At 49.9% G+C, this 264470-nt stretch overlaps 6 protein-coding genes and 1 long non-coding RNA gene across 11 annotated transcripts; 4 read left to right on the top strand and 3 right to left on the bottom strand.

The window, feature by feature from the left end:
• Positions 1-21158: 21158 nt before the first annotated feature.
• EDEM2 (ER degradation enhancing alpha-mannosidase like protein 2) lies at positions 21159-33842 on the top strand. The gene is made up of 11 exons (XM_087750289.1): positions 21159-21286; positions 21364-21474; positions 21597-21636; positions 22023-22128; positions 23171-23296; positions 24021-24232; positions 25397-25538; positions 25835-25959; positions 26679-26823; positions 28594-28715; positions 29565-33842. Exons 1-11 carry the CDS (start codon positions 21174-21176, stop codon positions 30054-30056), a joined length of 1734 nt encoding a protein of 577 aa, XP_087606415.1. The 5' UTR covers positions 21159-21173; the 3' UTR covers positions 30057-33842.
• Positions 33843-34501: 659 nt separating this feature from the next.
• Positions 34502-73633, top strand: TRPC4AP (transient receptor potential cation channel subfamily C member 4 associated protein). Of its 2 annotated transcripts, XM_087749488.1 has the most exons (19): positions 34502-34699; positions 44507-44635; positions 44889-45005; positions 47990-48047; positions 49173-49228; positions 50829-50957; positions 52127-52328; positions 54390-54578; positions 56805-56947; positions 61259-61390; positions 62069-62127; positions 64569-64670; positions 66491-66574; positions 66905-66995; positions 67353-67493; positions 68900-69008; positions 69221-69333; positions 69589-69795; positions 71548-73633. In XM_087749488.1, exons 1-19 carry the CDS (start codon positions 34565-34567, stop codon positions 71683-71685), a joined length of 2334 nt encoding a protein of 777 aa, XP_087605614.1. In that variant the 5' UTR covers positions 34502-34564; the 3' UTR covers positions 71686-73633. The 2 variants fall into 2 exon arrangements, with proteins under 2 accessions (XP_087605614.1, XP_087605615.1); XM_087749489.1 differs by lacking the exons at positions 34502-34699; positions 44507-44635; positions 44889-45005 and adding an exon at positions 45041-46698.
• A 1164-nt stretch (positions 73634-74797) lies between these two features.
• MYH7B (myosin heavy chain 7B) lies at positions 74798-104615 on the bottom strand. The gene is made up of 43 exons (XM_009473274.2): positions 104595-104615; positions 103654-103809; positions 102620-102723; positions 100715-100858; positions 100454-100610; positions 100324-100351; positions 99090-99186; positions 98211-98234; positions 96180-96272; positions 95329-95392; positions 95109-95207; positions 93945-94048; positions 93275-93413; positions 91867-91985; positions 90897-91046; positions 90387-90557; positions 89510-89689; positions 89290-89422; positions 88707-88783; positions 87105-87192; positions 86526-86643; positions 85780-85903; positions 85129-85265; positions 84436-84691; positions 83613-83855; positions 83037-83213; positions 82517-82662; positions 81826-81916; positions 80815-81204; positions 80250-80376; positions 79643-79761; positions 79215-79411; positions 78664-79013; positions 77986-78110; positions 77558-77673; positions 77238-77430; positions 76942-77145; positions 76700-76825; positions 76370-76540; positions 75945-76049; positions 75438-75533; positions 75128-75265; positions 74798-74918 (listed from the first exon to the last, which is right to left on the bottom strand). Exons 2-43 carry the CDS (start codon positions 103748-103750, stop codon positions 74910-74912), a joined length of 5826 nt encoding a protein of 1941 aa, XP_009471549.1. The 5' UTR covers positions 103751-103809; positions 104595-104615; the 3' UTR covers positions 74798-74909.
• On the top strand, positions 92012-98204 carry LOC148056505 (uncharacterized). The gene is made up of 3 exons (XR_015702879.1): positions 92012-92335; positions 95347-95412; positions 96668-98204. It is a non-coding gene; the product is annotated as an uncharacterized LOC148056505 (long non-coding RNA).
• A 10867-nt stretch (positions 104616-115482) lies between the features above and the next one.
• On the top strand, positions 115483-128006 carry GSS (glutathione synthetase). 2 transcript variants are annotated; one of them, XR_015702880.1, is made up of 14 exons: positions 115483-115632; positions 116082-116215; positions 118011-118156; positions 119637-119712; positions 120235-120374; positions 120529-120645; positions 121106-121186; positions 122405-122482; positions 123825-123891; positions 124536-124730; positions 124920-125001; positions 125336-125525; positions 126280-126480; positions 127672-128006. XR_015702880.1 is itself a non-coding variant. In XM_087749493.1 (13 exons), the coding sequence occupies exons 2-13, from the start codon at positions 116087-116089 to the stop codon at positions 126401-126403; spliced, it is 1425 nt and encodes a 474-aa protein (XP_087605619.1). In that variant the 5' UTR covers positions 115483-115632; positions 116082-116086; the 3' UTR covers positions 126404-128006. The 2 variants fall into 2 exon arrangements, 1 of the variants encoding a protein (XP_087605619.1); XM_087749493.1 differs by having other exon boundaries at positions 126280-128006.
• Positions 128007-128151: 145 nt separating this feature from the next.
• ACSS2 (acyl-CoA synthetase short chain family member 2) lies at positions 128152-162610 on the bottom strand. Of its 2 annotated transcripts, XM_087749490.1 has the most exons (19): positions 162380-162610; positions 161907-162102; positions 144370-144461; positions 143737-143840; positions 143132-143204; positions 142246-142321; positions 140697-140811; positions 139057-139095; positions 137030-137167; positions 136605-136775; positions 135591-135724; positions 134910-135042; positions 134389-134445; positions 133989-134069; positions 133426-133534; positions 133214-133282; positions 131761-131937; positions 130896-130970; positions 128152-130687 (listed from the first exon to the last, which is right to left on the bottom strand). In XM_087749490.1, exons 1-19 carry the CDS (start codon positions 162501-162503, stop codon positions 130560-130562), a joined length of 2091 nt encoding a protein of 696 aa, XP_087605616.1. In that variant the 5' UTR covers positions 162504-162610; the 3' UTR covers positions 128152-130559. The 2 variants fall into 2 exon arrangements, with proteins under 2 accessions (XP_087605616.1, XP_087605617.1); XM_087749491.1 differs by lacking the exon at positions 139057-139095.
• A 12070-nt stretch (positions 162611-174680) lies between these two features.
• MTCL2 (microtubule crosslinking factor 2) lies at positions 174681-202029 on the bottom strand. 2 transcript variants are annotated; one of them, XM_087749580.1, is made up of 16 exons: positions 201266-202029; positions 192643-192867; positions 190866-191024; positions 188084-188146; positions 183949-185181; positions 182824-182943; positions 182514-182639; positions 181912-182142; positions 181637-181744; positions 181174-181341; positions 179845-180096; positions 179614-179685; positions 179157-179227; positions 177456-178905; positions 177219-177360; positions 174681-176189 (listed from the first exon to the last, which is right to left on the bottom strand). In XM_087749580.1, the coding sequence occupies exons 1-16, from the start codon at positions 201995-201997 to the stop codon at positions 176161-176163; spliced, it is 5181 nt and encodes a 1726-aa protein (XP_087605706.1). In that variant the 5' UTR covers positions 201998-202029; the 3' UTR covers positions 174681-176160. The 2 variants fall into 2 exon arrangements, with proteins under 2 accessions (XP_087605706.1, XP_087605707.1); XM_087749581.1 differs by having other exon boundaries at positions 182824-182940.
• Positions 202030-264470: the final 62441 nt, after the last annotated feature.

The raw sequence follows: 264470 nt of genomic DNA, 5'->3' as shown, positions 1-264470 counted from the left end.
GCCCTCTCGGTTATTTGTTAGGCTGTTCTCACATGGGAAAACCCACCTGAAGCTCAACATCAGCTTGCAGCATGGGACATTACAACAAAGATGGAGGCTTTGGGCACAACCACTTATTTCCTGCAACCATGGACTATGCAACCTGAAGCATAAATTGAAGACAACATCTCTGGGCCAAATTTCCTCTGTACATTTTCTCCCTTTACTTTCGGCGTGAAGACAGCAGCGCTCCTCAGGCAACTTCAAAACCGAGAGAGGCTCTACTCTCATCGCCGTATCCGGTCCTCCACCCCGGTGCAAGGGCTGTGTTTGCACTTTTCTTCCTGTTATTGTGCACACACCAAAAAGTGTCCTGGCCACCTCCTCCTCCTCCTCGCGCTGAGATGGTGTTTTCTGAGCGCTCTGCCCTGTCCTCTGCTTTGGCCCAATGTGAAAAGTGGCAAAGAATGAAAAATCCCCAAATCCCAGCACTCTGCAGGTGCAGGGTTAAGGGTGTGAATGAGCTTCTTGGGGATGATGGGGCTAACGTTGGGGCTGAGCTTGAAGAGTTGGCCCCTTGAAGCTCCTCTTGAGGGAAGCTCATCAGGGTTGGGACCAGATTGCAGGGAGGGTTCGAGGTGCTGGACATGACCAGCAGGAATAAATGTGGTTGATGTTGAGCAGGCAGACAGCCCTGGCCCTGGCCCAGTGAGCCACTCTCTTGAAGACATCATTCCCTCACTTCAAAAGCTTCCCCTATGACAGGGAAGATCTTGGTGTCATTCAGCTCATCACTGGTGTCCCTCCAAACCCTTCAAACTAAGGACGAGGTGATATACATCAGAACTAAGAAATTAAAAGATTTCTCTCAAACCACAGCACATCAGTCTGTTTGAATATCATTGTGCCAATTAATTATCCCTATTAATCAAAGATGATGGCAAACTTTGTATGGTCTACCTCTGATTGCTGCTTAGAGGTATACACATTAACATTTCTCACACTTATGGATCCTTTGGGTTTCCTCTGGTTGTCTTCTGGTTTCCAAGCCTTTAAACTACATCCACATCACTCAGCGCTTTTCTCTGCAAACACCAGGATACAAAGGTGATGCAGAATAAAAATTGAATCTTTGTGGTGCACGTCAGCTCCAACGCTTTAGCAAACCATTCTGGTTCACAAAACAGCTGCACTTCTGGTGAACTGAAAATTTCACCACCTTAAAGTTTTGTGCAAAAACATTCACCAAGCTCTACTGAAATTTTTTTTTCCAACTGTACATGAATTTTTGGTACAAGTGCAGCTTCAGGAGCTGCAGCTATAAGAAAAACACTGGATATTATGAAGACTTGCTGGACAATCCTGACAATTCAAGAATTCAAAGGGCCAAGCATATAGACAGATAAGAAAGATGGGGCTGTATGCCTAGGAGTTCACACTCAAAATTACAGTCATGTCACTGTGGTCCAAGGGCAAGCTGTAGTACATCAGATGGTGATCTGCAAAACTGCTGCAAAACCCCTAGGCACCACAAGAGACAGCATATAAAAATCTGTGAATCTCTATAATCTAGTGAGTATTAAATGTTGATCAAAACGTTTGTAGTTCTAACAGCAAAAATATGTCCTGGCAAAACTCAGACGTTGCTCACCTCAACACAAAGGACTCTCTCCAACCACCCCGCAAGGGTGCTGTGCAAGGAGGGCTGTGGGTTTTTCTCAAAGGGTTGGGTTGTCACTTCAAAAGGAAGCTGAGCCACTGCAGCCATGCACCCACCCAGCTCCAGGGCTGGGGGGTTTGGCCAGGGGACACCCTGTGGCTGGCTGATTTCCACCCTTCCACCGTGTGGTGAATTAGGAAAACATTATGGACAGAAACACAGCCCTGACTCTCCCGGTGTGAAGACAGCACAAACCCACCAGCATGGCTTACTTCCCTAGGGCTCTTCTCTGCAGTTTCTTTGGACTGAACCTAGACAGTTTGTTTAACCAAAAATGCTTGTCTTTGAAAAGTTTTGTTTCACCTGTACATTTCACCTGACAGCTCAGAGTAAGCAGGACCAGAAGAGTCACCCAAGCCTTGGAGGTGCCACCAGGCAGCAAAACGCCATGGGATGGCTCGTTCCCATTTGGTCCCCCCAGCTCCGCTCCCAGTTGTCACTGTGCTCGTAGGAACTTCCCACCTCTGAGTCTTTAGGCAAGTTTGCTTGAAATTAATCTTTGGCTCTAAAAGCTCTGTGGGGGACTGACAGACAGATGGCAGAAAGACAAATAGGCAGCTGGCACGACTGCAGCACATCGTTGCCTTAGAAAACCAGGCAAAGGATGTCTGTCATCTGAAGGCTTTTCAGAAGGGGTTCTATGTAGCCAGTGCTGGGCAGGGGAAGACAGACCATGGCCCCGGGCTCCTCTCCCACTGGTGGTGTTCGAGGAGAGCTGGTGGAGGTGAGAGGACAGGAAGACAAGGGCCAAATAGCCAGACACACTAGGAAATAAGGAAGGCTCTGCAAAACACAAAGAAATTGCAGCCTCACTTGAGAAAAATCTACAGGATCTCCAGGGCAGAGCACAGGCTGGAGCAAACTTAGACATGGAAAAAAGAGATTTTTCTTTGGCCCCTTCGTCCTATGGGCTAAGAAGCCAAAGTAGAGTAGCAGAGAGAGAAAGGGTCACCGTGGAGGACCTGACCCCAGCATTAATTCCCTCTCTAACGCGAGAAGTAGATTTGAGCTCCCTAGCAAGCCACATGTGTTGTCATAAATATTTCTACTTAGCAGCCAACATAAAAACGAACAGGAGTCCTTGATCCAGGCCCAGCAAGGACAGATTTTCCACCGCCCCACAAGTGAAACAAGGCAAAAAATAAAATCAGAAAATGTTTTGACTCCCTTTGAAACATTTTCATTTCCACTGAAGAAACTCCCATGGGTGCCTGGACATTATTTACTACTGAAAACGGCTTTTGTGCCTTTGTAGTCTGAATTCTTACATGCAGGTGCCGTCTCAAAACAAAAGTGGGAAGGTTTTGCTTTGAGATTTTGAACCAATTTTTTTCTTTTTTCTTTTTTTTTTTGTCAACTACCAAGTGAAACATTTTGTTTAAAAAATGCCTAAACAAAATATTTTGACATTTTCAAAATGTTCTCCTGTTCCCTTTAGCCAAAACACGTTGCTATATTCAAAGCAAATTCACAGATCCCTTCAGCCCTTCCAAAACACCCTGGGTTTGATGAATTTCATGCTAACAGAGAGATGCTCGTGTAGCCAGGCAGGTTGAGAGAGGAGCAGGGAGGATGGGGGGAATCAAGACGGGGTTTGAGGAGTTGGAGAGGGAAAATTGAGGGGGACAGTGGCTTATGGGGTGCCAGAAGAACAGTGAGGAGGAGGTGGGGAGAAGCTGGGAGAGGGGAAGGGGCTCCCAGCAGTGATGGAGAGGAGAAGGGGAGCCAAGCAGTTTCACGGGTGCGGGCGGTAGGGCTCACAAGGTAGCACAGAGCACATCCCATCATGGATGCTGATGGGCAAGGACCCTGCCTGAAACAGGGCCAGACACAGCCGTTGTGCCCATCACCTGCGGGACAGATGCGGGGTGGAAGAGGAAGACCCATCCCTGCTGCCAGCCGTGCCATGCAAACACCCTGATGTGTGCCCCGGGCTGCGAGCCCCCTTCTCCTGATGCATCAAAACTACCAGCAGTGAGCTCTGCTCGCAGCTTTCCCCTGTGGAGAAGATGGGAGAAAAACAAAATAACCACATCTGAGAGGCTCTAGTTACGCTGCTTACCGGCAGCCGTGCCCTGCTGCCGCGTGCTACGCCAGCACAGAAACTGTGTCAGCAGCAGCGAGCCACGCTGGGAAGGGGACCTGGCTGCCAGCACTGCAGGAAGCTGCTCCCCACCCCTCCATCCCAGAGCTTGTCCAGGGTGGATGGGTCCCTGCCCAACCCGCATGGCAAGCCAGAGGGATGGGGCTCCGTGCATTCACCAGGACACAGAGCCCGGCTGCATGCCTCCACCTCTCCAGGCTGGCCGTGACTATGGGGGTATAATTGGGGCTGGGTGGAAGTTTTCTGCAGATGTCCCCTCTGCTGCTCAGGGTAGCGGAGGTCCAGCAGACTGTGAGCTGTGGGGCTGCTGGTGTGGGGCTCTGGCTAACCCTTCAAGCCAGGTGAGGAGGAAAACCTGCAGCCTGAATTCAAGAGAGAGGTAGCTGCAGAGCATTTACCCTTTTGGGTCCCATCCAAACCTGTTTCCATGGCAAAGGAACCAGCACGGTACATACTATCAGCATAATCAGTGATGGGGTGTTGTCTCATTATGCCTATATTTCCTGTTATCTTACCGGAGTTACATGTGGATTCATAGGTGGTTCATGGCATTCATGACCTTCTCAGATACTACATTATTGGGGACACTGTGGGCGGCTGCTATAATTAGTCACTACTTTCTTGAATTCGGTAGCACAAGCATCACGTCACCCTGCCAAGCCAGGTCCCAGCTGGCCGTGCACAGACCACAGTGGCAGGTTGGCCGGAGGAAATGCTGCATCTTTAACATCCCCCTGTGAGTGTCTCTGGTTTGCAGCATGGCTGTAAAGACACATGATGGGAGGGTGCTATGGGGCTGTAGGACCCCCAAAAGGCTCATGTCCAAACTCATGACAGTCTTTCCAAGCTCTACTCCCATCATAGCTGGAGCTGTCCTGCCCCAAAACACAGCACACAATAATGATGACCTACACATGGCCAGCATACCCCACAAAAAAACAGTCCCTGGAGTCCCATGACAGAGAAACCCCTGTGTCTGCAACAGCAGAAAAATGAGGATGCTGAGAAGAAGGCAGAAAAAGGAGTTTGGGAGAGACTACTGGGAGCTGGGGTTTGTTTGATGTTTTCAACATCACCAGTGGAAGATGATTTGGAAGCCCAGAATTTGGGCCTGACCTCATCCCAGGATGGCTAATGAAGATGACCCAGCCTGACAGTGGCAAAGAAAAGATTTGGAGAAATCTTGTGAAATGTCTCAGGATGAAGACAATTACTATCTCTCGAAGAGTGGGGAAAACTCCCTGTTGGCCAAGCTAGATGAAGGCTCTGCAGAAAGCTCTTAGCCTTCCTCTGGTACTGGTCATGAGCCAAGAGACAACCAGGTAGGTCATCCCCAGAAGCTTTAAAGGGACCCAGATTTCCAAAAAATGCAGAGTAGGCCTCCTCCCCTACCCTCCACCACCTCTCTGGGGCTATCTGGCACCATTGGTGCCTTCCACGTAACCTAACTTGGTGTGGGGTCTTCTGGGGAGGACTCAGCAGCTCTCCATCTTGACCGTGCTGTTACAAGACCAGTTTTGCCAGCAGAAGTTCTGGCCCAACTGTTTATCAACAGCATGAAGCTGCACAGATGGAGGATTTCAAGGGGAAATTATTTAGATAAGAGATTATCAGGTATACTTCGATGTCAGCTGAGCTTATGGGCTTAATGCAGAATGATGAATCACCCATCCAAATACATATTATTTTCCCTGGAGGCACTGTCCTGCAAAATTTATTTCCCTCTGAAGGGCCTTGTAAATCATTTGTAACAAATAATCCATGGTATTGCCAATGTCACACGTTCTAAAATCCGGAGTCATGTGTTAGGAGATTGGCCTAAAAGTCATGAGATATTTCCTTTCTAGCAGTTTTAGGTGGTGGACCTTTCTCTGCTTTCTGACCCTTTCTTGTTCACTCGCCCATTTTTCAAGCTTTCCTCTCCACTCCCTACTCCTGGCTGTGTGTTATATACATATTTTAAAAGGAAGCTGGTGTTCCTCTGACATCTTTTTACTCCCATACCTGGACCTTTCAAACATGAGCAGCACGCTTCTTATTCGCTTCTCCTGTTCTCACGGTGCTGGAGAACATGGTTTGCCCAAAAGCATTTACCATCCAAACCCAGGCATCAAATCATCCCCACCACCAGTGCCCAGCATGGAGCTGTTTGTTGGATTTGATATCGCCCTTCCCTGATGAGGAACTGAGCACGGATGCCCATGCTCTCTGGCATCTCTCTGTTGCTGGCTTTTTCCAATCAGCGGTGGATTTGTTGGGGTTTATCCAGGACAGCCTGTGTTGCCTCTTTGGCTTATGTCATCTTTTGAGGCTCTGTGGGGTGATTTTGGCAATGATTCCCATTCTCCACACCAGGGAACAGATGCAGAGAGACTCACATCCCAAGTGTGGCTGAAGCCAGGACAGCAGTTTCCTTGCTGGGGGTCGTGTATATCCCCTACCTGCGGACAGTCCTGACTCACTGTTTCTCTCCCACCCTCTGCACTGCTCGCTTTCACCCCAAGCTTGGTGGTCCCCTCCTTTCTGCCTCCCCCAGCTTCATTTCTGGGCAACCCTTCTTGGTGCCCTTTACAGCCCTCCTTTGCAGCAGAGGCATCTTCACTCCCACCTTGGAGACAACCACGAACAAAGCCTGATGGCCAGAAGATTAGAGACTGGACTGACAGCTGCCACAAGTGCCTTCCAGTGCAGCAGATCCATTGGCCACCTCCATGGCCAGCCCATGCTTTTGGGGCAGCAACACCCATCTCTCCTTGAAACGAGGCTGGCGGAGGAGACCCTCGTCAGCAGCTCTCTCTGGAGCAAGACGAGCTGAAGCGATGGTTGTGACAGGAGGTGTTGTAGGGAGTGGCTCACAGGAGGACCAGGGCTCCTCGCAACCAGCCTCGGGGCCTGAGGGCTCAGGAGCTTTCTGAAATACAAATACCAGACATCACAGGTGCTGCGACGGCAAATTTTCACCCTTTCAGTGGACGTTACTGGGGAATAATTTGTGCCGAGCAAAGGCTGCAGCAGTTTTCTGCCCCTATCTGATCATCTCCCACGATAGGTGCTCAGCCCTATCTGATCCAGCAGTTATTGAAAACTCAGCTGAGTATGACTGGGATCATTTTTCAGGGTTTTCATGTTGCTCTTTAACCACGGTGAAAATTAAAGAGCCAACTGTGGAACAGGAGAAAGCTCTGTACTTTCACTATGACACTTTCTGGTAATGAGATATTTATTAATGTTCATTTCTTCTTAAAGGAAACAAACCAAACCCAATCCCTTATCTCTCTCTCGGTGTTTAAGTTATGAGTAACACAGGAAGCTATTAGGCCATGAGACAGCAAATACACCCTGCTCAGGAGCCTGTGGGTGTAGAAGATACAGTGATAAAACCAAGATAGATCAAATCACTCCCATTTACCTAGAGCTTTCTGCAACTCTTCAAATTATGTCGGGATCTAAAGATGCTTTGTCTTTTTTATGAGAAAAGCAGCTGTGATTTAGCAGTTTAATCACTTTTGTCACAAAGAAATGCAAAACAAAGCCCATCACCAGGATATATTTTTTTCAAAGACGTGTTTTGTTTCCCATCACTAAGGAATGATTTCAACTTCTAACGGCACGCTGAGATAGACACGTACTAAATAAAGCCATTGCTTATACTGTGGCCAGGCTTAGATCAGCTCTCTGAAACTGCTGTCCCACTAAGGGCTTAGTAATAGTGTTCATGACCAAAACCTGCTGACTTTGGGTGCTCAGCAGGTCTTCATAGGCATCTGGCTGACTTGAGGGTGATTTGGGATTAGTCACATAACGAAGAGCTGCCTTAGCACCAGGCAGGATTTGGCTCATAGGTTTTTGCCCTACGGTGACTTCTGAATGACCTTGTTCAACCTGCAGGACTCGAGCCCTGGCTGCTGTAGCTCTCTTGCACTCGCACCCGGCGCAGACGACCTGTGCTCTGGCACTCTGAATTCACTCCCACGCTCTGGACTTGCAAACTCCTCACTGCTCTGCTCACAGGCACTGGGGCGCGATGAGATGAGTTTCTTAAGAAGAAAATGCAATGAAGTAATTATTTCCTTTGTCATTATAATCATGCCCATGTGATTTATTAGCAGGGCTGGGAACTTCACAGACCTCTGCCAAGGAAGCTGTGGGTCTCACCAAACCATGCCGGCACTCCTCCCAGCCACAGCTCCCTTAGCCAAGCAATTTCGCAGCTGCCCAGCTCCAGCCGCAGCTCCTCACAAGCTTTGGGATCTTTGTCATAGACCCCTTCCCATGCCCTCCTCCCTGCTGCAGCCCAGCTTTCCTGCTCAGTCCTTAGGAAAGGGCCACGGAGCACCCAGGGGAACCAACCTCCCAGCCTTGGCCAGTGTAGACGGGAGGTGCAAAACTATTACTGACCCCGCTACTCAGTGTATGCTAAATGAGATTTTTCCGAAGGTTTGTGATACAGACAAATTGGGGCACATGTGCATAGGAAAAGCAAAACACCCCCACAGCAAAATGGCCATCCCTTCCCAGGCTCCAAAGCCTTGCTAAGCCTTCCCAAAGAAAGGGCCACTAGTTCATTATGATTTTGTAATGCATTATTTTCTTCTATGCCTTAAAAATGGTGGTCAAAGGATCCAAAGCTCACTTGCTGCTGCCAGCCCAGACAGGAGGGGTTATACAAGATCTGGAAGCTTTGTTTCCTCGGTAGCTTTTTTAAAATCCCATTTTTTATTTCATATTTTCTGGCTTTGATGTATGACTCCATTTCCCAGTGTCAGGCCGTGGCAGTGCAGTAAAAGGTCTTGCTGTGCTGGTTGCTGGACACATGTCCAGCAAGACTCAAGACAAAGACTGGAAGGGGAAAAGTCTTCCCAGGGCTTTTGAGAAAAAGTCACCCTCTGCCACTTCTCCTTGGTAAGCAATGAAGGTTTCCCACCTGGGCACTGGCCGGGTTGGACAGTGGTCCCCAAATCACATAGGCAAAGGCACGGTATGGTGCTTCTTATGGAGAAAGGCGCTTCCCACAGGGTCTGCACCAGCATCCCAGCCAGCCTTGGCCAGGAGACATGCAGGTACAGTGTCCCCGTGTCCTACACTGGCTGTGCACCTCTCTTTGTCCCTGAGGTGGGGAAGGGGAGGCTGCTAAAAAACACAGGCAGGTGCCAGGGATCTCTCCCTGGCATCACAAGGCAGAGGAAAGTGCTCCAAAACCTTTCTTCTACCTATCCAGCACCTCTCTCAATGACAGCAGAGCGACCTCCTTGTGGTTACCAGTAGAAACCACAGAAACCCAAGGGAAATCCCACCCTTTGGTACCAACGTGGCAGAATAAACATCTCTGCCCCTTGGCAGCCATCCCATCACACCCTGTGGCTACTGAGGGGCACAGTGAAAGCATAAGGCTTGTTCATGGGCTAGCAGTGTCCATGGCCAAGGGAATCCTTGCCCTGCCCTCTGCCTACCACAGCTCTCAGAGCCTCCAGCCACAGCCCCCATGTCTGCACAGGAGCAGAGCAGGGCAGATGCTCAGGCATACCCAACCAACCCAACTCGCCCTTTGCTCATGAAAACAGTGAGGGGCTTCTGCTGGCCCTTCCAGGTCTGCCTCTAGGTGTTACAGGGGTCAATGGTCCCAAAACACCTCTGTCCTCACAGGAGCAGAGCTCTCACAGGCCATAGCAAGGCTTGGAAATGGGCACCAGGGGCAGGTCTCTGCAGCCATGAAGAGCTCATGGACTCGTTTCAGCTCAAGTCCATATGAACGAACAGGTTCACAAAAGATCTCTTTCTTCTTCCCTCACTCCTTCTCCTTCAGCGGTAATGTTTTGCAGCATCTCCACCAATGGGATGTACCTCACTAGCTAATTCTACCTGTTCATAAGTCCTGTTTAGGCAGGAAAACAAGTGTGGTTGATTGTGTAGTTAAAAACGAAGCTCAGCTCTGAGCAGCAGGTCATGGCATCAGTCCCTGCAATTCCATCATCCAGAGACGGTTGGTGGCACAGCCAGCCACAGCAGCAAACTGAGGCTGGAGGAGCCTGACAGCAGCCATGCTCTTAATGGGGGAAACATGCAAAATTAGGACCTTCTATTTTAGTAAGACCAGGCCAGGTGGAGCCAAATGAGAATTTCCTAATTATTTTGGAGTATTTGGCAACGTTACTCTACTTTGGAAAGTGTGGATTTGTCAAAACTGGATTTTTTCCTTGCAATGTGCTAGGTTTTCTGAAATTTGGGTTGAAAAAGGTTTCTCTGGTGTGAGAAGAACAGCTGGCTGAAATCAGAGATGAAACAAAATCACCAGTGCTTAAGGGCTCTCAGTAAGGAGGGTGATGACCAAGTTTGAGCTGGCTGCTCCAGTAAATGAGCATTCACCCCTTCTAGTTATTCAAATGGAGAGTGGAGAGTGGAGAGACAGGGAGACCCTCACTGCAGCATGGGCTGGACAGGAGCGAGCCTCCCAAGGGATGTGGGGAAGGACCACGCCAGGACCATCTGCTCCCAGGTGGGTCTGGAAGGAGGCAGGAGACAGCACAGGTGCAAAGGGGAGAGCCGTAGCCGTAGCCCCGGTGCTGTCCTGGCCTGGCTACTGGCCACGCTGAGGGCTGGAAGGGGCGTCTCACTTCTCATGAGAAATGTCAGAAAGCCACGTTTCCACCGCAGCCCATAGCAGGAACGTGTTTGTAATCGCAACCAGTTCTGCGGAGTGGAGTAACCGCTCCTCACCTACCTCTCACGGTGCGCAGCATGGAGCACAAGCACGTCTGATCTCTATCACTGTGCCGCTTCATTTCCCAACGCCACACCGCGATGACAGTAGTTATGAGATGAGCTGGCCGGTTCACCTCCACAGCACCTGCGGCAGCTCTGTCAGCACCACGGCTAGAGAGCCACAGGGTGCTCCTGGGGCAAGCTGGGTGGTTCAGGTGACACCAGCAGCCCCCCAAAAGGTCACGACTCCAGCCCCTGTGGGGTGGCCAGCCCCATGGACGCGGTGGGACCCAAGGCTGGGCTGCTGCACTGCTCAGCTGGTGCTCCCTGCCTGCAATGCTGCTCCACATCTGCCCCAGCGAGCCCCAACTGGCATGCAGGCAGTGCAGGCAGTGCAGGCAGCACAGGCACTCATGCCACGATGCTCGGGCGTCAGCCCAACCATGACCAAACTTATCCAAAATTTCAAGAAGAGCCAAGCGCCGCACATGGCAGTGCCTGGAGAAGGATCAGGTTCCGGGGGCGTGATGTACCCTGAATTTCCACTGCTTTGGCCAAGCATCAGCGGCTCCCAAGAGATTTGCTTTGTTTCCTAAAAACTCAGCCTGAAGCCATGTGGTTCAGTTAAAAATTTCAGCCTGAAGCTATGCAGTTCAGGTAAAAATCTCAGCTGTCAGTAAGAAAAATGTTATGTTTCTAACACTGAAGGTAGCAAGAGAAAGTTTGAAAAGGTCTTCGACCCTTTAAGACTCTGAAACAAGGAGGCAAACAGGAGGAGCTGAAAAGTTTTAAAACCTCATAATTTTGCAGCCCATCTCCTGATTGCAGAGTCCTGCTGAGTCCTCAAACCTAATACAAGGATCATTTATCATCTGCCGTATGGACTACCGAGGCCCCTTGCAGAACACAGTTTGAGCTTCCCTTGGCTGTAGGTTAAAAGATCCCTCCCTAATCTGCAAAAGAAATCTCTCAGAGTGTTTTTCATTGGATTTTTTTCTATTTTCAGAGAGCAGGTGGAAGTTTCAGAATTTCAGAAAGGTCATATTTTCCCCTTCCAGCTATGAAAACAGCTCTTTCACCTGTATACATGTATACAAATTCAGAAAGTATGTGTTGGTATAAGGTATTACCCACAAAGACTTGTTAGATTAAAATCTAGATAAGCTTAGTCATCTGAATTTTAACTACATTTTACTCGGTTCCTTACATTTTTTGAGCGAATGAAGAAGATGTTCTCCAAAATGCCCTTAAAACATCCATGCACGGTTCAGTAAAGTCCTAACCCATTTCTAATGATAAACTTCACCGACTTTTGTTACACCACAAAAAAACAAGAAAGGGGAAAAGACAGGAAACGAGCCCCAACAACTAGGTCTCACAATGAGCAAAATTCAACTCAGACCCGTTGGCAGAATCCTATCAAACCTGGTCCCAAAATTGCAGTTTGTTTTTGTGGTAGGGTGGTAACTTGTTGTCGTTATTTGCTTGTTGGTACTCATCCAATTTTTGAGAAATCACAACTGAAAACTTGAGTTGCACAAGCCACAGCACTAATATGTTTGACACGGGAAAGTGGATGCAACACAGGCTGAAATGAGGACTCATGAAGGCAACGACTGATCAGTTATAAATGCACTGCACCCTCAAAACACCGTGGGAAGGGTCCAAGGAAAGGTCCTGTGCACTGACTGACCATGGTGTCCTCTGTCCACTCTGAGCTGCAGATAACCAATGCCATGACAGACGAGCAGCTGGGGTGTCCCTTTGCACCACTGCTGGTTTCTTCTTCAAACACCAGTAAACAAAACGATTGGGTTCACCAAGGATTAGAAGGTCAGAGGCAGGTGGTGGTTTTGTCCTCTTCTCAATCACTCTCTGAAGACAACCACCTCTGGACCTCAGGAGATCTCCTGCCACACTGATGTCTTCTGGGAGCCTGCTTCTGTTTTGGTGGAGCTGGAAGGTCATCGCAGGGAGTTTTGCACTGCCAGCCTTTCATCTTCCCATCTGGAAACCTGTCCTTTCAAAGTCCATTGCCACCGTGTCACCTCACAGCTGGAGCAGTGAAGAATGACTCAACATGCATTTTGTCTGATGTGAAAGCAGAGCCAGCACTTGTCCTCAAGGCTCTCTAGCAGGCTCTAAAAAACATTAACAGAGGAGAAATAAATATCATTTTCAAATAAGAGAGGAAAGATCCCTCCAGCCCACTGACATTTGAGGACTCAGACAGGAGCAGCAGAACTGCCATGCAAACAGTCCTCTCGTGACACAGACTCTATTTGACCACTCATATAATTGTTAACAAAAAAGGCACGCAGGCTCCTTTAAAAATAATTTCCATGTTGGCAGCTTTGTCAGCTGCCTGACTTCTCTGCAGCACTGTGGTCATTCATCTGCCTACAGCCAGCGGCAGAACAGGCTTCTCCCTGAGAGAAGAGGAGACCAGAGCATCACAAGGGCCCAGCAAAAGCAGTAGCCCCTGACAGGGGCTCCCATGGTTCCAGGAGCCACCTTGGGGGGCTGACAGCAGAGGGACACAAGGAGCAATGGGGCAGTTGTCGAAGCCCAGTTTGGACAGCAAGGTGTTTTCCCGAGTGCTGCTATAGGGACTCCAGGGAGAAGCTCCATGCCCTTTCTTGACAGAAAGGAGCAGCAGAACAGAGGAGAAGCTGAGGAATGAAAGAAGATGTGAAGCTTTGGGAACCCGGAGGAGTGGGTTACTGGGGACCCATCTGGACAGCCCCATCACTGAAGAGGTCCAGAGCAGCAGCAGACAGAAAGGCATGGCATCCCTTCCTGTGCCAGACACAGATGAACGTCTGTGGTGCTGTCATGGTGGCAGGGCTGTGTCTCACAGCACTGTCCACAGGGGCGGGAGCTCTCTGGGGACACAGACCAGGGACTCAGGCATGCAAAACTGCCTTCGAAACAGTTCTGGTTGCCCACGGAGGGAGCAGGTGGTTAGCCGCCAAACCCTGCTCTGAAAAGTCACTGCCAGTGAAAACATGATTGATTTTTATCAATAATCCCAAACTAAAAACTGAAAACTGAAAGTTTAGTTTTTAAAGCAAAGTTTTCATTCTTTCATTCAGTTCTCTACAAACCACCAAATGTTTGCCAGAGAGGTTTCAACACAAATATCTTCACCAGCATCTCGCTTTCTGGCTGCATCTCTGTCCGGGCTGCCACAGAAGTGTCCGGTTCTGGGCTGGTTCTCCCCCTTGAAAGCTGTCCTTGTCCACAGCTTTGCCAGGCAGCAAAAGGGGATGTCAAAATGTCCCTACAGTCCTGCTGGGAGCTGCATAGCCGAGGCCTTGCGGGAGTGCTTCAGGCCACAGCCCGTGGATGTGGAACCAGCACCCGGATGCCGCAGGGTGCTGGGATGGGGGATGCCACCCCCTGCCAGCTCACTCCCACCCACGGTTCACCACCACCCCCCTGGGGCTCTCCTTTAGTCACTGGAGATGTATGGAAGTACCCTCCAGCTGGCACAGCACAGCGCTGCCCCACACCAAGCCTGGGAAAGCAGGCAGCCGCAGCAGCCCTCCCTTACTGGAGACCTTCGAGCAAGTTTTGGGCACTGGGTTTCTTTCCTCCTTAAAGACCCATTCCTTCAATCTGTGGGTCTCCAAGAATCTCAACTTGCTTATAAACACATTGCAATTCCTGAGCCTTCGGGGTTGCACAGAAAAGCCAAGAGATGCAATATGAGCAGGACCAGCAGCACTAAGGAAACCCACCCTGTATGTGTCCCTCTCCCTTTCCTGTCTGGGGCAGGAGCAATGGAGCGGGCATGGCTTGATCGGTGAATCCATGGATGGAAGATGGAGGTTGAAGCTTGGCAGGAAGCTGATCTGCTGCCACAATGTCCTGCTGCAGCCATGAGTGCACCAAGGGAGACCCCAGTCTGCTGCATCCAGCAGCTGAGAGTCAAGGTGGGTGTCCCACTGCAAGGCCCATAACATCTGGCCATCATAGTCACAGTGGGAGCCCACATAGTGAGTGGGATGTGGAGAGGAGAGGAAGGAGGTCCCCTCCATCTCCTTCCACACTGCAGGAGGGGAAAATGGCTCTGTGGGAACAAGCGTCAGGAAGGACGGGGTCAGGAGCCCACATCTCCTCATACGCAGAGTGGGGCCGCAGTGTGGTGGCGAGACCACCAGATCAGCCTACAAAAGATCAGGCCAAACCCCTCCATACATGACAGCTATATATGCACACAGATGACAGCCCCCGTCAAGAGCAGTTTTCCATACCATGGCCAGCAAACCCTCTGCATCTCCTACAGACTGCCACTGGAATAACGAAGCTGAGATTAATTCAGGGACCGTTGTGTTACGTCTTCACATCCCATGTGTTCAGCTTCCAAGGCATGGGCCAGCTCAGCAAAGAGGCCAATGTGTTGATGGCTATGGTCCTCATGCCTCACTGCTTTGCAGGCTCTGCTCTGACCCCCAGCCATGCTAGCGGGGGTTCCTGCAATGCACATCTCACCCCCTCTCCAGGAGGGTCCAGTCCAGCCTGTCAGCATGCAAAGATTTTCTTCCAGCTTTGCTAATGAACTCACCTCTTCTTCAGAGGCCCAGGAAGGAAAGAGCTTTTAACAAAATCAGCTTGCTGCTTGAATTCTTCTCATCAAACATGGATGAGACACTGAAAATGCCATTAGGGTAGATCCCCAGGAAAGGAGGCCAGGACCTCACAAGGAGGAGGTTACTCTAGTCAGTGTGTGAGTGCAGAAAGGGGGATGTAAGTTTTGAAGGCACTGAGTGCAAACAGCATGGACAAAAAAAAGCAGGTATTTATTCCAGAAAACCCAGCTGGGATTTCTCTCCCAGCCACCGGATGGGATCCCTGAAAGACAAAGAGATAACAGAGCCTGAGCTGCTTCTGGGCTGTATTTAGTTGCCCAGATCATCACTCCTCTTGCAGGCAGGAGCAAGGTGTGACTGGCACATGGGTCGCATGCAAATCCTGCCAGGACCGGTCACCCGTGCTCTTCAGGTGGCTCTGGCTCCGGCTCCTGTGCAGAGCTCCTGTGAGCCAGCCCTGCTGAGCAGGCATCCTCACGGGAGTTGTCACCGAGACCAGTGACCAAGCCCTACAGATCCCAGCAGGGACAGGGCTTCCCTCTGCTCTGGCTTCCCACTGCAAACCATCCCCATCCCAAACTTCTGTTGATGACCATTTATGGAGACTGATTATGCTGTTTTCATGGTAATTTCTGCATCACAAAATTGGTAATTATCAAAGATCAAAGTAATTTTCACAGAGAACAATGTCTTCCAGGGTTTGCCAGACTATTACCCCAAGCAGACTGAAACAACACTACCAGGGAGGAGCTCACTATTTACCTCTGTCAAACAACAAGTCTAGGGATGGAAAATAGCCATCAGGGTTGTCACCTGACTGCCTTAATATATGTCATATATATGACACACTTTGTGTAGCAGCAATAAAGTAGTTTTAGGTTGAAAGCAAAAATAAAAAGGCAAAAAGGAGATGAATGCTGGAGAGAAGTGACTCCTCCAGATCTGTTCTGGTGCCATGCAGTACATGCCGCACTGCAGAAAGGCGTCAGCCGGGAGCAGGCTGCATTCTCTGCCACCCGGGCTCCTGTGCAAGCCCCAGCCCGAGCCCAGACCGTCCCAGCATGGCTGCTGGTGGTGGCCCCCTTCCTCCCCTGTCCCCCACAAAATCTCCGGGCAAAATTCCCTTTTTCCCAATCCAAGGGAAATCCCCACAGCAGCTCCAAACCCACCTCCCTCTGGTCCCGCACCCCCTTTGGCAGTGGTTACCAGTGCAGTTACATGCTCCTGCACACAGTCCTTGTCTCCTGCTCTGAGAAACAAACTCACCTCTGTTCTGACCTTTAGCTAACAGCAGGAGATCCTTCTTCAGTGACAAGTTTCAGTGAATTTGTTTTACATGGTCATAAACTAGGGAATAAAATGTCTCTGCCATCTCTCTGTGTTTGCAGAGAGCCACGAGAGGGTTTTCTCATTGCTTCTCTCCAGCTGTAAACTCAGCCCTTCTTACCACGTTCGCCATGCGAATGTCAAAGGTGGGGGATTCTCCCAGACCTACAAGTTTTTTGAACTTCAAGGTCAAAATTCTGGCTGTGCTGGAGCTGATAACCAAACTTTCCACCGCTCTCCCACCATGCATAAGGCTGAATAACCCTTCTTGTCCCATTTTTTTTTCTGTCTTTGCAAGCCCACCAAGAAAAGTAAAAGATGCAGAAAGCAGTCCCTCTGCAGACATCCCTGACACTCGTGGCGTAAGGGGCTGACCGCAGACGGACCCACACCTCTCCCCTGCCCGCACCCAAAGGCTGCGTACCTGCTCCTTGGCTGTTGGGGACATGACAAATTAATGTAAAAGGGAAATGCTGCCTTGTCCCCTGTTCGCCTATCCGTACTCTACGGACACCAATCATCTGAACACCTCTAAATCTTCCTGGTAAAAAAATATGAAAGCCACAATTCCTATGGGAAAATCCCAGCTTGGATAAAGAAAATGAAACCTCCTTCACACAAGTGTGGCAGCTTTGGACTTTATTGATATCATGTAACGTGGATGCCCTAAGTCCCCATACTTAAAACCAAGACACACTGATGCTAACTTGGTTTTATTTTTGCTTTCTCACTTGTCAAAATCCCAACAGCAAGACAGACTTGCATAAAATATTCAAACTCTATACAGAGCCACAATTCTTTGTGAACACAGTGCAAACAGCTTCTGCATGACCCTGTTTGGAAGAGAACTGTTTGGAACAGGAGCCCTTGCTGCATTAATTCTCTGGTTGCTGCCTACCTACAGTTTCTGCAACTACATTAGTTAAGTTAGTGAAAGAAAAATCAAGAAGAGGTTCAAAGAGAACCAGTTGAAGCCGGGGAAGCTGCGCGGTGGAGTGATGCCACATCAGTTCTCCCTTTCTCATCTTCTGCTGTCGTTTCTGCTCGCTGAGTGCCATCTTGGTGGGACGTATCTGTTCGTACTCCCTGCCTGGAGAGCAGGGCTGCGCAGCACTGGGACACCTCGCCAGTCGCAGCTAGGCAGCTGGGAGTCCAGCTCTTTCTGTTTTAAATTGCAGCGTGGCTTAATATCATAGCACCAAAAGGAAGACCAGAAACCAGGTAGCCCGTGAGTTTTGTGTGTCTTGTATTTGGCTGTATTTCTTTTCTCTTTTATTATGTTAGTCAGGTGCTAAACAAATAAAATCAATTCTGAACTTATAAAAAGCAATTGGAAATGTCTAGTCTTTTATAGTGAAATCTCGACTGCGGCAGCCCACAGCACTTGGAGAAAAATCAATCATCGTTTCCATCCTGCTATGCGTGCTACTAAAATTAAGAATTGATGTTCGGCTGCAAAGGAAAATTATTTCAAGAGAACCACCTTAGCAACAGTTTTCAGTGTTCATAAAACTCCTGTTTACGATTCTTCTCATACCAGACAAACTCCTACATTCCACCATGAATTATAAATATTAATGGGCGATCCTGATTTACATACAGTTTCCATCTTAATGGGCATCAAAATTGCAAGCAGGGCAACAGCACCACTTATCGTAATAGCGAGTAGTAAACAAGTCCTCAGCCTAAAGACGTCATAAACCAAAGTGTTAAATGCCCCTATAATTACAGCCTCCCCCACATCGAAATGAAACTTCATATTATTTTGCCAGTGGCCTTTTCATAAAGACAGAAAGCCTGACGAGCCGGAGTGAGGCATCTGAAGAAGCACTTAACTCTGATGTGGCCTAAATATTTTAGTAACATGCTCTGTCCATTTGAAAGCACCACACTCAGCATCTTCTTTGATTTATTGCATCAAAGCCCATGTAACCTATATGATACTATGTCCACACCACATTAATATTCCTCTAGTGTATGCCACAGCCAAACTGAAAACCACCCTTTCCCTCAATAATTTCCATCCCACCAGCTGTATTTGTGGTTATTAACAGACATGCAGGCAATTGCCACACCACCGCCTAGAAGTTGCTGTTTATCCTACGCACAGGGGCCGAGCAGCAGCAGCAGCCCGGGCTGTCTGACACCCTGGGCCGCGTCACAGCACGCTCCCCTCGGGCAGCGGGAGCTGCTCCGACCCAGCTCTCGACAGCCAGTTTTCTCAGCCCCTCTGTGGTGGGGCTTGTGGTGGCAACAACAAAGTCACTTTGTTTCAGTGGGGCTTGCAATGAACCCGCGGCTATGTCAGGAGGCAGAGCAGCAAATGCTTGAGAGGAGACAGCCCCATCTGCCTCCCAAATCTGCCCCAGGGTGCTCAGCTGCCTGAAGTGCTCTCAGAAACAGTAAGGAGGGTGACGACCACTGCACCAAAAGCAGGTTTTTCACAACCAGCTCTGTTTTGCTCCAGCTGGCTCTCCCAGCCGCTGTTCCCTTGCCTGTCAGTCCTTGGAGCAGCGATTCAGGCCCATCTACACCCTCCTCCTCTGCTCATGCCGTGTTTTGGTCTTTGCTAGTCACAGCCCTCACAGGTCGAGAGACAGAAAGCTCTTTTGAGATGGACAGCTCAACTCTGTTATAGTTAGGTACATTTTTTTGCATGAAAATATTTTACAAATTCTTAGTGGGGTGCAGCAACTGATTACCACACTTTAATTAGTGCCATTACTGCCAGTGATGTTGCCTCCCCAGAGTCTGTCTCCTCCATGGCCACGGTGGCAGTGTGCTCCCACCTTCCCGGTTCTCCCTCTGAAGCCGGTGGAGAGACGCTGTATGGCTCTGCCTCTGTCTTGTCCTGTTTTTCTTTCAACTCACATACTCTTATCTGTTTCAAAAATATTTCAGTCAATTTTTAGAATTCAATAACTGACTTTGATCGAGAAATTACTGTTTCAGTATATGGTAAATGACAGTAGTCTAGAACACTGTTAAATTTAAGTCTGGAAAATGAACTTTAATAAAATGCGCTCCAGTAATGTACTGTGACAGCTTTTAGTGAAATCAGCTCCAACAGTTTGATTCTCCCAGAAATGCAGCGAGATATACTCCAGCAGCCTTGAGCCATGGAATAAGAAAGCAGACAGCTTTATGATAAATGGCCCCAGAAACCTAAATTACAGCTGCAGCAAATGAACAATACGTCGAAATTACTTGGTGGCTTTTTGTTGCCGCCGCGGAGCAGAGTCGTGGGCAGCCGCGCCGGTACCCGAGTGTGCACTGACACCTAGTGGGACAGCCCCGGGCCAGGGGCCTCGGGGTAAAGTGGGTTTATTTTATTAAAGACCAACAACAACAGCCAGCCCCCTCTGATGCTAAACACCAGCATGAGATGACAAAGTGTTGGGTTATTTGTGCTCCTTCCTCTCCTGCCAGCAAGCTGCTTTAGTTTTGATTTCTATGCGCTGCACCTTTGCCAGGCAAAGGACTGGCTTATCACTGCTCTTCTTGTTTCTCCTCTCCCCACCAGGGTCCCACCTCACTCCTCCTCACCCACAGGCATGAGCTGGGGAGAAAGGGAAGGATTTACTGTGGATCAATCAAAGTCTAACGATGCTGGTGTAGAGAGATCGCTGCCAATCGCTCTGTTCTCTGCCCATGGCAGGGGGTTGGAACTAGATTATCTTCAAGGTCCCTTCCAACCCAAACCATTGTATGATTCTATGTTAAAATGTAACCTGGTTAAACAGCAGGGTGGTAAAATTAGCGTAACCACACTGGGAGTACGGGCTGGGAAAGCTTCCCTGGTGCGAGCCACAGCACCGACACCCCCAGGGGACTCATTCCTCTTGCGGGGGACGCGGCTGCTGCGATCCAGTGCTGCCTCGGCGCTGGTTCTGCCCTGAGGCGAGGGTGCACGCCAGCGCCCGAAGCCCTCCGCCAGCGCCGGAGGGTGACACCAGCACGCGGCTCCGCGTGCAGGCCTGGGCGCTGGCTTCGCTGAGGCAGGTCCTGAGGCACCATGCAAACCTCAGGGAGAACTGGGTTTGAAGTTAGAGGGAGAAAGAGCGTGAGGATGATTCCCAGGAGGGAGGTTTACAGGCCGGGGAACTCTCAATCACTTCGGAAACATCTTGGGCCATTTCCAGGCAGGAGCTGTGCAGCGGCAGTACCAGAACCATCTCCTCCTCCCACACGGGACAGGCGCCTTCCCAGGCAGCTGTGCCATCGCCGGTAACGCATCATTACTATAAAGACGTCGCAGTGTTCGTTACATTTATTTTCAGGTCTCAGAGCTACACCTCCGGTACCGCCAGCTCCCCCCGTGCCTTGCAAGCGACCCAGCAGGCTCATTTCTGCCCCTGCGCGTCGTCCCCCCGCCCCGTCCTTGCGACGGGGAGTTACGGCCTCCGGTGAAGTAACGCGGGAACCCCCGCTTCCGTACGGGGATACCCGGCGATAATCACCGCAGTACGAGCCCCACGGCCGGGCCGGGCCGGGCCGGGCCGGGCCGGGCCGGGCCGGGCCAGGCCGACCGAGCCCTGCCCCTGCCCCTGCCCCTGCCCCTGCCCCTGCCCCTGCCCCTGCCCCTGCCCCTGCCCCTGCCGCCGCCGCCACCTCCCCTCAGCCCCGGCAGCGGGCGGTCCGCGCTCAGCTCCTCCGGCGCCCTGCGCATGCGCCGCCCCTGCCGCTCTCCATTGGCTGGCGGCCGGGGGCGGTGCGCGTGGCGCTGAGGCGGGGCGGGGCGGGCGCGGCCATGGCCGCGCTGCGCTCGCTGGGCTGCTTGCTGTGCCTCTGGGCGCTGCGGCTCCCGGCGCCGCCGGCGGGCACCGGCGCGGCCGCCCCGGGGCTGGACGTCGCTTCCTACCGGTGAGTGCGGGGCTGGGCGGTGGGGCCGGGCTGGACCGGGCTGGACCGGGGCTGACCGGGCTGCGCTTGTGCCGCAGGGAGCGGGTGCGCGCCATGTTCTACCACGCCTACGAGCACTACCTGGAGAGCGCCTTCCCCTACGACGAGCTGCGGCCGCTGACGTGCGACGGGCAGGACACCTGGGGCAGGTAGGGGCATCGCCCCTGGGACGGGGCATCGTCCCCGCCCGCCGCGGGGCCGGGCCCGGGGCGCCCCGCCGCTGGGCCCCGCCCCCCCCGCCGGGCCTGACCGCGCTTCTCTCCTCGCACAGCTTCTCGCTCACGCTGATCGACGCCCTGGACACCCTGCTGGTGAGTACGAGCTGCCCCCCGGCCCCGCCGCTGCAGCCCGGCCTTCAGCCCGCTCAAGGCCGCGGTCGGCCTCCTCCACACCCGGTGTTTACGCGGTAGCGCCGGAGAGTCAGGTATTAACTGGCCCTGGAGGTTTCGGTCCGGCCCTGGGAGGCAGGTGGCCAGAGCTCCCTGACCCCTTCTGACTCAGGAATAAAGACCTCAGGTGTGCAAAGAAAATGTTTTGAAATGAGATTAAACGGTCAGTTGCTTTTTTAGTGCTATTTGCAATTAACGATTTCGCAAAATAGTAAAACAAAACTAGAATTAGCCCCTAACATTGAATTGCGCCTCTGTTTCCCCATGAACTCTGAGCCTTGTTCTCTGTTGTCCCGCTCCCCCTGCAGATCTTGGGAAATGTTTCCGAGTTCCAGCGAGTTGTCAATGTACTGCAGGAAGGGGTGGATTTTGATATTGATGTCAATGCATCTGTCTTCGAAACTAACATTCGAGGTGAGGTGGGTTTTTCCGTGGTGCTTATGCTGGATTACCTTCCTGTACGAGTCTCTGAACTGTGCCCAGGGGTAACGCGAAGTAGCGGCTAGCGTGAATTTGTAATGCAGCGCAACAGGACACGTAAACACACAGAAGAGTCCCCAACAAATGTCACTTCCATTTTGCCGTTGCACATCACCTTTCTGCTTCCTGCCTCAACAAAAACAGAAGTAGACGTGGCAGTTTCAATATTCTGGTGCCAGGTTTTAAGCTTTTGAATAAACATCTTTTCCACTGAAACGGTACAAATTGTGTACTATTTTCTTACATACTCTTTTGGAATACAGCTGATTAATTTCTTGCTTTAGTGTCGTAAAGTGAAACTTGTCTTTTTTCTTGAAAATCACAGAGGCCTTTGGCGTCTTGTACCCAGTTGAACACCTAACTGCTCCAGTACTGTCCAACTAAAAGACACTGGCAGGGAACAAAACTGTTAGTTATGCTTTTTTTGTTTCTTCTGTCAAATATTGCCGAGCCAGTTTTTGCAGCACTGTCATTTCTCTGTGTTTGTGCTTGTTATGTGACAGTAGACAAGCCTGTGAAAAGGGCTAAAGCCTCTGTCAGTCACACTGAAATTCTTGACACGGGCCTAGACATTTTTCTGCAAGGAATTTAAGAAGGTGCGCTGTATTACTTTATACAAACATAGCATTAAGCTCTCTGGAAGAAATGAAACAATTCCTCTCATAGAGCTTTGTGTTCATTATACTGTTAGCTTTTTGATTGTCTCCAGGGCAGTGCAGGTATAGTAGGCAAGTAGGATCTGATGCTTCTAAAATAAACAAAGATATATATCTGCTACCTGTTGCAAACAGGCAAGAAGAAACAAACAGACCACTCTTCTATTGTGGCACACTGAAGTAAGCTGTTAAAGATGAGCCATCTAACTTTCCTTCTCCAGAAACACTGACATCATGATAAATACAAATAAATAGAACTGGTTTCAGATTTCATTCCTCCCCCACATTCTTTAATGGGATTCTTACTGTGCACCTTCCAGTGGTGGGTGGTCTCCTCTCCGCTCACTTGCTGTCAAAGAAGGCTGGCGTTGAAGTAGAAGTGGGCTGGCCGTGCTCTGGACCTCTCCTCAGGATGGCGGAGGAAGCAGCTCGCAAGCTCCTGCCGGGTGAGAACTTGTCTGGTTTGTGTTGCTGTGCTGTAGTTCATGAGGTGACTGGTGTGTTTGATGAAGATGGCACTGCTTGATGTGTAAACTCATAAAACAGTCCTGCGTCCCCTGAGCTCAAGGCAAGATTAGCTTGCGGGGAAAACATTGTGAAGTGCATGATACCAGTTGTATATATGCATGCCAAGTGTTGTATGCGCTTAACACATCAGTTTGGTTTTGCCTGTTGAGGGGAAATATATTTAATATAAATAATAAATAAAGGCTGTGAAACAGCACCTTGTAAAGACAAGAAGGTGCAGCCTTATCTGCCCCTTTTTGGGCTGCTGCTGGGATGTGTGCCCTGACAGCATGGCACTGTTTCCTTGTGGTGTGTGCACCCTGGGCTACCACTGAGGAATCACAAGCTCAGTGTTTGCACTTTCCTGTCCAGTGTGTTTAGTTCTATTTTGACTACCTGCTTGTGCTGCGAAAAATGTAGAGATGCAGTCCGCTGCTCTGGGCAAGGTGGAAGAGATCTGCAGTACCTTCCCAGGACTGTGTGTAGCTTGGGGTACCCTCTCTGCCCCTCCCAGGATCACACTCTACTTCTCATTTCATTCTTTGCAGTTACTGCAGTCCCACTTCTTGCCTGTGTGCAGTGGAATGTGAGGCACGTGTTTGCTTGACAGTCTGTCAAACATAACACTGAACACTTGTGTGAACCAAAAATATTATGTTTCAGCTTTTCAGACCCCAACTGGGATGCCATATGGAACGGTGAACTTGCTGCACGGAGTAAATCCTGGGGAAACCCCAGTTACCTGTACTGCTGGAATTGGTACATTTATAGTGGAATTTGCCACTTTAAGTCACCTTACTGGTGACCCAGTGTTCGAGGATGTTGCCAGGAAGGCTTTGAAGGCACTGTGGAAAAATCGCTCGGATATTGGGCTGGTGAGTGAGGAATGGACTTCGAATTTTCTGGCCTGCTTTTTGTATGGTTTTGTGGATGCAATTCTAAGCGTAAAAAAGCATAAACAGAGAGGAGATAGAACTGGATAAATAACTGCCGTGCTAATAACTGGGCTGAAGTCTCGTGTTTGACATTATTCCTGAACACCTGCAGCATCTGCATCTCTGCTTTAATGGTGCAACCCAACATTGTGCCATTGTTCTGTTCCATAACAGATGTGGTTGGGAGACAAATACCTTCTACTGGGTATTGCAGTTTTTGTAACAGCAGCTGTAACAGATTAAATAAAAGGTCTGTCTAATGCCTGGCGGGACAATGGCCTACGGAAGAGAATAAGAGCATGGCAAGTGCACCAAGATATTACCAGCCTCTACAGCTTTGGTGTTTTAGGAATATCCAGCACTAGAAGTGTTATCTCTGCGTTCACTATCTCCTGGTCAGTCCTTCTTTCATCAATTTCTATAGCTGCTTTTTGAACCTATGTGAACTCCTAGTGTGGCATATGTGAAGTGGAACAGATTTATTCCTATGCTGTATGAAGAAGTGTTTCGTTTTGTTTGCTTTGGGATCTGTTTATTTTTGGTTTATACCTTGTTCAAGAAAGAGTCTGAATAGCTGGGTTTTTTTCATCTTTGCTACACAAGTCATGACTGCGTACTTTATTCTCAATCAGCTGGATCTGTTCCTAGGCTGAGTCGTCCCAGGTTTGAAGGATATATTTAAATATTAGCGTGGCAGCTCTCATGCCTTTGACATTTTTGGCCTCTCTCTCTGTATCTGTACCTCTTCATCCTTTTCTGCTCTTTTGTAAGATCAAAATTAGGACCAGATACATCATGTTGAAATTGTGCGTTTTTACAGTAGCATAATGGTGTTTTATTTTGGCCAGTGCAGCGTTTATATTGGAAGCATAAAATTCCAAAGTTGTATTTTCTACAGTTTGTAGTTCTCTGATACTGATAAATGTTGTAATGGAGAAAAGACTAGTTGGAACAGACATTGTGAATCTGTGAAATGGACGGTCTGAAAAGAAGGTCAAAGGTTTCTTGTGTTGTGGTGTTGTGATGATTCTTTTAGTTATTGTTTAGTAGATAAGCTTTATTTCCACTTGAACTCCCTCTTTTCTCCTCCCTCACTTCTTCCAGGTTGGTAACCACATTGATGTGCTAACTGCCAAGTGGGTGGCCCAAGATGCTGGCATTGGGGCTGGAGTGGACTCCTACTTCGAATACCTTGTTAAAGGAGCCATTCTCCTGCAGGACAAGGAGCTGATGTCTATGTTTCTAGGTGAGCAGTTTGTTTTCTGTGTGAAGGGTCCAGGAATGCCTCCTTGACTGCACCTGTAAAAACTTTGCATGTGGGACTGTGGAAGAAGAAGTTGAAGAATCTAATAGGGTACATTCGGAACTGGTCCTGAAGCCTTTGTTGTAATACTTTTGAACAGTCTGTGATAACATGGTTACCGAAGTGAGCATCCTGAGAAGTCATTCATTTGACATGGCTCAAGTGAAAGAGGGGCTTCTCTCATTCTTAAAAAATATTTTTTTTTGTTGGATTACCTACCCATCTATGTTTCTTTATAGAATATAACAAAGCTATCAAAAATTACACAAAGTTTGATGACTGGTACCTCTGGGTTCAGATGTACAAAGGAACAGTGTCCATGCCTGTTTTTCAGTCCCTGGAGGCCTACTGGCCAGGCCTACAGGTAAGAGCTGTCACGCCAGTATCATATGGTGATTTTGTTCATCTGTCTTGGGTCGGTCTTTAATGTAAAAGTTACAAATATAACCCTCATCTGTGCTGGTTTAAAAGTTTGGTTTGATCTTTGGTGAAATCTACAGTAGTCTGAGCCTGTAGAAAAGCAGATGTCGACTTTATCCGTGGTCTATAAAAAAGGTCTCCCATTAAGCATGATGGGAGGGCAGTTTTATTGTAGCAAACTCCACTGACTGGTCTCATAATCCAGATGGGAATGTAAGGCAAAAGAAGATCACACCTCTTTTTCCACCATGTTATAAATGCTTTATTTGTGTGAATACTTTCCCATTGAGAGGTTTGCTTTCTCATCAGTACTTACGTTTGGTCTGGGACTTTATCATCCCCACTGAAATAGACTGGATGCTGTGATTGACTAAAAGAAATCGTGACTGAAGAAACCCAGCCTTCCATTAACTAAAAATCAAAGCAACTTCATATTATTTAGGTGTGTGGAATGTGATCCAACAGAAAAGCAGCACCTATCTCCTTAGTCCCGCCTATTCTTAAGGCATCGTGCCTAAATATTACTTACACCATTCAGACCTGTCGAACAACCCATTTCTGTCACCATCTCTTGCTTTGACTATAGGAGTGTTATTGCGTCAGTTCCTGTGGTGTTTCTTCTTCACCCAGATGTTGCTCTGCTATTTGTTTCCTCTCGCTCAGAGCCTAATTGGGGATGTAGATAATGCCATGCGAACCTTCCTCAACTATTACACTGTCTGGAAGCAGTTTGGTGGGCTGCCCGAGTTCTACAACATTCCCCAGGGCTATACGGTGGACAAGAGAGAAGGATATCCCCTCAGGCCTGGTAAGCAGAAATGAAATAAAAAGGAACATGGACTCTTGCTTTTGCTCTGGTGGTAAGATTAAATGTTAGCAACACCTGCCATCCAAAAGTTCCTCCCCAGTTTTGCTTTGACTTAGTTCCTGCATGCATTTTACCAGTGATTTCCATAGTTAAAGCTACGCATTTTGCTTTCTGCCATTCACAAAGGCAGGGCTACCTTTTAAAGGAAGGAAACCATAGTGCTACTACATGAAGCGGGCCTGTTAATGAATTGGGTTCACAATGTAGGATTTTACATGTTAGACTGTCTGACATGGGATGTTTTAAAGTGATGCGAAATGTTAATGTGACTGCCTGTGTCCTTTAAGTTTAGGAAGTGAAAGCGATATGAATAGACCCCTCTAGTTCTGTTGAGTTCCTGAAGTAAACTAATTCTAGTTGCACTAGTAAAGCTCAACATGTAAGAGAGATTGTAAACGTATAATCTGTCAGTGATACTGCAATGAAATCATCTGGGTTTTTTTCTGGTTTGTTGTTTGTTTTTTTTTTTTTACAACTCTGACTGGAAAAAAAAAACACACCTAATTATTAGCTCAGTGTCCTGGTTTCAGCTGGGACAGAGTTAATTTTCTTCCTAGTAGCTGGTATAGTGCTGTGTTTTGCATTTAGTATGAGAGTAATGTTGATAACACACTGATGTTTTAGTTGTTGCTAAGTAGTGCTTACACTGGTCAAGGACTTTTCAGCTTCTCATGCCCTGCCAGCGAGAAGCTGGGGGGGGGGCACAGCCAGGAGAGCTGACCCAGCCTAGCCAAAGGGCTATTCCATACCATGTGACGTCATGCCCAGTATATAAACTGGGGGAAAGCTGGCTGGGGAGGCTGCTGCTCAGGGACAGGCTGGGCATCGGTCAATTGGTGGTGAGCAATTGTTTTTCATTTGCATCACTTGTCTGTCTTGGGTTTTATTTCTCTCTGGATTTGTTATTTTCCTTTTCATTACATTTATTATTATTATTATATTTCTATTATTAAACTGTTATTATCTCAACCCATAAGCGTTCTCACTTTTGCCCTTCTGATTCTCTCCCCCATCCCACTGGGGGCTGGGGAGTGAGCGAGCGGCTGTGCGGTGCTCAGTTGCCGGCTGGGGTTAAACCACGATAGTCAGTAAAACTTTGCAAATGAGACTAATTTAATTTCCTTCTGGTCTGAGTATTCAGGTGACATCCACATTGGACACTTCTACCAAAAATACTCATCAGCATTAACTTTCAAATGTATTATAGCATCCAAAAAGACCTGTTTCTTTAGTAAGTAAACACAGCACAGTGCATGTGTTGTCTATGTAGAGTATTTCCATAGTGCCTGTTTTCGTGGTATTGTAGATACCCCTGTTTCAGAAGCTTATGGTATTGTTTAAAAACTGTATTTTGGGGGTTGAATTTCTTGTTTGTAATCCTTTCTAGAAGCATCGTTCTTTTCTTCCTTTGACAACTGAGTTTTAATCCTTTTCTCTCTTGCTCCCCTCCCATTCTCTGGATGTGGGAGGGGAGCATCATTCACTCTTACCTGAGCTGATGCAATCTGGTTAGAGTGGATTTCTTTGTAGCACATCCTTAGTAAAAGCAAGTATCTGTGCTTTGAGCCAGAGGAAATACAAGGCAAGCTAGGCTGTTTACCTGATCATCTTAAAGTAGTATTGTTACATTAGTTCAAGGAATATCTCGTCTTCCCTGTGTACGTGGTTTGGTAATCTTTATGCTTGCAAATGTTTGGGGTATTTTTGCAGAGCTGATTGAGAGTGCAATGTACCTGTACCGTGCTACAAGAGATCCCATGCTCTTAGAACTGGGAAGAGATGCGGTGGAGTCAATAGAGAAAATCAGCAAGGTGGACTGTGGATTTGCAACTGTAAGTGCTAAATCAACTGCGAAGTCGGCTAAATGGCTGCTAAAAATCAGCTTTTAGAATGTATTCTCATGAATGATGTTTTGTCATTGAGCCAAGCGATCACTTTGGTTGAACCATGACTTCTTTTTCAAATAAGCCCTTGGTGTTTCTCTGTGAAGCTGATCTTGTAACCCCTGGTCATGTTTCTGGTAGTGACTTCCCTCACAGCCTGGGTGGTGGGCCAAATTCTGTCTTTGACTGTTGCACCAGAGCCCAAAACATGGGAAAGGATCAGAAGCTGCTTCTGCCTCCTGTATTTTGGTAGCTACTAGGTGTTCCAGCTCAGCAGGAAGGCTCACATGCAGGCTCTCTGCCTGCCAGTTGTGTGATTCTGCTTTTCCACTATGCCTTGAAAATCTGATCAAACACAAGAGAACTGCAGTGAGTGATTTCTCTAAAATCATTTAATAGAAGATTTCAAACATACTTTCAAGCTCTGTTTTACAAAAAAGACCTTATAAATTTTGGGAATTAGGCCTTGTGATTTGGGAAGTAGGCAAAAGCCTTAGGATTTTTTTTTTTTTAGTGGGGGAAATGATGGGAAGCTTACTGTTCTCCTCCTTAACCAGGTAGGAGGTGCATTTCTCCTGATGGTTAGTTTCCTGTTGCTTGTCACTAGGCTATGTTTATTCAAAACATCTGAAACCTTGTTGATGTATTTGCATACAACTGTTTGAAATACAGGGTGAATTGCTGCCAGACTGTGCTGTTTAACTGAAATGAATTGCAAGCTGCTTTTACTTTTCCCCTTAAGTTCATAACTTACTTAATTCCATATAACTGTAACCCACTTTGTTTCGTCTCTTGTAGATCAAAGACTTGAGAGATCACAGACTGGATAATCGCATGGAATCCTTCTTTTTGGCTGAAACAGTAAAATACTTGTACCTGCTGTTTGACCCAGACAACTTCATTCACAACGATGGATCAGTCTTTGATGTGGTGATTACACCATACGGGGAATGCGTCTTGAATGCTGGAGGATACATCTTCAATACTGAAGCTCATCCTATAGACCCTGCTGCACTGCACTGCTGTAGGAAACGGAAGGAAGAGCAGTGGGAGGTAGAAGACTTGATGCGGGAATTTTACTCACTGAAGAAAAACAAGAAATTCACTTTAAAAAGAGCTTCCGACCACGGTGAAGGGGAAAGTGCAAAAGACCCTAAAGATGCCTCTTCAGAGAAAGGTGGAGAGAAGAGAAACTCTAGGAAGAGCTCACACTCCCTCCTGAGTTGCCCCAGTCAATCCTTTAACTCTAAACTTGCAGTACTGGGACAGGTCTTCCTGGATAACACATGATTCTATTTTCATTATCAGTTTAAATTATTGATTCAGACTCTGGGAATATATTTTTATAGATTCATAATGGAAAAAGTCATACCTCACAATGTGAATTCTATTATGAAGTGAAACAGCTTCCCATTAAATTCTGCTGCTGCTGGTTCATAAAATGGGATTCAGGTATCAGCTGTTAATGCTGTAGAGTTGCTTCTCTAAAACCAGTTGGTTGCTTGAATAGCAAACAGGTGTTCAGAAAGAGAAAGAAAAGTCTACAGGTTAGAGGTACCGTGTTTATTTCATTGTGACTTTGTTTTCAAGTTTTACAGGTTTATGCAGAATCCACAGCTTACTTTACTCTATAAAAATGAGCCTGGGCAGTTCCCTGTCATAAGGGGAAGAGCACAGATCACTGACTGTGGCTTCACTTCTGAGGCTACAGGTCTCCTCTGCGATGTGCTCCACCTTTTATCTTGGCCTCTCTATCAGTATGCGGTTAGGCTGAGAGATTGATGACCAGCTGAGAAAACCTTTTGATTTTGAGGTGGAGGCTCAGATTTGTAGATCTAGCACGTCTGTCAAGCATGAAGGATGGCATGGCGGGAGGAGAGCAGTTGTGACGTAGAAAATTGCTCAGTTCCTCTGGGTGTAGAGTCAGCGTGGGTCAGGACCGAAACCGGTTTAGTAAGCGTCCAGGTAATGTCATCTGCAAACTGAGGTGGAGCATGGACTAGCAAAGGTTTGATTTATCCTGCAGTGGAGCTTGCTTACTTCTTACAGAATCTAACATGCTTTTCCTATGAAATTTCCCCATTTCCTTCCTCTTTTAAACTTCCCTTTGGGGCTTCACTTGCAGAACTCGGCAACAGCCACCTCAGTCAGTGAAGCTGGCCTCGGGGTGGGCCAGCTGAGCTCTGTGTGTAGCGTGCATCAGGGTGGGACGGGAGGGGACTTGCTTCAGACTGAAATGCAGCTCTCCCTTGGTGCAGGTGAGGGCTGAACAGATGTTCATAAGCTGCTCCCTGCAGCAGGCAGCCATAGAGCTCCTTGTGACCCCTCCTCTAATGGAAACCAGGCTGCATTTCTGTCTGGAGGTGAAAGGCATGAAACCTCTTGGTGTTCAGCTGACTTGACAAATCCAAACCTCTAAATGTGTTATTAGTGTCTTTTTGACAGGTGTATGCAATGATCAGAAAGAGAGAAATCAGTAGTGTTACAAAGTTGTTCTTTTTAAAGAAAAAGCGGGGGGGGGGGGTGCAGAAAAATTGAGCTTTCTTCAAGCCTGCTGAAAGTTGAGTCTGGAGCAAGCACAAACAAGCTACAGTCATTTGAGTGGGTTAGAGATACAGGATAAATAAATCCATGTGGCCAGTGAAATACTTAAATACAACTGGGTCAATGCCCAGTCTTTGCTGAGGTGGGGTTGCTTTGAGAAACTATTGGTTTTGTCTCGATCTGTACTAGTGCTGTAAGGTTGCATGAAATCTACACTCCTGCCCTTCAGGATGGAAATCCTGATGCAGTTGTGAGTAAACTACAGTGAGAGACACTTGCAACTTTGGACAGACAGACATACGGGAACTGGTACGGGTCCTTCTGGTTCTGTACTTCTTCTAGCAGGTGGGACAGCCGCTGTTCTGGAAATACTGTGTGGATGCAGCTGTTGCAGGGGAGGTGCTGAGAGAGGAGCACCCTAAAACTGAGGCATTGGTAGACAAAGATGGAGCTCTTGTTAGTGGCTCCTTGTTGTAACCATAAGGTTATTGGGTTTGTTTCCAGCAGTTCATATCTCACACGCTATTCATTGTCTAATCTGTAGAATAACAAAATGCAGGCCTTCTCCAATGGCTTCACTCGCTGCTCGGTCCTGATTCTCTCTCAGCATTGCCCCACCCATGAAGTAGAGGAAAAGGAAAGGCTCGTGGGACAGGCTGCAGGTGACCAACACTGTAGATCTCTGCTAACCATGGCATTTTGTTGCCCTCACCTAAGAGGCTCCAGTAGCAGAACCAAGGGGGAGTAGCCTTAGGAGGTAAGATCTTTCCTCAGCACAGTTGCAGCTGAAAGAACTCATCTGTCCGCAGCTACTGTTCTACTGTGAGTAATTAGATGGATCTTGATTAGTGCTACGAGTCAGAATAACACAAGACAGCCTTCATTTTGGTTTGTTCCAGTAATTTGAGAGCGACTACCATCTTACTAATACTTTCTTTTAACAAAAAGAACTATGATATGATTTCTTAGGATCCGTAGTAAGCCTTTTCTTTAAAACGAAAACTGTATGACTTGGCCTAGCTGCTGGAGGGCAGAGAGCATGCTTGAGCCTTAGTGACACGTGTACACGTTCTGCTATTTCACAGGCAACGTGATGAAGGACAGATGTTTGGGAATCTGTCTCTAAGGGATGGCGGGATGAAATTGTTGGTGGCTGGCCGTCCCACTACAGATCAGATTCCATTCCCTGTATGTACAACGTCAGAGGCTCTGCTGTTAGTGAGAACTTGATAGATTCAAAATTACTATCACAAGTCAGCTGGGAAAAAAAAGTAAAGCTAAAACGTGTGGTCCCCTGCTGCCTCTTCTCCCAGGGGCCTCACAATGAAGGACATCTGTGGGAAGAGATGGCAGGTCTATTTTGGCATATTCCAGCTGGAGGGAGAGCTCCAATCAAGCAATATGGTGAGCGCTTGGTCACGTTAACAGAATGTAGAGGAGTTTTGTCAGGAATCCAAAATGAGATGTGTGTGAAACACAGATGGTTAGAGGCAATTTTGGATGGCTTCCAAACGAGGTAGGTCAGTGCTCAAAAGGTCCCACCTACAGTGCAGACTCCTGCCATCTGTCAAAGGCTGGAAGGAAACCGTGCATTTTGGTCGAGTTGTGAAAGATAGCATAGAAACCAAATTTAGCATTTGCTTTGATGCCGTCCTTGTAATTGTTTTTGAGTTTTTTTTCTCCACTCTAAGCAGCCAGCAAAGTCCAAAACTTATGGCCAGATTGTCTGAGGTATTTCAGAATTGTTTGGATTGGAGAGGCTGTGGATTGATGAAAGGTCAGACAAACATCTTGTGAAAGACTTTTAATGGAGCTAACAAAGGAGAAGACAGAGGAAAAAGAGTCAGACCTTTGCATGAATTGCTGGCAAATGGCAAAAAAACCATACCAAAAAGCAAGGGTGGGGCGGCAGGGGAAGCACTAGGAAAGGGGACTGAGCAGCCTTTTGTATCTGAGGCAGTGTGAGTGTGCAAGTGAAAAGATGGCCGTGTTTGCATTTCTTCAAATGCAGTGCTCAGTGGCTTTCCGTGAACAGCAATTTATCTAAACAGCAAGTCATCCATTAGCAGATCTTGCTTTTTACAAATAAAACTGCCATCATCATCAGGCCCGCGCATTATTCATGGTGGTGTTAAGTGATGTAAGATGTGATGCTGGAAAACTTCATGTGGATGCCATCATGGCACTGGTTAGGCAGTGCTGTTAAGCATCATGTTGATCCCTAGTGTCTTTATTGCTTTCTATTGTTCCTTGTACAACAAAGGGAAGTTAAGATGGAATATAAACTAAGGTCTGCGTTTAAAGTGGTCATACCCATATTGGATGCTGCGTTCCTTGCCGTCTTGCCAAGAACCAGAGCGGGGCCGCTGCCCAGGCAGGGGACAGCAGCTCTAAGCCCCTGGAGAGGCAGCAGCAAGTGAGGGAGGAGGGCGGCCGCCGGTGGGAGTTGTGTCTGCGGGACCATCGTCACCTCGGCTCCCTTGGAGCTGCTGCCCGTACCTTGGTCAAGAACTGGCTCCCAAGCGTCTGTCTTCCCAACGTGCTGTGTCTCCTTTGACTTTTTTTTTTTTTTTTTTAACCCTTGGAGCCATTTGCGCTGTTTCGCAGTGGTGCGGAGGACAGCACCCGGCTGGGCAGCCTGCCTGGGGTCCAGCTTTCCCCCGTCTCCCGGGGCAGAGCCGCTCTGGCGTCGAGGGCCGTCGCCTGCCGGGGCGCTCCCTGCGGGTGCGAGGCCCTGTGTTGCGGTTTCTTTCATTGGATTCGAACCGCTCCTTGGGCGCAGAGCTGTGGATTTTAGTTCTGCCTGCGTCTCTGAATTGCTCACCTCAGCTGGTAACGGTAAAAGTAAAAAAGTAATAGTAAGGCACGTGCGGGTATTTTAATGGAAATACACTTCGGCGTGGAGGTGAGGCAGCTCCTGTCAGGGCCCTGCCGTCTCAGCAGCCCCCAGGAGAGGAGGCCCGGGGCGGGGCGAGGCGTTCAGCCCTCCCGCCCCGCAGCCACCGCCGGTGCCCGCCTGGGGATGGCGGGTGCCCTCCTCCTTCCCGGCATGCCGCGCGCGCAGCGGCGCCTCCGCGCATGCGCCCCTCCCCTCGCCGGACTACATTTCCCAGCGGCCCCTGCAGGCCGGCGGCGGCGCAGTGCGCGCGGGGCCCGGGCGGGGGCGCTGCGGAGCGTCCCTCGCGCCGCTCCGTACAAAGCGGCGGGGGGAGGGGGCGCTTCCTGTTTGTCTCCGTCCGAGCGGAGGAGCGGCCATGGCGGCGGCGGCGGCGGGGGGCCCCGGGCCCGGCGGGGGAGGCCGGCGCGGAGCCCGGGCGGCGGCCACCAACATCCTGGCGCAGCTCCGGCACGGGCAGCTCAGCGGCTGCGGCCTGACGCGGGGGGCGCAGGTACGGGGCGGGGGGCGGCACCTGAGGCGGGGGGAGCTGGGGCCCGACGGGGGCTCGGCTGGGCCCGGGCGTCGGGGGGAGCTGGGGCCCGACGGGGGCTCGGCTGGGCCCGGGCGTCGGGGCGGCTGGGGGCTCCCGCGGGGACGGGCAGAGCTCTGAGCTGGGGCACCGGGGCGGGCTGGCGGAGGTCTGCCGCGCCTCCTGCCCCGAGCCCACCCCCCCGCCCGCCGCCGGCCTCGGGCTGGGCCTGCAAATCCGCCTCGGAGCCCGCCCCGCACGGCCCCGCTCCGTCGAGGGTTGGGAGCGGGTCGTTGCCGGCCTTGGCGGCCCCTCGGCGGGGCTGAGCACCAGCTCGGGGCTGTCAGGCCGCTCCTGGAACGCCGAGGCCGGGCAGAGCCCGGCCGGCCTAGCGGGGCCTGCCGCCAGGTCTGCTGGGAGGCAGCGTCTGGCACAGTGGCCGCTCTCCGTCCGGACTGGAGCGCTCTCGGGGGCTCCCCGTCCTCCTCTGCCAGCTCGGGTTTGGTCCTGGTGCTGGAGGGATGGCCCTGCAGCCCCATGCGGTGCGGAGGAAGGATGCCTCTGTGCTTTCGTGCTGCCTTTCCCTCCTTCCCATCCTCGGTCTGCCTGTAGGAAGACTGTGGAGCAGGACAAGCATGTGCCATGCTGTAGAAGCTGTCCTTCTCTGTCGCTTTGGTTGGTGACAGAGGTTCTTGCTTTCTCCTGCGAAGAAAGGAAGCTCTGCTTGGAACCATAACAATGCAGCGTTAAAATTTAAGCATATTTGATGGACAAAGGCAACCTCATGGTATTAGGGCTGGGGAGACCTTTTAGCTCTGAAATGGGATAGGCTTTATGCTGGTGGTTTTCCATGAAACTATTCCAGGTCTATTTCAAATTTGTCATCTTTCCCAGCTGATGATGCTGGGAAATACCGAGAAATGAAACCAGCTCGTTAACCTAGGCTTGTGCCTATTGTGTGCTTATGCTGGCTTTTTTAAGAAGCTGCTCACAGATAATGGACTATTAATTTTTCTTTATGCAGAATAACTGGCGTTTCTTTTACAGATTAAATGCGAAATAGTGCAAAGACTTGAAAGCTGAAGCGTGGGATAAAGAATTTACATTCGGGTGCTGATTTATTGAGCTAAAGTACCTTTAAAGAGTTGAATTGGAATAAAAAAATGGGATTTCTCCAAGTGGTTTTCACTAGTGCAGACAGCAGTATTTTCCTTGATTAGCAAGGATTCTGAGCAATTGCTAAGGGAAGACTTGTTCATCATAAATGTCCATGCCTCATTCTGTAGCTGAGGTAGGTAATAGAGCAGGAGGTGATTTTTAACAGCTCTTTTGTCCTTATTGTACTTCTTGCTCAGACAGTAGTTTGGTTAATACTTAAGAAAAAGCAAATCGTGGGCATGAATTTAAACCCAATGTTGTCTCTTTTGAAGGAATTTATTTCTGTGGGATTGTTTTAGGAGTGTATTTCATATGGCGTGTAGACAAAGCGGCACATTGTCTCGCTAACTTGCCTGTCCACCTCTGCGCTCTTGCTTGTTCGCTCCCCCACAACCATAGCAATTTAAGTCAGATAAACCTGTAACAACGTTGTGCACCAGTGTACCTCCACTCTGGGCTTTGGTTTGCTTGAGAAATGCAGTGGCTTTTATGAATTGTTGGAAATAACTGCCGAAGCAAATGACCAGGCTTTTACAGTAATCGAGGAAACTTCTGCTAGTTATATCCTCCTTCTCATAATGCCCAAGTTTGAGGGTTTTTTTTGTTGCTGGGGTTTTGTTTGTTTGTTTTATTTTACTTTATAAATTTCACTATCGCTGTGTTGCCCTGAAAGACTTAAAAGCTTGGATGCCTAGGGCTCCCAGTGCTTCATAAATGCTGTAGGAATACATTTTTAAATCACTTAGACTAAGGGGGGAAAGAAACAACTCCCTGAATGATTTTGAACTTTGTAAATTACGTGTCTCTGTACTTTTACCTTCAAGCAGTTTTTTGTTTGTAGATGATCTAAATATAAAACACTTTGATGTAACTTTTAAAGAAATACGAGGCAGGTTTGGGTGCTTTTCTTTTTTAAGTTCTATTTTTTATCAAAATGTTTGCAGTTTTTCTGCAGTTGACTCCTCAGTGACAGTGTGGTAGCCCTTGCTTAAGTTTCTCAACTCATTTGCTCCTGAAAAGCCTGAGAGCAGATCAAGTTTCCAAGCTGCTGTGTTGGGGCCTAGAAGAACAAGTCAGGAGTGTCCTTCGAGCTCTTTCTTCCCATTCTTTGCAAGGAAGTTTTGGGTCATATGCTGCCTGGACTGCACCACTGGTATGCCGTGAGGAAGAGAAACCCTTTTGAAGATCTTAATTCAGAGAGATTGGGAAACACTATTCCTTGCAGTGGTGTCTGCCATCCGAGTAGTGTTCTCTCACAATGTTGTTCACTGTATTTTAGCATCTGATCTCTGGGAGACAATTAGTACCCTTCTGTGGGCAGCAGTGGCATTTATTCTTAAACAAAGCTTTGTGCACTATTTTTAGGTGATCTCAAGATCCATTTTTGTATGAGAAAAGCAGGGGCCTGCCTTTGAATTGGTAAGGATAATTGTTGACAGGCCTACATCTGAAAGTACATTGGTCTGATCTTACAGGGACATAAAAATATTTTTAACAGCAGCAGCCTCCTGAATATCTGGCAGTTTTGAGGCCAGCTAAGTCTCTGAAATCTGGATCCTTGTGTGTTCTTGCTGTCCTCGCCTACCAGGAGCCATAGCTTTCTTGCCGGTTGGTCTCTTTCCTTTATTACTAATAATAAGAAGGTTGATGGATAATGCAGATTTCAGTAGATATTGCCATTATGTGTTCATATATCCATTTTAGCCATATTGCTAGCATCAGCTGCTGCCCTTGATGCAAGCCTCAATCATTGGTATCACATTGCATAACCGTGCATCGGGGTTTGCCTTAGCACTGAGTACAGAGCAGGTGAAAGGGGCTTTTCGCATATTGGTAAACTAGAGCAACTTCCCAGAAGTGACACGCATTTTCTAAAAAGGAAAAATATTGCTTGTGAACTGGCTGGTCTGTACTGTGTGCACACAGGCACTGTAAATAAGACCTGACGGGGTTTACGCTGCGGTTCCTTGAAGGCAAAGGAACATTTTGGCTCAGCTGATCAAGCTCAAATCCCCTTAGCAAGAAGGGCACACTCTTCATCTGCTGCAAGCCATCTGTGAAAAGCATGTATGACGAAACATGAAACCAGAAGATACTTAGGTGCAGCTACGTGAACCCCTGTAGACAGGGCAGTATAATAACAAACTAACCAGCGATTTGTTGGCGAACTACCGTGCTTCTGGTGCAGTCCCAAGAGCAGATCGTCAGCACTGGTCTCACTCTCACAGGATTGCCAAGGCTTAGCTGAAACAATCAGAATGGAAAAAGAGAGTCCATTTTTCCAGCTGTATTTCATGATCTGCTATTCCTAGGAGTAGATGCTTTCCTTAGCAGTATAGTCCCTATCCACTCTGAAAAAAACCTCTCTGTGGAAGGAAAACATTTTCTGCCTCAGATATCCAGATTTCCAGCTCCTGCCATTACAGATTATCAGTAGTCTGTAGTAGTTTCCTAACTCTGAGAAAATATTTTGTTTTCTAATCAGTTTTGTTTCCTCCTTAGACCACCACCAACAAAAAAACATTTGTGCGGATATAATCCACTTTAGCAGCTCTAATTGTATGGGTCTTAGCAGGCCTCTTCAGTAGAGGACAGCTAGCGAGTACTGGAAAGCCTGGACATGCTTTTTATATGACAGGGACCAGAGCTCTGTTGTACACTAGAAATGCTCAAAAGTGGTAGCATTGGACTCCAGTAGTCTTATTTTGTGTGACTAAAGATGAGTGGGAAGAAAACTGTTGTAGATGTGATATTCCTTGCCGCTCTGCTTTTTCCTAGATATCCCTATAGATTTTGCTTTCTTACAAAATGAATTAAAGAAGAAACTTAGGCAGTTCCAAGGAAAAAGTAATCACTGAGAGGTTAATAAAATTTTACATATTAGTTGATTTTTTTTTCTCCAAGATCATCAAAACCAACATTAGTAGCTATTATTACTATCTGGTAGATTCTGTAGGGGTTTGGAAGAGCTGCTGGTGTTAAAGATCTGTGTTGGAGTTGTTCTGCTCTCGGAAACGCTGTGGGGTTTTGAGATTCACGAGACTTGTTATTTGTCTTGGTAGACTAGCTCTTCCTCCAGTGACAGTGAGCAGAGCAGTAGTTTGGGAGTCGCGGGGATGGTTAGACCTGGCTAGAAGCTATGGCAGGTTTTATCCTAGGACACCCTGTCCCTGGGTTCGTGCCAGCTTTTGGGTCAGCAGGAGAAGGATGGCGGGCTCTATCCAGGGTTGTGGGATGGAGAAACAGTAGTTATGGGAAACTTGATCCACACTTTGAAGAATCTACGAGCTGGAGAGAGGCTGGAAATAGGTGTTTTACCTGGCCTTCCCCCAGCTTAATATCACCAACGGAGTTTCTTTTTATGAATAAAATCTTGGGGGCTCTGACATGTTCTTGATCAGAGCTATGTGCAAAAGGCCCAGCTGGTGACTGGCCGCGGTGCTTACTGCCCTGCAGCTGCCGGGGGGCCGCTCACGGCTTCTCCCCGGAACGCTTTCCAGAATCACTCTGTAGGCCAGAAGTTGTGTTTCTGTAGTACACCGTTGTGTTAAAATGCAAAACCTGGAGGGGGTCATTTACCTTGGTTTTAGGCTTTTTTGTGAAAAGTTGTGTGAGGAAAGAGACAACTTAGCTGACTGATGCATGTTTGTTAGCGACTGAAAATATAATAAAGAGCTGGGATGACGAGGCACTCCCCAAAATACTGAATAATCGTTCTGGCAGTCTGTCAGAGATGACTTCCTAAGTTATTACTGTTCAGAGGAAAATCAAATATTTAATTGCACAAATATTAGTTTCCTGTTTTTTAAAGGTACAGCCTAAAAGGTTTGAAGGAAAGGATATGGAAAGGCTTCAATTTTATTAAAAATATGTATAGACCATGTGCTTGCATCTTTTTCTTGAGAGCCATAATCTTGTGCCTGTTTTTCCTTTCAAACTTTCAGAACATTTGCATATATACTTCAGCAGTGGTCATGGAAAATACTGAGAATGGAAATTCTGCTTCTCTAAAGCACCTCCAGTCTTACCTTAATGCATGATTGCAACAGAAAATGGAATTAAGAAAAATTACAACTGATGTGTCATAGCTGTAAAGTCTATCACAGCATGAATTCTTTAGTGCTGTAAAGGATGCTTGGCCACATGAGTCACTATTTTTTGCTTTTTGAAAGATCACAGAAAACACCCTCCTGTAGCGAGTGTTGAGCAAGACAGTGAAATGTTTGAAGGGTACAATGTGAAATAGAGACACAATTTTGTTAGAAAACTGTTAGCCCTGCTCTGGAGAGCAAAGGGGAGGGTTAGCTCATGGTATTTCTGCTTCTGTCATGTGCTCATGGGCCTTCAGTTCGTCAGCAACTATGGCAAGACATGGAGATGTGTCACTGACCACAGCTTAGAAAAGTGGTAGAGACAAGGTTAGGAAAATAAGAGGTTTACTTTGTAGGGCAATGAAAATTGTCACAATGCAGGAACACAAATGGAAAGGAAAATCCTCACTGGAAGGGGAAGGGATTTTGAAGCAATCATGACTACAAGAGATCTCAGGCCAGTAACAAATGTTTTGGCGAGGCTCGTAACACAGTTCTGACCATGTGCAGGGGCGCGGGCCCAAAGCGGCGGGGAGAATAAGCTGCTTCTGTTGGAGAGGCTGTGCCTGGAGGATAGCAGTCATGGGTAGGAACATCAATAGCAAATAACATAGCAAAGTGCAGAGGGAGAAAGGAAAGGGGAACTGAACTGATCAAGTGATGGATTTAGGTAGATAATAACATATAACTTAATGAAGATTTAGGTAGTATTCAAAATTATTTATTGACCATTATGCTAATGGATGCTGGGGTGTTTTAAAAGGATTTATAGCACAGGAGGAGTAGAAAAAAATTTAAAAATAAAATACTCAGATTTGTGTGTAGTGTCTTTGTTTCAGCCCTTTGTATACTTCCAGGAAAAATTATGCACAAAAGTTATTTAAACTCTGTAGTAGGGAAGTTTTCCTATGGTACTTACCAGTCTTTGGAGTAATCTCCCAGGAAATCCTGTGCTCCAGTCCTTTGGGAGACTTTAAAGAGAAAACCACTCAGTCTGCTCTGCCTTGCAGTGATGGATAGGCTTGATGACACATTTTTAACTCTGTACTTAAATCCCCTTGGAAGTCTGTGATTGCCCTTCCAGCAAAACCACGCTGCCGTGGCTTCAACAGCACCACTGGAGGAGGGGGAGATGCCTGGTACTGGTGAGGTGTCTGCTCACCTGGCTGGAAACTGCCAGTGTAATGTAAAACCGGCAGCGTACGCGTACGGACAGCCTTGGACTATGGCACGCTTTAGGAGCTCTGGGCCTGAGCTAGTGCGTGCCGCTGTGTCTGAGGCCTGCCTGGACCGTAACCGCTTCTGGAGAGCCACAGCGTGCCATCCCCTGGGTTTTGCGGTTTGTGATTCAAAACTTGGATGCGTTATGGCAAACTTCTGAGAAGTGACTGTGTGGTGTCTTGGTGTTTGTACCAGTTTGGTTTACTGTACCTGGGTGGTAGGGAAGTTTTGACGCTGGTTCTTCTGTTTTCCCAGTAATTGGTACTTACTCTGTCTTCTTCTCATGCCAGTAAGGCGTGGCGGTTCATAACCCCTGCAACCATCAGTTAGGTAGGCACTTTCTTTTAATTTATGCCATATCCAGCTGGGCTTCTGCAACCTCCCCTTCTTGCTAGATAGTATCTAACTTCACAAGCTTTGTATGCAAGATTTCAGAGATTTTATCCAGAGCTATTCAGTGAATGAAGAAAATTTCTGAGGAATCAGTGTTGGATTGGGCTTATCCTGCTTGGATGAGACGAAAAAAATGCTGGAAAGGGAAACAGGCCCCAAAAGACCCAGTGCTAATTTTGATGACTATTCAATAATGTCTGCCCAAAAAGAGCAAGAAGGAAATTGTCTTTGCTTATAAATGAAAACCGTTGACTAGCTGCTATTACAGAAATCCTGAAATGCAGTTTTTAACCAAAATGGTTGTAAAGAAAGACAGCTCCATACAATCTAATTGAATTTTAATCCCTCCACAGAATCCAAAGTCTTTGCGTTGGCAAATACCGCCCTGCCACAATGGAAATACTCAGAGCCAGGGTAGCCTCATAAATACAGAACAGCGACCACAAGCTAGAGCTTGCAATGAAACCAAAGACATGCATTAAATCAAGAGAAAGAACCCCCTTTTTTTTTGAAAGCAGTTAAAAGAAGATGAGAGCAAGGAAACATTTGCTTCATTCTTTCAGAATTTCAGTTCTGAAAGTTTTCTGCAGATCAGCACAAGTGACTGCCTCTCAGAGTCCAGGACAGGGAGAGGAGGACCTACTAGTACAGAGCTGAGAATGGAGGTGGATCCTTCCCCAAACCAAGAAGCGTACATGCGGTTAACAAATGTGGTATTAAGCCCAGGACAAGGTTATAACATCGATTAAGGGCGTTTGGCCTTTTCTGAGAGCACTTGGATGCTGAATTCTGTGCTGTGCTAGTGGAACCTGAGACTGCAGCCCATGCACGTCATCGTTGCTTGTGGTATCTTCCACATCAGCTGGAGCCGGAGAGTTGGATTCTTTCCCTGGCGTTTTGCTGAGCGTTCTTTGCACTTTTACTTGCACTGCTCGTGGGGCTGTGTGCTCCTCCCACACCCGAGGTGGGGTAGTGGTAGAGCTCATCTTGCTCTCTCTCTCTGCTGGGTATTACAAGGAGAAATGGAAGTTTGTGACTTCAAAGGAGCTGACCCATTACTCACAGTCCAGCCATTTTGACTTGGTAGTTTTGTCCTGCCGTTTGTTGTGCGAATGGCCTTCACAGGAGGAACTCTGTCATTCTCCAGCAGCGCTGGTTGATTGCTCTTACTCAGAAGTCAGAAAGCAGAGAAAAGTTAAAAATTGGAGAGAGTTTTACGTCCCAGGTTTGCTCATGCTGCTTCAATCACCCCTTGTGGCAAGAAAACCTGATACTTCGAGAGCCTTGAAATTCTTAGTTATGTACAAATTTGGGTATTGTATCAGGAAAAGAACCCTAACTATCTGGGAAGCGCATAAGAAGGGTGAGGACCCATAGCAGCTAGTGTTGCCAGGCTGAGTTTTCATGTGCTTGTATCAGTTTTTTGGTCTTCCTGTACACTGTCAGAGAAGTGTACAGGAACAAGCAGAGAAAAGGGTTAAATTCTTAGTCAGTAATTGGGGTATATTTGCATATAATTGTCTAATCAGGAATTGAATGGCCCTTTGGAATTGTCCACTGAGGTATATCTGAGAAGGATGTCTTGGCTGAAACAATAAGAAGCAAGATTTCCTGGCTGTTAACTATTAACAACGAGCACTTAAGCAGGCCGGAGGGAAACAATGCAAGTTAGCCACAGAAAGGTTCGAGGAGTGACTTACGCAGAATGAGAACAGCTTAGAGGTTTAGGTCTAGGAGTAAGAGAAAATACACAAATGTTGCATTGAGATGCAGTCTTGCTGGCCTGAGGACTGGGGTTTTTTTTCCTTATTTTGTTTTTTATTTGGAAGACATATAAAAATTTTGTAAAACCAGCCAGAAATCCTGCTGGCTATAATTATTGTTGTCTGCCTTACCTTTCTGTACAAGGATAAGTCCCTATTTCGGGGTTGGTCTAGGTACCTCTGAAGTATCGTTAAGGAAGGGGGTTAAATTTTGGTCAGCATTCACTAGATGGTGAACTTTATTAAAGAGCTCCTCCTTTTACAGCATCTACTGGCAGTAACCTGGAGGCGTTCAGGCTTCAAAACATCTTTTGTGGATTCTAAGCAGAATATTTATTAGAATAAATATTAGCCTTGTGCTACTACTTCATTTTTTTTTCAGGTGTAAAATACAGTGGTGAATATTGTGAATTTTTTTTTATATTTTGGGGAGAATGAGGAAGAATGGAGAAAGTTTGCACAAATATGGTAGCAAATGCTAAGGTGTTCTTTTTTATGGTTGCAGCCTTCTTCCCGGAGGATAATGCCAGTGTTGTTCTGCTACTGATTTAGTTGTTGGTCTCCATTTATAACCAGACCAAGACTACAGAGGAAATTTTCACTGTATCTTTGATACGTTCTTTTGGAGTCTGCTTGTAAATCTTAGTGGTCTGGGTCATTGCTATGACCGATAATGGCTTCAGGGACTTGGCTGAGGAAATACTCATTACTAGCTGTGACGAGTAATGAAGCCTTTCCATCTTCAGTGTCCGATCTACCTTAGACTAGTGTAGTTTTTGATAGTGTCAAGGGCACCCATTTCCTCCTTCGGTGACCTGTCAATTGGAGTTCTACTAATGGAATTATTTAGAGACTAATGTGTTCCCATTTAAAAATATTTGATCAATATAAAAATATGGAATGAGATTAAGTACTCTAAATGATAACATCTGCTTTAAGCCCTGTCCTGCTTAAGATACTTTGACCATCTGTAAAATTCTGCAGCTACCAGTCCTGGATAAATTGCTGCATGGAAAGAGGTACCTGGATTTTGTAATGGTACTCTCTACAATAAACTGTTTTCCTGTGATATTCTGATATTGATATTTTGGGGAGGTGATAAGGCTGTTTTCCTGCTTGTGAAGCACTGGACACATGGGAATTATATTCTTCTGTTCTTGCAGATCACAGAGGCCTTGTTAAAGGAAAGAGATAAACAAGCAAAATGGAATGGGATTCCCTTACTGTTGCAGAAGCTGTATCAACATAGCCACCCAAACAGTGATTTCTCCCAGTGCCAAAGCATCTTAAAGGTACTGTCTACACTGTTCTTCCTGAAAGCTAGGGGTTATTTTGTTGTTGCTTTCTTTAAAGTCTACTGTGATCATATTCGAACTAATTTTTGAAACTGTTTGCGTGATAGTATCTGAATTGGCTGGTAGATAAGAGCTGGGATTGCAGTAATTGATGAGTCAGTAGATCACACAGTCAGTCAGTTGTGTTTATACTGATAAACAGTTTTGGTTTTGAACCTTTTCTTTTTTTTTTTTTTTTTTTTGCATGCAGGAAATTTCTCCACTTCTTTCAATGGAAGCCATGGCATTTGTTACAGAAGATAGAAAAGCTGCTCAAGAGTCCACTTTTCCAAATACATACACATTTGACTTATTTGGAGGAGTCGATGTAAGTGTGTTTTTTCAACAGTATCAAAAGATTTCTACATGATAGTCATGCCACTGAGAAATCTGTAAGTGAGGTCTTTTCAGACCTTTGAAGCTTCTAAATGCAAGCTACAGAATGACGTTACCAATTTGATGTTAAGCATTACAATTGTGTCTGTTTCTGTTAATCGAAACGTGAAAAGGGTGTATTTTCTGAAGTGAGGTGCTGCTTCTTACGTGGTACAGAAGACCTGGCTGTTTCTTCAGGTAGTCTGTTTTTAACTTAAAAAAGGCGAGACCTCTAGGTTCTCAATGAAAACAGTTGCAAATGATTTCTAGTTGTGAGATTAAGTGCTACAGTTTGTACTAAAGCCCTGAGAATTTCACTTACCGCTGAAGGATATGTAGTGGTTTTTTAAGCACACTAGGGCACTCTTAGCCAGGTTCTCTATGTTTATTGCTGGCATGCAATGCAGACTGCTTCATCTATGGAAAAGTTTTTAAACAGAGCTGCAAGGTTTCTGTAGGCATTCTGGCAATTCATCTTTTGTTTGTTTGTTTTAGTTCTACATTACACAAATACCCAAGTTTGCTCAATTTCATGGTGACAGACTCTGGGGTCTTAACTTTCATTAGAAATGTATGATTTGTATTTTCCAGTGAACTAATTGACACTTTCTTCCTTTGTTCTTTTTTCTGGTCTAACTAAACAGTGTCTTTGCTACTTCTCTCTTGTTACACTTAGCATGCCTTTACTTAAGTAAAACTTGTATTTAGGTTATACTGTTTTACAATTAGCACTCGTTTAGTTGCTGTATCCTGTTAACTGAGGACAAAAGTCTTCAGCTACCCAAGCAATTTAGAACACTGTATGAAAATCTTCTAAATTTCCCTTTTTTTAAAGGGAAATAGTGATACTTCCTGTTGATAGAAGTGCTGTCGACATAAGAATGCACAGAATAAGTGTGTGTGCTGGGTTTGTTTTTTTTTCTGGTTGGTTGGTTTTTGTTGGGTTTGGGTTTTGTTTTTTTTTCCTTGGGCTGGAGATGGTTAATGTCAGATACAGTGTATCTGGTGTGGTACTAGGGTCAGAGCTTTGGCTGATCCAAGTGAGTTTAATCTGGTTAAAGGCAGTGGTAGAAGCCAGCGCTATGTGTTTTGGAAAATCCTACTCTAGGACTTGAAAGGGAAGCGGTCTAATCTGCTGGTTCTGTGTATGCCATGTGCTGATTCTGTGTTGCAGTATTTCGAACTGTGAAGCATGAGTAACTTTGAAGGACGCTAAATTTGCAGTGTACTCTGTATGCCATAATGTGTGATAGTATATTCCTGAAAATATTTTTGGATTCTGACAGCCTTTACATCAAGGAAGAACAAAAGCACATTTGTGTTTCCTCCCTTTATATGAATACATGTAAAATATTACCTGAGAGTACAAACACATGAACTGGTACACGAGTCTCATCGACTTTGGACCTGAATGCAACCCATTCCAAGAGATAAGATCTCATAACTCCCTTTGTGCTCCTTCTGCCTCTGGTGAGGTACCCTCTTACCTATTCTCTTTCTGCCATTGGACTCTTGCGCTTCTTGCTGCATACTGTTGCAGTTTCAGTAGGATGGCTGAAGAAAGCCCTCTCCAAGGAGTGTCTCACACCACTGCAGTCCAGTCCCTGGAGTGTATGTGAGGAGCATACCAGTTCTGCAAGAATAAGGTGATAAATACGTGGTGGGTTATAGTATTGACCAGGAAAAATAAATACTAGCTAAAAAGGTTCACTGTGTGGCAAGGCAGGAGCGATCATGACTGCGGCCACCCTTAAAAGACAGACTTGTTGCAGTAGGTGTTCCTTCCCAGGAGAAGAGCAGTGCATAGGCATAACTTTGGATGCTTATCTTGGGTACCGAGCCTTGAGGTGTGCATTCTCCTAAAACGTAAGCCGTTAATATGAGCGCTACATTACTGCTGCAGTCATTTTTCTCTACCCTACTGATGCTACAGCTACTATTACAAATATTGCTAGAAAATGTATATTCCTCTTTCAAGTTGCCTATTTATTTATTTGTCAGTGTTTAAAATGTGGGCAGTGCTATCAGATGTTTTCCTCTGTGCCTGGGTAGGTAGTTCATTAAAAGAAGGCTAAAGTTAAGTTGGGACAAATAGAGCAAGTTGTAAAATGTAAGTATATTGTCAGTTGGCATGACTTGACTGGGTGATGCCTACATTGCTCTTAACAATTTTAAACTGAATTTTAAAACTACAGGCTTTTTGCAGTACTTCTTGCAGAAGTCATCAATTCCTCCTAGTGGCTAACTCTCATTTTAGAATAAACTGCTATTATTTTAATGTTTTAAAATAAACCAGTGGTATAGGCTAGAACAACTGAAGATCGGTTCTACACCTATCAGAACCATAGTTCTAGTCTTGGAAAGCTGACTGTTACATTCCTTAAATAGAAATGAGACAATACTTCACATTACCTGTAAATGTATATGTATAAGGTGCATGTACACAAGCAGTGGCTTGCTCTTTATTGATGAGATTAAAATCTGGAGCAACTTAAGTTCTGTTATGTCTGGACCTGAAATGTATTTTGAAGCCCAGCAAGATTTAGGGAGAGCCTTTGCAAATGTTGGATCTCTTTGCAGGTTATTGCTGAAGATTCGTTATTTTGGGAGGTGTGTGATAGGCATCCTTGATGTTACCTGGATGCATATGAAATTACATTCTTTGCAGACTCAAATTCTTTAAAACTTTCCAGTGGGAGTTTGTTTTATACAACTGTTATTATTTCTTCAGGGTAAAAACAACTATTTTTTTGTCAATGTAATTTTGACACCTGTGTCAAAGAAAAAAAAAAAGTGGGCTTTTGATGGTAGAGGTTCCGTTATTCACCTCTGTGACTTCAGCAGAGACAGGACTAAGTTTGGATTTGTCACTGATATATTAATTGGCTATTTGTATCCCAATGATTATCCCCTTAATTCTTTATCTTGTTGTTACAGCTTTTAGTAGAAATTCTCATGAGACCAACTCTTATTACACAGAAAAAGAAACAGAAAAGTAAGTGAATAGGCATTTTATCTTTTTTTCATTCTTGCCTTGTGTCCTTGTTCAGACAGAAATTATTCTATTTTTCTGTTGCTCTCTTTCCATACCAGCAATTTCCTGTTCCTAAATGAATCATTGGTTTCTTTGTTCTCTGTAGTACTGATTCACGATGGGATTTAGGATAGTCACCTGTTGTAAAGCACAGCTCGGGAGTATTCATGCACTCAGCATAACATAATTCTCTCAATGCAGTAAATCTGCTATCACTGGAAACTTTTATTGTTACTGTGGCTATAGCTACAGTTAACCGTTATTAATAATAAGCCACAAAACATTGTTTATGTAATAGGAGTTACAGAGATTGAGAGATAATGAAAAGAATGCTGTTTTCCTGACCTCGTCATAGTGACTACTAATTTCCAAGTTGCTAGAAGGACACTTTGCCAATGGGGCACAGTAGCTTCAGTGCAACTTTCCTGCTGGAGCAGCTTTAGTTTAGTGTTTTCATTTCTCCTGTCTGTGATTCTGCTGGTTCCCTGAACCCTTCTGAGGAAAGGAAATGTCATGGGCCCACTCCATGCCCGTCAGCCAGGGAACTTCAAAGGTAAAGTAACTTGAACTTGAGCTAGAGGCAGCTGTTGTATGTTTGTACTGAAAACATATTTTAAATATTAAAATGCTGGAGTAAATCAGATTGAAAGCTTTTCTATGAATTCCTGATGCTGCGTGGAGAAAACTGCATGAGCTGTTCTATTTTTTTTCGCCACGCTTAATAATTGGAACTAATGTGTGTCTCAGCAGTTTCTCATATTGACAAATTTTGAGTTGATCTATGATATTTTTCCTAAAATACTGTTTACACTCTTTCTGTTTTCTTTTGTGTTTGACTAAGAAGTACACCAGACCGCAAGTCCATCTCTGTCTGTGGTCCTAGGCAGTGCTGGTAGTAGTTTTGGAAGAAAGCATGTGAACAGGTCAGGTATAGAGTCTCTATCCTCCAAGGCATTTGCACATATGATCTGAGCTAGCAGTTAGCCTGAAATTCTCACCTGCTTTATAGCTATTCATGTCACTACTGTGGAAGTTAGTGTTCCTTTGCAATGTATAGCTAGTGAATGTCTGTTTTCTCCTTTGCAGTAAGCGATGACCTCATCAAGGACTGTTTAAGCATACTGTACAACACGTGTATATGTGTAAGTACAACTGCTGTGGAAAAGTGTTCTGCTGGTCATTTTACATGTGCCACTTGATAATACAACATACAAACTCTTTTAAGCATAATTTAAACTTACTCTAAAACTTTTCATTATAATGCCTTCAATTAAACATCAGGCCACCCTATATTTTTATGTGTTACTCAAATAATTTCTGTTTTCTTAGCCACATTGTCAAGTTTAAATCCTCTGAGTTGGATCTTTCTGTATCTGTGTTTCCATAGGAAAGCCATGTCAGCCTTTGTTGTATGCAAACTTAAAATTTGAAACTGAAAACAGATGCCTGCTAACTCGAGATATAGCTAGTCTTGTTCAGTAATGGTGCTGACAAAGTGTTTTAAGTTGGATCCTGCAACTCCTTCATGTGCTGAATATTAGTTCAGTTCAGTTGATGGCAGATCAGTGCTAAGATGCTGGGTTGAAGGCCTATTGAAATACCTTGCCGTTAAAATTCTGAAGCTAAAAGCGCATGCCTCAGATTATGCATGCAGGGAGCATCCTCAGGATTGTTTACTTAATCACACATTTTATTATGTCATAACCTAGGGAGCATTGTTTAACAAAGATTTTAAAAAGGCGGTTACTGGCTTGGAGCTCTTCCAAAGACATCAGCCTAATCTCGAGGGTTTGAGTCTTAATAGATCACGTTCTCCCTACTAAGTATTTGTGTACACATGGGAAGGGGAAGAGAGGGAACGCTTTTTTCCTTGTCTTACGTGCCTTTTTTTTTTTTTAACTACAGGTAACGCAAGTTTTGCAAACTGTGAATAGTGTAATATGCTAAGAAACAAGTTTGCCATTTATAGGCTAGCTGCTGTTTTAACTCGCTTCCGTACTACTGCTCTCGAATGAGAAGTGTTCAGGATCACAGAAATGTTGTGTGCAATATTAACTGTTGTTATGCTTATGTGTAAATATTCAGGAAGTATCTGAGCTAGTCTGGTTCTGTGAGCACTGGTAATATCTCAGTCATATATAATAGACAGCTTTGCAAGTGGTAAGGATGCAGTTTGAAGTTATGTTTAATTCCAGAAAAGGCTGGCCGTGCTCTCAGCAGAGATCAGACCATGAAAGCTGGCCTTAATGAACTCGGTGGTGAAGGTGAGTTCGTGCTTTAGCGTGACTTTTGGGTTCATCACTTGAGTTCATCAAGGCCAGTGCTTGATTCTGGTTGCTCAGACGCTGCCCAGCCGAGAGCAACGCTAACAGTTTAGTAGGAATCTGGGGACTACATTTACATACCATAAAATGGAGCTGGTTACAGTTTGTATGGGAAAGCAGTGACAGGCCTCTCTGTATGACCAGGCGTGCAGTGTTTACTTTTGATTCAGGCAAGTAAACAACTGCCTTGAGATGAAGCCTCACATCCTGGAGCCTGCTGTTTTTGCAAGCGTCATGTTAACTTCAAACAAGGACTGGAGCTAGTTTTGGTCACCATAAACACAACGTTTCCTGGTTTCAGGAATAGCTGATTTGATAACATATCACCTGTAAAACTGTCCTGCGTGTGCCTGTAACGTAGGACTTGTCGTGGTGGGTTCTGACTCTGGGTCTGCGTGTGCTTCTTGCTGCTTTCTAGACGGAAGGAGTCACAAGGCGATTGGCAGAAAGAAATGACTTTGTGTTGTTCCTGTTTACACTGATGACAAACAAAAAGACATTCCTACAAACTGCAACGCTCATTGAAGATATCCTGGGAGTTAAAAAGGTTAGTTACTGGTTTTTTAATTTTATTTGTATGGCTTTTCAGGCCAGTAGAGGAAAGACAGCTGTTTCTTTGAAGAGTTGCTGAAGATAATCCTCTAAGCTAGCATTCTCTCTTCTTGTAGCTTATTTGAAACCTGACTGTTTACAGTGATTATTAACTTCAATCACATTTCATACAGAAGCCAAATTACGTATGTGGTATCGTATTTGTAATGCTTTTGCCTAGCTTGCAGAGGATGATGGGGGAGTGAGTGCCTAGCTGTCATTGAAGTACAACCAGTATTTCAAGTAAAGAAAATGAACCTCATATAAGTTCATTTTTCATCATTGCCTTCTGATTACACTTCAAATATTTTAGTAGCCTTCCTGATATCTGGAAGGCTTCCTGTGCTTGTCTGTTACCTTGGAGTTTGTCACCTTTCTGAGAAGTTGTAGGCTGGGGGAACAGGGCACTTAGGTCTTCTGCACAAACTAGGTTTTTGAACTTGCTTGCCAGCATCATTACAGCTTAGTGCCCTGATGTGATGCAAATAAAATATTGGAGGTGTAACCCTGGGAAAACTCTGAATGAAATGTGTCTATATACATTTTGTGGAGAGGGTCAGGATTCTGTAATGTGTTACTGGGCTTTTTTAGAGTAAAGTCGAGGATGATGTACTTCCTGAGATAGGAAGCAAGCTTAGTTTCGCTGAACATAAACGTGTTTTTGCTGAAAACTGTTTTCAACATATTTTTAATGTCTTTTGATGAAAAAGATTGACACCTAGATTTTTTTCCTCAGTTCTCATCTGTGAGCTTCAAAGAGGATACAGTGAGAAGTGGAAAACTGAACTGAAGCTTTATAATACCTAAATGCAATTTGTCTGTTAAATAAGTTTTGGTCTTTTTTTTTTTTTTTAAAAAAAAAAGCCCCCAAAATTGGTCTTAAATATTTAGTCTTTAAAAGATGGGTATCTGTACTTCTGGAGTTGATAAACATAAGTGATACCAGTTGTAAATCACAGTTTTTTCAGGCTCTTCACTTTTTACTGCCCGTTTGCTTCTCTGTTACTAACTTTGAAATAACACACAGATCTCGCCAGGGAAGAGCTGTAGCTGAAGCCGTCTGGCTGTGTCTATGTTCCCTTATTGAATATCACGTGTGACTCACTCTGATGTTGCCTCCTCCAGGAAATGATACAACTGGATGATATTCCCAATCTTGCGAGCCTCGTGTCCAGTTTTGATCAGCAGCAGCTTGCGAACTTCTGCAGGATCCTTGCCGTCACAATTTCTGAACTTGACACAGGAAGTGATGACAAGCACACGCTTCTTGCCAAAAATGCCCAGCAGAAAAAAAACTTGGGTCCTTCTCGAGCTGAAATTAATCAAGGTAATTGTTATGTTGTGAACAAACGCAGCACTGTGTAAGGTTTCCCTCTTCTCAATGTCACATCTATAGCCTATGTATCTAGAAGATATTGTAAGCATTTTGTCTTACAAAGCATTTGTCTTTATTCACTTTCCTCAAGCAGTTTCCTGGAAACAATCTTTTCTGTTAATGAAACTGACTTTGTAGCTTTCAGTTTCATGTGGTGTTGGCAATTTGGTGAGTAAATTTCTGCCATTTCAGCCCTCTCTGATGAACTGAGTGGCTTGAAATAATTGCGTTTGTTTTCTATCTCTCAGCCGCTCCCATGGCCTTCCCTTCAGCAACTCTTCGTAATTCTGTGCCCTTCTTAAAATACGAATTCCTGAACTAAAACTGCATGCAGCATAGTTGCTGTCAGAGCAGTTCCTTCTCTGATTTTATCTGACATTGTCCTGAGCGGAACGTCTTTCTTTTCAACAAGGAAAGCGTGTTTAATATTAATCACATTGCCCACCCTTACCACACCAGCCTTGGAAATCTGTGAGTCTAATATCAACTTTAACATTGGGCACGGTGCAGGTTTCCTTATTTTGCTGAGTACTTCTCAGATGCCGAAGTCTTGCCTAGAAGGATGAGTATGAATTTAAGAGATTTCAAGTGTCCTCAAATGTAGGATCTGCTGTTTTCAAATCTTATTATGCTGAAAAGCTTTTGGGCTTCTGAAGCAGACGTTTGCATAGGCCCATGCCAAACAGTGTTGGGAAGTGCAAAAAGGGGTTTTGGAGCTGGTTCTCCCATCTTCTAGCATTTTAGCCACGAACAGTAAAGCTCCATTTGTAACCACTGCCACCTCTACAGCATCCAGCGAGAGACAGCATAATCCAGCAGGGAAAAACTGCGGAGCTTTAAAGGGGGGTGCACTGTCTTCTGCCCTGTGATTGCCAGAGCTTGCTTGTAAAGAGCAATGGAGAAGTACGTGTAGGTGTGGGTACAAAGTTTAAGTTAAATTAGTTGAACTGAATAAGCCTGGATCCCGCAGAGCTGAACTTAGCCAAGCAAATGTTTAACTAATCATTTTTTGTTTGCACAATTAAAGACTGTATCTAAGACTGTAAAGCATATTCCATTTTAAAAACTTTATCAGTAGCTTATTCTTTCAGAGGTGGTACCAGCAGATTATCAGGGAGCTTACTCTTTCAGAGACTGTACCAGCAGGAAGAATCTTGCAACTCTTTTGCATAGTGTTCATGGCCAGTTTCTTTGTCCTTTCCACTTCATCCACAAGTGTGTAGTGAAGTGAAGATTTAGCCATGTATCTATAATAAACAGGTCCTGTAATTAAGTAATTCTGTGAAACCTTTAGGACACAATGCAGCTCCTAGCACCTCCACAGGCCCCCCAACCGTTTTGCAGGCCAGCGAATTCCATCCTTGAACCGCTATTTCTAAGGGTGCAGTTCCACAGCAATTAAAACCCTCTAACTTGGGGCTGCTGTCGTGTTCCCCATCTGTTTCGCTCCATAATAAACTAATTCAGGAAACTAGTACTTAAAAACTCAACAGCTTTCCACCTAGGTACTGAAGTGAGTTAGTTCAGTTTGTGATGAGGCAAATGGCACAGGAAGTAAAATGAAGGAGGTGGCACTGCACAGGGGAAGGGGGAGGTGGAGCTGCCCCTTCCAAGGGCTGCTGCTTTATTTCTGCCAGCTTAATTTTCAGCCAGATCACTTCCTCGGTACTGACTCACTGTAGACTGGAAAACAGCAGTGCCAGCAAAAGGGAACTGGCCAGAAACAAGCAGTTAGAGTAGGGTAGAACTAATTTTCTTCCAGTCTAAGTCCAACACAAACCAGTTGTAACACTGATTGAATTATGCCTAGGGTGTGTACGCTCTCTTCCAGTCCTTAATAGGAGAGCGCACTGACTTTTTCCATCTTTGGATCTTTTTAACCAGAAAGAATTTGTTTCTGTGTACTCTTCTATATTACTAATGTAGATGTTTTGGTACCTTGTGGGTGTAGAGGATTTGGTGACTGTTGTGTTGGCAATCTTAAATCGTAATAAAATTATTTTTCTTTTTCAGCTACACTTTTGAATATTCCAGGCTTCATTGAGCGATTGTGCAAGCTGGCAACACGGAAGGTGTCTGAAACAACAGGTACTTCCAGCTTCCTTCAGGAGTTGGAAGAATGGTACACCTGGCTGGACAATGCACTAGTACTTGATGCACTGATGAGAGTGGCAAATGAAGAGGCAGAGCAGAGCAGTACAGGTATCTGGCTTGCATTCCTCTAGCCGCCATTAGCTGATGCGTGTTTTACTTTCTCCAGTGTTTGCCATGTGTTGCTTTTCCTTTCAGCTGGTATTGATTCCCCTTTTTTTTGCATGAAAGACTGACATGTCAGCGTTTAGGTCTGGCTCCTGTTTTGTTCTCACGTAGCACTGATTTTTTTTCCAAGAAATGAAGTTAGCAAAAGGAAATGTCCTAAGGCAAACTGTGCCCTTTGCACACCTAGATAACACTGTAATGTGTACATCCTCAGCACTAATATCCCTTGGAGTGACAAAACTACACATATCTGAGGTAAGTGACTTTACCAGCATTTTGCTCCAAAACTTAGGCTGATGGCTTCAGGTCCAAATCCTTCATGCCAAGCAAGCGGTCCCTCCTTTAAAAAGGAAAGGTACTTCCAGCAACATTAAATAAGTTAACTGGAAAAAAATAATTGTTCCAGGTGAGCATATGGAAGTGTCAATACAACCATAGGAAAATGCTTTGAAGCAAGCACCTGGTTTGTTTCTTCACCCTTCAATGTTACAAAAATGCAGTATGTGTCTTGTAGAACTCAAAGTACTCTGTAACAGAATGAGAATTATCCCCAAATTTTGGTATCTAAATCTTTGCTTCTATGCTTCTTTGGAAAATTTTCTTCCTTGTCCAGCTTCATTAGTTTTGTAGCAATTAATTATTAAAACTTCTGAAAATTCACAAAAAATGGAAGTATGTGAGTGCTCCAACAGCATGTCTGGAGAATGCTTGGTATTTTGAAACAGAATTCACAAGGGAATTTTGCCGAGGTGGAACGTGCCCCGTCACAGCTCTTGACCCACATCAGTTAGCAAGCACACCTAGGTGTACTTTCTCAGAATACTGTCTGTCTCCAGTGGTTTGTGGCTTAGGGACTTCTGAGTCAAAGGTGGTGCCTGTGCTTTTTAGCCTTTGATGGTTTCCTTCCTTTGTGTCTTTGCCTAGTTACTGTTTCTTCACATGGGTTCAAAAAGCATTCACGCTATCCTGTGGCAGGGGCAGTTCATCACTTATTTATGTATTGTGTAAAGAGCTAACTCCTTTCTGAACTGCAACCTACAAATTTCACTATGTCCTTATTTACTTTCTCTGCGTCACTCATGATTTCTGTCATGTTTTCCACTTGCATTCATGGCGTGTGTCCTAGTTTCAGCTGGGATGGTGTTAATTTTCTTCCTAGTAGCTGGTATAGTGCTGTGTTTTGCATTTAGTATGAGAATAATGATAACACACTGATGTTTAGTTGTTGCTAAGTAGTACTTACACTAGTCAAGGACTTTTCAGCTTCTTGGGCCCTGCCAGCAAGAAGCTGGGAGGGGGCACAGCCAGGAGAGCTGACCCAGCCTGGCCAAAGGGCTATTCCATACCATATGACATTATGCCCAGTATATAAACTGGAGGAGTTGACCAGGATGGGGGGGACAGCTGCTCGGGGATGGGATGGGCATCAGTCGGCGTGTGGTGAGCAATTGCATTGCGCATCACTTGCTTTGTATATTATTATTACTACTACTACTATTTTACTTTATTTCAATTATTAAACTGTTCTTATCTCAACCCGTGAGTTTTCTCACTTTTACTCTTCCGATTCTCTCCCCCATCCCACTCGGGGCGGGGGAGTGAGCAAGCGGCTGGGTGGTGCTTAGTTGCTGGCTGGGGTTAAACCACGACAGCGTGTTATATCCTATTTCTGCCCTTAGCAGTATAATTCTGGAAAGGGCTACGAAAATTATTTAACAGTGGCCTAAGTATACTGGTACTAAGGTATGAAATAAGAGTAGACTAATAGTACATGTTTCTGATAGTCTCACCCCTACTTCTATTACCTTTTCTGCCATGTCCTTTCTGGTGCAGTAGTCTATTAATTCATATAGGTGATCTTACTTATTTTAGGTAGATGATGCAATTTAGCTTATTATGGAAAAATTAAATAATTAATAATTATAATAATAATTATTAATAATTAAATTTAAAAAATCTAATTTTACCTCCTCTAAAGTTCCAGCTATATTTTTTTCTCTTCTGTAGCATTTAATTTAAATCAGTTATTTGTTGTATGTCACTATTTTTGGTTGAGAAGAAGATTCAAGCTGGTCTTACATCTGCAGTGTTTCAGTGTACAGTAATAACGGTTGCAAATCCTTTCCTGTTGAAGCTGCCTCAGGCTCACATCTTTGCCATCTTGTTCAGAGTCTTCGGATGAAAGTGGATTGGCCAACACCTCAACACGAACACAGCTCCCACAGTCCATGAAGATCATGCACGAAATTATGTATAAACTGGAGGTGTTGTATGTTCTCTGCGTGCTGCTCATGGGGAGACAAAGGAATCAGGTGAGCACTTGTAAATGGTCACGCATGCAGAAGCTGATGTCTCTTTAAACCTAAGTGCTCATTAATTAGGTCATGGACACAGAAACATGAAGGGCAAAGCTCAAGGCATAAAGCTGGGCAAATCCCATCATTGCAGCGACACACAAACAAACAGGCAGTGTTTTGTTGCTGAGAACCAGACTGAGCCATTGGGCAGGGCTTGTCACAAGCTGTGCTGACCAGTATCGGGGTGGTGGTCCGTCTCTGCAGAGCTGCTGCTCTGGTGCAAGATGGATTCAGGAGGATGCCTCCTGGATGAGGCGTCCCGTCTCTGTGTGTGAGGAAGCATTTGGATGTACCTGGATGCTGCAGGAGCTGCAGCCGGGCGTTCTTCCCCCTCCTGGTGCACTGGTGACCCGCTTGGACAGAGCCCCTTCAGGCCTTCCGCTGCTTTGGCTGCTTTCACTTTTGGAAATCCTGTGGGATAAATGGGTGATTTTTGCAGTAGGTTCCCATGTCTTGGCTGAGTGTGTTCTTAAACTCTCAGCTGCAAGGATACACTTCAGTGCTGTCTGCACAAGGTGCTGCCTAGAAATCCCACTCATCTGTTCCTTTTGCATTTCTTGCTTTTGAAATGAAAAATAATTTGTTCCCTGCCTCACATAGGCTTATGGAAAACCAGTCACTGCAGTTTGATTTAAACAGGTCAAAAGCATATTGTGAAGGGGAAAGAAAAGCAATCTGCTGGTACAGTTTTGACAGGTTTCCAACACAGCTCAGCAGAGCAGCTTGGAATAGCAGGGGCATTCGGCTGCCCTAGAGACTGGGAGGATCAAATTGTTTTGAGTTGTTGAAGGGCTGTTGTATTAGGCAAGAGTAGCTGTGTTGGGGGGCTGTTGCTTAAGCACATTTATCTTGAGTATGTTGTTCTTTGCTAGTAACCTCCCACTGTACAGAAGTCACAAATACTCGCCACAGGCAGTCTCTTAAATCTCTTAATCTGAATTTAAAGTAGAAGTGCATTTGTAGTACAGTCCTGAACATAACTAACCTGTTCATTCTGAACCTACAAATGGATAGTCAGCATTAAAAAGAAATATATTCTGTGTAATAGTAACCAGAGGAAACTAGCAATTCTTGCAGAAACCACAATTGCTGCCATAAGAAACTCCTAATCCTGTTGTCATTCCTTTTAGAAGTACTGTTTCTGTTGGGCATAAAATAAAATTTAAAAAAAGCCCAAGACATAACTGGAACTACCAGGACATGGATCTGTTAGGAGGACAGCTTTTTTTTTTTTTTTTTTTTTTTTTTTTACTTCTATTGTATCAAGTCAGATCATTCATTCCTGCCTGATTTCACCACAAGAATGCAGTTTTATAGATACTGCATGAAACAACCTGCAGCTTGCATTCATCCTGCTGCTGCCTGTTCAGAGAGCTGGAGGTGCTGGCTTCCATACCTGCCTCGGTCACTTCTAGTGTGCTACTGTCAAATGTGACAAGGTAGAAAGTATGCTGCTGAAATGGCTAGCTTTGAAGCTGACCTTTTTTTAATTTCCTGGGAGAACAACTCTTTATTCGTCCTCTGCTACTTTTGCCCCCATGCAAACAGGGAAACTGTCGAAGGGTAAAGCTGGCGTGCAGTTCACTTCTTCTCCAGGGCTGATTCAGGACTGCGATTGAATTCTTGAACGATTTAAGTTACTTCATTCCCAAACACTTTTTGTGCACAGCCAGCTCTTTTTGTAAAATCCACTGCCTTTGAAACACGTATATCCTTTATTCCTTTAATCTACGTAAAGTTTTCAAAGACTTGTGTGGCAGATGCGAATCCATTCCCCTTCCTGAGAGGCAGTTTAACAACTAGAGCTGAGCTGTTCTACGTGGGAAAGCTCCAATGAGCAGGGAACGGCAGAGTCTGCAGTAGCACTCTCACTGGCAAGCATTTCAGCTGCTTGATGATATCTCTTTTTTCATGAGGGAATAAAAGCACAGGATCTGTGATACCAGTCTTCCAGTCTGAGCAGCCAAAGGTCTTACTGGTTTTATATTGGAATAATTTTGCATAGAGTTTCTAAAGGGCATCACAAATCTGCTTCAGCCCGCTATGATAATCAACATAATGGTCCGGCATTTGCTTGAAGCATGATGCAGCTTCCTAACAAACTCAACCTGTGGCTGAATGCTTACTCTAAATCCTTGGTTTAAACTTGACTGCTGGCTAACTTGCATGAATTGACAACTGTGCGAGCAGCAGCTTGGCTCCTACCTGCTGCCATGCTGGGGATGATCGCACTGTTGGGATAAGTGGTGTTTCACTGCAGATCTGTGCCTTTGCTTCCTTCTCATTATGGTCACACCCTAAATTACTCTCCTTATATATTTTTTTCTAGGCTGTCTTGCATGTCTGTATTGTGGTGAAAGGCAATCAGCTGATTTCCTTGCTCCTGCTATGGGGAGCCAAACTGCACGCAGCAGAAGTTCATAATAGTTTTAGAAGCGAGAAAGCAATAGAGCAATTCATGCGAAGCTGGACAGCAACAGGAAAAAGTCAAAGGAGTTTGAAGGATGAATATAGAGCAGGGATTGTTTTGCCATCCCCAGGCTGAGTGGTTATAATGAGTTTGGGGTCTGGGAGAGAGCGTGATCCAAAGGTAATGACTGTGAGTCAGGAGCTTTGTTGCGCAGCCGTCTGTCAGGTGAGAACTTAGAGTTAAGCGAACTAAAAGTAAACTGAACGCATTTCAAATTAGGGATGAGTCATTTGGAATAAGCAGATTATGCTCCTAGTGGAAAGGAGCAAATTCACAAGTTAAAACGGGGAGCATGGAGAGCTCCTCCTTTAGTGAGGGGCCGAGGCTCTCGCAGGCGGCTCGCACGCTTGGTTTCATCCTGTTGTGCTTGTGCCATGCTGGCCACTGAGGGACGGGGACTACAGGGAGCGCTTTGTTCGGAGAGATTCCTCGGAGCTGTGTTTGTTGGAGGCTTGTGACTAGACCAGCGTGTCCAAGAGCGTTTTAAAGTAAGGGAGCACGAAGGACTCCAGGCTTCGCAATCTGTCAGGGTAGCATGGGTGAGGTGGGAAGGAGGTGCATGCTTCCTCAGGTGCGATACTTGGAGATGCCCAGCAGTGGGAATGTGATTTCCATATAGATGGGAAAGTTGGTGGCTACAGCCAAGAGGAATGCAAAAGGCCATCAGCTATGCTGTGAACAAGAATAAGAATGAAAACCTGTAAAATAGCATCGGCTTCAAATATTTTTGATTCTTTCAGGTATTTGAGGAAATAGAACAAAATGGAGTGATCTGCTTGAAACACTCCTAGTTACAATTCGTCATCTCAGGGATGACCTAGGTTATTGTTTAACTGACTTGATTTTAAGGAACGTGTCCCTTACTGCTTTGGGCACTTACTTTTTACAGCATGTTGGGCCTTCCCAGTCATGCATGGTTTTCATTTGCACCACTTCTCAAGAGATACTGCTTGTCATAGGCCTACAGCTGATGAGAGTCCCACTGTGTATTTCTCTTATTTATCATCTTCCAAATTGCTTACCTCAAAAGTATCATAGCTTGGACTGAAGGTATTAAACAGCTGTTCACACCAGAATTATTAGTTTTTTTACATGAGTAACTCTCTAGGCTGTTTCAAACATGTCATGATGTACCGTGTCCTAGCTTGGCAGTCACACTGATAAATAAACCTGGGTAATTTTGCATTTTCTTCTCTTCTGAGCGTTCTCTAAAGAAGTTCAACTTCCCCTTAACCTGAAGGAGCAGCGATTGAACTGCAGTGTGCTTGTGTTACTGCTGAACTCTGCTTTGCTCAGAACTCTTGCCTAGGTCACTTGAACAAAAACGATGTTCATAGTTTGTGCTGTCTTCAGAGGACTACCTCAGCTTCAGCTGTGCGCACTAGAAGGGCAAAGGACGACTCAGTGGATGACTGGCAGCAGAATATTCGCAGCTTAGTTTTGTGATGCATAGAAGTTAGGTATAGGTGTGTTTTCAGCGTGCTGTAAGTGATCTCCTGATGTCCCAAGCTGCTTCCGGAGGCACAGTGGTTAATTGAAGCACTGGCTAACAGCTTTCTCCCAAAATGTCTGTTTTCTATCCATGTCCACCAAATGGAAACTATTCCAATGAAGAAACTACTCCAATGAAACACCATGGTTAGTGGGCATGTTAACACAAACACGTGCTGTTTGATAAAATCATTCACTCTTCTGTTGTCAGAGGATGACGTAATTGTGCCCATCTGTTTACCAGACTGTGTTATATCTGTATTTGAGGCTGCAGTAAATGCATATGTACTTCTCTCGTTTTCAAGGTTCATAAAATGATAGCAGAGTTCAAACTGATTCCTGGCCTCAATAACTTGTTTGACAAACTGATCTGGAGAAAGCATTCGGCATCAGCCCTTGTTCTGCATGGACACAATCAAAATTGTGATTGTAGCCCAGTGAGTAACTTTTAAAATTCTGTATTGGATTTTTATCCTATCATATATAATTCTGAGGAGTGGTATTGAGTAATGGGGTGCTTGTATGATAAATGAATTGAGTTGTGGTAGCATTCAGTTTTTTGTGAATTATTGTTTTCACTTAAGTCTCTCTCTTTGGCTCATGCTAGCAATTTAGCAGAGGGCAATTTAGCTTCTCCCCTCTCCCCTACTTTGGGAACTGGGAAAAGGGTAAATTCTGTGGTCCCTGGAGGCCAAAGGTGGAAATAATAGCTAGCGGGTCTAGCAAGGAGAGGCACAGAACACAAAATGGATCACAGTCAGGTTTTCGGGGGGGGGGGGAGGGTTGGGTTTTTGGTTGGTTTCTTTTTCTTTTTTTTCTTTTTCTTCCAAACCTAGATATTCTAAATCGATCAATACAGTGATGAGCTTTTTTGCCTTTGCAGTGAGATGTTATTAACTGTTACATGCATAGGCTTGGAGGCAGTCTCCATTTCTTTCTATTTTGGGAAGCCTGCAGCGTGCAGCCTTCTCCATTTATGCAAGTCACTTGCTCTGCTGTCCAAATGGATTTGATTTGGATAGGTTTTCAATTCAGCTGTTTCATCTCAGCTTGGTAACTAATGATATCCAAAAATACTAAAGCAAAAATTTTTGACCTTTCTTGTCTCTTTTTAGGACATTACTTTAAAGATACAGTTCTTGAGGCTTCTTCAGAGCTTTAGTGATCACCATGAGTGAGTATGAAAAGCTGTGGTAGGTTGTGGCTCGGCGGTATTGTCTGTCTGGTTGCAGTTACAGTGGGCGTCCTAGGCACGGTGCAGGCTCCATGTGAATGGAACATTGTACTGTCCCTAAACTCGATTCAGATGTTCATGTGCCTTTCAGCTCCTGCTATGAAAAGGCTAAGGATATGCTCTCCAGTAGGCATGTCTTAGTATGTCTGTTGATGGTTAAAAATAGCCCATTTTGCTTGTTGAAACAAACTGAAACATTTATGTGATGAGTTAACACTTTCTGGCTGAAGAAATAAGGAGGCAGCTTTCATGATGTTGTTTATCTGTCTTCTCCCTGAGAGTTGGTAGTGAGCCAGTGTGCTCACAAGAGCTCACGTACCCTGTGGGGACACGTTCAGGTTTAACTCGGAGTGGAACAAGCGTGAAACAAAGGCTGTTGGAAGATCAGGGTGAAAGACAGCGTACCTCTGAAGAGGTTAATCAATACTCTTTTGCCTTTGTAAAAAGGCTGGGAAGACGTGATTGCTGTCTAAACGCCAGCAATGGAGAAGACCTGATTAAACTGGATGGGAAAATGTTAGGGGAACAATTATCTATCACCCATTGGGAACCAAGGCTGGAAATAGGAAGAAAGCTTCTGTTTGCCTTCAAAAGGCATACTTATGAAGCTTGAGTCAGCTGGAGTAATTGAGGGGTGATGCAGAGTTTTTATATATTTATTTTTTTAATGCTTTTACTCAAGAAGCACGCCTCCTTTGCTGGTACAGGGGTACTTGTTGCTCTATTCTGACTTGCAGAATCACATCTTGCATTCTGTCAATGTCCTGTTACTCTAATTCAGTCCTGCAAGATGGTTTCCTGTTCTTCACAAACATCTGCATTTGAGGCGTACCGCACTAAATATGTATATGCCTTCACTTCTTGCCTAGCTGGTCTTATCTACAGCTGGGGTAATATTTTTGTGTAGGTTTTATTTACTGTTACGTATGCATATTGAAAGTATCAGCCTTTGCGATTGGGAAGTATTAGCTTTAAGAATGGGGAGCTGCTGGCGGGATTGTAAACATAAGGGAAAACCTTGACCTATCGTAAATCCTCCATGCAAGACATTGCCCAAGAATCACTCCAGGTTTTCCAATAAAATCTCTTTAGATAATATTCCTACTTAAGTGGTTACTATAAAGATCTCGGGCTTCTGTAAGCAGAAAACAACTTTCAGCTGTAGCATTTGAGCAAGCGGAATGTGTGGAATCTGGTTAGGGTTTTTAAACAAATAGTTACATGAACTTTCTATGAAATCACAGATAAGCTGAGTTAGCTGAGGACAGGATGAGAGCAAGTACTTATATATTAATATTAACTTCAGTAAAGTTGTGTATAAACCAAACTTGCAAAACTGTTTATTGCATGGAGAGAGAGGCTGTATTTTCATTGCAGAAACCTGTTGATCCAGATCAAAAGAAGCTTCATGTGACAGCCTCAGTGGGCACTAATCTGGAAGATAGTGTTTGAAGCAAGATGGTATCCCCATCACCTTTCTGGTCTAATAACTTATCCTCTGTGTAGTTGCTATGTTTTGATGAATAGGTTGTCTTTGCACACCCTCACACACACCGCAGCATCCTATGCTCCCTTAGGCTTCCTGTAAATAAATCTTTGCTGTCTGATTCTGAGCATTTTGGAGTAGGAGGGCTCTAAGGGAGCACACTGACATTGGGCAGGGAGGCTGTCCAAGTGAGCCTCTGGACTACATTTCTACTTTCTGCATTTAATTTATTTTACAGATAAATTGGTTTTCATTATGAAAAGTTCAATATTTAAATAAAGCATTTAATGCAAATTCTGTGGGTTTATATCCATTCTTGTTTTGTTTTCTACATTTCATGAGTTTTTAAATATTTCCAGACTAAACAATTTGCTCGCAGTAATAAAATACCAGGATGATTGAGTACGTTTTTGCAGTTTCTGCTTTCTAATTGACGTTTATTACTGATAAGGAGCAGAGTCACTGTAGGGCAGAAAAAGACTGTAGGAAGCTGTGAAAAAGTTTGCTATTTAAGTCTGCTGAAATTCAGCAAACAGTTGCAGAGATTTTCAAAAACGAGTGCCATCTGGAAGCACATATTCACAAAACAAACCATAAGATCCTGAACTGGTCAGCAAAGAACCGGCATCTCGAAGCTGGTCGGTGTTGAAACTTGTATTTGGCAAATTTTGGAGGAGGCTTACGAAACAGCGGCTGGTTGGCCTAGCTGGGGAGTGTGCTGTGGTGGAGGGGAGCGGAGTGTAAATGGCTATGAAGAGCTGGCAAGGTGAAAGCTGATTGCCTAGTCCTGCAGCCTCATAGGCACGTGGCTTTACTCTTCATGGAATTACACGTTTTGCCTGCCTCTTGAATTCATCGTATTTTTCTCCCCTGCTCCCCAACTGTCTTGCTTTAGGAACAAGTATCTCCTTTTAAACAGCCAAGAACTTAATGAGCTGAGTGCAATCTCCCATAAAGCCAACATCCCTGAAGTTGATGCCGTTGTCAACACAGACAGGTGAGTAGGGATAGAGGGTTTAGGTCAGCAGCTTCTGGTGTTTTGCAAGCATTTACACTGGAGGTTTGGTGTCACCTGTTTTGTTTGAGGTCCTTCTGTCCACCTCACTTGCTTTAATTTCAGTGACATCTTTCAGCAGGAAGTGTCTAGGTTTGTATGATGGTCATGGTCATTAGCAAATCCAAAGTGTGCTTGTGCTCAGAGTAAGGCACTTCCAAAAAAAAAAAAAAAAAAGGCAACCTTAAGTGGGGGTTTTATGTTCATGGCCCAGACTTCGTTATGATGTGCTAGGTCTGCCTGTTTGTCTGGCCTTTCTCACTACAGGCATTGCAGGCAGACCTAGAAATTAAACTGGGATCCCTCTAATGCATGAATTGCTGCTACTAATAAATCTTAGTATCGATTCAGGAGCAGTCTGTGCACGCATAATGTCCATTTGCAGTCTGCATAAACAGATCTAAGTGTCTGCTCAGTCTTTATTTTAAGAGCAGCTGATAACTGGAATAAGCTAAATTAGATTAACATGTTAAACCACTTACAGAATCTCTAGTGTTATACTTGAGTATCTGTTAGATTGACTATTTTAATTTAATAAGCTCTTTAATACACAATTCTGATGTACAGGCCTTAGAAGGTGAAACGTTTGCAGAATTTAGTTGTCAGAACACTCCCAAAGTTATCAGCAGGGACTTGGTCTGCACAGAGCAGATACACCTCACTTCAAAAGGGAATTCTCTAAGAGGATTTCTAGATTATAATTATTATCATAAGACTGTGCCTAATTGGGAAAATATGGTGTCTGTATGACTCCGATGCTTTCCTTCTAAGCACAGGTACCTTTCTGGCTTTGTTCGAAAAGGAGTAAGTATTTAGGGGGAAAAAATCACCCTGTTAGGAGCACACTTAAAAGGAAGTGGATTGAGGGTGTAAACAGCTTTTTCCAACCTGCAAAGTTTCTCATCTCTCTCGAGTGTTAATAAGAACAGACTACCATGCTGCAGGAAAACCACTTCCCGCAAGCACTTTGTCAGCTGCCTATTGACTGCCCAGCAAAGGTGCCCATACGGTATGTAGCCATTAACCTCGGTGCACCTGCTGAATATGCATGCTGGGGTGTTTTTTGGGTAGAAGAGTTCCACTTGAAGCATCTTATTCTACCTCTGCAGGATGGTTTGTATAGCCAGACAGGCAGCATTGCTCAGTTTCTGGCCTAAAATTGGTTTCTTTTCCACCCTTAGCATTTCATTTCCATGTTGCTTTTCTTGATACATGAGGAGATCAAGGCATTGCTTCTGCACGAGCTTACTGTGGGTAGATACTCCATTGAAGATGCTATTTAAGACAAGTAGTATTGCAGTTCTGCAGCCTCTATACTTGTACGTACAGAAGAAGGCTACTTCATATAGCATCTAGGTTTCCATACTCTGCCTCCTAAATGGAACTTAGAGCTTCCTTTATGTTGAGCAAAAAAGGCATGTTTTTCTTTCATTCCTAAACTCAGATGTGTTTTTTTTTTTTCTCTAATCTCTTAATTCCTACAAGCTGTGAATTGGTATTTCTGAAATCATTAAAATTTTGAGAGATAATTTTAGGATTTATTTGGAAGTCATGTTGCAGGTATTGCATTTACCAAAGGCAGTGAGGAGAACTCTTCCACTGGTAGAACTAGTAATGAAAGTTAATTAATATTTGTACTGTATATTTATTACTGGGATTTTGATCATTAAAAGCTCTGGAGAAGAGATTGGATTCAGTGTTCTACACGATACAGTGCTTGCCAGCCCTTCCACTCATGCTGTAATTTTTTTCACATGCTCTAGGAGTCTTGTCTGTGATGGGAAAAGAGGCTTGTTGACCAGACTGCTTCAGGTCATGAAGAAGGAACCAGCTGAATCCTCCTTCAGGTGGGTTCACTTTGCACTGTAACGTGCTGTTTTGAGTTGACTCGTAAGTTGGTTTGTTTTCATACAGCTTAGAGCAGTTGAAAATGCTTGAAAATCATAAGCTGGAAAAGATCCGGCTTTGTTGCACAGTGGCAGTGCAGGCGAGGGCGAATGCCAAAGCTTGCATTTAATGGTATTCCCGGTACAGTCAATGATTTTCTGCAGGATCAACAGGTCTGAATCCAGCTTCAGATTGGAATGAAACTGATTAGGAAATTTGATTTAAATTATAGTTGTGATAAAATAGTCCCCTTGTTCCAAAATTAAAACCTCATCTCTTCTATTTCTCAGGTTTTGGCAAGCAAGGGCAGTTGAAAGTTTTCTGCGAGGCACCACCTCCTATGCAGACCAGATGTTCCTGCTAAAGAGAGGACTCCTGGAGGTAATGGAGTCAAGCTTCCTCAGTAACATATCTCCATGGCAATCGAGAAGGATTTATCTGTAATGAATTCAAAAGGGGGTTAAAATGTAGTGTTAAATATTCACTGTGAATAGGGCAATTTTTGAAAACTATTTGTGAATTCTGCTTGTGGCAACCAGGTGTGGGGTGGCCAGTTCTATAGTCTGCATCACTGGGAAGTTAATTTAACAGAAGACTCACCTCAATTGTCGTCTTTTAGTTCTGTCATCTAAGAACTAAACCTGCAGATAAATGTTTTAAATAGTGATTAAATCAGAGTCTATGCTGTACTGCGGGCTTCGGCTAAACTGGCAATGACATGTTTTCCTCCCATGCCAGCATATTCTCTACTGCATTGTTGATAGTGAGTGCAAATCACGAGATGTGCTTCAGAGTTACTTTGACCTTCTGGGAGAACTGATGAAATTCAATATCGATGCATTCAAGAGGTTCAACAAGTACATCAACACAGATGAGAAGGTAAATATTTGTAAAAGCTGTCCCCAGTGGGTCAAATTACATGCTCTTATAAACCAAACGTAGCACTAAGAAGGTCAGGTTCATTTGCTGATTTTGGTGTGATTGTTGGGCTTGGTGCACAGTAAACACTAAGGAGTGAGTTGCCAAAGTCCCTTTACAAGCACGCGTGTTGCTGCATACACTCGTGTTTTCAGAAGTGCTCCCAGCTGTTCTGAGTCAGCAAGCACTGAGCTGTTAAGAAAACGTTGCCCTGTTACATGATCAGACAAGTCTAAGGTCAGGGCTCAAAGATGGTAGCACATTTCCTGTGAAGTCCCTGGGTTTTGGGTTAAGCTGATAGTTGTGGGTGTTGAGACAGGCTCCAAAAAATCTTTTACTTAAATTAATTACAATTAATATTTGATACTGCAAAAAGACATGTCTTATCTTTGATGTTATTTGAACTTACAGACGTTTTAAGAAGTCATGGTTGATGTAATTACCTATAAAACTTAGTTGCATATGTAGATCAAGAATGGGCAGCTCTCTGTGCAAAGGGGTTTCATGCTCTTGCGCACTTTGTGCATATAACATCAGCTGTTGGGTAGGTTTTGAATGACCTCATACTCTAGCTTATGTTACTGTGATTTTTTTTTTTAATTCTCATTCTGTATGAATTCCTCACTGTATTCCTACCTAGCGCTGCCTGCTGTACAGAATAAACTGTAGGAAAACACAGAGCTGGAGGAACTACAGCGGCCAGCAGCCATGCTGTCTCGTCTCCCTCTTTCGAAGCAAATAGCGTATGAAATCTTGGTCTCATTGAAGTCACACAGCTTCAAAAGAGATTTTAGTGGTGCCAAGACTTTGACATTTTTCTGTTCTGTAGTGTTTTTAAGGTACTTGCTTGACTCCTTTGGTCAGCCCTCAGTGCCAGTATTGGCTTGGACTGGATGAGGCAGGCCTGGGAGTGTTGTCTCCTCTTATTCTTGTTAGAGATAACAAAAAGGTAATGACCCTGAGTATTTTGGCATTCAAAACCTAACTCTTGTGTCTGAAGGGAAGGGGAAATTGTCCATGTCTGTGAAGCCTTACATTGGTGAAATGCATGTTGTAGGTGCTTGTGCTCAGAGTTCAAGGCGGTTTCTCCAATAGCCTTCAAGAACTGTACTCTTTCAATGTCAAAAATCTGGAGAACGCGTGCTGTTGCCCTACTTGCCAAACCCCGTTCATAGCTCTTCCTACTTGGCGTCGCTGACCTGTTCCCCTTATGCCAACAGAGTAATTGGCTTAGTCCACCTCTTGGCCGTGCGCGTTCTGAAAAGGGTACGAAACGCCGTTCTGTCAGACCTCATCTATGAGTGTTCGTGTAGGATGAATTTTTTTGTTTGTTTTTTAATGCAACACTAAAAACTATTTCTCTTTAGTTCCAGATATTTTTAAATCAGATCAACAGTTCATTGGTTGACTCAAACATGCTTGTTCGCTGCATTACGCTGTCCCTGGACCGATTTGAGAATCAGTCTGATGCTAAAGGTAAAGAATAAGAAGTGGGGGGTGTATGTGTGGTTGGTAGTGATAATGGTTATTTTCAGTCTGGGCTTTGAAAGTTTTGGTTTTAGACAGAGAAATGTCACCTTGCAGGTTTGTTGCTCAGTCTCTGAGCACCAGTTCTTACTGGCATATCGCTTGGACCAGTGTGTCTGAACTTTAAGCACCTGATGACTGTCTTTTTCCTCTTGCTGCAGTTGCAGAAGTCCTGTCAGAGTGCCGCCTGTTATCATATATGTCCCAGATGACCATGAGAATGTCCTTTCTTTTCCGTCTCATTAATATTATTCATGTACAGACACTTACACAGGTAAAGAGCTGACAGTAATTTTGCAGTTATCTTGCTGATACTGTGTAATGATGAACTGGGCTGGGAGCAGGGAGGAACCTGGCTTCTCTTGAGGAGATCCTTGTCCCTTCTTTCTTGATACGTGTAGGAGTATCCTCTCATCATCAGGAGATCCTCCTCTGCATGCGTACCATGAGCATGTTTTGTAAGGACATACGTACAGCTGATGTCTCTATTTTTTTATTGTTTGACCTACTGTGTCATATTTACTTTTAGGAAAATGTCAGTTGTTTGAACACAAGTTTAGTTATCCTAATGCTGGCGCGAAGGAAAGAAAAGCTACCTTTTTACCTGCGCACTTTGCAACAGATGGAATATACAGAAAAGTACCCAGGCTTCATCCTGAACAACTTCCACAGTCTCCTGCGATTCTGGCAACAGCATTACCTCAACAAGGATAAAGACAGCACCTGCTTAGAAAATGTATGTGAACCTCTTACCATAGCAAGAATCAATTATAGAATGTCTGTCTACTAGTCACCTAGCAAAAATGGGAATGGAGAGGTTGTGAAGGGAAAGAAGGGAGCAAGTTCTGCCCTCCACTGTAACTTTCTGTAATGCTTTTCACACCATCTTACCCAGTCAGGTCCCTTCTGCAAGCAGTCAGACTGCCACAAGGCGGGTGCTGGATTTCCCTGCAAACAAGACCTTAGGTCTTGGCTCTGGCACACAGAAGTGAGACTTGGGAATGCTGGGCAGGTTTGAGAAGCAGTGTTCGCGAGATGGCCAGCCCTGCACAGGGATGTGGAGGCAGGACGGAATCCAGCTCCCAGACTAGTTCGCACCTTAACCAGACTGTCCCCTCTCTTCCTGGTGTGGCAAACAGTGCAGGGAAAGTATCTGGTGTAGCTGCTAGAAGAGAAGGCAGCTGCCCTGTGGAAAGCAGCCTGCAAGTTTCTACTCCAGAGCTGGTCTGTCTCAGGCACTGAGAAGAGGAAAAAATGACCTGTGATGAGAAGGTAACTCCCTTGTATGTGCCCTAAAAGGCTAAAGGGAGGTTGCACAGGTTTCTTCCTTGACTTTTCAGTGCTTGGGTGGCAGCTTTAACAGATTTTTAATGCGTTCATGGTAAAGCCCTTCTCTGGTGTACATGTACACTGCAGCACGCAGCCCCACGGCTGTGACATGAGCGCAGTGCAGGCAGTCTCCTATAGACATGGTACCTGAAGATGGGTGGTATTAGGGCTTGGAAGCAGTTAAAATAAGGAGCTGTAATTCCTCAGAAAGGAGGTGCGCAATGGAGGGAGTCCGTGTGGGAAGGAGAAGCTGCAGTGAATGGTGCAGACTTGCAACGCTTTTCTGTCGGCCTCGTCTGGCGCAGAGTACGCTCGTGTCAGTGCTGGGCTGAGCCAGTTAGACCAGGGAGCGGCAGGGTGACGGGGGGCCTGCAACACCCGGGCACCGCGTCGCAGTGTTCATGCCATGGTTTGACGTGTCTGCAGTGCACTGGGCTGCAGAGGGGCGATGCTGCCGAGAGCAAAGTGCTCTGCCGTTGCTGCATTTCAGGGTCGCATTGCGCTGTGCATGCACGCTACGGTACTTGTTGTGTCTTGGGCCACTGGTGGGGTGGAAATAGTTAGTTGTCCAGTGTGTAAAGTCTTCGGGTAGTACGTGATGTGGTGCAGAGCTGCCGGAGAGGCCTTTTGGCCTCAAGAGAATGATGCAGGAGGGCTGCAAGCAGGGAGGGTGTATTGCCTTTGTGTCTTCCCTAGGAGTGGGAGCTACTGCCAGCATTGGCTTGACCTGCAGCACCACGGTGTCCCAGTTTGTGTTTGGACTGGACAGCAAAGAATTCTGGGCTTGTGTGTGTGTGTGGACTGCTCACAGGCAGCCCTGCCTCCCAGCCCACGCAGGCTTGCTGGGGTGGTGGTCACCCTGTGCTGCTCTTAGCAGGGATGTAGTTGCCAGAGGTGCTGGGAGTCCCTGCCTGTGGCTGGCTAGTGGGAGGCTGGCTGTAGGAGGTGTCGTTGGTTCAGCATCCACCCCTTCTGCTCCACGCCCCAGGGAGGATGGGCTGAAAGGTGAATGAGAGGTATGAAACCCTGTGGCTGGGGAATTCAGGCTGATGAGGAAGCGATTTTCAGTTCTCTCTGCTGAATGCCTTTGGGATGTGTCTTCTGCTGCATGTTGGTGCCTGTGGACCGCCCTAACCAGCCTCTTCATCTCTTCCCACAGAGCTCATGTATTAGTTTTACCTACTGGAAAGAGACTGTATCTATACTGCTCAGTCCAGACCGGACATCCCCCTGTGCCATAGTTAGCTACATCGACGAGGCATATATGGACATTGACAGAGACTTTTCTGAGGAGTAATTCTTCACTCTGGCTTCTGATGGACAGCGCTTGGAGGGTACCTCGCAGCCCGTGGATTTTCAGGGATACGCTGTGTAGTGTGTGTGTGTGCGCGTGCGGCTTGGAACCGCGGAGCGTTACTGCATTGTCAAAACCCCAGCCCCCTCCCGGTCCCCATCTCTGATCTCTAACGGATGAGACTTTGAAAGCTCTCTGGGCAACACATTCAGGGATGTATCTTCCAGTTGTTCTGGGATAAAAATAATCACCTGCAAAAACCAGCTTCTATTTTTTATTTTTTCTCTCTCACAGTCCAGCTTGGCTGGTCAGAGATTTTTTTGCTGACAGATGAGGATACTCTGTATGTGCCAATTTCATTGTGGCTCTCTTTCATGGCTACCAGAATTAGCAAGTCAAAAAGCACAGAAATTCCCCTCCAAATGTGAGGTCCAAGGAGCCAGTCTGACTGGGACCCTGACACCAGCCACGTGCAGAGCCACCACGAGGACTCCCTTCAGGTGTAACTCTTCTGTTGGGGTTTGGAATCGGGGGTTTAGGGTTGGGTAGAGTGTGAGTGTGTGTGTGCGGGTGTGTGTGCTTCTAATTCCTGAGAGCCCTAGCTCCAGTCACCTCTTTACCATCTACTTTTGGATCATTTGGTACTAAATCTGTCTGTTTGTGCGTTAGGAGAGAACCTCCGCTCCTGCTGTCTTTCCCGCAGATCCCAGCTGAAGGCGTTTTACAATGCTGCGGAGAACAGAGACATTTCAGCAGTGGTGGAATTGCAGCAGGGGTTGGCTTTTTCACGGAGCACTAGCATTAAAATGTACTAATTTTTTAAACTTGCGGCTTGTCCCTTCTTGGGTAACTCATCTGGTTTTAAAATCCTTTTCAGGACCATTGCTCTTGATGCTAACCTGCTCTGCCTGGAAGTCTTATGTCAGTCTCTGCTTTCAGTCCTTAATATCAACACACACATTAATCTTGAAGTGCAATATTTACTGGAGATGACAGTTTTTCCTGGATCTATTTTAATCAGAATGTGTTAAATGCTGGGAAGAAACACTCCTGGTTGAAAGTAACATTGTAGGATATGTTGGGAAAGGGGGAATTAGGTTTTGGCAGTCCTGGTTGCCAAACCTGCACGTGCCCTGCCTGCTCACCACCGTTAATTGTGTTGCTCCAAGACAGTCAGATTCCCAGGAATGAAATAGTCTGAAGTCCTGAGCCACTGCATTTAAGTAAAAAAAAAAAAAAAATGCATCTTGCAGCTCCAGCTAACACAAACCAGTTTTCTTTGAAACATGCCTCTGAATTTTTTTTTTTTATTTTCTTAACTTATTTGGTGAGATGACTTGACTTCAGCTCTGTCCAGGCTCTGGAGAGGGACCGGTGGCGAGGACATCCCAGAACTGTAGCATTTTGTCTCTAATCTTTGCCAGCAGAATGAAACCCACTCTGAGGATCCCTGTGCTAGGGCCTGGATGAGTGGATGAGGCTTCCAGCCTCAGGTGCAGGACTTGGTCTCTAGAAGTCACCCTTCTCCTCTCGCTTATCTCACACTTCGGTGTCCTGCTGTGGACTTGCAGTCAGTACTTTGCTCGCAGGGTGGTCAGAGCTGCTGAGCTTGTGCATAAACCTCTGGAGCCTTGCAGGAGCTCCCGGGGATCCTTGCGTCCCTCCCTGGGGGGCTGAATCCCCCGGGCCGGCTCTGCCCCGCTCCGGTGAGGTGACCCTGGTCGCACCCCTTGTGTCGGGGAGCTCCTCGCTACTACGGCACCTGCAACTCTGTTCTTCATCCTGTCACCCCCACCCTGCCCCCTCCCTCCCCTGAGCTAATTTCTTTCTCATCTGTACTTTTTTGTTCTTGGGTATTTGTGTTTTTGGTGTATCTTTGCTTCTTCTTAACTGTAATAGATGTACACTTTAAAATAAATGCTTCAAATTAAAAGGCTTTTAAGTTAAGGGATGCCTTTTCCATAGTCTAGTTAATTGGTGCATCCAACGATTGCTGCTATAAACCTGCAGAGTCTCATTTACATCTCTGTATTTACGTAACGTACAGTTAGGGGCCAAGCTGCCTCTGCCCTTGGCTGTCGGCCTGCGTGAGGCCGAGCCGCAGTCGGGCCAGCCTGCCTTCTGGCGCCTGGGTCCCTCTTCCCCAGCGTGGGAGCAGAGTAACTTTGGGGTCTGTGCTTGCTAGAGGCAGCTTGGCTTTGCTTTTGCCTTCAGGCCGACGCAGGAGGCCGAGCTGGCTGGCTGCACAGGAGGGCGCAGGACAGAAACCCGCAGCAGCTCCTCCAGCAGAGGAGCGCCCTGGTCTCCGGGGAAAGGCCCTGCCTGCAGCAGGCAGGGAGGGTCACAGGCAAATTTTAACTGGGGGCCATGTTCCTGTGGGCTCATCTGTCCATGCCAGAATGCCTCAACAATCTCATTTTGAGAGGGACCAGACAGCTCTGTCCTTCATCCTTGTTTTGTCTTACTTATGGAGAGCAGGGGCCGGAGGGGTCCTGCGTGGTGCCGGGGAGAGCTCGCTGGCTGCAGCGGAGGCTGCGGCAGGCTGCGTGCCGGGACGGGGCGGGAGGTGGGACCCCTGTCACTAACAAATACTTGTGGAAGTCTGCACTATCCCCATGGATTGCTGAGGTTCGTGCTGCCCAGATTAATGCCAATTTACTAACTGCAAATAAACGCATTAAATGGAAACTATTAAAGAAATCTATTTTAAAGAAATGAGTGGAGATGTCTTTCTTTGCAGTCCCTGTGCCGAAGCCCCAACAACCCTCCCGCTGCCCTGCAGGACTGGCGTTAGGATTTTTTCTGTTCTCCCCAGGAGTGACCATTTCGGTGAGGTCTGTTCTGCCCTCCACCCTCACCCCCCAGCTCTGGTCCCCTGCAGCTGGGAGGGGGCTGCAATGTTTTGGTGGGAAGGGCTGAGGAAAGGGCTGTTTTCCCAAAACCCACCTAAAGCCTGGAGCAAGTCGGGACAATAGAGCAGGGAGAGGGGCGGCCTGTGCCTCTCCTGCCCCTGCCCGGCTGTGAGTAGTGCCCCCAAAGACCCCGGCCTGCCTCCCACCCCTCCAGCAGCAGGTTACCAGCCTTGATTACCCTGTGACAGACACAACGGAGCAAGTCCTGGCGGATCTACATTTATTCATGCGGTGCAAAGCTGGCAGTGACTGTTGCAGCCATTTGCCTCCAACCTACAGCAGGCGGCCGGGGCCGGGCAGGCAGCTGGGCTCCTACTACTCGTGCTGGGAAAAGAAACCAAAAGGGTTTTGGTGAGAGCCTGGGGGAGCGCTCTGCCGCCCTTCAGGTCCCGGCAGTAGCGGTGGGTGAGGCTGTCGGTGCCGTGGCAGCGCCGGGCAGGATGCGGCCGTGGGCTGTGCAGCCGCTCCTCTGGCTCCAGGGACGGCAGGAGCCCCTGCCCTGCCTCCCTCTCCCTGCGGCCGAGTGGCCTTACCTTGGAGGTGATGACCTCCCTGGTGCGGGCGCGCAGCTTGTTGACCTGCGTCTCGGCGATGTCAGCACGCTCCTCTGCATCGTCCAGCTCGTGCTGCACCTTGCGGTACTTCACCAGGTTGGAGTTGGCCTGCTGCTCCTGGATGGGGCGAGGGGAGAGGCGGGGGCGTGGGGCACGGCCAGGACACCAGGCTGCGAGCTCCTCACGTCGACCTCATGGCCCCTTTCTCTTGCAGCCATCCCGGGCAGTCCCGGGGAAGGGCAGCACTGTCCTCTGCCCCAGGAGAGCAGTGGTGGGGATGGGCACTTACCGCCTCCTCAAACTGGCGCTTGTAGCTCTTGACCTTGCTCTGCAGCTTGTCAATCAGGTCCTGCATCCGTGTCAGGTTCTTTCGGTCTTCCTCAGCCTGCGAGTGCTCCGGCTCCGTTATCAGGACCCCAGAAGAACCCCCCCCGAGGGTCTGGCTGCCCCCATACTTTTATCCCAGAGTCCCAGTGGTGCCAGGGCCCTCCTCACACGCAGAGAGCACCAACCTGCCCCACCGACCCAGTCCCACGTCACAGGGTCTGTCCCCTGGTCCCCCCGCGTTGCATCCCAGCACCCCGCTCAGGAGGTGCTAGGAAATGGGCAGAAGGACACAGAGCAGGGGGTGGATGCTGTGAGAGGGAGAAGCTTCTCCTGCCCTAGCTGGTCCCTGCACAGAGCCCAGAACAAGGCCAGGCTGGGCTGGGCTTGGGGGCGCATTACTGGATAACGCAAGAGGCTGAGCACAGGGACGGCTGGGCCAGGTCCTGCTGGGCTGGAGCTGCTGCCATACCTGGTAGCTCAGCTCCTTGATCCTCCGCTCGTACTTGCGAATGCCCTTCTGGGCTTCAGCCGTCTTCTTCTGCTCCATATCCAGCTCTCCTTCCAGCTCCCGCACCTGCAGGTGGGTAGAGGCCAGCTCAGCACTCAGCTCCCTAGCGCCAGCACCAGCCCCAGCTGAGGCCAAGCCACTTTCCCAGCTCACAGAAGCCACAGCAGAGGCTAAGCCACCCCAAGCAAATGCTGAGAGCCAGGCCCAGGCTTGCAGGTCATCGGGGACTGTCCCTCACTGCCCACGACCCCCCTGCAGCACAGCCTGGCCCCAGAGGGATGGGGCAAGGCTGGTGCCCTGCAGAGCCTGGTGCCACAGGGGCTGGGGCAGCACCAGGAGCCAGCTCCTGGGGGGACACAGCCAGGGGTCCGCCCCTGCCTTCTCACCCTGGCCTCCAGCTTCTGGATCTGCTTCTTGCCCCCCTTGAGAGCAATCTGTTCCGCTTCATCCAGGCGCATCTGCAGGTCCTTGATGGTCTGCTCCATGTTCTTCTTCATCCGCTCCAGGTGCGCGCTTGTGTCCTGCTCCTTCTTGAGCTCCTCTGCCATCATGGCAGCCTGCAAGGCCAAGAGCACAGAGGCATCACCACAAGGCCAAGCAGCCCTGCCAGACACAGCGCTCAATGAAGAAGTTCTGAGACCCTCCCACCCACCAGCCCCACAGGGTGCTGGGCACCCTTGCTGAACCGTACAGCACAGTCCCCACCACAGTCTTACGTCCGTGATAGCCTTCTTCGCCTTCTCCTCAGCGTTGCGGCACTCCTGCACTGCATCCTCCACCTCGCTGCTCAGCTGTGAGATGTCTGTCTCCAGCTTCTTCTTTTGGTTGATCAGGCCCGTGTTCTGCAGAGAGAGCAGGTTCAGTGCCACAGGGACCGGCCGTTCACGGCAGCCCTGCTGCTGGACAGGCTCCTGGCTCTCCAGTGCTGGTGGAGACATGGGACTTGGCGGTCCCTCACCTGGGAGTGGAGCAGGTTGACCCTCTCGGTGGCCTCCAGCAGCTCCTGCTCTGCCAGCTTCCTGCTCCTCTCTGCCTGCTCCAGCGCTGCCCGTAGCTCCTCCACCTCGGCCAGCAGCAGGTTGTTGCGGCGCTCTAGGGCAGCTGCCTGCTCCTTCAGGTCGTCATTGTGGCGCTGAGTGTCATCCAGCTCGATTTGCAGGTCCTGCCGGGCAGCACAGGGTCAGTGGGGACAGGAGGGAGCTGGGGCTGGCAGCAGGGACAGCATCAAATCTGTCCAACCCACAGCCGCCCAACCTTGATCTGGGCCTGGAGCTGGCGGCCCAGTTTCTGGAACTCAGCGGCCTGGCGGTTGGCATGGCTGAGCTGGATCTCCATCTCGTTCAGGTCTCCCTCCATCTTCTTCCTCAGACGGACAGCCTCGTTCTTGGCCCGGGCCTCTGCATCTAGTGTGGCCTGCATGGAGTCCATGGCACGCTGGTGGTTGCGCCTGCGGGAGGGATGCTGCATCAGCCCTGTCTGCCCAGGGACACCCAGTCCGGAGCAGCCCCATCAGGGCCATGGTCCCAGCTCTGCCTCTGCAGCGATGGCCCAGCCTGTCCCCTCTCAGCACACACCTCAGGTTCTCAAACTCCTCGTCCTTCTCTGCCAGCTTCCTGTCCACATCAGCCTTAATCTGGTTCAGCTCCAGCTGGATGCGCAGAGTCTTGCTCTCCTCATGCTCCAGGGCCCCCTAGAGACAGCGGCAGCCATGGGAAGGTGGCCCCCAGGGGGATCTCCCCAGCCAGCCACCCACCCCAGCCTGGCCTCGCCCCCCAGCCCAGAGCTATGGGGAGCAGGGCAGGTGGAGCCACCCCAGAGCCCTGCTAGGGTTGCACAACCTCCATGAGCATGGCCCAGGGGTTGCAGCCCAGTTCAGGACCGTCACCCTGCCAGCACAGCGTGGGTCACTGCTCCAGCACTGTCTGACCAGCGCTGCAGGGTGGGACCGGGGCTCCTGAGGGCAGCGGGCATGTTCAAGCATCAGTGGGAAACACAGACCCACCTCAGCCTCCTCCAGAGCCGCCTGAATGTCGCTCTTCTCACTCTCCAGGGCTTTCTTCAGCTTCTCCAGCTCATGGATGGTTTTGCCACTCAGACTGATCTGGTCAGTCAGATCAGCGATTTCCTCTGGCAGGGGTGGAAGGGCATTTGGTCAGGAACGAGTGTGCAGGGCCAGCCCCGTGCAGGTGACTTCCCCATCCCCCTGCCCAGGCTCGGCTGATGTCCCCCCAGCCCCTTGGAGAACAGTTGAGGTTGTGCTTGGGGACATTGCTGGGCCCTGCTGTGCCCCCCTGCAGTCTGGGTGAAGGAGAAGGCACGGGTGAGGCATTAAGGACCCATGGAGACCTGCTTGTCCAAGAGCAACACCCCCCAAGCCAGTGTCATGCCACAGCCATGGCACTTTCAGCAGCAAAACATGCACCACTTGGAAACAAGAGCCATGTGGCACTGCCTGTCTGCCCAGAGTGCCCCAGCAAGAGGGCAGGACACATGCTGGCCTCCTGGCTGGGCTGCTGCATCCCTCCAAGGAGGAAATGCGCCAGGCTTGGCTGAGCAGCAAGGTCTTCTCCCTTCCTACACGGCTCCCCTGTCCCTCCACGTGGCTGAGGACAAGGGGCTGCCCATGAGAACAGGGCCCTGGGCAGAGAGTCCCAAGGAAAGAGCCTGAGCCCAGTCCTACCCTGCAGGTTCTTGTTCTCCCTCTTGAGGGTCTCCAGGTTGTCCAGGGACTCCTCGTAGGCGTTCTTGAGCTTGAAGAGCTCTGTGCTCAGGCTGCGTGACTCCTTCTGTGATGCCTCCAGCTCTGCCTGGGTCTCCTCATACTTCTGCTTCCACTCAGCCAGGATCCTGTCAAAGTTGCGTTGCTTCTTGTCCAGGGCAGCGCAGGCTGAGTTGGCACGCTCCAGGTCCACTGAGAGGTCCTCAATCTCTGTCTGCAGCCGGTGCTTGGTCTTTTCCAGCGAGGAGCACTTGGCATGAGCGGCCTCCACTGCCTCCTCCGCCTCCTGCAGCCGAATGGCCAGCTTCTTCCTGCCGATGGCATCAAGGGGTGAGTGCTCCCAGCCCAAGTGCCATCCCACCCCACTGCTCTGAAGAGGGGAGGCCACAGCCTGCCCAAACAGCCTCAAGTCTGGGCAGGAGGGTGCAGTCTCACCCTGGGGTCTGGGAAAGCCCCATCGTTGAACAGAAACTTGCCACCTGCAAGGAACTGACTTCTGCCATGAGACTTACTTGGCTTCCTCCAGCTCTTCCGTCCTCTGGATGGCATCCGTCTCATACTTGGTTCTCCACTGGGCTACTTCTGCATTGGCCTTGGACAAGTTCCTCTGGAGCTCGCTCTTGGCCTCCACCTCCTCCTCGTACTGCTCCCGCAGCAGGTCGCAGTCATGCCGGGAGGCTTGCAGGGCATGGGCCAGGGCATTCTTGCTCTGGAGAAGGGAGAGCTCATGAGAGGAGCAGCTGGCCCCAGGTGCCAGGACTGGGGGCAGCAGGAGGGAACTTCTGTTTTTCCCAGGCTAAAACCTGCCCCTGGGGCACCTGTGTGCAGCTATGTCCCACCTCCCCAGTCCAAGAAGCTGGGCCACTGTCACAGTGGGACACATGTCCCGTTCCCCAAGATCTGTGTCACTCAGAGATCAGCTATGCCCTAAAAGCCTCACCTTGGTCTCTTCCTCCAGCTGCCTCTTGAGTTCCTCGATGTTCTGTGTGAATGACATCTTGCCACGGCTCAGCTGGTTGATGAAGGACTCCTTCTCCTCCAGCAGCCGACTAAGCTCCCCTGGGTTCAAACAGAGCCAAAACAGCTACTTTGGGGCCGAAGGGCTGCAATCTGCATTAGCCCACACCCCCCACAGCCTGTGGCCTTCAGCTGTGTGGAGACCTCCAGCAGTCCCAGTTGCATCCTCACCCAGGCAAGCTGGGTCCCATAGGCAGAGGTGCACACCAGCAGCTAAAGGCCAAGCATGCCAGCTAGGAACCCCTCCTTCTGATGCTTGAGATCACAGCACATCCCCCCACACAACTAGCATCACCACAGAGGTCCTCTTCCTTGCCAAGCTCTACAGCACCTCTGCAAGGCCTGAGTGGAGGCACAACACAGACATCCCACTCCCCACCACTCCAGATGGAGCTCCTGCTGGGTTTTTTTTGCCCATGGGAGAAGCAGGACAGTCTGCCCGGCTGACCCACAGCTCCCCCACACAGATGCCCCAGAGCAAGAGCAGCCCCAGGGCAGCCACGTGTCCCCTGCCTGCCATCCCCACCTACCGTTCTCGGTCTGCAGCCTGCCTCGCTGCGTGCTCACGTCGGTCAGTTGTCGCTGCAGCTCATCCACTTTGGACTTGGCCTCGCTCAGCTGATCTTCATAGGTGCGGCACAGCTTCTCGGCATTGGCCTGCATGCACCAAGCAAAGCCTGCGTGAGACTCAGCTCTGGCCAGAGAGCACCATTCTCCCAGAAGGGGGTCAGTGACTGCATCACCCTGGGACCTCGCTGCCCTGCTCAGCTGATCCCATGTGCACACAAGGCAGAAAGCAGGAGCCTGCCAGAGCTCTTGTGTCTCTGCTGAGCTAACAGTGGCTCCCTGCAGTCACTCTCCCAGGAAATGTCTTCCCAGATCCTCCAGACTTGAGTAGGACAAGCAAAGCATCCTGCAAGCACTGCCATAGTGACACAGGGACAAGCTATATCTAGTGAAAAAGAGGGACTTGGCTGTGGCAAGGAGCTACCTAGGACAACATCCCATGGACATGGCTGTGCTGAACACACTGCAACCAGTGGCACTGATGTTCACAGAAGAGATGAACCTGCCCCATACAGAACCAGTGCCCACCTTGTTCTTGGTGAGGTATTCAATGTTGGATGATAGGTCGTCCACCTCCATCTTCATCTCGCTCTTCTCCTTCTCCAGCTTCTGCTTGACTCGCTGCAGGTTGTCAATCTGCTCGCTCAGCTCCGCCACACTGTCTGCGTGTTTCTTCCGCAGGGCGGCTGCCGTGGACTCATGCTGCAGGGTTGCCTCCTCCAGGTCCCGTCGCAGCTTCAGAAATTCTGCTTCCCGCTTCTTGTTCATCTCCAGCTGCGTGGCCGTTGCTCCACCAGCCTCCTCCAGCCGCTCGCTTAGCTCCTCCAGCTCCCGTGACACTTCTGCCCGCTGCTTCTCCACCTTGGCTCTGGCAGCACGCTCAGCCTCCAGCTCCTCCTCCAGCTCCTCAATGCGGGCCTGCCAGAGACAGAATAAGGCAGATGCTCCAAGCACCCAGCAAAGCTCAAGAATCTTTGCTCTCCACAATGGAGAAAGGTGTCTCCTCGCATGCTGGGGAGCAACAAGCCACCAGTCTGGAGCAAATGCTTGGGCTGTTTCAGGATTCTCGGAGGCAGGCATGCCTGGTGCTCTTTGCTAGCGTGTTTTGCAAAGCTCCTGCTCTCCTCTGTTCCCTGCCATGAGGATCCAGGCTGATCTTAGCTTCTTTTCAGTGGGAACCTCCATGTAAACAGCCTGAATCTGGGGGCCTCTCTCTGATAGGAAGAAGCCCAATATACTAGATTTGGATCTTCAGAGTCTGGGCGCTGGATTTAAGGTTTTAGTCTGTACAGAGAACTACATCCTAGAAGCTGTTCCTCATGCTGGTGCTAGCGTTCACCTCAACAGTTCATCCTTTAATTTTCAGTTCACCTTTGGCAGAGGGCTTTCCTTCTGCTAACAATGCCAGCTTTTTTCATCACTCTTCTGCCAAGGAGATGCCCCAGTGCTCAGAGAGGGACTGGCCCATGCAGCTTCCCCAGCACATTACATCTGATGGAAATTTAGGACTCCCAGACTGTAAGACCAGTTCCACCATACCTGGAGCTCCTTGATCTTCTTCTGCAGCTGGGCCTCAGTCACTTGCCCATCTTCAATCCTTGAATTCAGCTGACTCATTTCAAAGTCTTTCCTGTACAGAAAGAAGGCAGAGCCTCTGGTCAGACAAACACTGTCCTGCCAAGTCCCTCTGGCTCCTGAAGCCAGAGGAAGATTGTTCTCTGCACTGTAGCACCCAGGCCCAGGACAAACAAACCCACATGGGAAAGGGACTGCAGGGGTAAGAAGCAGCACATGGACTGCTCTGAGGGAGGGCTGGAGTGGCCAAACTAGCAGACAGCCTGGCTCTGAGGTTTTCCCTGTGAGGTCCCTAGGTGGTGTTCTCTGGTTCTCCAACAAGAATGGGACATGAGTGATGAAGTCTGTAGTTGTAGCTGAAGTCCCAGCTCTGCGTTAGCATCCTGCCAGGCAAGTCTCTCCTCTCCAACCCCATGTACAGAGGAAGGTCTATAGTGCCCTGGTCTATTAGCCTCTGCAGCTGACAAGCTCCTCAGCATCTCTGCATAGTGCCCAGGAAAACTAAGCCCTCATTTTGCCCAGACTGATCACACCAGCAGTGCTCAAAGCCACATCCCAGCAGTCCCTGCAGAGGCCACATGTCCACTTGACTGAGAGGTGGGCACTGGCCTGGCAGAGTAAGCACGCAGCCCAGGCACATATCACCCACACTCACTTTTTCAGTTTCTCCTCCAGCTGCTGTTTGTCATTCTCCAGATCCATTACAGACTCTTGTGTCAACTTCAGGTCTCCTTCAAGCTTCCTCTTTGCTCTTTCCAGGTCCATGCGGATCTTCTTTTCTTGTTCAAGAGAGCTTTCCAGCTAGAGAATGAAGGGAGACAGGATAGGGAAGGAAAGGACCCTCTGTAGCCCCAACCTTCCCCATGTCCATTGCTGTGGGAACTTCACCCAGCCCCAAGATCCAGAGCTGTCTCCTAGATGGTCTCCAGTCCCATTCCCTGAGCCCAGGACCACTCTCCATGAGGTACTCTGGACCACCTCTTGGTTCAGGGGCAGTGTGTCAAAGGGCGATATTAATTATTAATATTAATAAATATTAATTAATCCACTGGCCATATTAAATGGTGATCTGATAACAATGCCCGCCCTCCAGATCTCACTCAGGGAGCCTTTGGGCTCTCCTGGAGAAGTAACTCAAACCTCTCTCACTTCACTGTCACTGGCCTATGACTCACATCATCCACTTGCTGCTCCAGTTTGACCTTGGCTTTGGTCAATGTGTTGACCTTGTCTTCCTCAGCCTGCAGGTCATCCAGGGCCTGCTGATGAGCCTCTTGCAGTGCTTTCTTCTCTTTTGTCAGCTTGGCAATGATCTCATCCAGAGCAGCCATCTCTTCAATCAGGTTTTTAACCTAGATCAGTGAGGTCAAAAATTGAGCACATCATCTCAGAGAGAGGGGATGCAAAGCTAATACAGCAGCCTGACCCATGAAAGGCAGGAGTCCATGATCAACAGCAGCTTGGCACCACAGCAGCAGCCAGTCTCCCTCCCCTTGGCCAGGCTGGTTCCACCAGGTGGTTTGTCAATGCCCCAAATCACTTGCCATTGCACAGAACCGTTTGCCCATACCACTCCTGTGCAACGAGGCAGGACACCAGAGGGTTTTGCCCTCTCCCACACCTCTTTGCAGTCTGCCCTGCCCCAGCTCCCACACACCAGCAGCCTTGTCCCTCATGTTTCCCTTTGGTGCCCCCACAAGCACTGAGGCCCCAAGGCAATGAGGCTGTCCTCTGCAGGGAGGGTCAGTTACCTTGTTCTCCGTGGCATGCTTCTCCTTCTCCACCTTGGCCAGCGTGATCTCTAGGTCATCGATGTCCTTCTTCAGCTCTGCACACTCATCCTCTAGCTTGCGTTTCTTGGCAGTGAGGTCTGAGTTCATCTCCTCCTCATCCTCCAGACGCTCTGTCAGCTCCTTCACCTTGGCCTCCAGCTGGATCTTGGACTTGATCAGCAGGTCGCAGCGCTCCTCTGCATCTGCCAGGTTGTCTTGCTCCTGGGACAGGCACAGAAGAGCCAGTGTTCATCCACTGCCCCAAGAGCATACCAGCAGGCTCTCAGCCATGCTATCCTGGCCCAGAGCTGAAGCTCTCCTTGTGGAAGGGGCAGAGCAAGCCCAAGGTGCTCAGGCGTACAAAAAAAAGACAGCTCCAGTCACTGCCCATTTTCAAAGTCCATGGGACATCCGCTAACACTAACCAGGGCCAAAGAGCTAACAGCAACTAAATCTTTCCAGAGGAAGGAAACACTGGGCTGACACTTCCTGGCACAGAAATGGCACAGATTAGCCACAGTTTGGCGAGCAAACATTGCCATCCCGCCCACCTCCTCGTGAGGAGATCAACCTTTCCAGAGCCAGGGAAGCTTGAATCCCCACAGCAGCCTTGAGATGGCAAGTCTGTGACGTTACTTCAGGTTTGCACTGAGTGTAACATTGCATTTCAAACAGATTGTGGCAATGAGAGGGTCTCAGAACTGCAAGAGGCTGAAGGAGGGATCTAGCATGCTCTGCTCCTTCTTCTACCCATGGACCCTGCACTATCTTTACACTTCCAGAGAGAGGGTGAGGCACTCACTGCCTGCAGCTGGAGAGCCAGGTCATTCTTCTCCTGGATCATGGAGACCTGCTTCTCTTCCAGCTCCTTCCTCTTAGCCTCGGACTTCTCCAGAGCCTCCTTCAGCTTCTGGAACTCCTCCTTCAGGGTGGACATTTCTTTCTCAGTCTGAGCAGACTTGAGTAAAGGCTTGATCTTGAAGAACAGCTTCATCCAGGACCAGTTCTTGACAGCATTGAAGGCTCGGATATTCCACTGGATGGTATAGAGGGCTTCCCTGGAGGGATACAAGCACAGCATCATCATGGGTGTAGATTCCCATCCTCACTGCAGCGGAAACCTGGCTTTTGCAGGCCTGGACATGGCTCTGCTCTCCACCAGCTGGACAAATGGCAGTATGTTGAATGAATGGCACATTATCTGCACACTGTAATGGCCCTAGTGGGATGGGTGGTGGGGCCTGGCTTTCAGGTCTCTTCACTTTGCATCCCTCTGAATCTTCCAGTGGAAATCAAAGGCTCCCCCATGTAGATACACTGACCCTCCCTACCAGGCCCATGCCAGACCTCTTACAGGTCTGCCTCCATCCCTTCAGGACAGGGCCATACTCAACCACTGCCAGCCATAGGCAAGCCCCACAGGTCAAACCCGTTGAAATGTGCAGAAGGAACAAGGAGACACACGAAGTTCTGCCTCTTTCCCCTACAACTCTACCTCCTACTGATGATCTTCTGATACTCAATGCGCATGAGGTGCCCGCGGATTCTGGCCTGCAGCATGGTCAGGATCTTGGCCAGACGCTCATCTCGCATCTCTTCCAGCAAGCCCAGCAAACCAGCCTTGAAAAACACCTGCAGGCAAGAGAGTGAGAACAGAGTCAACAGCAGAGAGGACAGAGGGCTCAGAGGTAACATAACCAGTCAGGCAGACCTGGGCTACATGCGGCCCAAAGCAGGGATAGACAGAGCAGTGAGGGCTACACACTGCAGGTTTAGGTGCCCTCCCTGCATGGGCACACACCCACGCTCTGCACTGGTTGGAGGTGCAGCCACACAAGGCATAGGCACAGCTGGGCACCAGATCTCCCTGCCCTGAGCACATCATATTCCCCAGCGGGGACTAGCGGCTGTGTTGGGTGGTATGAGGTCAGGCAGCAGTGAGCTTTTGCTCAGACCTGTTTCTTCCCAGCCTGCATCTTCCTCTGCCCTCCTTAATCCCTTCAAGGGCCACACGCAACCTAAAGCGCAGAGCTTCAGCAGGGCTGTGGCCAGGCAGAGAGCAAGCTGGGCACGGAGAGCAAACTGGGATTGCAGATAGACTGGAGGGGCAATGTCTCCCTCCCAAGGACCAGCCGCCTGGTCTCACCTTGGTATGACCAAACTTGTACTGTGAGTGGTCTAGTTCCAGGGAGCTCAGCAGCTTCTCTGTGGCCTTTCTGCTGTCCACAAACTTGTCATCTGGAATGGCTGCTGGATTCAGGATACGGTAGCTGCAGGGACAAAGGAGAGGGAGGACATGCAAGAGAACCTTAGCACAGAGTTGATGGCTCCATCATCATGCCTGTAACCCAGTCATGCCAGTTCCCCCTGGAATCATGTTGCTGCAGCACAGGCTGGAGCCATGTATGAACCATGAGCTCCAGGGCACAGTATGGGCTCTTCTGCAGAGCAGATACCAGGGAACCCTGCCAGATCTTAGTCCCTGAACACAAGAAAGACTGTGCAGGAGGAGGCCACTGGCCTCACCATGCCTGGTCAGGCCCAGACCAAGCAAGGTGGATGGGGCCAGCTGGAGAATGGTAAGGACCCCAAGGACAGAGAGAAATCTGAGCCAGTATTGGGGGACCTGAGCCTTGCCACCATCCACCTACACCAGCCCTGCATTCAGCATCTCAGACATCACCAGTCCTGCTGTCTCATCATGTCTGGCACCAAACTATCCATGTCTGGCACCACAGAGCTAGCAGCAGAGTTATCCCAGACTGAACACTAGGTGTATTGTGGTGGTTCAGACCAGCCCTGCACAAGCTGGGGAGCAGGTCAGAGCCAGGGCAAGTCTGTCTCCCCTAAGAACACGTGTGGGTTTCTGGGCAAGGAAGAAGAAGGAGTTACCGCTGCTTGAAGTCTGCATAGAGGATCCTGTTGGGGAATCCCTTACGGCAGATGCGGATACCTTCAAGGACACCGTTACACCGCAGCTGGTGCAGCACCAGGAAGGCATCCATGGCTCCTGTGGGTGAGAACAAAGATGGACCAGACGATCAGCCCAAGAAGACAGGGGAAATGGAGCTGCAGCATGGGCCTGAACTCTGGAAACAGCCCGTGGTTTTGAACGTGGGTGTTAACCTGTCCTGTAGGCCTATGCTGAGCACCAGTGCTGCAGCCTGGGCCTCGGATGGTGGAAGTCAGCCTGAAACACTCATCCGTGCCTGCTGTTATACACAAGTGCAAGGCAGCCCAACCATCAATGCACAAGCAAAATGGTAGCCTGGCAAAATTCATTCTCCCCAGTAGAGGAGACTGGCATGGGTCACAGGGGTTTCCACACTGAGATGGGACCAGGTCTCAGTGGCAGCAGAACTGCTGCAAGAAAAGGGTTGGGGAGAAGGTGGGTGCAAGGGTCCCTGCCAGGTCCCACATGTGGATGTCACCCAAGGGAACTGCCAGGGTGCTGTCTCAGTCCATGCATACCTGGGGTCTTTGTCTCATTGGGGATGATGCAGCGGACAAAGTGGGGCTGAGTGGAGCGCAGGTTGGTCATCAGCTTGTTGAGATTCTCCTGTAGGGCAGACACAGGGGATGAGGCATGAGGTGACAGCTCTGCTCCCCTATAACACTTCTCTCCAGCCCCTTACCCCCATAGAGCAGACACTGAGAGCCCCTTACCACTCTTCATGAGAGGGGGAATTTCCTCCAGCTTGGCTGCTCTCTGTGCTATCCTGCCAACAGGACATCCCCAGCCCCATAGCAGGACCACTGCCTTCTACCAGAGTGGGAGCAATGGCAGAAGGGACTGGGCTGGCAGACATGCCAAATGGCACCTGCAGGTTTTGCTACACCAGAGAGGAGCCAGATGCTTCCCAAGTATTTGTAGGTAAAGTTTTGCTGCAGGGGAGAGCCAGGAACACAGGACTGAGCGTATTCCTGGTATACAGCTCTGCTGGTGCCCATCAGCCCTGTGCTCAGCACCCTGCAAATCTAGTGCTGGCATCCACATTGGCTGCAGTCCTCATCTCATCAGGTTTTCCCTGCACCTCCACAGTGCTGCCCACGCCCTTCGGCCGTGACAAAGGGCCCTGCCGATCCAGCCTGGGCCTCTTTTTCTCTCCAAAGCAGGGTTCAAGCCAAGACATGGTCCTGCTTTTTCTTGTGGGAAAGGCATCTGCACCCTCGATCTTTCCAGGCTGCCTTGCCCTGCTTGTACAGGCTCAGCCTGTCCAGGACCAGCTCGGGGAAGGGAATGCCTCCCCACAGCTCCATGTCATCATGGGGCAACTTGTCACTGCAGACACCTTTCCCCAAGGCCTGTGACTTGCCCAGGAGGAAGAAAGTCACATGTTTCCCTGAACGGGGGCTCTGACACAAGCGCTGCCCTCTTTGAGCACCCTGTCACCACACGGCTGTCATGGCAGGACACAGCTTTGGGCTCACACACCCCTCTCTGCTGTTTTCCAGTTGCTTAAGCTCTGGGGTGGACAAATAACTCCTGTGGTAAGCATGGGAATGGGGGTGTGTGTTATCCTGAGCTGTAAAATAGCTCAGGTCACCTCCCTGGACAGGACAGCAGAGAGCTGCCTGCTCAGAGACCTGCAAGATCCTCCTCCATTTTCTTCTGCCCAAAGGCTGTCCTTCCCGCCGACAAGAATGAGGAGAGAAGTAGCACAGACTTAAAGTGATGTTCATGTAATACATTATCTAAACATCACTACAAGTCTTAACTGCCGCTCTCTCAAAGGTGAAGGAGCTGCTGAGCAGCGCAAGCATCACGTGGGCAGAAGCAGCACAAGCCCCAGCTCAAAGGGAGCCATCGCTCTCCCAGCCTGGAGCCTCGTGTCCTTCCCTAGCAGCACAGGTACAGGGCTGGGACTCTGCCAGGCACAGGCCCCTTGCCCAGGGACGAGAGAGTGTTAGGAGCTTTTGCCTAGTGGTGGTCCTTCTGGAGCCCTGGTGGTCCTTCAGGCCCCAGGAGCTCATGTGCAAGATACCCCAGGGTCTTGGCAGGGAAGTGGGACTGATACTGGGACACTCTGAGCATGTTTCCCTCATGGCCTTGGATGAGGGACTGGCTCTTACCTTGTGCAGCTGCGACACTGTTTGGAAAGAAGCTGCCTTTTTACGTTTCTCCTTGGTCCCTGGCTTGTGAGGTTCCTCTGTTGGGTTGAAATATTGATTAATTACATCAGCAAAACATCTTCTCAGCTTGGAGGACTCAGGAGCACCCCCAAACACCCCTGAAAAGCCCATAGCCCCTGCTCTCTGTAAAGCAGAGATGGTAGTGCCCTACTGCAGAACAAAGCTGCAGACCACCAAAAACATCTCCCACAGCACCCAACTCTGGGTGTTGCTCCTCAGCTCTTGGTAACAAGAGACCCCTTGACACATTCCAAGTCACAGGTCCACCAGGACAGCTCTACAGCACCACACAAGCTCAGCCTGGTCCTAACCACCCACCTAAAGCCTCTAGGCCAGCACTGCATGTCCAGAGTACCCACCTACCCAGGTCAGAGAGGTTTTTAGGGATCAATGTGGGTCTTCCCTTTGCCCAGGCTGCTAGGTGCAGGAATGCTGCACCAACAGCTGGCCGTGGGGATAAGGAGGCTTTGCTGCAAAAGGAGGGAGAGACTGAGGCAAAAAAAGGGATGAGGTTGTTCCTCACCTGAAGTAGAGCTCACATAGTTCTCATAGAGGGAGGCCAGGAGCTTGTTTTGGGATTTTTGGAAGACAGACACCACTGTCTCATTCAGGGGGTCCTTGTTCTTGTCCAGCCACCCAATGATGTTGTATGGTACCTACCACCAGAGGAGAGAGGCAAAGGTAAGGACAGCCCTGCAAGGGGGAAGGTGTGAATGCTGTGGAAGAGCTGACAGGGGACGTACCACACCAGCATAGTGCACCAGCTCAAAGTGGGCCTCGTATTTCCGCTTTTTATCTGGCCGGGGCTTCTGGAAGTTGGGCGACTTCCCAATGTGGTTGTCGTAGAGCTTAGCTTTGAATGACATGTCGGAGGCTTTCGGGAACATGCACTCCTCTTCGAGGATGGACAAGATTCCCAGTGGCTGCAGGGAGAAGGTTCTATTAAGGAAGTCTGAGCTCAGCGTTGCCATGTCCCATCCCAGAACGGGGGATTTTCTGTGCCACTGAGCAAGGTGAGGCAAGGCTTGACTTGGGAGACCTCGTCCTCATTCAGGCAAATGGTGCAAGCTATCACTGGTGTATTCCAGGCTGCATCTGACCTCCAGCCAGTCAAAGTGGGACTGGCCAGGCCTGTAAGACATGGGGGCTTGCCCAGGTCCATCAGATTGTTGGGAAGGGCAGATTCTCTCCTGTATCTTGACAGGTTTGCTCCTTTCAAAAAAAAGGTGTTTACAGCATGCAATGGTGGAAATCTTCTATACAAGCTGCTCTGAATCAGCAAGTACTCAAGCAAGAGGCACTGAGGGGCAGCAAGTGGGTAGGGAAAAAAGGGCAGAGATGACCATTCTCTGGAGGAAAAGGCTGCACCAGGTTTTGTGGCTCACCAGGGCGTAGGAACAGAATTTCCATGGTTTCATAAAGTCAAAATTTGTGTCAAAAAGGACTCAGTGGGCTGGAGGCTCTGAGCTGTAAGTGTGGGGAAAACAAAGTTGAGCACTTGCCACTGATGGGGGATGGAATAATTTCATTTCTGGTAGCAAAGCACCTCTCACTGTTCCAGTCTTTGCAAACAAGCTGCCTACCAGAAGTACCATTCCTGTGCCCTGACTCATGCTTTACCTTCTCAATCAGGTCGATGCAAGCCTGCAGATCCAGGCCAAAGTCAATGAAGACCCATTCGATGCCTTCCTTCTTGTATTCTTCTTGCTCCAGGACAAACATGTGGTGGTTGAAGAACTGTTGCAGTTTCTCATTGGTGAAGTTGATGCACAGCTGCTCAAAGCTGTTGAACTGCAAGAACAAAACAAACCTGTGTCAGAAGGAGGAGCTCCAGACATGAAGGGATTCACTCTTCTGCTTTGTCTGGGTGTGAAGAATGAGCTCGGCTAGGCTCAGCTGGATTGCTACCAGAGCAGGTAGCCAGGAATCACTGGAAGTGTGCCCACAGCAATGTTAGAACACCCCTTGTGAGCTGCCCGTTTGCTCCAGATAAATTAATTCAGACAAGAGCTCCTTTTCTTATCAAGGCCAGCAGTTTCTTGGAGGAGACAGAGTTGTCAGACACTAGGGACTGAGCTGTCTAGCTACAACATTCCCCAGAATCCATTGCAGGGGGCCTGCAGAACTCACATCGAAGATCTCGAAGCCTGCAATGTCCAGTACTCCGATGAAGAACTGTCTGGCCAGCTTGGTGTCTAGGGTCTTGTTGATCCGAGTCACCAGCCACTTGAACATGCGGTCATAGGTGGCTTTAGCCAGGGCTCCCACAGCGTAGACAACCTGCCAAAGCAAATCATAGAGCAGGTCATGAGCACTTATGCTTCCCCCTGCTTTTGTAGGAGCTAGAGGCTGAAGAGGAGAGCTCCACTTGGCGCACAAAGGACAGACAGACAGACAGATCCAGGGAGTTCATGGGTAAAGTATATGCTCCAAGATTAGTTTTCACATGCTCACAAGTGTGTTCTTGTGTCCCTGGCCTGGTCTTAGCCTCCAAGGTCTTAGGTTACAGATTCAGTCTAAAGTGATATTTTCAGAAGCTTTGTGCATGGCAGGAGCCTACAGGTCACTTTGGATAAGACACCAGCTCCTAAGGTCTTCTTGAATTTTACTCGAGGACTGGCTTGCACAGGTCAGGTTTGGGTTCCTAACTGTGATGTGGCTGAAATCTGACAAGATACATTTTTGGTGCATTTGGGTCTCCCAGAAGATCAGTTTAGATGAGTTTTAGAGCAGTATTTAGATGAGTTTTCTACTTGGCAGAGCTGAACTCTTCAGGGGAGTGTGACCGTCTCTGAAGCAGATCCATAGAAACTGGACCTCTTCTGGCTGTGATCCAACCCACACTTCAAAGATACTGCATTGAACGTCCAGCCCTGCTTAATATCTGAAGCTATCTGCCAGCTCTGCCACCAACTTCCCCAGCTGCTAAAAGCCAGGAACTGTGGATACATCTTCTCATGCTGCTCTGGAGTCTCCTCCTAAACCCAAGAGAGTGAACTGAAGCACCGTTTTCCCTGTGTAGAGAACATTATGCAATACTCCTGCCTGCAAAGGAGTCACATACAGCGTGAGCAAGGAGCCCGTGTCCTGGCACACTCACCTGTTCCACATTCTGACCTTTGGTCACGTATTCATTGCCCACTTTCACACGAGGGTGGAGCAACCCCTTGATGAGGTCGGCTGAGCTGATTCCCATGAGGTAGGCAGCTTTGTCAGCACCTGTACAACAGTACAAAGGCGTGAGAGGCCAGCAAGGAAGCCCCAGGAAGGAAAAAAAGAAAATAAAACAATTACCAGCTTTTCTGCTGATCAGTGCTAACTATACTTGTTTTTCCACCTGCTTCAGAGTCTCCTCCAGCGTCTAATGTGATTTCCCACCTTGGATATGTTTCCAAAGTCTGGACCTCCTGCCTGAGAAGTTACTGTTTGGAGGAGATGGCCATAGCAGACCTGCTGCACCTTATCAGGTGCTCTAAGGTTTTTGAGTCTTCTTGGTCTGGGGATCACTATGCATTTTCCAGTGGAAGCTTGGATTCCCATGCAGTGAATTTGAACTGACCACAAGAGAGGTAATTTTCTTGCTTATCTTTCGTAGACTCCTAATAGCAGATTACTGTTAGAAAATCACCTCTGTAGGGAAATCGCTGCTAGACCAAAATCTGCTTTAATTCCCAGGTAGCAGCTGAATCCTATGTTGACATTCCTCAGGCAAGAGGAACTTTTCTTTCATGAATGTTTGCATTACAAGGTCCAAACCAGGTAGTCATTTCTGATGGGTCCCTGCCTCAGCTGATGTATAGTTACTGCTTAAGCCTTCCAGTTAAGTGATAGGGCATCCTATCATCCTTCCGCACACTGGAGAGTCACCCTCTCCTTGAAGCTTGCTGCATTATGCCTGGGAGACAGATGTAATGCAGCAGTGCAAAAGCAATAGAAAATATTTGAGCTCTGACTTCTCTGAATTTTCAGATTTGCTCTGCAGCCTGACTGTTCTCTTAGATCTATGATTTGCATTGGATTTGCCTAAGCAACAAACAAGGAAAAGTATTAGACAATGACTGTATCCTACTTTAACCGCTTTTCAGTAGGCTGTGACTTGAGCAGGTCCTTGCAGTCCTGATCATGGCCTGGCTCATATTCTGTGGACAACCTGCTCTGGAAGGCTGTCTAATGAAGTGCAAGAGTGATGAAGTGCAAGGTGATGAAGGGCAGGAGAAGACTGAACAAGGTGAAGCACAGCCAGGGTGTGACAGCCTGTGATGTTGCTGAGGCAAGTCTGATACAGATGAGACCACCTAGTGCTTGCAGAAAAGGCTGTCCTAAATATTCCCGCTCAAGGACAAGCCCTTTTGTGCACCTACAGCAGGTCCTAAGACAGTGTGGTTGCTTGGGATCATGGTCACTGACCTTCACAGACCAGGCCAGGGAAGTTATCACAGTCTGCCCTTGGAGGAATTTGCATGCCCAGCCCAGGCTGGGCAGACCTGGCAGCATGGAGCCAAACTCACTTTCAGTGCCGTCAGCCTCCGCCTGCTCTTCTCGCTGCTTTTGCTTGAACTTCATGTTGCCAAAGTGCATGATAGCTCCCACTATTTTATAGGAGCCGTATTTCTCATCATTGCTGAAGCCCAAGATGTCCATGGCACGCTGAGGAGAGACAAAGCAGTATAGATAAAACAAAATCACCACGCTGAGGTGAGGGCTGGTCCTCCCACCATCATCTATGGCGCTCTCCCCATCGTGGGGCTCTGGGCAGGGTACTCTATCCAGTGGGCACCTAGCCAAGGAATTCTATCCGTGGGATTTTGAATGTGAGTCCAGCTCCCACAAGATCTATTTGAAAGCAAAAGGACTAGCACAAGTGGGAGGTTTTCTGAGCTGAGATCTCATCTTCTCATGGGAGCCATGGGAAGTGCTCATGTGCTAGAGGCCCTTCCTAATGCAGGGAATTACTCTCCCTTCTCTGCCTGGAGGAGGCTGTTGATAGAGATCAGAGTCACTCTGCTCTTTCTTGTAGGCTCACAGCATGTGTAGAGCCAATAAACCACAGGGAACTCACAGCTAATTTAGAGAGGGATGCAGAAAAGCCAGGACACATCCCCATGTCTGCCCAGAAGGAGGTCATGCCCTCCCCAGGCCCCTGCCTCAGGCTGTGCAGTATGAAGGAAGTAGACATACATCTGTCGCCATGAGTTCCTCGCCGTCATCCAGGTTGTCCACAGTTGTTACACCCTGAGAGCAGAAGTGGTAGTCGTAGGGATTAAGGGAGAGCAGCAGCATATCTGTTGGGGGAAGACATGCAGGGGGTGAGGCCAGTCTGACAGAGACAAAGCTGGGGCAGAGGGGCAACCCTGGACACAGATGAAGAGGTAAGGCTTCACCGGCCTCAACTAGAGGGCACTAGCCGGTGGGAGGAACAGCCTCTTCAAGCCCAGGCAGGCCCACACGTGGGTCCATCTCTTCTGTGATGTGCCTCCTGCTTGCTATCTTGGGATATGGCTTGGCTGCAGACTGATTTAGAAGTGGCCATCCATGTCCTTGTGACCACCAGATAAGATTACTGCTCTGCACAGCTCTCCAGACCTGCCTAATAAGGTATTGTTCTTGAGCCAGCCACAAGCTCAAAAGCCCGCAGCCAAGAGGCTGACCACCCCAGGGGACTGTGCCAACCATCCTTCCGCAGCATGGAAATGTTTCCTGTGTGCTCCGTGTGACCTGGCACCTGGAGGGCAGGGCTGCTGAGAGCACAGGACTGCCCCAGTGAAAATTTGGGTCAGCTAGGACTGTCCTGGGGAACACATCTAGGATATATCTACACCAGGGCTGCTGCTGTGAGTGAGCTGTGCAGCTGTTTTCAAGCTCACCTGAAACAGGTCATCTCACTAGGGTGGCTGAAGGAGCTCAGAGTAGGCTGCAAAACACTTCCCACTACCACAAAATGAGTAAATATCCAGCTTGCACATGCTGAGGTCAGTGCTGTACCCACCACACGATGAGGACTCTATGCAAGGCAGCTTTGCAAAGCACGCTCCCACCCTGCAGATAGATCCTGAGTGACCACTCCTCTGCTCCTAGACAGTTGCAGAAAGGGCTTTAGTCTGGCTGCTCGGTCTGTGAAGATAAAGGAGGCTGGACTAGATGGCCTCTTGAAATCCCTTCCACCCTGAATTATCTGCCAATCCTATGATCCTGTGCAGCTAGCAAAGCATTCAAGGGCAGTACCTGCATGGTGAGCTGGGTTTGCTCATTCCCTGTGGATCCCAAAGCTGACAACAGAGCCCTTTGTTGCTGTTTTCCAGCCATCACGCTATAAAGGCTATGCTGCAGCTTTGGCTGCCTTACCTTGCAGCTCTGGTTTCTTCCCAGAGAGGATCTGGTAGTAGATGTGGTAGCTTCGCTCTTTGGGTTGCTGGAAAATCACTCTTGATTTTTCCAGGAGATCTAGAATCAAATAAGGCAGAAGGGTTAGAGGAGGGCTTGTTCTTTCCTGGATCTGACCTAGCATTGGCACAAAAAGTGAGATGAAATCCCTCCCCACTGCAGCTGGCACACAGTTACTCACAGATGTCAATGTCTGCAGATGCCAGCTTCCCTGAGGGGCCAAAATGGATCCGGATGAACTTGCCCTGAAAACATGTGCAAGGAGGTAAGTGCTGGGCTTGGCTACACAGCTACAATTCTGAACAGCTCCTAGAAACCTCAGACAAGACACTGGTAATTTCCCACTTCTTACACTTCTGCTGATGCCAGGCAAGTTACTGGGCTCTGTGAGGGTTAGGTGGGTGAAGTTCTCTGGTTTGTAGTGTGCAGAGGGTCAGACAGCATTGCCTAAGGCTTTAAACACTAGGCAGGCAGAAATTTCACTCACAGCAGATAAACCGCTGTCCTCAAGCCTGTTCTTAAAGCTAAGCACTTCTGCGGGGCAGCATGATACTGAGTCTGCCCACAGCCTCCTGCTCCATGGTGTGCTGAGGAACCTCATGCAGGAGTGTCTCCTTTCCCTCCAAGGCACATCAAAGCCACCTGTGGCTGATGAGCTCTGCATCCCACAGCAGACCAAGGCTGGGCTTAACAAAAAAGATGCTGCTCCCTGGAAGGGACTTGCTGGTCTGTCCCAGCTCCAGCACTCCAGCCTGTGCTTACTGGCCCTCTCAACTTTGGTCCTGTAAGGCACTTCTCTCCAGGCACAGGCTGTGACACCAGGGGGATTCATTCTGACCAGCACACCATTTACTGCACTGATGCACCCAGAAGCAGCTTGGCCTCCGCAGTCCAATCCCACTAGGAAGCAGAGCTAGCTTCCTGCTACGTGCCTTTGGCTCACACCGTACAAAAAGACAATGCCACAAGTGATGCATTCAGCTTACATAAACACAGCACATCATTAGCTCTCTCTCTTGCTAAGGCACTTACAAAACGCGAGGAGTTGTCATTTCTTATGGTTTTGGCATTGCCAAAAGCTTCCATAGCTGGGTTAGCCTCAATGATTTGATCTTCGAGGGTGCCCTGGAAAACAAAACCAAAGGATGTGTCAGCTCCCACACAGCCGGAGGGGATCTGTTACCAACAACACAGGGAAACAGAGAGTGGGGCTCCTTGCACCATCTGCCTGCTACGCTCGTTAGCTGCCTTTAAGAGTCTGCTGCTCCTGAGGCATCTCCTTGTCTCATGAGGCAATGCAGCTTGGTTTAGGGGTCAGCAGAACTAGGTTTTGCAGCAATGCTCTCTGTGGGCTTCTCCTTGCCCAAACTGGTCCCTCTGAAGATCCAGGCTGCTGTCCCCTCTGCACACAGCAGTCCTTAGCCCCTTTCTTAGGCTGCTACAATATGCAAACCAAGAGCAAGCACACATTGTCACCACAACAGTCTGAAACATTTCTCTTTGCTCTTTGACTCTGCCAGGCATTTCCTCTTCCACCAAACCAAAGTCTTGGACAGTTCAAATCACACCACATTGTAAAAGAAGAGATCCAGAAAACAGGCTTTAACTACAACTCCCTACACCAACAACATGCACAGCAGGGTCACAGTGTGATGGGAACACATCACAGGTCCCAGCTGGCGTGATCTGCTCAACCCACTGGAGCTCTCCTGAGCAAGCCCCAAGATTAATCTTCCCCTAACCTTGTTTTTCCATTCGTGTTTCACATGCACAGTTCAAAGATAAAGAGACAGCCTCCACCTAATGCAGGCAAAGCAGGACAAGAATTCGAGGAGAGAAGCAAGAGACTCGTGCCAAGCCACACGAAGGACAGTGGGGTTTGACAACAGTAGCAGAGTTTGGTGGCACAGGCACCTGCAGGATTTTTCACAAGAGCTTTTTCCCATGCTCTGACACATGACAGTCCATAGGGCTTTCCTTAGGTGGGAAACACCAGCTCTGGGCTCTGCCCACCAAGAGCCACGCTGTCTTTTCAATGTTGGGCCCACGACTGCTCCCCATCTCTGCAGCTCCAGGCGTGTGAAGGGCAAAAGAGACAGGGAGCAGCTGTGAATCACAGCTTTACTAACAAACTGTATTTTGTCACCTGGATATCCTTTGATCTGTTATCTTTAAATTCAGCCTGATCTAAAATTGCCTGGCCTGTGAGATTCAATGGGGGCTGCTCTATGGCCTGCCCCAGGACCCGCAGATTCAGCCCCCCAGCTATCTCACTCTCAGTAAGTTTGCCCAAGGGGTCTGAGGCTCATGTGTTAATGAGCATCCCCCAACCAAGAGTGTGCATCAGCTAAAGGCTGTCCCTTGGTGCTCAGGCAGAGAAACCGAGGGCCAAGGATGTACGACTGAGCTGCTGAGCCCTTGGGGTGCTGGGAGTGCCAGGGACTGAACTTTTGCTGGATTTCCAAAGGCACTCAGTTGTTTCCTTGGAGCTAAGCAAGCACCTCAGAAATGCACCTCAGAGAAGGACATCAGCTGCCTGCAATGTGGTGGGCCGAGCCAGTCCAGGTCTTTGCAGAGGGTGGCACGTCCAGGCATCATCAGGGCCCCGGTCTGCGGCCAGAGCACAGTGCTGCCCGTGGTAAAAAGGCTCTTCCCCTGCCCCTTGGCACCACCGCCCTCAGCTAGGCTTCGAGGCCGGGGGGACACTAATGGCTCAGAGACTGGAGGCTTCACCTTATCTTTGGAGGAGCCCACACCACCCCCAGGCAACCACTGTGCTGATTAGGAACGAGGGTTTGAAGAGTAATATGATCCCTTGGAGGAGAGGTTGGAGTCAGAAAGGTAGAAAGTCACTAAGAGATGAAACACCAAAGCTTCAAACTATGGGAAGGCGGGAGATACAAAGCCAAGCAGAGAACCAAACGCTGCCCAGGTGCTGGGGCAGCCCTTGCTCCCAGACCCAAGGCAGATGCCCCACACAGGCCTTCCCCATCACCCCGCCATAGCTCTGCGGTGCAGCAGAACCCTGTCCTCAATTAAAGATCAGGAGTCTACAACACTTACCCCAGTTTTAGTGGCAAGAGCTGCCTAGAGAAAGGAAAGAAAATTGTCTTTAGAAATCCAGAAAAGCCAGGCAAGAACCACAAGAAGCATGGTCAGAAAAGCAGGGCATGACCATTTAGTGCCAAAAAACGTCCAAGAAAAAATGGGAGGATTAAACTTTATAAGAGATGCCAAAAAGTTGTTAAATAGATTAGCTCAAGAAAATAATGCGTCAAAAAGCAAGAACAGTTAAATCCAAACCCAAAGAAGAGTAAAGAAAATAATGCTGAAGTATTGCTTGTCTGATACCTAAAGCAGCCAGTTTGCTTCTACAAGGGAAAAGCAGGCTGGAGCCTCAACGTATCAAGAAGAAAGAAGCAATTGCAAGGGCAGCTCAAAAATAACCAGCACCAAAGAAATGCAAGAATCAAAACAAGAGCAAGAAAAGCACAAGGTAGAAAAGGGTCAAAATGAACAAGAGGAGAAAAAAAGGAGAAAAGGACGAAAAGCAAGGCTTAAAAGAGGCAAGGTGGAAAATGGCAGGTTTACTCCATTCTTTTAATGCTCCTTAAGAAGAAGATCTGTGGGGTGTTGAAGGAGGAAGAGAAGATAAAGAGGGCATCTAAAGCACCTCTTCCAGGCTGTGCAGATTGAGCAGCCACATAAAAAAAAAATCCATTTCCCCTTGAGCAGAATAATTTCAAGCCTTGCTTGTTCAAAAGTCAGGGAAAAGCCAAGCCCTGGGTGGGTCAGAGCAAAACACGCTTCCAAATGCAAAAAGTTGAGGGAAGAAAAAAAAAAAGCAAAAAGAAGAAGAAAGGGGGGGGGGGGGGGAGGGAAGAAAAAAATAATAAAGAAAGGAAGAAAACAGCAAGAACTTGTTTCAAAAGAGGGTCTTACTAATTTCTTGCCCGGTGTGTCGCCCAAGGCTGCGACAATGGCAAAGTACTGAATGACCCGCTTGGTGTTTACAGTCTTACCAGCACCAGATTCTCCGCTTAGAGTAATAGAAATACACAGATCAAGGACATGAGGCAAAGAACAGGCAAAACTTCAGAGACCCTGCTGACCTGCCACCCCACTCATCATGCCAGGAGGGAGAAGCAAAGTATCGGAGGGACGGGGAGGCCAGGACTATTAATCCCCTCCAGCCTGGGGGTGTACGTGCTTGTCTTTGGGGTTTGTCTTTGCGCCATGTCCTCCGGCTGCAAGCCCAGGCTCTGCCTGCCTCCTCGAAGGTGCCGCGGGGGGTCAGCTGCCCACCCGCAGATATGGCGGGAGGTGCTGGCGCCCACTAAGGCTGTCCGGCCCTGGCCCCGGGGCTTCAGCTGTCCGGGATCAGCCAGGAACCAGCCTCGCCTGCTCCCACTCGGGTAGTTTCAGCACGCCCCACTTTGCTGGGGGGACTTGGAGATGGCAGTGGCACTGCGCTGGGGCGAATCCTGCCCGGGTGAGCGCGGGGGCTGGCGTGCCCAGCGCGGGGTGCGGGCGGCCGGCGGGCCCCACTGAGCTCATCCCTATAGTTAGCCACTCTCCCATTGTAATCCCAGATCACAAAGAGCCGGGGGGGAGCTGGGGAGCGGAGCTGCTGCCGGACACACGCCAAGCATCTCTCCACAGCCCCTGCCTTTCCTAATTAGGCTATGGCCGAGGCTAAAAATGTCCGTGGCTCCTGGCAGCGGCATAGGGTCCTTTAGAGTCCTTTATATAGCCCTTATCTATGTGTCACTTGAAATCAACCTGGCCTACACCCTCCCACGTCACCCTCCTCCCCCGCCGCCGCCCCTCCAGCCACTGCCGCCATGTCCCTCTGGCCTTGGCCTCCATCCCTTCTTCCCCCTCGCTCCTCGAGGACGCTGGCAGTCGGGTGCCCCACGGCAGCTCCCGCAGCTGTCGGGGTGTGGGGGAGCCTGCCCGCCAGGCCTGCACGGGGCTTTGTCACCTGGCGCGGCGGCAGCGGCAGGCTGGGCGGGAAGGGACAGGGGGGCCAACAGCTGCCGGGGCACAGGGGACACGGCTGGGGGGCCCTCCCGGGGCATGGGGTGCTGGCTCAGGGCCCCCCAGGAGGGCAGCATGGGGGGCCTTGGCAACTCACACCGGGCTGGGCAGGGCGAGGGCACGGAGGGGCACTTACGTGATGAGCATGGACTGGTTTTCGCGGTCTGGAAGAGAAGGAGCAGGCGTTAGGCCAGTGCCGCCCGCCTCACCCCCTGCCCCGGGAGCCCGGACACCCCAGGACTGGGATCCCCCAGGCGAGGGCTTACTGCGCAGCATGTCGTTGTAAGCGTTGTCGGCGATGGAGTAGATGTGCGGGGGTGCCTCGGAGCGCCGCTTGCCCTTGTAGGCCGCCACCACGGGTGCGGTGTAGACAGGCAGCCACTTGTAGGGGTTGATGGTGACACAGAAGAGCCCTGAGTAGGTCTGCGGAGGGAAAGGGGATGGATGAGGGACAGAGGGGCCCTGACGCCCCTTCACCTCCCCACCCCAGGGGGTGACCCCCCCGTCCCCGGGTGCCATCAGCTTACGTAGATCATCCAGTGGGAGTAGCGGCGCTTCAGGTTGTAGAGCACGGAGGCCTCGTTGAGGTGTGTCAGCATGGCCATGTCCTCGATCATGTCGAACTTGGGGGGGTTCATGGCCTGTATCTCATCCTCCTTCACCACCCGCGTCTGCCGGAGAAGGGGGGACACATCAGATGGACCCCAGCCCCCACCGAACACCCTCTCCCCCAAAACCCACTGGGTGGGTGGATGTACTGACAGTCCCATGCTGGGGACAGCCCCAACCCCGTGCCTGCTGTCCTCCCAACAGTGCTGCCCTCCATGTTGGGGTGATGGGGCTAGGGGAGCCCTGCCAGCACCCCAGCCACAAAGCCCAGCTGGGAAAAGCAAGCCCCAAGCCCATCCCCTTCCGAGGGACATGGGCTGCAGCCGAGCCCAGCAGAGGGGGTCCAAGCTGGGGGGCACCAAGATGTCACCCCGCAACGTGCTCGACACCCCTGTCCTGTGCTCAGCCTAAAACACTGCAGCAGCACAGTCTTTCACTCGGAGAGATCCCCGGTTATTTGGGCAAACAGCTGAAGCCTGTACCCCATCACTTATAACTGGATTTATTTAATCCTGTCAAGCCAAGCACTGGGAAACTATCGCGTTACGTATCTGGCCTGAATGGAAGAAGCTGGATTTAGCAAATGGTCTTGTTAATAAAGATTAAATGAAACCTTTCAAAGAGGTTTTTTCACAGGTAATATGAAATGCGTGGTGTTAAAAAGTGTTAGGTGTTAAAAGCGGGAAGGTAGATAGAAGGATAAGGGTGGGGTTATGTCTCTTGAAACTGTTTCTGCTGGAAATGCTGATCCAGGGAAGGCAGATAACAGTTTTAGATTTTGTAAATCCATGACAAATTATTAAAAAAAAACAGTTTCAAGAGGGAATGGCAAAAAAGGTTTGGAAACTGCTTTGTTTGCAGAAGCTGAAGATCTTCAACCACAGCTTTTTAAACATAAGAATAAACTTTTCAAATTCACACCTGCTCCCCCATAAATTTTCTTTTGGGGTAGCAAAAATATTTTCTCTTTTTTTCCCAATTTCAGACAAAAATATTTTCAAAATCTTGACACTTTTCAAAGACGATTACATATATTTCTTTTCAATTTGGCAGACATGAGCGCTTCTCAGTGCCATGATGACTAGCCGAGAAACAGAAATAACAAAGTCTACCATCTACTGCCTACTCAGTTCTTTGCTCTTTTTCCCAGTTTTACACTAGTGTAAAGATGTTGCGAGGCCACACAACTCCCATACCCGAGAAAAGAATAATAATTAAGCTCATTTGCGGCTATTTGTACTGGATATTACCCTGGCAAATATCAGCTGATTGTTGCTTGCTTTGCCTCCCTCCTGCTGCTGGAAAGCTGGAGCCTCACCGCTAGACATAGCTGGTCCTACCTCTTTATCCAGCAGCTGTTCTCCCAACAGCACTGCTTACTCTGCTGCAAATCTCAGCTAAAATGAGTAGGAATTGGCCAACTGGCCCCTTACCTCTTGTTTTGAGCTTTGAGATGAGCCGGGGAGCGGTTCAGCATTGCAAAGGGCTGTGCTGGAGCCTTCGGGCAGACCTTCCTCCCACAGCCAGGAGCTGTGCTGGGCCAGCCCGACCGTCCCCCTTCGGGCTGTCTCGCACGGTAAACCGTGCTTGAAAGCAAACACTTGATGGGGGGATGGATGCTGAACCGTTGCCACTCTTGACAAGTAATTGGCCTACGTGTCCTGACACACTGCGGTGTGTGTCCCCTCGGGGCATGACTGATTGCTGAGCATGGAAGGATTATCAGCAAGAGCTTGGCTAGTTTCAGACGTGATCTTGTCACACGTACCCCCCCCTCCACACACACTTGCTAGCCCTTGGAAAATGAAAGGTATTTTGCTTACTTCCTTATTTTTCGTTTCCACAGTGACTTTGCCACCAGAGCTTTCTTTGATTTCCACTTCAATATAAGCTTCTTTCTCATCTGGGATCCAAGCTCGCTTCTTTCCTAGAGGAGGAGAGGAGAGGAGAGGAGAGGAGAGGAGAGGAGAGGAGAGGAGAGGAGAGGAGAGGAGAGGAGAGGAGAGGAGAGGAGAGGAGAGGAGAGGAGAGGAGAGGAGAGGAGAGGAGAGGAGAGGAAAGGAAAGGAGAGGAAAGGAAAGGAAAGGAAAGGAAAGGAAAGGAAAGGAAAGGAAAGGAAAGGAAAGGAAAGGAAAGGAAAGGAAAGGAAAGGAAAGGAAAGGAAAGGAAAGGAAAGGAAAGGAAAGGAGACACAAAACAGGTTGAAATGTAGGAAACCATTTGAAATTGTCAACTGAAAGCCACATAAATGCAGTCTGATAACATGGAAGGACAATGATTATTCCTTTCTGTGATCTTGGCCATAGGAACTGGGATTTCTTTGCCTTTTTCATGTTTGACAGCTGTTTAATTTGCCAGGGTCAACTTTTAGTTTGACAGAAGTCTGCTGATTCATGTGTGCTTGCACTTGGACCATTGTGAAAACAGGTTGATGAGAGAAAGCAAAACTCTCCTTGTTTGCCAAGCCGAAAGGAGCAAGTTGGGCCCTGGAGCCCAAGGACCGTGAGCCACGGTACAGTGGGGTGGCTGGGACAGAGTGGACACCTCCAAAATGAAACAGAGCTGGAGAAGTCTTTGCCACCAGTCCCTCGGCCCATCTCCCTCAGCTCTCCTGCCCCTCAGGGTCAGGGGAGAGGAACAGCCACCTCCACCCACACCTCAGCAGACAAGGCGACAGTCAAAAACCTGCTTTTCCTACTTCTGAGATCTTCCTGTCCTCCAGGGTGATGGGGCCAATTCTGCAGCGCCTGCAATACCATGGGTACCAGCACTGGGAAAGGGACGGGGACGCTCTCCAAAGAAAGCCATGGCCAAAGGCTCCCCTGGGGCTGTGCCGAGAGCTGCCTTGGGGTCTTACCATCGAATGGGATTGTCTGAAGCTTCAGCTGCTCTGTGTAGCTTTTCCGGAGGTATTCAGCAGCCTCCCCAAACTCGCTCATGTCCAGCATAGACATCTTGCCCGGCTGGAGGAAGACTTGGCAACAGCGAAGGAAGAGTGAAAGACACCTGAACGCTGGAAGGAGGGAAGCGACAAGGAGTCAGTGCATGGGGAAAGCACCCACTGCTGGGCTGCTAACCAAGAGCCACACAGTCACCAAATGCACTTTTAATTTTAAAGAGTGAGAGAAGACAGCAACAACAATACTAACTAATAATAACTATAATAACAAGACAATTACTGAACACTTTCCCTTCTGCTGCTATCAGCCCCGCATTGCAAGTGCCAGCTGGGTGAGCCAGCATCGCTTTGGTGTCAAAATCCACATTCGCATTTTAGGTGTTATCACACATCGTCAGCGACACTCCTTTTCTTGATAAACTCAGCTAAAAACTATTCCAGCTCTACAGACCTGTTGGAGCCCTGGTGCCCTGCATAAAACCTCTGCAAAGACCCCGGTCTATGTTGCAGAGCAATATTACAGGACGATAAAAGCAAGACTGGAGGTATTATTCCTGGGAAGACCCCTTCTAGAAGACCGCTGTGACAGCTGCTGGGAAAAGCGCTTTTATGAGAGTGCTTTCTAATATCCATCTAATGCGGTATCACACAGCAGAGCTCCGAAACGCCGCGGCTATCACGAACGTAGCCACTGCTGGTAGCCAGCAACTTAGCAAAGCGCACAGATCTTAGATCTTTTGCTTCGATCTTAGCAAAAATGCTCTCAGTCCAGGTCTGTCCCACCCTCCCCTGTACCGCCAGAGTCAGCCCCTGTCCTCCAGGAACATCCACCCTGCAGAGGTGAAGCGGGTTAGTAGCAGAGGACAAGCGTGCACACAGACATGCTCTTTATTACTAACCTTGGTGATAGGACTGAGTGGCTGTGTGCGTGCAGCAAAGCCCCTTTTTATTGTGTCTGTCAAGGTCAGAGTGGGAAAAGATATGTCAGAAATTCCCATGTGTCATGTCCACACAGCTCCATTGGTGCTGCTGTCCCACTGCCTGGAGAGACACAAAAGGCAAACTTCACTTTTATCTCTCTGCAAATGCAGCCTGGTTATTTTTATTCCTGTATTGTCAGGCAAGTACAAAGGCAGAGTGAGAGGCTCCAGCTCCGGGAGGCAGCACAGCACTCCAAGCCTGCCTGTGCTGCCTGCTCCGGCAGGGACCAGAGGAACAAGATCTTCACCATTTCCTCCCGCACCTGAGCAATCAGTCCTCCTGCTTCTTCCCCGCACCTCGCCAGGAGAGCCACTGCCTGCCGGGATGTGTGCGGCTGCTGGCTTTCCGAGCTGGAGCATCCCAACCTCAGCTCTGTTCAGCCTCTCCCCGGCCAGACTGCCCGGGAACTGGGTACCAGGGAAGGACCTTGGGGCTCGGTCTCTGCTACCCCCTTGTCTTCTTCTCAAAGGGCTTGGCTTGTTTCCCGAGGCACACCAGCCCCTGCCCATTTAACACTAAACCTCACAAACTCCAGAATTTTCTTTTCTGGATATAGGCAAGTGAAACTCAACAGTTTTGTCAGAGGGGTCTGATGCTCCCTGGAGCCTCAGCAGCGCATGGGCTCGAGCCCCCTGCTCTGTCTTGCTGACGTGGATGGGCTCTGCCGGGACCCCTAGGTCCTGCTCCCAGAGCTTGCTCGCCTTGGCTTGGGAGCTTGGTTCATGGCTAGACCAGATTAAAGATCTCTCTAGTGAGGTTTCTGCCCTCTGTGCTGGCCATGTTGCTGCCTCCCCGAAGGACCCTCATGCCTGCCCATCAAATGCTCCGCTCTTTTTGCCTTTGCTTTGGTGCAATTAAAAAGCAAAGCAGGGCTGGATGCTTTTTTGCACCCCATCTCCCTCCTGCCCGCACCAGACCAGGACGTGTTGCTGTCAAGGGCAGGACCACCATGCACCTTCCCCAGGAAAAAGGACCACACAGAGCAGCCCAGCGATTGCAGCCAGGATGTGCACGCCCTGCCAGGGTGGGCTACCGCCGCTCAGCCCCTGGGGAACACGGCCACTCCTCTCTGCAGCGCTGCTCTGCTCCCTCCCAGACACAAAGCCGCTCCATGCCCCCTGTGGGAGCAGGGGCACTCGTGGGCTGCTTGGATTCAATGCAGACTTGTGTGAAATGAGCTCCAGCCGCCTCCAGAGCTGGAAATCAGCCTAACTAGAGCTGGGTGACTTGGGACCCCCACATGCACGTGCAGGGAGGGGCAGCACCTGGTCCCCCCAGACGGTCTGGATCACCACATTCCCCGGGGGCTGCCTCGGTGCCAAACTGCCTCTGGGCTCCCAGTTGTGTGGTCATGTCCTGGGGACATAGAAATTAGAAATAACCCCACCGAGGTGATACTGGAGAACCAGGGACCATGGCTGCAGGGTTTTGCTATTCCCCATTCAGTACCCTTCACACCCCAAAGTAACTTGGGATTGTTGTGTCCTCCTGAGAGTAGGGGAAACTTAGGGATGGGATGATTAAGGATTAGCTGCACAGTGCTGTGCCCAGGCTGGATGTGGCGTGGCCTCTGCCACGGCCAGAATAGCAACACTGGGAGCTGCTTAGGGGCATGTGGCTTCAGCCTGAGCACACAGCCCAGGTTGCAGAGAGATTTTTGCAGCCCCGGGACCTGCCCTGAACCTAAGCCAGGCACTGGAGGGGGTTTCTGCTGAAGCCCCAGCAGTGGTCAGTCCTTCCATCCAGTGCACAGGCATGGTTTGCTGCTAGACCCCGCGAGCCGGGGCTCCCAGTGCCGTCTCCTCCCCCCCGCCTCACAGGCGGGTCCTCTGCCCTCCCTCTCTGCTTTGGAGTGAAGTCTGGGAGATTCATGGCATGGAGGAGGAGTCCAGACCTATTCCCTGTGGCCTGAGCCCCAGCAGAGAGGATGGCTGGGCTCAGGGACAGGTTGATGTTGCCTTCATTGGCTGTGCAGTCTAATGTAAGGGCTTTGCCTGGTGCCAGTCTTCCCCATGAATTAAAATGCTCCCATGGAAGGGAGCCCGTAGCATGAACAAGGTGACTTTGAGCACATCAGAATAAAATGGGGTGCGAGCCCCCATATCCATGTCCCATGTGGGCACTCTCTCACCAGGCTGGTGTTCAGAAGCTCACATCCTCATTGGGACTTGGCAGCAGCTGGTGCGGAGCTGGACTCCACGGATGTGTCTACTGCAGCTCCCCTGGGGAGATTATCAGGGGGACAGAAGCCCTGAGATCCCTCTTGACCATAGTGTGACAGAGATGCCAAGATGGCAGAGTTTCAGTGTCCTGAAGAGCCACAGGCACTGGTGGACCACAGGTCCCTCTGAGGTTACTGTGGTGGTCTTCTGCTTCTCTGTCATGGGCTCGGAGTCAGGTTTCCACCCACACTCTGGAAGGACCCAAGGCCTTTGGTGGGTCCGGTGCCAAGTACCTTTGCCACGAGCACCCCGGCAGTGGGACGAGCTCTCGGCCCAGACCTACCAGCTGGCCCAGCCTCACACATTCTTCTCAGGGCATGTACTCACCCCGTGCTCTGCTCACCCCCTCCCCTGCCTTATCTTTAAAGCGATTTTATTTTCGGAGATTCCTTCTGCAGTTCCTTCTGTTCACCCTAGTTTCTCTCCCTCTTTGAAGAGGTTCCAGCAGGGTCCATCAAAGGCTGAGCAGATCTGTAGAAGGGGAAATGTGGAATGGTCACTCCAGCAGCTGCTGAAGTGCACTTCCGCTGGGTTTGGGCATTTTCGGCACTGGCATTTGTGATGTGGTTTTCAGGGTGGTAGGAAGCTCATCCTCATATTGCTGGCATGACCTGAGCTGTGCCCTGCTCAGACAGGTGTGACGGGGCATCCTCAGTGGGGCAGTGGCTGCAGAGGGCTCCTATGGACCTCCCACAAAACCCTACGGGCACAACAAGGAGCTCATGGCTGTAGCCTGAGCAGAGGGGAGCTTGCTTTAGGTGGCTATTGCCTGAAGTGAACAGTCTGCCTGAACGTCCCACCAGCCCTGCATGACCATCCTCAGCACTGGGAGCATCTCCCCTGGCCACTGAGACACCCCCGTTCTTCCCCGTGTAGCTCTGTGCTTGCCCCGTTGGTGTCCCATGACATGATAGAAGAGAACGGGACTCCTCAGCCGTGCCCCCAAGGGCTGGACAAGCCTCTCCCCATGGGACCAGGACACCACCAGCACCAGACTGCAGAGCTGCCCCTTCAATGAGCATTTTGTGATCGGATCAGCTCCTGCCCAGCCCTGGAGAGCCAGGAGGGTGCCAGGGGTTCAGCCATCCTCTCTGGAGAAATCCCCTGGCTGCTCCCCGACCCCCGGGAGGAATGCTTCCCATTAGCAGGCTCTGATAAGTGGCAGGAAGGAGAATTACTCTATGTGTCAGACAGTTCGCTAGAGGTTTCCACACTTAACATATCACCGCTATCAGCTCCCTGAAATGCACTGGAGGGGAGTGCGAAGGCAGCTGATTAGATAAAGACAATCTGCAGAGGGGCTATTTCAGGCATATTTCCATCGAGTGAGAATGTCTGCTTACAGTGAGACAGGCAGAGGTGACAGGCCAGTGCTGCCAGTCCAACAGTGTCCCTCTGGCTCAGCCTGGCCGTGCAAGGCTCCCTCCAAAGGAAACCCCTAAATCCCCACCGCCTTGTCCCACCAGGATGAGAGAGACAGCAGCCACCACCACAGCACAGTTTTCCATGCACCCCTCAACATCAGCAGGAGCTGAGTGCAGCAGTGATGCCGCTGCAGGGACCTCAAAGGGCAGATGCTCCCGTGGGGCTTAGGATGGGGTTAGCACTGTATCCCCTCATCTCACAGCTCCCTGGGCACTTCCCAGCATAAGTGCCCTGCTGCCTGGACGTCCCACCCTGGGGACAATGCTGGTCCCCCTGTCCTGAGCTGGCTGTCCTTTGGCAGGGGGTGAAGTGCTGCCTGTGTAACCCTTCATGAACATGCATGAAGCTGCTGCTGCCATGAGCACCTCGGTGCAGTGGTACACACCTTGCCATGGCAGGAGGCTTGGGCAGCATGGGCACGCTGGTGGCTGAGCCTCTGGGCATTGTGCTTACACTGCCCACAGGAAGTCTCCAAAATGAATATCAGGACTGAGAAAGTACCTGGAAGAGACATGACGTGAGAAATTAGTGTCCAGAGTTAGCAAGCAAGGTGCTGGGAAGGTCACACACAGGCATGGAGACAGTGAGATCACCTGGAGACTGGGAAAATTGAAGAGGTTTTGTTTGTTGGCCTTGAATTTACCAGCTTTGAGGTTTGAGAGGTTTTCTTCTGGGATTGCCACCATGAAGTATCTGTTTAGGAATGAAGGTTTTACTGAACACCGCAAAAATTACAGGAACATGTGAGCCTTCAGTGAAGATGCTTGAGGTTTTGGCAATGCACTTCAAAACAATGAGAGAAAAGAGAATCTCGCCTTGTTCATTTGAATATTTAATAGCACCTTAATTGCAGCTGGCCTGCTGGGACAGACCCTGGCACACAGCAGCCATTGGAAATCATGGCCAAGATCTGCCTTGGAGGCTGCAAGAGAGGCGCAGAGCCGGAGCAGAACCAGAGCTGGGACATGGTTCTGCCAGTCTGTGTGCAGGATCTGCCCCTGCAGTGCCCTAGCTGTTTGTGGTTTTGCATCAGTTTTCATCTGCTTTGAGATCTGGGAGCACGAGGGTGGGTGGTGTCCTGCCCACGCACCGAGCCCACACAACCAGCCGCTTGCAGAGCATCAGTCCCCAGGATGATCCCACCACAGCCCCCTGCTCTCTCCACTCCTCACACACCTTCTCCTTTGCTCCATGGGAAACTAGACTAGGGTGGTGTTAAGGAGATAAGCTGATGGAAGTGGCTGCATTGGGCTGAGACCTGTTTGGCTTTAACAGTTGTTTCCTTGGCCTGATGAAGGCCATGGCTTTTCTTTCCTCGCCCATTGACCCAGCCTTCTGCTCACTGCGGGCTCACACTGCTCAGCTTGTCCTCCCCACTGCGCTTGGTCATCAAGCCTCACACTAGGTCGAGCTCAGTTTATCTCATGACAACGGATAGCTGTTCAAGATGGAGCGGCAACAAACATGGGAGTTCCTCATGGGACCTGGTAAGCTTGGACCTTCCTCAAGACTGGCTGTCGCCTAGGAGGGAGCAGTATTCCTGCATGTCCACACATCATGACAGGCGACCTTCCCACATCACTATGGCCTATCAGACATCAGCAAATGTCTGATTTCCAGTCTCTAGTCTGGATATGCCCTGGTGGGATACCATCTTGCAGACAGCAGCTTTCCACTACAAGATGTCCCCTGTCCCTAAGCAAGACTCTGCCCCATGGCGTTTGGGCTCAAAGGTTACCTTGAGCATCCCAGCATAGCAGCTGAGCTGGGCACACACATGCAGTCCATGCTGCCGCCCGTTTGTTGGCCAGCAAGAGAAATAAACCTCCGTAAAAGCAACCCCAGGAAGCAAGTCCTGGTGTTGGTGGGACTCTGGCCCCAGGGGACCAGCTGCTGGGTCCTTGCACAACCAGCATGGTGGCTGCTGGGGCCATGCCTGCAGGGATCTGCTCTCCACCAGCAGAAGGGGATCAGCATCCATGGCTGGTCTCCACCCTGGTGCTGCAGAAGCTTGGGCACAGCTCGGGGAAGCGAAGGTGCAGCAAATGCAGGTTCAGCACGGCAGCTTTGTTTTCCACCAGCCAGTCCCGCTGCTTCTCTCGCAGCCTGGCTCCGTGCTATTTATACCCCGCTCCACCACCACTTCATGGCACAGAAAGGCCTGGTGGAAAAGCTAAGGAAGTGAAATTACTTTGGGGAAGAAATGACACTACCCGTTTATAAATAACCCGGGTTTCATTGATCTTTTAGATGCTCTGTTGGCAGAGAGTCCAATGTCATTGCTCCAGCAATGCAGACAATACTTGGGCATTGTTTTATTCTCAGTTACAGGGAAAAGGACAGCACCAGCTGCCTTTCTATCTTTAGCCCATGAGAGCACCCTTCAATTGTTCTGCACTTCAAACAATAGGCACATGTGTGGGGGGTTTAAGATTGCTGGCCTTACCAGAGCATTTCACATCGAAATGCGGCCTTAGAGACAATAGATTTCTTTCATGCCCTGGCTGAAGCTGGTATTTATACGACAGAGAAGCCAGGGTGCAAGAGCTCCGTCTTGTTTTTCTTGTGGATGATGGGCCAGCGAGAGGTTCGGCTCCCCTGGGAGCCCTCTGAACTCTCTTCCACGAAAATAACCCTATTGTTCTCTCTTTATTTGGCTGGTGCCAAACATCACATCATCCCCTCCACTCGTGGAGTCAAGTTCATGGCTTTGGTACTACTCTATTGCAAAGACAAGTTTCTGCATTAACACACAACTATCCTGAGATACAACAGTGTTGGCCAAAACCTCAGACTTGGCTATGTTGGTTTTGAAGCAAGGGAGAACTGGAGGATTTTTTTTGTTCCCGTTACAGGGTACCGGGGAAGCGAGCGCGCCCGCGTGTGGTTGATGAGCGATTCTTTGAAGGCGTGGACGGGCAGCCAGGCACCCAGCTCTGCAACCGGCCCGTCAGCTGCAGTGTATCAAATGCCCGTGCATAACTCGGCAGCATCGTGGGCAAACAATCTGCTCGCTTTCTGGTGGCTCTGCCAGTGCGCTCGGTGCCGGGCTGCCTCTGCCCTGCATGGCTGGGGGACCTGGGCTGTGCCATGGGCATCCCGGGTGCAGGATGCGGCCAAGCGGGGGACGTACCTGCTGCAAAGCTCCCGTTCATGCATCAGGCTCTGATGAGTTAGAAAAGCAGGGTCTTGTCAGAGCTATTTACTCCCCCCATCGTGGCTGATGTTGTATTGAGTTTCAATTGTCTGAGCCCTGGGCAGCCTTTGAAAGGGGATGCGACATCCCAAAGCCACAAAGCCCATCTTTGAAGGCTCTTTAACAGCCAGAGGAGAGGTTTACAAGTATAAAGTGCTTTTCTTTAAACTTTGCAGGACTCTATTTTTAGCAAATAAAGATAATGTCCCAGTTGCTGTTGTTCATCTTTTGTTGCATGTAACATGCCAAATACTTACCATGTCTGCCATATTTTTTTATCATTTAACCTTCTCTGAGCTGCATTGCAGCTCTCTTACACTGTAGCAGAGATTATGGGCTATCTGCATGTACAAATCCTTCCCGGGCTAGTGGATTAGTTTGAAAAGATCTCATTCTCCAGACTGAATTTGGAAAAGAGAAAGAAAAGGTAAGCCAGAGCTCTCTATAAAAAGCTTTCCCAGTCAGAGCAGGGTGCATTCATTCTGGGAGCTCCTGAGGACAGGGCAGCACCTTTTTCCAACTTACTTGCAATGAAACTGGACCATTTTTTGCAATGTTTTGCTTAGAAATTGGCCCTTTCTCAGACTCTCAGAGCAAATGGAGAGGGGACTCAGGACCCTGCCAGGACCAAGGACTGAGAGGGGAAATGCTTCTGTTTGAGTGAACTCTGTCCTTTTGCATCGTCATTAAAACTCTTGGACTTTGTTCCTCACTTCCATCCCTTGACCAACAAGTGGGCAAACAGCCCTTGCCCCATGGGGGGTCTAAGCAGGCTCCCGATGCAGGGCAGTTTTCCAGTGAGACAAGACTGGATCTACCAGTCCACTTCCAAATTCACAGCCTGGATCTGTATTAGTTAAGGTGTGAATCAACAGCTACTGATCAAAGGGATGGCAGAGAGGCAAGAGCAGGACTCCCGAGTCCAGAAAAGAGACAAGGTGGGTGCATTAGAGAGCTATAATCACAGAGCTTTATTTCTGAGATAGATCTCTAAAAGGAGAGCTAAGAGGCTTGCAATGACCTGGACAACTCCTGGCTCTGGTAATACGATAAAGGGCCGGTCATCTCTCGGCTTGGTCTGGCGACCGGTGATGATCCGCCTATGGAGGGTGACTGAGCGTAACAGCAGGCATTGCCCAGTGCTTACTGGAGAAATCCCTCCATCGCGGGCAGGCATGTCCCAGGGTGGGAGGCTGCCTTTGCACCCTCCTCTCAATGCGTCCCACGGTGGGGTCCCCCTGCCTGGGGCTTTCCCTTGCTGCCCCAGGGTGTAGGTGTGGATGAGGGCACGAGCAGCACACGTGTGAGCACAGCATGCGTGTGTGAGCCTGGCACCCTCCTCCACTGTCATGCTCTAGGTTAATATAGATGTATGTATATATAGAGAGAGTCTTAATCCATGCACAGTCTCTCTGCAGGTTAGATGGGTCGGGGACTCTCCTGCACAGACAGGCTCCGGGGTGAAGGGCTTGCTTCAGGGGTTGGCACTTTGTGCAGTTCCAGACTTGGTGCTGCTTTTGCTGCTGGATCTTAGGGCAGATGGGAACCGGAGGCAAAGGATAAAGTCACTTGCAAAAAGCCATCAAGTCAGTGGCCAAGTGAGGAAAGGATCTGCTCTTCCTCCCAGGCAGTCCAGTGACACATCTCACAGCCCTGGGACAGGTCACCAAGGAGATGGGGAGGTCTCCATCCTGGGAGGTTTTCAAGGCTTGGCTAAGTAAAGCCACAGCCACTCTGATCTCCTGCTAGGGACGGTCCCACTGTGAGCAGGAGGCTGGGTTAGAGACCAGCCCCTTCCCTCTCTCATGCCCTGACGTGAGGAAATGTCCGAGCTAATCCCTGGTGGTAGAACAGACAGAAAAAAATTAGTATCCACGGGCAGCACACTGGAGTCAATGAAATAATTCACAGTTTCCCTGTTTTGTGATTGCAGGATCCAAGCATCATACGTGGATTTCCTTGTTCTGCTCCCAAAGCTGCATTAATGAAAAATTAAGTCCAAATAAAGATGCAGATCTGAGGCTGGTGTTCAGCCGTTGTTCTGCTGGCTACACACAAGTGTCACACAACCCTCTCTCCACCAGCAATCAATGACTTGAAACATTCATAACGCAGGTCACAAACCAAGTCCAGCCCCACTGCTTTTTTTGGAGCCTCACAGTTATATCATAAATGCACTGTGAAAATGCTTAAGTAATTATATTACACCAGTAGGTACACAAATGATTGCCTTGTGATGACAATAAATCTTTTTTCTAGTTACGCTGTTGCGTTGATGGTACCTTACTGGCAAACGTGTTAGGGTTGTTTCATTTTATTACACTTACTGTAAGGGCAAAGCGAGTTAGGACTGACAGTTCCTTTGTATATTTAAACAAAAAAGCAGGAAGGACCTGGTTTGGTTTGGATTTATTTACACAAACAAATTTTATCCATTCCTAATACAGACACATTCCTGCAGAAATAACCCTCCTGATTTGTCACACTGCCATTTTGAGCCCTATTGCTGGGAAATGAATGCCTTGCAAGTATATGAAACTGTTCTGAAATCTGAGATTTACCAGATGTACTCGACCGAAGAGGCACAGAACAGCCTCCAGCCTCGGCTCTGTCCGAAAGGAGAGCAGAGAGCAACCCTATCTCCTGATGAACCGAGACAAAGTGAGCATAAATACCCAACTAAAGTGTGAGAAAAATATCAGCTTGCATTATGCCGCAGGGCTTCCCAGGCACTGCCGAGGACGCGGGAGCGGCTCCCTGCTGCAGCACAGCCCGCGGTCAGGGATGTCCCCATGGGGACGCCCGGGTGCACTCAGCAGCCTCTCTGGGAACAACGGGGGACATCTGCGATGGGGGCTGCCAATGGGCTGGGCTGCATCGAGGTACCCCTGGCCACCCCCTTTTCCAGGTCCTGTCAGTGCAGTGCAGCAGAGGGATGCGGGCAATGAAGATGTTGAAGAAATAGAAAACATGAAAATGTTTCTAATAATGGTTCAGTTCAGGTTCTTTAATTTCCAAAGCCAGGCTTGCAGTTCCTCTGTCTTCTCCTGCCTGCAAAGGGCAAACTTCAGCTCCCACGAAGGCAACAGATGATGCAGCTCCGGTACAAGAGAAAGTGCCTGTGTCTTTCTCCCTTCCCACTGCCCTCCCGCTGCCAGGATGCCTTGGGTGCACAGCAGTGGGAAGATCATCGGCACCGCGGCAGGCTGGGAGCTCCGCAGGGAAAGGTGTTCAGCATTTGCACTGGAGAGTACTTCTGTTCAGCACAAGAAGATCTACCCCAATAAATCAGTAAAATTATCGTCCCCCGATATACAGGCAAGACACAATCTTGTCGAGTGCTGGCCATGGATCCATCCTGGAGAACATCCCTAGCAAGCCCCTACCTGTTCCTCAGGCTGTGGGCATAGGCGCCGTGGGCATAGGTGCCCACCTCACCTCTGCGACTGCAGGGATGGCGCGCAGCCCTTGCTTTCCACCAGGAGCAACCAAACGCAGCGCCAATTCCTGAGCCGTGCCGCACCGCGTCCCCACTGGATGTAGCGCCTACAACACCAGCGGCAGGGGGAAGCCCTGCTCTGCTCTGCCAGGGTGTTCCTTCCCCAGGGGTCCTGCAGCTGCCACGCACCGCCTGCACGGTGCCGTGGGTGTTGTGTCCCTTCTGCGGGGGATGACGTCGTTAGGGCTGATAATGACTCGGAGGGGCTCTGAATTTTTCCCGCCGCAGGTAAGGGCTGAGCAGCACCGCCCATGGAAGCAGAGGACGGTTTTCATTAGATGGAGGCCCCCGCTGCGGGCGAGCACCTCCCTGAGCCCCCGCCAGCGCTGCTCCCGCCCGCCTGACATCACAGCATGACGTCACACCTCCCCGTGACGCACCCCCGCTCCGGGGCACCACGCCCCTCTTCCTCCAGACACGCATGCGCGCTCTCAGCTCCTCCCACAGCTCCTTCCCCCCGCCGCCGGCCAGCTGCATTGGCAGGCGGTGGTGTCGTTCCCCGCGTTGATAGGTCAGCGGCGCTGCCAATCTTCCCGGGGGCGGGGGAGGTGTGTCCAATCACCTGGTGGCGGGCGGCGCGGGTCGCAGCGGCGGGCCGGAGCGGCCGGGAGCAGGTGGGTGCCGGCGGGGGGGCTCCGGGATCGGGGGCCGCGGCTCAGCGAGGGGCCGGGGTCGGCTCCGCTCCCCGCCGGGCAGGCCCGCCGCGGGGCCGGGCCCCGGCTGCCCCCGAGCCGGGCGGCGTTGGCGAAGGGGAGTCGCGGCCCGGCCCTGCGCAGGCCCGCGCCCTGCGGTCCCGCTCGGGCCTTCCTGAGGCGAGGCGCGGCCTCGGGCCGTGGGCAGTGCGCGCTGCCGGCTCCAGAGGCAGGGCTCGGCTCGGGCGCTCGGCCCTGCCCGGCCGGGGGCTCGGCGGGGGTGTGGAGGTGCCCCGGTGCCCGAGCCGGGCGGCCAGGAGGGTGCGGAGCTCCGGGCTGCCCCGGCCCTCGGAGGGCAAGGCCGGGCTGCCGGCGGGGAGGGAGGTGAGGCTGCGGGGAGCGGGTGGGTGACTTCTGCTCTGCCTCCCCAGAGGCCATGGCTGCGCTGTGGGAAGACGTCCTGCGTGACGAGGCAGCCATCCGGGAGGCAGCGTCGGTGGCCGTGGACGCGGCGCTGCTGGAAGGTGTGCTGATGCGGACCGAGGGCGAGCCCAACGCCTCGGATGTAAGTGCCAGAGCGGAGCCATGGGACGTGTTCCATGCTGGCCAGGGTGTGAGTCAGCAAAGCCAGAGGAACGCGGGGAGGAGCCGGCTGCCACCCCTGGGCTTGCTGAGCCCTGTCAACCTGCATTGCTTCACAGCGAGCACCCAGCTGCCTGGCTGAAGCACCACTGACCTGGGGGCTATAACTCACACCCCATCCTGCTGATGAGTGCATCTCCCTGAGAGACAGCCCTGCGATACAGTTCCCCTTTTCCAAGGAGAGGGATAGATCTGGAAAGGTTTGGGAAATTGCCAGGAGCCCTGCGTGTGTGTGGTGGTGGGAGTTCATCCATTGTGTTCAGGTTTGGGCCCCTCACTACAAGGACACTGAGGTGCTGGAGTGTGGCCAGAGAAGGGCACCGAAGCTGGTGAAGGGTCTGGAGCACAAGTCATACGAGGAGTGGCTGAGGGAGCTGGGGTTGTTCAGCCTGGAGAAGAGGAGGCTGAGGAGAGATCTTATCGCTCCCTACAACTCCCTGAAAGGAGGCTGTAGCGAGATGGGGGTCGGTCTCTTCTCCCCAGTAACAAGCGATAGGACGAGAGGAAATGGCCTCAAGTTGTGCCAGGGGAGGTTTAGGTTGGATATTAGGAAAAAATTCTTCACCGAAAGGGCTCTCAGGCACTGGAGCAGGCTGCCCAGGGAAGGGATTGAGTCTCCATCCCTGGAGGTATTTAAAAGATGGGTAGATGTGGTGCTTGAGGACATGGTTTAGTAGTGGACTTGGCAGTGCTGGGTTAACCATTGGACTTGATCTTAATGGTCTTTTCCAACCTAAAGGATTCTGTGAGTCTATGATTCTCTCCCAGCTTCTCGCCACCCTTTGAACCAGTGGAGCGTCTCTCGGAGGGGGCCTCTGTTTTTGGCGTGCTCCCAGCTCCCAGTCAGCCTTTGCCCCGTATCTGGGATGAGGCAACGGGGACAGGGGTGGCTGATGCGTGGGATTATCTCTGGTGAATCTCCGGCAGCTGGGTGGGGTGAGGGTGCTGATGGGGGGGCTCGGCCTCTTGGAGGGGGATGCTGTCTGGGGAAGAAGTACCCCTGTGCAAGAAGGGTGGGACACAGTCAGGGACGGGTCCCTGAGGAGCCTGGGGGCAAGCAGGCAGCTGTGCTGGGAGCTGGCAGAGGTACGAGGAGGGAGGTCTCCACCACAGGAGCTGCTCCTTGATGTCAGCCCCATGGTCAGGTCAGCGCTCTGAGGGGACCTCGAAGGGTAAGAGGAGGAGGGAGCCTGGGAGGAGAGGCCAAACACACTTCCAGTGTCCCTTGTCTTGTGTAAAAATCAAGGTGAATTGGGAACTTCTCTCTGGTGTAATATTTTGGCTTTGAGGGTGGCCCTCAGCTGAGCTGTGGGGTGAGCCAGGGGTCCAGAGTTGCCCTTGGGACTTAGTGAGCAGGGAACAGAGAAAGCGACTCTGAAGGCCAAAACCCAGGAGTGGCAAATTCACCTTGTCTCTGAAACTGAGGTGTTTTGGAGACAATGCTTTCTAGTTAAGGTGGAAACAGAGCATCCTTCAGAGGGAAGCCCAGCTCGAGCTCTGGAGCAGCTGCTCCTGCCTCCACAGTGCCCCACGGACAGCTCGTAAAGCAAAGCCTTCAAAAGTCAGGGGTCAGCAGGGTTGAGGCTGTGTGTCTGTCCAGGGTGCACTGAGGAGAGCTAGGGGTGGCTTCAGCCTTCAGAGAAGCAGCGGAAGCACCTCTTTAGCCCCACTTAAACTGCGTAGACCTGACTGTTCTGCTGCTGCATCCTTGTTTGCAGGTGGTGAATTACGCTCCCTTCACGCTGCTCCCATCCGCAGTACCAAGTGCCCTGTTTGAACAAGCGTACGCTGTTCAGCAAGACTTTAACCTGCTGGTGGATGCTATTAGTCAAAACAAAGAATTCCTGGAGCATACTCTGGCCAGGTAACTTTTCTTGCACATTGCATTTAATGAAATATTTTAAATGCAAAGCATTTATCACCTTTCAGGCATTCCTGCCTTCCATCCATTCATGTCCTTCAAACTGAGGCGGGCACTCCTGTCCTCTGCAGATTGTCTCCTTTGCTGCATTATTTGTCCTAAGATTAATTTCCATCAAGCCTCTGAGTTTTGAGGTCTCCTTGGGCCTCAGAAGATGAGATATCTGGCCAAGAGTTGACTCCCTGCAAAGATCTTCAATTTTGCCAGTGTTTCAAGCTTGTGAATTCTTACTTGTGAGCTTGTTGGCCCCTGGGCCTTAAATTCAAATTGCTAGAGTCGTCTTTGAGGCCTAGATTTAGTGGTGTCTCTTAGTCTTGTTTTGCACCTGCCTGTGGCTATCCGACAGCCACCAGCTCTGCTGCCTGCCCACGGTTATGAAGAGAAGGTGTTTGTTCCTTCCCTGACACCTACCTCTGATCAGTCACCCCATGTCCCCTGCTTTCCCAGCCATGCCGGGAAGGTGACCCACAAGCTCTGGGTGCCGGAGGACTGGTCAGCTCTGGCTCATGAACTCTGCTGGATTTATCTGTGGCTGTTGCCCTGTGCTGGAGCGACCACCCCTGACTGTGGCCCCAATAATCTGTAGGGCTGATCCTTCCACAAAACCCATTTCCCTTCCTGCTGCCTGTTCCGTGCTGCCTGTCTGCGCAGGTGCTGCTGGCTCTCTGGCACCAGGACAGAACAAAGTAGACTGTTTTCCAGCATACTTCTTGTTTTGCTAAAGCCTGACCCCTCAGAGCTCTTTTAATGCTTGCGCCTGTTCCAGAGCTGGCTGCAACCAGAGCTTGTGGGGGCATGTTTATACCTGTGGTTAAGGAACGCAGCGCCTGGGGCTTGTGTGCGCTCAGGCGCCTGCCCTGTGCCGCCTCCTGCGCGGTGTCTCAGGGCAGCTCCTGGAGGTGCTGCTCACAGTTAGCTCAGGGATTTGGGACCCTGCAGAAAAGCCAGACCTACTCTAGCAGCGCCGCTGAAGCACTTGGCACCACAACGTGTGGGGTTTGGAGCCCAATAGGACAGGGGGAATTTGATGAAGCTCGTGAAGCTGCTTCTGTGGACTGTGCATTCAAGCCCAGAGAGACTTCTGATTTCTTTTCTGTATCTGCAGAATTCTGCTGCATTTCTGTGCTTTTGCTTGCCCCGTCTCTCTGCCCTGCAACCGAAAGTGACCTCTGCACAGCGGTGCTTTTTGTAGAGTGCCTGTGCTGAGCAAACTGGATTTGCGTTTTGGTTGTGCACTGTGGCCCTTGATGAGGAGTGCATTCGTGGTGAGATGCTTAACAGTGTGGTGGGACTTGGTCTAGCCACAGCCCTGCTGTTTGTGCTGGAGAATGTCCCTGTTAAGGATTTTTTCTGGAGAGGAATTAATTTTCTTGTTCCTTTGTGATGGTGTAAGGGGGCTGATCTGGTTTGTATTTCTCTCTAGCACCATCAAGGTAGATGACTTCACAGCTCGACTCTTCAGAATCCACACGCAAGTTTTGGAGGAAGGCTTGGCTCAGGTACCTTGGCGGGAGACCCAAGTGGTCAGCAGCCATGTCCCTTTGCATTGCGGTGGGATTGCCTGGTCTGCAAGCTTGCTGCTGTGGGCTTTGAACTGTCCCGTAGTCAGCCTGGTCGCTCCCTACGTAACTGAGACATCGTAGCAACCTGTGAGTTCAAGACCTTGCCCTGTTTGACAGTCATGCCCTTTGGTTTGTGCTGCTGGAAACAGTCAGGCCTTGACTGGGAGGATTTAATATGGTTTGTCTTTGTCCTCTGGGAACCTTGCGAAAGTGCAAGGATGTGTGCCGTGTCGGGACCTGCGCCAGACAGGCTGTCCCTGCACTCACAAGTGTTGTTAACTCCTCTGGAGCACTGAGGATGGCTGTGGGCCCTCAGCAAGGGGCAAAGCGCCCACGGGCCCGTCTTGCTGAGGTTTTTATCAAAATGAAGGTGACTAGGAGGATTTTGAAGCGAGGTCATCAAAGGGATTTGCAGTTAAAGGCAACAGGAGAACCCACTTCACCTCCCCTCTGTTTCAGTCTGTGTTTTTAGGCATAAACCGCTCTGATTACATGTTTGACTGTGGGGTGGATGGGACAGCGGCTCTGAAGCAGATAGAAATAAACACCATTGCTGCCAGCTTTGGAGGCCTCACCTCCCGCACTGCGGCGGTCCATGGGTAAGGGAGCATCTCTGGTCTGTGCCGCTAGGCGCTGCAGCAGCTGTACCGCATGGCCTGCTGCACTCCGTGTCTTTGCATGCCCTGCAAACTCCTGCTCCCTAGGTCTGGTCGGGGGCTGTCATGGCATTTACAGCTTTTTTTTGTTCCACAGGCAGGTGTTGAAAGTGCTGGGAAAGTCTAAGGAGGCATCGTGCCTGCTGCCCAACAACCCATCGAAAGGGCTTGCCTTGGGTATTGCAAAAGCCTGGGAGCTCTACGGTTCTCAAAGGTAAGGAGAGAGGAGGTGCTGCAGGCTGGGTTATCTTGTCTCCCCTGGGGATGCACATTTTTGGTTTTGAAACTGTGCTTTCTGAAAGATGCCTGTTTGCTAGACGGGCTGCTCTCGAAAAGCCTGTGGCACCCTGGGAAGAGCAATGCGGTTGTCCTAGCATGCAAGGCTGCTGTGTCGCAAGGGCAGAGAGGTGCAGAGGGACCCTGGAGCAGTTGTGTGGTTCAACAACCCTGCACAGAGCTTGCTTTTCCTCCTGCCCTTGTGCTTATGCCCCGGACTGGTTCGGTAATTACGCAGGATCAGTACTGCTCTCCATTTGCGTGCTGACCCTTAGAAACACTGGAGAAAGTGAGCAGGAGCAGTGCAGGAAGTCTGAATCGCAGAGATGAAAAGTTGGTGATCCTGGGTGCGTGTGGAGTGTTTCTGGGTTTAATGATGTCCTTGGTATCTCTTCCAGTGCTGTGGTGATGTTTCTGGTGGAGGAAGTCCAGAGGAACATTTTTGATCAGCGATGTGTAGAAAATGAGCTTTGGAACAGGTAAAGGTTGAATTTTCCTGGGATGGGAAAGGAAGGAGACGGTACAGTTTTCGAAAAGGGAAGCAGAGCAAACTGCTGCCAGATCATGGTGTTTCCCTCGAGGCAGCTTGCGGGGTGTCTCCAGCCTCTCCAGCAGGCACAGCATGGCCGTGGGAGCGTAGGAGCAGGCCAGGGAAAGATGGAGGTGTGCAGAATCCGTTTGCTTTTTACTTTGTCACCTACTCAAGGATAAAGTTAAAACGCTTTATAGTTTCTGGGACTATGAGAGGGCATGTCTTGGTATGTAACAGGGCAGCCTTTATCTTGGACTTATCTCTGTGGTCTGTTACGCAGCTCTCTTCAGTGTTCCTTCGGTGGCCTCCTGTCTAGCCTCGGCACCCACCTTCATCTTCTCACCAGCCTCCCAAAGCCTCTCGCCAGCTCTTCGCTGGAAATACCAGCAGCCATCAAAGCCTCTGGTCTCCAGGGCTGATTCCTTGCTGATTTTGTGCCTGTGTAATCCTCAGAGCTGCACCAGCTTTGCTGTGGGCCAAGTCTCTTAGATGAGACAATAAGGAGCAGTGGGGTTAATAAGGGTCGTGCTTGCTCTCTGACTTGGGATTGGGCACAGGGTATTTTATAAAAGCTTAATTAATGAAGCTTCAAACCCATTGTGAAAGATCTGGGCAAAGTAGGCAACGCGGCAGTGGAGTAAAGGGCTCGGAGAAGGTGTTTTGATAAGGTCTGGCCCTGAGCCTGTGCTGGAGCAGTGGGAGGTGCATCGCATTGTGTCTCCAGATCAGCAAGTCCACACCGCCGCTGTGTGGAGGAAAGACTATAAAGCCTGAAGGAGGTAAAACATGCAGGAAGTCACTGTCTGCCTGCAGCTCGTGGCTTTGAAGCCAACAGTGAGTGAATCTGTTGTGTAAGGATAAAAAAACCAAAATATTGACTTTTCTCAGGAAAGGAGGTGAAAGCTGAGTATGGAGAAATCCAGGGTGTTTAGGCACGTGTTCCGATTCCTACAGTATTCGGGCTGGAAACGTAGGACAGGAGCTAAAAACAGGGACTGTTTTGGCCTGTAGGATTCCTCTGGCTCCATAGTACAAAGCCTGAGGTTATTTCTGAAGGAGCCTACAGATCCTCCTTGCTGGAGCCACCGGTTCCACCTGTGGTGTCTAGTAACTATTTCTAGTAACTATGCCCAGCCTGGTGACTCTCCCATTCCTCTCTTAACAGGAATATTCGGGTCATCAGGAAGCGATTCAGAGATGTGTTTGAAAAGGGGTCTCTGGATGATGCCAAGAGGCTGTATATGTGAGTATGAGCCAAGGTGTGCGTTCTTGGCTGTGTGTTGGGCACACAGGGCTGTAAGGGGGAATTTTCAACCAAAGCTGGTGGTATGTTTTGAGTGTAAATAGTGATTTTCTGAGAAAGCAGTTCTCTTCTTTGCTCCAGGCTGCTGCTTCCCTTTAGAGCTGAAATTATTTTGTTTTCACTGTGGTGAGATTCTGCAGACACACACCAGTCCCTTACAGCTGGAAACATAATTTCCCTCCTTCAAGCTGCAGCCTTAAGAGCTCTGCGGGATCTTTACTTCCTCCGCATACATCTGCTACGAAAAGCCCTGGCTATTTCAGAGGCTTCCACAAAGACATATCCTGTTTACTGTGCACGTGATGCTCTGCCAGCGGGAGTTGGGCCGGGTTATTAGTGCTAGAAGAGGAAGCATTGCATGTCCTTATGGTATCTGTTGGTCTTGAATGCACTCAGCATTTTGCCCACTCCCTGTGGAGGCCAGGACGTGCGGGTCGCAGGCTCCAAGTGCTGGCAGTTGGTCTCAAGTATGACATTCATCCTATTTCCAGGGTAGTGTGCTCGGAGCTGTACGAGCTTGGAGCTGTATGGTTTCATGCCAATGTTTTTTTCTGTAGTTAGGCTAATTTTTCCATGGTTTGACCTTTGGTGCCTCTGCTGTGTTTATTGAATACACTTGTCATCGCCAGACAGTTAAAGGAATAGTGTATCCACTGTCCTTCCTCCAGAGCATCCTCTCCTCTTACTGATGAATGCCTTTACAATTACACTGCCTGGCTGTCAGCAGTTTCTGTGCTGCTTTCCCTGACCACACGCACAGTTTCTGTGGCCAAAGCTTGGGTGTGTGGTGCTACAGGTATGCTGATGGCCCTGCGCTGGCAGGGTGTTTTGGTGCCTAGGCAGGTTGTTGAGTTGATGTCCTGCCTTGAGTTGCCACTGGAGAAAGACCCTGCTCCCTCCCAGCTTCAAGAATGTCCCAGGCCGGGCTCCTGGTGGCAAAAGCTACTAAAAAAATTAGGTTCTTGCCTCCCTGCTGGTCTGGGTGCCTGAATTATTGAGACTTTGGTTAGTCAGGGCAGAGGCCAGGTGTCAACTCCCTGTGTCTCAGGACAGGGCAAGCAAGCTGGGGCTCAGTGGAGAGGAGCCAGGGCTTGCAGTCCTCAGCTTTCTCTGGCAGAGCCAGCCAGGAGCAAAAACAGCCCAGGAGGCCAAGGAGAAGGGGCAAATGCTGTAACGCGTTGCCTGCCTGACCCCGTTGCAGCCCCCTTGGTGCTGAGGGGGTTTGGCCAGAAGCAGGCAGGGACTGGCCTGGTTCTGTGAATGCTTCTGGTTTCTGTTCCAGGGACGGCCAGGAGGTAGCAGTGGTGTACTACAGAGAGGGCTACGTGCCAAAGAACTACGACCAGCAGGTCAGTACTGACTGCTCGAAGCCACCCGTGCTATGGCCACACTATGGCTTTTGCCCAGCAAGTTTGAAACGCCCGGTGATCCCAGGGACATCTGTCCTGTCCTGGGTGGGGTTAGTCTTGTCCAGCATGGCTGATGGCATTGGGAAGCGGTGACTCGGCAGTGCACGCGAGTGTCCCTGGCACTCATGCAATAAGAAAAATGAGTGGCTTTCTTGTCCAGTAACCACTCGTGGTGACCTCTTACTGCAGCACTGAATTCCTTCTGTACAATATGGGTTAACACAGGTATTAGCACCTGCTTAAAGGGTTTAGACTTGATTTGCAGATCACACTCTGTCCTCTACTAGGACTGTTAGGTTGCAGGTAATAACAATACAGACCAGATCTTGCTGTAGTCTGGAGGTGGCAGCACTGGACAAGCTGGGGAGGGGGTGCAGGCAAAGGCAGTGGACTAACCTGGCTGTGCTGTTTCCAGAGGTGGTGGGAAATCCATGTATGCATGTCTGCTTGTCTCCGGAGGGCTATTGCCACCCCCCATCCCTGCCAGGCAGGGAGGGAGGAGGCAAATATGTCAATAATAAAAAGAGTGGAGAAAACCTTTTGGTTTTTTTGCTGACGGGATGGCTGCTCTCTTTCTGTCTCAGAACTGGGAGGCACGGTTGTTGCTGGAGAGATCGAGGGCAGTGAAGTGCCCTGACATTGCTACCCAACTCGCGGGCACCAAGAAGGTCCAGCAGGAGCTGAGCCGGCCAGGGACGCTGGAGAGATTACTGCCCGGCCGTGCCGAGGCTGTCGCTCGAATAAGAGCAACGTTTGCTGGACTCTATTCCCTGGACGTGGTGAGTGTGAGCAGGGCTGCAGCAGGAACCAACACGCAGTGTGCTTGGCCTGCATGATTCTCTCTGGTTAAGAAGATGAGAGGGCTTTGTTGTGGTCCCTGGGGGACCCTGTTGATCCTGCTCAGAGGGGTCTGTCGAGGAGTCCCTGCTCCTCCCTGATACTTTGCTGTTGCCATCCTTTCCTGCCAGGGTGAAGAGGGTGACAAGATCACTGCTGCCGCTATCGCTGACCCAAACCAGTTTGTACTGAAGCCACAGCGAGAAGGTGGAGGTATGAGCTGGAGCGGGTCTGTGTGGGTTTTCATTGTGGTTTGTGCTTTATCCAGGAGAGGCAGTGGCTCTGTGATGGTTCCTGAGGCTGTGCTGAGGGATAAAAGCTGGGGCAGGGTGGCTTGTAGCTTCGTGTAGCCACGGGGACTAGTTGTGGCAGTAAGGTAGTGCTGCTCCTGGAGGAGCTCCCTGGGCCCCAGAGCTGGGGTGTGGGGAGCCCAGGCAGCACGTGGGGAGGCAAAGGCTGGGTTGGTTTGGGTTGCTGGGGCTGCACAGCTGGGGCCAACGGCTTCTGCTGTGCTGGGAAGTGCTCAACTTGCTGGTTTTGTTGTCAGGGAACAACCTCTATGGTGAAGAGCTCAGGCAGGTTCTGGAGAAGATCAGAGACAGCCCTGAGAGAACCTCCTACATCTTGATGGATAAGATCAACCCACAGCCAGCAATGAATTACTTGCTGAGGGCTCACAGTCCCCTACAAGTGTCCGAGTGCATCTCGGAGCTCGGTATTTTTGGTGTCTATGTCAGGTGAGAGACATGCCTGCGTTACAGGGTGGTTAACCTGCTCCAGCCGGCACTTGGGTGAGGAGCTTTCCCCTCTGTGCTGGCTGAGCATGGCAGCAGGACAGATGTCTCTGGGGAGGTGGAGGTACAGGGGACAGATGTGACCGTTGAGGCTCTGCCCCTGTCAGCAGCTCTCCGAGCACCGCGTTCAGACACTGAACTGCTGCTCCGTACCTGCTGCCAAGCGAGTTGTTGAAAAACAGCAGAGCTGGTGCTGGTGGTTACTGGTGGAACTGGCACGTCTCATCCCTGATTTCGGGGAGCACTTCTTGGGTGCTGGATGCAGCCACATGCTTTTCTGAAGCCCCGGCAGTCTCAGAAATATCTGAAGGCTTAATGCGGTCATGTTCAACCCTAAATAGCTGCTGCTTTTGTTTAAAACCCTTGTAGGCCCATAGAAATGTTTCCATAGCTTATAAATCAAAGTCCTTCTCGTACAATTTTAGAAACAAATGTACTCTGGCAGCGTTCAGAACCTGACACTGCCTGTGTGCAGAGCAATGAGACCAAAATGGCCCAGCTGAGAAAGGGCACTGTTGCTGGCAAGCACAAAACAGGCTCAGCTCTGTTGTCTGCAGGGACCTCTGCATTAGCCCTGGGGCTTTTACTTGCCGGTTACCTGCCCTGCGCTGTGGCAGGGAACGTGAATCAAATTGTCCAAGGTGAAATGCCATGAGCTTTCTGCTCTGCAGATGCTCAGTTGCCCTTTTCTTTGCAGACAGGGCAAGGAGATGGTGATGAACAAGGCTGCCGGCCACCTCCTGCGGACGAAGGCGATCGAGCACGCAGACGGTGGGGTAGCGGCTGGGGTGGCGGTGCTGGACACTCCTTACTTGGTGTGAGGAGGCGATGCCCCCATGCTGCGCACCTTGCTCTGCTGCCTGAAGAGCTGATCTGCCACAGCGGTGTTCTCCTTAGGGTGCGCTTACCACGGTCTGATGTGGCGGGGACGGTGAGGAGGGACTGTGTGGACGCAACTGCTCAAAAGTCCTGCGTGCCAGCCCCAGCTTCTCCTCTGCGCTTCCTCCTGCAGGAAGAAGGGACTCCCTCGCTCTGCCTGGGCAGGGAGCCCTGCCCCACACCCGTCCCAGCTGTGGCCTCCCAGGCCTGCAGTGCTCTGGGTGTTCCCTTGGGGGGGTCTAGCCTGCAGGCAGGGGTACGTACAGCAAAGCTGATGGGTGAATGTGCCACAACAGGCGCTTGCGCTGTTCCCAGTTTCATGCTCCTTCATGCTGCATTACTTCTGGAGACACACAAACCCAAAGCCTAAGGAATGGGAGGAGAAAGGTGGATGTGCAAGTAACGGCCTTTATCTGCGGGATTTGTGGTCCAGGTTAAAGAGGGGAGCCCAGCTCCACGTGCCTGTGGCCCCTCCAGCCCCCAGGTGCCGCTGCTCCCCTCATTTCTGCTTTTCCCTGTGCCTGAGGATCCTCAGGGTTCCTGCACAAGGGCCAGCTGCCCTGGTGTAATTTGCCCAAGGGCCTCTTGCTTGCTTTTGCTTTGCCTGACTCCTGCTTTGTTGGCCTGGGTGCTCATCCCACACAGTGCCTGTGGTACACAAGGCAGGCAGCAGTGCAGAATGCAGCTGGCAGGCCCTGCCCTCCCCAGGGAGGGCTGCATCTGCTCCCCTTGCCTCCCGCAGCCTTGTCCGACAGATCCCCACGGGTGGGCACAAGAATCCCTCAGTGGTGGCAGATCCCAGCGTGATGCTGAATTGGAGCCTTGTGTCACAGGCAGGGCATTGGTAAATTCTGCATCCCCAAGGGCTTGTGCCAGCACATCCCGCTGCAAGTCATGCACTGAGCGTCTGCTGCTGCATGTACGGCCCAAGAGCAGTGTCAGGGAGCCCTGACCTCGGTAATGGTCCTGCTGGGACGTGGGGCGGGCTGAAACTGGGAGCTTTGCAGCAGGGAAGTAACAGAGTTGCAGGAGAGGCTGAGCGGGTGCAGCCCCAGCTGCCAAGCCCTTTGCTCTGGGACCGGCACCAGTGCACGGTGAGACACGTCTCCCTCCAGGGTTCATGGATCAGTGGGAACAGTGCAGCAGTGCAGGGGCAGAGGCGTGAGGTGTACAGGTTCTCCGTCCCATGGGCCGTTGCCTCTTTCTCCAGCCCTCTTCTTCCTCAGCCGAGCAGTCCAAAGGGATAAAAGATGCCCCTGTCTGGCAGTGCCCTGGTGAAGCACCCAGGCAGCCTCAGCTCTGCCCTTTCAGCGACACCACCGAGAAGCGTCGTAAAGCCAGCATTTCTGAAGAATGACGGTGCCGATTGCCAGAGCTTGCACCCTGCTGGGCGCACTGCTGCTGGGCGCTCCAATCATCAGTCCTGCACCTTGGAAAGAGTCCAGTTCTGTAAGTGTGAGTGACTCTGTGATTGCTGGGTGGTTGTTTCTTTTTGGGGGTGGTGATTACCCTCAGCGAGAGATGAATACGTATGTGCAATCTGAACACTGTTCTTGTGTCAATTTTGTCTGAGACGGGCTGCAAAGCAGAGGTGGTTGCCTCTTCCTGGGTCAGGCATGGCTTCTGGGCAGCCATACACCTCTGCGTGGCCCTTTCATGTACCGTCACAGCAGGGATGCCTCAAGCCAACCCACCAGTTTCTGCTCTGGTTGCTGTAAGGCTGCACAGCACCGTTTTGGAGCGGTGTCCCTGGCGCTCGGCCCTGCAGCGCTGGTCCAGCAAAACCAGTTGATGGAGAGCAGCTGGTGTGAGGGGTGCCAGGTAAGACAGACTCCAGGAGGAAACGCTCTCAGCCTGGAGCCGTGCCTGTGCCATTTGCTGGAGCAGCGAGGAGCGGGAGAGCACTGCAGCAGGGCCCCTGAGCTGCTGGTGAGGTCTGAGCCGAAGGTGACACTGGGGACCAAAGCGTGGAGGCTGGTATCCATTGCTGTGCCTGGGCGAGGACCAGGCCTGGGGGGGAGGCGAGGCAGCTATCGCCAGCCCTCAGCTTCCTGGGCTGCTCGTCCCTCTCCCTGGCATTGGTGCTGCACGGGGGGCTGAGGACAGGTGGGTGTTGTGCACTCTCATGCTTTCCACAAGCCAATGTTGGCCAGAGACAGGGGAGACACTGAGGCACAGGCTCCAGCCCTGGAGCCAGAGCAGAGCAGCAGCACAGCCTGAAACACAGCCTGTAAACCCCAGCCCTTGAAAAAGCATCGCACTGGCAGGAACCTACCCCTCCCCAAAAGCCTACCCTGGTTAGAGCAGGGCAGGTCCAACAGCTCCGACAAGCACCTACAACCCCTGCGCAACCCCTGCACACGCTCTAAGCCTGTTTCCATTTTGTTTCTTTGAATTTTATTGCATTTTGCATAAAATTCTAGCTGTTTCCAGCCAAAATTACATAGCGGACAAAGAGTGACAGAGGAGGAGAGATGATGTAGGAATCCTTGGCAATGAGGTGGCACGATCCAGTGGTACAGAGCCGTGGGGGGCCTGTGGGCCACTGGCACATGCTGAGGTTACAGATCACAGGCAAGCGCTGTGCCAGTGAGAGCAGCAGGTAAGAAGTGAGATTTGGGACTTGGACAACAGCCCACCAGAGCACCCGCAACCCCTGCCCTGAGCAACCAGCCGCAGAGGCAGCTGCCTCATCCTTTCCAGCCCAGCCAAAAGTCAGCTCCGTTTGCAGGTAAAGCCTGTACGTTGGCACTCACCAAAACAGCTGTTGCAGCAAGTTTTAAAGCCCATTTCTCCTTTGGTTTAAGTGCAAAATCAAACAGTTCACATGCAGTTTTCATACAGACAGTACAAAGGAGGTATCTCTCCCAGCTTAACCCAGGGCTAGAGTTAAAAGTAATTAATTTGAAGACAAATGGCTTTGGCAGTACCCTTGTGATGTTCAGGCTCCTAGGCTAGAGGCTTTGGGTTTTTTCCCTGCTCATCATTATAAAGCCATGGCAGATTTAAGCACAAGCTAACTCTAAGCATCTTCCACCGTTTTTTTCCTGATGAGAAAACAGCCTCTAGGACTAAGGCAGCCCTGCCTGCGCCTTGGTTTCTGTGCTGTATCAATGGTCGTGGTGTGCCGTAACCCAGCGCCTGGTTTGCCTGCAATGGGAAAGGTGCCTCTGCATGGCTTTGTTCCCCCTCCATCCTTTGGTATCAAGAGCACCCAGCTCCTACCCCAGGAGGCAAACGGAGCATCCAGCTGCGCAGCCTCTGGGGGCAGCTGGGAGCGGGTGGCAGCGGTGCTCGGCGGAGCATGTCAGACCAAGACTTTTCCTCCTAGCCCATATGTGTCTCCCTATCTTGTCCATGGCCTGGAGGACCCCAGACTGGGAAAAACACACCAGGTGGCACCATGCAGTTAGGAAGCTGCAGATCTTGGTACCAAACTGCTTCAAAAATAAACCTGTTTAAAGGACAGAGCTCCCCTGAGCCTTGCTCCGCTCTCTTTCGGGCTAGAGGACCTCTGCTAGCAACAGGCTTGGACGGCGGATGCAAGACTAAACCTCAGCTATACAGTTATGATGCCAGAGCGTTTTTAAGTTCTCCTGCAGCTTGCGGCACTCCAAGTAGAAAAGGAAGCTTAGCTGGCGTGTGGGCACTGGCAGATGCACCTCCCTTGCCTGCCTGCATTGAGTAACTCCAGCACCACTTCCCCTCCAGCTGCCAAAGTTCCTTCCCACTGTGTGCAAGGTGCCAGGGCCCCTCGATTACAGAAAGCTAATGAACACCCACCCCCCACCCAAAATAGAATTAAAAATCAAGAACAAGGTGCTGAAGAGGGAGGAGGAGGAGTCCCTCTGTGCACAAGGCTGAACCTCAGACGTACGATATCCATCTGGAACACGATGCACACGCTCCTCCAAGGCATGGACACGCTAGTGAGAGACGGCCTCTCCGGGGCCAGCCTTTCCCTCATTCGTAACATTTGTACATTCAATTCAACAGGTGAAGGTTTCCTTCCCAGGGCAGGCAGCGGTCACTCAAGGGACCTGCTCATCAGGACACCGCTGCTGCCTCAGTTCTGCTCAGCAGGGACAGGTCATGCTTCTACTGTTTAGTGTCACATCTGCTGTTGAAAAGATGTTTTATGATGCCCGGGTTTGCCAAGGTGGAGATGTCCCCCAGATCTTGGTCATTTTTGGCAATCTTCCTTAATATCCGTCTGGTAATCTTTCCTGTAACAACAGCCATGAAAAGAAAGCAGGACTCAGGATCAAGAGATTAGCATCCTTAGCAGGAGTGGGGAGTGCCCAGACCTGCAGCACCCTGCTCGTCCTGAGGTTGCTCCCCCCTTGAGTGGCCCTGGACAAGCAATTTAGGGCTGATTGCCTTCCACTGGCAGCATCTCCTCAGTCCTCCCCAGCACTGCCACGGGCCCCTTACCTGAGCGGGTTTTGGGCAGGCTAGGGGCATGCTGGATGTAATCAGGCGTTGCTATCGGTCCGATTTTTTCTCTGACTGCAAAAATAAAAAGAGATTTTTCGTTGTAGGAAGGAGATACCACACACCCCTTTGCAGGCAAGATGACCAAGTTAAGACATGCAGAGCCCAGCTCCTGGGGAACCTGGAAGGGCAGTGCTGCATCCGAGCCTCCGGGCTGCGGGAGGGGGCAGCAAGACCGGCAGTGCCAACGGGGCTATAAGCACATCTTCCCAAAGGCAAGAACACTCATTTTTTCATCCTCTCCATCTTCAAGAGACATCTATAACGGCTACACCAATCACTATTACGATTTTGATAGAGCAAGAACTGATTTGCCACTGGGTTCCTACAGAGACGAAACTGCTATGGGTCCATTTCATTTATTAAATGCTGCAGTCTGTTGTGGCAATGAGAGCGCTTCCCTTGAGACCAGAGCATGAACACCCAGAGCACTACCCCAAAGCAACCGAACGATCCTCACAGCAAGTTAAAATCCGTCAGGAGAGCCAGGGGAGCCGTGCCCACACAGGAGAGCACTGTTGCAAATGAAAGCCTGCCAGGTACCCCAGTCTTTCACACAGCTGCCAACTCCCAAGAGGTAGAGGTGGCATCACATGAACAGCCAAAGGCCGGGAGAACTAATTTTAGTCTTCACCAGCATGCTCTCTAATCAGAGGGGGCACCTTGTCGCAGTTGTCCACACTGCATTCCCCAGACTACATGCACCCTCGTTCAAGCACCCAAGCCCTTAACCCCTCCATCACCTGCTCAGCACTGTGCTCCCTCTCCCTGCCACGTAACCTCCCAAATATTTGGCTGTTCCTACCTTGTTTTTTCAGCTCATCCGTCAGGTTCTTGGTGAACTCGTGGCCATCTCTCAGGGTCACGAAGCAGTAGATGCACTCGCCTTTCACGGGGTGTGGGTGGCTGACCACCGCAGCCTCCGAGATGGCGGTGTGCTCGAGCAAGGCTGACTCCACCTCTGCGGTGCTCAGCAAGTGGCCTGGAAGCAAGGAGAGGCAGTGCTTTACAGACCCACACGGGGCTCGGGTCCTGCAGCCTCCCAGCAGCTGGGAGGAAGAGGTCTGCAGGTGTAAAAGGCCCTAAACTACAGGTTTGAGAGCATCGATTTCATTTGCTTGAGAAAAGACAACAGTTGGAGAGAGAAACTCGTTTCAGCAGTGCAAGGGCTGGGCTGCCCTGAAGGCTGCCAGGCATCACTCACCTGCAGAGCAAGGCCACCTCCCCGGGCTGTTCTCCCTCCCACCTTTAGGCTGCTTTCTTGAACAGATCATGAACTGCTCACAGCCATGGGATTAAACAAAGCACAGGCTGAGGAGGAGCTGGATTTGGTAAGAGGAGACCTGCCCACATGGTCAGCTGGAAGGTGCAGAGGAGGAAGAGGTTGGATCTGCAGAGCCCAGCAACTGGCCCTGCCAGGCGCTGCTCCAGCTCATCGCCATGGGGAGATGGAATGACGCTCCACATCTCGGGGCAGGGGCACAACTCACTCCTGTACACCTCTGCTCCTGTACCTGCACTCTGACATTCCAACCCTGGGACTGCTGTCACAGAAAACCACGGGAAGGTGGCCAACTCCCAGAATGATCAGCTGGTGGAGGACCAAGCACTGCTGGTCAGATTAAAAGATCTAGTTTGATCCAGGGACAAGTACAGCAACATCTCACAGCCAGCGGTAAGTACTTGTAGGCTACAGCTACCAGGAAAGGAGGGAGAGAGCTATTAAATGCAGCATATGGAAAATGATGGACCGAGAAGCAGCTGAATCGAAAAGACTCAGTCAAGAGAGGTGGGAGAATCTCCACCTCTATAGACACAGCTCCAAGCAGCCTGATCCAGCCTCAAGGTTAGCCCTACATGGAGCAGCAGGTTGGATTAGGGACCACTCGGTCCTGACCAACCCCTCTGATTCCCTGTGGCCCTAAATCCTTCAGCAAAGAGACACCTTGGCTGGCTAAGGACCTCCTCTAAGAGGTTACAGAAAGTTCCTTCCCTCCAGTGCATTGTCTCCAGCGGAAACGATGCAGAAAGTCACCAAGTCACAGACTCAGAAATAACCCTGACCCAGCAATTAGATCCACTTTGAGGACAAGGTTGCTGAGCAGAGTCACAGATGCAGAACCATCGCCCATAAAGCAAGGTGTCTCTTAACTAGCGTCAGAAACGCATGCAGAAGCGTCTCCCACAAAGCAACGTGTCTCTCTTAACTAGTGTCAGAAAGCACATTGGTCCCCACTGAAGACAAAAGTTGTTCTTACCAGAAACATTCAACATGTCATCAATTCGCCCCGTGATCCAGTAATAACCATCTTTATCTCTCCTGCAACCTAAAAATAGCGAGAAACGACAGTGTGAGGAAGCAGTGCCAGCCCTCGGAGCAACTGATAAGGGATTCTGAGGCCAGGACATGGCAAGATTTAAATTGCTGTCCCCAGGCCTCTGCAGCGATGCACTCCCCGGACAACCTTACCGTCGCCTGTCACATAGTACCCAGGGAACTTCTTGAAGTATGTGGTTTCAAATTGCTGGTGGTTTCGATACAGTGTACGCATTATTCCTGGCCAGGGCTGCTTAAATACCTGATGGTGAAAAATGCAGACCTGAGTCAGTGAGAGCAAAACCAATAACCCAGGCTTTGCACCACGGCGAGAGAGATGCATACATACAGTCTTTGCATGTGGCAACAGAAATGCTGGAGAGCCAGCCATGAGTGATGACACTCACACAGTTGCTGCCCAGTGTGGATCTACTGGGAAAGTCTCGTCAGGCTTGACATGGGGGAAGGAGCTGGGCTAAAAAGTTCCCATCCTCCTGCCTTGGCCATGTGTGCAAGTGCATTTAACGATCAGTTGAACAGTTTGTTTAGGGCATAAAGCTCCCAGCAAGTTATGGCAGTGAAGGGAGTTCCTACTACCCGAGGGCGTCCCTTGTGTGGACCCAGAGTAAGCGGAGACGTGTGTATTCTACCGGGAAGGTCCCGGAGCGCACAGGGAACAGACAAGGGGAGGGTGGGGAAGATCAGCCCTTCTTTACCAGGTAGCCTTCTGCTTCTCCTTCCAGCTCTTCCCCCGACTCATTCAAGACGGCAGGGACCACACCGAAGAAGGGGAATGTCTGCCATGGGGACCAGAGAGCAAGGAGACATGGAGGTGAGCCCACACATGAAAACCCCGTAAACCAGAGGGAGTGGGAGGCAGAGCAAGGGCAGCTTCAGAGAGGCTGTAGCACGTGGGGCCTGTGAGTGCAGCTGCACGGGGCCAGGCCTGGGATTTTGGGTGGTGGCCACCTCCCCACATGCACCACTGTCCCACGGCCACCCTGGCAGGCTGGTAACCACCAGGCCATGGTACAGACAGGGCCAGCTGCTGCTGCAGTGCCTTGCCGCGGCGCCTGGGGAGCCCTCCCTGCCCCTGGGGAGAACAGAAGTACTCACGGCAGAGCCTGGCTTCATGGGGGTGGCGGCAGGGAGGGGTGTCAGCATGTGGCCACCCTGCAAAGAGAGGCACAACACCAGTGAGTTTGGGCCATGCCGGCCCGTCCCACAGCTGCTTGCATCAGCTCTGGTCACATCACGTCCCACTCAGATGCAGGCTGCTCGGGGCAGTTGTGGAGATGGGGTGTTGGGAAGGATACAGCAGGGGACAGGGAGCCTGTGTTTCGGCACAAAGCTTTGGAGCTGCTGGGGGAGAGAAAGATGGGGAGGAGAGCTGGGTCCAGAGCAGACCTTGGCAGGGACCCTTTGGAGAGGAAAGTCTCCCCTTGGAGCCTGTTTGAGGTCCAGGAAAGAAAGAGGAGAAGGGGAACCAACAGTCGCAGGCCACACTGGAGTTTCCCGGGCAAGCAAAACAACTAGTCCACATAGAGCCAAAGCAGCACTACAGCAAACCTGCAAAGACACCCTGCGGGGAGTGCAAGGGAAAGAGAGGTCCCAGGGACACCCAGGCGAGGACTCACTGTCTCTGTCTGCCAGAACGTGTCCACAATGGGACACCTCTCTTCTCCCACCACACGGTAGTACCACAGCCAGGCTTCAGGGTTGATGGGCTCGCCGACGCTCCCCAGCACCTTCAGAGACTTCCTGCTGTGCCTGCAGAGAGGAGGGGGCTGGCAGGGGCTCAGCAGGCCATGGAGAGCAGCAGCTGTGAGCCTGCTGCACAGCAGAGCCTGCAGGAACCCCTGGGCTATCCAAAGTGTACTTGGGGCTTTCAGGGATGGTTCAGGCCCTCCTCAGCCCTCTTCCATGGGGAAAGAAAGGAGACCTCTGTGATGCTGAGGTCATCCAAGCTCCCACTTGGCTCTGCTCCTTCCCTTTTTGGGTCAGCAGCACATGGAGGAGCTCTCTGCCCAGGACAGCTCTGTGAGCTCTGGGTCAGGAGCAGGGAGAACCTGCCATCTCTGAGCTTAGCTGCAGCTTACAGTGAAAGAGGAGGACCTGCTCAGAAGTGCCATAACGAAGTTAGTGCTGAGAGTGCAGAAACATGGCCTGCATATTGGTTTGTAGAAGGCAGAAGATCCTGGTCTGTTCAGAAAATATGCTGAAGAAGCTGCTGCTCAGTGAGGAAGCTGGAGCCCCTGGTCCCGCAACTGGCTGTGCCAGAGCCAGGGATCACCACGCCACTGGGGACTGGCACTCACTTTTTGACGGGCTCCTCCCCGTGCTTCATCAGCAGCCGGATGGCTGTGGGTGCTGTGTAGAGCTTGGTCACCTTGTACTTGTCAACGATGCTCCACATTCGCCCGATGTCCGGGTAGGTGGGAACACCTTCAAACTGAGCAGGAGACAGGGAAGTGACACAGCCGCTCCTTACTGCTAGCAACCTGCAGCACCTTCCCAAGCAGGAGGAGCCGAGAACAACAGGGAACAGCAGCTGGACCCTAGCATGTCCTTATAGGAATGCCAGGGGCACCACACAGTGAAACCAGCCCAGTCCAGGGACCTCTTTTACTGCTTCCTTGGGATGGATTTGGCATCACCCCACCACCCCAGGTGCCCCAGCAAGTGTCCCCCGAAACACCCTACCAGCATGGGCACTTGGGTGGCTACCACAGTGACACAGTCCTACCAGCCCAAACGACCCTGCCCACATGGTAAAGCACAAGAGGTCCAAACACAGTGACAGAACCACAGCCAAAAGTACCAAGAACCCCAAAAAGGACTCCCCCAACGTGGCAGTCATTTTCTTGCTTGCATTCCCCCAAGGAGTCTTGGGCACAGGCCTCTGGCTCCCTGATCTGTACACAAGTTACAGCCGTACACTGCCAAGGGAGATACAGGCACAGAAGTTAAATGCAGATTGTCAAATCAGCATCAGCAGTGAAAACATCACTCCCTGCTCCTGATCCAGCTTTCGCATTACACCACAGCAGCCCTGGCTCCCCTGGTACACAAGGCTTGTACTTCTAAGGGAAAGAAACAGGGGAGTATTTGAAAAATTAACCACCCAAAAGCCACACACAAACTAGCCCCCCCATCTGCCACCGAACAGTCACCCATGCCCTCCTTGGGGACTGCCACCCTTCCTCACAGAGCCCAGGGCACTGCATGCAAGTGAGAAGCACACTCATCACAGAGCAACGCAGGGATGCAGCTCAGCACCATGATCTCCACTGTCTAGGAGTAAAAGCACCCAGCTGCCATCCAGCACTTACTAGAACGCTAGTTGCCCCGTTTGCCAAGGGTCCGTAAGTGAGGTAGGAATGGCCTGTTATCCATCCAATGTCAGCTGTGCACCAGTAGACATCCTCAGGTTGGTAATCAAACACATATTTAAATGAGGTGGCAGCAAAAAGCATGTACCCACCCACCGTATGCAGCACACCCTAGGAGGAAAAGGCACACAACTGTCAGGGCAAGCTCCCAGCAGGGCCCTCACCCTCCCAGGCCAAGCTGAGCATCACTGGTCCACTGAGCTCAAACAGCAGCTGAGCAGGAATGACCAGCACAGCCCCTTTCCCCAGACCTCCGTGGGTCCTCTTCTTACTGGGGCCTCCCAACATGACCCTCACCAGTTCCCACAGCTGAGGTGCTACTGCGGTTCAGCCTGGCCCCATGGGTGGTGAGCTGGGAAGCATACCTTGGGTTTCCCAGTTGAGCCGCTTGTGTAGAGGATGAAGAGTTCATCCTCCGAGTCGCACCACTCGGGCTCGCACTCCGTGCTGGCACTGCTCATCAGCTCGTGCCACCACACATCCGTGGCTGGGTTCCAGGGGGTCTGAGAAAAGCAGAAGATTAGAAACACGCCTGCCCAAAGCAAGAGGGAGGGGGATGAGGGGTTCAGTCCCAACCTCACCCCCCTCATGGACCATCGAGGCAGATGTTCACAGCACAGCTTCTGCCCCAGAACTGTTTGCTACAAACCATGCACCACTCCAGCAGCTCCTTTTCTCAGCCCACAACCACGAGGAAAACCTTTAAACATGGTCTGGCTGCAAGACCTGAAGCAGATTGTCCAAACCACTGGCAACGTTAATAAATCCCTCTCAGCAGCAGCAGCAGCCAGGAGAAGGCCTGCAGCAGCAGCTGCTCTGTGCTCTCACAGCAAACAGGCTCCTCCTGCCCTCCTGGGCTGCCCGGAGCTGCAGTCGAACAGCAAAGCAGCAAGCCTCGCTTAGCACAGCCACACGCTCACCAGTCCTGCACACCTTGCAGACACCCCAACGGCAGCATGGGCCGAGACAAACAGAAACATGTTGGGCTCACACGGCTTGGCCCTGCAGACCAAAAAAAAACCTGTTGTCTGGATTTTAAGGTAATTAGCCTGATAAAAAGTGAATGGTCCAACGCAGAACCACTCAGCACTGGCTGCCTGAAGGAGCTGCTTGAGGACGCCAGAACTGTAACAGAGCCACCAACGCTTGTGGCTGATGGGCAGAGGTCACCCCGAGAGATGTGCTGGCTGGCTACCTCTCCGGGGTGGCAAGACCTCTCCGGGTTCAGTGCAAGACCTAACTCCACCTGACCTTCTCACCTTTCCTCAGAGGAGCTTGGGGGCAGCTGAGCAGGCACAGCCTCAGCACAGACCTCCGCTTTCCACACCTCTGTGAGGGCATGCACGCTGACCCAGAGCCCTGCAGCTCCTAGCTGGGGCACATCTCCTCCTTGCAGAGTTAGAGACCATTGTGCAGGCACAGCCTGCGCAGAGTCCCCACGGCTCCCTCAGCTGGGGTGCATGGAGACATGGAGACCGGCCACGGGGTCACACGGTGACTCTCTGCAGGCCTGAAGATGTTCATGTGCCATTTGGAGGCACTGGGACCCCATGGCCCAGCACGCAGCTCCTGCACGTGTGGTGCAAGGGACGCTAGCTGCTTGACGGCCCGACGTAACTGAGCCCACTTGGAAAGCTCTCACGGATCCCCAGGGCTCCTGGCTTTACCTGGGGAAACTGTTTCCACAAGTCTGTCCCACCAGCAAGCTCCCAGCAAGGCACCAGGTCAAACAAGCCCAAGGTAGGCTCACACCAGCCCATCCAACAATTGCTTTCTTGCATCCCTCCTTCGAGGATCCCTCCATTTTAGCACCCAACTTCTGCTGCCCCACAGTGGAGGTCAGACCCATGGCATGCATCCCCTGAGGCCAGGCCTGCCTCTGCCTGCCTGCTTATGGGGTCCTGAGGCCATGGCTCCTTGGATGGGGCGGGCAGGGTCTGCGTGTTGGGTCAGGAGCTCCAGGTTTGCTGCCTGCAGCACACCTCCGCAGCCGGGAAGCTGCATGCAATCCCTGCCAGCCTGACCGCAAAGGGAAGTGCGCTGTGAGAGCTGCTTTTAAAAGGCAGAGAGATGAACCATCATCCAAATGCTGACGGCACATCCCAGTGGTTCTGCATTTCTCCCCTGTCAGCACGCTGACGTGCACTCAGGTTTTTTATGGATGCAGATTTGTTTCTGGAAGCAAAGTTGGTGGTACTGCATTCACCCCAAAACCGTGGGGAGCTCTGGCCAAGCGGCAAGTGGTATCTATCGCTAACATGCAACTGCTAGTAATCCAGTTAGGAAGGCACATGTGGCTGTGCAGAGTCGGAGCGGTTAGGAAGGTGGAGTGCCAGAGGGGGAAGCCGAGGGGAGGTGCCACGAGGAGGAAGGCAGTGCTGTGTGTAAATACCTTGGGATGGAGTCTCTGTGAGCTCTCAGTCTTTTTTTCCTGTTAAAAATCCACAAAGAGGGCGTGAAAGTTGAGAAGCGGAGGATCCACATGGGGCTTTGCAGGCAGGGAGCTGGAAGCCCACAGGCCTGGATGCTGGGAAACCATCTCAGCAGGCTGGAGAGCGCTCAGATCTGGGTCAGGCCAGGAGATGCCCTCTGAGCAAAAGCCTGCCCATTTCCATCACCTTCCCTGGGTACCCGCTGCCTCCGCGGCAGGTTGCAGAGGCCACCCCCTGCACGTGGCCAGCTGGGTACAGAAACACAGAGCCGGCATACGGCCCATGGACCATCCGATAGTGTTATACAAGCCAACGGCATGGTAAAAACACGCTCACAAGGGAAAGCAATCTTCAATGACATGTCTGAACAAGTAGAGCAGCAAGAGCCAAAGGGTAAGAAACCCCCTCCAGCCTCCACCCTGGACATTCTGCACAAGAACCTCACCTCACCAACAGCGACCAGTGCAGGGACAGGCTTCTCTGCAATCACCCGACCAGGGAAACCTCGTATACGAAGGCTGGTCTGCTCCAGTTTTTCCATCCCTTTGCAGCTACCCAGCCCTCACAAGAGAAGGGGCAGAGGAGGCCAATGTAACACGGCCAGGCTGGCAAACACTGAGCAACACCCCAATAAAATTAACAAAGCTGAACGAGGAAAATTAACTCAAAGATACAGAACCTACTGGACTTATTGTTTCAGGGATGTGCACAGACCATCCCTTCTGAAAGCAGAGCCCAAAGCTCAAATGCGCTCCCCAAATACGACCCATTTCTGAGCAAGCAGCAGCCTGGGGATAACCCAATGCAAATAATCACCAAACACGCAGGGACAGAAGACACCATTGCAAGACACGGAGCTGTTAGGTAGTTAAAAGCAACCTGCCTTTTAAGCAGATGAAGGCAGCAGGTAGCCGCCGGGGGCAGCAGGACTGCACACCAGCCTCAGGAGCTCAGCAGGCAGCCACAGCTCCACGACACCTTCTCCTCCTTCCACCCCCGTCTCGCCACATGCCTCTGGCCCACATCCTTTCATCTGGTTTCAGTTGCAAAGGAAAGCCCCAGCACCGACAGCTGACACAGTTACTGTGCCAGCTACGCAGAGACTGCACCATTCTAGCATATGACTGTTGTCATGGTGGGGGGCTGTGCTGAACCCACGCCACGAGCACAAATCTCCTGGTCTTCCTCTCCTGCTTCCACTGTCACAGCTACACTGCAGGCCAGCATTGGTCTTTGCACAAAAGGGGAGATAGATACAGGGTTAGGAAGGAAAAGTCCTTCACTGGGCTGAGGAAAACAGGCATCTTGTCCTTGCCCTAGTGGCTTTGGAAGGTGTACCCTGCTGCGCTCTCAGGGGTCCTGCGGGCTGGCAGCTAGCAATGGTATTAAAGGAAGCAGCAGGGAGAGGATCTTGGTAAGGCAAAGGAACCGTTGCTCAGACCACTCGCGATGCAACAACAGCAAGGAAGGGAGAAAACGGGAACAGGAGTTGGAGAACAGGAGCATCCAGGGAAGCACTGCAGTGGTTTTGTACTGATTGATTTGCTGGGCTCAGGCCCATAGCAATAAAATCCCCCTTCTCATCCCCCCAGGAGCATACCTGTACATCCTGGCACAGCCTTTTGAGAGGGGGAGACTTGCTGCATGTCCCATCCACCGCTATCTCTTCCCTCCCCAGGTGCTTCACCACGATGCACTTTTTCAAAGGGGAGCCCCTGTAAAAAGCAGGACCGTCAGACCAGGCTGTGCAGGCAGGGGCTAAGCCTGCCCTTTGTGGGTTTTACAGGCAGCACCGGAGGCAGAGCAGGGGCCCTGAGCTGCTTTTGTTGAGCTAGAGCATATGCCGCCATGCAAACTCCAGGCACAACACGAATGGCCAAGGGACAGCAGCCACAAGAACAGAGCTCAGAGAACAGGAAAGGTCTGTGCACAGCTTACTGGGGATTTACCAGGTGCAGTTCCTATGGAGGAAGAGGGGATCCCACAAGCATCTCTCACAGGTCACTGCTGGAGAGACTCCTTACAAATCCCAAGTTTGCCTGCCTGTGACCACAAACAAGACCTCCCGCAGCACCCAGGAGATGTTAGGTGGCTGCTCCCATCCCTATGTGTGACCAACCATGTGATTCAGAAAGCAGAAAGGCTTCCAAAGTCAGATTATACATCGAGGAAAAGAATGGGGGTTTGTCCCCTCATGAGGGCCAACAGAGCCTACCTATAATGCAAACAAAATTATCTTATCACCCTTCAACCCTGTCAGAGTACCAACACACGTTCTCCATCAGTTAATTCCCAACTTCAGGATCACTTCTGTCCTGCCACGTAGCTAATTCCACAGACATATAAACTTATGTTTTAAAGTTTTAGTTTTAAATGCTTTTAAAGAGTTTGAATTTCTAACATGCAGACTATCTGCCCTAAATTTTCATGTTTGACCTAACTTACAAGACCACATTCAGCTGCATATGAGCTACACAGACACTGTGTCTGTAAGCTTGGCAAAGTCATTTCACCAATGATTATTTCCCTTTCTGTAAAATCTGATGATAGATCTGTCTCTCTCTTTATGGTTTACAGTATCTCAGTGAAGATGCTTAAAAAAATAAAGCAGCTTCACCATATACTTGTGCGCAGTCAGGCCCTGATACTGTGCACACATTGGTGCATGTCATCTGGAGTGCCTATTCCTGTTTATACAGCCATTTCCCAAACCTGAATCGTTTCATTATTGTTGAATTAGTGGCTTTGGAGCAAGACTTAAGCCTCATCTTAACGTGCCCCACAGCACTGCGTCCAACTGTTCACAACTGGTATGGCGGTGCATTATTCCCTCCCACTCCAAGAGCTGCTGCGGCAGAACTTGGAGATCTGCCATGGGCCATAATGACGGTGGATCAGTCCGTTTCCAGCAAATCCTCTCATCCAATCTGTGGGCCTTCAGGTCAGAACAGACAAGAGGAAAAGTGAAAAGAAAATATTTTTAAGATGAGGAAGTCAAAGCACATATTACTTCTGAAAGGCTCATGAATGTCGTGCAGCTCATGTCTGACCCGCTGCAGAGTCTGCCCACCTATGAAAACTTCCATTTCCATTTGTGCAGGAGCAGATTCCAGCAGCAATGCCCTTCTTACAAAGGAATCCAAACTTACTTGTCTTTACATTTCTGGAGGGCTTCATCTGCAATCTGCTTCAAGTTGATCAGCTTGTCCCCTCGATAAAAGGCATCTGCAAAATGGTAAGGAAAACATTAGAGTGGCTTCACAGCCAAGGCAGCCTGGGACAGCTGGAAGCAACAAGCAGATTCAGGAGGTCAGAGCAGAGCTCACGCACTGGAGTGAGGGAAAGCAGATATGCAGCTGATGGGAAAGGTTTCCTAATATGCCCTTTTAGCCTAGAGAAACAGATGCCAAGAGAAATGGTGACATTCCTTCCCTGGGAGAGGTTCCAATTTGACCCGACAAGTCTCTTGGGAGTATTCTGTGGGGAATAATCCCATACGGCCAGAACACAGATTGCAAAGTTTAGTGGGTCCCTTCCATACCATGGACCTATTAATAAAAGCACTATTTTTTGCACTATTGGAAAAAAACAGTTGGGGAAATGCAGTGGGCTTACATGCAAACACTACCCCTCTCTTGATCCCTCGCTTTACAAGGCAATAGTTGCAACAGAAATTGCCTTGAAATTGGGAAGGGAGGGAATTCTCATATTAGGACTGCCTCATGAATGATACATCTTGCAAACATCTGGCTTTTTGAAGAGGAACATGGATAAGAAGTGTTTGAAAACATGTTATTAGCAGCTGGTGACATCATGCTTTACAGGATAAAGTGGGCGGGCTGCTTAGATGCTTCACTGTACATTCAAAGTGGAAAACATTACTCAAGCACAGCTACAAGCAGTGCATCTGCCTTGCGGCAGCTCAGCTGAAGCACTGCCCCTTCCTCTTCCAATTCCAAGTGCATTTGGCTTTTAAAATAAAGACCTTCCAGACAGGCAACAGTAATGGCTCAGGGGCACAGAAGCATGTTTTACCTGCTGTGATGAGGAAAGAACAACTGCAGTCAAGAATCCGCTCACAGAGAGAGTCTGCCGAGAAACCTGCAAACTGACAGAGATCACGCAACCAAGTCAACAAGGACACAAGAAAAAAAACCCAACCCAAAAAACCCCAGCAGTGACTGTGCAGTTCACCCGTGGTAAACGACACCACCAGGCACTGATCATGGAATCATGGAATCATTGAATCATTTAGGTTGGAAAAGACCCTTAAGATCACCAAGTCCAACCATTAACCTATCACTGCCAAGTCCACCACGTCTACCCATCTTTTAAATACCTCCAGGGATGGAGACTCAACCATTTGCCTGGGCAGCCTGTTCCAATGCCTGACCACCTTTTGCTGAAGAAGTTTTTCCTAATATCCAACCTAAACTTCCCCTGGCACAGCTTGAGGGCTAAAGGAGATCATTCTACAGTTAATACAGGAGAGGGCTAGGAAACAGCACTTTAATTTAGTTTCCATCCATCTCACAGTCAGCACCCATCTTTCCAGCTCCTCTCCCTCACTCTCCCAAAACCAAGAGCTACTCCCTCCCAATAGCTCAGAGCTGAAAGCAACGCAAAGGGCTTGTTCCTACCACAATGGAGTGCAGAGCTCCAATCCTGGCACAGGCGAGCATGGCTACAACCAGCTCCAGGATCATCGGCATGTAGAGGGAAATTCGGTCTCCTTTTTTCACGCCTGAGGAGGGAAAATGAACGTGGCATTTGTCAAAATGAACACATCACATGTCAAAAGAACACGATATAGAATGAAATTAATGATTTTAAAATCAACATTTATATGCACAGAATAAAACTTCAGCTGGAGTTAGAGCTGAACCAGCCTTGGGTTTTGCCTTTCAAGCCCTATGGCTCTTGTAAGATGACTGCAATGAACACTCCATGTTCTCATCAGACACAGCCCTTGAAGAGGGCAGAAATTTAACCGCTGACCATTGCTACTGGAAAACCCCAGAGCAGGAAGTTTTGAGCACAGGTTTCTTCCTTGTACAGCTGACATGACCAGCATTGATTAGCCAGAGATGAATCTCCGAAAGTTTGCTGCAGAGCAAATCTGCATCCACCCTGCTTTACAACTGTGGAAGCAGACACAGAAGCGAAGCATTTTGCACAGAATTACTCAACAGACTGGCAACCACGCAAAAAAATGAACCCAATCTCCAAAACTCTTCCCAGTACCCAACGTTATTATTGCTTCAGTCATGTACCTTGGCTGCGGAGGACATTGGCAAACTGACAGACTTTGTGCAACAACTCGCTGTATGTGATTTTCGCAGAATCCCCAGGTTCATTCCCTTCCCTGGAAAATCAAGGTAATATTTGTTACAGTAAAAGCATTACAAGGTAACAGTGATGCTGCAAATTCAGAGGTACTTACGGCTCTGGACAACACATGTTCTCATCTGCCCTTCCGAGCACAGGGTAATCAAACCCCAGAAATCCAATCCTGGATTAAAGCTCTCCAATAGTAGGAAAATTTAGTCCAAAGTCCCCTATAGACGACTACACCTGAAAGCAACTGAATGCATGCAGTGGAAATACATGGTACTTTCAGAGAGGCAAGAAGGGTCCAACAGAACCAAAGCTAAGGGTGCACATGCTCAAGAGCAAGCCAGGATTTATGGCATGGCACCCTTGCCCACATGCAGATATGTCTTCATGAAACATTAGCCAATGTTGTCATGCAGCAATACCCAGCCCTTAAATACCTACCATCTGATGGACTGGATAGGATGCCAAGGGCTGTCTTATTTTCCAAGGTCATATATAAATATACCCGTGTGTATTTGTTCAGTGCCATGCCTGCTCTGTATTATTCTCTCTGTGGTCCTCTATGAACCAGCTCTGGGCTCCTGCAGCTCAGGTGCCAGTTCAGTGGGACCTTGCCATTAGACACACCGATGGGAAGAAAAGCCAAGAGCGGCAGCCGGAGATGGAACAGGAATGTCACATCCCCAGGGAAACGGTTTGCTACCAAAGTAAAAAAAACAGCTAATTTTTAATGTGACACAACGCTTCAGCCATGCAAATGAGGTGGCACTCCCAACAGATCCGGAGATTAACGAAGAATTTGAAACTACTTCACACTCAGCAGAGCAGCGGCCTCCCACACCCGGGAAGGAGGGAGATGCTTTCCCAGGTCCCTCCCCAAGGCAGCCAGCACAGAAACATTAGTGACCCATGAAAGGACAGGGGTATCACTCTCAGCTGATAGTCCCACTGGAAAAGTGTCCCCTTGAGTATGTGCAGCCAAATAAAAAACACCACCGGTGCTGGGGAGAAGCCAGGAACCACCTCCATGCCATGTCCTCCCTTAGGACTGCAGCCAGGCTCCATCTAACTCGGGAACAGAAACCTCACTTCTTTAATATCTCAAACAGTCCAGAGCATACAAAAAATATGTACTGAATTCTAGCTAAAACTAACTACTGCTCCCTCTTCCCCCAGCAACAGAAACAGAAGGAAGGCTCCTGTGATGCAGAAATGCATAAACACACACACTCGTTTCTCGTGTAATTCTGTGCCATTCTGTGTCAGCACAACAGTGACCACGTGTTCCAATGGCAGACGTGGTCCTGGTGGAAACACGAGTTGGGAGAGCCCCACTGATACAAGCTCTGTGCCTCCTGCCCCATGTAGGACAGGGGTTTCAGAACTGGTGGTTACACTTGGATCATCCCATTCAAAAGCTACTCATGGATCTGCTGCTTACAAACTCGACTTATCCCTCTTGATACCTAGTTACACTCCTGGCTTCCTTGGCACTCTGCAGCCATCAGGCCCATCAGCACCCGCGCTGAGGTGCACAGGGCAGTGTGTCTTCCCACCAGTGGCTCCTGAAAGGGGATTCCCTGCTTGATCCTTTATGCAAGTTTGGCTCCTTTTGAGTGCAAAGAGGAGAGAAACAAGAATGCAAAGAAAAAGAAAAGCGTGGGAATGAGAACCAGTGCCCAGGGCAGGCAGCTGTCATCCGAGCAGTTTCCTCTCCTTTCCCCATCATAACCAAGAGCATCACTTTGAGCTAAATGACATGTGAAACCGTTAGACGAGGTCCCTTACAGCAGGGCGCTCAGCTAGTAAAGAGAAAGCAGGAAATCGGAGAGTTTCCTTTCTGATTTTATTACTTGAGGGTCAAAGATCCAAGAGCTGATTTCAGTGCTGGACTGAGCGGCTGTAACTGATCTGGCTCAAAGGAAGAGCGTCTGCTTCCGTTGCATCTAGCTGCGTGCTGAGTGCCTTCCCTCACCGGGCAGAGGTTTTCCTTGGCGCATCTACACCGCAGGTGCAGCAACATCAAGGCTAGCACTGTGCAAACCCGCTTGGGTCCAGACCTGCAGTATCACTGCGTGTGCAGCTCAGTCCCTCAGCGATGAGCCTTGCTACAAAATCTCTCTTAAAGGCAATTATCTCTGCACTGGGATCTGCTGGGCACTGTGGGCAGGCTCTGTGCAACCCAGCCCCCAGCCCAGCGTAAACCTGCAGAACAGGGCAGGGAGGAGGGACATCCCTCTGCTCGTGCTCTGCTGCAGCGTAGGATCTAATTACAACCTTTACTAAGAGAGAAACACATTAGGAGGAAAGACTAGCACAGGCTGTCCCATCTGGAAGGCTTCCCATGTAAGGCAGGTAGGCAGGCATGCAGCCCGTGGCCGTGTGCGCTATTTGGGGGCTCGGCTCGGCGCTGAAGGTGAAGCGCTGTTTTGGCTGGCAGCAGACTTAGCCGAGCACACAGCAGAAAGCAAGTTCGTTCCCCATGCCAGGGAAATCAGGTTTGCCCATCAGCTCAGTGGTGCAATACCTGCCTAAGAAGGGAGAGGAAGGCTCTGCTTTGCATGCAGAACTTAGGAGTCTTCCGACACAAGCTCTGCAATCCCACGCCCTGCCGTGAGCCACCCAGGTGCAAGGCACCGCTCAGACATCCCTGCTTTCCCTGCACACAAGAAGCGCATCTCAAATACGCCAGGTCCTCCTCCTCGTCAAGTTTCAGGAGAGAAATTCAGGCCAGGGAATGCACCCAGGCTTGTCCTCAAAGCCAGCATGCACGGGGCACTGCAGGAGAAATGCAGAGCAAAGTCAAAGACAAGTTAAAACTTTTGCAAGGATTTTCAGAGGGCTTTCAGAGTCCTTTCCATTCATTCGCGTGACTGCAAAAGAGCTCCGCTAGCATCAGTGGGGGAAACCTCAGGCTTCAGATTTTAAGACGATCTTGCGCCTAATGGGAAATGAGTCACATCCACATTTCTACAGGACAAGAGGATGCCTCCTTTCACCGCATCTCCAGCAAAGGCCTCCGGGCAGTCTCTCAAGAGCAGGCAATTGCTTTAAGTCTCCCCGCGTCTGCAAATAGTTTGGAGTGCCCACAGCTACACTCAGTGGGCTACAGCAGCACTCAGAGATTCCTCTGTCCTCTTCTCTGGCACAAAAGCCCAGAGAATTATGTATTTTAGACAGGGCATTTAAAGGAATGCCTGCTCACATGCTACCAAGGACTCTGTGCATCAAAAGCGAGCCTGTAAACCCTGGCAGCAAAGTTCTGTGAGCAGCATCTTCCCTTCGGCGCCCATCAGATAAAAGCAAGAGCTGTCAGTCCTGAGCCTCTCACACGGACTTTACTTGTCCAAGTTAAATTGAAAAGAAATAAATAAATAAAAATAAAATAAAATAAAAAACCTCACACTTCTGAAAACATTCCTGCAGCGTTCACTTCCATACCTACAGCATGCAGCCCAAGACCTGCAGAATCCAACATCCCCCAAAGATATCCTTTTTTAAGAACTGGTGATGAAACTAGTTGGCAGTGGCACTGCTGCGATTGCTAGCATACAATCTTTGATCTAACAGCAAGCCTTCTTCGGAAAGGAAAAGCCAATTTTCAGTTCCCAAACTTCCTCGATACATCATTAGATGAAATACATGGTGAAACACAGTTTGAGCCTGATGCTTTTCTCATCTCCCTCAAACTGAGTCTTGCATTTAGCAACTAGTAATCAAAAATTTTACAGTATCATCTGGGTCACAGCAGGAATGTATTTGAGTTTTTTAGCACTTGAGAAGCCCCTGTTTTACATACTGCATGTTGTGTGCACGCTCAGCTGGAGAAAGGCATTTTTTGGTCATATGGTCTCAGCTGAACCACCCATCGACTAAGTAAATGCAAGTCCTTTAAAACTAAACACAGAGATGCACAACTGGGGACCTTCCGAGGCAGGCTTTCTCCTAGAAATCAGTGCTTTGTTGAAAAAGTCAGGTTTCATGCAAAGATGACAGCTTTCTGGCTGCCTGCAGCCATTCATTGCCAGGACCAGGTAGTCCAAGGGCATCAGGGACCATCACCACAGCGGTGTGCAGGCCAGCGGTGCCAAGGCCTGCACAAAACAGGTCCCTGTCAACGTATTAGAGGAAGCACAGGCTCTGCAGAGCACTTATCATACCGCTCCCTTCTGTCAGCAGTTAAAATAACGGGCTCTCCGCTTCTGAAGAGGCGCCGCGCTGCACACACGCCCCACGGCACAGGCCTCCGGTGACCCTACCAGCATCTCTGCAAGAAACGATCACATGGAGAAGTCACCCTGGGCAGGGGAGGAAGAAAACTTCAGGTGGGAAACCTGAACACTTGTCACCTCCATGGCAAAACCACACTTACAGGAGGATCACGGACTGCCTGCCTGCTCAGCTGGGAGTTTGACCTTGGAGATGCAGAGCTGCGCACCTATTTGACCTAGTGCCCATGTCACTAAATCAAGATTAAGCTTCCCTGTACGAGTGACAACATCGGCTAAACAAAAGATTTAGTGCTGCACATAAATTGTGCAGTAGGGAAACTGGTTTGTAGGAGCAGGCAAGGATTTCTTGAGAGCCATGTTAACTCGTGCATCCCTGTGGAGCAGTCAGGGATGCAGAGCAGCAGCGTGAGAGAGGGAAGCTGTGGCCAGATGCGCTTGTGGGTATTTGCACCAAAGCAGGTTAAGAAGTTACTGTGCTCTGCCAGGCATCAGGGCCAACTACAGGACTTTTCAAAACACTGGTCTGCTTCAACCACTCATCACGTAACCAAGCAAGCCTCACATTGCCCATCCAAGCAAGCTGAGCCCATCTCAGCTGTAGGATAACAAGCAGTAGGGAGGGGTGGTAACTTCTTAATCTGCTACAGCTTGGTGGCCAAGAGGATGCGCACTTCCCAGAACACCCAAATGGACCAAGCAAAGCTGACCCGAAAACGAATCAGCAATGCTGTTTGGTTACTCTCCTTCATCAGATTTCTAGGTAACAGTTATTTGCATAATCTGTTTGAGTAACGGATGAATACAGCTTCCCTGTGCAACGCTGCCTCAGCACTTGCATGGAGCAGCAGGAAGCACAGGTTGCATCAGTGGGAATTGTGGTTTTCAAGGTAATTGCTGATGATAATTGTGGTTTGCAAGGGTTATAAACAACACTAAGAGAAGCTGGTGTAGAGGAGAAAATGATGAAATGAAGCCGAGCAAGTGAAGTGTTACGGGTTTTCAAGATCTGCCAGACCATCTGCAGGCAGTCAGAAACAAAAATCACAGACGAAAGCAAACTAGGGCACAAAGCCAAAGCCTGTCTGACCCCTGTAAACACTCCTACTGAGGACTAAAGGGGCTGAAGATCATTTAAGTTTCTCCTCTAAGCTTCTGGAACCACATCACCCTCAAATAAAAGCACTGACCCAAAGTTATCAAGCACAGCTGGGGTGTGGGGCACCTGGAAGGCACGTTTTCAGAGCAAAGCAAACCACCTCAAAGCCACCAGGTTTCACTCCCTGACCGACAGAGAGGCAGCCCACAGAGCAGTTTTGCCTAATGAAGGAAAAAGGCTCTGCATTTTAGCTCATGGAAAGCACCCTTAAGGTAACAGACACTCCCAGTTTGAAAACAGTGGCGGGAGAGCGAAAGGACCCCTTCTCAGATGGTCCAACGTCACGGGGAGAATTTGCGCAGTGGGGAACGGCAGAAAGCCTCCAGCAGAGCAGAGACAGGGACTGTGGGAATGTCCGCCCTAAAACATCTCTGGTGCCATCTAAACTAAAACACGCTCAGAGCCCAAAACCCCTCCTAAGCATGGGACCAAGCTAGCACATGAGAGACATGAGATGGAGACAGCAAGTTCTCCAGCTCCTGCTCCACCAGCAGCCTGTCCCCAGAGCATGGTATGAGAAGGAAGGAGCTTTCCTGTACCACAGGCTCCTGCACGGTGGCACGTCCTCACGTGCAAGGTCACTGGGGGCGGCCAGACAGGCTCATGGCTTCCCAAGCCACCCCGCATCCAGAATTAGAACAGCCGAAATGCCAGGCAGAGCTTGGCGGGGACGAGCTCCTGCCATCTGGGAAACAGGCTCACGTGTATGCCGCATGGGCAGCGACAGCCCCGGGCCCTTCCGACGCCTGCGTTAGCACACACAGGCTGCGTGCTCAGCTACCACGGCTATCAGCTGCTCACAAACCTCCTGCTGCCATTTGGCCTTGGCTGTTCTCAGGAGACCAAGGAAACCTGCAGCCTGAAGAAGGGTCTGTCTGGGGCCAGCTTGGTGGTTTGGGAACAACAGCCACCAAGACTGAAAAAATACGATTTCTCCCTCCACCCTCAGCCTTGCTTATCCCACCTGACGCAGGAACGGCACTTGAGTAGAGACAGTCCTTTAAAATCTGTCCTTGAGAAAACAGATTATATTGAAATGTGAAGTTTGGAGAGACCAGCTGTGCAAGATAATCAGAAAAAGACACCGTTTCACCAGGAAAATATGCTTGTATTTGCATGGATTGCTCAGTATGGAAACGCTCATAGAGATACTGCCCACAGCAGAAGGGTCTCCAGCAGGGTCTGCACCACTGACTCCAGGAGGGAGCCGGGGCTGGAGCACTGAAACGGGTTTGCAAAAAACCTTCATGGGAACTTTTCATAATAATAATGGGACAGACTGCCCAGCCCTGCCCATGCTTACCATCACCTATGTCCCACCACAGTCATGCATGGCAGCAAATACCCAAAGGAGTTCTCAGAAGGCTGAGAGTCTTTTCGAGTAAAAGCTTTACCAGAAAGCTCAGCCTTTACAGTTCCTACAGTCATGCTCGAATCCAGTTGCATCGTGACCAGGATCAAGAAAGAAGTTGTGTAACAATGGAGCGTAGCCTGGGAGGGGCTGGTGAAAAGGTTTTCCCAGTATGTTCAGAAATATTTGGCAGCACTGAGAGAACACTATTGAGTAAACCTTGCAACAGAAATCCCAGGGAAAAGAAAAATCTTATCAATTTAACAGCATCACCTTCTAAAACTATACAGTTAACTCTGAGACCTGCATTAAAACCACCCTAGGTGGTCCCCTCCAGTGCCCCCCCCACACATAGGTAGGGCCTAACAAAGCTCCACTGTCAAATCCACCTCTGAGCCAAACCATCTCAACTAAAAGCTGATCATGTACCTAGGATGAATGGGTCCCTATTGCTGTAAAGAAACCCAAACCAGGCTGGCAAACAGCGCTGTGCCATGCCAAAGCAGGAGCCCTGGGCTCTGCAGAGCACAATGTGCTGTGTCCAGCCCCCAACACCCATCCTCTCCAGCCCAACTGACTCAAACGCAGGCATTACTGTGCCTGTATTTTACAAAACAGCTAAAATGGAGTGCATTTCTAAAGGGACACTGGGCCACCATCTGCTCTATGATCAGGGAATCAGTCTTCTAATCACCTTTAAAAACAGCCATATGGAAACACAGCCTACAAAGAAAACACCCAACATCCTGCATGGTTGCCAGTGTCCCATAGGAAAAACTGCATCAATCTTTCTGTCCTTCCTTCTCATTAAATACATTCTCAGCTACTCTTTCTATTTGCAGCCTTTCAGAACCTCAACAAGTACCAGAGGCAGCTAAAGAAATAATATTTATCTTGTGCAATCCAACCACTGTTCACTTCACCATACCCTGAGCGATGCCTACAGCACAGAGCCCAGCTGGAGGTGGACACTGCTCCAAAATCACTCATTTATTTATTGACCCTCCAGAATTACCTCCAATTTTCCCACTCACCTGCCAGGCTACACCCTAAAATCTACTTCAAGCCCCTTTCTCTAGACCGTGGGATGCTCAGACATCTCTAAGGGAACTGACACCTCCCGGGTTACACTGCTGCTGGTTCATGAGCCAATGTAAGCAAGCGAGTGAAGTCAATGTGATGGGGTTTGTACAGCCTGCGACCACACTTGAGAGCCAGAACACTCCAGGGTAACAGTTTTAGAGAAGGCAGGATCAACAGCAGTCAGCAAGCCCCTCTTCAAGGGAAATCTACTATTATTTTGCCACATTTGGCAAAACAAGGCAGTTTACAAGTAATACAGACCATATTTAAATACCCCGGTGATGGTATCAGCAGCCATTCTGCACTGACGGGTATCTGCTCAGCGGCAAGGGGAATTCTGTTCCTCTGCGGCCTCACATTTTTCCTACTCACTTGATATTGAGTAACCATCAAGTCAAGAGGATACGCATTAACTCTACTATGTTCTTACTTTCTTAAGATTTTACAAGAGAGGAGAACAGCCAATGAAAAATAATAGCTTTTTACCTATTTTATTTAGAGGAAAGTTTAAGATTTTTAAACGAAAAAAATTAAAGTGTTTTTTAAACAAAATCATTATGTGGTGTTGCAACAGAGCTCATATGCCAGACTTACGCAGTAGGTCACCGAGTTTGGCCGACCTCAGCCAGCACTTCTAACCCTGCGAGCCAAATCCACAGAACGCTGTAGAAGAATGCGAGAGTTGGACATGAGAGGAAACATTTGAGATGTTTACCATAAGTAATATTTTCAGAGGAGCACGGACTATTTTTACCAGTCCAACGGGAGGAGAGCTTATTTCCTGCACAACACAGCTGATTCCTTGCTTAAACAATTTGCAGTCGGGCCACAAAACATATCCTGGACGAAGCTTCTGTAAGTAAAACCATCAAAAGCTGCGTGCAGCTGGCAAATGCCCCATTTTGGGAAATACTGCATCTCTGGATGGAGCCTACTGCCAAATTTTCAAGACCTTCTAGAAACACTGAAAGCCAGGCAAGCTGATTTCAATGGAAGCTCAAAGAATATCCATCAAGGCCACGACAGGAAATTAAACTTTTAATCAGATTTTTGGTGGACATTTCAACCTCATGAGACAGAAACCTCTACAGGTGATGGCTAGATGTCACCTGCTGAACTGTCATCTTGTTCTATGCAAGGAACATCTCTTAGAAGATGGTCAGCAGCAACAGGAATACAAAACACGCTTCACAATCGGGTACCTACGTGTGAAAAGTAACCAGAAAGGCTATCGATTTCCTTGAGCATTTCCCCTGAAGAAAGGAGGTGACTTCTGCAAAAATTACGGGCTTTGAATTTACTGAGAACTGCCAGGGCTTGCAATTTCATATCACACCACATTTCGACATTTACAACAAGTGATGTACAGAAATGCAAACAGGGAACTGAAACCCTGCTCCAGCCGTGCACAACAGCTCTGGCACAGGGCTGGGCCCAGGAGGAAAAGGCAAGCTCATTGTGCTGGTGGGAGCCTAGAGCTCTCGTCGAAGCATTGGTAATCAATACTACAGCCTAACAGCTCTGGGCACAGAAAGGCCACTAGGCACAGCAAATGCTAGGAACAAGCATCCACTTGCACCTCCTTTGGCAAAGCCTGATCACTTTGTCTCTTGTAAATGCCACTACTCAGAGCAAGTCTCATCCACACTGAGCCTGAGTCCTTGTCCACTTCTGCTCCATTCACACCAGGGGAGAACACACAAGCCATTCACACAGCTGAAATAAAATAATCAGGTTTTCTAGTCCAATGAACAAACTGAAGGCTCCGATCTTCCATGTCCTGAATCCATATAGGAGTTCACCATCCTCTCTGTCCGTGAACTCCATTTATCCACTCCAAGTTTCAACTCTCCTGCCAATATTCACAATATGCCACCATTGCATAACCACAGTGCCCCTCCCAACAGCAAGCAAGCTGTTCTTCAAACGTATCAAGGTGCCTGTAATATCTGCCAGCATTATAAGTTTCACAGTCGTGAGAAAATCCAGGAGCTATTGTCTGTGCACACACCCCCCTCTATTTCCCAGTTAGTTATTGTGCAACCACACACCCAGAACCATGCAGAAAGGTGGCTCTGGACAGGATATAAGCCAACATGTTAAGATAGGGGTGCAAGAAGCAATTAATGAAAAATTCTTAAATCCCTTGTGCTGGATCAACAGAACCAGACCCTCTGTCACAGCAATGAACAGCATGAGGAAAAAATACCAAATAAGAACATAAAGGAAGCCACAGGCCTCATTTACATGGCAGTATTGCACTTCAGCACTGGGACATTCACAGCAGCTCAGCCAAGAGCCTCTTAAGCTAAAACAAAATACCACGCTGGGTCAGAACCAGGGTCCGGTGTTTTGTCTCCAGGAGCAGCAGTAAGAGATGCTGTTTATGGAGGGCACATGAGCCTGGCCACCATCAGCAGTTCAGTTTCAACACTGATCCTTGGGGGACCTACTGCTGGTCCTGAAAAGTGACCATTAAAATCAAAGGGTAAGGCTAAACCAGCTCCATAGAAAGAGCTTTCTTCCATTCATGGTGAAACTACTTTCTTGAATAACCCTTTGTGGGAAACCTGACGAAGGCGGTCTGAAAACAGCCTTATCTGTGCACTCAGTGTCACCCACCTTGCACTCCGGCAGGTCTGCCAGCAGGACTTCACTTCACAGCAGCTCCATCACCTTTCCCAGCAGACTGCACTGGTCCATGCACACAGTGACCTGATTCCACTGTACCACTATAGGGATACAAGCCGGATTTACTGGTTCCCAGGACCCCCTCTATTGCCCTCTCCAGACAGAGTGGGGCTGGCAGCCTCCCAGTCCTTGGCACGGCAGCCCTTTGCAATAACACAGAGCACACCCTGGCCAGAAGCTCTGCAATTTCACATTCAAGTTCCTGCAGTCCTCTGGGGTGCATGCCATCTAATCCTGGGCACTTATTGACATCCAACTTGTTTATCTGGTCAAATACTTCCTGGTTACTCCCTTGTATTTATATAGATGGATGCTGTATCCCTGCCAGTAGCAGCTACCAAGGGTTTCAGAGCAAAAGGCTGGGAGCAAACAGCTCCAACACAACCCAAATGAAAGCTGCTCCCCTGATTCAAGGCTACTGCCGGGGTGTGTTCCCAAGCAGGAGAGCTTACACAACCCTGCTCCTTACTGCTCAGCCACGGAGCAATCACACAAGTGCTGCCTGAGAGCCTTCTTTATTTACAGACTCGACCTAACAGAGGAGAAAAGTCCCATTCTACCTACAGGAGCAGGATTACATGTTATATGAGCTCAGTAAAAGCTACTTCCAGTGAAAATCTTCAATAATGCTGAACACCCTCCCAGGGAGGCACAAGTCCGGGGTGCTTTTGAATGGGCAAAACCACAGGAGACCACAGGCACTGTGTAATCAAGTGGTCACCAACCTTCAAAACCTGTCCCCTTCCTTCATTGCACTACAGAGCAGAACAGCACGAGGCTGAGAGCACCTGCCAGCTCCCCACTCCTGCCCTGCATCCTGACGGAGAAGGCTCTGCAGAGCAGCAACGGGGCTTGAGATCTCCAAAACATTAAACCAACCATCCTTCCCGGCATCTCCCTGCAAACAAGCATGTGTACCCAACAGGGATGAGTCAAACTCCGCTTCCAAGTCAGCCCTCGGAAGGGAAAAACAATTTCAAATGACTCCGTGCCTGCCAGCTGTTTGAGTAATGCGATGCTCAAAACCCTGCCTCACGGCATCCGGGAAAGCACACCCTGCGCACTGGAAGCCCACAGGACAGTACCTGCCTTAAGAAGGTATTTTGCCGCTCTCACATATTTAGTTCATCCCTTTGGCACAACCACTCACCTGGTAACGATCTCATACATTTCACTAGTAATAAAGAGGACATAGGATGCAGCACACAAGTGCAAGCCATTAACAGAAACACTTGGGACAGAAGAATCTTGAGATATGACAGGAGAAAACTGGCAGATGCCAGGTCTCAGCACACACACATATAGCCTTTGGAAACAAGGTTCAGACCATGATCCCTGTGTTTTCCAGTCCCTCAGGCCAAATCAAGAATCTCCAAACCCTTAAGCAGGCATCAACATGGTGCCCTACAGCAGCACCGTCTTTGTATCTCATCTACAACCAAACCCACAGTATGACAATCAGAGTGATGACATGAAACCAGTTAATTTTGAGTCCAGCATGGCCTTGCTCTGAACAGCCCACAGCTGAAGACGGAGACTCCATCCACCAATGGAGAAAAGCCAGGGAGCTACACCTGAGGACAAGATATGAGTCCCTCCTGTCCCAGTTTGCACTTAGATATGAGCATCCAAACACAGCAGCTGTTTGCACTACTGCCACAGCACTAACCACACAGGTTGGTGACTCTCCCAGAACTGGAAGAGGAAGAATTCCACCAAAGAAGTCAGGAAACCACATGACCTGGATGTGTCCAAGATACAACAGCTATTCCTTTACTCCTTGTTTTAATACCAGGTTTCTATTGATGCTCCCACCATTCCCACTCTTGCACTAGCCACACAGCTCAGAGTAAGAGAGGGCCCCACAAAGCAGAGACATTCTCATTTGGAGGTACGAGAAACACGGCTATAAAGCATTCAGGCAGATGCAGCCAGTTTTGTAAACCCCCTCCCAGGCTGGAAGATTTCACAAAACCCACCAGAAGACAGCTACACTTTCTGTGATGAAAAGCTACGGCTATCATTGCCCATGAAGGGGGGTACAAGATCTATAGCTTAATAACATGCAAATACATTCAATGTATTTTATTACCTAGTTTAGGTGCACCAAATTGGACTGATTTCCAGAAGCAAAGCATTGTACTGTCCAGTAATGCTTCCAAAATAATTAATATTTATTTAATAGGACCACCGATCTATCACTCCCCTCTCAGCACACACAATGGGGAGGTGATACGGCTTGCCAAGGACGTGCTCCAGAAAGCCTCTCTTATTTTCAGGGCTGAGTGGGGCCACCCCCTTTCCCACGGAGAATGCCCACCAGGGAAAGGAGCTGTGCTGAGCCTGGTAGTGCTGTGAGCGTAAACCGAACACACGGTAACTTTTCCATAACCCTTCGCGCTGCTGTAGAGCTTACTCGGATTCCCCAATGGAAGCAATCCCTCCATAGTAACGGGGGAACGGCAGCAATGGGCATGGCTGTTCGGTAGCACCTGCAACATACTTGACTGCTCTCAGCAGCCTGCAGGCATGTGCCTGCAAATGTGTATCGGTAAATGCAGCCCTCCCAGTGGTGAATTTTTGTTCTTTAAACAAACTGTGTTATTTAGGGATATGCTTTCACTACTGTAACAGTGTTGAAAGAGGCTGCATCACTGGAAGTACGACAAGTCATCCAGGAAGTTACCAAAGAAATGAAGAGTCAGTTTGGCACAGGACACTCCAAAGTCCCGAAGCCAGCAGTAGCAGCAGAGCTGAGTGCATCATGCAGAAGCTGGCTACAATTAAGCACTTCCAAAAGTCTTGATGTTAACATCCTCAGTCACAGCACCTATGCATATGACAGTAATGGAAGACTGATACCTGTGAAGGTATCTAAAGAGGTACCTAAACACAGTGCTGATCTGGATTACGGAGACCAAGCACTTTGTTCTCAGCAGTTTAAGGCGAGATTATTTCCGCAAAGAGAAGAGGTCCGGACCTTGACAGCAGAAATACAACTGAAACACAGCTTCATCTGGCTTCATTCTCAACTCTGGGATGGCACACGCCAGAATGAAGCACTCCATGGTGAGGGACAGCCACCAGATCAAGGTGCACCAGCAGCCCGCAGTGACTCCAGGAACCAGCAACTGTGGCCTTGTCCCATTTGGCCCCAGCAGCACATTTAGACCAAAGCAGTGTTTGATGATCTGTATCCTCTCTGGAAGGTTGCTGTCTAAAAATTAATTCCAGTTTCCTAATAAAAATGTCCAGAAGTGTCCCCAAGTAGTGCTCTGCTTTTTTTTTTTTTTTTTAAATATGCTCTATAGCTGTTGTTTTTTTCCTTACAGAAAGACTTATTGGAAGAAATCTCACAGCTGCAAGCCCCTAAATCCTTTATTACATTTAAAAAAAAAAAAAAAACACACACACACCTTCTCCATTTTATCTTTGCATGTCATGTTTGCTCTTGGCCCACAATGGGAACGACAGGCAGTTATTCTTTTGTTTAAACAAAGCTCCAGTAAGCTCTGGCAGCCTTTACTATCTTTGTTTCTCCTTTCTAGATGTGTTATTTCATATGCAAGCATAAGAAAGCAGAAAATTCATATGCTCTTCCAAAGATGGCAGAAGCCAGCAGCACCCTGCTAAGCTGGCGCACCTAGGTTACAGGGAGGCTAAAATTAGTGTGCCGAGCTCTACCTCCTTCCCCTGGTCCCACCAGGCACCACTAGTGCTGCAGCTGGGCTGACTGGTTTGAGAAACAAAGGCAAGAACTTAGTGCTTCAGTTATGCACAGGTTACATAGAGAACAGGCTTCATCCAAGTACCTTGACACCCCAGGGTCTAATTAGAGAGAGTTTTGTAATGTGTTTTGTTTTTTGAATTCCCACCTGGTTATATTTTTACCTCCACAACCTGTCCAGGCTGATGTTTGTATGATATTATTAACAGGCACTTCAGCACAGAACTAAGGGTTGGTCCATGTGATGCAGGTATGCCTACAGCATGGGGAAGGCATACTGTGCTCCTGCTCTAATTAACGCTACCCACCACAGATGAAGTCCTCAGCACTGCTTCAAGTCCCCTGCAAGTGCCCTCAGTGTCCCAGCTACTACATCCAGTGCATTTCCCTGCAAGGCCCACAAAAGCCAGTGTAGGTATCTACCTGCACAGTAACCACAGCGTTATTGACTTCAGCCTTTCCGTGCCATTATGAAAGAGATTTCACTTCTGAGAGCAGCACTTTATCAGAAACATTTCCTGGAGCTTCTGTTCCTTTTTAGGCCACATCAGCAATACCAAACAGAGAAAGAGGAATCAAAAGCAGCAGGGGCAGAAATACTTGTAACGTTCACAAGCAGCAAGAGATATCATAGTGAAACAGGCAACAGGGAAAATGTGTTTCCTAGTGACTCAGGATGGTAATTTTGAACTACCTAGTCCCAACAGCACCGAGAGGATGGTACTGCAACAGTAAACGTCACCTATGTACAAGTTCTGCAGCATGAAGCAATCCCACGTACTGCCCTTTGTGCTGAAAGAGCAATCCCATGTGGCTTAGGATTAGACCCTCTGAGCGGAGCAGATTTAGGCAGTCCTGGACCAGCAGCGATGCAGGAACCTTCAGAGCAGCTTGGCCGTAACAGATGCAGATGAACCACTTCAGTTCCTTCCAGTCCATGCAAAACACGAGATAGCCACAGCCAGCAGCACACAGCAGCTCTGAGTTTTGTCAGGACCCATCTCTTCTCGGAGACACGCAGTAACACCTGAAAACATTATTGACTTTTTCCCCAATTTCTCCTCTCTGAAAGCAAAGAGCATGACCTTGTATCTTTTCAAAGCTCTCAGAGCCACACAGTCACTGACACTTTGGTATAATCTCAGCACCCTTTGCCGTCTAGCAAACTATAGGCATTCTTAGATATTTAAAATACCTTGGCCAGCTGCTTGCTTCTAAGTTTTTTCCTAGGAATCCTCTTTGGCTTACAGAGGCTCTCATTGCTTTTTTGACTTTTCACACAGTGTGACAAGTCTCCAGTGTTTTAGGAAAGCAGACTTGTTCAATAGTGTTAAACGCAAAACGTGCAAGGACAATAATACAGCAATTAACATTCTGTTATTGAAGAAAAGGATGTGTCCAGAGAGGCACGTGCATGCTCCTAGAACAGTAATTTTGAGTCACAACCCTCAGCTCCACTTCCACAACCTCGCAGGTCAGTACTGCACATGTCACATGCAGCATGCCTCTTCCATCCCTCCCACCAACGCTCCCAGCTGGCAGCTCCAGACACTCCAGTGCCAGGTCACCTGTGCCAGAAGCATGCTAGGAGAGTTTATCCCAAAATAGTCAGGAAAAACTGTCTGCTAAGGAGGAAGACACCTTATTTTTCAGCACCTGACAGACACCCACCATTTTAATATCCACTGCAAGTTTTGCTCAGCATCACAAACACCCCCCACAAAGGCTGCCAGAATAACTAACGAGGAAAGTGTTCATCAAAACCAAATTTAAGCTGTAGGCTGCTGCCTGTCACCCAAAGATTTACATGCAGGAAGAATGGTGCACCCACACCCTCCATAAATCCCAGCGCAGCTGCCAGCACTGACCTGCTAAATGGCTTTGTTTGCTGGCACACCTTTACCTGAATGAGTTTACAAGGCAGTTTTCATTCAGAAGCTGCGGTCATTTTACAGCTGAGCAAATTAGAGAATGTACTTAACTAGGAGGGAACGTACTTAACCAGGAAGGAAGTAAATACTTTCCACCATTTCACCTGTATCTCATCAATATGATTATGTGCTATGTATAAGTGTAATTCTTTTACTGAAGCGGTAGACATATGGATAGAAACTCTAGTATGAGCTCAGTTTTACAGTCACAGCCTGAACTACACTGGTGTAAACACGTTCCCTTCTCTAGCAGGGTAGCCCCTAGTCACCTTTACACCAGCCACACTTGAGAGGGGGACTCTTCAGCTGCACAAAATCACACAGAGCAGCACAGTTGTTCATCATTAGAGCATCTGGTATTTTTATTGCAATGACAGTAAGACTTCTCCAGCTGCTCCGCTGAAGGGACTCACCATAACCCAACAAGTTATTGCATCCTAACAAGCAGTACCTTTAATTTTGCTTCTGTACTGCCACATACAGTCATTGCCACATACAGTCATACCCATGCAACATAAACACACACTAGTTCAAGGGAAACGGCAAAACACAGGTGGGCAAGGCACCGTTCCCAGTTTGGGGACACAGCTGTGGTGCCAGCTGAGCTAGTTCTGCAGGGGAGCATTAGTTCTGGATCTCAGACATCACTGGTGAAACCTGTTTTGCATCAAGATGAAAATGTCAAGTTTCACATGGCTTTTAACACTAGTAACTACTCTGGTAAAAAAATACAAACATACTTCAGATAGGGCTGGAAGTTCAGCTGTCTTCCCAAATGTAGCATAGAGAAGCCAGCCTTTGAGAGCGGCACAGCATTGCCCAAGTGCAAGAAATCAATATAAAAGCTCGGGTTTTAGAAGAACCTTTCTGCCACAGGAGTGGAAAATTGCCAGACCCACAAAACATGAAAACAGGAGATCTGGGTTTCGTTTGCTTTTTGCTGTTGGATGTTAGCTGTTCCTCATCCCATATCTCTACCCACATCTACCTACTTCAAAAGGTAACTGTGGCACCTGCCTCCGCACCACCTGAGTGCTCTTCGCTTTTAGCAGGTACAACTGCAAAGGCAGAGCTGGCACTGCTACGCTGGGCCACTTCAGTGCATCCCAGGATGGGCAGAGAAGCTCCACTACACAGCTCTTCTCAAACGCACAGAGAGCAAACACCTGCTGTACCTATGCAAAGATAAAACCTCTCAGGTTTTACCATGTTTTAATTCACCTCGGTAGAAATCAGCACTGTTTGTACACTTTAGCATGATATTTACACACTTTAGACACCATAATAAAAACAGAAATTTACCAGTAAAAAGCAATTTTGTCCCCAAGTTTCTTCTCATTGACATTTCTGTCCAGGAGGTTGTAGCAGATATTGGTGGTCGCCCCTTTCATCCACTCAATGAAGATCTTCCCCTTCGTCACATCAAAGTTGTACTTCAGAAAGGGTCCCGTGTGCTGACTCTTCCAGTAAAACTCTTTAGCAATGTCACCCCAAAATTCTGCAAAGGCAACGGCCAGAGCTCGTGACCCCGAAACGGGCACGGAGAAGGAAGACAACACGTCGAGGAAGAAGAGGGGCAGCCCCACGCTCCCACGCCCCACGCGTGGGGGGCTCGCTGCGGCACAGCCGCCCCCTCGCCCCCCGCCCCGCTCCCCTCCCACCCTGCCAGCAGCCCCCGGAGGAACCGGCGGCTCCCCCGCCGGCCTCCTCCGCCCCGCCGCGGCCCTCCGCCCGGGGGAGCGGGCAGGGAGGGGGCTCCCGCCGGCGGCGCTCACCGTGCGGCTCCTCCACGGAGCGCTGGTAGAGGCGCTGGTAGTGGGGCAGCGAGGGGACGTGCGCCGCCGGCAGCAGCTCGGGCCGCGGCCGGTACAGCCGGGCCTGCTCCTCGGGCTGCACCATGGCGGGGCACCGGCGGCTCTGGGCGAGCGAGCGGCCGCCGAGCCCGCTTCAAAGCGGCACGGAGCCGGGGGCGGAGACGGCGGAGGCGGCGGCCCGCCCTCACGGCGGCGGGGGGCGCAGCGCTGCCCCGGAGCGCCGGAGCCGGCGGCGGCGGGGTCAGCTGAGCCGGCAGCCGCCCCGGGGCGGGAGCAGGCCCGGGCAGGCGGGGGCTCGCCGGCAAGCGGGCTGCGGGCGGTGTGTCGTTGTCAGCGGTGCGGTCCTGTCAGCCATGTCACCCTGTCAGCCATGACCTCCCGTCAGCCATGTTTCCCCCCGCCCGCCATGTCCCCCCTGTCAGCCGTGTCCCCCCCGCCAGTGGTGTCCCCCTGTCGGCCATGTCACACTCGTCACCCCCATTAGTGGTGTCTCCCCCTGTCAGCCATGACCTCCTTGTCAGCCCTGTCCCCTCTGTCACTGGTGCCTCCTCCAGTCAGCCATGCCACCTCCATTAGTGGTGTCTCCCCCTGTCAGTGGTGCCCCGTCAGCCATGTCCCCTCCATTAGTGGTGCCCCCTGCCAGCCATGTTCCCCCCTGTCAGCCATGTCCCCTCCATCAGTGGTGCCCAGCTGTCAGCCCATGTCCCCCCATCATCAGCCATGTTCCCCCACGCTAGCAGTGTCCCCCCCATTAACAGCGCTGCCCCATCAGCCCTGTCTCCCTCCTCAGCGGTGTGCCCCGTGAGCCATGTCCCCTCAGGGCCAGTGCTCACCACTTTGCCAGGCGCAGGGGAACAGCCCAGGGCGCCATCGATGACACCTTCCTTCACCAGCCCCAAAACAGGCCCAGAGGCCATGGCCACGCTTGGTGCCTGGCCCCCTGCAGAAAACGTTCATTTTGATTTCAAACACTCCACTTCCCCACCGCTGACTGGCTGGGTGAGTCATTAAGCCACATCAGTTCACCGAGCGCCTCTCCCCCTGCAAAAAATTTTACAGATCTTGCATAGTTAGCGAGAAATTAAACAAATTTTTCACCCAGAAGGCTGGAACAGTGGTCCAGAGTGGCAGTAGGGTCTCAGCCCTTGCAGATAGTCAAAACTCAATCAGAGAAGCCCCCGAGCAACCAGCCCTGTCGGAGCAGGAGGTTGCACCTAGGGTCTCTCTAGTGAGCCTCTTAGAGGAGCTGCCTATGGCGGTCCCTCCTGCAGCAGACCCATTCTCCGCTCAATCCTTAACATCTCTTGTGTTGAGCTGGGCTGTCCCGACGGCATTGCCTAGGCAGGCTGCTGAAACCTTGAACGTCTCCTCTGCACTGGGGAATATCACTCCTGTGAGCGAAGCTCCACTGTGCCCAGGGGGGCACCTGCTCTGGAGCCCAAGGCAATTTTTGTGGTGGTTTAGGCTGGGGCCAAGGAGCACGCAAAAGGTAAAAGTCCATAACCTTGAACTTGACACTGTATTCCTTAGGCTGGAGAGCAGTGGCCCCGTGTCAGCAAGCAGGTACAGCCTGTTCTGGCATCCTTGGTGTTTTCCATGGTTTAATGCACTCCCTGGGAGCATTACCTTGCTCTGTGCTGCAGAGCTGCAAACCTGTGGACTGGTGAGCATCGTTTGCCACTCCATGCAATGTTCTCATCAGCAAAGAGGCCAGAAACAGTTTTCTACAGACAAAAGTGGCTAGTGCTGGTGTGTCTTTTCTATTAAGGATGCTCCCTAGTTTTGAAGGGCACATCCATGCTGCAGCTCCCTGCGCTGGTGTTAGTCTGCTGGCTATCCACACTGCTTGAGCGCAAAGTTTCTTCTGTGACTCCATTTGGGAGGACATAGCTGGTTTTCTCCACAATGAAACCCAGGAGCAGTTCAGATGATACCTCCCTTCATGGGCTGTATTCTGCGGGCAGCATCCCTCCAGAGATGCTCTCTATACCCCTCCAACACAACCTCAGCAGGCTTTACGCCCCAAACAGGTCAGCTGCCCTCATACCACACTGTAGCACATGTAACTAAGCTTCCTTAGCCATATGCTATGAAATCACCGTCCTGGGAAGCTGCAGCGTGGCCTCATATTATTAATTTGTTATTAACCAAAAAATCACAGGAAGGAATAGGAATCTTAGGGTGCAGGGACTCAATCTCTACTAGTAAACCACACGGATGTAGGCAAAGTCTCCAACACAAGTCCACATCCATCCAGATACCCAATTTTAGCACATTCCCTGTTGGAGTTTCAGCCTGGGACCACCAGGCTCGAAGCCCAGGCTCACTCCGTGGGCAGACGCAGTATGGATACGGCCAGACCTTGCAAGGTGTTTCCCTCCTCCAATTTCCCTATTACAAAAAGGTGGTTTTGAACAAGAAGTCCAGTTGGCTCTGCAGCCTGGATTCCCTGTCATGGCTAGTTTTGAAGCTCCCCAGGAGATACGGGAGTTGCACTCCTCCAGCACTCCCCTTGGAGTCATGGTCCAGGCACAGCCCCATGATTTTTGGGGTATGCGTGGCACATTGTTTAACAACCCCAACTGGAAAGTGCACTGATCCTCTCCTGCGAAGGGGGACAAACCCAGCACTTCTAAAGTCCTTCAGAAGTCACCTCACACTGAACATTTTTCTATTACGAGTTGCTGGCCCTTAATTTTAGCAGCCTCCATCTCAAAGATTTTGCATTTACAGGCAGGGCTTGGCAGCTCCCTAACAAACCTCCTGTCTCCCCACATGCCAGGCAGGGGCCTGTAGTTCACCCCACTGCTGGGAAAAGTGCCTCGTCGCTCTCCCTGCCGTGGGATGGGTGCCCCAGCGCCAAGGAAAAGGTGGTTTGCAGATCTGGGAGGTACCCTCTGGTTTCCTTCTCATTGGCCTTTCGCTTTCAGTGATTTGTCCAACTGAAATTCTCCACCAGGCTCAGCGACAGCATGATTTCTCTCCAGCAACTGTTGCCTGTTGTGGGCAGCACCATGTCCCAGCAGCCCATCAGCTGTCCTCTGTCCAGCATTGCCCAGTATGGGCTGCCGTGGCTGGGGGATTTTGTTGTTGTGCTTCAGCTGTCCACAGCTGTGGCCCAGGAAGCTGCCTGATGGGGAGCAGTTGCATCATCTCTCACAACACACCTGCAAAGAGGAAAACTCAGAATAGCCTCCCAGATGCATTTTCCCACGCTCTCTCCTCTTGCAGGACTCTGATAACCCTGCAAGTGCCCGTGTACAGAGCTGCGAGCCACATAGTTGGTACCATCAGTCAGACCCTTCCATGGCACAAACACAGCCCTTCTCGAACTTTCATTTTAGTAGTCCACAGCTGAAATATGGACATGTCCACACCTCATTTCAGTGATTTTATAGGCTCCAAGGAAAGGACTCTTGCTGTGGGACCATGCTTTGCTACTCCAGCTCCCTCCACACCAGGGCAGCTTGCATCCAGCTGGGCTCCTGCCTCAGGAGCTGGCACGTGGTGGGACTGGATGCTGCAGGGTTTGCGCCAAGCTTGACTCCTGACCTACCAGGCAGCCCTGGAAAATCAGCTGCATTTTGGGCCCTTCATTTCCTCTTCCTGTAAAGGAATAAACGTACATAAAGGGCACATAATGTATATTAAGGTCTCTTGTAGAAACTCAGAGAGTCAAAAAGAAGATACTGGCCAGGTTATGGGGTGCCTTGTTCACACTGTCTGCTTTGGGTACTCTGGGAATGGCCTTTCTAGCACAGCACCAGCAGCACCTCAGCGGCCATGGTGGGACTTTTTACTGCACCTTCCCTGATGTGCAAGACCTCAGTCCTAAAGATGCTGGGGGTGGAGGAAAGAAACTGGAAAATCAGAAATGATCTGTGTGTCTCCGGCCTTCTGTACGGCGGGGTGAGCGGGAGGCAGCCTCGCATGGGAAACGTTCATTTGGGCAAAGCACTGCTCCGGTAGAGCAGCTGACTTACCTGGGGGCTTCAACTGGGGTCACGGGGCATTCCCTTCTGACTGGCCTTATTGCCAAAAACGAAGTGTGAATCACATCCCTGTTCATGCAAATAACTGAGCATATCAGACAGGGTAGCTTGAAACAAGGAGACCTCTCCTCCATCCACTTGCTCCCCCTCACCCTTCTCACTTGATCCAAACTCCCTTCCACTCTAAAATCCACTTGCTGATAAACCCATGTGAGCTAGCAGTGGTTAAAACCTCCATGCCCTGCTGACTGCATGCTGCCAATGCACCTCGAAGGGTCTCCCACGCTCCTTACCATCTCTGCCACTACGGGGACCCTGCTGAGACCCGTCCCAGGCATGCTGTGGCACAGCCCTCCCATGGGAGCCCACGTCTGGGTGACCAGGCTGCACACAGGGAGAGGGTACCTAGTTTGCCTGGGATGAGGCTCTGCTGCGCATGGGTTCTGTGTAGAGGATAATTTGGGTCAGGTCTTGGTGCTCTCAGGGTCAGCTGCTTTTGGGACCAGCTCTGAGTAAAACCCGTGGAAGGGGCTCTTCTGCAGCTGAACATCTTTTCTTCTTTGCCAAAATTTGGGTGTGCAGGATGCAGCATGGCAGGAAGGAAGCAACCCACAGCAGTGGAGGAAGCAACCCAGGAAGGTGTGGAGGTGTCTGAGCAACACCAAGGTCGGTGTGATGGCTGAGTCCCATGTGCTTGCATGGAGAAGGACAACAAGCCACCACCTCTCCCACTGCCCATCCACTTATCCCAGAGCATCTCCTGGACAGGGCAGCCTGGACCTGGGCTTGGCGAGGCTGTAACAGGTCTGGCCAGGGAGATGCAATAGCTTGGTGATCTGGCTGTCAGTGATGGTAATCAGAGAAGACATGCTGAAAAGGCATGGACCCAACCCCTGGTGAACATGTCACAACACAAACAAGCTTATGGCTTGCATGGACATGCCAGAGGCAGTGGGAGGCTTTATCAGAACATCCTGCAGTGGGAAGGGAGTTTTCTTGAACTATGGAGAACTGCAAGGGCAGGGAATTGAGGGGCAGAATGAAGGAGCAAAGGACCTGGAAGGAACCTCAAGTGACACCAGCAAATGCTCCTGGGACCTGCAGAGCAGGCTCCGACCTGCCTTGCAGGGACAGAAGGGAAGGCACCATGCAGCACCATGACTACCCTTGGGCTATGCGCCGGCATCCCCCTCCTCCCACAGATGATGGTGCTGTGTGGACTCAAGCAGTGTGGATCCCCAGAGCAGCATCCTGGGAGCTGCGAGGCCACAGCGAGTCAGAAGAGATGGGGTGGGAGGACATGACCGGGTTGTGGATCTTCCTGCTGGGGTTTTCTACACTAATTTTCAGCACGTGGCCAGGCTGGGCAGCCCTCCGCTTGTACTGAATGAATCAGCACATAGCAGCAACGGGGTTAAACAGCGGATCTCATTCGTCTCCCCACTGATGACGCTCCTCCTCTTCGTTGGCTGCAGAGGAAATTTTAATCAGCACCATGATAACAGCCTTTCAGTCCTGCTGGGAGTTATCAGCTCCTTTGTTTGTAAATGTAACTGCTCGATACCAATACAGCTCTGGGCTGCGGCACACCATGGCTCACTCCACAGCCCTTTTGCTCAAGCAGCCTCCCTCCCCTCCGGCCAGCTGCTCCCAGCTATCGCGGTATCGGGGTGTTAAAACAGGCCAGCTTGTGCTGAACACAAAGATCAAGCCTGAGCCTTCTCATTCCTGTCGCTGCTGTCACTAGGAGAGAGACCTCCAAATTCAGGCTGGTTTAAGCTTCAAAGAGTAGCTGATGAATATCACAGTCTGGTAATTTAGCTCTCTGCAGAGTACAGACAATACGGTCATAATAATTTTACATGTAGATGAGCTAGTAACGCAATCAGGATTATAAATCAAAGCCAGGAGATGCTACTGCTGTTTGCCTTAGATTTGAGAGCTCTAGCCACAAGAAAATGTCTGTCTGTCTCCTAGATGGGGCCAATTAACCTTATAAAGATGTGCTCTCCTCTCACAGCAGCTCATTTGTTTACTTGGGCTCTGCTGGCTGCTGCTATTTTCATTGTGGAAGAGGGGGCCAGGTCGGTCAGAGATTTGGCGGAGGCCTGGGCTGCAGGGGAAGGGAGACCGGGCTCGGGAGAGATGGTGCCTTGATCAGCGGCATGTTAGCGAGGTTGGAGCTTAACAACTGCCGTCCTCATGTGGCTTCATAGCTGTCCCCAGGCTTCAGAGAGTGTCTTTGCCCATCCATAAACATAGCCGCCTTCTTTTGTCCCTGTTTTATTGAGCAGGAAGAGGTAGCTGGAGCTCTGGGGTGCTCAATGACTGCAGCCCACAGAGCAGCCGTGTCCTGCAGGCTCCTGCCTGCGCCTTGGGTAGCACAGGCCCAGGCAGCCTGGGTGGGCAGGCAGCAGCGGCGTGCCCTCTGCTGCTGAGCTGCCAGCCATGCAGCTCCGCTGTGCCAGGGCCCGCAGTGCCAGCCGTGCAGGGCCCTCAGCACCAGCAATGCAGGGCCCGCAGTGCAGGCCGTGCAGGGTCTGCAGTGGCAGCTGTGTGGGGTCTGCAGCAGCAGTGATGTGGGGTCTGCGATGCCAGCAATGCAAGGCACATGGTGCCAGTGATACGGGGTCTGAGGTGGCGGCAGTGCAGGCTGTAAAGTGCCAGTGATGCAGTGTCCAGGAATGAATTTGCTGCAGCCCTGTCTCATGGGGCAGCACATGGGCTGGCAGTGCTTGGTCTCATCCCAGCCATGGGGTAGGGGCACATGCATCACTGCGTTGTCCCCTGGCACCATCTGCTGCTGCCCTGCCCAGAGCCTGGAGCAGCCAGGAGCAGAGCTGCACCAGGATGCTCCTCTGGTACTCAGCAGCAAGCAAGCCATTACCTGTCTGCACAGGGGGGGCCTGGGGCTGTTGCCCAGCCCCGCACCCCACTACTTCACTCGGACATGAAGCTTGGGCAAGGGCAAGGGCTTTTATGTGGGCACAGGAGCACGGCCCACACTGTCAGCTTAGGGGGCAGCAGGACTGCACCAGTGCTTGGTGGGACTGCGAGGGCTGATGACAGCACCCAAGAAAGTGGGTCTGCTTTGCTCTTGCTTTGCTTCCTTCTGGCTTGGCCATGCCTGCCACACACCATGTGGGGATGTCCGTATGCTGGGAGCAGGATGGGGCCTGCTTTGACAGGCAGGATTTGGGGTGGTGCAAGGATGCACTGGTAGCCAGGCAGACCTGGGAGCAAAGGGACACAGCTGGAGCAGGGCCAGCATGGAGCTGAGGTCGGTGCTGACACCAGAGGGTGGTGTGGTCTCATGCATCCCCAGCACCAAACCTTCTGAGCTGCTGAGGCCTCGGGGCTGCGATTTGGCCCAGGGATGAGCCATTTGCTGCAAAAAACCTGTCGGACCTTGCAGCACCACCAGCCAGGGTAAAAGGCAGTGGGTGACTCGTCCAGGAGCTGCCTCCAGATTCAGTGGGGACAGGGAGCAGCCTGTCCCACCCCAGCCATACCCTCACTACCCCAAAACTGGGCTCCAGGTATTGCTCACCCGTGGTCTTGGCCGTGCCCTGCCTGGAGGGAGGGGGCACAACCTCTGGGGACCCAAGGGAGTCACCGACAAGTACCCCATGCTGCCACGCACCGGAGGCTTGGGCTCTCCGCAGAGTCAGGCAGATGCTGCGAGATGGGGCTGTTTCCTTCATCGCCCGGGGTATTAAAAAACCACAAGAGCTGCATCTTCACCATAGTTGGTGTCCCCAGGGGCTGTGGCAGGCAGGGGACAGGCAGGGCCAGGAACAGGAAAGCCACTGTTGGAGACACGTCACTGCTCTGACACATTTGTAAGAAGAGGACTTGGAGACAGCTTTTATTTATTTTTTTCATAGAGATTTTTTAATGTTTATTTTTTAACAGACTTGGTTTAAATTTTTGTTTTCTACAATAATTCAATGTAAAAATCCCAGTACAATATACAACAATTTGAACATTTGGAATAAGAAATCCAGCTTGAGGAGACACGTAAGTTCAGCTAATTTCTAACACAGGTAGCAAATTCCCTCCACCCTCCCCCAAATTCACTAGCCAGGAAGGCATGTGGACAGGAGCACTTTACAAATGTCACCCCTACCCTGTCAAGACACTGGCTGCCCTGTCCCTGCCCGTATTGCAGTGGGATGGTCCCTCAGACACATCACCTTGGTAAGGGCAGGGTCCCCTCCATGGGATGTCTGGGAGCCTCCAACACTGCAAGGCAAAGTTTGCAGTCAAGCGAGGCTGGCTGGCCCTTGTGCGTGTGATGTGGGATGCTTTGAATGGGCCCTAGGTGCAGGTCCCTCAGGGTACGGGGCTCCCTCAGGATGGAGAACAGACCTGTCCTCCCCTTGGCAGCAGTGCCAGCAGCCCTGTGCCCTGGTGCAGCCATAAGGTCATTGGAAGGGGATGGCCATGTCCTTGCATGGCCTAGCCTGAGGGAAGGAAAACAAAGATGATGCAAGTGTCCCTGGCTCTAGGGTCTGAGGGGTCATCTCAGGGATAGCTCACTGGCCTGGGATCTGGCAGTCCTTCAGGAAGCCACTTTGGCCTGGCCCATGGTACTCAAGCAGCTTGGGATGGTCCTGCTTGAACAGCTTGGAGTGGTCCTGCTCAAGCTACATGGGGTGGCCCTGCTTGAGCAACATGGGAAGGTTCTGCTCAAGCTACATTGGATGACCCTGCTCAAGCAGCCTGGAGAGGTCCTGCTTGAGCAGCATGGGGTGTTCCTTCTCAAGCAGCATGGGATGGTTCTGCTTGAGCAGCATTAGAGTGGTCCTGCTCAGACAACCTGGAGTGGTTCTGCTTGAGCAGCATGGAATGGTCCTGCTGGAGTAGCATGGGGTGGTCCTGCTTGAACAGCATGGAGTGGTCCTGCTCAAGCAGTGTGGGATGGTCCTGCTCAAGAAGCATGGGGTGGCTTGCTTCAGCACTGTGGAATGGTCCTGCTTGAGCAGCATGGGGTGATCTTGCTTGAGCACTATGGAGCAGCTGCAAGTGGCAGGGATGGTTCCTCGTGTCCTGCAGCATCCCAAGCACTGGATCCAAAGCCATATCTGGCCTTTCTTGCCCCTGTTGGAAATCCTCCACTGCTTGGAGAAGTTTCCCAAAGATGTGTGTGCTTGAAGGGATTCCAGGGGGCTCTGGTCAAGCTCTGTGTTCCAAAATAGTTATTGCTAATGCTAAATCAGGACATTGGTGACTTTGTCTAGCTGCGTTTTGAAACCTTCCAAGGGCAGAAATCCTCCCACTTCCCCAGTGACCAGTTCCAGCTGCACCAGCCCTAGGGAGAAGTGTTTCCTCATGTCCAGCATGAATCTCCCAGCCTGCAAGCTGTGGCCATTACCTTTACTGTGAAAGTGCCTTGAGTAGTGGGGATGGGGTGGGAGGCTGGTTCTCCATCTAACCTAGCCACATATCCCATCCCCAACAGTATGGGCCCTTCCTGCTTGCATCAGGGATGGCTGTGTTGGAGGTTGCTTTCCTGGTTGGTAAGGGATGGGATACAAGGCAGGCAAAGGAGAAAGAGAAGGATAAAATAACAGCAGGAGTCAGATGTGCTGGGAATAAAAGAGGGCAGGGAGGATGGAGGAGAGGAAGGTTGGCAGAGGTCAGGCTGGGAGAAGATGGAAGGTCAGGATGGAGTTGAGAGGTGAAGGAGAATGAAAGGACAGTGAGAGAAGGAGGTGTGAGGTAAGGGAGGATGGTTGGAGGTCAGGAAGGGCTGGAGGGGGAATCTGTGAGGTAGGTGGGACACTTGGAGGATAAGGAGGGATGGGAAGATGGGGAGAGATGGTGGAGTACAAGGAGAAACAGGGAGACTGCGGGAGGCAAACGACAAGGGATGGTGAGATAGCCAGAGGTTGGGTATGAGGAGGGACAGGGCAAGAAATGAAAGAGCATGAAAAAGGATGGTGAACAATTGGGAGGTGGAGGTTCACAGCAAGGACAGAGAGACTGAGGTGGAGGAAGAAGAGGCACGAGATGGAGGAGGAGGGATAAAGTATGGGAGATGGTGGAAAGTGGAGGACAATGAAGAGGAAAAGAGAGGTTGGAGGAGAAGGAGGAGGACTGGACAGATGGTAGGAAGTGGAGGACGAGGAAGAACAGGCAAATAGTGGGTGGTGTTGGGGCATGGGGAAGGATGGGGAACAGTGGGAGGTGGAGAAGGATGAAGAAGGTGGGGAAAATGATGGGCAGTACAGGGAAACAAGGAGAGACGAGATGGCAGGTGGTGGAGGACAAGGAGGGAGGGGGAGATAGAGATGAAGGAAGAGGAGGGATGAGGAGACAGTGGGAGATGGACAATGATGACAGGAGGGATGGAGAGACATTTAGGGGTTACAGGAAGACAAAGATTGGTGGGCAATGGAGGAGGATAGATAAGGAGATGCTGGGAAATGGAGAAGCGCAAGGGGGGAGGATTGGAAATGTGGGGGTGGAAAAGGAGGAGGTGGGATTGTGTGATATTGGCAGCTGGAGGGACAGGGCAATGGTGGGAGGTGAGGGTGCATTTTGGGACAGGGGAAGTGGAGGAGGATGAGGGGGATGAGGAGATAGGAGGAGGTAGAAGAGGATGAAGGAAGATGCGGAAAAGATGAGAAGTGGAGGAGGTTGAAACAGGTTGGGGTGATGGTGGGAGCTAATGGAGGATGAGCAGGGATAAGAAGATGGTTAAGATGCAGAAGAGGAGAATGATGGTGGGAGCTGATGGAGGATGAGGAGGGATGGTAAGATGTTGACATGAGGATATGAAAGGAAACGAGAAACTGGAAGCAAAGCAGGACGAGGATGGATGGGACAGGGTGGAGGTGGAGAAGGAACAGAAGACATGAGGAGATGGTGAGAGATGGATGAGGATAACAAGGAATGGGATGTGGTAGATGAAGGAGGAGCAGGTGAGAGGGATGGGATGCAAGCGTGACAGGAAGGTGGGATATGAAGGGCACTGGAGGAGCACAGGAAGGAGGGATGGGAGGTGGTGGGTGATGGAAGAGTGCAGGAAGAAGGGATGGGGTGTGGTGGGTGATGGAGGAGAACAAGAAGGAGAGATAGGATGTAATGTAGGATGTGGGAGCACAGGAGGGTGGGAAGGGATATGGTGGGTAATGGAGGAGCATGGCATGGCAGGGTGGGATGAGACACAGTAGATGACAGAGGAGCACACTCTGGAAGGAGTATGGAAGGAGGGATGGGATATTAAGGGGGTGGAGGAGAACATGGAGGGATGGGAGGTGGTGGGTGATGGTGGAGGACAAGAAGGGATAGGACATGATGGAGGATGCAGGAACACAGGAAGGAGGGACAGGACATGGTGGCCAGTGGACGAGCACAGAAAGGAAGGATGGGATGTGCTGGGTGATGGAGGAGGATGGCAGGGAGGGATAGGACACAGTGGGTGAAAGGAGCACAGGAAGGAGGGATGGGATGGGATGGGATGGGATGGGCAGACAATGGAGGAGCAGTGGAAGGAGGGAAGGGACATGAAAAATCGGGGTGCACAGGAAAAGGGCTGGGATATGGTGGGTGATGGAGGAGCACAGAAAGGAGGGCTGGGATGAGTTAGGCAAGTGATGAAAGAGCAGGAAAAAAAGGGATGGGACATGGTGGGCAATGGAAGAGCACATGAAGGAAGAAAGGGATGTGATTGAGGATGGAGGATAACAAGAAGGAAGGATGGGACATGAGGGATCAAAGAACATGGACGAAATGGATGGGTCATGGTGGATGATGGAGGACCTCAGGGAGGGACAGTTTAATGTAGTGAGCCTGGAGGAGGCTGAGATCTGCAGGTGATGAGGGGCACAAGGGCAAGAAGCAATGGGCAGCAATGGGAAAGTGAATGTGGGGTCCGCATGCAGGCTGGGGAGGATGGGAGGGACAGAGGAGGCGTAAGAAGCACCAGCATCACAAGAACAACAGAGAGCCAAGAGGAGCTCCTGTGCAGCGAGACTGTGGGGGACCCACAGATGATGACAGGGAGCCATGGTGGTGTGGCACAGCTGGGGTCAGCACACGGGGACGGGGTCGGGGAGAGGCAGGCGGGCAAGGAGATGACGGGACACTGTGTGTGGGCTGGGCAGCTGGCGGGATGGCGAGACAGGAGCTAGATGAATCTCCCCACCCATGGGTGTCCCAGCCACCCCCCACTCCCCTCCACAGCGGCACCGGTTCCCCAGCAAGGACAGGCGTCACCATCCCCCTGCTGCAGCCCAGGAAGGCAGCACCGAGGGCATGGGTGAGGGGTTGCAGGGCCTTTATTCATCACACAACAAGCAGGCATGGTACAGGGGTGCAGGATGGGGTGGGCAGGGGGCCTGTCATCGGGGCAGAAGGTGCCCTTCATGCGACCTTGGCATGGGCTGGCAAGAGGAAGCAGGAGGACAGGTTGGGGCAAGTGTGGCTTTGCCCAAAACTTCTCCCCAGGCCGGGCGCTGGCATGCGGGGAGGATGGGGGCAGAGGCTGCGCAGGGGCTGGGGCCGAATCAGCCACCTCCACATCTCAAACAAATTTTCCTCGTCGCCTTTGTGAATCCCCTGCCGGCCCCTGGCCCTGCGGGTAATGCCCAGCACCGCTATTTACAGAGTAAGACAGAACTGACCAATATTACAAACAATTAAAAGGCAGTAAAAATGAGAAACCACATTCCAAAAGTAGAGTCTTTAAAAAAAAAAAACAAACAAAACCAAAACCCCAGTTATCAATGAAAATGCTAAAAACCACCCCGACAGGATCTATGTACAGCAGGAGACTGCCCGCAGCAGCGCTGCGCCTGCTGGGGTGCAGGACCCGACTTCTCCGTGGCAGGCAGGGACGCTGCCTGGCCCGGCTGCTGGTGAGGGTGGGCAGCACCTGCCCCGCGCGTCCCGCACCCGGGTGACGAGGGTCCCCGTGGGGCCGGACAGGCATCACAGGAGCAAAAGGCCATCGGTGCTGGGCCTGCTGGGCCCTGGCTGATGCTGGTGTGTCCGAAGACACAGGCAGTGAGCGGCTGTCGCGGAGATGCTGACGGAGGCTGCGACGTGGCAGTGATGCAGCCTGCCTGCTGCGGGCAGCATGTGGCTGGACGGGAGGGGGCAGCAGCTTCGGCAGCAGGAACATTTTTTAAGTGAAGCTGCAAGATGACAGCAATGCGCAGAGCCCCTGGAGCAGTGTACACAGCCCCGGAGCAATGGGCAGAGCCCCTGGAGCAGCGTATGGAGCCCCAGAGCAATGGGCAAAGCCCCTGGAGCAGCGTACACGGACTCAGAGCAATCCAGAGGTCCTGAAGCAGTGTACAAAGCCCCAGAGCGATGCACAGAGCCCCTGGAGCAATGTATAGAGCCCCCAGAGCAAGGTACACAGCCCCTGAGCAGTGCACAGAGCCCCAGGAGGCACGGGCACCTGCAGGCAGCTCCATCTGGGTGAATCCCTGCCTGGCCCCTGGCAGGCAGCTTGAAAATAGGTCAGGCAGTCTCCTCTAAAATTGCTTTTCTCCCCTGGGGCTGCACAGGGGCACCAACGCTGCTCTGCATGGGGCTGGGACACAGCTCCTCAGCCCCGGGAGCTCTGCACCGCCGTGGGGGCTGTGGCCATTGCCCTCCTCCCTCCCCGGATAAGGCTTTTTCTGGTGGTGACCAAGGGACGCACAGCACAGACCGCAGGCCACGCTGCATCCTCCCAACCCACAATCTCTTAATCCAGTTGGTGCATCTCCAATGTAGCTCATTTCGGTATTTTTAAAATGCACTTGGTTTTACATTGCAGGCTGTCCGGAGTTGGGCAGAGCCAAAAGGAGAGAAAAAAAAAAAAAAAGAAAAAAAAAAAGAAATATGTATATTCTGTATATTCAGCACTTGGAGGAGCAAATAACTACAAGTGGCCCCAGGCAGGAAGGTGGGTGCAATGCAGGGAGGCACCACAGCCGTGGCCCCTCACGGTGGTGGCAGGAGATATGCACGCACGAGTGTGCACACACACACGCACGCACACACTGTCTCTCCCCACGCTATGCAGCCGGTGGCCCCGTCTCTGCAGCTGGAGGAGCCAGGGGGACCGCCTGGACCCTTCCCAGCAGTGAAGGACCTCAGCAGCCCCCCAGCAGAGCGGAAGGGTGGCCAGGGAGGGCCCCCACATGCAGCCCAGCTTGGGTGACCGGGGGGGACCCTCCCCGCTTCCTTCCTGCCCGGGGAAGCACGCGCAGCCCTGCGGCTGATGCAACCGCACTGCAATCCGGGCTGGCAGGGATGCGCTGGAGCTCAGGCAGGGCGGGCAGCACTGGCAGCAGCCGCAGGGGCCAGAGCCAGCACCCTCCGCCCGCGGGGGCCAACACGGCATCATGCCTCCATCCATCGCATCCATACGGTGTCCCTGCCGTGCTTCGCCCCAGCCCTGCTCTATCTACATGAGCAGCCTTCCCTGGCTGCTCTCCCCTTCTTGGGGCCCCGGCAAGCCCTCGGCATGGTGGGGTCTCAGCTGACATTCCCGGGGTGGTGGGCACTGGCGAGAACCCCCCAGTGCCAGCATCAGCTCCGAGGGAGCGGGTCTCCGCACAGGCGGGAGGTGAAGCAGCCACTTCGGCAGGATGTCCCCGCGCACCCCGGGGTAGCCGGCAGCCTCCGCCGCCGGCTCCACATCTGCTTCATAAGCGTCCCCAGGGGCGAGGGGACGGTTAGGAGACAGATGCACCCGCGCCGCCTCCGAGAGGGACCCCCGTGGGGCGTCAGCACGGGCGCTCTTCTGGCAGGAGAGTGGATAGCAGGCACGCTGCATCCCCCGGCCCCCCGTCCTCACTCACTCGAGGCCCCCAGCTTCTCCTCCGTCCTGGGGGGGTCCGTGGGGTGCAGTTTGCACTTGGAGGGGGAATGGCGGACGGTGGAGCGGGATGGCCGGGCAAAGCAGGAGGTAAGGGACTGGGAGCTGCAGTCACACGCCATGTCCTGCAAAGACAGACAGTGCACAGTGGGGTTAGAGGGGTCGGGCACCCCGTCCCCCGCCACGGTGGGACACCCCGGGGGTCACCCTGCCTCATTACCTCACTGGCTATGGCCGAGATGAGATCAGGGTCCCGCAGGGCTGCGTCCTTACTCCCCTGGCTGGGGGACAAGGGCTTGGGGTCCTCACAGCTGCTCTGCTTGAGGACTTTCTTGTTCAAGACACGGGAGATGTTTTCGGCTGGGTGATAGGTGACTGGGCTGGGGTGCTCGGCCCTCTTGCTGCCCTCCTCCCCGGTGGCCTCCTTCTTCTCCGAGGGGGCAGTGGGGCTCTGCGCCCGCCCGCAGACATTCCTGAAGAACTCCTGCACCAGGCCATACTTAGGTGCTTCAGGCTTGGCCCGGCTGCTCTCAGGGCAGCCTGGCTTCCAGATGGACTCAGTGCTGCCCGCGTGCTCCACCACACTGAACAAGCTGGACAAGCCATCGTTGATATTGCTGAGGACAGGGCTGTCGCGGGTGGTCGTGGAACGGGCCCAGGCAGAACCATTCTGCTTGCTCTGGTGCAGGTTCCAGAGGCTCCTGTCCTTGGAGGTGTCCAGCTTGGAGGAAGATCTCCTCTGGAGCTTTGGAGAGCCGTATTTTGGGGAGCAGCATGGCCGCTCAATCCTGGAGTGGACCTTATCCAGGGAGGAGGAGATCTGCTTGCTGCGCATGGACATAAGGGAGGAGCTGCGCGGGGACCAGCTCTTGCCGTGCACGCCGCTGCCGCGTGGCAGGTCAGTCTGCAGGCCAACGCTGACCGTCTGGATGGTCTGTGTCCCCACGTGGGCCAGCCCCACTGTCTGGCTGGAGGCGCTTTTCACCTTCCTCTCCAGCGAGCTGGAGCGGATGGCCTGCCGCACGCAGTTAGTGATCTCCTTCATGTCATCGCTCATGTTGCCAGAGATCTCCAGGTCATGCAGCGATGGGGGGAAGCGGGGCACTGGTGGCACCACACTCTCCACCGTGCCGCCATCCAGCAGCTCCCGCTGCTGCTTGGAGAAGTTGCACAGCCACTGGCTGTAGGTGCTCTCAGCGCTGGCTGGCTCCTCTGGCTCCTTCGGCTTGGCCATGGTGAACAAGAAACCGGGTTCGATCATGATCTTCCCCTCCTTGTTGTGCACCAGAGGTGCCTCCAGCCGCCGCACCACTGGTGGGCTGTAGTAGATGCGGATCCCCGTCTTGTCGGGCGCCGTGTAGCTCCTCTGCATTTGCTTCTGGGCTGGGTCATGCCCAGAGAGGCTGCTTGCCCTTGAGTAGTCCCAGGAGGAGATGCCCAGCTTCTCCTTGGCCAGGCTGTCGGGGGCAGGTTGCTCAATATTCACATATGTACAGTTTGAGGGAGTAACACCGGCACTGTCCCGGATCCCGTTGGGCAGCAGCTGGGTGGCCGTGGATGCCTTTTTGCCCCGGGAATGGTCACCCAGCCCCGGGGCGGTCTTTCCAGGGAGGTAGGGAGAACAGTCGAGCAAGCTTTCAAACTCTGACATGGAGGAAACGGACTTGGTCCTGCGGGAGGAGAGAGGACAGGGCTCACAAGGAGACAGGGCAGTGGGTGGGGGGGCAGCTGGAGGCACCCCACTCCCACCCCAATGGGACCCTCCTGGGCACCCAGTCCTGCTCCTCATGTCCCTTGGCCTTCAGGAAAACCCTGGACCATGGCTGCATCTCCCCCCGGCTGTCGGGGCTGCCAAGCCCAGGGACAGCCCCGTGCAGCCTCCTCCATGCCCCGGGGACCATGCAGGCACCAGCACACTCACCTTTTGAGGTTGGTTCCCTTGGCTTCTGCTTCAGAGATTGTCTCTTTGTCTGTGATTTTTTCATTGAGAGCCTAGGAGGACACAGAAGAAAGCTCTGGTGTAAGCAAGCACAGGACCGAAGCGCACAGATGGGCTGGAGAAGGGGCTGCACCCTGCTCCTCTCCAGCACTACCACCTTCCCCCATGCTCCCAGGCCCGGCACCCCATTCCCAGGGCTACGTGGGGATCACCGTGACCACATCTATTTTAAAACAACTTTTTATAACCGCACTGAAGCCCTCGGGGTTCAGCCATGCTATCCACCCTCTCATTCTCCCCAGTCCCTGGTGCTCCGCCTTGCAGCCTCATTTGCTTTTCAAGGGGGTTCATTTGGGGTTCACACGACCTCCCATCTAACCCTTAGCATAGACCTGAGCCCAACAACCACCCTGAGAGCCCTTCGCGTTCTCTTGCCCACCTCTTTCCAGTTGCTGCCATGCTTCTCCATTTCAGAGTGCTTCAGTGCCCATGGGTTGGCTCCTTTCTGCAACTGGAGAATGTGCTGGTCACCCAATGTGTGCAACATGTGCCTCTCTGGGCAAGCAAAAGCATTTGCCACTTGCCCCTGGTGCATGTCCCGAGAGCATGCATGCACAGGGGGCAAGCAGCAGAGGCTGGAGGACATGTTCACAATGGGGGGACACCATACCTGGTTGATTTTGTTCTGCAGGTCCTTTGCTTGCTGCTCTGCCTGCTGCTGCTCCTCCTTGAAGCGGGCCAGCAGCTCCACTTTCTCCTGGTTCCAGTTCTTCTCGCTAATCTGCAGCTGCTTGGTGAGGTCCATGACGGCACTGTAGGACTCGGCTAGGAGATGCTGGTGCTCCTCACGCTCCCTTTTCAACGCCACCTTCCAGTCCGGCAGCGCGCGCTCCGCGATCCCTTTGCCTGACTTCGACTCCAGCTGCAGGGACACGTTGGTGGCTGGGGGGGACCCACGGCTCCAGCGTGGTGCTGGACATCCCCAGCAAAGGGGCAAAGCTGTGGGCATCCCGGTTCCCAGCACAGGTCCCATGCTGCCCGGGTCAGGCAATAAGTGTGTCCCCAAGGTCGTGTTGCACAGCTCGGCTCACCCGTGAGCACAGCCAAGCTACAGCTGGCCCTGGCTTGCAGCCACATCATGCCAGACGGCCCGGCAGACGGTCACCCAGTGGGATGCGGGCTGAATGTCCTGCCTGCTCGGCTGTGCTCTGCCTGCAATCCTGCCTGCTGGACCTGGCTCCTGGAGAGGGGCAGCATCACATGCAGGGCTGGCAGAGCGGACCCCAAGGACGCTGCCGCCGCTGGCAGCCAGGAAGGCACCTGAAACTGGGGTGCCGCCACCATTGCAACTCTGCTCTATTTTGGGGGGGAGAGAGGGGAACTGGGGACCACCGCTGAGCTCTGGCTGGCAAAATCCCACCTGGGAGGTGTTGGCACCTGCTCTGGGGAGCAGAGCTGATGCACAGCCATGGGCTGCTGCCAGCACAGTGCGAGAGAGCGGAAAACCCTCATCACCGTGAGGGCAGGGCTGGGGGACTGATGGGACTGCTTCTGCAGGCAGGAGCTTCCCTCAGTGCCGAGGCTGCCCTCCTTCCACCTCCTGCCCTCGCTGCAGCCAGACATCCCTCTTGCAGCATCCGCGGGGGTGCAGAGCCCCTACCTGTGCCGTGACCCAGGGGAGGAGAGGAGGGCTCTGATGCTGCTCCTAGATGCCTGTCCTGGGGAGGGATGCTGAGCCCTGGTACCATCCTGCCTGCCCCAGACAAACCCAGTGGAGGAATCCTCTGCTGCTCCCTGGTCAGATTTTCGTGGCAGCCCTATTGCTATAGAAACTCACTTGCTGGAGTGGCTGCTAACTGAGATTTCCACAGTGCCACCCTATCTCCCAGCCCTGCCCAACAGGCAGCGCTTGGCACACGGCACAAGCAGCCCCCCAGCCCCACGTCCCCACCAGGCAAGGGGGAGCTCCACCAGCCTGCAGGGTGTCCAGGGCTCCCACCTGGGCAATGTGGCACTTGAGCTCCGCACGCTCCATCTCCCAGGCAGCCTTGGCCTTGGTGAACTGCTGCTGCAGCTCGCTGGCACCGCGCCGCTCCTCCCGCAGCTCCATGCACAGCTCCTTCAGGGTCACCTTCATGTCCGCCAGTGTCTTGATGCACTCGTTGGGCTGCCAGAGAATCAGGGGTGAGTGGAGGGAGCTGGGACCCCGCACTGGAGAGGACCCAACGGGGTGGGACCCCATGGGAGTTGCCCTCTCTGTATCCCAGCCTCGCAGGCTTCCCACCTCCAGAGTGAGGGACGGAGGGTGCCACTAGGGTAGGGGACCACCCCTGGGGGTGACATACCAGCGGGGAGCATCCCCTCCCAGCCACGCACCCCAAGAGGAGCTTCCACCCCATGTCACGCAGCCGCAGCAGGGCCTGATCCTGCCCACCCCCTGGGCTCGTGGGGACCCCGCTCACCGTGTTGGGGGTCCAGGCATCGCCGGTGCACGTCTTGTTGTCCGCCTGCTGCTGCGGGGCGAGCTCCTCCTCCTCCAGCAGCAGGTACAGCTCCTTCATGCTGTTCACCTGAGGGAGACACCATGGCTGGGGTGATGAGGGGACCCACAGCCCCCGGGCAGGGATGGGGGACACCTGGGTGGGACATGTAGGCAGGAGGGACAGCCCCGGCGATGCCTGACAGCATGGTCCCCACTCCACGGCAGCAGAGGTGGGAGCCCCTCAGCCCACAGTACCTCCAAAAAGTCCTCGCCCTCACTGTGCACCATCTTGCCCTGGCGCCAGCGCTTGAGGAACCACTTGAGCTTCATGAAGAGCAGGAGGAAGCTCTGCCTGAACTGCTGCGACTCCTGCACCAGCAGGTTCTTCTCCTGGCTCCAGAACTTCTGCTCCAGCCGCCTTTGCAGGTTCAGGCTCTGCAGCTCAAACTCCCGCCGCAGCAGTGCTTTCTGGTGGTCCTCCTTCAGCTGCAGAGAGACGTGCGTGCTCTGAGACGGGGGCTGGCAGTGGCGATGTGATGCCTCTGCCCCAGGGTCTGGGCTGAGCCTGGTGCCGGCCCCATATTTAACACCCCTGGGGAGCTGCAACGCCCTGGCAGCATGCTGGGGACAGTGGGGCCATTGAGGCATCGCTGCGGGTGGAAGCCGTGCATGGCTGCAGGCCCATGTGCAAAGAGGAGTGTGCTCAGCCCCTGTGCCCCTTGAAGATGGGACATACTGTATGCAGTCCCAGGTGACACCTGGGTCCCCAAGTGGTTTATCAGCCTGCGGCTGGAGAAGGCACGGCCGTGGGCATGGGGACACCCGTCTCCCAGGGATCGGGGCTGCTGCCTACTCACCTGGCAGATCTTCTGTGAGAAGTTGTCCACCTCGTCCTTCCTCAGCTGCCTCTCCTGCGAGAGCTGCTCCTGCAGTCCCCGCAGGCTCTCGTTGGCCTCCGACAGCACCAGCTGCAGCTCCTTCATCTGCAACGGCCCAGGGAGGAGATGGGGACGGTGGGCTGCGCCTGGCTGCGCCTCCCCATGTCCTTCCCCGATGGGGCTCTGCAGCTTCCCTTGTCCCCAGTGCTCAAGAGGGACAGCCCCGTCCCCGCAGCCCTGTCCCCAATCCCGCCAGCCGAAGGAACACAGCTCCCCGCCTGTGTTGTACCTCGGTGGCGTAGGAGTCATTCTCCTCAGGCCGGCAGGTTTTGTAGCTCCGGGGATGCGCGGGGTCGGTGTCCTTGGCGTGGGGGATGCGGTAAGGGTCGGCGTCCCTAAAATCAGGCTGCTGCATGCGTGGGCAAGTTAATGAGAACAAACCAAAAGAGCGGGAAGAAAAAAAAGCCAGAAAACAAAACAATGGGTCTCCGAAACAGTAAAGAACTACAAGACAACAAAAAGGATGATGAGGAGAAGGAGCTTCATCACCATGGCGGGAGACAATGCGGAAACCAAAAGGAAACACAGGATGAGGAGACACGTGGCCTGGATTGTTTGGGGAAAGGGGAAAAAAGAGAGAAAGAGGGAAAAAATGTGCAAACACCAGTTACGGTGCCATGCAGTGACTGGGGGAGACTGGGACCTGGGGCTGGTGGGACCACATGCAGAAAAATAGGACTCTGAACAAGCGAGTGTGCTCCAGAAAGGTGCTTGTGCCCGCGGCCCCAACCACCATTGATATCCCCGGCCCCTGGCATGAGCTGGGCCCTCCGGAGAGGAGGGGGACGGCAGGGCATGAGCTGCTCTCCACTGCTCCAAAGGTGCTCCCCATCGGATGCGGATTTGCCCTGGAGCCTTCGCTCTCCAAATTACCCTGCCTGGGTACCACTGGGGGCTGAGGCTTCTTGGAACCGGGGTCCCTGTGATTTGGGCTGCTTTCAGGAGGCTGCAGGCTCCTCTCCTCCCACCAAGCTCATCCCCAATAAGCAAAGAGCTTCTGAGCCAGGGATGTTGGGCTGAGCCGGGGGAGAGCAGCCAAAATGTCAGCCCCTGCTAAGGTGGGACTGCACCCAAGAGCCCCTCGCCATGGGCAGGGCAACCTCGGCACAACCAGCCCGTGCCGGGATGTGCCAGGATGCCCACCGCCTCCTGCCCTGGGCACACTCTGTTGGAGCAGAGTCCTACCTTGTCCCCAGTGCCACTGGCATGCAGCAAGGTGTTAGTTTGGGTTTTGCTCTGGAGAGGCAGGAGGGAGGTTATGTTGGGGATCGGGGTTTGCTCCGTTAAAGCAGAAGGAAACTGGGCAGCAAATAAAGCGGCAGCAGCTGCGGGGGACATGGGAAGAAGCCCATACCTGGAAGTCGGAGGCATGCTCCTTCTGCAGCACCTCTTTGGTGGTGTCATGGCTGCCAGGGCCGGAGAAGGGGAAAGAGTCCGTGTGCTCCTTGAGGCTGCCGGTGAGGTGGTCCACCTGCCTCGCAAAGCAGCCCAGGTCCTGCTGCAGCACGCCCAGCCGCATGAGGAGCACGTTCATCAGCTTGGCATCGCTGGGGCTCTCACCGCCGCTACCCACCGCCTCGCCCAGCAGCCCCCCCATGCACTCATTGTCCAAGCAAGCCTTCAGCCCAGAGGTGAACCCGTTGGCATCCGAAATCAAGACATCAATCGCTTTGCTGACAAGCGCCGCCTGGTCCCGGATGCCCAGCAAGGTCTCCAGGTCCTTGGGCTTCAGCAGCTTGGCGGGACCATCAGGCACCTTCCCACCACCGGGTACCCTGTCCTGCCCATCAGCTTCGCTGCTGCCCATCCCGTCCCTCCAGCCGGTGGTGGGGATGCACTGTGCTGAATCTCCAGCCTCAGCATCGGTCTCCAGCATGGGCCGGGTGCTCTGGCAGGAGGCCAGGTCGCAGCGCTGGAGGTTGGAGAGCAGCACACGGTTCTCGTACTGCAGCTTCTTCACCTTGCCGCTCAGCTCACTGATCTGCACCTTGGCTGTGGCCAGCTCCTCCTGCGAGGGCTCGCTGACCACCGAGCAGCTGTCCTCCGACAGTGTCATGTCCAGCTCATGGTCTGACTTGTACTTGGTCAGCTCGTTCAGGAGGAGCTTGTTCTGGTCCTCCAGCTCCAGCAACGAGCGCCTCAGCAGCTCGGCCTCCTCCTCCACGAACTGCAGGTGCCGGCGCAGCTCTGCCACCGTGTCCCCTGCGTCCCCGCAGCCCGAAATGCCCGCCAGGAACCGCGTGTCCTGCCCTGGCAGCTCTCTGTCACCCTGGCCTTTCATGTCGTCCATCTCTGCCCGCAGTCCGCGGTTTTCCACCTCCAGCTCCACTATCCTCCGGCTGAGGATGTTGGCTTCCTCCTCCACCAGCTTGAGGTGGACCTTCAACTCGGCCTCCCGGGAATGGGGAGAGTCGGCCAGCTCCTCCACAGAGAGGGAGCTATCGAGGTCCCCATACAGGGACCTGTACTTCAGCAGTTCCTCCTTCATGCCGTCGTTCTCCTTGGCCAGCTTGGTCAGCTTCTTGCACATCAGGGCTGACTCCTCCTTGGCAAAATGCAGCTGGCACTTCAGGTCTGCGCTGTCCTCCTGGGGACCGAGAGGGTGCGGGCATTAGAGAAGAGCTCCAAGGGGCCGTGGTGGCTCTGAGCAAGCCCTGGGGACATGCCACCCTCCCACCCTGGTGATCCCGGAAAAGCTGCAGCCTCCACTCATGGAGGGGAAAAAACTTTTGAGATCCATCCTGGAGGCTTTGAGGGAGAGCCCAGACACAGGGCAGGACGCCTGGGCGAGAAGACCCATGGCTCCAGCCCCAGGAAGGACATCGAGCCACCGCTGGGGATGTGGGGACCGAGCCCAGCCCTGCCACAGCGGGGAAGAGGGGGAGGGAAAGCTGTCAGACTCCGCAGAGCAAAAGAAAAGCCACCAACAAGATCTCCTCCCAAAAGCTGGCAGCTGCTGAAACAACTGGCGCTGCTGCTGCTGCTGCAACCCCTCCCGCCGGGGCTCTGCTCCTCCTGCTCAGCCCCAAATGCTCCATCATGGGGTGGAGAAGCAGCAGTTTCAGCTGGAAACCTCCCAAAGTCCCAGCCCTCGCCCAGCATTCGTCCTTGCTGCCATCACCTTGCCAGGGGACAGAAAACCCAGGCAAATCCCCCGCATCAGCTCGCTGGTCCCTTCCCCAGCTCCTTTGCTTCTTGGGACTGTTTCTCCACGTGTTTTTTTTTAAATTTAGCAATTAGGATCTTGGCTATTTGCCCAGGCAGACCGTTTCTCTGCTTTGGAAAGCTTTTTGGATGGAGGGCCAGGATTTCCTGACGTTCAGCTCGTGGCTTCCCGTGCCGTGGGGTCACTTGAGTGCTCCGAGCTCTGGCATGGTGACTGCCAGGAGGGGACCCGCCAGGCTGCGACCCTCACCCCGCAGCTGGAGCCCCGGGCGGGTGCTGGAGGTGGCCGAGCCCTTTGGCTGGGTGGCTGCTGGCCCCAGCAGCCCTCTGCCCTGCTGAACTCATCCCCTTTCCCGTTTCCTTGGCTGGCAGAAACAAGCTGTCCCCCTCTTTGGGTGCTCCTGACCCCCCAGCCTGCCCCAGCCATGCCCATGCTCCCACCCCCTAAACTGCGCAGCAGCTATTTACTTTGCAGACTTCCCCGGCTGCTCATATTGAGGCCAAAGGCAACGGGGGGGGGGGTGGTCCCATGAGTTTGGGGTGCCGTTTTATTCCCCAAACACCCTGCCATGACCACAGGAACAATCCTGCTGCTCTTCCGCGCTCACGCACGGAGACGCGGCCTCGCTAAGGCGCATTAAAGCTGTGCCCCCCTAATTAGCTGTGGAGATTAAGGGAGGGCCAGCGCGGGCAGCTCTCCCCGCTGGGGCAGCCGGGGCAGACATGACCTCAGTTCCTGTTTTTCCAGGGGAAAAAAAAAACAGCAGCCCGGCATGTCCCTCTGTCCTTTGGCATGGCTGGAGGGACACACACGTCCCCGAGACCCCCTTGAGTGTTTCTGGGGTCCAGGGCAGACCTCAGTGTTGAGTTTGTCCCCCCCAGCTCCATTTTTTATGAGCGCCAATGCTGGCCCAGCACAGCCAGGCAGGAAAGGGGCCCAGGAAGCCACCGATGAGTCACGAGCATCTGTGCCTGCAGGGCCACTGGGCCACGGCTGTGTGGGAGAGGGACAGGAGGGGGGGCCACGACCAGGGGTGTCTGCACCCAAAGAAGCTCGGGGTTCACTTTCCAGCACCAGCTCCTTCCTGGAGCATTGGTCCCACCGCAGAGCTGGGGCCGCATCCAGCCCCGTGTCCCCAGGCTGAGGGGTCTCGGCTCCGTGGGGATGTGGGAATCAGAGGGGAGTTTTACTGCAGCCCAGGGCTGGGGGTTGTCTCCTGCCCCGGGGAGGAGGCAGAGGAGGGGCTGTATTTCAGCCTCGGGAAGGGGGGTGATGGAGGGGCTCCCGGACAACCCCCTCAGTTCGGGGCACAGTCAGGTGTAGGTGCAAAGCCAAAGTCTGCTCTTTGGGGAAATGGGGGGCAGGACTCTGGGACCATCAGCTGGCCTGAAAGGGCTCTCAACAAGGGAGTTAAAGGGAGGCGATAAATAAAAGACTGAAACAGAAAGTCTTTGAGGGCCTGGGGACCCCCGTCCCACGGCTGCACAGAGTGGGCTCTGCCAGCAATGACACAGGTCACCCAGAAACCCTCAGGGCGCTTGGGGTCCCCGCCATGAGATGCTCCCAGCAGCGTGCAGCAGGAGTCTCTTGACAGGGTCTCCCTCCCTGCCCCGGCTTCGGGGGAGCAGATCTACTCCCCAGAATAAACCTTTCAGGTCTTTTGCCTTTGAAAGAGGATTTTTCCAGTATTAAAACACTTGCATTTCTATTCCCGCAACAGCAGCTCTGCCCCTTCGAGACCCGGTAACAGCATTAGCGAGTCACAGCAGCTCAGCCCAACAGCAAGTGACAGCTGAAATCCTGCTGCCGCCGGCAAATCCCCCCCCTCCCGGGCTCTGCCCCAGCAGCCTGGCGCGGGCAGGGACAGCGTGGCCTCCAGCCCTTCCCCATGGGGACCCTCAGCTCCCCCAAAGTCCGTGGGGCTCCTGGGCCACCCTCGAGCACGGCTGCTGGCGCAGGCAGGAGGGACCCAGGCTGCAACAGCTGCAACCCAAGAGCAGAAGCAGCTTTGCAATGTAAAAGCCAAAGTCCTTCAGCTCCTTACTGCAGTCCGGACACAGGGAAAGGGTTAAAGCCACCGGATGGTCATTGATGCTCCATTGATAAATCAGACAAGGGAGCGGTTGAGGACAATGAGGATGGCCCAGCACATCAATCCCTCCCTTGTGCAGGGTCTCTGAAAGGCAGGAAAGCCCTGCAAGCGAGGGGATGGCGCTGCCATGCCCAGATTTACTTCTGGGCCAGGCGTAGTCTCCAGCTGGCACCACGACCTGGGGTGCTGGTGGGCCACCGTAGCGTGTCCCCGACACGCCAGCGCTGATACCTGCACTGACGGTTTCTTCTCGGTCTTCCCGATGGAGCGAGACCCCCGCTTCTTCAGGGAATTCTGCAGAAAGAAGAGAGAGCTGTTACCCACCAGCGACGACACAGCACTCCAGTGTGGACAGACAGATGCAGCAAGGATGGACATTGACACTGATTTCTCCAGCTGCTTGTGAACCCCAGAGAAACACCAGAGCCCCAGTGGGCTGAGGCCCTTTGCTTTGGGGGAGCTGGACTGGAAAGCATCATATCATGAGGTTTGGCCAGAAATTCCCCCTGCAGGCAAGCGAGCAGTGAGAGAGCAGGAGTGAGCAGGAAATGAGCCGTGGAGAGGCTGAGTCACGGTCCAGTCCCATCAGGGCTGGATGGAGTGGGGAATCCAACCCCCAGGCCAAGGGATGGCTCTCCAGGCATCCCAGTGTAGGAGCAGCAGATGATGACGTTCCCCATCGCCTCTTCCCCAAGCAAGGGACATGTCCTGGTCACTCAGCTATGTGGAGGGCTTCTCAGCAGGACGATGCTGACTCTGCCCTCGGGGTCTCTGGGGACACGAGGGACGATCTCCAGGCTGGTGAGGACAGCTAGGAGATGGGGAGGCCAGACGGAGCAATAAGGGAGACTGGAACGGGGGAAAAAAGCAGGTGCCCAGAGCAGGGCCAGTTATCAGGGGAGGGGAGTGGGGGAAAACCCTCAAGAACATCCACGCAGCCCTCCCATGAGTGCCAGCCGATCCATGGGGCCGCCCTGGACCTACTTCCAAGCTGGCGCTGAGGCCCAGCAGCCAAAGAAAGCAGCTGTGAAATGTAAGCTGCTGTCTGTGCCAAGGTGCCGAGCTCCAGGCTTTCCTATTAAGGCCATGACCATCGCTGGAGCTGCTGCTGCTGAAGAGCCTCTCCTGGGGGCTCGCTGTGCCACGTCGGCATCCCTTGCCCCACCTCACTGGGGACTGGGGCTGGCAAAGGGCATCGCCTGGCCCCAAGCAGCCCTAAGCACAGCACCCTGGGTCAGATGGCACCTGTCATCGCTCCACCTTGGGTGCATCCCTTGGGGTGGCCATGCCTAAGGGTCTCGTTGCAGCCGAACTCGATGCAGCAGGCTTGGCATGGGGTACCTGGACCAGTCCCACTTTTCTCCTGCCCCCTAGGAGATGTCACGGAGGGGTAGAGCCAGAGGGGCAAACGTCTTTGGGGATGATCTGCCCATCCCGACAATTATCCAATTATGGGAGAAACCTCTTGGAAGGGAGAAATAATCAGCCCTGAGGGGTGAGCCCAGCCCTGCTCAGCCTCCGCTCCACGTTGGCTTGGCTGCTAACAAGCTCTGCCACGCTCTGCGCCCTCCAGCAGCAGGGAGGAGGTGGAGGAGGGCTGTTAACTCACTCGTTTGTCTAATTAGTGTTCTGCAATCAGTGAGTAACCCCAATGCCCTTGCCAGCCTGGGAACACGCCATCCCGAGCTCGGGGAGCTGTGCTGGGTCTCCTGCCAGCCGGCAGCATCCCCTCTGGGCTCATGCAGCTGCAGAGAGGGGCCGTATCCTGTCCCACGCTCTTTTGCAAGGGCAAGGCAGCAGCTGGCGCACAGATCTCCCTGCACGCTGACCATGCAACCGTTTTCTCTGCCTGTTTTTCAAGCGCCAGAGTCCTCCAGCCCAGCTCCCGCTGCTGCCATTTGTTATTCAGCCTGCGCTCGCCGGCTGCAGGGAAACCCATTTCACGCCTGTTAGCGGAGGCTGTGCAGTGGAAGGAAAAGACACTCCATCTGGGGTGATGCTGCTCCATGCCACCCCACAAGAAGGTGGCTGCAGGGGGGATGGGTGCAACCATGGCCGGGTCCTGCGGCTCGCCAGGAGCTGGTCCTGGCATTAACCAGAGCTGGCCACGGAGGTGCCAAGCCGTGTGCTGCCTCCCTGCCCTGCCGTACAGGGGAGCACAGCTGGGGGCAGAGAGAGCCCTCCCCGCATCGTGTCCCCATCCTTGGTGGCAGAAGGGCCCGAGCTCTGCCACAGCATGTCTCCTCCCACACGCTGCTCTGATGGCTCAGCCAGCGATGCTTCCCGAGGCTCCTCAGGGACCAAAGGCATCCCGGGCAGTAGGGAAGTGGGTTACAAGTGCTGTGATGGATCACAAGCCCATGCTGTCACCGGGATGCCTTTCTTGTCACCAAGGATGACATTGCTCCTGGCCAGGCGCTAGTCCCAAACCCAGCATGGCACGGAGCGCCCTAGACCTGTGTGCGTACATGTATGGATACAGGCGTGGCACACGGCTTCCCAGGACACTGATGGGATTGTGCACTCACCCAGCTCCGCAGCACTGCTGGGACACTGCCGCGACATTGCTGGGACACCGCCAGGACATCGCTGCCATGCAGCCCCGCAGCTCAGCTCAATTTGAACCAGCAGCATGCTGTCAGGATACGGCCAGCACCGGGCACTGTGCCAGGGACACGTCGGACTCCACACATCGTGCAGAGCTTTGGCTGGTGGGAGCTGGGCACGGCCCAGGGCTGAGCAAGTGGCCGAGGACACATAAAGTGGCTCTAGTGCAGGGGGAAAGTCCCATAGCCCCCCCGGGACGGGGTAGAGCCACCCCGCGCCCGCAGGGTGGGATGAAGCATGCCTCGCCGAGGGCAGGAGCTGCTTGAGTTTTGTAAGCATCTGCAGCATGGTTTGGGTTTCAGCAGTGAAAGCAGGCATGGGGGATCCTGCGGTGCAGGGCCAGGACACCTGCTATGGGCAGAGCCTTGGGGACGACTCCCGGTCCTCCCTCCCATGTCCCCCTCACCTCTCGGAGCTTGTCCATCTCGTTCTGCACCACCTGCTTGGCCAGCTCTGTCTCGATGAGCCGCTGGCGCAGGTCCTCATTCTCCTCCTCCAGCCTGATCCTCTTCTTCTCCACCGCCTCCAGCTCATTGTGGAGCCGCACGGAGACATCCTTGGCCACCTGGGGACACAATGGAGCTGTCATTGGGCTGGGTGCGGTGTCCACAGGGCTGGGACCTCAGCGCTTGGGCACCTACAATCCTCATGCAGCACCCACAGAGATCATCAGGCTGTTACTGAGACCCTTTGGAGCAGACGCCGTGCTGGCCCCGGTGTGTACCCCCTCGATCGGGTGCCATGACCGCCGTTCCCCCTTTGCTGCCTGCGTCCCCATCCGCTGGCCAAACCTTGCCTTCCCCCACCTTAACACGATGCTGCAGGATGCTCATTGCCTTTTCGTACCTTTTTCCCACACTGCAAGGCTGGAAAAGCCCCCACAAGGCAGAAAAAGCCGGTGGGCAGCACCAGAGCAGGCAGCCTCTCACTGCGGGCAGCAGCTGTGCGGGTTGGGAGAAAGGCAAGCTGCTGCATCATGTTACGGAAAAAAATGGCAGCTGCCCCCAGGGTGAAGGGTGCTTCCATCCATCCCGGGCACGGCCCAGAGCCCCCCCTCCAGATCCCTGCAAGAGGGCAGCCCCCGGCATAAACGGAGCTTAACAGCACAAAGCATTTGCTCCTGTATCTGCAGGAAGGAAAAAATTGTCCCCAATTCCCCCCGGTCCCCTGCCCAGCCCGGGGTACCAGTGCTGCAGAGGCAGTGGCAAGCCCCACTGCAGGGCTGGGGGGGCTCAGGCCATGGCGGCTCACGTCCCCCCCAAGGATGGGCTGCGCTTTCTTTCCCAGAAAGGGAAAAGCTGAAGGGGAGTGGTTTTGGCAGCAGCACCCCAAGCTGGGGGCTGCCGGGTGGTTTGGGCAGAGGGCCGGGCCCCCGGCAAGGACAGGCAGGGCAAGGCAGGTTTGCAGCCCTGCACTTGTGGCACATCTCAGCTCTGGGACCAGCCGTTTTCTGCTCAAAAAACTAAGTTACTCCTCGAACTGTTGCCCGTCCCCCTTGAGCCGTCTCTGGCTGCCACCGCACCCCTCTCCTGGCAGCGGCCGTGTTGGCAAGAGCACTCAGCAAACACTCACTGGCACCGGCGGCTCCTCAAGGGCCAGCGGCTGGCGAGGGTGAGGCAATGTCACCCCCTTGCCCCTTCCCCAGCCCCACGTGCTGCGATGCCTGGGGCTCTGCAAGGTTTTCCCGACGGCCAAGAGGAGCAGCTCCCAGGTCCCCAGGGTCCTGGTCCCCCCGCTCCCTCCCTGCGCACTCGTGCTGCTCCAGCCCATGGCCGTGGCCCTGTCCCCATCAGTGCAGGATAAGGGAGCTCAACCCCGGGGCACATGGCTGGGCTGGGCACCAGCCTGCACAGGATGAATCCCATGTCTGGTACTGCAAGATGCCCATCCTCGGGCAACGCTGGCCCTCTCCACCCCCAGGATGCCCCCAAATGCCCCCATGCCCAGGACACCTGTGAGCTGAAAGCACTGCTCCCTGCTTCTCATACCACTGCTGCTAGCAGGGAATCGTGATGTCCCCATTAACAGCCCCATAAACAGCACAACCCCACGGAGCTCCCTGCACCCCAACATCCCCTGCCACTGCCTCGTGCCTCACCAGCCACCATGTCCACATCTAACCAAAAACCACATTGGGGGACCTGGGGACTGCCCGGATGGGGACATCACCCTCCCGGCCTCACCTTGACGTCCTGCTCAAGGCTGTGGATGAGCTCGCCGTCCACCTGGCCCGTCTGTGCCACGCGCAGGCTGCGGCGCTCAGCCTTGCGAAGCCGGTACTGCAGGATGCGGCAGGTCTTGCTGGCCTGGTCCAGCTGCTGCCGGAGCTCCTGCAGCTGGTAGACATCCTCCTCCATGTAGACATCCCTCATCTCCAGCATCTCGGCCCGCAGCTCCTCGATCTCATCCTGCGGGGAGATGCATGTTAGAGGGGACAGACCCCACAGCTTGCTCTCCCCTCCTTTCCCTCAGGACACCTCCCCACCATGGCTCCCCTGCCCTCCTCCATCCCCTTTTCACAGACCTTCAACCCCTAGGGTCAAGCCCCATCCTTGCAGGAAAAGGGCTCAGAGGCAGCTGGGCACCATCACCCACTGGCAAGCCAGCCACCCGGGGGGACAGCCAACATGGGCGCCTATAAATATTTGCGGTAAAAGAAAGAGGAAGGTGGGGGAGGGAGAGGAGCTGCAGCAGCAGCACAGGCGGCAGCCGCGCCGAGAAAAATGTAGGTTGTCTTTGGAAAAGATGTGTCAGGGAGGCAGGCGAGGGAAAGAGGAGATGGCAGGCTAAGACAGGGGAGGCAACGCAGGGACACGAGTGAGATGCTGCCAGCACCAGGGACCAGAGGTTGCCCCTCATTTTGCCACCATGCAGCAATCACCGGGCTGCGTCCCCCTTTCACCCCTTCCTGGTCTTATCACCTCTCATGGTGACAAACCTCTCCCAGCCCAGCAGAGCCTCCGGTGCGAGGCCGCGGCATCACTGTCGCAGCAGGGCCAGGGGTGATGTCCCACTGGCACCAGTGCCAACCCAAAGCCTCCTCCAGGTCCGTGGCACATGGCTGCTGCAGACCCCCTGCAACAGCCACAGTGCCAGTGCCACCTCCCTGTCCAGTGCAGAGCTATGGCCACTGGGGATGCTCAAGGACTGTCCCCTCCGGTCCCTGGGGACCCACACAGGCTGTGCTGCCCAAAGCTCTTTTCAGGTCCCCATGAACATGGTCTCAACACAAATCCTCCAAGCAAATGCTCCAGCCATCGCATCAGCTGTTCTCCACCTCAACAAGACCCGGTGGACCTGGCACGCTCCTGGGAAGGGATAAAGCATCTGTTTTCCTGCCAAAAAACCCCCGCCACTAAACACCTCCCGTCACTGCCAAATGCAATTGCCACCGGAGAAGTGAGGGGCTGTCACTGCCACCTTGCACCATGACACGGTCCAGGGAAGGACAAGATGGGGATCCAGCACAGGCAGCGGGGATGCACAGCCCCCATTCACTCCCGGCAGAGGGGGACAGGACCCTGCTGCTCCCGCCACCACCCGTGACAATGACCTACAGCCTGAGACAGCAGCACCGCGCCAGCTCTGCCAGGCGCTGGCACGCTTGCTGCCGCGCTCGCCCGGCCTGGACAAAGCCCCAGCTGCAAGAATTCCCCCGAAAGGCGAAGCCGAGCCCGGGGAGGGGGGGTGGCAGCTGCGGGGACAAGTCACAGTCGCTCACTGTTGGCTTTAAACACTATGTGACAAATAAGGAACGTCAATTAGACAATCCTGGATTATCTCCTGGCCCAGTCTGCCAGAGCCCGGTGGCACTGTGGCCACCAGCGTCCTGCCACCCTCTGCCACTCTGCTTCTTGCTGGGGGGGTCTTGAGAACAACAGCAGGGCAGAAACAGCCCCGAGGCATGGAGATGGGCAGCGGGGTGGATCCCAGCCAGGCTGCCGCAGGGACAGCCGGAGACCATCCCGTGAAGGGGCATCACTGCAGGCACATTTCAGAAACACCCCCGGACAGCTCAGGCGTGAAACCCCCAGGGACGAACCGCACGTGCCCGCAGACAGCCCTGCGATGGCTGCGATGCACCCTGGGACAACGACCCCAATGGAAACTCACCGCCAGCACTGCCCACGCCACGTGGCAGTGCCACTGCCCCGGGGACACCAGCAAAACCTCTGTAAGCCAAACCAGCCCCTGGGAGCTGGTTTATGGGATCTCTTCCACTTTCATGGGGAAAAATGCATTACGCATTGCAGGTGAGGAGGCACTCTGCAATGAGGTGGTGGAAAACAACCTTTGACCACCAAAGTCATGTGAATCATGGCTAGAATACGATTGCAAAGGGAGACGGGGCTGCCTGCATCCCACTCCAGCGCTGACTGCACCAGCTCCTGTTTGCCATGTGGCTTCCCCAGGCAGGAGCCGGCCAGGGCAGGGAGCAAGGACCGTGGAACAAACCCAACCAAACCTTACATTTGCTGGAAGAAAGCCTGGGCTCGCCATGCTAAGAGCTCCTCCTTGTTTATACCTCGGGTTGTAGTAACCGTTGTTTTAGGGAGAGGCCATGTCCAGCGCAAGCTGCTGCCTGGGCAAAGCCCAGCGGCACAGCCCTGAGCTGCTCCTTCGCAGGGTGCTCCCACGGGTAGTGGGGCTGGGGGGTTTGCAGCAGGGCTGGCACTGGGGGAGCCGGGAAAGCGGTGCCTCCCTTTGCTCCAGCGGCAGGAATTCACCCGCACCCTGTAACACCAACAAACTCGCACAGCAGCTGCAGCCCGGCAGCCGCACAGCCCGCCCCGAGCTTGCCCCTCGGAGGCAAGCCGTGCTGCTAAGCTGTAATAACTGGATTAGGATCAGAGAGCAGAAAAGTCCCAGCAAACTGGAAGAGAGCTTAGGATGGCAAAGCTGACCCCCTCTGCAGCCAGAAGAGCCCCGGGGCTCCTGGAGGCAGCACATGGGGTGCACAGAGGTGTCTTGATGGCTTTGAGGGTCCATGACGGCCACTGAGCCTCATCCTTTGCACCTGCACGTTTTCTAGAGTTGACGCCCAACTTAGCAAAATCAAAGCAAAAAGTCCATTTGGACAAAGGTCAGGGCAGAGCCGGGAGCAGAGAGGAATCCTCTAGAAACATCCCAAATTCAGGGCAGCATTGCAAGCATGAAGCACCATAAGCGATGCTAAACAAAGTGTGAAACGGAGATGAGGTGGACAACACTGAGGATGCGATAAATTATTTCTTTCCAGCACAACCGCCTGTGGGGCTGCCAAGCTCGGCCACTTGTCCCGTAAACAAAAAGGTCCCCACCCCTACGTGGAGTCACAGCCTCCCAGCACCCATGGGCTGCTCACCCCCTCCATCCCCCAGGATTATCCGCCACTGCATCCGTGCACACCCCACCTCTGCAGCAGCAAAGGTTACGTGTTTTTTTTAGGCCAGAAGTCACCTGTCTTGGAAAAGATGCTGGGGATCTGCAGTCGAGGCAGACTTGTTTCAATGCCCAAGGGACGATGGTGTGCAGAAGCAAACACCCCACTTGTGTTTGCAGAAGCCAGGTTACACTTGATGGAGGAACCCAAGAGATAACATACACCTTCAGCCTTCTCCGAGCAAACCTCGGAGGAACTGTCTCTCCCTGGGGAGATTATTAAGGAAACTAAGAAGCGGCAAGGTGGGATGCAAACTGTCTGGTTCCAGTTCAGAAAAAAACCTGTGCATTATCAGAGCAGGAGAAGGTAACAGCTACGGCCGTGTCCATACACCCACTTGCAGGACATCGGCTCCTCCAGGAAGGGCAGGACCTGGAAGGGGCTGAGCTTTAGGGTGATGGCCCTGAGCAATGGCATGGCAGGAAGGGGACCAGTGGAGATGGCAGAGCACACCTGAAAACGCAGATCCAACCTGTCATGGGTTGTGGTAGCAGAGTTGAACCCTCAGATCTCCTGCCCAAAGGGAGTTAGATGCTGGCTTAGGCGCCTGCAAGAATGCAGCAAGCTCAGACCAGACCAGGGGACTTGCGCTGTGCAATGACTGCAGCTCCTCAGCAGGATCCACTATCTTTTAGAAGCAGAAAGCAGCAACGGATACAAAACAGGATCATGCAAATAACGATATGGCTGGCTGTCGTGCTGCTGACTGCAGATACACCCTCTGCTTTGGCAGCCCCAGGCTCTGGGGCGCAGCCAAGCAGCAGCCGCCTGCCCGTGGGGGACAGGCAGCCCTCCGGGGAGCACAGCCCTGCCTGCATTCGCACCCTTCACCCGCACCCCCAAACCTCAGTGCAAGATGCAAAGGAGGAGAAAGGGTGGAAGCTGCCTGTATGTTTTGCATTGATGCCTTTGTGCGGAGCTCGGGGCCGCGCTGGCAGCGGGTGCACCCGCAGGAGAGCCTGCGATCCCTCATGCAAAGATGGGGATTACTGTCCAGGACCAACAAGCACCGCTTTCTCCAAGATTACAGGACAAAAGCAGCAGCTTTCAATTAACTCTGAGCACTTGCCAGGCAGAAGAGGGAATTATGCTAGAATTTGCTAGGGAAAAAATAAAATCAGAAGGGATTTCTAAAGGAAATTGCCCTGGGTGCCCAGGCATGTCCCCTGCCAGCGAGGGGGTCTCAGCAAACACAGCTCACCCCGAGCCTATGCTGGGGTGCAATGGGTTGAAGGATGGGTAAGGGACACCCACGTACCACGCACAGGGGTTTCTTTAGGTGCATTAACAGCAGCTCTAGCCCAGCTCCAACAGTAAACATCGGCCATCCTGCCCTCCATGTCAGGCTGGAGCTCAGCACAGCAGCCTGCACACTGCACCCCGCTGCGCCCTGCCCCTGCCCGGCACGCCAGCTCCCGTTCGGCAGAGAGCACAGCATGTCAGTGAGGGAAAAATCAACATTTCTCAGCTTTACACCTGCCCCCATAAATTAACAGGCAAACAGCTGGGGGCTCTCTGCAGTGCAATCCATGTTGTGCAGCATCCAAAAAAGCAGGAGGCTGCAAAGCCCCTTCCAGGGTGGCTGCTAATGGGGTGATACATGGCAGAGCCCTGCGCCCCGGCGCTGCCTGCAGTTACCAGGATCCCCGGGCATGGTCCCTGCCCCCATGGCCTGGCAGGACCTGAGCAGCAGCAGAGCTGGGACCCAGCACCAACCAGGCTGCCCAGACCCAACCTCCGGGTCCCCCACACAGCCCCAGGTGCCCCTGCGGGATGCTCTCAGTGAGCCCTCACTGGTGGCATGCACCAGTGCCCAGCTGCCCTGGGGGAAACGAGGCACCCACCCACCCACCGTGTTTCTCCACAGAGCTGGGAAATGCACACAAACCCTGAGGGACGCGGCGTGACGCAGGGCAGGGAGGAGCGGGGCAGGCAGCAGGAGGGGGCAGGCAGGACTGCGCTCCCAGCATTGCTGCCAGCATTACGTGGCTCTCGCCTAAGCCCCTTCCCGTGGAGAGGAAAGGGTTTGCAGGCATCCCCTCCCCTCGCTCCAAACCCTCTCCCGTGCCCACTCTTTGTCTGCCTGTCCCTCTGCAGCTGCTGCCGTATCACATCTCACATTTTCCAGCCCGCTGAGCAGGGCCAGGAGCTGGTCTCCATCGCATGGCTCAGCAACAACAAGATGGGGCAAGGACACCCAAGATGCCTCCTCCCTCGCCGGGCTGCCAACCCGCGCGCCAGAAATGGCCCTTTTTGGGGTAACACTTGAAACAACCCATTTATGGGGGTCACAGCAGGTGCATGCACCCAAGAGCAGGGACAAGAGGAGACACCAGCCCCGCCAGTACACCCAGAGCAGGAGGAGGAAAGCAGAGCCTTGCAAAAATCAGGGTTGCAAAGAGAAATGGGCGACGCATGCTTAAATATGTACATTTTATTATGGCAGCCGAGGAAAGATGCAACGTGAGCTGGCACTGCTACAGAGGGCTGCGATGTGCTCTGCTGGGAAGCTCCAAAACCCAGTGTAGCGTGCATCGCATGGGCATAGTAGCACCATGCACATCTGGCCCGTGCCAAAACATTACCAAAACCCTCCCACCCCCCAAAATCCTCATTTCTCTTTAAAAACACACCAGGTTTTAGCTGGCTTTGATGAATAAATAAAAAAATATTCATTTGCAGATATTTGGGTGAGTCCTAGGAAATAAGTCACCTCTGCTAAGTCTGATTCATCCATACCCAAGGGGAGGGGAAGCTGCCGAGGCCAGAGACCATCTCTGCAGGGTCCCTGCACGCTGCTCTCAAATCTGGGCTGCATGGCAAGGTGGGTGATGCTGATCGCTTGGGTTAAGCCTTTATTTTTGCTGTAAGGCCCCAAATCCCTGAATTTTTAGCAGGGACGGCGCAAGCCAGCACCCTGCTGCAGCCCAGCACGGTTTTCTGCTCCTTGCTGGAGAAACTAGGCAAATCTTCCATCTTTTTTTGGAGCACAAGGGGTACGTGTGTCCAGCTGCGGCTTCTGCCCAGCTGGAGCCAGGGTACCACCCCAGCGGTCTCCTGCTCAAGCATCAGGAGAAGTGAGCTACAACACTGAAACACGGTTAGAAGTAAGATACACGTCAGGGAGGAGCCCCACGTGCCGGTGTGAGCACGCATAGGAGATGTCGCGGCAAAGAAGGCAGGATGCCACCAGCATCCCCATGGCACTTCTTGGTGCATGCCTCTGGCAGCTCTCTGCTCTCCCCACTGCTCCTGGCCGGGGGATTTCAGTTGCCACCCCTCATGGCAGGTAAAATATTCGCACGCCTGCAGCTTGCCGGGAAGAAGACCACATGGAAACGGAGGAAGCAATTGCTGGGTTTGCAGGAACAGCAGCGTTTGCACGCTCATTCTTGGAAACCGGAGGGGCCTCATCTGTATTTTTCCAGCTCTCAGTAAATCAAAGCTCTTAAGCTCTTGCTGCTAATTCTGGCAGGAGTTGGGACACCAGCTGTGAACCCGGGCTTTGCTAATGGATAAAGGGCCTGATTGAGCATCTTCAAGCACGTCACCCAACACCCAGCTCCCACCTCGCAGCTATAATCCCGATGCATTTACAAACTTTGGCACCAGTGGTTGAGAGCTGGCCTGATTTCCAACCTGTGACATCCGAAGAGCAGCCAGCGAGACGCAGTACCTACCCCTGAACCCCCCAGCAGATGATTGCCCAAGCATCTCACCCACAGCTCAACTCTGAAGAACAGAAAGTGCAAAATGCCTGGAGCCCACTGGGACGTGGCACCTGGTGGGTGTTTGTGCCCACCCTGCAGCAGGCAGCACGTGCCAAGGTGCGTCGGGTCGATGCGTGACCGGAGGCAGAACAGCTCTCTGCCTCTGTCCCCACGCAGCATGTCTGCCTTGGCTTCACCACGCGCCCATGAACCAGGCAGCCACACCGCACGCCTGGAAAAAGGCCCTGGGGAGCACGGGAACCGGCGGAAAGAAGCGAGCTGGAAAATCTCCCCAGGGTCTGGCAGTGTCAGCAGGCAGGGAGGGCAGTGGAGAGCATCCAGCCCTGTGCCAGGCAGAGCTGTGCCCAACCGTGCAGGGTCAGGTCGTGCCATGCTGTGTCCCAGGATGCCAAACCGGGCTGAGCCAAACTGTGTCATGGTCAGTCATGCCAAGCTGGGCTGAGAACAGCCATGCCATGCTGAGCTGTGCCTTGCTAAGCTGTGCCAGTCCAGGCTGTGCTGTGCCTAGCCATGCCAAGCTGGGGCCATGCTAGGCTCAGGCATGCTAGGCTTGGCCATGCTGTGCTGAGCCGAGCTGTACCAGTCTATGCCAGGGCAGGGCAGGCCATGACCAGCTGGGTCACGCCAGCCTAAGCTGGCCCACGTTGTGCCAATGTGTGCCCTGTGCCAAACTATGCCATGCTATGCTGAGCCAAGCAGTGCCCAGCCATACCACACCGTCCTGGGCCATGCCCAGCTGGGCCTTGCTGTGCTGAGACAGGCCAGCTCTTGGGCCCAGCTAGGCCATGCTGTGCCAAGCTGAGCTTTGCCCTATGTTCAGTTGGGCCATGCCAGGCTTAGGCAAGCCATGCCCTACATCCAGCCATGCCACACTATGCTGAGCTGAGCCAAGCCCAGCCATAGCATGCCAGGCCATCCCCAGCTGCGCCATGCTGCACTGAGCTGAGCCCAGCTATGCCGTGCCAGGCCACATCCAGTGATGCCGTGCTGGGCTGAGCCATGCCAAGCCCTGCACCCAGCCATGCCATGCTGTGCTGCCCAGCTGAGCCAGGCCAGGCTATGCTCAGCAACGCCATGCCAGGCTGAGCTGAACTGTGCCCAGCCGTGCTCAGGGAGGCTGCACTGTGCCGCACCCTACCTGGGGATGCTGAGCCATGCTTTGGGATGCCACGCCATGCCGTGCCGTGCCGTTCCCAGGAATGCTGTGCCATGCTAAGCCATGCCCTGGGATACCGCTCTGTGCCCAGGGATGCCGTGCCCTGGGATGCTGTGCTGTGCCCAGGGATGCTAAGCCATGGTGATCCATGCCCTGGGATGCCACACCATGCCATGTTATTGCCCAGGGATGCTGTGCCACGCTGAGCCATGCCCTGGATGCCACGCTGTGCTGACCCTTGCCCTGGGATGCTGTGTTGTGCCCAGGGATGCTAAGCCATGCTGATCCTCACCCTGGGATGCCACACCATGCCATGCTATGGCCAGGGATGCTGTGCCATGCTGAGCTGTGCCTTGGGATGCCATGCCCAGTGGTGTTGAAACACACTACAGCCAGGGATTCTGAGCCTTGCTGACCCATGCCCTGGGATGCCACGCTGTGCCACGCTACCGCCCAGGGATGCCACGCCATACCCTGGGATGCCCCGCCGTGCCCACCTTGAGATAGTCGTTCTCGGAGCGCAGGTCCTCCAGCTCGCGGAGTAGCCCGTCGGTGCCGGCGTCCAGCAGCTCCTCGGTGAGGTCGGAGAAGGCGAGCGAGGTGCTGAGCTGCAGGCGGCTGCTGGCCATGGAGGCGGCCGAGGGCTCCTCGGGCAGCGGCGAGGCCTCGCCGGCCGAGGGCGGCGGCGGCGGGGCGCTGCCCGGGGACTCGCCGTCGCTGCCGCTGAGCCCCAGCTCCAGCGAGAGCAGCTTCGCCTCCTCCGAGGCGCTGCAGTCCGACACCTCCGAGCTGCTGTCGGTCAGGCTGGCCCCCGGCACCGACCCGGGCGCCGACCCCGCTCCCGGTCCAGCTCCGGTCCGCCGCGCTCCGGCCGCCGCCGCCGCCTCCGCCCCGCGGCACCGCCCCTTCGCCCGCGCCGCGCCGCGCCCCGCCGGCCCCTTCCCGCCGGCCCGGGCCGCCGCCGCCGCCGCCCGCTTCTCCGGTCGCCCCTCCTTGCCGCCGCCCGCCCGCCGCGGGTGCGGGTGCGCTCCGCCCGCCGCCAGCCGCGGGGCCGCGCCCGGGTGCCCCCCGCCGCCGCCGCGCCGGCTCTTGGCCAGCGACCAGCCGGGCACCTCCTTGGGGCGGGCGGGCGACGGCGCCCGCTGCGGCTTCTTCTTCTTCTCCGGGAGCGGCGGCGGGGGAGGCGGCGGCGGCGCGGGGGGGCCCTGCTCCGCCGGCGCGGCCTCCATGTCCCGCTGCGCTGCGCTGGGCTCGGCCCCGGCTGCGGCTGCGGCTGCGGCTGCGGCCCCGGCTCCGCCCGCCCCGCCGCCGGGCGGGGACGCGCACGGGCGGCGAACAAAAGGCGGCAGAGCGGGGGGGGACGGGGGGGGGCGGCCGTGCTGGCGGCAACAGCGACCCCTCCGCCCGCCCAGTGCCGCGCCGCCCGCTCCCACCGCCCCCCGGCGCTGCGGGGCCCCGGGCACCCCCCCCCGGGGGAGGGGGGTCCCCCCGCCGTGGGTAAGCCCCCCCCCCCCCCCCCCCCCGTGGGTAAGGGGCCCTCCGGGCGTCTTCAGCAGCGCAGGTTCTTGGGGGCAGGGTTGTGAGTGCAGGTCCCCCCGGCGCGCCCCTATGGGTGAGGGTCCCTGAGGCGTCCCTGGGGACAGGGCTCCCCTCGTGTGTCCCCTGCAGAGCAGGTTGCTGGGGCACTCCTGTGGGGCAGGGGCACCCCGGGGCATCCCCGTGGGTGGGGGGTCCCTGGGACACCCCTGTGGGTAAGGGTCCCCCAGGGCAGGTCTGGAGAAGGGGGTCCCCAGGGTGTCCTCAGCAATGCAAGTCCCCTGGGAATCCCCATAAGCGCAGGTCCCCCAGGGCAGCCTCGGAGGTGGGGGTCCCCAGGGTACCCTCTGGGTGGGGGTCCCTGGGGCGCCCCGTGGCTGGGGGTCCCCCAGGGCACCACTGTAAGTGCAGGGCAGCCTCGGAGGCAGAGGTCCTCCATGTACCCCATGGGTGGGAGGTCCCCGGGGCCCCTCTTGGTGAGGATCCCCTGAGTGGGGGTCCCTTCCCCCCCCCCCCGCCACGCTGCCCAGGGCCGGCTCCAGCTGCCTGCCAAGCTGTCAGGGTGCACACAGCCCCTCACAGTGCCTCTGCGGGGGGAAGCCATCAGCGGCCAGTGTCTGTGCGAGTCTGCTCCCACCCACCAGCCCGCGTCTCTCATACGTTAACAACCCAGCCCCAAATCCACTGCGAGCATCCGAAAGCTGGGTTTGAAAAATGCTCCTCTGTGCCTGCCCCTGCAGCAGCGCGGCCTCACAGTGGGAAGTGGGGCTCTGCCGCCTCGTGCAGAGCCCCCGTACCCCCACGCTGCTCAGATTCTGCTTTTAATGCTGGGCAGCACAACCCCAAGGCAACAGCTTCTTTTCTCCAGGGGCAAACCCCAGCCTGACCGAGGTGCAGAGCCCACCGCACGTCTCGGTCGGCTTCTGCCTGAGATAAACACACGTGGGGTTTATTAGGGCATCGCTTGACACCCCTCCCTGCTCGACACACAGCCCCTGCCCTCCCTGGGGAGACTCCCCAAGCACTGGGCACCCTCTGGGACACGGGGTGGGATTGCACCCCCCGCTCCGCCCTAAACCAGCCGTGCATCCGGCATAGGAAAATCAGGATTGTACAACAAACCCAGGCTTTTATTGCAGAAATAGCTCCATGCTGCTTGTGGTGCAATACATCGGGTGGGTGCCTCTGGCTACGGCTTGTTGAGCCCCTCCTGTGGCTCTGTAAATCCCTAGGTGGTGGCTCCAGCTGGTGAACAGCTGAGGACTGTGAAAAGGGGGATGTGGGTGGAATAAGTGACCCCAGGAAGGTAAGGGGGGGCTTGGTGCCCCGGCCCTGTGCTGCAGCGCAACCACTGTGCTGGGGCAAGGTCCCTGGGCATTCCTGCCCCTTCTAGGCTGAACTGCAGCCACAGGTGTTATTTTCCAGGCTCTGGCACATCACTGCATCCCACACCTTGCTGGAAAGCAGGTTGAGCTGTCACAAAGCCCATCCCGCAGCTCGGGGCATGAGGGGTGGATGGAGGGCGGCGTGGAGCTGCCTTTCTGTACGTGCTGCAGAGCAACACGTGCCCGGAGCTAACGGGAAGGCTGCTCTCTCCACGGGCCTCGCAGCATCGTTAGCAGAGTTATGATTCAGCCCTGATGCATGACTGCACATGCCCCTGCACGGGACGTCAGGCCCTGACCGAAAAGTGCTGTGCTCATTAATGAAGATCATTATTTTTCCTCTGAGCAGCGGTTTAATTGCGTAACGCAAGGCATGGCATGGGCTGCCCTCGTGGAACCGCACAGCAGCAGGGGAGTGAGGGACGGAGGCACCCTGTCCCCAGCCTCATCATCCTTGGGGACAGCCCCCAGGATGCCATAAGGATGAGGCACGTGTGCCCCCAGAACTGCTCAGGGCTGAGCACAGAGGAAAATGGCTTTCCTGGAGAGCAGCCTCCTTCAGGGAAGCCCTTCTCCCAGGATCCGGCTGGTCTCATCTCCCACTGCCCGCTTGCTGGAGCTGGGGACACATCCCTGCACTTCTGCCCTGGGTCTAGCTTGTCCCCGCTCCTGTCCAGGTGGCCTCAGATTGTTGCAACCAGTGGTGGCCATGAATCTCATCACAGTGGGGCGTTGCATCCAGGGGTGCGTGTGCATCCAATTGCAGGCATGTTGCATCTCATCACCTTTGCAGCACAGAGAGCTGGCAACTGGCTTTGGAGGCAGGTGAGGGCTGAGCCAGCCCCATTCTGGGACCGCTGCCTGGGGGACAACTGCTCAAAGGCAGAAACAGGTTTGGGGTGGAAGCGGGAGGGTTATTAACAGACCTCAAAACATCTCCTGGGGCTGGAGGCAGTGCAGGTAGCCAGGTTTAGAGCTGAGCCAATGTTGCCCTGGGCCAGGTGCCTGGTCCTGTGCTCACCATCCCCTTGGCATGGCCACAGAGATGCACTGGAGGACACAGAGCCCTCCATGGCCGGGGCCGTGCCAACTGATCTCATTGATGGTCTATTGTAGCGTCTGGTCTTGAGCTAGCTGCTCCCAAGAGAATTATTCAATAAATTTGAATTAAATGCGGGCGGGCAGCTTTCTGAAGCCTCTCAAAGAAAAGCAATGAGCTTAACCAGCCCCCTGGGCCTTCGGGAGGTCTGGCCGGCAGCCAGCCAGCGCCAGGATTCAGCACATCCCTGAGCAGAGCAGAAGGAAAGGTCTGCTCATCAGCGTCTGCACCGCTGGAGGTGGGGCTCAGGCAAGGCAGGAGTCTCCCCCAGCCCTCCTGGGTGCCACCAGGGCCCGGGAGAGGGGACACAGACGAGGTGGCCAGAGGGAACATCGCCCTGCTGCACCACACAGGGTCCTTGGTGGGTGCTGGCTCCTAGCACAGGGACACCAACCCTGCAGATCCCAGCCACCACCTCACAGGGGTTGCACTGGAGTCGATCCCACTGTGCTTGGTGTGGACAAGGGCAGAAGCACCCCAGGGGTTCAGGGGGACATATCCCTAAATAAGTGCCCTGAGTGCAAAGGGCAAAGCCCAGGTGAGCACCAGGAAGCAGCAGCAGGTCTTGACACCTGAACACCTTTCTGGATCAGGCCCTGGGCTCTGCACACTGTCTGCTCCTTCTCCTCTGGCTCTCAATGACAGCGCTGGCTTTGCTCCAGACCTCTCATGAGGCTGTCAGGTGCATTTTGGGTTAAGATGCTAAAAACCTCATAGCAAAGAGCTGCAAAGCAAAGAGCAGCAAGCCCTGGGGAGTGGCAGGAGGCAGAGCCCAAGCCCTCAGCCTCCAAGGGTGCAGCAGGACCCAGTGAACCTACATGCTGGCCCAAACCGTATTGACCAAAGCTGAGAAAACCCCATAAATTGATGATCCTATAATTTCTTAGGGAAAAAAGATTTAGAAATGGTTGTAATGTTTAGCCAATGTTCACCATCCCCCTTGTTCAAACAACGTTTGATTCTGATATTAAGCACTTTATATATACACACACACACTATTTGAATGGCAAATATTCTGATAGCATTATTTTTAAGCACCTGCATGCACTGCTTAGTGTAAGTGCCATGCTTCCCCCTCCCCAGCACTGCTTTCTCTGATGGGATTTTCGCTGCCAGGGAGGGTCCTGGATAGGGACAAGGATGGGGACACGCAGCCAAGGGCACAGCCAGCATACCAGGGGAGGCTATGGAAGCAGAGGGGACAGTGCATGTAGCCTGCCATGCCATGCTCACACCTGGGGGAATTGCTTTGCTTTCCAGCTGCAGCACATCTGCTTGCAGAGCTGCTTGACATGATGTTGCATCAAGGACAGTCTGCGGCAACCATAGCAACGGGGCTGCCTTGGTTTTCCACCTTTCCTAGCAGAAATGATACTGATTTCTCCCAAATTTGCTGCTGCCTGAGAGATGTCAGCAAAAACCTCTGGCCAGGCAGGAGAGAGGAGCTGATCTGCCCCTGGGGAAGGTACCCAGGTTGGGGCTTTGCAGTCCCACATCAGGTGAGGACTCTGGTGGTGGGCCCAGAGAGCAGCTCTGCAGGCTCCAGGCACTCCCACCTCCACCAGCCCGAGCCTCTGCAGAGCCCTGAGCTGCATCCCAAACCCTGGCTCTCTCCATCCAGCATCAGCAGGGTGGGAAGCACTGCCTACCTGCACCAACAGCTTGGATCTCACAAGAGGAAGGAGGAAAAGCGAGTAAGAGCCAAGCATCCAAACATCTCTGGGGTCAGCAGCAACATGTAAGCAGAGAGCAGTGCCAGCACAGCATTGTACAACAGAGCACAATGGTGTTGCCTGCTGAAATAGCAACAGGACAAGGGGTAATGGTTTTAAACTAAAAGAGGGTAGATTTAGACTAGATATACGGAAGAAATTTTTTACGATGAGGGTGGTGAAACACTGGAACAGGTTGCCCAGAGAGGTGGTAGATGCCCCATCCTTGGAAACACTCAAGGCCAGGCTGGATGGGGCTCTGAGCAACCTGATCTGGTTGTAGATGTCCCTGCCAATTGCAGGGGAGATGGACTAGGTGACCTTTAAAGGTCCCTTCCATCCCAAAGCATTCTGTGATTCTATGAAATGGCTGCTGGGGTTTGGAGATGGGGGCCCTGGGTCCAGGAATAGTCACAGGGATTTAGGGTGTCAGAGTGGCCCTCCCAGATGCTGAGGGCACTCTGCAATCAGAGCAGCTCCTGGTTTCCATGGCACACCACCAGCGTCTCACTGACCTGCCGTAAGGTATCAAAAAATGCAAAGATGAACAAAACACAAGATGGACACTGGACTCCCCTTCCCTGGCCCCAAGCTGCACCCACTCCTGTACCAGCTGGTGTCAGGGCTGCTGCAGCTGCAGCACCCACTGGTCCAGCGCCAGCTGAGCCTGGACACGAGCCCCGCAGCCTCTCCCTGAGCCAATCCCACCTTCCAGTATCATGGAGCTCATGCTCTCCTACCATCACTGGTGATGCCTGTGGTTCTTCACCCTGCCCTCCATCCAGGTCCCAGAGCTGGCCCTCCCAGCCTGCCCCCCCTTTAAGGCATGGTCCAGAGGGGCTCTGGGCTGTTTTGCTGCTGCTCAGTGCTCCCCTTCTCTCTGCACCAGTGCTCTCAGGAGCTGCTTTTGGTTTTGGGGTACCAAGAAACCACGCTCAGGTCTAGGCTGCACTTCCCTTGCACAGCTTTTCTCTCCCACATGCTGAGCAATCTGGCTCAGCAGCAGTGCAGGATTGTCAGGTCCTGGGCCAGATACAGGCAGCACACTGAGCCCCCCAGCCTGGCTGTCCCCAACACTGGTGACACTGCAGTGTGGCAGGATGAGGGTGTTCGTGAGGAGCGACAGGGAGAAATTTGCTCCAGAAACCCAACACAGCGCTCAACACATCTCACCCACGTTCACCCCGTGGACACCAGGGGAAGCACCACTGCACCGTGACCCGGGACCCCAGCAGGCAGCCTGGAGATGAGCACCTCGGTCCAGGAATGAGCATGGGGATTTAAGGCATCAGAGTGGCCCTCCAAGATGCTGAGGGCGTCTCCCAGGCCGCCTGCTCCCCCGGCTCAACCTCGCAGGAGGTGCTCTGTTTGGGACAGGGACATTCACCGTGGGCCAGATAGGCGCTCCCACCCACGAGTCTTCTCCTGCCCTTGCACCCCAGAAGCCCAAAGCAAACCAAGGTCCTTAGCAAGCACGGAGCTCTGCAACAAAGATCCAAGCGGGTGTTCTGGGCCCCATTTCTCGCCGGGCCGCGGGGCTGCGTTGCCATCTGGCGACCGTGCGGGACAGCGCAGGTGCCTTCGAGCGGCTGCCGGCAGCGCTGCACGGAAAGCGGCGGCCGCAGGAGCTTCTTACAAACGGGTCACTGAAACGACACTTCTCTGTACTCTGCAGGGACAGGAGTACTTATACATTATTATACATATAAATGTTATTATGTTTGCATTTGTACAGAAATGTGATACAAAGTTGCTTCAGTCTTCATCCATTTTTTTTAATTTGCATTTTGCATTCCCGTGCCTGATACTTTTGACACTTTTGTGCCTTTCCCCTGGGAGTAGTGAGAGGCAGAGACCTCAGCTCTGCTAAAGCACTAGCATCCCATTTTGGGTGCTACCAGCAACACGTTCATAAGACAAAGTCTTCCTTTTGCTCCCATCTCACTCATGGCATGTAGTAGGGAAGGAGTGACACTGCAAAGACCAGGTTCATATTTAAAGGATGCTAATTATTCAGTTGTTATTTTTTTCTGGGTATCCAGCAGAACATTTAGCATTATGCTTTTAGCATTAATGCATTTAGCATTATTTAGCATTAGCAGCATCATGAGTATAAAACCCAGTCAGGGTAGCCCAAAGACTGAGTGAGAGCACTGGTGTGGGCACTGGTTCATCTCCCCTACAGCCACCAAAGACAACTGAGGGTGTTCAACCATGGGTCCAAGCTGGGGAGAGAGGAAGGACAGCAACTCCATGGTTCAACCAAAGGCTCAAGAACACATAAGGAAAAGCCTAAACAAGTTCTTTCCCTTTCTTAACTTGGCTACTAAGAATCTATCACCTCCTGCTATATGAAAGTTTTCAACACTGGACAGTTAGATTGAGGTGCTGACCACAAATTAGATTTTAAGACATCTCCAGTACATATATCTAGCTTTTAAAAAAATGTATCTAGTAGAAAATAAAAAAAAGGAACTCAGCAAAGCCTGAAGCCATAGCAGTATTCAGAACTTGAAGCTTTGACCCCAGTGCAAACCCACCTATATTTGCACTTCCCCTTTAGAGAAGGCTTTGTAGCCAGAAGCCCAGGACAGGCCTTGAACAGTGCAAAGGAAGAGAGTTTCAGAAGCCATCAACACTTTTGCTAGGGAAAATCTCCTAAGAAAGACTGAAACTGCACTCTGTAACTTTAAAAATAGGTAACATCAGGCCAACATTTAGCAGCAGGATAGAAACAGCAAATGAATACAATGAAGAAAAAACACTCATGTTAAATCTTTTTTGTGTCTCCCAATATACTGCAGTCAATATTCTTCATCAACTGAGCTAGAAGGAGCACATCATGTAGACTCAACTCACCCAAGCAGCATCTCTGCTTAACCAGCTACTATCAGGATGCCCTGAGTGCACTAATAAACCTGAACCCTGATGAGCCTCACCTGGGATGCCACTCACACCCTCTACCTGTGGTCCTGGAGCTCCATTTAAGCTCAGACCCAGGCCCCTCTTAGTCCTTGGCTGTAGCACTTCCTAGGACAGCCTCCCTCTTGTAGCTTTTTGGAGATGATGTTGTTATGAGGTTTTGCTGCAGTCCTAATCTACTTCTGCTGTCTTTCCACGAGACAGAAAGCGTGAGGTCTGTTGCAACAGCTTTGTAATCTGCTAGCTGGCTTGTGAACCTTTGCATACAGAGGACATGTTTGCAGCTACTAAGTGTGACTGCCAGCCCTAAGGAGGTGCATACCTGCATTATTTCTGTTAGGGGTGGAAAGCCCCAGAGAAGAGCTTCATTGCAAGGAGTGTTTTTCCTAGTAGGATATATAGACCTTGATGGGAAACTTTCAGTGGTTGCTGTGCTGCTGCTCCCCTGTTTAGTGAGCCCTGCGACATGCTGGGCTCTGCACACTGTGGCTCTAGCATGTGGCTGTGGTGCATATCCTTGGGCAGCTCATCCTGGTTGCTTTGGCTTGGTGTTAGCCTGGGTGACCAGAAATCTTGCTCAGTGTGAGCATTCTCTAGGGAAAATCTGGTTACAAATTCTAAGGGTTTGGAAGAAGCAGCAAATGGTTCTGCATGTTCTTCTGTGCCTAGGGCCTGTTGTGTTAGTGTTGGCTGGTTGCTCACACCTTCCTGTGTGAAGCTGTTTGCTCAGGCTCAATGAAGAAACTCTCTTTCCTCTTGTGGGAAGGGAGAAGGGCTGGGAATGAACACTGGGGCAGTAGGTTCCTGCAAGGAAGAAGAGGAGTGGGGGTGGCCCCATGTGAGGAAGAAGACTGGCTATATGTGAAAAGCAAGCCAACAACTTTAAGTTTTAAATTTCAAATACAGTAAGAAGCCTTCTTTGATCAAGTGAGGGAGCCTTTCACCACTCCATCCCCTATGCCCTAGATTTACCATTTCTTCCTCATCTTTCTCATCTGTTTCATGTGCTGTTTAAAGGCTACTTCTAATTAGTAGAGCAGAGCTTGGGCTGCAAAATCCAGAGGAGAACCAGTGCGGAGACCAAGCCCTCAAAGTTCAAGGGGATTTAGTTCAGCCAAAAGAGAATAGCCCGCTTACAAAATCCCCCTGAATTCAAGTTTTGAAAAGCCTCAGTGTCCAAAAGTGCTTGCATTCAGAGTATCAGGAAGGCTCCATCTTTAGCGATTCAAGTTGTGCCTCTTCTCCCTCTCCTCTGTAGCGGGTGGGTACTGCAGCCTGGTGGGAGCAGTGCTGGAAACGCTGCTGTCCCTGCGGCTGCACCTCTTTGGCCCATGCTCTCAGCTTCTCTGTCTCAAGCTCAGCAGCTTTGTGTCAGGCCAGTATTAAACAGGGGAATTAGGATTTCTTTAGAGGAGCGCCTCTTCAGAAATAAAACTTACACAGGCATTGCTTTTTCTTGAGAGCTTGAACAAAATGGGATTTTTTTTTTTTAAGACTTAGGCATTGTAAAGCCTTCAGAGCATGCAATATCAGTAAAATCAAACAAACTTTTAAGTAGTGGATGCTGTAAAAAAGAATCATATTGAATAAGAAATGAACACTTAATATAAGGTCAATTCCTTATTCACTTATAGCCTAAACCCTAGATTGCCTGTCTCAGCTGTGTTGCTCTATCCTGTCTGCTTGGCACCCTTTCTGTGCAGTGTGGGAAATGTTATGGTGATGTTGGTGACAGAGGAGGGATGAGGTAAGGTGCCTTCAGTGCTGTCTGCACTGAAGATGGCAAATAAAGCCCCTGTAATGAGTTGGCCGGTGCACAAGAGGACAGCTGCCACCTTCGGATGGAATTGGAGTTGCTTGGCTCTGAGCAGCAGCCCTAATTACTGCTCATTAATGGAAAACCTATTTCAGTTTAATTGCTGAGAATTTGTGCTTCTGAAACAGAGGGTCTGATCTCTAATCTTGCCTCTGCTATAAAGCTCTAAGCAAGCCTACAATCTAGGTAGAAATTTTAGTCTCCCACCTGATCACAGCAGACTTTGAAATATGATTGAAGTTTTTCCATGTCGGACCTGAATTCCCGAAGGTCTTGATGCTGACAGCAAATCCTTTCCGTCTTTGCCTTTTAGCCACTTTTCCCACAAAAAAAAGCATGAACCAGGCTTGATTATACTGTGGGTTTGAGGTATGGAAGTGCTGGGGAGATGATGGGCTGATAGTATGATAAACAGGTTAATAAAAGAGAAAAGATGGAGAGAGCTCATGAGAGTAGGCTCTCTGGATGTTTTGGGAGGTTTAAGCTTGCAGCTGACTCCCTGTGCAGGCAGCTCAGCCTTTCCTGGGCGGGAGGGAGGACAAAATGCTCATGGCTGAGAAGAAAATCTGTGCAAAGCAGGCTCTAGGACATGAAATAATGGAACCTTACTGCAAAGGCTGGTTCATTAAGGGGATGGACGAAGCAGCAGGGTGAACCCTGGTTTCTGCCCTGCTGAGCTCCACAGCACTGGACTTGCAGTGGTTGTGAGTCACTGCAGTGCAAAGAGCATCTAGTGAAGAAGGTGAGGATGGATAAAACCACCACAAACTCCTCTGTCCACTGGCTCCCTCCTCAGAGAGGTCTAAATGGGCAGATGAAGATGCTCGCCCTGCTGCCTGTACGTGATACTGCCTGTGGGACCAGTGTGCGCAGTGCTTTCCCCATCACCAAGATCTTACTCGCTCTGTTTGGAAAAATAAATCAGCCAGGATGTTAGCTCAGCAGGATACCTGAAAGCTTAATGGATGCCTGACACACCACATTTCCAATGTCCTGGCATAAACTGAGCACATTAGTAGCCCCTTGGGGCTGGTATCTAACGAAGTGGGAAGCACTGAGCTCCTACAGTGGCAAGCCGGAGGCTAAATTCTAGTTTTGGGTACGCATGTGGGAGATGTGGCCAAACATCTGGGGCTCCTGCCTTTGTGTGCAGACTGCTGCTTACCAAACGGGATTCCCAGCACATGGCCGAGGGCAATGTGCTGCTGAGTTGTGTAGGTATGAGGCATTAGCTACTGAGTTGTAGAGCTAATTTGATATGCTTTATGTCAAATGTTTATAGCAGATAGCAGCTGTTTGCTACTCCTACTATTTTCTCACTAGAGTGCTGGCTAAGAAGGGTGATATTTTTATTAAAAAGGCAGCAGGAGATGTTTCTGTGGGGAGGAGAGTTGGTGTGGATGCCCATCAGGAAAAGCAGTGCCATTGAGATGCCTCAGGTGATGCTTTTCTGGAAGGTGGGAAGCATCGGGTGTCTCTGTGCCCCATGGTAGGGTCCAGCTGGTGGCCTGTGGAACCCAAGCTTGGGAGGGCTGTTTTCTCTGGTTTTCCCTGTATCCCAACAAATCATCTGCAGCTGCAGGCAGGCTCCTAATACAGGAGAAGTCATGCTTTTTCCATAAAACTAGGCAGAAAATTAGTAAAAAATTGTGTCTTTTTCTTTTCTGATGAGGGGTGGTAATTCCACCTTCCAACCTGCTTTCCAGGAAACCTTGGGAGGAAGGACGGGCCTTGAGTCTGAGCTGAGCACAGCCGTTGGGCAGGAGTCTCACCTGCATCCACTGAGTCTGGATACCCTCTTCCTTGGTGTACAGCAGGCCAAATATGGGGGAAATCACTCAAGCAACAGCTGGTCCACTTCAATCACAGCCTCCAAGCAACAGAACCACAAATATAAACATTTTTTGGAGATGGAAAAATTCCTCTGGTCCAGACTTCTTTTATATGCCTGTGATGTAGGCTTTTGGGTCCACTGTAAGATCTCCCAGATTGCCTAAAGAGAGGTTAAATGAAATTTCTTTATGGCTTTGTCTGGGTAGACTCTTCAGGGATATTTGGTTGGAGCTTGAGGAAGGTAGTTGCAGCTGGGGAGCTGAAGGCTTTGCCAACTGTTGGATGTGACCACACGAGATGGGGGCTTGTGTGGACTCTTCCTCCCACTGATTGTGTCCTGAGAGCTGAGCAGGCACCACTGGAAGGTCTTCTGTGAAGGAAAGAGAATTGTAATACGGCGCTTTATAGATGGGCTAAATAGTTGCTGCAGTTCTGCTCCTGCTCTGAGCCTTGACCCTTCCCAGCATGCTAAAGGGCATGGCTTTTGCAATGCAATGCAGGATGCTTTGCTTCCTTCTGGAAGAATAAACTCATGGTGGGGCTCCGTGTCACTCCTTGCTGGTTTAGTTGCACTCAGGAGGCAGTGCAAGCCCTGCAAAGCTGCAATGCTGGTTCTGCTGTGCCATGGCAGCTTCTTGCAGGGATTTGAAGCTGTGGGAAGAGCGATGGGACTTTTGGAAGTGGATTTAATTAATCCAAGTTGGTGGTTTTGCTGGTGGGTTTTTTCAAACTGCAGTCTCCCACGAGGTGGTGCTGTGGGATAGGGGACACTGCCACCGAGATGTGACTACAGGGCCCTGGCCCTGGCCCCGGCCCCGGCTTTATGGCACTGGGTGTGACAGAAACTTGGTGGCTTCAGCAGAGGACCTGAGGATTTCTCGCAGTGTCTTTGCAAAGGTCTCTTCAGGGAGCACAGATGGGGAGTGAGCAACATCGGGTGCAACTGGGAGAGTCCCCTTCACAGGAAAATCCAGACGGAGGGAAAGTAGTCACCAAATCCCATTAAACAATACATAAATGACAGCTTGGGCTGAGCCCTTTTTCACTTAGAAATTAATGCTGCTAATGTTATGCTCAAAATCTTTATGGTCAGAAAGGAAGCACGGCTTATGTGTAAGTAAAGCCAAGAACGTATTGCTAGTATATACAATATTTTAAGAGTCTAATCATTATTAAACAAGACAAGTTGTTGCAGAAAGAAATAATGCAATTAAAACTGTTATACATGCACTTAGTTTCTACCCCTTCTTTGGGGGTTATGCTCATCTCTGCCTTGCTCTCTTGGCTCCTAAATTTGGTGGTTTCCTTTTGGTAGTGATGGGGGATGTTAAAGCAAGTTGTCAGTCTGAGTCCTTCGGTAAGAAAGTTCTTGGTGGTGATTTCTGTTTTCTTGCTCTAGGATCCTCTTGGCATAATTTTTGTATATTTGCTAACATGACTTTATACCTTTGCTCTTTCTTCATTTGTCTACAGCTCTGTGTTATGTCCAAATTTATTATACGTGATGCCCTCTTCATATATCAGATTCTGCTTCTGTGTTCTCTGTCACACCTAAAACCAACTTTGCCCAGCTCCGGGTCTGCATTTCTTTAACTGACCATTAGTGAGTTGTTCATAGCTGTAGGGTCCCCACTGCCAGCCTGTGCCCAGCTCTTATCACCCCACCCCTGCACGCCTCTATGCTGCCTCCCATGTCTCCACTTCAGTCCTGAGGTTTTGCAAGCTTGGTACAAAGCTTATGGCCTGCTACTGGTGATGGCAGTACTGCATTACGGGGTATGTGGTTACTCTGGCCATGTAGGCACTGGAGAGCAGGCATGGGATTTCTGTCCCACAGCCCTTTTGGTGTCTTTCCTCTCCAGTTATGATGCTTCGCACATGGGAGGGCTGTTTGGGGCATTTTTGATGCCAAGCTCCTGATCTCTGAGAGTATTGTTAGGGGAAAAATGTTTTTTCTGAACATGTTCTGTCAAATGATGTTCTTTGTTAATAACAATACCTTTGATCAGTGTCATGGAAAACATTGACAGTTCTTAGAAGATTTGGTATTTTACAAAGAAACTGAAAGAAAGTGAATGAATGAACAAATATTTGCCACAGGGATCCCTTCTTTCTTTTCAAGCAAACACCTGGGTTGTTCCAATTGGAAAAAAGATATTATTGAGGTCCCCTCAACTTCCAATACAAAGGCTGTGTCCTGCAGCAGCTGGGCCACTGCCAGATTGACTTGGTCCTTAAAACCTTCATTTTTGGCAGCTGCTGCGTTTTGTCTGTGTTCCACCACAGGGGTGGTGTGGGATTTGTCCCACCTGGGTGTAGATAGGTGATGAACAGAGGTGTGTGCTCTCACCCAGTGATGCTTGTGTCTCTGTACCCTAGGAGAGCTATCGAGGACTGCCAGAGGCCGTGTGGTGTCGCTGGGTTGCATTGGTGCAATTAGTTAATTCAGCTAGTTGAATTTGTCTTTTTCTGTTTGTTTTTATTCTGAGGAATAGGTTGGCTAGGTAACAAGCATAAGACAAGTTGCAACTTATTTCTAGAACATGCCAAAACCAAAATAATCCCAGTTTGGGGTTTTTCTCATGCTACCTGTTGATCAGCAGGGCCCTTTGTTGCTGCCCAAACAACGACTTTAAGCTTTGCTTCTACAGTAGTAAGAAAGATGATCAGTTGTATTCTTCACCAAAGTATTGTTTCCTTATTAATTCATCTAGTCCAGTCACTCAGGTGTGATCTTCCCCCAGATCTATCTTTAATGAGCTGTTTTATGACATTATGCATGTTTGCTCTAAGACTACAGTGACTTGTTACTACTTGTTGGTGGAGCGATGTGGTCATGCCGGGCTCTTGTTCTTGGCTTGGGGTTGTTTGGCCAAGACTGCAATGTGGTATTGCCTGCTCTGACTTTCTGCGGCAATGACACCTACCTCTGACTCACATGTTCTTCTCCTTAGGCCTTAGCTGGAAATAACCTCTCCTGCAAAGAAACAGTCAGCTTCTGATTTTGTGCTGATGACTCGTATCTCTGCCTGATCAGTCCTGTCTCCTTCTGTCCATATAAAAAAATCTCAATCTGTCTCTTCAATGTCCTCTGGAGATGTAACCATCACCTCAATCTCCATGTGGCTGAGAGAGACCTCAGTCTCTTCCCCATGTGCTTCCCTCCATCTTCCTTCCTTGATCTGCTGCCAATACCATGATTATCATTCAGGTCAGCTCCCTGTTGCTGTCTTTGACTCAGATTTCCCTCTGGGTCCTGATGTTGAAGCTACTTCTAAATTTTGCAGACTTTCTGCCTAACATTTCTGTAATTCAACCCTTCTGATACATCTATGCACGTAGGGTGCCTGTGCCTGTTAGCTTATCTAGGGCTCATGTTTCTTCTGGGGCTACCAGGTATACACAGTGCAGGGAGAGGTATTAAAGACTTTCATAGCCACAGTGGGTCTGGAGCTTGACCAGCTTATTGCAGGTTTGCTGGGCATTTTCCTTGTGCATAGGCAGGTTTGTGAATACCCTTAAGCCAACCTCAATTACTTCTCTTACTGGGCTTCCAGAGTAAAAGAAAACGTGGAAAAGTGCTGTGAATCCTGTTTTCTTCCCCTCATCACGATTTTTTTTCATTAAGATGGAAAAAAACAAAAACAAAACAACGACAACTAGGTATGCCCAGACATGCCAGAAACTTGGGAATGTGACTTCCTCTGCACTACTGCCCTGTTCTTGCCTCAGCAAATGCAGTCCTGCCCCACTCTGCTCAGTTAAAACATTTCTCTGGGAATCTCGTTGTTACCAATTTGCTGTGACTGCCTCTGCCTGCACCCCTGCTGTTCCCCTTCCCTGTCACAGCATCGATGTGCCAGCAAAGCTGTTGTCCTCACTCTTCAAAGCTCTTCAGGTGTATTCCTTCCCTGATGCCAGTCGACCCTCTTGACAAGCATCTTTGCAGCTTCTCCTAGGCAGTCTCCCACAGCTGGACAAACTACCTGTAAAGACTTGCTAGATTCCTCATGATGGTCCTTTACTTTCTTCTTTTAACACCTGTTTTGCACCTTCAAATCTTGATACTAGGTAGACCACTGACGTGGGATTTTTGCCCATGGGGCTGCTCAGTATAGTCTCCCTGATTCCTTATCATTTCTCTTGTCTTACTGAAGGCAGCAGTGGATCGTAGGGGGAATGAGTGATGTGCAGGAGGTCAGACTAGCTCCCTGCCCTTTGCCTCTTGCTGCTCCCAGACCAGGGCCTGAAGGTCTCCTCCCAATTCCTTCTGCCATCCCATCAGCTTTGCATGCGATACCTTCATCATCTAAGGAAGAGACTTCTTTGCTCTATACACTGAGTGTCTAGAACAACTGAGTCATAGGCTAGTTTTTACAGACATTAGTGCAAATAATTGCTAATTGCATCCCAGAGAAAAGTGGCTGTCTCCTATTTTTCTGCAGGCAAAAGTCTCAGATCAGTATGCAGAGAGAAATCGGGTGTGCTGGACAGGGGCGATGGTGGCCCAGATCTCTCTGGCGTGCTTTGTTTGTGCATCTAATAGGCTTTGTTTATTAGTGCTAAGTCACGATGCCTTTGGTCACCACAAATGCAAAGCAGAACAGTTCAGACTATGGAAACTGGGTCAAATTACTAAGGAGGAATACAAAAGGCTAGTGTGTGAGCCTGGGAGGACAGAACCAAAAGGCCAAGGCACAAAATGACGAGGGAACTAGGAAGGATATAGAGGATAAGAAGCAGCTACTGCACAAGTGTATTAGATGCAATAGGAAGATGGGAAAGTGTTGATCTGGCCCTCAGTGAAGAGGGAAGGTTGTGGATGAGCAATGCCCAGCATGTTAGAATGTTTCATGTTGAATTGCTTCAGCTTCAACTAAAATATGTAGCTGCCACCAGGCAGTCAACACAGAAGAAAGCAAGAAAAAGAATGTGGATTGTTGCTCTCAAATCAGCTAGGTGCAGTGAAAAATCACCCTAGGGTATGTAGAGAAAAGCCTGGAGCAAACTCAGAGCTGTTCACCACTGTTTTTGAGACCTTATGAAGAATAGGTGATGTCTCCTGGCGAAGTTAAAAAAAAAAAATTATCTTTCAAATGGGGTTAAGGAAGCTCCATGTACAGACCAGCAGTTTAATTTTATCTGCCAGGGAAATACTGGAACAAATAATGAAACTGTTAGCACATGATGAGGAGGTCAACAGCATCCCATGGGCTTTGTCTAGAACAAATGGCTTTCAAAACATTTTGATTTTTCTCCTGTGACATGATAATCCAGTTTTATGGTTAAAAGAAAAGCAGTGGATATCGTATAACTTGACATTAATAAAGCTTTTGATTTTCTTCAATTATATTTTCATAACCAAGGTAGAGAAACCTCATTAGAAGAAAATTTTCATTTGGTCATTGCAAAACTGGTTGGAAAGCCATAGAAAGTTATTTCTTATCAAAAGAGATGACTTTGCAAAGTGGGGTTCTGCAAAGGTTTATCCTGGATTTACTGTCCATCAGTATTTTCATTAATGATCTTGAGGATGAGATAGCGATTGTTCGTATTAAATTTGCAAATGAGGTCAAACAGAAGGTCTCAGCTGCAAATATGTCAGAAGGATTAGGATTTGAAACTATTTTGAACAAAGAGGTGAGGAATAAAATGCTCTCCATGCCCTCTATTCATGGGAGAAATCATGGTTTTAGGTTTCACCTATTTAGACCACTGAGTGCAACTTTCCAACTGAGGGATAATCAAGTACTGGCATCACTTGCCTCAGGGTGGTGTGAAAGCTTCAGCACAAGCATGATTTAAGACAAGGAAATTAAGATATGGTTTGTGTAAAGGTGATCCTTCCCCAGTGTAGAGGGCTGGCCCATTGAGGTCACTTCCCTCCTTGTTTCTGCTCTGTAAGGCAGGAGAGGGTTGTTCGGTTGCTGTCTGTGATCACTACAAGCAGTCAGGAACCAGCCCTGTATATGGGTGCTGGAAGGCAATGTTCCACTGCCACTGACTTTCATATCTTTTCTTGTTTTATAGAGCATCTTCTGCTGACTTGCAGACCACCAGAGTATTCAAAGGAGTGCATTTGCTGTTTCTCCAAATGTCTTTGGTTGACGGGGTGAATGTGGGAATTCATAATGTGTCTTATCAGCTACGCAAGTTAATAATGTGGATGTTGTGTAATTTGGACCACTACCAAAGAATGAATCAATGATGTATAGATCTAAGTTCACTAAATCCTCAGAAGTAAAACTCCTCCAAAATTTATCTGTATCTGGAATAGCATTGTCTTATAATTTACACTTGTGTTTCTATTTCTGGACTGATACAGCTCATAACATTTTTTTTCATTTCCAGTTTTGAACTTGAAAAAGGCACCAAAATGAAAAACTGAATGTGGTAAACAGGGATTTTCATTTTGGATTCTATAGAGAGAACAAAATTTGCTGTGCATGGAAACTCTTGCTGGTCTGAAGTGGTTAATTTGCCTTTGTCTTCAGGACATGTGACACCAGATTGCATCAAAGTGTGTTCTTAAGTAGAGACGGATCAAGACCTGACATCTGCCAACTTTGGGTTCACTCGGCAGCTGGGTTAGACTGCTGCAGTAGGAAGCACTCCTTTCTAGAGCCAAGCAAGACCCATGGGGCTTTCCTAAAACCTTGGGATAAGTGGGTTTTTTAAACCTGGACCTGACCTGGATCCTCCTTTTGCATCACAGTTTGTTTGGTTTTTGTTTTTGTTGTTTTTTTTTTGTAAGGGGAAAACTCTGCATAAAGGGAATCTATAGGCAAAGAACATATTGTGCTACATTGTAATAAGATTTGGGTTTCATCAATATTCAGTACTAGTACATGCTGGGTGGTGTTAGGGACTGAGCAGATATTGCTAGCACCAGCTGTCACTTTATGGCAGTTTTTCATGCTTAACAGTAGGAGACTAAACTGTAGCGTCATGCAAAATGGAAAGCTATGAGCTGCGAGCAGCACAGTAAAATTCATGCAAATCTCCCTTTGCTCATTAATGGGTGTGTGTGATTGTACCGAGGAAGAGCAGATTGGTGGTCTGTGGCCGTAAGAAACACGGTTGTTTCCCTGCACTGTCAGAGTTTCTGTGCAACCTTGGGCAAGTCTCTAAGGCATAATTATTTTAAGATATTGAGGTCCACAGAAGCCTTTACTTTAGAGTTGATTAATGCATTATAATGTCTTTTAAAACTCTGGCCCTTAGGCTTCTTGAAGGTGAGTCATCTGACTAAAAGCATCTGTCCATGTCTTATTCCCTCACACTATGGGAGGATCTCTAGATCTCTGGGCCTTTAGCTGGTGGCACATGGTTCCCCAGGGCCTCGTCACAGTATCTACCAGTTGCACCAAGGAAAAGTGTCCTCAGGGTAGGTGCAAGCAACCTGCCCAACTTGCCTTCCATGCCTCTGCATGCATTCATTTATTTTTCTTAATTCTCAATCCTCTCCTTTGCAAAATGACCTTGTAGGTATTTTTGTCCTTTTTGCAGGTACTTTGAAAAAAGATCTTACAGGTCTCCTTGACTTAGACCCCAAAAAACTCCAACAAAGTCTTCAGGGATGAAAAGTGCTGAATGCAGAAGCTTTACTCTCCTCTGCAGTGAAGCCCGGCCAAAGACCTCGTGGCTGGCACACAGGCTGTCCTGGGGCCACCACCAGCACACCACAGCCAGCACCAAAAAAGGTAGGTCCAATGCCACCAGGATATTCCATAGTTGTGTTGACAATTTCTTTGATGACCTTGGCCAAGCCACCCAGCTCCTCCAGGTCTCAGTATCTTTTCATGTAAAGTAACAGTTCTCATTTTTTCCACTCACTGTCTGCCTTGAGTAGTTCAAGTGAGATGTCCAGTCCTGGGATGTTCTTTACTTCTTTCTGTGATTGATCTATTGTATGGGGAAACTCAAAGCTTGGTGGTAGTCAGTGCAATTTTAGAGCTACTGGGGATAAAGTGCTGGGAATAATGTCTGGAGAAGATGTTTTTTGGTCCTTTAAAATCCAGGCACAACTGGTAATCTTCTTTCAGATTTGTATTTACAAAGCATATATGGTAACCTCATGAAATGCTCTTTTGACTAAGAGTAGATGATGCTCTGAGGTTAGAGCCTGCTTTGGTTCTAAGTCTGTAGCGTGTGGTCAGAAATCCCATTCTTGAATGATTAAGACATATTCCCCCAAATACCCTATTGTTACTGTTAATGGCAGCTTCTTGCCATGATACAGAATTTCAATTTGTGGAAACATTTTTCTGAGAGCAGGTCTCCATGTTGAATGCTTTTAGGCTAATTGAACTGACACATCAAATTACAATTAAATCAGGGCTCAAAAATGGTTGTAATTAGGACGCTTTAAGGGTTATTATTGCTACTTTTTGTAAATCAAGATATAAGTGTGTACTTCTAGTGTAATTTTAAGTTTTACTTTTTGTTGATTTTCCTTTACTAAAAGACTAACTTGAAAATTGTTGGATTTTATTTCTGATTTGAGTGGGTGAGGGAGGTGGCATCAAACAGCAATTTACATACTCTCTGGTCAAATGACAAGATGGTGCATCTGCAGGAACGGGAATGTACTGGGTTATGTGCCATTTGCCAGGGGAGGAAGCCACTTCCCGTGGTGACTAAAGGCCTCTCTTCCCCTACCAAGGTCAGCAGAAGCATTTGCTGCCTTTGGCTACATCATAATTGCATTAATAAAGACTGCAGCTCCCAGGGGCAAAGGCTGCAATTAGAAGCAGTATCAGAGGTTTCATCACTGTCTCTGCAGTGTTCCCCTGCAAGCAGATAGGCTCTGTCTGAATTTATTGATGCCATTCCCTGCCTTTGAATAAGCAGCCCCCACTGTGCTTTCACCACCTGGCAAATCTCTCTACAGTTGGAAATAGGCGCTGGGAGTACTAATGTGAAAATCAGATCTGCTCCCCATAGTCCTCAGCTGAGGGGAGATGGCAGGAGTTACATCCAATCCAGCAATGAAAACCAAATGATTTGAAGGATCAGCTGGTTCTTATCAGGAAGGGAGTGATCATGATCACTGTGTTTTTGTTGGTTGACTATGTGGGGTGTCTTGGTGTAACTTCTGACTGCTCTACCTACCTTGGCTGCTCTTTCAAGTTTAAGATTGGCCAGGAATGACAATATCTGCACAGGCTATCCTGTGAGGGACATCTCTGCCTCCACAGCACCCACTTAGGTAACAATCACTTGGCAAACCTTAGCTGAGTTGACTGTAAATGGCTCTTCATTTTATTGCAAAATTGTTGAATACAATGTTTGAAGACCCATATTCCACAATATTGATTGAAATTTTGTAAGTGTCTGTGTATATGCACACACATATAGCTGCATATACACATATGGAGAAAGGAAGGCACAAGCCCAAATGAGCACTCATACCGGGACTGTCAGTGACCTGACAGCCGCTCTGCCAAGGCTCCTGACATCCATCTAGCAGGCAAGCTCTCCAGGGGAGCTTCTGCCTGGCAGAGCAAGGCAGAACTGCTGCTGAGATTTTTCTCTTCTGAAAAGTCATTGCGATGTGCTACTGCCTGCTTAGTAGCTTACTAATTTTCTCCAAAAGGTGCAGGTACTGGGAAGGTCTTAAATAGCTTCTTGGCCTCCTCATTGCACTTTGTGGAGTTGTTGCTCTTCAACATTTCAGCTTCAGTAAAACTTCTTTTAGAGGAAAAGGATAGGAGTAAAGCACTGTGATAGTTTACTCACTCTTTCCATGTGGGAAGTGTGGGTAGAGGTTTGAGTGGAGCAACATGCAGGAGAACCAATGGGCTCACATGTTGGCTAGCAGTCTCCTTGTAGCCTCCAATGAGGAGGGTCACAGGATGGACATGTAGGAGACTTAGACTTGACCTATAGATGGAGTAAACCAGCCAGGTCCTGTGCTGGCTTCAGTGGAACAGAAGATGGAAAAGCTTCTATCCAATAACAGGAATATATATTCACATCCAAGAGTATCAAGCACTTCAGTTAGTCTGTAATGCTGTTTCATTCTACGTCATACTCCACAAAGCTAGGAAAATGCTACTGTTTCCTCCCCCCTCCACATCACCACCCACCAACCTGCTGCAACACACCATTCCTCTTTCCCTTTTCCCCTTGCCAGTCTAAGGAACTTTAAATGAAAAAAAAAAAAAAATCATAAAACACCATCTGGTTCCCACAAACATGATCAGATCTTGGGCCATTTCCTCAGCATACGCTGGCACAGTTCCATCCTCCACAGCAGATAACTTGTCTTGCTCTAGCTTTGGGTTTGGTCCCATATGGTCAGTGCCCAAATTATTTATATTATTTATACTACTGTTGTGCCTCAGGCCCAGGACCTGTTTGTGCTAGCTACTGTGCAGAATCAAAAGAAACCAGTCCCTGCACTGGGGACTAAGACATGTTAGTACCAATTATACTCAATACCTGGCTCTATTTTTTAAGCAATGTCCCGGGAGCTTCGTACACTTTCTGTAGTCAATCACTGTGGCTCATAGGTTTTCTTCTGCAACATTTGACCATTTTCTTCAAGTCCCAGGTGGAGTCATGTGCTTATATGAAAATCACTTCTTTTAAAAAAGGAAATTGAAGTTTGTATCACCGTAATTTTTGTTATGAAAACTTAACCTCCTAAAGACTCAAACCCCAGGGGGTCCAGCCAACTGAATGGGTTTCTTATAAGCTCAAGGTTGACTTTGTCAACCTCAGGCTGACATGAGAATTGGGACTAATAATCACAATTCTATTTCAAGAAGGTCTGGTAATTCATAATGGAGTTAATAATGTTTTTTAAACTGTCTGTTTCCTTATTTACCTGGTAATTGAAAAAAAGGATTAAATGATGTTCATCAGATGAAATATCTGGAGCTTTCTTCCCTGCAATAGTCAATGAATAAGCAATTGGAAATGATTTCTCACTAATCCACTTGGGCACTCAGGCTGCGGTGTGCCTGTTCTTTCAAGATGTCAGCAATAAAGTCATCTGGACTAGTGGAAATGAAATGTGGAAGAGTTTATACCCTTTTGATGGAAGCCTGGGACCTTCTGGTGGCTACTGCCACAACTCATGATTGCCTCTCACAGGTCAATATAACTGAACGCACAAAGCACAAGAGGAGCTATTTTACCTCTAGTAATCATGTTAGAAAAGGATTGATGTTTTTGCTGTGCACCTACTTCTGAAGAATCTTGCTGACCATACCCAGAACTCGCAACCAGGGTTGTCCTCTACATTTGGAAGCAGGAAGATATTAATGGGTAGTACTCACAGTAATGAAGAAGCCAAAGCCAAGCAGAAGCTACTCTAGAGCTAAGCAAAGTCTCCAGAGGCATTTGGGTATGGAAAAGTGAAATCTGGAGTGCAGGGGGAAAAAGCATTACTGAAAGAAAAGCTTCTCAAAAGTTTTTTTGTTTGGTGGAATGACCAAATTCAGTGGAGTCAAACTGAGGGCTTCCAGCCTCTGAAAGCAGCAAAATAACTTTGAATCAAATAACCTTTGATTTCTAAACAAACACTAATAATAATGGATCAATGTTTGAAAGTCAATTACAGTTCAGTTAAGCTGTGACCTTTAAAACCTCCCTGAATTGCTCCTCTGTTTTCTCCAGTGACACATCAGAGCTCCTGGGTCTGCTCAGAGTGGGAAGCTATCTTCATTTCCCAAAATTGCACTTATCTTTTTTAAAACAGAAAAATACAGTCTTAAGTGTCTTTTTTTTTTTTCTGAAACAGGATAGAATTCCTTAATATATGCAGAATTGTAAAGGAAAAGTAATGAAAAATACACATGCCCATCTGAAACTGAACATTTTGACATGCTCTCCTACCGTTTCCCACACTTACTTACGATTTAAGTGACAGCCACTTAGGCCTTTAGAAATTAAGCACAGCCACCTACAGTGTATAGGATATAGTAATCCCGAAGGACTTTCAAAAAAACAACAAAAAAAGAAAATTATAACTTTATGACCATAGCTGTGCTGTATAATCTCAGATTCTACTTTTTTACCCCCATTAGATTTCTTTAACTCCATGTTTCAAGCCGCATTTCATAGGTTGTTACTAAAGTTTTTCAGTGAGGGCCACATCTTTCCTTCCTGATGGAAGGCAAAAGTACCTCCTGGGGAAGCCACAGACAGTATATCAGCATGCGGAGCTCGAAGGGGCATCAACAGGTTGGTATCAGGATATCCCCAACAAACTCAAAAATCAGCAACATGAAACAGTCTTTGTAGACCTTTAAGGCAATTCTTTTCCTGTTTACATATATTAGAAATCAGTCATATAACTCGGAGACCAAGCAGCCAAAATGGAAGGGGAGAACCTAGTGAAGCCCCCAAATTAAAAAGTGGTAACAACTTTGTGGGAACCTTGAATTTACCTAGCAGCACATGCTGAAGTGTTTTAATGGCGCAACGGAAAGCACAAAACTTAAATTTTTCTTTGTGATACTGAAGTATTAGGCAATGATTTTTGTTGCATGAACTGCATGTAGGACAAGTTATGGGGTGGTGTGAGGAACGGGGCACCTGCAGCTGCCCCCAGCACTCCTTGTGCCAGGCTGAAGTACAGTGCTCACATCAACCTTGTCCTGGTGAACCATGCAACTCCTTATTCTCTCTGTTTTGAGTCTTAAGGAAGAATTTTGTAACTGTTTTAGAAGATATCAGGATTGGGGGACTGTGTGCTTTGGGGAGGACTGATGTGCACAGCGCATCTGTAGGGAACTGCATTTACTATTACAGTGAGCCAGCAAGTTCAGTGATATTTTCACATATTCAGATTCTGAACCTTATGTACTGGTTGGGGGTAGATACGGATGTAGAAAAGTAGTAGTATGTTACAATCTGACTTTGTAGCTAGGCTCAGTAAACAACTATTTCTCAGCCTGTACGTGTCCCAGGCTCGTTTTGCTGGGAGTGATGAAGTCATCGTCTTCCCTGCAGACTGTATTAGGTAAAATGGAGGCATCGTTTCATGTGTGGGTAGGGCTCATCTTGGTGACCATCTCTGGTGCCTTTCATGATGAAGGGAAGAGAAGAAAGAGCTGTCTCTAACTCAGAAGGAGTTAATCAATTAACATCCTTTTAATTATGCTGCTGCCAATCAGGAGCATGTCTGTGCACCTTGACCACACTGATGTACTAATGAACCTGGGATGCTTTTTATGTAGCAGAAAAAGAAGCTTCTAGAACATGTATCTACTGAGGCTTTCCAATTACTGCTGCCCTTTTTGTGCTTTGTTCCTTTTGCATTAATTTAGATGAGTTCAGAGATATCAGGTTAGCCAGGATGATAAATAAATTAACCTTTATTAATTATACTATTTAGGACTGATTCATTTATTTTGTTTCAGTATTTGTGATTCAGCAGTACTATTTTCTGCTCTGTCTCTGCCTCACAGTCTGTCTGTCTTGAATTTCAGTTTATTGTTACATCTGTTTAGGATCTTTTAGTATGGGAAAGAGCTATGGTTTAAAGGTTATAAACACATAAACAGTATACAAATAAAATGAGAGGCTTGGCATATTACCTTGGGCTCCATGCCATACTAACATGTCTATTAGGATTATCTGGTCTAGAGCGGTCTTGTATCTGTCCACTTTGAAGAGGAGATGGTGATAACAGGCAGCTGTCTGCTTCTGTCCATGCTGATACACTTTGAACATGGCAGCATCCTTGACACCACTTTGGGTCCCAAAGTACCAGGCTGAATGATTCCGCCCTGCCAAAACTAGAGAGTACTCCCTGCTGAAGCACCAGTAGCACAGGACATAACACACAGTTACCTTTCGGTGATCAGATTTTGAAACTATTTTTGGCTTGATAGATGCACATCATGCAGTTTGTTTGTTGGACACACCTGACAACGTGCAGAACATTCCTGCCTCTCAGTTTTGCAGAATTGAACTGAGGATGGTCTGAACTATATTTCTACTCTGATAAGAAGAGTACAGATCTGATGTCCTCTGTCTGGACACCATCCAAACACCCCACTAGACAGAAACCAGCACAAAGTTATGGTTACAGCTCTTATCTCACCTTACGCACTCTTGGCGGCCAGCAGAAGCAAGACAAGGCTTTGATAGTTATATTTGCATTTCTCTCAACTCTAAATTTGTGCTTTTTTAATTGTCCCTTCTTGATGAGTCAGAAGAATAACAGAAGTTGATGTGTTTCTAGGACAGGACTTGCCTATGCCCTGAAATGCTTCATTTAATTGTAGAAAAGCTACTCAGGAGAGGAATTTATGGAAGGAAAAAGCAGCAGTTCTGGGAAGCGCAGCTTGCTCTCTGCGGGGCAGTGGCATTTCGAGGGGTGCTTGCGTACATTTCCCCTCTCAAGTGAAGAGGTTCCTGGCTTACACAGAGACTCATTAATTCTCAGGAGTCTGCCTTAGTGCTGGCCATGCTCCTGAGTATGCTGCGGTCGAATCCTGCAGATGCTCGCTCTGATCTCCTGGAGGCAGTGCCCGCGTTACCTGAGTGAGGACAGCTCAGTGAGTGCTCCTCTCCCGTATGCTGAAGTGGCCTGGAGATGCTGCACGCAAGCAAGTCAGGTAAGACGTGGTGTTGGTGCATAAAGGGATAATTCATGCTGTAGGAGTCCACAGAAGCTTAAAACGCCAGCTGAGCTGCTGCTTTGAGAGCTGAAACTACCGTGTCCCCTGCAGTGACTGCCCGATGAGGACACATCCAGTGCAAACCAGCGGTGACAGCGGCATGCACACAGAGAGGCTCTGCCGCCTATTTGTCTTACTGGTGGGGTTGAACCTATCATTACACGCAGGTTCTTTATCACAGACAGTGAAGCTGTGTCTTCAGCATGGGATCAGGTTTACATTTTGACAGGCCCTAATAAAACCATTTTTCTTTCACAACCTCAACCAGGCAGGTCTGCTCTGGATGCTGATCAACAATTTAGCTTTACTTGGATGACTTGGAACAATTCTGACTCTTTCAAGGCTGAGTGGAAAAATGTTCCCAGCATGTCTAGGGGAAGACCTCAAAGATTTGTCTACAGTTCTTATGGCTGGTGCATCCCACTGTGCATTTGATTCCCATGTTTAAATTCTGAGCAGGTAGCAGTTAGCCTTCGCCAGAATACCTTTTTGCAACCCCATCAGCGTATCAGAGAGCAATATTAATGCTTTAAAGTGCAAGTACCAGACACCCCGGCTCTGCTAGGAGCCAGCAGCAGGCTAAAGCATCCAGTGGTAAATAAGTTTACCCTTTGTGACGCATAAGAAAAGGGCCACGTTGGAATAAAACAATAAAATGTGCATCCATTTGCCTTTGCAAATATGCTAGAAAGGGACATACATGGTTTGCACATAGCACTTTTTGTTTGTAGTTTGTGTGTCTCTGGTTTTCTGGTTTGCTTATATCAATGTTTGTTTGTCTAATGGAGGATGTATTATACTTCCCCACAAAACTTGCCTCTCATTCTTTAGGCAGCAATGGGTGCCATCATATCACTGCAACCCAAATAGACATTCAAATTGTGTGCGTCATTCCTCTTTCTTAATGTCTGTCTTTAGACATTCTTCGAAATAAACAGGAATAAAATATCACAAGCTACCTTTATTTAGGGAACAACTGGGCACACAATGCAAATTTCACAACATGCTACTGGGTTGGGCATACCTATTCCCTCTGAAGGTGGATGGAATTAATTCCTTTTTGGTAGCGATAGCTGCTGGGCTTTAGCTCAAACAATGACTCTATCTCAAGCTTTGAAGTGTCCATTTCTTATTAAATAATATCATTAGGATACAGCTAGAGTGAAGTTCTCGGAAACCTAACCCTGGAAACAGATAGCTTGCTTTTCTGGAGAACACAATGAATTCACAGTTGTTTTCTTTTAAATGGATAACCTAAAAATAAATTTAAAAAAAACAATGTTGACTCTAAGCAGTTTTTAAAATTACTTGTAGAATGTCAAGGTTGCCTATTGTCAAGATAGGCTGGTGAGACATGAGTTTGTATTAGTCATGTTTTGTAGTTTTGTGTGTTGAGTAGGTGAGAGGGTAAAAAAATACATAAAATAGAGATAGTTTTGGCAGACTAGTTAATGGGACCAATAACTTCCCTCCGCCCACTCATCCCCTTCCTTCAGGCTCTTGCAGGCAGAAGTCACAAAACCACAAATTCGTCTCATTTTGCCTGTCCTTTACAACTCTGAGCTGTGAAGCCATCTGGATTCATAAAGCAAAGACCAAATCCTCATCAGAGCTCCTTTGCTTCTGTACATGTCATTTTTACAGGCAAAAAATTAATGCCACGCAGGATTTGAAAACAAAGGTGATAGTTACAAAAACATTTCCTGGCAGGTTTGGTTCCTTTCCAGCAGCCTTTGCTTTATGCCACAGGACTCAAACAGCAGAGATTGCTCCTCTCCTGAAATAGCCACAGTGAAACATGGCTAAGGTGTTTTAGCAGTAATGTTGAGGAGAAATTGCTAATATATTTTTTTCATCTTGACAGTGAGTGGCCTCTGTTGTATATACCCTGCAATTAAAAGGGAAAGGAGAGACCTTGTATGAATTTTGCATCCTCAGACTTAAAGCACTGCCACACATCCCTGTTAATCATTCTTCCGCTGCAGCTACTTATGGATTCAAATAAAGTTTTCTGATTAAGGACTTCGACTGAACAGAGACACAAACATATGTTACAATGCAAAAGAGCCCTCTGTTTTGCAGCTCCTTCCTCCCTCTCCAGAAATATGGGCTACTGAAAGAAAGAACAAGATTTTGATATGTTAATTTCTCGTATCATTAAAATATAATGTTTCCTTGTCCTTTATCAACAAGTTTGTTCATCTCTGAGATTCAGCTTGTCATGCGTAATCATGTGCTGTATCAGCTGTCCTCTGGGGCCACTGAAGGAGGGTGAATACTAAGACCAGACAGTAGGTGTTAGCTAACCACATTCACTTGGCTCTCTAATATATCTGCCTATGCCAGAAAGGACGTTACTGCAGTGCTTTTGAGGCTAATGCTGGGGAGTAGCATCAGGGGTGTTGTGAAATGTCCTCTAGGGACACTTTTTGGACTTGCTGCTCTCTGACTTGCTAATCTGATTTCAGTGCATTGCTCGTGGCTTGGCTGGAGCTGCTCTGATTTTTATCTGTTAAAATCAGATCAAATTTGAGCACCACTTTTGCCTCCCTCATTTGATTTATCTACCCCAAAGTTTCAGAAGAACCAGCTCCATTCTTGCGCACAGGCATAGATGTGTAGATGGAGAGAAATTTCCATCAATGTAACTGGAGTTAGCACTGGGAGAGGAGACCAGGGTAGATAATACTAGTCTCTGAGTTTGTAAAGATTCTGGATTTTTAAAGTTACTTGTTGTTTGTAGGTACATGAGAGCAATGTAATAACGTTTTTAGTTCTTATTTCATCCTTTTTTAAAGAGGGCACAATTGCCTTATTCCTACCTCTATACTTCCCTGCTTGTCTAGTGCTGTTTGGACCTCAGCCTGGCATTCAGGACCTCGCCTGCCAATTTGCAAAACCGAAGGCGGTGTCAGCAGCACCAAGGGAGCCTTGCACTGGAGCTGCCAGGTGCTGCATCACTTCCATCTCTAGCACTGGTCTGTGTAACCTCCCTCCAGGTAGGTTGAGCATACATTCTGTTCAGTATCGAGTATGTTTACAAGTTTTCACCCGTAGCAAAGGCCTTGAATTGAGTGTCTGCTACAAAATACGCAGAGTTCACTCCTGACCTGATCACCCTGAAGCTCACGGAGTTCCCTTAGCATGAATCTGGACCAAAATATTTCATGTGCACATGGATATCTTGCCATAAAATGAATCAGAGGCAAATGACCCAGAAAAGTAAAACTAATAGTGATGTCTGTATTCACCTAGTTTTGCATCCTATAAAAAACTGAGTGGAGAGTGGATGGAGCTCCAGCCTTTCTTTATTTCAAAGTGGGTTGACCCCAGTTACTTTATCTCTGTCCGTACAAATGTCAGTGATTAAAAACATCAGCTAACCACATTAGTGCTGCACCAAATCTCATCTATTTCTGACCGTGACATCTTGCAGAGGGATCTGTCATCTAAGAAATTCCTCTAAAAAGATTTTTCAGTGTTGATCGCTTTCTCACACATAACAGCTTCCAGCCTCCAACACTGCATACCTTAGGGAAGACTCGATTTCAGATTATTCTCCTACCATAACCATTACTTACACTTTCCTCCAGCCTCTGCTGAGATGCAGTGCCTGTATGACGTGATGGCATAGAAGTAATTTGTTTTACTAAACTCATCCATTTGTGGCTACACAAAGCAAATCAAAAGCTTAAACTTTTCAAACCACAGGCAGATGTTATTTGCAAAGCAGCACGTTCACCTGCCGTCGGTGGTCCAGAGAGAAAATCTGGAGAGCGCCATGTAGAGGCTTCTTGGCTGATTTTATCTACCAGGCTGGATTATTGGAACAGCAAGATAAAGGGAAAGAAAGGGTTCAAAGCATATTTGCTGTTCTATAGATATACATTGTGAATTTGCAATGAGTGTGTAGTAAAGGGATTAGTTTATATACAGCAAGATTTCCAGCTCCACATTTTCTCCATGCACTTGGTACTGATATACCCAGCAACACTCTTGTTCTCTCTCTCTCCTATTTATCTCCATCCAGGCAAAAGGCCACACATGCTGTGGTGAGTTGGTGGCATCACTGCACAAATGCCTGGCTGGACACTGGGAGCTACATGCAGGCAAGCAGCCATGAGCTAGGAAGCAAATGCCGTCTCGCTGGGCCCTATCCGTCACTTCTTCGCTGGCAGGTGGGTCAGGCAAAAAGCCCTGGCTAGCAAAACAAATGCTTTTTTGGGAGTAGCACGTTGTGCAGGTCTGGCTTGGTACAAAATGATATTGATCGTGCGTTAAGGCATTTAAGAATGGCTGCAATACAAAGAAATAAATGTCACACTCATAAATAAGAGTTGAACTAATTTAAATTACCCCTGCAAGATAATTGGAAGTTATTACAGCTCTGGATCCACGTGCCCCCTGCTTGAACTATATAATTTGGCAAGCAGATAGCCCCTTTCTGCTCTATTTGTATTTTTTTGCAGCCTTTCAAAGGGCATAGCAGTAATATCAGATGGAAATGAGAAAGATGCTTATAGCATGAATTGTGCTTTCCTACAATGCACCCAGAAAAAGCTCTTTCCTCATTCCATATCAATAAAAAAGCTAAAGATAGAGGCCAGAGAAACAGAGCCTTAAGCTTTTGAGAGCAATCCTTCTAAACTTGCTATTCCATACTGCTTTTTTAATTAAAAATTTATCCTTCAAATTACTTCTGGTTTCTATCCGAATTTGGCTTTCATTTACCTTTCAGACTGCGCGAACGCTGGCATCTGTTTTAGCAAGCACAGCAGCACAGAGAGGGGTGGGGGGGTCGGTCTCACGATCAGCATGTGTCTTCCCTGTTTACCTACATCCTTTCATCTCACTCCTCTGCTGTATATGCTTAGCATCTGGCTGCTAACCAAATATATTTGACTACTGTCTACAAATAACGTGATTCCAAATATAAAATATTCTGTGACTCACATTAATTACAAAAAGAAAAAGAATAAAAAAAGGGGGGTTCTAATGAACTGGAAGTTTTCCTGGGAAGATGAAGCGATCTATCTGATTGCCATGAGCCAACTAAAGAAAAAAAAAATCCACAGAGGAAAAGAGAAGCCTCAATTATGGTAGAAAAGACAGTGCACTATGTATTTTAGATAATAGATTTTAAATTATACTGAGTCAGCTTCAGTGACGGCAAAACAGCTGGGGTCGTAGCCTCAGCCACCACAGAGCTGTAATCAGAGGGGTTTAAGAAAGAGATGTGAAGATGCTTTTCTGACAGCCGCGTGCTGCTGAGGCACCCTCAGCCCGCCCCGACATGGGGAAGTGTTACGGCGTCCCTGTTACGTTTGCTGCTGGAGATCGCTGAGCACCATTGCAAGGAGTCACGGTTTACGGTAGTCTTTGATCACATCCCACCTTGCATCACTCTGTGCCCTTTACCAAAGCTGAGAATAAGCTCAATTTATTTGCTGGCATTTGTCAATCTAGATATTAACTCATTTTAAATTTATTTTGTGCACCCATATTTCTTAAAGGTTGGAGTATCATGTCAAATTACTGCAGCTGCCCTTTAATCTGCACTCCCAGGTTAGAAATGGTGACTTTTCTCTGGCACCCAAAAACATGCCCTCTCCCAAGACTGGCTGGGCTACTTGTTTTTGCAGGGAAGTCTGAAACGCCCATAGAAAAGCTGCTCTGTATTTGGCACGCGAAGAAGGTCACATTTGATGAGATAAGAAATGTTATTTTTCAAGCTTGTAGTCAAGTATCGCAAATAATTACAAAATAGAGCGCTATATTTACGTAGCTTAGTGTTATTTTAACTTGCATTGATCAATGCTTGCTTCCAACCTAATGCATGAAAAATTCTATCAAGGATAATGCTTATTCAGTGCAAATCTTGGTTAGAAATAGATGCTCAGGTGATACATCCATGATGAACCATTTTAAGAGGGTATTATATGTCTCTCAAAGACTTTCGGGAGGGAGGAGGAAAAAAGAACTTTGAGACAATAGCAAGCTGATTCAATAGCTGCACATGAAAAAGGCAGGCTCACAGTGCAGCCTTTGCAATACAAGCCGAGCATCACAACGCTTTTATGAAATGCAAACAATTTAGATGAAATGAGAAGAAGAACTGAGAGAGACTAAGGACAGGCCCAGCAAAGGCCAATTAAAACAAGATGGATGCAAATCTTTGCAGGAATTTGGAAGGAAACTAGGACTGAACTGTTCCATTACTGCTGCTGCTTGCAGAGTTGTTTGCTTTCAGATTGACAGCTGGGACAGGTAGCAGGAGTGTTGATCTCTTCTGAAAAATGCATGTGTTTGTGGTCTCTCTGGGACTGTTTAACAGACCTACAAGGCTGGATGAAGCAGACACATGTCTTCCAAATCAGGTACTTGATCAGGCTTCCTCTGCAAACACTGCCAGTCCTCAGCTAACTGTTTTTAGCCAAGAAGGTAACATCTGAAAAGTGTCTTTCACCCTTCTCTTAAAAGCTACAGTCAAAATGCAGCACGGGCAAGTGGTTTGCTTTAAAAAGTCACGCTAGTTTGTCTCATCTGTATCATACTACATGATCCTTTCTGCTTCAGCCAGAAGCTACTTTTGCAAGTAAAAGCAATTAAACATGCATCCAAATGCTACCCCACACAAAATACCACCCGTGAATGACAGTGCTACACAGAGTGGTGACACAGCCGATGTGCAAAATACACGAAGGAATTTTGGGGGCTCAGGTCAGCTGCTGCCCTGCACAACATCTGCCCTGGACACTGCAAACGTCCCCCAGAACAAACCAGCTGTGGAAACCCTCCCCTTGGGTTAATCATCACCGAATGAAATAAATTTTTTTCCTGAATGCCCTTTGCTATTAAAGTTGTTCACGACTAGGAGGGGGTGAGACAGTGAGGATATAATTAGAAGTGCATTCATCACTCCTGCTGGTAATTGTTTTCTAAGAATGCATAAAAAGAGAAGCGATTGCTTTCTGAGGTGCCCTATCGCGCTGCAGGTACCAGTCACAAATCACATGAAGCTGGTGAGCCCAGCCTGGTCCCTGGCAGTGGTCATCTCCATGACAGACCCCACTGCTCCATGTCCATGGGGGACATGGACCAATGGCAAGAAAAATGAGAGCCCATCAGGAGAGATTTATGGGGCTGGGAGGAAAACGTCTGTGGTCGCAGCCTGGCCCCAGTGCTTACAGCTGCTTTCTGAATTGCTGAAACTTGGGACATTTGCAAAGTGGAAAAGAAAAGAAAAAGAACAGAAAATGAAGCAAATTAGTTTCTTCAGCTTTGAGATTCAGCCTCCACCTTCCTTGAGACAGCATGCATCAAAACAAATTTATTTTAGATAACTGTGACTGCAAATGATGCGTTTCTTGATCTGGCAGGGAAGGGTTTAAAAGTCTCCCTGTAAAAATGAGGCCAGTTGATCTGTGCCTTGGCTGTTTGTTACACAAAATCAAAGTGGATATAAAATGCTACTGAATCAAAATGGCAGCACTTGCTACCAGCTGCAGAGTGCCTCTTATCAGTGCCCTGATGCTCATGCCTGCACTGAGGTTTATCTTCTACTGGGTGGCCCAAAATGGGGTGCAGATGTGGTCTAGTGGTAACCAAGAAAGGGATAAGTTCTTCCTCTGATTTGCTCCTGTTCCTGTGGCCACAGCAGGGACTCCCAGCCAGGGCTGTTACAAGGTTTTTTCAGGTCAATAATAAAGATACTAAAGGGAGCAGGATGGGCCCATCCATCCCCTGTCCATCGTCCCCTATGTGATGGGGCCCCACCAGCACTCACCTGCTCACTGGCTGCAAAAGTCCACACGAGCCACCAGAAATAGTTAAAAACACCACTCTGGATTCAAGGACAAAATCCCCTACCTCTATAAATAACATAAACAGTATCCTCCTCCCCAAGCAAATCAGAGCAAAAATCAAACCAGGAAAAAATAACTAAACTAACACCACTCTTCCAAAAAAATGCTAGGAATTCTCTGCCCTGCAAAGCCCCTGCTTATGTAATACATTAAAGAACCACAAAGAAACTGTCAAAAAAGTAAAAGGATTGTCAAAAGTAATCAAAAGTCATCGCTTGTAGCTTTGAAGGCATGAAAAGATTTTGCTCCCGAATGGGGGGTTGCACACTGCAAGGTTTAGCCTGACTCTGCTTGCTGTCACTTTGTCCCTGTGCAGCACCCTGGGTGTGGGTGTTGGTGGGGGACAGGGGACCCTGCTTGGTGTGGGTGGCTGTGGTGGACGGCTGGGGGGGATGAACAGCCACCCTGACAACCATCAGCCTGCACCCCACTGCCCACCTGGCTGGAAGCATGGACCACAACCTCGTAACTTGTTCTTGCCTTCGTCCTGCTCCTGCGCTCCAGAGGGAGGTTGGGTTTTCTGAGAAATTGGGGTATCTGTGGAAAAACGCCTGGGGAGGAGCAGCTAGCGCAAGCGACTGTTTCTGCTCACAGGCTGAGGGCAGGTCGCTCTGCACAGCCTGGTGATGATGGGCCCAGCCCTTGGGCCATGCGATTTATATGCTATTTTTATAAAAGTTCTTTTGTACGGAGCTGACATAGTGCAGGATAACATGTTCCTTCTGCTGCTGTTCAAACATGTTGCTTCCACTGAAAAATGCAAGCCAGTGTTTTGTTTTATGATCCTTTTAATTGGCTGTACAGTCCATAATGCGTATTATCGTATCCTGGAAATTAACTTTATTGTGGTATTCCACCACGTGCAATTATGAGGGGCTCGCTGTATCCCTGTAAATGCTGAGTTTCGCACGTGGCCTAAGTGCTGAATAGAAAAATCCATTCCTCCATGAGGTTTCCTTATTAGTAAACTCTAATAAGCTATTGAACAACGTTCAGTGCAACAGTCAAAAAACCTGACTGTAATAACAGCCCCTTTAGTGAACCCCAGACATGTCAATAACAGATAATCCTGCAACACACGACAGTAGATGGTGCTCTTGGTTTGCATTAGCTGCCTGCAGGCACGGCATGAGGAGATCATCCACTCAATCCTGTCCCTAGTGAGACAGTTCTTCAGAAAGCAAAGTTGGAGAAGCCCAAGCATTTTATTGGCCTCTCTAAGTCTCATGATGGCCACAGCCCCAAAATCCCCATGTACGCAGTCCACCGACGTGTCCTTCAAGAAGGTGCCGAGGCTAAGTATGCCTATAGGCAACAAGCCAGCTTTTCCACAGCTCCTTGCAACCCTAGAAAGCACTGTCTCCTGGAGAGGTCCCTCTTCAAAAGAAAGCTGAAGCCTCAAGAAAACACACTCAGTGCTTGGCTGTGTCTGGGGGCTGGCGTTGCAGCCTGCTGCGGGCAAAGGTCAGCCAGCACAACCTTTACAGCTCTGCAAAACCCTTCTCAGCTCAAGCCAGTTCATACTCTTGACAGGAGAAATAAAGCAGCATTTCTGTTTTATGGTGTATCTTTGTAGGAGGTGGCGAGCCAGTCAAGATGGGGCTGGGGAAGTTTGATGTGGTGGTGGACATGCACCCACCACTGGGGCAGCGCATCCCTGGCACAGGCAGCTGGTGCAGGGATGGTGCTTCTGTCCCCATGGGCTCTCCCATCGGTTCTGGGTGAGGTCGCTGCTCTACCACTTTGCTTTGTGCAGCTACACATTTTAAACGATAGGAACTACAGTTTTCATGTTTAGGTTTTGCTTCCATGGGGGGCTGCGTGGGAGCTGATGACACTTCGTACTTGAGAGGATATATCAGCAGGTAGACAAAGTAAAGCCTCAAAAATACTTTCCGAAAGGATAAACACACATGTGAAGTCCTCTCTGGGGACTGTTGCAATTCAGAATGAAAGTTTGATAAGGCCTTAAAAAGCAAGACATGCTATAAAAGGCTTGAGTGCCCAGCGCTCACATAAACAGCTCCTTTTCAGTCCAAACATGTGCTTCAAACCAAAATGTGCTCTGTGAGAGTTATTGATTTATATAAACTATATGCACACACTATAGCCCATGGCTGAGCACCGCCAGTTTAAGATTATACATAATCTATAAAAATATTTCTACTTAAGCCAGTGGTGCTCCATCATAAAAGAGAACAGCTGTGTGTGGATATAAAGGAGAACAACAGCGATGATTATACGCATACAGACATATATGCCTATATGTGTTTGCATGCTTGTGCACAGGCACAACTGGCATCTTTTAAATACACCCCATTGCCTGGACATTAAAAGGCTTGAAAAAAAAAGAAAGAAAAAATGAATGCTTCTGCAGCTTCCTCTGCACTAATTGAATTTCTGTCCATAACATTTACAGACTTTAAGAAGAGCCCGCATAATTACCTTTTCTCTTGATTTTTTTTCTCCTCTCCATTTAAAACTCATTGTATTGTGTCATTTTATAGGCACCAGGAATAAATCTTTTGTCAACTCTATTGCATTATTATGCAAAGTACACAAAAAGTATAGGAATAAAACAGCCTGAGAGAAGCCGAATGCTGCTTCTTTCAGTCCTCCTATTCTGCCCCAGCAGCAAGCCTCCAAGTTTGCTAACACAATCTTTTTCTCAGAGAAACTTCCTCACCCTTGGCCATTGATTGCAAAGAGTTCACTTGACCATGCTAATGCTGGCTATGAGAAAATGTATTTACTGAGAGAAGAAAGACTTGATGAAGGAGCCATCAATTCTCTCTGCAGAATTGATCCTGGGGGGGTGAAGGAGCTGCTGGGCACCAGGAGGATTTCTTGGCAGGAGGAGAGGGGTCAGCTGCAATAAACTCCTTTCTCCCCCAGGGATGGAGATGTGTCCCAAGAAGAACCATTTTAGGAAAAACCGAAATCATTGACATTCAAAAATATTCCGAAGGGCAAAGCTCAAGAGGTACGTGGGAACTTGTCAACTCCTTCAGGTGGTCTCAGCAGGCTGTGATTAATCTGAGGAGCTCGGAGCTAGAGCTGAGGTGTGGGAAGAGGGACCTTAACCTGAGGCTGACCCTGCCCTGTCCCGCTACCACAAAGTACAAGCCAGACGTCTTCCAGGAAAGATCAGAGTAAGAACTCATTTAAACACATTAGTGGGTGCTTTAACTTCTAACCCAGACTCGTTAACATTGTTGGAACAGAGCTTTGCTCCCACAATGTATCCACGAAATGGAATTAAGCAACTTAATTAGGCAGGGTAAAACACAAAGAGGGATTTAAGAGCGGGGGACTTGGCATCTCTCTGCAAGGTGACGTCAGGGGCCGCTGGAAAAGCTCATCCAGGCAGCTCCAACCCTGGAAATTTCCTCTGCTGGAAGAATGGTGGAGGATGTTTGCTCATGATTTGTTTGTTTTGTTTTGTGTTTTTCCTGTCCTACCATAAAACACTGCAGAGAGCTAGACTTATAGTCTGAGAAAGTCCTGGCACTCCTGCCACCCATTTCTCTTCCCCTTCTTGTTTCACCTTATATAAATAATGGCCCTTTGCTTAGGAGAAGAAAAATACAGCAACTGACTGTACTGGTGAAGAAAAGAAAAATTAAGGGAGAAAAGAGTCGGAACAGAGCCAATAGTAAACTTGTACTTTCTTGGAGGTAAATGATTAATGTATGGTCACTTGGGGAGCTGGCTCCAGGGGGTTACCCAAATTTATCCACTCATATATAGCTACTATTGTCAATATTTTTCAGTTGACAACATGGAGAATGCAATATGGTGGGAGAAACCCTTAGCTGCCATATCAAACTGAAAAGTCTAAAATACTTTATTCTTCATTGTTTACTTACTCAAGTCCATCTTCAGACAAAAGGTTGAGTGCTCTGCACATGCCTCCTGGAGCCATCCGCTGGCACGGGCCAGTGTGGAGCATTTTTTTGATGTATCACAGGCTCCACCATTAGAAAATCCTGCTTTGTGCCTGGAGGGTCCATTTGAGCAGCCGGATGTGAGGTCCTGGGAGCCTGGAGCAGCCGGTGTTGTTCTGGTCGGCTGTGCAATGACTTATATCTGCTTCAGAGGTGCCAAAGCACTGTGGGAAAGGTGGAGGAGTTGCCAAGAGAAATGTCTGGCTCCATTTCTTGGACAAATTCAATGCTTCTGGAAATTCAGATGGAGACATGCATCCCTGGGAAATGTTTACCATTGTTGCTGGCATTAATCTCCCAGAGACGTTGCGCTGGGGAGTCTGATGGTCGGGTTGACTTGCCCTTCCTTGGCACAAGTTGGGCACTTCTCCCGGTCCCGCAGGGACTCTTGCCATGAGCCCAGCTTGCTCCTGCCCTACCCCACACGCCAGGGAGTGACAACTGTCTATGGCCCCAACCTGCTCCACTCCTCCTGCAAAGCCTCCTGCCCTGAGAAGCTGTTTTATGCGCTCTCTCCTTAAATACCATAATGCTTCAGTGGGTATTTTTTCTACCTCTGTGGCTTAACTGAAGATTTTTCATTATTTTCTTTCATCATCTCAAGCTACTCTTTTGCCTTCAGTCAAACCCCTTATAAATAATGTCATCCTCACCGCACCTTTGGCTTAGGTGTCCTGAAATCCTAGACTGTACTAATAAAGCACACATCCCATCTGCAGATCTGAAAAAAGAAAAAAAAACAACAAACCCCTAACTTTTAAGAAAGATGATGAATTTAGCCTCATGACATTACCTTAAGATGTGTGACTTTAACAGGCAGATCACTGCATTGCAAGTTCTGAGCCCTCACACAAAGCTGAACTCTGTGTCATATAAAATACCGATGAGATCGGACAAATCACACTTTGTGATGGGAAAATATTTCATAGAATCATAGAATCATAGAATCGTTAAGGTTGGAAAAGACCCTTAAGATCATCGAGTCCAACTGTTAAACGATCACTGCCAAGTCCACCACTAAACCATGTCCTCAAGCACCACGTCTACCCGTCTTTTAAATACTTTCAGGGATGGAAACTCAACCACTTCCATGGCAGCCTGTTCCAATGCCTGACTACCCTCTCGGTGAAGAAGTTTTTCCTAATATCCAACCTAAACTTCCCCTGGCGCAGCTTGAGGCCGTTTCCTCTTGTCCTATCACTCGTTACTAGGGAGAAGAAGCTGACCCCCACCTCGCTACAACCTCCTTTCAGGTAGTTGTAGAGAGCAATAAGGTCTCCCCTCAGCCTCCTCTTCTCCAGACTAAACAACCCCAGCTCCCTCAGCCGCTCCTCATAAGACTTGTGCTCCAGACCCTTCACCAACTTTGTTGCCCTCCTCTGGCCACGCTCCAGCACCTCGATGTCCTTCTTGTAGTGAGGGGCCCAAAACTGCACACAGTACTCGAGGTGCGGCCTCACCAGTGCCAAGTACAGGGGCACTAGCGCCTCCCTGGTCCTGCTGGCCACGCTATTCCTGATACAAGCCAGGATGCCACTGGCCTTCTTATCTGTTGCTGTGCCTTATCTTGCCCCTTTCAGTACAACTGGTTGCAACTATATGCTCCACTTTCAGGCTGCTGTTTGCAAATAGTGACGGAAAAGGGGGTGTGAGCATCATCGCACGAACAGCTTTCTGTTTGCCTAGCTGTTTGAGAACAGCTGTGCTGTGCACGAACACCAGGATGAGCAGAAACAAGTATTTATGAATTATTTACATTTCTTTAGTTGCTGTTCATCATTTGTTATTTTTCTGTTTAAACAATTTGTCCTGTGTTCCAGGAGCAGAAGGAAAGTCAAAATGACTTCAGTGACAACTCAAATATCCCACAGAATGACTAGTAAGTAGTCAAAGTAAACAACTTATGAAGAAAATACAGCCTGAAAAATTATTCATCCTATCCACACAACAAATTTGTCAGAAAAAGGAATTTCTGTTCTACAGAAAACCCTTGAATTAAAAACCAAAGAGAAGAAAGATTGTTTACCTTTTCCATAGAATAAAAATGTTACAAAAACCAGAATAAAATCTGTGATATTATTGTGGTTCTTTGTTTCTAAAACGTGAGAACATCACAATTACACAGAAAAGTAAAGAATTGAACTGAGTCAGCTAAAGAGATGATGTGATGTTTGTTCCTTATCAAAAGGAGAGAGAAACACTTTATTTTGACTTTTCCCCATCAAAAATGTTGTGGAAATCAGCGGTTTCCTGTGCAACATTTTGATGAAAATGAAAACCACATTTGCTAACCATTCCAGCGACAGCTCTAGTGACTGCTTGCAAGCTACGCACCTGATCCTGATATGTTTCCCTTCAGCAGAAGTCTGTTGAGTCAACTGGTGCTGCTCTTGATCTACACAAGGCTCCATCAGCTCGGAGGTATCTCACATAGGCTTCCTAAGCCAGGAAGGGGCTGTGCTCATCGCTAATTGATTCTCCATGAATAATTCAACCACTTCTTGTCATTGCTTTGCCACACGTGTTTCTGTCATACACCGCATTTGATTTTTGTCATCGAAACTGGAGATGGAAAGAGCGTAACATGGGTTTCCATCCCCTCGGCCAGAAATATTCCCTGCACTGTGTCAGTGCGGCATGCAGCACTGCCACGGATGGAAATGAGCCTGGCCTCACAGGCAGCACTACAGCAACTCAGGGCTTACGTCTGCAGTATATCCCCTGAAACCAAGAAGGCAAACATGGGTTGTGGAAAGCTAGAACTTTATTGGGTTTGAATATTTGTATTTTAGTTGACTGGTTTACCACAAAAAAATAATAACTTGTTTCTAAGCATAGGTGAGATATAGATATAGATAAAATTGCATTTTTATGTAAATAAAAAATGCAGAGAAAAATCTGTTCTTCCTCTTCCCGGCTTAAATATGAGAACATACTGTAGGGTTTATTTTCCAGGTGAATTGTTGGAGCTTTAACTCTATAAATAAGCCTAGCTCCATTGATCTCAATGGCACGAAGCTGGTTGACACCTACTGAGGATACATGCATAAGTATTTTTCATAATGAGCTCCTTCTGAGCCCACGATTGCCAATTGATGTGGCAATTCCATATTAATATGTGTGACTGTGCACAATCAAACCAGGCTAGAAGGGATGCAACCTTTTGTTTTTTAAAACGAGTAAAATATTTATTGCAATCAGCTCATATCTCCCAATTTGTTGCCAATTAAGTAAAGTGTTCAGTGTGCAGCTGATTGAGACTGCAGCCACAGGGCTGCACTAGGGGAACAAATTGGAGGCTTCTTGCACTGAATTTGTCTCTGTTTCATTCTCTCCATGTAGGAGCAGAACATCAGGAGCCAGGAAATGGTAAGGACTTTCCTGTCCAGGGAAAGACATCTCCAGTCATCAAGAGGAGAGGAAGCTAACAGACAGCTACAACACCTCACAGATTAAAACTCTAAAGTGCATCAGGCTAAACTTCTGTTGATGAAGACCAGAGGTTTTGGCCAGTAAGTTGAAGTGGACTTTTAAAATGTTTATTTTTTTCCAGGAATATTGATTAAATGGGGAGAAGGTGAAGAGTGTTGCAATGCAGAATGACACCAAGTTTTGAAATATGTTTGCCACGGAAATGCAAATCTTGATTTTTAGCTGGTCTGTTATATGGTGTATGTTAAGCTAATATTAGGGAATCCTGGTATTACGGGACCTCAAGGCATGGCAGAATATATACATATTTATACAGCAGCCAAGCAAGGACAGGAAAAGTACCAGAGATGATGTCTTTGACTAGCAGAGAGCCTTCCTAGCTGCTGTAGGCTATACTAATGCTGCTGGAAAGATGACTTACCTGCTTGTCCAGCAAGTGCAGGCTTTAGTGGTGATATAGCAGCTCCTCTGGAAGTCAGTGACAACAGGTTTGCCTTGAGTAGGAGCCTTTAATGAACATCTACCCCTGTCTCATGCTTTGCTCCTGGTCCTTTTTGAGTGTGCCTTTTTCCTGGGCATTGGCAGGAAGAGCACAGGTAATGTCCCTGTGTGCAAGCCAAAAAAAAAACCCCAAAACCCCAAAGCCCAAGTTCTTCCACTACTTGAATTCTCACTCACGTCCCATAGAAGTTGGTAACTTAAATTGCATTCACAGCCTTAATGCCTTGATGACTCCTTTTCAGAGCATTTTATTCCCACTTGTTTATTTTTAATTTAAACTAATGAACTATACCTGCATTCCTTCTTCTGTGTCAGAGAGCAAGACAGATTTGTTAGAACTTCGGCAAGTTCTGGAAATGAGCTTATAAAATCTTTACTTGGGATGTTTCAGATGAGCATATGCCTGCTGGAGGAAGAGCCAAATTCTGTGTCAAGAGAAAGAGCAGCCCCTGGGGTTTTTTTATGGTTTTTGTTCAGCTTGTTCAAAGTCTATAACGAGAGACTGTCTCTTCATCAAATCTGTCTAATGGGATCTTTGATCTCCATTAGGAACTGGAGCTCAGCGAGGAGAGAATCAGCATCAGTAACGCATTTCATCTGAACCTCTCCGCTCTGATACAAAAATGGTGATTTATCCCCCAACTAGGCCATTTTTTTCAATGAGCTTGCCATTCATGGGAATTAGGTCTAGTTCATGCTGCTGTAGCTCACATGATTATTAATAAGCTGAATGTCTGCATCTAAAATAAAATCAAATCGCATCTTCTTTTCTAAGAATGGCTGGGCAGAGTGAAGCTGACTCTATTCAAGCTAAGGGATAATAAGAGCAGCCAAGCCCCAGCAGTGTGAATGTTTAATGTGGGCTCACACAAGCAGAGTATGAGGGGACACGGGACATGGGAGGTGTCAGCACTGTCACAGCTTCTCTGCTTGCACCCTTGTCAGAGCTGAACTGCTCTGCGTTTAACTGAGCTGGACCTGCCTTTTGTAGCACCCTCCAGGGTCAAGGTGTCTTCTTGGAGCTACACAAGTGTTTATTATGAACATGGAAAGAGGGGTGAAGGCTAGAGAACTGGAAGAGGACAGAGAATGACGCCTGTAAATCTCCCCTCTTTTTCTTCCAGTAATCCAAGCAAGCCTGGACCACCACCCATGGCGTGGCTGGAGACTGTTCACCAACCCGGAGTTTAACAGGCTTTAAATCCACACATGCAGCCCTGCTCTCCCTGGAAATGGGCACAGATTGGGCTGGCGACAGCAGAATTTATTGCAGTGTGAACAGCAGTGCAGAGTGGGGAAAGAACCTCGGGAAAGAAACCTCTGGCTGAATATCTTGATCTGCCTCTTCCTATTATTTCATTGTGGTGTGTATGCTGCTGAGGCAAAAAATTCTCGCAGAAAAACAAGGGGAAAAAGAGTATTTCCATCATTTCACAACTGTTGGTGGAAATTTCAGGGAATAAACAAAATCCTGCCCTAGTGTGGGCATCATTTAAATAAAGTCACTGCTGAAGTTTTGACTGATTACTGGTTCAGAGCCAAGGAGCTTCATTATCAGGTATGGATGACTACACAGCACTGAGCGCTAGGGAAACCATCCCTCTGGAGCTGTAAATGGGGCAAATATGATAAAAGACAGCAACCATGGAATTCTTTGGTGCCATTTTTTACAAAGTCGCGTTTCAGAGTAGAAATGTATTTCCTGTGATCTTTATAGTTTTGAAGAGCTACATTGCTTGCATGATAGCTCTGCCAGTAAATGCACTGAGAAAAGCAATTCGAGTATTTAATGTTCAGCAAACTATCACCAGGTGTATGCTTTTACAGTCCATTGCAATCGAAAGTAGAAGAGTGTTTTTTTTCACCTAGGGGTAAAAATAAGTAAATCTGACACAAACTATAGTGTAAGAGAAGGAGCTCACGGTTTCTTTAAGGAAATAAAGAGGCAGCATATAAAAATAAACAGCCACTTGCAAACATGGTATTGAAGCAGATACTTGCTGCTTTGCTCCATCAGGGTGCAACGCTTTGTATACTTCCCACTGCAACATTATTTCTGATAAATTATTGAGATAGGAAAGATATTTTACCCTCCCAACCAGCTCAGGCAGATCATTAAGTGCATCAAACCCTCTACTATTTTATCGAACCTAAAAACATTTTTTAAAATGAGAGAGGCATGTTTGCTTTTAACACAGATTTTATCCTTTTTAGATTCTTCCCAAAACCCTCTCAGGACTTGGGGAATTTTCTCCATTGTTCATGGGGCTTTGGTTTGGGTTTTTTTTTAAGACAATGTTGAATTATTGAAAAACAGTAAAATATTTATTATCTGATCAATAATACATTGGATGCTCTGCTACTTATTTTTATTATTGACAGAAGAAACTTGGCCGCCTGAGATGAGAATACACTAAGATGAGGCAGATGTTGCTGTAATCAAGGTAACAGGGAATTGGATATGAAGTGGCCACGGGCTGGGCTACGGACATCCTTCCGCACTGGTGAATATTCAATCGCTCTGGAAAGAGGTGCTTCATCTCCTGCAGAGGAAAGTGTTGCAACATCAGGTGTGTACATCCTAGCATGAGACTATATGTTACAGCTAAAACAGTCTCTTGTCAGACAGTAAGAGGCTATTATGAGGTGACATTCCTGATACATATCTTTCGGAGAGCTCTATTTTGAGACGGAGATGTCCTGGCTAGCTCAGAGAATTTGATCTCGCAAGCGGCACAGCTCAAGGAGCATTGCTTTTGCTGAACAAAACTGTGCTTGTATTTTGATGAACGTGTCTGTGCAAGTACATGGGTTTGTGCAGGGATACACGGTAGAATCTATGACATGTATGTCTGTGTAGTGGATCCAGATTCAGTTTAGAGCTGTTTTTAAACATAAATGAAAAGAGAGCAATAAATAAATAAAAAAAAGAGATAAAGGCAAATCAAGGAAACCTTTGGAAAATTTAAAATGCACAGACACAGAGATCAACTAAGAGAAGTGATATGCATCCCGGGATGATAAAGGAACTACCAGATGGAGTCACTTACTTGCCTTGACTTACTTCTGAGAAACTATAGGTATCTGAGGAGCATTGGAAGAAGGGAGAAATGCAAATATTGTCCTACTCATCAGAAAAATCAGAGGAAGAACTGACACAGTCAGTTACCATACACTGAATTCCTAAATCTGAAACAAATATTAGCAGATGATAAATATTTCTTTGAAGGTGGGTTTGTACAGAAAAAATAATAATCTTGCAGACAAATTCGATAACTTATTAAAATAGAATTACAGTTACTAGCTGAAGGGAATGTGGTGGGCGTAGTCTATTTGAATTTTAGAAAAGCATCTGATGCAATCTCTCATAAAATTTTAATCTCAAAATAAATTAAAACTGGCTTTGATATAAGCACAGCTACACAGATCCATAACTGGCTAAAGAATCATAAAAGTAAGAATGAAAAGTGACATTTACATTGCACTGGAGGAAGTAGTCTTTCTTAATGCAACTCTGATAAGAATAATTGGCCTTATTTATTATCTCCCTAGCAATAGAGAATAGGAAGTGTAATAACATGTTGCCAGACTAAACAGGAAGGCATATAATGGACACGAGCATTGGGAAAGAAATAATATAGTGTTTTTCTGCCCATGGCGGACAGTTACAGCAGGCAGATAAGGCGCTTTAAATTCATGGCTTTGCTTACTCGGAGGTACCTTGGGCAGGCAGAGACTAGTGTTGCAGTCAGCTCTCTTATTTTAATCCAACAAGCATGCAGGAAGGTTAAATCTTGTCTTTCATGAACAGTAATGTATGTGATATTCATGATACTAACATAGTTATTGGTGTTTTCCCTTAAATTGATATAGCGTGCAAGAAGGAATCTGCTGTGACTCATTAGGAGATCCTGGGGGACTGGTGCTTTGTTGTGGCTTGGGGCTGGACTGCCTTTCAGCCATCTGCTTTTTGGGAAAAGCTAAACTATTCTCCCCTTTTGGTGAGTCCAAACCAGATGGGACTAGAGCTGTCAGTAACCTGCCTCATAAAGAAGATGTACGGACCAAGGCGTGAAAAGGTATTGGTGAGTTATTTTGTAATGCAGTACCATGATTCTGGGATTTGGGACTTGTTTTAAAACTCCTTGCTCTAATTAATCCATATGCACAACAGAGGGAACCCTTGATAATTTGCCTGGGAAAGAAAAAAAAGACATTTCAGAAAGTTCTAGGGAGAGCACAAATTGAGCTGGAGAGTCCAGATGAGAGAGAAGTAGGTATCACCTCTGCACAGCGGTAATTGACTTTGAAGACACTATTCATCTGAATTACTCAGTTGCAAGGATTCCCATGCTTTCCATCTTCACAGAGGAATTCAATAAATTCAAGAGTAAAGATGTGTAAAGAACTGATTTTTCTGTCTGTTGCACAACCTGAATAAGGAAACGTAAATGAAATCATTTAACATCAACCCGAAGCAATTTATAAAATTCATTTAGTGAAATTAAAGTAAAAAATCTTTCTTATTAAATGAAAGACTTTCACTATGCATTTTTTAATTCTTTTGAAATAAAATAAATGTCTTGTTGTTATATTACTTTAAAATGCTTTGTTCAAAGACATCAAGAAAAAATACCCTTGTTTAGATCTTTTTTCCTAAGGACTTCTTTTTCCAAAACAATTTCTCAACTCAAAATACATTAGGAAAATCTTTTCTTCAACTAGTATCTTCATCTTTTTGATGAGAAATGTTCAGAGGAAAGTATTCCCCAACTTCAGCTGATTCTGGAGGCTCCCAGGTGCTTACTTTAATTTGTACAACATGATGTACATGGATGGGCACTGCCTTCTCATAGCTATTTCTTATGTAAAGCTTCACCACCCCCAGTGCCGAGGAGGGGGCAGGATCGCAGAGATAGACAGTGGTGACCTGCAGTGCTCTCCATGGCAGCAGCTCCGCTAGCAGCAAGGGCTTGCAGCGCTACCACTGCGTGATGGGAGCTAATCCTGCACCCGGTGCTTGCCTGCGCCCCTGGTGCTGCCTGGTACTGTCACTGACCCTCCTTCCGCATGGCTTTTGGGGATCATTCCTCACTTTGGATGAGCTGCATGGTGCAGAGAGAGTTCAGAGATTCAATCACAGAAAAGACCTTCGCAGTGGAGAAGATTCAGAGCCTGGCTGTAGCCGTGGAAGTCTGCTTCAGATTCACAGGGACCTATCTCTTCACAGAGGTCCTATCACTTCTCCCCCCATCCTCTTAAGCCTTCCGTGCTGAGGCTCCCATTGCAACTTGCACAAAAGACGAGCTCATTAGGACCCACAGGAAGCAAGTTCGTTAGCTCCCGTTCACCTCAATGGAAATAAGGGCTCTGGGTTCCTGTGAGCAAGCCCGTGTCTGGTGTGACACTCAGCCATGTGTCTGGTGCTCCATCTTCCTGCACCATAAAGCACCGCTTGTCACATCTGGAGCTCCCTGCTCCAGCAGCCTTTACTGCATTCTTCATTTTGATGCCTTGTTCCAGGTTTTAAATAGCTGTGAGTCCCCTATTGCTCATTAGCAGGCTCAGAGAAACGGCTTTTATAGACCCATGTATTAAACAAATAAAAGACGTCAAGGAAACTTAAAAACACATCCAGCTGCTTGCAAATTTACTGTGTGAACATTAAACTCTCATTAAATGTACTTTTATAAAGGGTGGCTTTATTTTTTGAGTCTGAATACCTGTGACAGCGGGAAGTGGGGTTATCGAAATATACTGGCTAAATGAGAACATTTACCGGCGTAAAGTTTATTGGCCACATCTCAGTGACAATGCAGAGCATGCCGGGTGTTTTGTGGGCTGTCACACAGGAAGGTGCTCTAGGCCTCGCTAACAGGGGTTTTATGAAGCAAATAAACATTTTCATGCTCTCTTGCTTCCTTGCTTCCCCCCACCTTCTTTTTCTTTCCTAGGAAGGGACGCTAAAAATTTCAGGACACTAAAAATTTTACTATTTTATCAAGCAGATGTCTTCGTACATTGCAAAATAACCCTGTCTCAAATCCCACATTTGGAACTCTGAAGTAGGTGAAATAGTGATTTGACACCCCACCGCACGCAGGGGCACAGCCCTGGAGTGGGGATGTTGCTGCTGTGGTGCGAGCTGCAGGACCACCAGCAGCTGCCACCAGTCCTGCACAGAAATGCCTTGAAATAAGACGATTCTGCCTCTTGTCCTTGTTTTAGCCAAGGCCAAAGGTGCCCCACGAGAAGGTTTGTAGAAGGGCTGGCTGTTAACTGGCTCTGACAGCCTGCTGTGTTGGCAGAGGTCTTTATGGACACATACTACAAGGTACAGCAGTGACACCCGTGTTCGCACCCCTCCTTCCCCTCTCACTACTGAGATGCAAAGGCGGAAAAGGGAATCTGCTCACTGTGGCATATTTACTCATCAGATGCTACATTGATACGGACAAATGTGAGCAAACGGAATTGATTTATTCCATATTTGAATTTTTATCTGCAGGAATCATCCATTTATTAGTGAATAATCCAGGCTATTAAATACTAACATCCCTTCTTTGACTCTGAAAGTCACTGAGCCATGGAGTACAAGCGGCTGGGAGAGGATGCTGGGCAAGTCCTGGGACATGCTGGTCTTCGTCCCTCCAACTGGGAGACATGTGGAGAGAGTGGGGACAGACCTGCGCTCTGACCTGATGTGGCCATACTCATTTTCTGATAATAATATTTTTTCTAATATGACTCATATATATTCCATTTCTTGTTGCAGAAGTAGAAAGTGACTTGATAGCAGAAGAAAGGGTTTATGTCTTTGGGGCCCAATTTTCTGAATATTGCACAAAAAAGTACATGCAGTTCTTGGCAATAATCTAGATTTTGTATGCAAATTGGGTCGCTGTGTGTGTAATTGCCCTTTCAATGCATAATTGCCCATGGACAGGTTTTGCAGAAGATCATATCAACTGCATGTGCAGATAAGTCCCACATTTCTATTCACTTCAGGAAACGTGCACAAGCAGGAATTTGAAACCAGACACCCAAGAGGGATGAGGACTTCTTAGCGGTCTGGAAACAATGAACATTCGGGCTGTAATCAGCAGGCAGGATTTTGTGAAGATTATGAACCTGAGAAACAGAGAAAATATTTGTTATGTGTGTTCACGATATCCCGTAGCAGAGACAGGCACCTGGAGGGGGACAGCACCAGCCTTCCACAACCTCCCATAGTGATTGCTGTGCTTGGACAGCATGGCTCATATTAACCCTTCCCTCTTCTGCCTAGCGCAAGCCAAGTGATGTTCAGAAGACAAGCAAAAGTCAAATACTCCTTCATGGATTCTCATTCTTTGAGTGAATACTGAGATAGGAAGGGGCTGAAGCAGTTTCCTTCAAGCAGCATTGATTTCTGAGAACTCAGTGTGTTCAGGCCTGCGGGACATTGCAGCACCCTGCCCTTTCTGGGATGGATCTGAATTTCAGACTACCCTGTGCAAAGCCCTTTATTAATGAACACCCCTTAATCACTTTGCAGGGAGGATGACATTTGGACAAAGTGCATCCCGTTTCTCAGCTCTCACAGAAATCTGCTGCTCCATTCACAGCAGAGACCAGAGCCTGCAGAGAATTAAGCCCACACTTAACTTTAAGCACGTTTGTTTTCTGTTCCAATTAATACAAATGCTCATTACTTATGAGCTTTGCTGAAATGGATCCAAAGCGCCAGAATGACAAGGATGGGAGAGGCATTTTGATATCACAATTAGAGAAAACCTGCTCCAGTGCCTTTAAGGAATTTTCACAAAACTTTTGTGAGTTTTTACCAAAACGTCAAGCCATTTTCCCTTCCACAATCTTTCTACCTAACTTTTAAAGGCACTTTTACTGAAGATTTACTGATAGAAACCTTCTACTGAGTGCATTTGATCGCTTCATATTTCAGAAACAATGTGGGAATGGAAAAATCTCTCTCTTTAGGCTCCATTATCTTAGACTCCTATTGTCAGCATAGAGTTATAAAGAACCGACACTACCCTTAAAACACTGAATAGCTTAACTGCTCAAAACATAAAATGAAAGCACTAAACATATCCGTTTTGTGTAAAAAACGTGCACTTTTTCCCTTGTAATAAACAAATAGATATATAACAGCAACCAAAATAAAACAGGTAAATGCTTTGGCTCCTCTCCTCAGAGTGCCAGGCTCTAACTGCCTGCTGTATGAAAATACATCACTTGTGTTGACTTTAGCCTCTGCACCGGGAACGAGAGTCGCCATCTATTCACAGCCTCTGGTGGCGGAGTGGGTCATTTCAAGGGGTAGCAGTGCAGGAAATATTGTCTCTGAAATTAGGGTCCCCTTTACAAGTGAGCACGTCCAGCGGAGCTGCTGGGAAGCACAGCCCGCTCTCCAATTTTCTGTTGCAGTCACAATCATCCTGTTGACGATTAAACTCTTCTGGGCAAACCGTGTCCATTTGTGATAAAATTGATAAGATAAACGATTTTTCTAGACAAAGAAAATGCAAGATATCTCATCTATCTGGATCGAAGACATCATTTGATATAGTGCCACATGGGAAATTATCAACTCAACCGAAAGCGCTGAGAATTTATACAGGAACTGTAAAGTGGGTACAGCGCTGGCTAAAGGGAAGCCAATGACAGGAAACACTGAAAGGGGAATTATCACTCTGAAGTGAGGTTACCAGTAAACATCCCCGAGGATCAGGAGTAGGACTGAACATATTTCATTTCTGTGTTGACCTTGGAAGGGAACGTATGAGTGTGCCAATGACACTTACAGCTCATGAGATGGTAGGAGCATCATCAATGCAAACCAGGATGGGGCTATTAACTGAGGACTGACCTTGAAAACTGAAGTAATAGAAAAGGGATAAAATACAATAATATATAATGTATGGACAAGTACTAACGGAGCAGTAGTGAGAATTTCAGCTATTTGTTAGAAATGACAGAGGATGAGAAAGACCTGACTGTACTTGGATGTCACAAGTTAACTATTAAGTGCCAATTATATGGTCTCAAGAAAAAAAATTATCAGATATACCCCAGTAGGATTTCCAGTTAAGGCTGGAAGTCTAGGGAAACACTAATTCAATTTTGCAAAGGTTGGTCTGACCTCATCAGAATAGTGTGCACAGTTCTCTTCCCTCAAGTGTGAGAGTGAAGAATTCAAACTGTAAATGGTCCAGTATGGGGATTTAGGACAATCAGAGGAATGCAAGGACTATCCATCTGGGAGAGGGAAAAAAGCACTCAGTGCTTTTTAGTTTAGTTAGGTAAAGACTGGGAGTGGAACGTATGGGGAGGCAAACACCCAAAGGAGAAAATTACTACTGAAAAGAAATAACAGTGATGGGCATCAGGACAAATGGTTTAAATAAGCCAGGAGTTAATTTAGGCTTGAAATGAGAGGAAGGTCTATATAGCAAGAAGTGGGGATAAAACCCTTTAACAGCCATGTAAGGTGAAGCGTGAATGGCATAGTACAAAGTTTATTTAATAGAGCTGCAAGAGGCCAACAGGACCTGGGTGTCAGGATCGGGGAACATGTTCCTATGTGATGTTTTTGGGAAGGACCAGGGACCCTGAGTGTTGTGGGCTGGAATATGCTGTGTAATGGCAGTCCAGGTGCACGTAAAGAAGATTTTTATAGGGAAGTTTGAAGAACAGGTGCAGGTCATAAAACATACATCTTTGAAGGTAAGCAAGGGAATTCATGTCTGAAGAAAACTACTATTTGGCATTGTCATTTTACACCTGGTTTTAAACAGTTAAACCATCCAGTGAAGGAGGCAAAAATCAGATCAGGAGAGTTACCTGTCCGATTGCAGGCTGTGTGTAGCAAACAGCCCTAATGGGCAGCCTGTGCACACCCGTGAGCTCAGCACTCCTCAAAGGATTCAGAGGATACTTACAGAAAATGCACGCTTTTGCCAAATCTGGGCTCAGGTCATGAATGATTCATGAACAGAAAACAAGGCTACATTCATCAGATAATTTATATGTAAACCACTAGTTCCACCAGCTACAAAAATAAGCCCAGATCCCCATAGGTCAGAGCCATAATGAGCTGCTAGCAGTGGGAAGGATGCCCTTATATTTATACCCTGTGATATTTTCCCATTAGCCTGCCACCAGCCCCTCGGTCGCCAGTGCCGGGGATGGCTATGCTGTTTATCAGCGTGGACTGTCCTGGCTGCCAGCAGCTGATGCACAGACTTTGCTGGGGTTTGCTCCCCGAGTGCAGCAGTGTCGGGCCAGGCTGGGGGTGCCAAGCCCATAGCAGGAGCTTCGATTTGAGCAGCAGTGGCAGCGCTTGTTGAAAGCCAAAAGCCAAAAGCCTCGTTCCCACTATAATTGGGTTGTGCTGGGCAGATGGGGACTACGGACATGTTGTCTGAGCTTACATCTATTCCAGTTTGCTGGGACAGAAAGAGGCTTTGAAGGCTTCTCCTGTCTGCAAACCTGCTCTATGAGAGAGATCAAGGACAGTGGCACTCAAACACACTGCACATGTAAAAGTAGAATAATTTCACAGAGATTTAAGGCTGGAGCTTTAAGCCACAGCCCCTGTGCTGGAGGGTGCTGGCAGCTCTGCGGGTAGACAACACTAATTGCTGTGCTCACGTTAGTCTCGCTAATGTCCATTCCTCATTATAAGTGCGGTCCAGGGTCACCAAAAACTTTGCATGAATTCCACACCACTGTTATGGGTAATTAACTGCACCTAGAGAAAGAGGGGATTAGAAACCTCACCTCTCTGTTGGAGTTTGACATTGCCCTGCGTAAGACAACCCATCTTATGGAGCTACGTAGTTCCTCCAAAATTAGTCATCTTTCTCATTCTTCCCAAAGTCCATTTGTTCGAGTCCTGGCTCTTTCTGGTCGCTTTCCATGTGATGCAAGCATTTGCCCAGTGGCTGGTTGACTAGCAAATAAAAAAATTGTATTTAAAAACACATTTTTAATAACCTTCACTAGTATTGATCTGACAGTTTAGTTGCAGAATAGTCCTGAACCTGCTGCAGAACATAATAGACAGCAGAAGTATATCTCATCCTGAAGTAAATGGCTTGAAACCTATGAAATTTAACTGAATGTGTTCACCCACCTCCACTTATCTTGTACCAAGCAACTCTACCAATTAGCTTTTTTAAACCTCTTCCTTTATAGGAAACTAAGCCAGATGGGCAGTTGATCTGACCCAATAATGCTGCTGTTATTTTTTTATTAGAAATAGGCTGAGTTAATAGAAAAATTATACTGACTTGTGGATGGAGCTCTTCTAAGGCTGTGCAGCTGCAGAGCAGTAAGTCCAGAGGGGAACATATGTTCCCTGCGAGGACGGGCTGTGACAGAATCTGGCATCCCTTCTGCATTGCTCGACCCCCAGGAGGATTTTGCAGGAGAGGCAAAAAGTCTTGTAGTATCAATAGCAAACCAGAAAAACCTGTCGCTCAGATCTACTTGTAGATTATCCATCTTGGATCTAGGAAGCCAGCCAAAAGGCTTTATGGGCATTAATAATGGGAATGTGATCTAACACTCTGCTTCCTCCTGACCTTGAGGAAAAACGAATGAGATGACCCCACTGCGCAAGCTGAGCCACGTCGGGAAGCCAGAACTACTGCCCTCAGTGTTTTGTCTAGATCACCCTGCCAGAATTATCAAAAGCAAAATCAGTTTTGATCCATTTGATATCTGTAGGATTCACGGCTCTGACTCCAGAGTGTGCTCTGCTGTGTGCTGTGCAAACTGTGCAGTGACCCATGGCTGCCTGCAGAGCAGCACTGTTCATCTGCCACACCTGCCTCATTTTCTGCAGAGTATTATTACTTTTTTATTCCCTTTGTCCTGTTCTCTTGTATGTGCATACAGATACTTTTGAAACTTCTCAGCCGACTTGTTTCCTACTTAGCTGGTTTTCCCACTGTTGCTTTCCAGATTGCTTCCCTTTGCATTTGCCCTTCCCCAGGCCTTTTGTAATCATCAGCTTTCCCTTCTCCATGCTTCTTTCATGGACTGTTTCCTTCCTCCTCTGTTACTTCTAGATGCTCCCTGCTCTATCCATCCCTCCTACCCATCCATTTATTTTTAAGCTCACCACAACAGTTCTTTTCTCACACCACTGCATTGATTGCAGGCCTCCATAGCAATTTTTAAAAGACATCCTACATCCAGCCTACCTTTGCATGTAGCTTATATTGTGTTAAATTTTCTGCTCTGAGTAGAGGGTGAGTAGAGTTAGGAGGAGACCTTTTCGACAGATCCCTCACATGTTCTTTCTGCTGTCCAGATGTGGGCAGATGTGCTGACCTTCTCCTTAGCAGATACATCAGACTGTCTCTTTTGGATAACTTCAGAGAGCATGGTTGCTGAGATCTGATAATTCCCTGATTTTTTAGAAAGGAATTTTATTTGCTATGAAGAGTTAACTACAGCATTTGCTTTCAAAGGCATTTTGTATCTGCTATGGAGTTTCAGTTTTCACATTCATATGTTAAGATGGAAATGAAAAAAGCAAAAATGCCCTTTTAGATGCTGAGCTGCAGAGTTTCAACAACCAAATATCTTTTAAGGTGGTACAGGCAATGACCATTGTCTAATTCACAGCATTATTTTCTTTCTGCAATCTCCATGGCACAGGAGACTGTTGCTGCCAACATATGCAAAGAAGTTTGTTGATTGTCATCCCTGTTCTTGAGTTTTAAACTACTGCAGTGATTGCTAAGCTTGTTTTCAGTGTGAATATTATCAGTATTTTCCCCACAGCTCTGCACAGCCTTCTGGTCCTCACTTCAATGTTGGCTAAGCTGTCATTTACATGAGTGATGCTGTCATTACAATATTTGATTTTTTTTTTTTTTAGTATAGCTATCGTTGAAAGCGCATTGCATATTTCATAAGGAAACTTGTTATTTATTTCTTTCAGTGAAGTTGGTAGCAATGCCAAGTAATACGTGTGGGAGAACTCACCTTTGACTTCAGAGTCACTGTAGCATCAGGCAAACAAGCTGCCACTGCGTTCACCCAGACCTTGGGACGGCACCTGACAGAGGTCACATCTTCGTTTGTATTGTGTTACACCTCCAGACATCCCAGATGCACTTGCAACAGACACTGTCAAGTGCTTTTTGCAATCTAGAAGTTAGGATGATGCTTCCCTGAGCCTAGAGACTGGTCTGTTGATTATTGGGGGTTTTTCATTACAATCAATGTTGTTTTGATTTGTTCATATGGTAAACATATGGCCTTTTGGGTCAAATTATGATACTCCTCCTGCAGGGCTTACTATAACCAACTCTTCTATTTTGCAAAGAAAGACACTGTAGAAGACCTTCCCGGTTTACCAGGAATTGTTTCTGCCCTGTTGTGACCATAGAGCCATTTTGCTGTTTCCTTGCAGAGCTTTGCTGGCCCCAGGTTTTGCAGAGCAGTCAGGTGTTTTGCTCTGTGCTTCAATCCCAGCAGTCACCATTTCAGTAACACTGATGGACTTCAACTTTGAGAAACCTGCTGTTGAATTTTCTGTGTAGTGTTTCACTGTTGTTTTTCTTAATGCTGGAAGTTTACTTGCCAAAGTCAATAGTGTAATGTAGTTTCTACCTGTTTGGTGCTTTTTAAAAGTGGTTTGGCTGCTTCACCCTTTGCTTTTTGCTGTTAAAAATCTTTCTTTGTTAATCCCTAAGAGGACTCCAGCTGCAGTAACCTGACAGTAAGGACCTTAGCAAGCAGATGAAGTGTTTTCCTGTCACTTCTTTGAGAAGCTACTTCGGCTTCATGATCCATCTCCTTCCTCTTGTCTTGACTCACGTGACATTTTCCAGCATTGGTCTTTGTTTTATGGAGAACGTCTCCCACTGCTTTTGTGAGGATGTTTTGGAGAAGCTGATGTTGCTGTTTCAACTCTTTCACACATTTTCTAGATGACCTCACCTTCCCTGACTTTAGGTTTGCTTGCCTATAAACTGGAAGCAGTTGTTACTGGTTGATAGCATCCTGCAGGAAGATGTGTGACCTGTAAATCAAAGCCTTGTAGCACCTGATTTATTCTTCAGTTCAAATTGAAATTGATTCTGTGCTTGTCTTACAGCCTTTCACTGTCGGTTTTGTTAATGAATTAGGATTTTATTTGTTTTTTAGTTTAATCCTAAACCTTTCCATGCAAACTATGATTCCTTCTAGCTTCACTCAGTCTGTACCAGTGGTCATTTCGCAATTGCAGCTGTGACAGCAGCCACCAGTCTTTCACCATTTTGATTTTCATAATCAAGACTGCTCTTTGATTGCTTTTCCTCACAGTGGTTGATTTTTCCCAGCTGAAATCTCCCATTGTTTAGAGGAAGTCATGCCTGGATTTTCATTAGAGTCTGGAGACAACTAAAGACCTGACCCTTCCTCTCATCCCTGTAGCTCTTCATAGTTGTGTGATGTTAGATAAATTACAATCAGCTAACTGGATACCAGTGTATAAGCAATTCTTCGGACACGCAAATTACTGAAAATTATTAGTTCTGTACTAAAACCTAATTCATCCGTATAACCTAAAGATTTCAAACTCGATGCAAACTTGTACAGAAGTATTGCTGCTCCCAGCAGAACTGCACTGCTAGAAGTAAGTGCAGCTCCAAAGAAGCACACCAGCTGATGTCATATTGTTTTATGGATCCTAGCGTTCATCATAGATCCTATAGGTTTATCCAGTGCAGCACCCTTGGTATTTGCCTGCATACTGGGATCACAGGGTTGCTGCCTCTCCCTGGATATGTCTCAACCAAGGCTATGAGCAGAGCAACCCATGTTCTCCTTGGTGGTGTCTCCAATGCTTGGGCCGCCCCATAGCCCTGCAGCTAGGAGATGTAGCTTGTTTCTTCAGCTCTTACAAGAGTCTCAAGTACCATAGCCTAATGACATAAACCTATGAAATTCTCTGAAGTCAAATACAACCATTTTATGACCTTACAAATTCTCAGGAAGAGTTACTGCCTAAAATAATCCAGTGGCATCCAGGCAGAAGCAAGTAGCCCAAATCAAGTCTCATTGCCTCAAATGAGAGGCATGCAGAGAAACTCTCGGGCATGTAAAGAAACTCTTACAAGGAGAAGCAATGTGCTAAAGTAGTTATAAAAAAGGGTGAAAGCTAGAAGATATGTCTGGGTTGGTACTGAAACTTGTTGATTTCTATTTTGCTGTAAGGGTGAAGTTCAACACTCCACTGATGACAATGTTGGATTTCCTGCGTCCACTAAATATCCACACGGGAGAACAGCATCACTGTCAGCCTCCTCCTTCAGGTCACTGGATGAAAGACTAAAAGTGGACCAACTGCTGAACTTCAATGTTAGATGCTTTAAATTACTTTGGCATGCAGTTTGGGTAGTAGAGGAAAGGTTATACCTGGCTGCCTCTGCTGTGCCTATTCTGTTGATAATTTTCTTTCTCAGTGTTTTGAAAGTGCCCCCTTCCCCCATCCCTAACTGCGCATTAAAGCATGACATGCCAGTTGAAGCTATGTGTGCAGCATCTGCTCTCCTCCCCCTTGTATCACATGCGCAGACTCTATTTATAGCAGGAACAAATTTTTGTTCTTATGCATCATTCCATCCAGCAGAAAGCAAAACAGGAGAAGCTGGTGCAGGAAAATGCTCCCTCAAGTCAGATTTTCAACAGAGCAAGGAGGAACAATCTCCTCCCCCTTGCAGTGCTCTCAAACCCCACAGTTTAGATCCAGAACCCTACGTCGGCCACTGTGCAATGCCCAAGTACCTCTTGGAGGCCACCATACCGCAGTAATGAGCACATTCTAATTGAGCCAAGTGTATTTAGTTTTTAGAAGACTGGCATAAGTTATCTTTATTGAATATAATTTAGTTTTAACATATTGCTCTGTGCTTGAGTTATTATCTTCACTGTGCTTGGAGAAATAAATTACATTGAAGCCTTTATTTTTGACCTGTGACATCAATACACGCCATGGACAGATTCCAAAATCTTATCAGCTTTGGCATGGCTATTAAATTACAGTGGTGAACAAACCTCTTTAGAAATGAAAAATGCTTTTGGAGCTTTGACCTTTTACATTTCAATTCGTAAAGAGCCCCGTGCAAATGGGAAATGCTGATCAAAATCCAGTTACTTTAATCTTGCAGGGTGTCCTTTCTGCAGAAGAAAAGAACAAAATGTATCTTCCTGCTTTGTAGCCCTTCAGATCTTGACACCAAAGTTTGCCTGGAACTATCAGATTTGGTGCTAGTAAGCAGTGCTTGTAAGTACAGAACATGGCAAATTAGCCAGAGCACAGAATTTCCAAAAAGAAACCTACTCCAAGATAAAGATAAGAATTAAAATTGGACAAAAGCACACAGCTATTCTTCTGGCATGCGGTCTGTCTTAATTGATGTGCAGAGAGTATGTGTGAGGATTCCGCAATATTTTAACCTCCACTCCAGCTCTTCCCTCAGCACACACCAAGGCTTCTTCTGTTTGAAAGATGAGGAATTGAACTGAAATTGGTATTTTATGTATTCTTAAGCCAGTTAGCAGTACGCCAAGATTTGGGTCGTTTTCTCACTTCTCCCACTGTGGCTTCTGTCTTCACAAAACCATTTTCCCTTTTCCAAAAATTCTGCCTTATTCCTTGTGCAGCACATGGTGATGTGAAGCCTGTAAAGTCAGATGGGTAATTAGACTGGGGTCAAAGGGCAGAGTTTAAAAACCATTTTGCAGAGCTCTATATGTATCAGCTTGGGTGGAGTAAGCTGTAGATATAGGTTTCTGTAGCAAAATTAACCAGTTTACAGAAAATATTATTCAGCATTACCCATGTTTTTTACCTTCCTCTGCTCTTTTCAACCACGTGAAGCAAATGGTTTAGCTGCTTGTACTCATGGGGGTAGGACAAGGGTGTTTCCAAACCTCTATAGGAAGCTGAAGACATCGCACGCTGCACAGCCTCTGTAACATTTTTAGAGTGGTGCTTAAAATTAATTCCTTTCTCATCAGTTCTCCTGGCTAAGCTTGCTTTCAAGATTATTTAATAGTGCTTTATGTATTTCTGACAATTTTTGGAGAGAGACAATTTTTCTACTGCTGATGAGAACGAAAAGCACAAGTTACATGTAAATTAATAAATACAACTGGACAAAGACCCATACAAATTTGTTGTTCCTTATTAAGCTTTAATTAAACCGTAGCACTACAGAGATGCAGAGGAGTTTCTGGATTGTTTGTGATGTTTCAGGAGAGTAATTCCACCCTAGGACATCCATCAGCAATGCTCATTTATATTCCACTTTAATCCCATATTGCCTTTTCATAGCCAGTGAAGATCTTGCCATTCAAAAGAAGGGACTAGCTAGTTTCTTTTGCCGAATCAGAAAAAAGGTACGGACACAACTGCCTGGGGCATAGAAAGGTTCCTACAGTTGGGAATGCGAAGAAGATAGTTGAGTATACTGATGCACCAAATGGGACTTATACTTCTAAAGGGGTAATTACAGGACAATAAACTCATCAAGAGCAAGTTTGCAATTAATTTTTTTTTTTTTGTATTACAGGTACAATATTGGACCTAAAATTATGGACAGCAATTAGTTAATAAGTATGCAAACCTGGTCTGTTAGCCAGACAGCTAAAATAAAGCACCGTGCTGCAGGAAAAGCCTAATGTATGTTAATTGAATGCCAATTGATTAAACATATTCATTGAGGTTTCACATCTAGGTCATAAGTAATCTATCTATTACATACTTGTTAAACTTCATTAAATAATTGCCTAGTGGTATTTAACATGCAATAAGTACCCTCTGAAATTCAGCTAAAATGTATTCTTGCATCTGCTTAGGAATTTGCCTAAGTGAATCGATTGAAGAATGTTAAAAAAAAAAGGATGCTAAATACTCCATCTGAAGTTTTTAAATAAAAGAGATCTGCTGTATGGTAGTGCAAGATATTCCAGTAAGTCTGCTAAAAGACATATAGTATCTGCACAATACTGTGCAGAGGGAAAGGATTAGTCACTACAAAGCTGTGCTCAGGAACGGGAAGCTGGAGTCTGCAGGACGGAAGCAGAACTTGTAATGCCTGGGTAGGCAGAGACCCTGGAAGGCTTTTCCAAGGTAAAAGGACCTGAAGTTGCAAACTTTACTTTTATTTTCATAGGTGAAAAACATTTGCTACAAATCTAAATGTTTATCCACAGGTACAAGGCTCATTCTTGCCACTTGTTGCTTTTGAATTATTAGTAACGTCTTGCAGTTACAGACTCTCGAGCGAAACAGCTCAAGTCACCTTACAAACATAAATTAAAGACTCGTGGGGTCTGTGAGAGGCAGTCACTTTATATCATACCTAGCTCATCGAAGGCATGAGTAAACTTAGTCACCGAGTTTAAATGATTTGCCTAGGCTGTCTCAGAAAAATCAATGGAGAACATCAGTGAGAAAATTCAGAAATATATACCTTTCACCTACGGCTGTGTCAGGTAACTTGCAGCAAGCACTTTAGCCTGAATTTGTAAACTGTTTCTGTTCCTCCAGAACAGACACTACAGCAGAACTTGAAAATTTTCCACTCCTGTTATCCAAATGCACGTGGCTCCCCTGAAGCCATAATTAATAATGAGCAGCAAACAACAACAAAAAAAAAAGTTTATCAGCTACAGTTTAAGTTTTGATGGATTACTGAGACATCTGGTTGTGGCATAAATGACCAGTGCATGCAATTTATGATGCTTTCTTCGCTGCTCAGCATGTTGGACCAGGCTTTGGGCAGGAAGGGTTTTATTCTTCACAGGGTCTTCCTGGAGAGCCTCTCTGAGCCCCAAGACAAGGCAAAAATGCTCCCTTGCCTCCTCTCTCCCTCTGGGTTATTTCCAGTCACCAGGGAGTCCTGGGGGCATCCGAGCTGGAAGTGACAACCCCACTAGCAGCCCTCCCATCCCACACAGACCTGATCTTGCAAGTAAACTGCTCCCATCAACCTGTGGAACAGTTCAGAGACTGGTTCCTGAAAGACCAGAGAGACAGAAGTGTGACCATGACTAAGGAGCCTAAATATCTAGGTTTTTTCCTGACACATTTCATATTTAATAGATGTGAGCTAGAAATTTTGCTGGAATCTGCTGATTTTTCCCCCAGCTTTTTTCTTTTAAGCTTGTAGGGAATTTCTAGCCAAAATTATAGCAAGACGATGAGAGCAAACACATGGGGGAGACTGTAACAGCCAGTAACCAAGTACTCAATACAGCCAGCTAGTGTACCTGAAATTTCCACTTCAGAGGAAAATCTGGCTTTTCAAAACTCTGTTTTGATCTGAATAATTCAGCATTTCCCAGAAACCAAAACTACCACGTGGAATTTTCTAAATGCCAGGATCACAGTGTTACACACTGTGTCTCTCTGTCCTTGAAAAGAGAAAAGAGGAAAACTTTCAGAAAGTCTCAGTATCCTTAACAACAAAGAAATGCTGAATTTTGAAGCGTATTTCCACTAAATGCCATTTTTAGTTTACTGCCAGCTCTAGAATTGGAAATTTATTTCAACAAGCCTTTGCATTTATTTCAGGTTGCCTATTTGCCTAATCATTGGCATGCAGCTCAGCAAACTTCCCTGTTTAGAAAGGTACCTCCTAAAATACGGTTTTGAGACTTAAGTGGGTATTTAGAGTATCTACCATACAAGTGAAGTACTTGGCCCCCATAATAAATTTCCTGTATTTGCAGAATTTTTGTCATGTTTACACAGTAAACATTTGTGAAATAGATTTAATGATGTAATTTTTTCAGTACTTGTAAAGATAAGTAATTCAGGAACATTGCTTGATACACAACCAAAATATAAAAACAGCTATTAAAGAGTATTATATAATTAAGTTTCCATTTAATGGTGTTTATGCTTCTGTTTTTAAGCTGGAAACATGATATATGCACACACTTCATAAAAGGTGTGTTGTAAGGTTATTAGCAGGCAATGATGATAATACTTTGAGTTTCTTTAATTTCTTGCATTATTAAAGAATCCCTTCCTCATTCTCACATAAAAAATTCCAGAGCTACCTTCACAGAGGTAAATACCACAATGCTCCCTCCCCTGTGCTGTTCCAGGAATAACTACTGCCTTTTTGCAGCCATCAGCTCTGCCACAAACCTCTTTGCTAGACCCAGGTGGAGCACCCCCTCCATCCTCACCAGCCGTGCCCACAGCAAGGGACCGGAGAGTGCCACATTTAATAAGACCCAAGAGAGAACAGAGAAGGAGAAAAACATTTCTTATGCACATACACATACACACGGTAAGGAAATAGCATAGGAGATAGCATTCCTCTGCCACTTTGCTGGAACAAAGAAGTGATTCATAACTGAGGCTGAGGAAGAGTGTGGGTGAAGGGAGAGGAAGGCAGGAATTTTTATTACCTATTAAAGTGAGGAGTTAATTTTGTCATTGAAATTAGTAATACATTTGACTTATTTATGTAACGGGTTATTTTTTAATGCTAATATGTTCGGTAACACTCCAGAAATGAGATAAAGGTCTTAGAGCAAGCAGCTTCAGATAGCAGGTACCGAGAACATTTAGCACGTACTGGCTTACACAGGCGGTGAGTGCTGTGGTCCTTGGAAGTCTACGGGCAGGCTCGTGCCTACACAGCCTCCCTGGATGCTCATAAGGCTGTGTTTACGAATGCTTTCAAATGGCAAATAAAAATATGTGTCCTTCTATCACTGATGTTTATTTACAGTCAGTAGGGTTAATGGAAAATTGGTATTATGATGATTTAAGAGTGGAATTTATGGAAAAATAGAAAGATGTGGTAGCACTTGCATGTATCACATGGTTAGAGGAAAAGATCTTTATATTATAGTTGCTGTGAATGGGTTCAATGTACTTAACAAAAAAAGGTCGATATCATGATCTGCATTATCCAAATATGGAAACGGAGCCAAAGTGTGCTGCTTCTCTGAGGTTATACCATAAGTCAGTGGCAA

The sequence above is a fragment of the Nipponia nippon genome, unplaced genomic scaffold (genome assembly GCF_047370975.1).
Source record: "Nipponia nippon isolate SJK-2023a ecotype South Korea unplaced genomic scaffold, ASM4737097v1 scaffold_13, whole genome shotgun sequence".
NCBI classification, from domain to species: domain Eukaryota; kingdom Metazoa; phylum Chordata; class Aves; order Pelecaniformes; family Threskiornithidae; genus Nipponia; species Nipponia nippon.
This window is presented reverse-complemented; position numbering and strand designations above follow the sequence as displayed.

Bases quoted from the DNA above. Each gene is read 5' to 3' on its own strand.
- ACSS2 (XM_087749490.1), bottom strand. From the start codon at position 162,503: ATGGTGCAGCCCGAGGAGCAGGCCCGGCTGTACCGGCCGCGGCCCGAG. The intron at 162,103-162,379 runs GTGAGCGCCGCC...TTGCCTTTGCAG, and splicing joins CTCCGTGGAGGAGCCGCACG to AATTTTGGGGTGACATTGCT. The intron at 137,168-139,056 runs GTATTTACACAC...TGCTTTTCTCAG, and splicing joins CACAGAGACTCCATCCCAAG to ACCCCCTGGAACCCAGCCAC.
- MTCL2 (XM_087749580.1), bottom strand. From the start codon at position 201,997: ATGGAGGCCGCGCCGGCGGAGCAGGGCCCCCCCGCGCCGCCGCCGCCT. The intron at 185,182-188,083 runs GTATCAGCGCTG...CTCGGTCCCCAG, and splicing joins AGAAGAAACCGTCAGTGCAG to GAGGACAGCGCAGACCTGAA. The intron at 180,097-181,173 runs GTGGGAGCCCTG...GTGTCCCTGCAG, and splicing joins TCAAGTGCCACATTGCCCAG to CTGGAGTCGAAGTCAGGCAA.
- EDEM2 (XM_087750289.1), top strand. From the start codon at position 21,174: ATGGCCGCGCTGCGCTCGCTGGGCTGCTTGCTGTGCCTCTGGGCGCTG. The intron at 21,637-22,022 runs GTGAGTACGAGC...CTCCCCCTGCAG, and splicing joins ACGCCCTGGACACCCTGCTG to ATCTTGGGAAATGTTTCCGA. The intron at 23,297-24,020 runs GTGAGAACTTGT...ATTATGTTTCAG, and splicing joins AGCTCGCAAGCTCCTGCCGG to CTTTTCAGACCCCAACTGGG.
- GSS (XM_087749493.1), top strand. From the start codon at position 116,087: ATGGCTGCGCTGTGGGAAGACGTCCTGCGTGACGAGGCAGCCATCCGG. The intron at 122,483-123,824 runs GTGAGTATGAGC...TTTCTGTTCCAG, and splicing joins GATGCCAAGAGGCTGTATAT to GGACGGCCAGGAGGTAGCAG. The intron at 125,526-126,279 runs GTGAGAGACATG...TTTTCTTTGCAG, and splicing joins ATTTTTGGTGTCTATGTCAG to ACAGGGCAAGGAGATGGTGA.
- MYH7B (XM_009473274.2), bottom strand. From the start codon at position 103,750: ATGTCTATGCTGGACATGAGCGAGTTTGGGGAGGCTGCTGAATACCTC. The intron at 89,690-90,386 runs GTAAAGCATGAG...TTCTCCCTGCAG, and splicing joins GCATCGACCTGATTGAGAAG to CCACTGGGAATCTTGTCCAT. The intron at 79,762-80,249 runs GTAGGTGGGGAT...GTTTGAACCCAG, and splicing joins CAGGCTGCAGACCGAGAACG to GGGAGCTTAGTCGGCTGCTG.
- TRPC4AP (XM_087749488.1), top strand. From the start codon at position 34,565: ATGGCGGCGGCGGCGGCGGGGGGCCCCGGGCCCGGCGGGGGAGGCCGG. The intron at 45,006-47,989 runs GTAAGTGTGTTT...TTGTTGTTACAG, and splicing joins ACTTATTTGGAGGAGTCGAT to CTTTTAGTAGAAATTCTCAT. The intron at 66,575-66,904 runs GTGGGTTCACTT...TCTATTTCTCAG, and splicing joins CCAGCTGAATCCTCCTTCAG to GTTTTGGCAAGCAAGGGCAG.